This window comes from Phalacrocorax aristotelis, chromosome 2 (genome assembly GCF_949628215.1).
Source record: "Phalacrocorax aristotelis chromosome 2, bGulAri2.1, whole genome shotgun sequence".
NCBI classification, from domain to species: Eukaryota; Metazoa; Chordata; class Aves; order Suliformes; family Phalacrocoracidae; genus Phalacrocorax; species Phalacrocorax aristotelis.
The window spans coordinates 3,386,329-3,611,508 of NC_134277.1; the positions used below are offsets into that span (position 1 = coordinate 3,386,329).

At 44.3% G+C, this 225,180-nt stretch overlaps 3 protein-coding genes across 3 annotated transcripts; 1 reads left to right on the forward strand and 2 right to left on the reverse strand.

Annotated features, from left to right (window-relative positions):
- Positions 1 to 13,489: 13,489 nt before the first annotated feature.
- On the forward strand, positions 13,490 to 211,171 carry OBSCN (obscurin, cytoskeletal calmodulin and titin-interacting RhoGEF). The gene is made up of 122 exons (XM_075082169.1): positions 13,490 to 13,718; positions 22,043 to 23,183; positions 31,040 to 31,309; positions 33,642 to 33,902; positions 37,519 to 37,821; positions 38,643 to 38,909; positions 39,760 to 40,035; positions 45,010 to 45,282; positions 48,568 to 48,843; positions 49,584 to 49,859; positions 50,412 to 50,687; positions 55,204 to 55,479; positions 56,157 to 56,432; positions 57,119 to 57,394; positions 62,271 to 62,540; positions 63,661 to 63,936; positions 65,031 to 65,306; positions 66,419 to 66,694; positions 67,509 to 67,784; positions 68,856 to 69,122; positions 69,618 to 69,887; positions 70,129 to 70,392; positions 75,015 to 75,281; positions 75,619 to 75,731; positions 76,472 to 76,625; positions 77,978 to 78,139; positions 78,642 to 78,746; positions 79,433 to 79,699; positions 80,327 to 80,596; positions 81,405 to 81,671; positions 83,093 to 83,359; positions 85,009 to 85,275; positions 86,208 to 86,477; positions 87,252 to 87,518; positions 88,300 to 88,566; positions 90,146 to 90,418; positions 91,865 to 92,131; positions 94,367 to 94,633; positions 95,524 to 95,790; positions 96,408 to 96,671; positions 97,245 to 97,511; positions 97,895 to 98,158; positions 99,107 to 99,373; positions 100,449 to 100,715; positions 101,886 to 102,149; positions 102,863 to 103,129; positions 103,897 to 104,160; positions 108,170 to 108,433; positions 108,772 to 109,035; positions 109,342 to 109,605; positions 110,139 to 110,402; positions 111,884 to 112,147; positions 113,481 to 113,747; positions 114,122 to 114,385; positions 114,999 to 115,265; positions 116,260 to 116,526; positions 117,229 to 117,495; positions 118,630 to 118,896; positions 120,093 to 120,365; positions 120,999 to 121,265; positions 123,246 to 123,512; positions 124,054 to 124,323; positions 124,860 to 125,126; positions 125,964 to 126,230; positions 126,973 to 127,239; positions 127,941 to 128,213; positions 131,669 to 131,935; positions 133,981 to 134,253; positions 134,928 to 135,200; positions 136,965 to 137,252; positions 138,732 to 139,004; positions 140,160 to 141,515; positions 142,122 to 142,400; positions 142,765 to 142,843; positions 143,212 to 143,330; positions 144,134 to 144,331; positions 144,751 to 144,783; positions 144,892 to 144,990; positions 145,437 to 145,655; positions 146,483 to 146,549; positions 148,104 to 148,132; positions 148,436 to 148,564; positions 149,403 to 149,542; positions 150,236 to 150,436; positions 150,765 to 150,847; positions 151,578 to 151,751; positions 153,214 to 153,373; positions 154,558 to 154,674; positions 155,945 to 156,109; positions 157,424 to 157,582; positions 158,871 to 159,048; positions 161,157 to 161,270; positions 161,979 to 162,146; positions 162,422 to 162,524; positions 162,965 to 163,094; positions 164,213 to 164,318; positions 180,846 to 181,103; positions 183,521 to 183,644; positions 183,983 to 184,116; positions 184,456 to 184,568; positions 186,444 to 186,612; positions 186,847 to 186,928; positions 187,515 to 187,715; positions 188,625 to 188,685; positions 189,774 to 189,851; positions 189,998 to 190,170; positions 190,687 to 190,713; positions 191,241 to 191,393; positions 192,124 to 192,169; positions 192,718 to 192,795; positions 193,670 to 197,327; positions 197,952 to 198,074; positions 199,165 to 199,275; positions 199,394 to 199,561; positions 200,025 to 200,147; positions 204,341 to 204,511; positions 205,816 to 205,936; positions 206,613 to 206,852; positions 207,504 to 207,727; positions 208,167 to 208,242; positions 208,716 to 208,865; positions 209,002 to 211,171. Exons 2-122 carry the CDS (start codon positions 22,052 to 22,054, stop codon positions 209,177 to 209,179), a joined length of 30,843 nt encoding a protein of 10,280 aa, XP_074938270.1. The 5' UTR covers positions 13,490 to 13,718; positions 22,043 to 22,051; the 3' UTR covers positions 209,180 to 211,171.
- Positions 211,172 to 214,836: 3,665 nt separating this feature from the next.
- On the reverse strand, positions 214,837 to 216,481 carry CYP8B1 (cytochrome P450 family 8 subfamily B member 1). Its single transcript, XM_075082170.1, has one exon. The coding sequence runs from the start codon at positions 216,436 to 216,438 to the stop codon at positions 214,906 to 214,908; it is 1,533 nt and encodes a 510-aa protein (XP_074938271.1). The 5' UTR covers positions 216,439 to 216,481; the 3' UTR covers positions 214,837 to 214,905.
- A 2,237-nt stretch (positions 216,482 to 218,718) lies between these two features.
- Positions 218,719 to 223,084, reverse strand: ACKR2 (atypical chemokine receptor 2). Its single transcript, XM_075082171.1, has 3 exons — positions 222,747 to 223,084; positions 222,073 to 222,130; positions 218,719 to 220,503 (listed from the first exon to the last, which is right to left on the reverse strand). Exons 1-3 carry the CDS (start codon positions 222,777 to 222,779, stop codon positions 219,389 to 219,391), a joined length of 1,206 nt encoding a protein of 401 aa, XP_074938272.1. The 5' UTR covers positions 222,780 to 223,084; the 3' UTR covers positions 218,719 to 219,388.
- Between the last annotated feature and the right edge of the window lie 2,096 nt (positions 223,085 to 225,180).

Here is a 225,180-nt window from a genome sequence, read left to right on the forward strand (position 1 = left end):
CGCCAGGCCCCGAGGGAATGGCAGGGAGATGTGCCAGGGGAGGGTGAGGCTGGGCATTAGGGAAAGGTCCTTCCCCCAGAGGGTGGTGGAGCCCTGGAACAGGCTCCCCAGGGAGGCATCACGGCACCAGCCTGGCGATATTCCAGAAGCACTTGGACAAGGCCCTCAGAGACACGGTGTGAATTTGGGGTGTCCTGTGCAGGGACAGGAGCTGGGCTCGGTGATCATGGAATGACAGAACCATAGAATGGTTTGGGTTGGAAGGGACCTTTCGAGGCCATCCCGTCCAGCCCCCTGCCGTGAGCAGGGACATCTGCAACCACATCAGGTTGCTCAGAGCCCCGGCCAGCCTGGCCTTGGGTGTTTCCAGGGATGGAGCATCGACCACCTCTCTGGGCAACCTGGGCCAGGGTTTCACCATCCTGTTGTAAACAATTTTTTCCTTATATCCAGTCTAAAATAATTTAAACCTATAACTTGCAGGCAGGGCATTTCCGCATTTGACCGACCTACGTGTGTCAAATACCTCAACGTGCAGTTACCTGAGTGCTTTTTCCACAGCTCACTTTTGATTTGGGAGGAACTCTTTCAACACCCCGCGCTTTTTGGTTCCCTTTTCCCTTCGCTCCCATCCCAAATCCACAAGTTTTTGTACTTCCCGTATGGTGCAGGTGACCGAGGAGGAACGTAGCGAAGCTTTGGTGCGACGCCTCAGGGCATGCACGTCCTCCTGCAGAAAGCCCAGAGCAGAAGTGTCAGGAGAGGTTCAGGGAAGGGGTTGCAGCGGCTCCCGGAGGCGCCCATCCCACTGCTCCTCTCTGGGTTCGGCGTGTAGGTGCTCTTGGGTTTAGGAATGATCAGGGGCTGTCGCTTTTGGTGAGCCACAGGAATTTTGGTTACCAAATAGCCTCGGTGCCATCCCAGCCCTGATGTTGCAGGATAATGTAAGGACAAATTTGAAGTTTCCATATAACAATTCCTAACTAGGATAGCGGAAGCAGATCAGAGGTATTTGTCGGTTTCTGGACTTCATCTACTCTTAGCAGGTTTCTGTTGTCGTTGCCGTTTTGGACCCATGCCTTATAAGTTAATTTTGGGGGCACTGCAGGAAATCCCCCCCTCTTTTATTTTTTTTTTCTTTTATGTAGAGAAGAGACTTTCCAGAGTGCTGTTATTTTAGCAGATCATTAGAGAAACATCCCTCCAATGCCGGGTGTCTCTGCTTTTATTCAGATACAGCTTGGTTGCTTTGATACTTGTTCCAAAACACCTGTAATGGAATAGTTGCAACTATTTTAGTATAACTATGCTGGCAGCTTCCCTGTGAAGATACTTTGGAAAACAGTCGCAGCAAAATGTTTTCCTCCTAGCCTGTTACCCCCGAATTAGTCTGATAACGTTTGGTATCTTACATTGATTTTTAAATAAAGTGAATTGGAAGTATTTGAAATACATACTCGTTTGATAGGCTGACCTTTGGGAAGCCGTGCAGTTCGGTTGTACCCTTCTGATTTGAATAATAGTCCCATATAAAAATGAAAACACTGTGTTTCCACAGTGCTAACTCATTAAACTTACTGAGGAGACCTTTGCTTTCTGGCTGATGAATCATGCTGTGTACAGTTATATATAGCTCAGGAGTGTTGGGTTGCAAAAGATGCACAGCCTCGCTTGGTGAATTCAGTGAAATACTCTTGGAGGCTTCGCAATCCTAAAGGGAGCGGCATTCTTTCCCTCTCTTTAAAGAACAGATTTTGCTGCGTTGTGTTCGTTTGAAAACCCAGTGTTACTGCAAAGGGATTATAAGCAAATGTAAAACTGAAATGGTTTGTTTGTTTAGGATCAGCGTGTGAAATGCAGCAGACGGACATTGGAAATGGCGAAAACAGGTTTAGCGTGAAGATGTCAGTCTAGCTGTCACAAGGGAAGTCAGAATCAACTAAAAAAGTGACGCGTGTTTATATAAGTCACCTGAGTTTCCTCATCAATGTGGTGTCCCAGAAATGGATCTCCCTTACGCTGGCGATAAAAGGAGTACAACCTTATCAGCTGTTGCAATTTTCTTCCTTGCAGCAGAGCCATTGCCACCTTCTATATTTTACTAAAAAACACTGTTTTATGTAATAAACTTCAGTAATTTCAGACTATAGGACTGCCTGCCAAGTAGCTTCTGCTATTGCTCGTGGCGTATAATTCCCAGAACCTTGTGGTGTGGGTAAGTCATCACTTGGTAGATTTTTGCTTTTAACATAAAATTTTAACTCGCTGCCGTGGATTTATTGCTTTGCTTTGGGTAGTTTAAGAAAACTCATCAAAAAAAAAAAATAGTAGTACAATATTTAACGCCGGTTTATTTCCTTTTCACAGATCTGTGTACAACTCAGGAGCCGGGGTAGTTTCTGCTAACTCTCACAGCAGCAATAGGGAGGTAGGTGCAAGTAGCAGGGTGTGTGGGTTCGAGTCGTAAAACCAGCACCGAGGAAAAATCTGCTTGAATGCTTTGATACTTGTGTTTGGGTTTGTGAGCGCAAGAGTGCACGTGTGTGTGTGTCAGAACAAACGTGAGCAACTGGCTGCAAAGTGACTGACAGTCCACAAGTGCACCCTAAACCCACCTTCCGTGTCCGTTTTGCAGGCTCTAGCTGCAGGTTGCCCAATGCAAAAGTGATTTTTTCTCTTCTTCCATTTCTCTACCCGCGTGATTGCGGTGAAGGTCAGGTTTCCTGCTGCCTGTTCGCGCACAGCTGGCTGGCTGCGAGCGCCCTGCGCAGAGCCCCGCGTGCGACACGTGCAATGTGAAGGAGCTGTGAGGGCACTCTGACGTACAGGAAGAGTTTGTTATGATGTAAGTTCTGACTATGCTGATAAACCGTTTTGAGAAATGTAGAGGAGATTCTGAACTACTAGATGTTGCTTGTTATATTCTCATCAATAATGAGAAGAGAGTAGCTTCTGTAGGCAAGAGTGAGGTCTGAATCTCACACAGACTATGCTGCGTGCGCAGTTGTTTAGCTAATCCTCTTCGATAAATCCGTAGCTTGCGAACTCTCAGGACCCATTTCTGATCTCTGTCCCATCTTGCTGCGCTGAATGAGCGAGAGTTCCTTCTGCTTTTCATGCGGTTGAGGCTGACTTGTCAGTTCTTGAAGTAAATAGGGGAGAACTCAAGATCTGCTTGATTTAAGTCAGTAGAGTTGCGTCAGCGTGACACTAGAAGCTCGTGGTTTATACCCGGTACAGGATGGACTATAATCGCTTGAGGTGAAAAATAAGACTGCTGAAGGTGTGTCAGAACTTTAAATGAAGATGAGTGAGCGATTGGAGTAAATGTTTCAGAGCAGCAATCTAGCTGGGTTGGTGGGGTACTGCTTTGTTTTGTCTGTGATCCACAAGCCCATTTTCAACAAATACATAACCTATTGGCATGGAGATGATAACACCAAAGGTGATTTTACGTCATCCTGTCAGATCGCTGCCGTAGCAAAGCCTATAGGGCAATTCTGTCAAAACTCAGTGTCCAGAAGAACAAATTACTCATTAAGAGGGATTAGCTATATGGAGTCCCAAGTGTTAATGGGGGACATAAAATCTTCTTGCTAGTGTTAGGGCTTTTTATCAGAATCCTCGAGTGAAGGGTGCATTTTGATACGGTTGAAAGAGATGAGGATGGAGGTGTGGCTAGAATTTACTCTGTGCATTTACTCAGGCCCCAAAAAGTCTTTGTAGAGTAAGTTACTGCGCTCTTCTCGCAGATCTTCTACCCACGTTCATCCAACAGGGTGCACGGGCAGTTCTTGGGATTGGTGTTGTTTTACTATTTGTGCTACTGTTGCTGCCCAAACAAGATAGAGTTAGTGCAGGTTAACTGAGCCCGCAGTTAGGCTGAGAGTGTATGGTAACAACAGCTTCCCCTTTCCCTGTGTTCAGCATAGGCATCATTTATCAGTAAGCAAGGTTTTATTCCATTTCAGTCAGAATCCCTTCAAAATTCAGCCCAACTATTCAAGTTAGATTTCACAGAACCACAGACTGGCAGGGGTTGGCACGGCCCGCTGGAGCTCACCCCGTCCCACCCCTGCTGGAGCAGGCACCCCCAGAGCAGGGGCACAGGGCCGCGTCCAGGCGGGGGGTGAATGTCTCCAGGGAAGGGACCCCACAGCCTCTCTGGGCAGCCTGTGCCCCTGCTCTGGCACCCGCACAGGGAAGGGGTTTGTCCTCATGTTCAGGGGGAACTTCCCGTGTTCCAGCTTGTGCCCGTTGCCCCTTGGCCTGGCGTTGGGCACCACTGAAAAGAGCCCGGCCCCATCCCCCTGACACCCACCCTTCAGATATTTATAGGCACTGATGAGATCCCCCCCTCAGCCTTCTCTTCTCCAGGCTGAACAAGCCCAGGTCTCTCAGCCTTTCCTCCCAAGGGAGATGCTCCAGCCCCTGAGCACCTTGGCAGCTCTGCGCTGGCCTTGCTCCAGCAGCTCCCTGTCCTTCTGGAACTGGGGGCCCAGAACTGGCCGCAGCCCCCCAGATGTGGCCTCACTGGGGCAGAGCAGAGGGGGAGGAGAACCTCCCTCGCCCTGCTGCCCACCCTCCTTTCCATGCCCCCCAGGGCACCGCTGGCCCCCTTGGTCCCAAGGGCCCGGTGCTGGCTCAGGGTCACCTCGCTGCCCCCCAGCACCCCCAGGGCCTTCTCAGCAGAGCCGCTCTCCAGCAGGTCCCCCCCAGCCTGTGCTGGTGCGGGGGGCTGTTCCTCCCCAGGGGCAGGACCCTGCACTGGCTCTGGTTGAACTCCATGAGGCTCCCCTGGGCCCAGCTCTCCAGCCTGCCCAGCCCTCGCTGGATGGCAGCACGGCCTGCTGGTGCATCGGCCGCTCCTCCCAGCTGGGTATCTCCAGCGAGCAGTTGCTTTGAAGATAGTTGCCGGCAACAGTTGTGAAGAAAAGCTGGTCTGTGGATTTATAGGTGTGTAAGTGAAGGCTTTCCTGGGTGCTTAACCACCTTGTATGTGGTTGACCTGTGATGTGGAAGGAATTTGCCTTACTATGGTTATAAATCCTTTGTGCAGACACCTTTTTTTAGAAGTGCAGATCTGCATCCTTTTGGGACATTCTATGATTCTATAACCCCGCTAGAGTTCTGTAAGTGTCACTGATGACATCCAAGAGTTGTATAAATACCTGTCATTAGGTAACATGCAAATATTTTTCGCTCGAAATTTAAGGAAACGCTTAAGGTACTAGAGCCAAGCTTACGTTGGCATGCAGGTAGTTTAGAAATGACTGCAGGAGCCTGTAAATCCAATGACACTCATCCATGTCCACCAGTGAGAAGAACTGAATGCCCTATCCCTGAGTTTTACCATTTAATGCAGGAAGATTAAAGATTAAGTTCATTCTTAATTTTTATAAGCCATGCAACGTTAGTGCCATTACTATTTCAATAGAAAGATGTTCTTCTAGTCTACCTATGGTTGAAATACAAAGTATTGCCACTGTGTATTTTGTAGATGAAATTGCTTTTATAATACATCCCTTTCAGAAGAGCAGACTTGAATAAAACCTTGGTGCTTGCTCCTTCCTTCTTTCCTGAGGGACCTTTGCATATCTTCCAGAGGATAATGAAAAAACAACCACAAAAAAAACAAACCGAAAAACCCCAACCTTTCCAAATTATTTATCATTTCAAATAATTTAGAAAATAATTTAAAGTGATTTTAATAAAACTAAAATAATTAAGATAGCTTTTTTTAAAAAAGATTGTCATCCTCTCATCTAAAACTTCCCTTACCTATCAACTGGTATGTTTATAACCACTTCTCTTTGTTCAGAGCTGAGTGCCACATCTCTTTCAGATTCAGCCTTTTTCGCAGGCATTAATCATGACTGGAATGTACTCAGGTTGATAAGAAGGGTGTTGGAAGTAATTAGAGGTTAGACATCAGTATTAGCTTCTGCAGCATGTCCAAAATAAGTAATAAGACGTGCACTCAATGAGGTAACGCCTGCAGAGCAGAACCCGCCTCACCCAATAATAATGTAGTCATGAGAGTTTTATTTTTGAGTAAAGCATTCATCGTCATTGATCACAGGGCAGCATATTAACAGGAAAATGCTGTCTCTGCCACTACAAGCTCACCTCATCAGGAAGTACAGGAGACGGATGAACTGGAGCGGCAGAAGAAAGGCTGAAGTGCCACCTGAGCATATTTCTGGGGGACTTGTCTGTCCGCAGCCAGACAGTGGTGATCTGTAGGCGCTGGGATGGGCTGAGTCACTGGGCAAGGTCTGGCAAAGGCTTGGGGTGAGAAACAGAGACAATTTTATCGATGCTGACACCTCTTCCTCAACTGGAACTGCTACCAAGGAAGAGATTTGGGCGTGTGACTAGCTTAGAGCCTCTGTCTAATCCCGTTGACAGTCAGTGGTACTACTTAAGCACGTAAAAATAGACATTACTTTTAGGTAACTTTCTGATCGGAATTAGACTTCTTGTGTAGATGGCATTTCATCAGGCAAATCAGCTTCTAACTTCTTCTGATGTCCTACTATTGTACGAGTATTTACATATAAAAGCTTCTGACCTGCTTCTCCCTGGGCTCTTCAGTTGACTGTCTGATCCAAGATATTTGCATATTAAGATTTTCACCACTCAGCAAAGAAATTATTCACAAACAAAAGAATAGTTACATCAGGATTAAATCCAAATGTATCCAGCACAGTACCTTTTAAACTTGCCTTGCTACCCAGCCTACCCAGCCAAGTTTAATAGCAATAGCTGGCAAACACGCAGGGCGACAAAGCCAACCGTGGAAATGCTTCTGGACCGAAACCTTCAGGAAAATGGTGGTTGCTCAGGGAGCAATACTGCTTGCTGCAAACCCCCCTGTGCTTCAGGAATGCACGCGTTTTCAGAAAGGATGGAATATTTAAAGCTGTGGAGTTGTGACAGAGGGGAAGGGGTGGAAAAGAAGAAATGCAAAGAACAACCCATGGGAGGAACGGTGGGGTGAGAGCTCAAAAGGAATGGAAGGATTTTTGAAAAACAGTTCTATTTAAAAAGTGACTGCTTTTGACAAAGAGTTTATTTAGCCATGGCAATTGCACTGCCCTCAGTGCAAAAGGAGGAGTAAACCCAGTGTCTGTTTCTAGCAGCATGATTTTTCTTCTTAGTTTAGAGAATAAATCCATGGACAAACTAGTGAAGCTTAATTCTCGGCGGCTTTTTTAGTCTCCCTTTAAATCAAAGATGACCCATGTAATATTCAAAAAATACCAGACAGCTTTCAGGGACAGGTTTAAAGGGGAAATCTCCAAGAAATTCATTCTAAGAGAAGAACTGATCAGCTCATAGGACCATAACCTCAAATAATTAAGATTGTAAGGGACTTCTGAAGTATCTACTCCTACCCCCGCTCAGAGCAGGGCCAGTTTCACAGCTTGGAGCCCTGTCCTCTCAAATTCTGCACGTCTGCCGTGGTGGAGATGCCATTCTCTGGGTACATGGTCCAGTGCTGCACCACCCGCGTCAGGAACCTTTTTCCCCTCCTCACACACAGTTCAGATGCAGGTGAATGAATTTGAGTTGCGCTTTGAGAAACGGCGATGACCTTGTTCAGAGCAGAGCCACAATAATCAAGGAAGGTTCGTGGACTCTTCGGAAAACATCGGTGTGAGTGTGCTGCTGTTCTAGCTGTGGATGCGAGTGCTCCCGAAGATGGTGTGCGCCTGAACAGGGCTGAGCACAGATAGTTGAGAAAAGCTGAGGCGTGAAACAAAATGCAACTAGCAAGTGAATTAAGAATAGCAAAAATAATTTTACAATTATATAAGGGATAAGAAAAGGTTGAGTGGGGATTTGCTGGATATTCAGAATAGCAGGAGAGCTGTTAAAATTTTTTTAGTTTTATTTTATTTTTTCATACTATGAAGCAGGCTGCAACCAGGGGAGTATCCTAGTTAATGACTATAACAAAGGGGTAAATACCTCTGTTTCGAACAGGTAAGAAATTGGATATTAGGAAAAATGTCTTCACTGACAGAGTGGTCAGGCTCTGGCACAGGCTGCCCAGAGAGATGGGGAGCCACCGTCCTGGGGGGTTTCAAAGGACGTGCAGACGTGGCCCTTGGGGACAAGGTTTAGGAGGCCTGGGGGTGTTGGGTTAGGGGTTGGACTTGATCTTAGAGGTCTTTTCCAACCTTAATGATTCTGTGATGCTATGAAATTGGTTAGAAAGTGCATAAAATAAAAACATGTTTTAAAATGGGCTGGACCTCACGAACTTTGTTGTAGAGTACTTGTGGTATTCCAGATGGAGAGGAGATCCAGCATAATGTTAATAATGAAACCCCTGATGGTGGCCAGCATGCCAGGGAACAAGTGAAAGGTAAGTGTACTTCTGTCTTTAAAATAGGAAGATGAAAGGGGGGGAAGAAGGTAATTATAGGCCAGGTATTTGGATTTCAAGTCCCAGAAATATATTGGAACAAAAAGTCAAAAACTGTCTTGTAAGCACTGAAAAGATCCTTAATAGGAGAGTCACAGTTAACCTGTGTGAAGCTTTCTCAGCCCAGCCAGTTCCCCTCTATGACAGTGTTCTAGATAGGGAGGAAACAGTTATGTAAATTGAATTAAAAGAATAAATAAACTTGGCACTCCTGTCTATGATAGTCTTGTAAAGAGTTCTGGAACATGATCTGCAATAAGTACTGTAGAACGGGCACAGAGCTTTATTCCATGTGTAGTTACTGAAGATTTAATGTCAAAAGGGACGGATTTGTCAAGCAGAACCAAACAGGCTGTCCATCGGTGCACTGGTAACGTTTTTACAGAAAATCTTGTTTTGGCAGGGTCTCTTGAGGCTTTGGTAAGTCAGGCTTAGAGTTCCACGATCCCACATTCGTGTATGAAAAAAATATATGAAGTTCTCTGAAAGGGTTAAAAAATAATCTAGTGCTCCATGACAGCATAGGGAAAATGCTGCTCAGCGGCAGTTCTGTGAAGGATTTGGGGATTACTGGGAAGCACAAGTGGGTTTGGGGTCGACAATGCCTGGCTGTTTTGAAATAGGCAAAAATCCATAGCGGGATGTACAAAGGCAGCGGTAGGCAGCAGCATGTCCGAAGCAATCCTCCTGATCTTCCCTGATACGGCGGCAGCCGGAGGGTTGTGCCTGGGCTTGGTCCTCGCTCTTCAAATTTATGTCGACAGCTGGAGTCGGTCCCGCAGAGAGCAATGGAAATGATCAGCAGGTCAGAACCGAGTTAGGGGCGTGCAGGCCAAAGAAGAGGAGATGAGTGGGGATGGTGGTCTTCAAACGTCCCCAGGCTTCCTGCCAAAGGAAGGGTACCTGGGCCTTTCCTGGTCAGGGTAGGTCGGGTTAAATTACAGGAGGGATTCTAGAATTTAGGAATTTAGCTTAGATTAGGTTACATAGGGAAAGGCTTAATGTTAAGGACAAGGACACACTGAAAAAGACTTGGGAACCCTCATAAGCCTTTTTGGAAGCCTTTAATACCAACGCAGGCAAGCATGTGTCGCTTTTGCCTTTTCTTTGTTGCTTGTTCATAAATCAGTTGTCCGAAAATTCTAAAAAGCTGCCTAAAATTCTAAAAAAGGAAAAATTAAGTACCTCTGTTCTTTTTTAACTCAAGATAATACTTAGATTTTATGTTGTAATATAGTAATTTTCTGTGTCCTCCATGACGTTGCCAGGCATGTGTAACCTTTTTTGGGGGAACACACTCCTTTATATTAGGAGTGCTTTAGGGAACCGCTAGTGCTCTAGTGGTGTTTAACGCAGACTTAGGTAGTCTTATCTCTCAGAACTAGATGTGGTAGAAAAAATATCTCATGTTGTCTGTGGGTTATTTGTGTGTGAAATTTATTAGCATTGAAGGGTTTTTTTTTCTCCCTGAATTATTCTTAATGTTAGATAAGGGAGACAAAACATCAGGATTTGGTTTTAATTTTCTGTAAAAACTGAGTAAACATACTGAGAAGAAAAAATGGTGTCGGCTTGTAAATTTTTGTGCAGTATCACATGGGAAAAAAAAATCACATTAAATTCTCCTGTTGGGAGAAGCAGGAATTTTTTTTGTTGACAAAACCCTGCCTTTTTATGCAAAAAATCTAGTACTTAAGAGGAATATTGAAATCAGACCTAATGCCTCAGGCCTTGCTAGTTGAAGTAATTCAAATAATTTAATTGAATTCTTGGAGGAAAACCAAGCACAGCTTGTTTCAGTGTCTGTAAACTATGGTTAAATCCTTTTATTTTCAACTTGAGCGTTTAGATGAGCAATTTTGGAGCTCAGAGAAATAGTTTTCAAGTGCAAGGGAAGATTTTTCTGTATTTTGAAACCTTGTGAGTAGAAGCTGCTGTTGAAAGCACATTTCCATGATGTTTAGAGTAGGAAGAAAAGATGCTTACGGAAAAGCTGTCTGTTGGTTTTTCACAGAAGAAGGGACTAATATAGTGCCTGGTGACATTTTGTTTGTCTTTATTCAAATGCAGGTTCCTTCAACCCTTTCATCATTCTTTCTATAAATCCAAACTTCCATTAGCTCATCATATATAGATTTTCTTTTATAGAATCATGGAATCATTTAGGTTGGAAAAGACCCTTAAGATCGTTGAGTCCAACTGTTAACCCAGCACTTCCAAGGCCACCACTAAATCATGTCCCTAAGCCCCAAGTCTACATGTCTTTTAAATACCTCCAGGGATGGTGACTCAACCACTTCCCTGGGCAGCCTGTCCCAGTGCTTGACAAGCCTTTTGTTGAAGACATTTTCGCTAATACCCAATCTAAACCTCCCCTGATGCAGCTTGAGGCCATTTGCTCTCATTCTATTGCAAATGACTTGGGAGCAGAGACCAACCCCCCCCTCACTCCAGCCCCTCTCAGGCAGCTGCAGAGAGCGAGAAGGGCTCCCCTCAGCCCCCTCTTCTCCAGGCTAAACCCCCCCAGCTCCCTCAGCCACTGCCCATCAGACTTTATTTTAAACCCATGACATGTTGTATTTCCTGAGTAGATAAATGACTCATTGGTTCTGTAGAGACTTCAGTTCATCTCATTTTTATTGACTTTTCAGGGTATCTTGGGCAACCCACTCATGTCAAGTTAATTAGGGCAAGTCACAGCGTCCAAAGAAGGGGTCACTATTGCAAGAACAGAGCTTGCCTATTGCTTGTCTGCGTGGTGCGGGAAGACGCTAGTCCTGGGTATTGGCCTACACCGTAAGCTGAGCTGCAAGGGGCTTACAGGTAAGTGATGAGATAAATGTTCTGTGACAATATGCCAAGCTGGGTGGCAGTCTAGGCAAGGATCCTCTTTCCCATCAGGTAAAGAGGTGACAATATGCTGCGACATTAAACCCAGTTTGGGCACTTTCTCCCAGTGTGGAAAGATTGCACAGACTCACTGTCCAAAGTATGTTTAAAAGCCTTCCTTAAAACAAACACCACCTGAAACTAGGACTTGATAGGAAATAATTTTATTTTTATGTTCAGCTTGTGCAATAGTTCAGAAATGAAATTGCATTGATTCAAAGGTAGGCTGGGTTTTACTAAAACTTGGGCAGCCTTTCTGTGTCTTTGGGAGGTCGTTGTAAGTTTGTTGGTAGGTATCTGCTACTGTGTCTGCAACTGAAACTTTAAACCATCTTCAAAACAGAAGGAAGGACCGAGCAGAATGGTCAACATCTCTAAAAGGGGAGATGAGTTTCACAAAGCTGTCTTAAACATCAGATGAAGTTACTCAGTCAAGGCACAGACAGTTCAGATGTCACCTGAGATATAGGTACCTTTTTTCCCCTCAATCCTATAACTTTATGGTCTGTTTTGCCCCGGTGGGTGAATTCTGACTATTCTGACTTGAAAGGAGCAGGGAGCACGAGGCAGTAGCATGCTGCCTTTCTGCAGTGTCTCAGATTTGGTCACTGGTGGGCAGCAGATTGCTTATGGTTAGGTTTGAGAGGTGGGTCCTTCCATCTCCCTCATCGAAGAGTCAACACTACCCTTTCTATTCCCCCTTTGGAAGATGATGGTGTGTCTTACACTTGCTGTGGCTTTTTTCCTTCCATCACTGGGTCAATTCTCTAGCAGGTGACAGCCCTGCTCTCAGCAGGTCACTGCATGCGATGAAACACGATCTGCTTTGGACCAAACCAATGTCTAGCTCCTCCCTTGTAGAGAAACCAGCCCTAGGACAGCTTCAGTGTCTCCTGCTGGAGACATCCTTGTGCTTGGTCATCCCATTGCATCAAGGTAATGGAGTCCTCCTGATCTCATCGCTTTTCGTCCTTGCCGCTTTCTTCTTGAGCTCTGCTTTCAGGGAGATCCCATTAGCACTTAGGTCACGCTGGATGTCTTCCACATTTTAGTTTTCAGTAGACAAATACCCTACGAACCCCATGCAAAACTTAGAGGCTTCAAGAGTTGAGATTCCTACTGTGTGCAAGGTAGAAACAGTCGTTCCTCTGCCCTGACAACATAGGACACCGCAGCTACCATGCTTCTCTCTGACTCTTTTCAACCCCTGCTTTCAAAATCCCAAATAAAACTCCACTTTGCTCCCCTGTTGATGTTTTTGTGCCCTGAAAAGTGAGTAAACGCAACATACTGTTGTGTCTTTAGCTGATCCACGGCCTCGGACTCTGCAGCATGTTATCTGCTTTGTTTACTGCCAAAAATAAGTGTATCTTGTAGTTAGCTCCTGATAGCTGTGCAGAGGTAAAGTGGTTGTGGGGGAGCCTGCTGGACTCTGTTCTAGCTCTTCTACCTTTAAGAGAAATGACTTTTAAATTCAGAACACTGTGATTGCTAATAAGAGTTGGCGTGAACTCTGTGTTCAGGAAATTGTTTAAAAAAAAATAGCAATTTTGCTGGTAAGGGTGTAGAAAACGTGATCTTGAGCCTCTGAAATTCCATGTATGTGCAACTCGTGCCATTTTTGCAGGCACTTCAGATTCATGCAGCAGAAAGGTAGGGAGAGAGACGCCTAGGTGTATTAACTTGCCGTTTATTCGCCACTGTAACAACTCTTGCCTGCAAGGTTATAAATAAACCTACTATTGATCTGATGCCTTTGGAAGAGAATTCCTGCCTAGTGTGCAACGCCGATAAGTTGGCAGCTGCCTGCTCCTGAGTCCCCACGTCACATTCTTCACTTGGCTTTGGGATGGACTCCTGAGGAGCGGTTCTGACCCACCCTGTCACTGCAGCCTGTCCCCCACACCACCAAACGCACACACCTCTGATGGTTTCCCCCCTCCCTGTTGCTGGACTGTCCCAGTGAGTCCCTAAAATGATGCCCTTTCGCCTCTCTCCTGCAGGAAACTTAATCTCCATGGTAAATGACACCCAGAGCTATTTTGGAGCTGGACTGCGGAGGGAAAGCAAAGCACGTCAGCAATTTGACTGGAGGAGGACAACCCAGAGGAGGGGTGGGGGGTGGGGGGGCGGCAGCACAACCTAACCCCGAGCAGCAAAGCCACTGCCGGGGGACTTGAGGGGACCTTCTGCTGCAAGTCCCTGCCATCGCTGGGGTTTCTGTTTTATTTTGCTGGAGGGGAAAGGGAGGGGGGGAACCAAAACCAACATGGTCTCCCCATGTCCTCTGTTCCCCTCTTCCCCCTTCCCGCTTCTGTCATCTCAGTAGGAATCGGCTTTTTCTTACTCTGCCCCGAGCTTTGTTTCTCCTCAGACTCTGACAAGACTCCAGGTAAGACCTAAACCTTCAGCTAAAGAAAAGCAGACTTGGGGACTCTGGTATCCAGCAGAAAGTAGAGAATGTTGTTTGTAGCTGAGGGAGGGGTGAGGTTATTTCTATGTCCATGTTACTATGCTGGAGCATGTCTTGCTTTATGAAACATATTTGAAGATGGAGCTGAAGGTGCGGGTAGCAAATCCATCCTCCTTCTGGTCTGAACCAAATATGGATTTGTTCTGCTTAATTACTTCTGGCCACGTTATCAAAAGAGCAAAGATCAACCTCCAAAGGAGAGCAGAAAAGAGAGGAAAATCAGGTTTAAAGCTGTTGATTCTACTTGGTATGTTTTGTGCCCAAATTGGAGATAGCGGTGTGCATGGAGAGCCTGGAAAAAATATGGGTCCTGTGGAGAGGTGGCAGCAAGGAGTGTTTTTTGAAAAGTTTTATTTCCAGGGCATAATCTCAGTGCTGCTGTTCTCTTCAGAGAGGGCTTTTTTTCCTCTGAGCTTCTGTCCAGCATCAATCCTGATTCACACTGCAACCCCCCACCCTCCTCGCATTTCTACAAATGGCTCTGACGAGAGATGGAGAGAGATGGAGCTCAACAGCTGAGGCTATTTTCGGCCCTACAGCTCAGTGGGGTGGAGTGGCTGTAATGACAATGACGTCCACTTGTTAAAATACAAGCGCTTAGGTCGGAGCCTTGCTGCTAATTGTCACCAAGGGAATTCTTTTTCCCTATGGGAGTTGTGATCCCGCAGCTCCCTCGCGTAGGCAATCACATGGGCTAAAACTGGAGAGAGTGTTTCTAGATTAATAGAAGTGAGATTATTTTTCTGTTAATGCAAAGGATTTAAGAGTTGGGATTATTTGGTTCAGTGCTGGTTTTATTCGTGCAAGGGAAAGGTACATGTGCTTATGCATGTGTGCACGCAGAGGGGGAACAAGCGTTAGCGCGGCTGTAACATAGTGTGGCCAACTTCAGACGTATAAAAGTCTAGCCTTCTGATCCATGAGGCCGATAAAGTAAAATAAACCAGTGTGAATCCACTGTTTTTCTGAACCTTTAAAGCTCACCTGGCTCAAGCTGTCTGTCATCCGAGCAGATGTCGGGGTGTACCTACAGCCGGGATTCTGCCATAGCCACTCATCTCCAGGGGCTGTGGGTAGAGCAAAATCCAGTTGGGTGAAATTTGTGATGAAATTGCTAGAATTTACATCGCTCCTTTTCTGTCCCCAAGGTGGCAAGCCCAGAATTTTTATCTTTTCCCTCCATTTGTCTCCTGCCTTCTCGTCCCCGTGGAGCAGGAGTGAGCCTTGCTGCATGCCTGAGACCTCCTTTGTGCTGTAGCCTTTATTTGCATATTGTCAGAGCAGCCTGGGTACCTTTAAGCTCAGAAAAATAAAAGGAGAAGATGCTGCCATGGAGTCTTGAGTGGCTGATCTGAGCAGTCTTGGTCCTCTGGAAGTTTCTGTGTTGTTTTGTAGCTCCATCGAGGGGAGAATCCGAAGTGAAGCCCCTGTGCTGCAGCAAAGACCCAGTAGGAAGAAGTCCCTTCCTCTCATGGAGCTTCCTGGAGCTATTGGTGTGCTGATGGGACGTGATTGCTGGCCATAGGGTTGAAAGAGGGATGAGCTTTATAAGCAAGAGGTCTGTCTGTATATCTAAGAGGAAAGATAAGCACGTTCTTTAAGCATATAAATCATGGAGGTCGCTTCAGTCTCCCATGTTTTTCATTAAGTGTGTGCTTGCTTATGTGACTGGAAGGTGATCTGACTGCCTCACCTGGTAGCCTACAAACCACATGATTTGTTCTTGTTTCCTGTTGGAATTTTCTAATGGTTTCTTTGACCCTTTTGTTTGCTACCAGTCATTAGAAATATTCAGGTTATTAAGGATTAATAGTGGGAGTATAAGGAGATGCACATCCCTTCCTAGGCAGTTGGTGCGTATTTAGCCCTACCCTGATGGTCAGAAACGTAAGATTATTTTGCCTTGAGCTCAGCCATCTTTTTGCTGAGGGCTGCTCACCAAGTTTAACACTATGTTAGTCACTGACCAGCTGTGAAATTTCCCTTCACATCTCCCGTGGACTTTGGCTTGCTGTGGAGGCAATAGATGGCAGGGAATGCAGACGAGCCTCACTTTGAATTGAGTCAGAAGCTTATTGCAAAGGTCTTAGTTACAGAGAGTCCTCTGTGGCTGATATCTCCTACAGCACAAGGAGACCGATTCTCCAAGCCACCACAGAAAGCTCTTCTATCTGCTCATCGAATGACCTTTGAACATGCCAAAATCTGTTGTCCCTCAGTGAAGTGGAATTTAGAGCAGCCCAAGCTAAGCTCTGAGTCCAGCTTCTCCGTGACAGATACTGTTCCTGCTGTGATGAAACGGGCATCAGATAAATTCTGCCATCTCGGATTAATGCATCGGCACAAATCTCTACTTACACCTGATTTAGAGATGTAATGGGCATGTAATGGTGTGCATTTCGCCCCTAAAGCACCCTGTCTGGTGTGATGGCTTGTAAGAGTCCATCCGTACCCATCTGATGTCACTAAGCTTGCAGCTGACGCTGGATACTTGTGCTATTTCAAAGCTGTCCATTCCCTGGGAGGTTGTTAGAAGCAATAGGGCAGCTGGGTTACTGCGGTTTTCCCTTAGCAGAACTTTAAACATTAAAGGAAATGCTCCTGGTCTGTGTTCAGATTTCAGTGGTCTCTTAGGTTTAGGTGTCTGTCCTCACCTGGGCTTTACATCCTCAAAGTCTCTGGTTATACAGGTGTGCTACTTGTGGCTGCATTTGTCTTGGGAATATTTTGTGAGATGGATTGCGCGGTGCTTTTTGTTCTTTGCCCACGGCCATGGTAGGACAGGATTCCCTTTCTAGCCATTGAATCAAAAGGCTTGGACAGAGAATAACCTGCCACCCCTGTTCTCTCTCACGCCAAAGAGCATCATCACAGGCTGCTGACTGCTTGAGGGGGGAGATATGCCATGGTGTGGGACCTCTGTCTTCTCAGAGGTTGTTGAAGGCTTTCCAGATGCAGCTCAACGTTGGTGGAACAGTGTGAAACCAACCCCTCAGCCAGCACAGCACAGTGAATCGCAGGGCAAGAGGGTGAAGACACCACCCTCAGGACTCTGCATTAGGACTCTCCATCTCCTGATGACTCTCCTGATGAGCACTACCTCAGACTCAAACCACAACAGGAACTGGGGTAGTCTGTGGTTGTTCCCACTGCAAGGGACTTGCTCGCTTGCCCATGGAGAAGCAGGTGTAGGGCAGAGACGGAAAGCAGCGAAGAGGGTGGGTAGAAGGCCTTGACTGGCTGCATGTTGGTTCCTGGGCAGTGATTTGATTTATTTGCATTATCTGACAGGTCTGTGCACTCATGCCTCTTTCCCCCAAACATAAAACAGTGAAAATTTGAATGAATAAAGACATAAGTAAGATTACGAGTGTCGCTACTTTGCCTTTGGCGTGCTCAGAATAACCCAGATGGGAATGTGATCTCTGCTGCAAGAGATTAATCACAGAGGGATTACAAGGAGAAATATGACACTGGTAAATGTCTGAGATTAATTGGTAAGGACATCTGCACTGACTAGTTTATTCATGCTTTGTTGTCAGTCCTAGCTCTTCCAAGGGAGTTGTCCTGGCACTTGCAGAGTTACTATTTATTTTTTTTTAAGTTCGAATGTACATATAAAAAATCTGAAATAGTGTAATTGTTTACTGAATTGATTAACAGGTTACACTGTAGAAATATTAAATCTTGTCATTTTGGTATGTTCACAAGGCTACCCTCTCCCTCTTACTCCTAAATCTATTTATCAGCCTAAACTAATGTGATGCATTTTATCTGATTTAAACTTAAAAAAGGTAGTTTATCCAGTGCAGCCTATCTCAACTATTTGGTCTGTCTGACTGTTAGACACCTACTGCAGCTTCATCCTTGTTGCAGGTTAGGATTTCAGCCCTGCTACTGGATTTCATGCTCTCAACACCCATAAGGCAAGGTTTTTACCCAATTTTTCAGATGGGGACAGAAGACACGAGAGTTTGAGTGACTTTCTCATGATTATGAAAGTAAGCCAGTGGCAGAGCAAGGAATAAACGCCGCTTTGCTTTTCTACCATGTCAGAAATTAAAATAACACTGATGAGCACACTCTCTTCACTGAGCCCTGGATTTTCTTCTGGCATCCTGGCCAGGTGATGGCATAAGAAGTATTGAGTGTGAGGATACGTGGTGAAAGCTGGTAGAGCGTGAGGTGCAATGTAGACTACAGCATGAGAAGCGGGGTCTTCACCTTGCACTAGGAGGTCTGTGGACACAGTGGCTTGTACCTGATGGAGAGAAGTGAGTTGAAAAACACCTGGGGAGAGAGAGGGAGGGAGGCTGTACCTTGAGGCTATGGCCACTGGAAGAAGCATCTTGGATGGATTTGCTGCACCAGTCTGGTTCAGGAGCAAAAGCGACAGGCGCCTGATGCAGCAGCTTCCCTCTGTTTTAAATGTTCTTGACTATCAGAGATACCAGTGAGCAGCTGGGGCTTGTTTGGGCACTGTTTAGTGCAGGGGAGTAGGATGCACAAGAGCTTTAGGAAGTGAGTGGCATTCCTGCTCTCAGCCCTGTAACAGCCAGGCTTTGGCAGCACCCACCATGCTCCCACAGAGCAGAGCTCTCCTCCAGGTGTGGATGCGTCTCCTGGGGATCTGGCAAGAAAAACGGCTCGCAGGTGGTTTGAGGGAAGCCACAGTTTGCTGAAAGGTTGCTGGCTGGTTCCCAATCAGTGTCCAGGAGGCTCCCAAGCAGGCACCTCTTGTGTCTGTAGCCATCTCCATGCCCCATGCACTTGTCCATGTTATGCATAACCCACTTTGAAGGAGAAGTGAAGCTACTTTATTTTTTGCTCTTTTTGATGCTGTGGATTTGAAGCTGGAGATGAGTCAGAATGACACATCTGTCAGAAACAACTAGGGATCTAGGAAGGCTGAGGCACGGCACTGTCTTCTGAAGATGGATCCAAGTGCTTTGGTGACACAGTGCAGCCTGAAATTCAAGCTAATGACTGGGAAAGATAGGACAAGAGCTCTGAGTCTGTGTTTTGATTCTTAATTCTTAGTTAATGTAGTGGATGTTACTGCTGGATTCTCCAGAGATGAACTTGAATCCCAGCATCCCCCTCTGAACATTGAAATGGTCCTTCCCCGAATTAGCAGAAGACTCTGATTGTCAATCAATTGACTCCAGTGGAAATTTCCACTGACTTCAGTGTGCTTTGGCTCAAGCCCAAGGCTCATATCTGCATCTTCCAACCATTCATGCAGCTTCTCTGCTTGCAGCTTTGCAAGTGTTTATGGAAAGCACATTTTAAAGCTCAAGTGAGGACACAGCTTGAAGGTAGTAAGAGGGACTAAAGAAGTGCAAACTAGTTCCCAGATTTCTAGACCAGTTTGAGACCAAGGGGAAGACAGTTCTGTATATTCATTGTATTGTATTGAAGGTGACCACTCTACAGAAAGTCTTAGCACTAATGACTGCAGGTCAATCGTTCTTTGCGCTCTTACTGTTTACTAAGAATGATTTCCCCCTATTACTTCTTTTTCTTTTTTCTTCCCAGATTTAAGCTTTGAAAGCATTTTCTTTAATTTCTAAAGATTTTTGGTGGAATAATGAAATTTGCTTGGTACCAGGAAACAAAAGCAACCAAAATTGAATTAGTTTAGAAAGGTTCAATTTCATCTAAAGGGAAAAGTCATTGACTGCTTCTTAAGAGTTTCATATGTTCTTTGAAGGGGGAGAGACACAACAGGGTAGGACATAGTATATTTTTCCTATTAAACATAGAAAGAAGGCTATGTTTGGTTTTGCCTTAAATCTGTGGCCCAAATGAAGTTTGAAGGTAAGCTCAGCTATGCCATCTTCAGTGGTAATAATTACTATGATGAATACCATTTTGAATTTTTGTGTTTACCAGTATTTAGTTTTGATAGCAATTTGTGTCTTTCAATCTCCAGCAGGGTAAATGGAATGAAAAATTGTGATTTGTTATTAATTTTCATGCATGATTTGTCATATATTCCAGCAAATACACTGTCATATATACACTGTGCACAGAATGATTTGGAAGACCATCCCTGTCCTGATATGAAAATGAAAATGGGAGGGGAGCCAAGACACGGGGAAAATAAGCGATTTCCCCAAGGTCATGCATCAGGTCAATCCAGCCCCCGCTCCCTGGTGCCATCAACGATTTGCACGTTAACGTTAATGTGCTGCAGCAGCAGCTGGAGGAGGATGGAAAAAATAATGAAACCTCTGCTCAAATGGCGGTTCAAGAAATGAAAGCAGGTCTTTTTGGCCTGTTCCTGTTGATTTCTGCTGGAGGTGGGGGGATACTGTGTGGGCATCTGCCATTGGGTGACAGAGTGGGTGGATTTGTGGCCAGCGGGGAAGCCGAATGGCTGTAGGATTAAGAAGGATATTTCTGTCACGGTGACTGGTTATTATTTCCTTTCTGAGTTACAACACACAGTGCCCTGGTCACTTTGCTTTATGTGGCGCTTTGAAGGTGAAAAAGCAGAGATGTGAGAGCAGCACTGCAATCACCCCTCAGCAGAGCTTGTTCATATTGCTCAAAGAGGAGCTGCGTGAGCTTGCTAAGACAGGGGTGTCTGGCATCATGAGGCCAAAGAGATATAGTAGCTTGGAAAGCAATGGTGCACTCAAGACTTCTTCAAGCAGGACTTCCAGAGAGACTTGGAGTTGGGACGCTTGCTCTCCTTACAGAGCACCATCATCAGGTCTAATCCTGCTCCTGGGTGGGGGGAGTCAGCTTGTGCAGTTACTGGTGCTAATGGGGTCAAGACCAGTCTTCTAGCTGTGCTAAACTTATCAAAGTAAATGCTGGTCAATGCGTGGAAAACGGCTTCTTGGAGGATTAGAAGTAGAATCCTCCAGCAGAAAGGAAAGGACATCCTGAAGGCAATGTAAGGAGCAAGAAAGAAGCAAGAAAGGTTTGTGTGCTATGTGGACTTTGGGGAGACCCTGAAGGCGGTGCTCTCTGTTGTATTGCTCGCCAGCTGCACAGGCGTGGATAGACTCTGTGTGTGAGCGAATATGGCTGTAAAGATTGGTGCCACTGGTTGCTCTTTCTCGGGGCACAATGGCACCAGAATTACCATGAGCTTTAGTTTTGCAAAGTGCTTAAGCCTCATCCCCTTGGCTGGTCCATGTCCTCAGACAGCTGCAGGCTGGTGCATATCTCCTGAGAGCAGCTGAGAATACGCAGGCGATGAGACATCTTTCCTGTAAGCCCTAAGCCACGTGGGTTCTTTTTGAGAAGCCTGGCACCGTTTGGATTGCGGGGTGCATTCCCCGTGGCAGCTTCATTGCGTGGCTTTGCACTCCCGTCTATGTGGTGTGTGTGCACAAACACCCATCCCCACCGCAGGAGTGTCTGGTCCTACACCATCTGGATGAGGCTGTATATAAGCCTTAGATACTCATCGGCCACCATTGCCATCAAAGGAGCTGTATCTCAGTGGCTGTGTTGAATAGAAACTGGGATAAAGAGGAATATAATCAATAATGTACAGGCATATCTGTATGTCCTCCTAAAGGCTGGCCTCTGCAGGAGAGGGGTTTACCGTAGGCCTGTGTGAACATGATTCAGAGAACAAGGTGTAGGGATGGGTAATGACCAGAGAGGGTAAAGGAGAGATGGAGCATCTTGTAGAAACAGAATTTAAAAAAGAAAAAAAAAAAAAAGAAGAAAAAGCCCCGACCCATCCCCCCCCACCAAACCAAAAGCAAGCAAAAAAAAAAAAAAGAGAAAATGTAAAAAAGCAAGGGCAAGAAGATAGAAAAAGAGAGATGAAAATGGAGATGAGCATGGTGGAGGAGGTGTCTTGATGGGTAGACACATCTCTCAGAATTTAACGCCCATTTGTTTCTCTGCGGCTACAGAACTAGCACATATGTTATATGGCATTAGTGCAGGTCACTTTCCTGGTGCCAAAGCCGAAAGGGACCATCATGTTCTTTCTCTATGAACTGCCCAAAGACTTGTGTTTTACCCAGTGACTCCTGTGGGGAAGTGAGCTACCTTCTCCATCAGCTGTTTATTGAGCTCAAATCAAAGAAATCTTCACAACCTAAAATATTTCGAGACCTTCTCACCCATAATGAGAAGGACCATGAAAACGTACCCCAACTAGACTGTTCTAGATGACAAACATCCTATTACCATGAAAGTGCAGCGATTCTTTGCCTGCACCATCTAATCTGCTCTCTTTTGACTTCCCCTCCCCCCTTGCCCTTTAGGAAACCAAGATGGATTACAGGTCGTTCAGCGGAGTCCCCCGGTTCTTGACTCGGCCTAAGGCGTTCATGGTGTCTGTGGGGAAGGATGCCACCTTGAGCTGCCAGATCATTGGAAACCCCATCCCAGTTGTGAGCTGGGAAAAGGATAAACTTCCAGTCCAGTCTGGAGGAAGGTTTAAAACCACAGAAGATGGGGATCTCTATAGGCTAACAATCTATGATCTGAGCCTGGAAGACAGTGGCCAATATATCTGCCGGGCCAAGAATACCATTGGGGAAGCTTTTGCAGCTGTCAGCATCAAAGTTGGAGAGGAGACCACAGTAACAGAGTCAGCCCCATACTTCATCCAGAAACCCTCCTCCATCAAAGTAACATTAGGAGAAGATGCCATGTTCAAATGCAAAATCCAGGGCAGCCCTCCCCTCTCGGTGAACTGGGAGAAGGATGGGAGACACCTGTGGAACCGGGATGACGCTGGCCGCTTCCAGATCGAGTCTGCCGGGGAGTCAAACGCTCTCACCATCCAGCGTGCCCGGTTGGGGGACAGCGGCACCTACACCTGCCGGGCAGAGAATCCCATCGGCTCTGCCAGTGCATCGGCTGCGCTGGTGGTGGAAACGCAGGGCTCTTCCAATCCGGGCAGCAGTAGCCACTTCGATACCAGCTGCGGCAAGACAGCATCCTTGTTGTCTCACCTGCAAAAGAGGCGTGAGGAGATCAGGAAGATGGACATCTCTCATGGGGCTCTTGATTCAACGTCTGCCCAGTCTTACTCCATGGCAGAAGGGTTGTCTGGCATCAGCTATAGCCTCTCCCGGGACTACGAGAGAGCAGCTGGACTTACCACCAAAGGGGCCCGCAACGCGACTTTTGGGGCATTGACACGCACATGCAGCGTGACGGAGGGGAAGCACGCCAAGCTGAGCTGCTACGTGACAGGAGAACCCAAGCCAGAGATTGTGTGGAAGAAAGACAATGAGGTCATTTTGGAAGGGCGGCGGCATGTCATCTATGAGGATGATCAGGAGAACTTTGTGCTGAAGATCCTCTACTGCAAGCAGATAGACAACGGGCTGTACACCTGCACGGCCTCCAACCTGGCCGGCCAGACGTACAGCTCCGTGCTCGTCACCGTCAAAGGTAGGTGCTTATGTCTCTCACTGGGGCAGGCATGCCTGCAAGGAGACAGGCAATGCGCTTCCGAATTGGGGTGGGAGCATGAACAAAACTTCTGCCACCGAACTGCTGCAAAGGACCGTGGGTTAGACATGAATAAAAGCCTCCCAGCTGTAAAGGGGGTTAAACACTGGACTAGATGACCTGGGGAGAGAGTCTTATCACTGGGGGCTTTTAGGAAGGGATCAGTCAGGGGTGAATGATGTAGAACTGTCTGGTTGTGGAGCAGCTGCGATGAACCGGAGCTCTAAAGCTCCCACCCATCCTGGTTTTACAGTTATCTAAGAGATCCATTACCATCCTCTGGATCAGGGGCTGCTGAAGCCCCTTTTTACCTTCCTTTATATTCACCCCAGGGTTCAGTCAAACCGGCACACGCGTGCCATTTAAGCAGAAGTAGAGGAAACCCCGCCCTCCAAGCTGAGTGTGTCAGGCTGCTGTGGTTCCCTTGGGGGACCCACTCCAACTGTAATTACAGTCCATCTCAGTTTTCCTGTACAGAGTGACCCACCAGCAGCCTTGTTTTTGCCAGGCCCCTTCAGCCTTTTCCCAGCTTGTGTTGCTGGATAGCCTGTAGTCCTTGTATGCTCCCAGAACTCTACTAGGTCCAGGATGCCTCTGTTTGCTGTGGTCAGTGGTCAAGATCTTGCCTGCAGAGGGTCCCTCAACACTAGTGGAGGTCAGACCAATTTCTTCAGAATGGCGACAAAAGTGTGACACACATATTTTCACAAAGGAAGCTCTAAATTTTCAAGCTGCTCTCCCATTTGGCAAGGTTACAGAAGGCAGGTTGCAACCCAGGCAGCACCTGTAAATTAACTCTCAGATGTAAAAGGTTTTGCCACTTGACTGGCAGAATAGGTGTTTTGGAATGGCAGCAAAATAAATTAGAAATCCAAATGAGTAGGAATGGTCTGTGTTTCATATCCACCCTTACGGGGCTCAGCTTTTATTTAGTTTTCTGGTTGTTTCCCTTTTCTGGACCTCTCCGTTCGCACTGACCATCTTTCCTGTCAGTGCCTCAGTCCCCCTGTCCATCAGTGACACCCGATCCATGGAACTCGCTGGCGCCTGTCCCGCTCACTGCCGTCCCTTGGAGGTGCTGAGTGGTGTTGGGAAGGGCATTTGTCCTCTTCCATAAAGCTGTGATTACCTCATAAGTCAGGACTCAGAGCTGAAGACCGAGCCTAGCCCTTGGGTGGGTGTTCACTTTGAAGATGGCTTAAGCTCCATTACTTGCCCAACACCTGTCTTGCAAAGACGAACACCCTCCCCTCTGCCCATGCTTATCTGATTGTTCTCAATGGGTGCATCTCGTTCCAAAAAGGTGAGGAAAACCCACGAAGCAGCGGGTCCGCGAGCAAGCACCATGGGAAAATGTTACTGATCGATGTCTTGTCAAAAGATGCCTGTGAGTCAGAGGGCTTAAGTGGAAATGTTTATGGTCTGTTTCTTTGCTACGCTATACTATGTTGGGCTTTCTGACCAGGCCAAGGCTGCCATGGAAAATCTACGTGTGTTGGTTATAATTAGGCACTGAATAATGACTCTCCTTTTTGTCACCAGAAGTCCTTCTCAGCCCTCCAAGGACAGGTTAGAATGATGTAGCAGTGAAGGGAGCTTTTAATTCTGTTGTTTAAGGCATTGGGGATGCCATTAGCTCATCTGCCACTGCGTTTAGGGAGGTTGGTTATCTTGTCACACAACCTTCTCTTTGCTCAGTTGTGCAGAAGAGGCTAAATTCTCCAAGCAGCCACCCTTGGTAAGCATCATGCTGCTGCATTGGTCTTTCTACAGGTAACAACATATTTATAGAGCCTGCGATGCTGCATCCACAGCGTGTGTCCGTAGACACATGTATCTGGAAAGATAAGCTTCATGGGCTTAAATATGCTCTGGCGTTTTGGTTCCCAGAATTTCAGCACAGGAATCTGTGTGAGAATATTTATGGGTCTTTTATTATTACCTTTTAAAAGTAATAAGAAAAAAAGACTACCTTGCCCTGAATCCTGACTGTAAGGTGGCTTTTAATCTCTCACGGCATAAGACTGGGCACAGGTCAAACACCCTCTAGAAAGCCTCCTATATTCTGTCAGTCTAGATCCTAGACCTAGAGACCCAATGCATTTCAAGTACTTTCCTAAGCCCATGCATCATTGAGATGAAAAAAAAGATATTTTTGAGCTGTTCCTAAATGAGGTGTAGTAAATCAGATGTAAATCTCAAAGGAAGTTCTATGGGGCAGAGAATCACTCTCACAATTAAGGAAAACAAACAGCTGATTGATTACTCTTATTCAGAAATGTGTCTAGATCAGGGATAAAATCACAAGTCATACGCTGAAACATAAGCTGTAGAAGTTGTTCAGAAATGCTTCCCAAGAGTAAACCTCTTGGACAGACCAAAGAGCAGAGAGGATGGGAGGAACACAAATAACTTCAATTTCCTGAAGGCTTTGAGGATGTGCCTAGGTCACGTGTAGAGTTAGCAAGAACAGCGTACAGGTGTCCATCCTCGGGCCTGGGCCAAGAAATGAGTCCCTGAATATAGTAATAAGATACTGTATGAAAAGGCTAAAGGTTGCAAGCCAGATAGGATAGACTGGAAAAAACAGACTGGTGCTGAGGCCACTTTATACCCTTCTGACCTGAAGTGATTCTGGATGATGACTATCATGGTAGCCACATCTGAGATCTGAAAGAGAATGACATCTTGAGAAATGTGGAGGTAGAAAAGAAACTTGGAAACCACAGTAACTAGGAAGAAGGCCAAAGGAAAAAGTGGTGGAAGCTTGTCCATGCACCTTTAGATAGCTCTCTCTGGAAGGATTCTCCATATTCTTACTCTCACTGGATCATATTTGTTAGGAAAACTTGCCTCTGGAATAATAAATGGAGAGCCTGTCAGAAGGCCAGAAATAGGCAAGAGGAAATGTAAGCAAGTGAGAAGACCAGGTCAAGCAGACAGATATGCCTCGAGAAGGTTAAGGAAACATTGGCTTCTTTGCAGGCTACACCTATTCTTAGCAAAATATGTGTTAGCAGGACCTGCTTTTAAACAATAACATCATCTCATTGCTAGTTTGGTTGGTATGGACCAAACAAAAAGGCATATGACACTCTGGAGAAATACGTTCTCAAGACAAGCAGCCAAATTTAGAGCTGGTCTCAGCCCTTGCAGTTTCCTGCTAACTCAATGAGCTGCTCTTGTACCATGCTCTCCTGAGGTTTTGCTTTGCTGTTTCTATCTCACATTTGTCCCAGTAGGCAGGCTTTTGTAGCTCTCTTATTTTGTCTCTTGTTTCTTCTTTAGAAACATTATTGCCTTTGTTATATGCCTTAATGAGTATTTCTGCTTTGGATAAAACCAGATTAGTAGAAAAACCTGTAGAGTCAAAAAAGAATAATAGAAAAAAATCATAGTGATACTAGAGATTCATTTAAATGACCTCTCAGCACACTGAAAATGAGCCTTGACCTGGGAGTCCAGATGTTACAAGGACAAAGCAGAATTGCTATTCAAATTCACACCACTGAGCTCTCGTGGAAGTAAATGTTTCTAGGTAATGGTTGATCCAACTTTTGGTTGGATTCTGTATGAAATGGCATCCACCTGAACTGCTCTCCCAGCTTGCAAGATGTACAGTTTGGGTGCCTCTTGCATGTGCTCCCACACTGCGGCTTGTCTGAGCTGAGCCTAAATTGTCTCTTCCGTGGTGCCTGGGTCTCACAGGTACATGGAGCTCTGGTGACTTGAGCAGAGCTGAAAGCGCTTTGTATTTTGGGAGACGCAGCCCAGCCAGGAGAGCATCCTTAGGAAAGGGTGTGGTCAGGAAACCATCAAACCACGGCTTCCAACAGCACTGTAGCAGATCACCTGGTCATAGGAGAATGCCAAACTGAAGTGAAAAAAGGATTTTGTTTTCTTCAACACTCCTGAACTTTCCCACTCCAGTGATTTTGAAACAAACCACCTAGATTTTCTCAAAGGAGTTAGAATAATTGTTTTGAGCAAAATCTGTACTTTGCTGTGGAACTGAGAGAGAGATCAGAAGTTACCTTTCTTGCTTAATGTTAAATAATTTCTAACCAGCTCTGCTGTTTACAGGAACTAGAGACGGGAATTAGTGGCACTTCTTATCTGAAACAGAGGGTCCCTGGGAGAATTGTATCACATGTAACCTCAGCTGAACACACTTTTTGCTTATCTTACAAGGACATTTTTGGATATTATGAACATTTTGGATGCGGAAAATGGTTGGTAGCCAAATGGCTTTATCTTCCGTACTAGATTCACAGTTAACATGAGCTTACATTGAGAACTAGCTTGTGAAAGGGCAATACATGACAAATAGTAATTTAGAAATGAGTAGTCATTACTTACGGAGTTTTTCAGATCAAATATTATGTTGATATCTGCAGCAGCTCCTCCTGACGTGCCTATAGTAGTTACAGGACAGAATATTTCTGAATTGTGCTGGGTGCTGTACAAATAGGTAAGAGAGGATCTCTACATTGGAGAATTTGCAATGTAAATGTCAACGTCTGACAGACTGGGGCCTGTCGGATCAATGTGGGGTGAAAGAGAGTAACAGAGATCTCTGCTCACCTCACTACGCTGGCCAGTGGGAGAATAAGTGTACTTATTTGTTTTCACATTTAGCTAGTTAAAATACCCTGAAAGGCTGGTGTAAAGCCTAATGCTTCCATCCTTAGAACAAGTAGTCTTCTTATATGGTTATGTAGTCCGACTGTGTTGATTAATCTATTAACAAGGAAGATGAGTCACCTGCCTTTCACAAAGCTTTCCCTGAGAGCTGGGTTGCCTGTTGATCAGCTGGAGACACTGTTCCCTCCCTTGGCCACCTCTCTGAGCACCTCTGACCTGGTCAGGGGACTGAGTATGGGCCAGAGAATTATTTGGGATGCCTACTCGCAACAGCGCTGTGGTCCTTCTGTCGTCTCCTGACCAAAATTAACCCCCTCTGTCTGACCAGGTACATGCTAGATGAGGTAAAGAGCATGAAGATGTACTTAGGAAGAGGAGGCTGGTGGTTTTTGGAGCCTCTCTAACATCTCCAGAGCCTGGAGGATTCATCATCTGGGTGAATCCCAGGGTTCAATTCAGTTTATCAGCTGCTGTCTCTCTGAAACCCTGCTCAGAGTGAGATAAGATGTGTGTGTGTGTGTGTCAGGAGGATGAAAGGAGAGCTGTTTTCAGAGGATATCTGTGACCCCAAGATGCTGAAGATAACCTTGCACCTACTTTCCCTCACTAGAAAAGAAAAAGTGCTGCTACTGCAACACATGAAATAATCAACCAACTCTTCTGGAACAGGCTGCTTAGAGAGGTGGTCGATGCCCCAAGGCTGTCCGTGTTTAAGAGGCATTTGGACAATGCCCTTAATAACATGCTTTAACTTGGTCAGCCCTGAATTTCTGAGACAGTTGGACTAGATGATCATTGTATGTCCCTTCCAGCTGTGGTATTCTGTGGTATTCTATGCTAGTGTTTGTACATTTAAGAGCCAGTTGCTCCAAGTATGGGAATACACTTGTGTGCTTCTCAGGTGCATCTCGTATTTCTTTTTAGCTCTTGGGCACGTCCGTGTGTTTTAAGTGTCAGATCCAGACTCCCTCCTGTCTCACACAGCAGCACTGCATCCAGCTCCAGGAGGCTGGCATCCTTCTGATTAATGCTTTCTTGATCTCATCCTCTTGCTTGTTCCCATGGCATAAGAATTACAGCTGCTTCACTCCCCCTGACTACATGGGGTGCCTCCAGAGGTGATATATGAGATTGCAGAGCAGGAATCCGAGTTGCCTGTTGGTTAAAGAAAAAAAAGATAACTAAGATGTGGAGTGTGGGCAGAGCAGGTCTGTGTAGCCACAGCTGAAGGCTTTTCAAGGTAAGATTCTGACTTGCCTTGAATTGAGGTGCATTAAAACAAAACATTTTTTAAGACAATATCGAAGTTTCTGTGGTGAACTAGAGTCACCTTCCTGTTCCTAAAGGTATTCTGTGGGTTCCCAGTCAAGTTTTAATCTCAGCATAACAACCAAGGTAGCAGATAGCATTGCTCCCTCCAGGTGTCCTGTCAAGCCCTTAGATTCTGGTACCTCTATCCAGGCTGTGCTTAGCTAGAAATGATTGGAGATGTTTACGTGACAGCTGCAATCATGGCTGTGACAGAGGTTGAATAAAAGACCTGCAAAACTGAACGCATGAGTTTCAAGGGCCTGAGTTCAGAAAAGAGTAAACCAGATCAAAGAGAGCACTGCTCCTATAGCAGCCCCTGCCCTGACGGTGGGGCGGGAGGGGGCAGGTAACAGACTCAGTTACACGGTGAGCTACCAGATCTGAATTTTACAAAATGGAGGCTCCTGGACATCAAAGTTTGGATGTGGGATGTTTGAGGGCCTCAGTTTGTGTTTCTCCAGCCACCAGACTACAGAGACTCTGAGTGGGATGTGCCACGGTGGGCATGGGCTTATAAATCTAAGACAAGTCTACTCCTGTTTGACTCTTAGACTAGTGCTGGGCTTTACTGACTGCTAGTGACTACATGAAATTACCAGCCTGGGAGCATGTGTGTGGTCAGGGAGAGGGAGAATGGAGTCACAAAAGAAGGCTGTGAGCTGGTGCAGTAGTTATTAGAAGATGAAGGTACCTGTCAAGACATGATTTCTCATGAAGCATGAATGGTGATGTGTCAGCACTGGCTAATCCAGTGCGACATGACTGTGGCACCAGTCCCGTGGCTGTGACCACTGACTGTCCTCTTCAGGCCAGCTCCCCTTTCTCCAGTTTGGTGCTGGGGTTACCAGGATGATTTCACAGCATGGCTGTCACTGGTATTAAATGTTGTTCTGTTCATAAAACGCCTTCCCTCACTGCCATGCAGCTGTTTTGCATGTCTGATCTACACCCTGGTTCCCCCCTAAGCCAGAGCACTGCAGCCCCACTGCTGGAGGAAAGCAGAGGCAGCTGGGAGACTTGGGGCCTTTATTTTTTTATTGTCGTTGACAAAAGCTGATACAGAGCCTTTGGCGCTGGTGGGGCGAACAGAAAACTCCCCCATCAGTTACTTCTGTGCCTTCCCCCACATCTGTCCTTCTGTGCACAGCCGTCTCTCATCTTTCTGTGCCCTTTCAGATCACTCCACGGAGCTCACGTCTGCCACAAGACCCCTGAAACATTGGTACTTCCACCAGCTGCCCAGCTCAGCTGCTCACGCTCAGAATTGCTGCCCTGTGCCCTCTCCCTATGACCAGCTTGTTTGCTGTTTTCCCACCTTTAGCATGATTACTTTTATGGGTTTTTGCTCTGATGTGAGGAGGCTGTTGCTGTGTATAGAGCCAGGCTGGGTGGGCCCTGCCCTTCGTCTCGTTGGCATCGCTGAGTGACTAGGTGCAATGCAGAGATGTTCACGCTAGAGGACAAGCAGGCCACAAGGCCAGAATTTATTAACCTGATGCTTCACCAACTTGTTCACATTGCTTTGCATTAAAGCAAACTCCTTTGTGTGGTGTTGTTGGGGCAGGTACTGCAGTTCAGACTGATATTGCTTCATTTTTAGATAAGTGCTTAAAATACTTCTTCTGGGAGCTAAGTATTGTCTATATATTTTTTTTTAATGTGAGAGCAGAATACCTACTGTAGTAGGGCTTGATTGTGGGTTTGGATGTCAGCTCAGGACAAATCAATGTCATTAATAATAAGTCTTATTCTTTAATTTTTTCCTATTGACTTATTTGCACACCTCTTACCACAGGCTATCATAAACTCTTATTTCTCTTTTCTGTTTTTATCCTCTTAAGAACCCTCAATACCCTTCAAAGAAAAACTGAAGGATCTTGAAGTGAGGGAGAAGGAATCTGCCACCTTCCAATGTGAAGTGCCTGTTCCTAGTACAGAGACAGCTTGGTTCAAGGAGGAAACCAAACTCCGGCAGAGCAAGAAATACAACATCGAAGAAGAGGGCACGTACCGCCGGCTCACTGTCCAGAACGTCACCACAGACGATGATGCTGTCTATATCTGTGAGATGAAAGAAGGGAGCAGGACCATCGCGGAGCTGTCTGTCCAAGGTAAGAAAGGCTTTTGCTATTTCAGATCAGCCAAGTCTCACCTACCAAGTGTGCGATTAGCAGAATCGTTAATCATAGAATCATTAAGGTTGGAAAAGACCTCTAGGATCATCAAGTCCAACTGTCATGCATGAGACTTGACCTTGTGAACGGCATTTACCCCATGCATGTGTGCAGTGAGGGACTGCAGACTCCCTTACGGTGTGAGAGGAGAGCCACGTGTGGCCGGTCAGTGGGTCCCTAGGTCTCCTGCCAGGGTGTATCTGGGACACAGGGTCAGACAGTGGGGACAGATTGTGTTGCTGCACAAGATACGTCACCTGGTGGGGACCTATCCTTAAAGGGGCTTCCTAGAAGGCAAAGTCGTGGAGCTGTAGCCAAGCACTGTAGACTTTCTTCAGTATGATCCCAAGCATCGTGTGTGTCCCCGGCAGTGTCTCACACAGGTCGTGTCTGGTGAACACAATGGTGAATTTTGTCCAAGAGTGGTGCTGACCACACTGGTAAGCCAGCTTAGCAGCTGTGGTTTATGGTCCAATATGTGGTGCAGGCTGTGGTCAGCACAAGTATGGTTTTGGATTGGAAACCGGATCCACACTCCAGATCTCTGACATCTGGACCTGTTCTCTGGAGTTTGGAAAGCTGATGACAAAGTGGCAGAAAGTAGATATAGACCCATGTCCAAGTCTGCTGAGTCTGCTGATTTAGAACTGAAGTGCAAGTAGGTGTAGGGCCTGGTATGGTGTCTCACAGCCCGTAGACAGGCACACAAGACACGGGCATGTCTGCCGAAGGGGCCATTTGGTTCTGAACTCCATGACTTGCTGTATGAATAAGAACCTACCCATGCAACTCCTGTACCTGTAATTTTTATTTTGATGATGCTTATGCCGGTATCATTGACATCTCCTGTAGCATGAATTGAAGACCTGTAATAATAACAGGATTGCACTTGTCCTGTCTCATTTAAAGCCTGACTTTACTCCCAGTGATACCAGAAGTTCTCCGCTACATAAATTGGTGCAAGATAGCTGGGTGCCGTGCATCCTTGTGCAAATTCCTTTTTCTATTGCTAGCAGAGAGCGTATGTGGGTGGAGGCAGAAGGGGAAATTTAGTCCGGAGGCACAGGAGAGTTCAGATAGACATCTTTTTGTTACACTTTCTGTTAGGGCTAGACCAGCCAAACACTGTGTGTTTGGCCCCGCTAGGACAGCTGGTATTTGTTTTACTTGTTTGTGCTATGTTTCTATAGCATGTTCCATTAAAAAAAGAGAGTGACTGAGCCAGGTGGAGCTCTTAAGAGGGAAAGGAGGCAGAGCCTTCCTGGGGGAGCCCCGTGCCTGCCCTGGGGGGAGAAGATTTGAGAAAGCAGGGTGAAGTTGGGCGTATGCGAGAGCTTGGCAGGATGCAGAGGGCTGCAGGGACAGGGGCACTGCTGAGGGCAGCAAGGAGCAGAAATGCTACCAGGCTTTGGAGAGGATGAGCAGAGAATCAGGGTCTTGAATCCTACTGATGAAACAGGTGCCTGATCTGTCACTTCATGGAGGAGTTCAGCGTTGATTCTCATTAAATAGCTCTAGGTGCTTTGCCTGGGTGAGGGCTCTTTTGCCTTGCAGGGACTCTTCCAGGGCTGGAGCCAGTCACCACCTGTCAGTAGCGGCGATTCTCTCATGCTTTGTCCAACCTTTCCTGTGAATAGTCACATCTTGTAACTTTGAGGTTATTCTAATAAGTGATAATCATCACAGTCACCTGGAGAGGACACAAATAAGTGAAGTTCATCCCATGTGAATTTCTGGGTTGACTCTAAGAAGAAATCTGAATTTTTGAGTGTATTTCCTAGTAATTCAGGTGACTGGTGTGTTTGTCGTGTTGGTTATGTAACTTACTGGTAACTTTGATGGAGACAAAATACCAAAGACAGATGAGAGACCTGTCTGGTTTAAGACTTACCTACTTTAGCAAAGTTTTAATTTGAATTTCCAGCATATGCAGGCAATGAAAGCCTTATCGCTGTCAAATCTCTTCTTGGCAAGGCCATGTACCTTGTGTTTACCCGACAGCAGACTTTGCATGTTAGGCTAGAAACATGAGCAAGTGTAGTCAAGCAAGATTGCTTTTCTCTCTTTGAAGGCCAAAAGGAGCCCTTGGGATTATCTGTTCTGTGTAACTCAGAGCCTAGGGATTCATTTAGGGATGTCTGCATAGTGTCTACAATGTTTTGATTAGGTGAGAGCTGTTGGTTAGTCCTGTTGTAGTCTGAATGGTCCAGTGTTGCCAGAGGCTTTAATATCTGCTGTTTTCTGATGGTAACTAATTTCTTATTTAAAGGGAACATCATTAAAAAACTTCCACGAAAGACTGCGGTCTTCATAAATGATACAGCCATCTTCTGCGTGGAGCTGGACAATGAATGCCAGAACATCCAATGGCTGAAAAATAAAGAAGAAGTGAAACCCAGTGATCGAATCTCTATCACATGCTCTGGCAAGCAACATACCATGATCATCCGAGAGTGTAAGATGGAAGATGCTGGTGAGATTGCCTTCCTGGCTGATGAAAGCAGGACTTCTACCCAGTTCACTGTGACCAGTAAGCTTCACTTTTGTTTGGAGTTGGTGTTAGGTCTTCCCTAGCAAGCAGGTATTCCCATGCTAGCACTGTTGTTTTAGGTACTACCATGGTAAGTTTGTCGTCCAAAGACAGCAGAATGTTTGATGTCAGCCACAAAAGGCCGAGAACCTGAACACTAGTGTTATGAAATGTGATGGAGACATCAAAACAGAGAGAGAGAGGAGTCCTAAAGAGCAGAGCACAAACATGTGCCATTCTCATTTCATGCTGGAGTGAATATAAACTGACAACTGAGAAAAACATGGGGTAAGGGACATGCATGTTCTCCCCATCAGGAGGGGCTTAGAAAACGACATGTAACTTGCATATGTTGTAGTCACTTCGTTGTGCACAGAGTGCTATGGGTGCTCAGCCTACGTGCTGACATCCATTTTCCAAAATTATTAGTTTCTTTGAGGGGCATTTATCAGTTCTTGCTATGGGGTTAATACTTTTTCTAGCAAATAGGGGCCACTTATCTCTCCCTCTTCGCTGAGGATTTGGAGGGGAGAGTCAGCGAGCATTCAACTCCTTCCCTAGGTCCTGAGTCTACAGAGACATGAGGGTAGCTTGTGGGTATGCTGGCTATGACAGGGAAGTAGACAGGTGCCCTGAACATTTTTGGCAGAGTATTTCCATTCTAAAAAGCAAAAACACCTGTGAAGGAACACCTACGCACACGTGTGTGAAGCATTTCAGGGGCAGTCAAGCATTCACCAAAGTTGAAACATCTTACTTTGACTTTAGCTTCTTAAAAACAGGGAAATGCTTCCTCCTGAAAATATATTTTCTTTCCTTTTGTGGAGACCAGCAAAGCTGTGTACTCTTTTATCCTTTCTTTGACATGACAAAGCTGGGAAGACCCTGTGAATTGGTGTTAGCTATGCTGAAAGAGGGGACCTTTGTCTCGATTAGCCTTGCGTGGGGGACTGATATTCTCCAGCCTGCATGTTATTCCTTCAGCTGGCACATCTGATCTGAGCCAGGGTTTCTGCTGACAGTGCAGCAGCATCAGGTGCAGTGTAGTTGAGACTGGACCCAAAATGAAATTTTGGTGAAGTTGCCTAATTTTATGGAACTTTATTTTGATGGCATTGCATTTTCTGGGTAAAAGCTGCTTCACTTAAGGCACAGAACTTCATGTGGTTTCTGGCTCTGCTGCAGTTCCAATTTGCATGTGAACAGGTCACCATTTGGGAAGAATAATACTACTTTTCTCCCACCACCACCTCCAAACTGCAATTCTTGAGTGGTAAAAAAAAATATTTAAATAAAGGCTTGTAACTGCTGTGTTACCTAAACTTGGTTGGGGCTTCTAATGCTGTTGAGCTAATAAGAGGGAAAAATGAGATAGGTGTCACACTTAGCATTGTGGCAGTTTCTATAGTATCTGGAAATCTTTAACTTTCAACCAAGCACCTATACAATGGGAATGGCAAAGTTCAGTTCAAATTCGGACTCTGCTGTTTAAATTATGAAGCAAGTCTTGATTCATGGAACAGAAAAAGGTAAGAAACTACACTCCCATGAACAGGTATCTCTGAACAAAATATTACGTTACAGTTTCTGATGGTAAGGTCAAGAGATCAGATTCCAGGGTCTGGTGTTCGGCTTAATGCTACACTAATAGGACCTTTGGCATCCAGCTCTGACCAGCAGTAGCTGACAGGTTGGTAACTGTGCACCCCAAAACATTTATGTGTCTATTTTTGTAATGAAGGAAAAAGGTATCACATTGAGATTTCCTATTTTTACACTTCATGCATATCTGATTGGCTGCTTGCAGAACCTTGTGTACTATGTTCACATATTTTTCAATTAGCTAGACAAGATTGGTGTTGGCTGTTTTAGTAGCATTTATCAGACAAGCAATGTTTATGTATTATTTGCTCAGTATCTTGCATTGTTACTATGCCTGTTTTACAGATGGGTAAACTGAGGCAGAGATACAAACAGTTGTCCCAGAGTTCAATTTTAAGTCTAGGCTTATCATACAGGCTCCCTCTATAGTCATGAATACTTGAGTATCTGCAATGTATGATTCATTTCACCTGTCTCACACACCTTCTTTAAGCTGGGATGAATTGCTTCTGAGTATGCTAGATTACTCTTGGAGTCTGGATGACTGACTTAAACCAGACACCTAACTTTCAAGTAGCCAAAGATAAATGAAATGAATCCTTTACCACGTCAGTACACGTGTAACTAGAGAATATCCGATAATTCCTAGCCTCTTGGCCGTATGAGTGGCACCACGTAGTGAATAACCCTGATGGGACTTAAGCCTTCTCAAAAGGGTTCAAGAGGAATGAGAGGGTGAACGTAAATCTTCATTATGCAAATACCTGCAAGGATACATTTGTGACCTCAAGTGCTGTAAAATAGCCACACCTCCCCTATTGTAGGGTCTGACAGTGGGGATTTTGCTTTGTCATTTCCTTTTGAAGTTAATTACCCAACCCCAAAAGCTGTCTCTGCATAGATTACTAAAAGAGACATCCCCAGTGCTGGTTGTCACTCTTGGGAGACAAAATTACAACGTGCCTTCTGAGTGGAGGAGCATAAAACTCAGAAGCAGGACAGAGGACAGATACCCAGATGGAAGCAGCTGCAGAGAACAGCCAAGCCTGTGTAACAGGCAACTCCAAAACCCATGCACTGTTTATTCATGTCTGTCTTATATCTCTGAAATATCCCTGTTGTTCAATGCGGGTCTTCATTTAAGGCTGTCGAGGATCTGGACCAAAATGCTTTAGTCTTGCTTGGAACAGGTTCTTTAGAAGAAATGGAGGGTATAGATTCCTGGCTCAGGCTGCTTTTTAGGGAGTGGATTTACATGGCTGTGCAGGATGCCTCATCTGTGCATAAAGCATTGCAAAATACCACCATGCTCTTCCTTGATGCAGTGGTACGTTGCCGTGCATTGGTTCTCTCGGGTACATCGACGCCTCTGACTGCAGGGACGTGTACGGTTGAAATTCTGACAGAAGATAAATACCAGCAGACTCACAATATGAGTGCAGCTATACCTGTGCGATGATGTCTAGTAAACAAGGCAAATTGTGCCACCTTGCCAGAGTAATCCTGCTGAAGTATTTTTATTTTTAGTTTTGGGGTTTTTTTTTAGGTTGGATTCACACCAGGGAAGTGGAACAGGAATTTGGGGCACAGAATTTTGAACAACCTCTGATGGCAGTTTTACCCATCCTCTAAGTGAAAATAGCAAGCTGAGCGTTAGTCTGCTTTGCCCAGGATCTGTATAGGAAGTGGTGTGGATTTATATTTAGCACTGAAAATTTAAGCCTGTGAATTGTTCATTGTAGGCTTTTTGCCTGTGGAGGCTATTGTAATATTGTGTTGAAATCACATCTGTTTAGCCATGAAGGTAGAAGTATTGTAAATCTTTGTGTAATGCAGCCCAAAAGCATCTTCTGTACATTCTCTTCCTTTTCCATCTCACGTCAATGTTTCATGGAGGTTCATTAGGCAAGAGTAGCTTTTAGTCCAGTGTAAGCTTTTTTCTGTGAGGCACAATGGCTTTTCCACTCTGATATAAACGTCTTGTTCTGTTTCTTTCCCCTCACCCTTTGTACAGCTCCCAAAAAACCTCCCACCCAACCCCCAGCTGACCCTGTGGTGAAAAATAAAACAGAAACCTCAGTGACGCTAGCATGGTCCCCTCCAAAGATGGACCGCCCCATTCCAATCGACGGCTACATTGTGGAGCGCAAGAAACTAACTGGTTTTACCTGGGTGAGGTGCCATGAGTCTCATGTCCCTGTCCCAGAGTTCACGGTGAACAACCTGTCAGAAGAAGCTGACTATCAGTTCAGGGTGTCTGCAGTCAACGCCTACGGACAGAGCCCCTACCTGGAGTTCCCAGGGAGCGTGCACCTTGGTGAGCACAAAACCATCATAAAATGGGTCAGTCTGGGCTGACCTGCTGCGTAGGTGCTCTAAAGACATTTCCTCATGACTTTGAGGAAGATAGAGCAATAGTACAGCAAAACCTTTCTCATTTCAACCATTGACTGTTGCCAACATGGTGGTGGTCAGGTTTTTGTGACAGAGCTGTGAGTATGCTTATATTCCAATATCTCACATCAGGCTGTGAGAGAGGCAGAGCTCTCTGCAACGGACCTTAGGTCTCTAAGTGCTTCTAGACCTGGTATGAAAGGAAAAAATTGAGGTGGGCTTATATTTTAATTTTCAGTATATAAATGAGATACCAAACTTGCACCTAAAAATATATATATGGGTGATCATACTATCATGAAAACCAGGTTCCAGTCAGTTTCCCTTTAATCTTAGAGTCCCTAGGAGAAATATGGGGGGTTTACTTTATTTCTAGGGTGCTAATGAGCCCATAGAATCATTGCGAGCAATGGGATTTCTTCTTCCTTTGATTCATCTGCGGTTCAGGCTTGTTATGCCTTTAAACGTCTTTGGGAAAAAATAAGTAAAATATGCATGTTGGTCTTTCCCTGCAGAGAGGGGTCTTACCCTAATGCCAGAGGTCACTTACCTGCAGCTGTAGAAATCAAATCCTGTTGACCAGCCATGCACTGTGTTCAGTACACGCAAATTGTATAAGGCTGCAGGATTTTATTATCATGTCTTGTTTTCTCTGAGAGCTTCTTTCTTAGGAAAGCACTGTTCTCCAGCGTGGCGGTCTTGTGTCCTTTGGTCTCAGAAATATATGTTGTTCTTCTTTCCCAGAGCCGGTTCTGGCTGTGAAAACCCCCCTGACAACTGTCGAAGCTGTATCTGGAGGAGATGCCCTGTTTACTGTTGACCTCACGACAACATGTTCCGGCACTTGGTACCTTAATGGTAAAGTCTTACAGGAAAGTGAGACCTATATCATTAAGAGAACCCAAACTATGCACACCCTAATCATAAAGAACGTCACCAAGAACGACGATGGAGCAGAAGTGAAGTTTGTTGCCAATAATGTTGACACCAGCACCAAGATGAGAGTGAAAGGTATTTACTTTGGTCACTGTCCTTTCTTCTTCCAGTCAAGGGGCAGTTGCTGTGACCTGGTGTGAGAACTAGGTCTGGAGTCTTTCACTGATGCCTGGACTGTAGGAAGTACCTGAAATTGCATGATATGAATGTGTGGGTCCTAGCAATGACCTAACCATGATAGCACAAAGTTCAGAGCAAATCTGTGGATCTAGCCAGCTGCTTGGTATCTGAACTAGACTGTTTAAGATCAGCTCATCAATTTCTGTAATTCACAACCATCAGTGAATGGATTCTGTCACCAGATCTGCCACGGAGTCACGTTAAATGCCTAATTTCAGCTCCAGGTTTGGCTAGTCTTTCTGCCTGTAGTGGAGTCTTTCTAAAGTAAAGGAGAATTAATTACAAGCTAAGTTTTTTTTCTTGGAGGTTTTTCAGTCTATCACAGATGTGTGTAATGTACTAGTTAGTATCATATAACTCAATTTAGCATTGAGAGTTGGGTCCTCCAGTTTTCCTCTATGAAATGACAATAAGCTCTATATCTACCCACATTGCATGGCAAAAGGTAATGCGTAGACATTCTTTCTGGAAGGATGTGTTTGACTTTGGGTGAAAATCTCTGCAGAAGCATGTTTACAATACTATTAATCAGTAGAAAATTGGGCGCTTTTTTTTCCCCTCTTTTCCTTAGTGACTCTGGCAATAAAACCAGGTTGGGTCTCCTGAACTGGAAAAAATTGCTTGGTGTTGACATGAATGCGAGGGCAGGAACAGAACCTAATACTTTTTCAAAGATACAGCAGACACATATCAGGGACACATTAATAGATATAAATTGAAATAACAAGGTCTTTGCTCCTGACAGGTGCTGCAGTGAGATTTACCAACAAGAGCAGAGATATAGAAAAGGTCTCTGCTCGGCTGCGGGAGGAAGCCAAACTTCAGGCTGAGCTTTCGGACACAGAGGCTACTGTGATGTGGATGAAGGATAAGAAAGAGCTCAAGGCCAGTGAAAAACATGAACTTCAAACTGTGGGGAAGAAGCATATCCTGAAAATTCGCAGCACTGCAGCAGAGGATGCTGGAGTTTACGAGTGCATTTGTGAAGGAGATAAAATGCTCTATCAGCTTTCAGTGAAAGGTATGTGACCGCCCAGGCTGCTTTGTATTAATGGCCTGCTCCTGCCCTAGGCCAACAGAGTCATCAAGGAACAGAAAAGGAGCGCTGCAGAAGCAGTGCAGGGATTTGTGGTAACTCCCCATCAACATCTAGCATTGACAGTGTCTACAGGGTCAGAGCAGGAGAACTTGGGAGTAAACTTGGGCTCTAACACCATCTCAGTGGCAAGAGATGTGCTTTCACTCAAACTGATGACTTGTTATTTCATGAGATTGAGTAGCGGGTAGTGAAAAGGTGTTCTTGTGATGAAGAAATTCAGCCACGGGGACAGGACATGATGCACATGATCCCATGTCTGCTCTGTACTTGCTATGCGTTATCAGGCAAGTCACTGAGGAACTAGTTCGGCTCTGATTAAAGTTCTGATGGACCAAGATCATCTGAGCATTGCAGGATATTTTTGTTATTTGTTTGGCTTTTACCAAATAGCCTGTCAATACCCTGGCAAATAAGAACAGAACTTTCCAGGGCGCACTGGGTAGGTTGACTCGCTTGTATTTGCAAGATATTTATATGGAGGGCTGTAAAGAACAAACAGCAAAATGTTATTTTCTCTTAATATTTCCCATTTGTTAGATATGAAGCAGTACAGGTTTATAGCTGCCCCATTGCTCGGCTCTTCTTGTTTTCACGGCAGTCCCTTGCCTCCTGATCGCCTGCTACCTAGCTGGTGGGCACATCCACTCCCAGAGCAAGATACAGAGTTTTGAACCTGGCGTTCTTGGAACCCTGAAACCAACAGTATGAAGCCTCCCTTTTACAAGCCTTCCAAACTGTCCAAACTTCTATGAACTAGTTCATAGGAGAGTTTCCTTTGCCCTGAACAGGATCATGTTTTGGCTGAAAAGCTCCAGTGTATCCCCAGGTCATTCTTCATGGGTATCATCTAGGTGTCAGCTGAGGTTCAGAGTACAAAACCTGACTCCAAGACAGTCTAGCCTGTTGTCAGACATTGTCTGGGTGAGCTCCATAGCTATTTTGCTTTGAACTGGCAAGTTCACTTTGTAAAGCCATTTGATTTTTGTGTTTTGTCCCTCAACTCACCCCGCACCTTCTTCCCAGCAGTGATCACGTTGTTTCTACGCTGAGTACATATGAGGTGCTTCATTATCTTATTCTGCTGGCTTCTTGCCCTCCTTGGTCTCTGTAAAAACAACAAGGTCCCAGAGTAATGTAGGTGTTTTGCATTTGACAGCTTACTTGCTTGGTTATTCTCAAAGAGCTCTCAAAGAAAGCTGAAAAAAAAATAATTTAGAAGTGTGATTACATTTATGGAGGGAGGAATTTGCTGTCTACTCTTGGCAGCTGTTTTTAATTTTGGTTTTCTTCTCTCTCTTTCTGTCTCTTTAGCATAATTTTTCACCCTGGCAGTTCTACCCAGAAGTTTAATTGAATTAGCTGATGGGTGTTTCCATGTGCTTTTCACTACAATATGATTATCAAATGAGTAATAAATTTTAAAATCTGCGTTGACAAGATGCACCTTAAACACCTGCTGTTTGTAGCTTGATTCCTGGAGAATCAACTTTGATCTATCTCATCCTTGTAGGATGAGGCTCACAAACACTGTCCCACTATTTTGCCTTTCAGCATCGCCACCTTTTATCTGTTCCTCCTGTAAATCGAACAGAGCTAGCTGATGAATCATTTGACGTGTAGGTCAGCTGTGTCTGGCACATGGGTATCACATGGCTGCCGAGAGGCCACGTTGCTGAGCCATGGCCAGATGTGTTACTCGCTGGGCCTCCTGCCCAAAAAAGCCCTGCTAGAAAATGCACTTGCCATTTATCACTGCAGTTCCTCCACTGCTGTGAGACTTCACGTGCCAGGCATCCTCTAACACATGACCTCCTATATTGAAATGGGACATCTGAGAAGTCTCCTTCAGACTGCCATGGTTGTATTTTTCACTCTGGTTTTCTGAGGAAGTGGAAAGTGCATGAATGAACCAATCTCCCTCTTCTTCCTCCCAAACCTTTTAACCTATGGACTGAGTTCCAGTAATGCTGGTGGAGAAGTTGCACTCTCAGCAGTGTTTGCCACTGCAGGTTTCATGGACGGAGGTGGTTGGGTAGAGGAGAAAGACTTTATGAGCAAAATGTTTCTAGAAAAACTCAAATGGAAGAAGGAGGCTTACAGTATATGGAATAAGGGACTGGCCACTTGGGAGGAATACAGGAATGCTGTCAGGGTATGCAGAGATGCAACGAGGAAGGCCAAGGTCCGCTTGGAACTAAATCTGGAAAAGTATGTCAAGGATAACGAGAAGGGCTTCTTCAAATACAGCAGTACTAAAAGAAAGACTGGGGAAACTGCGGGCCCACTGCTGAACGAGGTGGGTGCCCTGGTGACACAGGATACAGCGAAGGCAGAGTTACTAAATGCCTTCTTTGCTTCAGCCTTTGCTGTTAATGCTGGCCCTCAGGCATCCCAGCCCCCAGAGGTGAGAGAGGGAATCTGGAGAAAGGAAGACTTCCCCTTGGTTGAGGAGGATTGTGTTAGAGATCATTTAGGCAGGCTGGACCCTCACAAATCCATGGGCCCCAATGGGATGCACCCATGAGTGCTGAGGGAGCCGGTGATGCTGTCACTGAGCCACTCTCCATCATCTTTGAAAGGTCATGGAGGACAGGAGAGGTGCTGGAGGATTGGAGAGGTAACCAGTGTCACTCCAATCTTTAAAAAAAGCAAGAAGGGTGACCTGGGAATCACAGACTCACAGACTGGCAGGGGTTGGAAGGGACCTCTGGAGCTCACCCCGTCCCACCCCCTGCTTGAGCAGGCACCCCCAGAGCAGGGGCACAGGGCCGCGTCCAGGTGGGGGGTGAATGTCTCCAGGGAAGGGACCCCACAGCCTCCCTGGGCAGCCTGTGCCCCTGCTCTGGCACCCGCACAGGGAAGGGGTTTGTCCTCATGTTCAGGGGGAACTTCCCGTGTTCCAGCTTGTGCCCGTGGCCCCTTGGCCTGGCGTTGGGCACCACTGAAAAGAGCCCGGCCCCATCCTCCTGACACCCACCCTTCAGATATTTATAGGCATTGATGAGATCCCCCCTCAGCCTTCTCTTCTCCAGGCTGAACAAGCCCAGGTCTCTCAGCCTTTCCTCCCAAGGGAGATGCTCCAGCCCCTGATCCCCTTGGCAGCTCTGCGCTGGGCTTGCTCCAGCAGCTCCCTGTCCTTCTGGAACTGGGGGCCCAGACCTGGCTGCAGCCCCCCAGATGTGGCCTCACTAGGGCAGAGCAGAGGGGGAGGAGAACCTCCCTCTCCCTGCTGGCCACACGCCTTTCCATGCCCCCCAGGGCACCGCTGGCCCCCTTGGCCCCAAGGGCCCGGTGCTGGCTCAGGGTCACCTCGCTGCCCCCCAGCACCCCCAGGGCCTCTCAGCAGAGCCGCTCTCCAGCAGGTCCCCCCCAGCCTGTGCTGGTGCGGGGGGTTGTTCCTCCCCAGGGGCAGGACCCTGCACTGGCTCTGGTTGAACTCCATGAGGCTCCCCCGGGCCCAGCTCTCCAGCCTGCCCAGCACTCGCTGGATGGCAGCATGGCCTGCTGGTGCATCAGCCGCTCCTCCCAGCTTGGTGTCATCAGCGAACTGGCTGAGGGGACGCTCGGTCCCTTTGTCCAGGTCACTGATGAATAGGTGGACCCAGCACAGACCCCTGGGGTACACCACTAGTGACAGGCCTCTATCCAGACTCTGCCCTGTTGACCATGACACCCTGAGCTCTGCCGTTCAGCCAGTTCTCAATGCACCTCACTGTCCTCTCATCTAACCCACACTTCCTAAGCTTCTCTATGAGGATGTTATGGGAGACAGTGTCAAAAGCCTTGCTGAAGTCGAGGTAAACAACATCCACTGCTCTCCTGTCATCTGCCCAGCCAATCAGGCCGTCATAGAAGGCTATCGGGTTGGTCAAGCCTGATCTCTCCTTGTTGACTCCATGCTGACTACTTCTGATAACCTTGTTTTCCTCTGCATGCCTTGAGATGACCACCAGGATGAACTTTTCCATCACCTTTCCAGGGATGGAAGTGAGGCTGACTGGCCTATAGTAAGAGGACCCAGGGAACTCTAGGCTTGTTACAGTATCAGCAGTGAAAGCTGATAACTGCTTTTGCCAGGCATTCTGCAGAGCTGTTAATCTGTATTGTGCAATCATGTTCTTGAAATTAAGAAAAAATGCATACATAATCAAGGCTTTGATTTTAGTAGCTTTGACTGCACGGTCCCAACAAAGTATCTTGATTGTGTGTGTTGTTTTAAAATAATACGTTAATAAGATATTTGAAAATTAATTCCATTATCTAGAGTAAAATGGGACTGCGCTTTTAGGCTCATATTTTTAGCTAAGTTATCGATGGGGTTTTGAATCTTTGCTTTGAGGCAATCGGTGGCTCAATTATTCCACTGTGTTAATATGGTGCCAGATTTATTATTTACCTTCTATGTTCCAGTTAATTTCCAGGAAGAAATTTCATTTCAGTCCTATGTGATATCTGTATAGATTTTTAATTTAACCTAATTTAATTTATCTAGATAACATTTTAACCTCATTTAGAGTTGATTTATTTGGCAGGTGGTTACAATACAATGACCGAAGAACTTTCATTGCTTTCCCTCCCATTTGCTTGTGTCATATATTTCCTCAGCTCTCCCAGATATTTTCTTAAAGCCCTATTGCCTAGGTCTTCCTCTCCTGTTGGCTCAGCCTCCTGTGTTGTATGTGCTCTGGTTTTCAGACAATTAATAATCAGGTATATGTTTTATAAAGGCTGGATTTTGGCTGCCTCTGCATTAAAATCTAGTAATTAGATCCATAAATAAATCTACATATTTGGTCTTATGATAAATTAATACCTAATGTGGATATAAGTGTTGTATATATTTACTGATGTCCAGACAATTCTTTACCAGCACTGTGTGTCTATATTTTGTTTTAGCACTTGCAAACTTCATAAACAAAGAGAAAACTGGAGGAGTAATCAGAGCCATCTCTGGAAAACAGGCTGAATTTGTTTCTGAAACCTCTGAGGCCAACATCATGGTGAAGTGGTACAAAGATGGCAAAGAAATCACAGCCGGCAAGAAATTCATCATGGAAGATAAAGGAAAACTGCATAAGCTTGTGGCTTCAGCTGTGACGAAAGAAGATGAAGGAACATACACATGCAAAATTGGGGATGATACTCTTATTTTTGATTTAAAAGTCTCAGGTGAGTTTGTGATACAAGTATGGGATCAGAGGCTGTGTTAGAAGCTCAGGACTTGGTTCATTATAGCTGTCTTCCTTGTAGATTGCCAGTTTTTGGGGCCAAGATTGCACAGTACTATTTCAGGGACTCTGACCCCTGTTGTGATGCCTATGCCAATCCACAATATGGACAAATAATGTAAAGATGCTCTTATGTATTCAAGTCGGCACAAGCTTTTACTAAGGTTGGGGTCATGACTCAAACACCCCACTGCTTGAACGTGCTGAGAGCCACATCTGGCCTTTACGCTTTTAGCTCAGGGTTTGCCTCAGCATATACATTGTCTTTGAACCTCCTGACCAAGGTGGTCCTAAAGTCTTACTGTGAAAGTCCTGTGTCTTCCTTTGACAAGTCTAACTCCCGATTTTGAGAGTTAAGCATCTCCTGCTGTTCCCAAAGGACACTGTGATCTCTGAGACATCTCCCTGCAGTACTGTAAGAGAAGCCATTAGTTCATGGCATGTGCCCATCAGCATAAAGCACGTGCTAAAGCACGTGGCTGTCAGGTCAAGCCCAGAACAGAAATGCTTGTCACCAATGCATTCCAGTCCAGGATGGAGCCAGAGTATAAAATGACACAAGAATTTATCTGTGAAATTCAATATCTGTGAAATTCAACTGATTCAATTTGCATAGACTGGTGGGAACCTTTCTTCTAAAAGTGGCTTTCTGACTTATGTCTGGAGCCTGATTTTTAACCCAGTCCTAAGTTACAAACTGAAACTCTACTGAAAGCTTCTCGTGGTGTGTCTACGTGCTGCAGTGCAATGCTATTTAAGAGAAGTAGCGACTGAGTTCTTGTCACCTGTAACAGTACATCCATGTTACTATGATGCTGTCCATCAGGTAACTAAAAGCTCATCAGAGTTGATTAATCTAGCACAGCACTGGTCTTGAGGGATTGCTACAGGGTTTAGTGAGCTAGAGGGATTTCTTCCAGTTTACAGCTGGTGTTTGCTTAGGTGTTCACTCTGCATCCTACCTCCAGTTCTCTTTGGTTGAGAATCCAACATTAGGCAATTTCACCTTGAGTGTAATTCATAGTCCCTGGCTTCACCCAGTGAAAAATTGGACTAAAAGAGCCAGCTAGGCTCTATCCGAACGGATTGATACAGAGTGAAAGGCACCCCCAAAAGGCAACTTATACCATCTGATTTATACTGTCTGCTGAGAGCTAAGATGTAATTTAAAAGTATTCTGGAGCTGCCTTTGTCTGAACGTCAAGTACAGAGGAACCCTGCATGATTACCTGACACTGGACACCTAACTTTTTGATGACCCTGTGTAGCTCAGGTGAATCTCACCTGTAACTCCTTTGACAAAACATCACATGGCTCGGACAAAGAAAACTGGTACCTACTAAGTAACCGTGTATTGCCATTAAATTTTTTATGAACTAGGACTGAGCTACATCTTGTTAACAAAACCTCAGGGTAATTTCCACCTTGTGTCACATGTCACCATAAAAAGTTTCCAGAGTGTTAAGAAGCACTGGGGTCAGGGGATGGTCTTAGGGCAGGGAAATAATCTGTCTTTGCGGTGATGAGTTACCCCAATAATCTTGAGCTGCAGGACTCTGGAAAGACTATCCTTCCTTGGTCATCTAATTTTTAAAATCAGTCCTAATGATTACGATTTTTAATGAAATATTTGTTCTCTGATGCCACAGACGTGCCTGGCATGGGTGTAGCACAGCAATTGTCCTTGGGATACTCAGTGACTGAAAGCAACAGTTGTTGCTAAAAGAAATGCAATACTAAGCTAAGGATGGTTATAACTGACAGCCATCAGCTTGCTCTTCAGGCAAGGGCTGGCTTGGCGGAATGAAGGGTATGAAATACCTGACATGCTCATCAAATATTGCTCATTAGCTTTGGGACAGGGTGTGTTGGATGGGTTTTCTCACATTTTACACGCAAGGTGCCTGTCTTCACTTAGTTGCCTTCGCTTTTACCTTTACAAATATGCTTGCAAAAAACCTGAGCTGATAGAAATGCTGTATTGTTGCTGCACATATGACACATGGTGCGTGCTTGTGTCTGCACACACAGCTCATACGTGTGGCCACCAGCCTGTGCAGCCGGCAGAGTCTGAGCTGAGGTATTGGAGCGGGAACCTCTACTGCTTGAGCTGTATGAGTTGTGAGTTCTCTGCTGTGAAGATCAGTTTAATCAGAAAGGTGTGACACTATTGGCTCATACATTAACTTAGTCCTCCTGAAGTTGGAGAATATCTTATCAATGAGATTTTCCCATATGTCCCATCATCTGGTCTGGGGAAGAACTAGTTCAGTGGGATGGATATTCTGAACATGGGGCTGCAGGAATGAGCTCAGAAACAGGCAAAAGAAGGCTCCTCATCACTTCTAACAAGACTTTCTGAGACTTCTTCAATCTTTCAAAGCTGTTTGTGGACTCAGGCATCAATACCTATTCCCTGGACCTTGCTTGAAATCAGAAACAAGGAATGGTGATTAAAGTGTCAGCAACTTAAGGGCACCTCAGCTTGATTTCAAAGATCCAGAAGGATGTAGGAGAGATGAATGTGCTTGCACTGAAACTGAGAGGAACTATCTGAAGATCAGAGAGGGAGTTTGCACCGTCTGTCAGAAAGTCAGGCATCAACATTCATGTGTGTGATGAGACAGGAGCTGTGAGTTAAAGCACACACCAGGCTTTATGGTCTCATGAGGTTGGGCCAGGTTCTGCTCATGGCTCTGTGCACATACAACTCTGGTAACAGATTCCACCATGTCTGTGCTCTGCAAGAGCTTTCACGCCTGACTTCTGAAAGGGGGGCAGAAAACGGATGCATATCAATCTGGTGGATTTTGGTTATGAATCCAGGTAGGCATAGATCCACCTCTGTGTAGACACAGTGTGGATCTAATAGGCTGATATAGTAAAAAAGATTCATCAATACCCAGCTCCCAAACTGGAGACCATTATGTACTAACTCTCTGGATGATTTAAAACTTGAGCAATGGGTTCCTCCCTAGCGATAACATTGCTGTTTCTCAGGAAGACCTTTTCTGACTCATAAGCACAGTTTATTGCCATAACTGTTAACACTCTGTCACAGTTATGTTGCAATAGTACCATGCACACATATGTACATTTACATTGGGTGAAATCTGATCACCCAGGTGTGACTAGCAATGAAATAATGATCAATCATGAATGTATCTTAACATTGTTCTGATAAGCCTGAATCAAGGCATAAAGTGCTTTCCCTTTTTCTTTTCAGATGAACCTGTTAATTTTGTCAACAAGCCCAAAACAACTCCAGAAATATCAGTCAGTCCTTCTGAAAACCTTGAGCTGGTGTGTGAGGTGTCAGCTGCGAGTGGAGCCGTGGTATGGAAGAAGGATCAAACTGAGGTGAAGCAGGACCAGAGGACGACAGTCATCTCCCAGGGGACACACCGCAAGCTCATCATCAAGAAGGTGACACAGCAAGACCAAGGGAGCTACACCTGTGAAACGAAGGACGACAGAACAACATTCCAAGTCAAAGTCAGAGGTGTGAAAATGCTAGAAATGCCAAAGATAAAGGAATATTTCATTTTGAGTAGTATCTTACATTCAGAGGATCATCTCACAACCTCTCTGGGGTGAAAAATTTCAGCCATAGGACTTGATTTTCTGCTGTCATATCAACGTTTTATACACATACTTTTGCATCCATGACTAGCTGTAACCACAAAAATATGATGGGCAATGAGGATAATGTCTGCACCTCTCACAATTAGCTGGTGTGTCTGCAGGAAAACTCCTGTGGAATCACAGTGCGAGGCCATAGCAGAGGTGCAGGAGTAGATAAAAGGGAAGAGGGAGGTGTTTGAAGAGCTCAGATTAGATGGAGAATGACTGAATTTGACTGACCCAAGTAGGCAGAAAAAGGACAATGGTTCCTGGTTATGAGGATGTGAGGGCTGTTCCCTTCAGATTCACTAGAAGCTTGGAGAGACATAGGAAGAGAGAAAGAAAGATGAGGGAGGAGGGTTGAGGCACAGCATATGGTGCTCTATGTCCCAGGTTCAAATCTGTGCTCAAATTGTGAGGTTTTAAAATTTATCCCAGAATTCCCATACCCCTATTCACCGCCTATCAGCAAAATAGAGGTGAAAGTGCTTTCTTGTCTTAATGGGCCGTCACAATACTACCTGTGAGGGGAAAGTATAGTGAAATAAAGGAACTTAATTGAGCACTGGAGAAGACAACTGCAAATACCTATGTGTGACTGCTGTGGCTTTCTTACAGAGACGGAAGACGTGTTTAAAAACAAGGACAAGGTGCAGAAGGAGGTGAGAGCTGCACTATCAGAAAACGCCACGCTGAGCTGCGAGGTGGCCCAGGAGAAGACCGATGTGAAATGGTACAAGGAAGGGAAACTGATCACCTCGAGCAAGAAGTTCAAGGTGGAGTCGGAGGGCAAATCGCGTCGCCTGGTGGTGGGTCAGGTGGAGAAGAAAGATGCTGGGGAGTACACCTGCGAGGCTGCTGGCCAGAAACTCACCTTCAAGCTTGTTGTCACAGGTGGGAGAAGATGCCTTGGCCCAACCTTTCAGTTTCTAGAATATTTAGAAAAAGTAATATTGTTATATATCTTCCATGTAAAACTTTATATAATCTGTAAGACAGGGAGCTGTATCCTTGAAAAGCTTTGGGAGCTACCCATCCGTGTAGGAACAGGGCCGTGAGAAGGAAAGTCCTGCTTGCACCTCTCCATCCCAACACGTTGGTGCCCCCAGACCAGCTGTGCAGCACAGCTGACTGTCAGTGCATTTCAGAGCAGGGTCATGGTGGAGAGGGGCAGGGAGCCTGCCCAACGCCTGCACTCTTTTTCTTTCTCTTGGAAGGGCTCGTTTCAGCCTGAGGGGGGCTCATGGCAGTAAGGCCTGATATATGTTAAGGTGCCTAAGGTGTCAGGCAAATGGCAGCTAGGGAAGGAAGGTGTCATGGAGACTCATTGCAGATGCATCCCCTGCTGTGGCTGTAGAGTGTTAGAATGGATTCGGCTTTCCTACTCACCCCCTACCTCCTGATCCTCTTGCAAGTGGGCTGATTAATGTCTGTCTGTCCCTTCAGAGCCAGAAGCTGTGTTTACAAACAAGGACAAGGTGCAGAAGGAGGTGAGAGCTGCACTATCAGAAAATGCCACGCTGAGCTGCGAGGTGGCCCAGGAGAAGACCGATGTGAAATGGTACAAGGAAGGGAAACTGATCACCTCGAGCAAGAAGTTCAAGGTGGAGTCGGAGGGCAAATCGCGTCGCCTGGTGGTGGGTCAGGTGGAGAAGAAAGACGCTGGGGAGTACACCTGCGAGGCTGCTGGCCAGAAACTCACCTTCAAGCTTGATGTCACAGGTAGGAGACATATTTCATTGCCTTTTCCTTATGTCTGGATGTTTTCTGCTGTTTTTTCTGTCAACATATTAGAAATGCTGTTAAAGTACTTTCTGATGTTGGTCAGAGCTACCATTTCAGTGAGGTTGTGTAGGGCTGGGCAGATGTACAGGTTACGTGTAGGTATCCTGATATCAGCTTGGCAACTCCCTGTACATCTCCTTAGGGTCAGATAGTGAATCAAGAGTTTTCATTGGCACGCAATGTGCTAAAGGACCTCTTCCAATTTGATCATCAGTATTGGTATTCCTCCTCTTGTTAGTGTTCATCATCCAGTAAAGTTACTGTTTTGTTCCCTCTTTGTTTCATCTTTTCTCTGCACATGTCCTCTCACCCAAAGCAGAGCATTGCTTCAGTTATTCCATAGTCTGGCTCTGCAAACACATATGTGAGCACAGCCTCATAACTCAATGCACCATGAAACTTTTGTGGATGATGAACAAAAATGGATACAGATACTTGAATTATGATTTGTATTTAACAACCTTTCACCCAGCTCTTTCCCCTACCACTTCTTTCATCTGTCATTGGATACCCAGATGTGATTTGTAGAGCTATGGGAAGCAGTGCAAATACTTGTCTACCAAGTGATAATGAAACTATAGCGTTTGCAAGATCCTTACATTATTGTGGCTGCATTGAGAACGTTTGGGATTTAATGGTATTGTACTGTCCTAAAAATTTTGTATCAGCTGCACAGCACATATCTATGATCTGCTGAATCCAAAGGTGATGCCTGTTCCTTGTGATTACTGCATCTGTAATGATCAGACATGAGTCCGGGAATGCTTATTTGTATTTGCATTTTTCTCCTTAACAACGTGATTTGGAGTCTGAGTATTTAATATTGAGCCTGTTCTTTCACTCTGACTACACTAGAGATTTCTTTGGTTTCAGTATATTTTCCAAGAGGTCCAGTAAATTTTATCTCGGGCTCCATACAGCCATGGACTTGTCAGCTACATTCTGAGTGATCATTTCTGAATTGGATGATAAGAAAGGGCTTGGTTTTGTTTTGTTCATATTCATAACACTCTTCTGTCCTTGCAGCCAAATGTGTCCCTGTTAAAGTTACAGTTCTTTTTTCAAATTCTGAGCTGATCAGAAAAGGGAATCTATTTTTTCCTCTGCTTTCTTATGGCACCAAACACACTGGGACCATAATGCTGGCAGAGGTCCGGCATTCTATCAGCTATGTAGAAGAGCAACGGTGTTGGGAGTCTATTGACTTTGCTGCTCACAGCCATGCTGGAGACCTGAAGTCCTTGCAGGGCATAGCTCGAGTGCTGTGCCCTTGTAAAGGCTGCAGCCTTCACCGCTCCCCCACTGTCTTGGGGCAGCCTGCTTCCTCCACCTTCTATGTGCAACGTGCAACTGCTGCTATAGCATAAAGCTTTGCTTCTCCCCATAGCATACACTGTAAGCCATCAGCTGCTACGTGTCCCCACTCAGCGTGGGGTACACAGGGTGGGAGTTGGGGCACTTTGGCTTTTTTTAATGAATTGTGTAGCTCATATTTTTGCTCAGTTTCAGTGAAGGATGGATTAAAGTAAGGGTTGATATGAGAGGCATCTTTCAGATAAAATGCAACATAGACATTGATAGAAAGGCCATTGGTATAAAACAAGTTCGTGTTCAGCTGCTGAAACCAGTTCATACATTACTGCAGAGGTGCGGTGAGAAAACACAGAAATTCAGTACTTTTACACTTGAATTTCTCTAGCTGAGGGCTATTCTTAGCTGTCTGCCTCAGAAACCAAAGGTTTTCAGTTCTCTTTCAAACCAGATGACTTCACGGCTGCGCAGGGTAATGTAACACCTTTCCCTCTCTGTCGCAAGTGGAGAGTGCTTGCCTAGCTACCGTTGCTGTATTTCTCATGTGTACAACTGTAACGTGACATGCAAGTCCAGCACTCACTGGAAAATGATCTAGTGTGAAAGTCAGGAGGGATTATGAGTACTCTGAGTGGTTGGCTCTTTTCCTGCAGAAATCTTCATCTTACTAGATTATCCCAAAGCGCAGTGGCTTTCTGGGTCTTAATTTATCCTGTTACTGTTGCACTCAGAAAGCTTTTCAGGGTTTCTGTACCCCAGGGCTCTGCTGGTAGCACAAAACCTTCCCTGTTTAAGGGCAGCTTGAAGGTTATACGCTCAGTGTTGAATATTGGGATGCAGCTACAGCTTTTTGGCTTCATATAAAAAGACGCAGGTGCTGCATTCCTTGGGACCGGGCTAGATGTGTAGCCAAAATGGCTGATTTTGAAATCTTGTTATTTCAAGATTCATGGTATGAGCTGAAATCCTTATTTGAAGCTGGTGAAAGCGCCGTGTCCTGAAAATGTTTTTCCTCAGTTTCAGTGGAACTTCACTAACCAGTTTCAGCTGAGGTTAGAAGCGTCATCTGCACTGAACACTTGTTTAACTTTATAAGTTTCTAAGGCAAACTACTGGCTAGTGTAAATCACTTTGTAAGCTGAGTAAAAGTTTTAGTTGCATTTCCTATCACCATAAAAATGGTTTATATTGAAGGGTGAGAATGCAGAGGATAAGGGAGTGACCCATCTGGAATATTACTGCCCGGCTAACTTGAAGTTTTAAATACAACCCCATTGACACAGACTGGTTTGTAACTCATTTGTTTAGTGCACTCTGCATATTCACAGTCCGAGTTACAGGTAGAATTTGAAATTATTATATTTTTGCAATCACTTTTGAATGCAAACCATAGTGTGTGCTTGAGCTCTTAGATATCAAAATGCTGCTTAATTTGCAAGTGGTCTGGCATGTGCCTTTGAGGAGCTTTGAATCACCCAGCATAGAGCATGCACGCTGCATTGTTATTAACACCTTAATGGCAATGACACCTCCTTACACTCCTTCTACAGCTGATATAAACAGGGGACCTCAAACTTAGAGCACATAAGTGAGGTTCTGCTTTGGCTTGCTCCCTGCAGGACCTCTTTCTTTCCATAGACTGTGCAATATCGATGGCAAGCCTATGGTGCAGCCCCCGGGATTGCATGTAGCGCCATGGTCAGCAGTGTAGGAACTTGACCTGAACTTACCTCTACTCCTTACCCTCCCAGGCAGCTGCTGTCAGAGTACAGACATGACAGAGACGGGATACAGAGGAGAAAGTCATCAAGGAGGAGTACACATGGCACTAGGAGGCTGCAGAGAGTGACTGGGGGGAGGAAGGCAGCAGCACAGGTTATGGAAGGGGTTCAGCATGACTGCCAGGGAGGAGAAACAAGAGCCTCCCAGGTCATCTTAACCAGGAAACCCAGATGCCTGAAGCTGGGTGGATGAATTAACTTCCATGCTTGCTCTGCAACGAAGGGTAATGAGCAACCCCACACACTTGCTAGCCCAGCATTTATCCCTTTGGAGCTTGTGCTCCTGTAGCAGTGAAATCACAGACTTCAGCGCTCAAGTACATACCCGGGACCCAAGCAGGCACAGGCCGCCTATGCGAAATGCTGGATGGTTGTTGCTATGTGGTGTCCATCACGTAGGCATACCAGAAATATTTTAGACTTCTGATGCAGTTATTTCTTAGGGTAAATCAGTGAAAAAAATGTGGCAGCCCATTTATTTAGGATCTATTTGTCCTCTCACATCTCAAATGTATGCTAATATAAAAGCTAAAAGTGACCACACCAGTTGTTGGTAAAAGGAGAATCGGGTAAAACAATCATTAAAGTAATTGGTAAAAGATGCAATTTATCGGTCAGTCCTACTTAGCAAGACTGAATCATTTCAATACATATTTCTGTGATATACCTAACTAGTAATTGCACATGATATCCTTTTGATGCCAACTCCACTTGTTGAGATGGAAATTCTTAGTGGTACTGTGGAATAAAGTGATATTAAACACTTCATCTTGTGGCTTGTGTTAAGTATTAAGAGAAGATTCGTTACAGCCAGTTTTATGAAAAAGATTTCCAAGGAAAGAAAAGTATATGCATAAAATTGGCCTATAAAACTTGAAGTAATGTAGGCCAAGTACTTTTTCATATTAGCAACTGTAACTTTGTAATTTCTTGGGATTTGGGTTACAAGACATTTTCTGAACAGCACCCAGTCTTAATCTAAAACACTGAGATGCTGGTAAATTCCTGTAAATACTGTGATAGTGAAGGTGGCAACTCATAATTGTGCTGTATTTGGCTAGTCCCAAATAAGGGGTGTAGAAATATCATAAAGACACAACGGGAGAAATTTATTTTTGTTTTCATTATAAGAAATTTGCAAATGAGGAGGTAGTGCTCTTTGTGCAGACTAGTCAGAGCAGTATGATAATTATACAGAATGTTTTGAAGGTGCGCTGTTCTATTTGACAAAAAGAACTGCAAAGCAATGTTACTTGCAAGAAATGACCCTGTAGAGCACCTACACAAAATACATGTAATATCTTCTTGTCACAAGCTATTTATATCTTACATATTTTTTCCCTAACCTTTCCCTATTTCAGAGGCAGAGGATGCATTTATGAACAAGGACAAAGTGAAGAAAGAGGTGAGAGCTGCACTATCAGAAAATGCCACGCTGAGCTGCGAGGTGGCCCAGGAGAAGACCGATGTGAAATGGTACAAGGAAGGGAAACTGATCACCTCGAGCAAGAAGTTCAAGGTGGAGTCGGAGGGCAAATCGCGTCGCCTGGTGGTGGGTCAGGTGGAGAAGAAAGATGCTGGGGAGTACACCTGCGAGGCTGCTGGCCAGAAACTCACCTTCAGGCTTGACGTCACAGGTGGGAGACAGTGTTGGTTCTCATCACAGAAAGATCCATGAGTTCCCTTTACAGTAGAGCAAAATGAATCACTGTCTGGGCCCCACAGTTTGTGCGGCCTAGATGTTCGTTGTGTGATGCGGTTGATCAGGCAACGAGCCTGTGTGCATCCACTGTCACACAGGTGCCTATTGCTAGGTGTCCTCATCTGTGAGATGAATCCCTCTCATCTGTCCTTGTCTTCTGATGTCAGAGTAAAGAAAAATCAAAGTTTACATATGCTGTTGTGATTGATAGGGATAAAGGTAGGGTCAGGTCCCACAGGTGTAGGAAAATAGGTCTGCTCAACAAGTACCTGGAATGACCAAGGCTCACACTGGAGTCCCAGAAGCAGATGTGATTGGGTGCTTGTTTGTACATTACATTAAGGAGCAAAACATTAGCTTTCCTGTGGATCCACGGAGATGAGAAGAAGCTGAACTCCTGAGACACTGGATCATTTTGCTCAGAAATGACTGATGTGTTGCTTTGGGCTGTGCAGAGGGTCTTGTCTGAGTGTATCTTAGCTGTGAGTGGGTCCATTCAAAAATGACAGAGCTGTGGAAGTTGTCATGAGTAGGATTTTTCATTTGGGTTTGGACACTTTTAGACATCGTGAACATACATATGATATTTAAATTCCTTCTCCCACTCTACAGAAGCAGAAGATGCATTTATGAACAAAGACAAAGTGAAGAAAGAGGTGAAAGCTGCACTATCAGAAAATGCCACGCTGAGCTGCGAGGTGGCCCAGGAGAAGACCGATGTGAAATGGTACAAGGAAGGGAAACTGATCACCTCGAGCAAGAAGTTCAAGGTGGAGTCGGAGGGCAAATCGCGTCGCCTGGTGGTGGGTCAGGTGGAGAAGAAAGATGCTGGGGAGTACACCTGCGAGGCTGCTGGCCAGAAACTCACCTTCAAGCTTGATGTCACAGGTAGGAGACAACGTTGGTTCTCATCACAGAAAGATCCATGAGTTCCCTTTACAGTAGAGTAAAATGAGTCTCATCACCAGATGTTCATTGTATAGTGAGGTTGATCAGGAAACCAGCTTGTGTCAATGTGCTGTCAGGCAGGTGCCTATTGCTAGATATCTTCATCTGTGTGATGAACCCCACTCAGCAGTCCCTCTTGTGTTCTAATTTCAGAGTAAAGAAAAGTAAAGGATCTATATATGCTTTTGTAATTGATAGGGATAAAGTTAGGGTCAGCTCTCAGGTGTAGGAAAATGGATCTGGAATCATGTTCAGGAAGTACCTAGGGTGGGCAAGGCTTGCACTGGAGTCCCAGCGGCAGGTGAGATTGGGTTCTTATATGTGCGTTACATTATGGAACAAAAGGTCAGATTTCTTGTGGATCAGTGGAGATGTGGAGAACCTTACCTCCTGAGGTATTGGGGGTAATTTTGCTCAGAAATGGCTAACGTGGTGTCCTCAGGCTGATGTGTTGCTTTGGGCTGTGCAGAGGGTCTTGTCTGAGTGTATCTTAGCTGTGAGTGGGTCCATTCAAAAATGACAGAGCTGTGGGAAGGCCTTGTAAGCAGGATTTTGCATTTGGCTGTGAACATTTTGGACAGCATGAACATACATGAGATTTTTAAATTTCTTCTTCTGCCCTACAGAAGCAGAGGATGCATTTATGAACAAGGACAAAGTGAAGAAAGAGGTGAAAGCTGCACTATCAGAAAACGCCACGCTGAGCTGCGAGGTGGCCCAGGAGAAGACCGATGTGAAATGGTACAAGGAAGGGAAACTGATCACCTCGAGCAAGAAGTTCAAGGTGGAGTCGGAGGGCAAATCGCGTCGCCTGGTGGTGGGTCAGGTGGAGAAGAAAGACACTGGGGAGTACACCTGCGAGGCTGCTGGCCAGAAACTCACCTTCAGGCTTGACGTCACAGGTGAGGGATTATTTGATTACATATTTTTTTGCTGTAGTTATAAAGAAAGTTTCCTAGTGACACAGATGAACCTCCAGCCTTAGTCTATATGGCTCTGCAACAGAACTTAGGTGGTTATTCTTAAAGGTCAGTGTTAAGGGCGTGTGTCTGGATGCTTTGGGAAAAAGCCCACTTAGGCTATTATTCTTTCCCTGATTCTGACCAGGAATGGTTATTAAGAAAAATGGTGTAAGAACAAGACAAGCATACAACATTGCTACTCTTCAGGAGTCTGCAGTTCTGCTCTAACAATCTGTAGTTTCTGTCTCTGCTGAGATAGATTTTTCCTGCCACATCTCTACAGGACGTGGCTTTGCTGAGAGAATTTGCTAACATGACTTCATGAGGAATTGCACAATACATAGGATTTTGAGTGTGAGCTCAGACCGGTATCCAGTAGTTTATTTATGATGGTGAATCATCAATGCATCCATTTCTGTCCTTGCTGCTAATTATTTTTGTGGAAAATATTACCCAGTACTTCCTTTCTGATATTCCTTGCTTCTGTCTTGCTTGAAAGGGTTGATAACCCTTTAGTGAAGAATATCTAAATTTCATGCAGATGTTTATTTTCTGATTGTGGACCAGAAGAGAACCTTAAAGATGCACACAATTAAAAGCACATCCCAGGAACTGATGTGGGACAATACAGTTGGATTCAGTGCAAAGATTTGCCCTTTCTTTCTTTCAATGGATTCACCCAACGCTACAGTCTAACGGTGTCTATTTAGAAGTGTGTGCATTTATGCCACCTGGTGCACCAGTCACACCTCTGAGCTTTTTATTTTGGACCCAGCTATGAATGTGGTTATGTATGTTCCACGCTGGAGGTGGTTTGTGGCCGGCCTGACCCCAATGTGGCCTGAGTAAAAGCATGATATTACAGCATTGAGATTCACGTGACTGCCCGTTGTGGGTCTTGCTGAGGTACAAGCTGTCGTGGCTTAACCCCAGCTGGGAACTAAGCACCCCACAGCTGCTCACTCACTCCCTAACCCAGCAGGATGGGGGAAGACATTTGGAAGGGTAAAAGCGAGAAAACTCGTGTGTCGAGATAAGAACAGTTTAATAATTGAAATAATAATAGTAATGATGATGATGATGATGTAATGAAAAGGAAAATAGCAGAGAGAAATAAAACCCAAGAAAGACAAGTCACGCAAATGAGAACAATTTCTCACCACCAACTGACTGATGCCCAGCCAGTGCCCAAGCAGTGGCCCCCCGGCCAACCTTCCCCCTTATTTTATTGCTGAGCACAACATCATATGGTCTGGAATATCCCTTTGGTGAGTTGGGGTCAGCTGTCCCGGCTGTGTCTGCCCTCAACTTCTTGTGCACCCCCAGCCTGCTCACTGGCAGGGCAGCATGAGGAGTGGAAAAGACCTTGTCTCTGTATAAGCGCTGCTCAGCAATAACTAAACCATCCCTGTATTATCAATACTATTTTCAGCAGAAATCCAAAACACAGTCCCATACTAGTTGCTACGAAGAAAATTAACTTTATCCCAGCCAAAACCAGCACAAGCTTATTGGGTTTCATTCTGCTTGCTCTGCTGTGGCTGCATTCTGTGATATACATTGCTGGGGAGTGACCCTGCAAGGAAATTGGAGACAAATCTGCCTCATTCTCCTTTGTGTTTGGCAACTCCCCTTTGTGCCAGAAAAACTATGGCAGTATTTATTCCATGGCTCAGTTACGTGACTTTTTTCTATAGCTCTGTGCAGGCTGTAGGGAATAGTCCAGGGTGAAACTGAGATTTTTATTTTATTTCAAACCATGAATGCCTTTGATAGCAAAAGCTGTTGGAAAAATTGCAGCAGATTATAAATGAAATTGTGAAAGGCAGAAATTAACAAAGGGTCTTATCACACTGTTTGAAAAAAGAGCTCTTCTTAGCTTCCTGTGGAAGGATCTTCTCATCTGGGACCAGGAGATCTTTATCCTCTGCTGGCTGCAACAAGGCACTGAAGTGTTCTCAGCAGTTGTTCGTGCTTGCAAGTTAGCCCAAAGGTCTGTCTCTGAGTGCAGAAAACTGTTGACAGCAATAACCACAGAATCACAGCATGGCGGGGGTTGGAAGGCACCCCTGGAGCTCACCCTGTCCCACCCCCTGCTGGAGCAGGCACCCCCAGAGCAGGGGCACAGGGCCGCGTCCAGGCGGGGGGTGAATGTCTCCAGGGAAGGGACCCCACAGCCTCTCTGGGCAGCCTGTGCCCCTGCTCTGGCACCTTCAGATGGAGGGTTGCATGAGGCTTTTGTATGAAAACCCAAAGTTTTGCCTGCTTTTAGGGCTTTTGAGAAACAGTCATATTCATGAGAGAAAATCCCACGGCTTGGACACTGGGGTTTCACTTTTTTGGGAAACGGCACCAGCCTCTGCAGGCTGATATAGGGGGAACCTCACTATCACCAACTTTCTCTGCGTCTCACACCCTCTCTATAGATAGGGATAGGAAGAGTGTCCTACCTCATGGAAGTGTTTTTCATATCACAGGCTTTGAGGTACTTGGGTGTCACAGAAAGGCAGACAGGCATTTTGTCTTCAGGATGTAGATGAGTGTTGCCCAAGCCCCTTGCTGCCAAAGAGAGACCGTTACTCAGATTTTACAAATGGGTAAATACAAGAAGAGAGAGCAGAGAATAGGCTCCCTCTTACCACTGAAAGATTTACTGGCCACTTTAAAGGCAGAAATAGTGGGACTCTTCTGGGTTCTTGTTCAAGACCGCCGAGGAAGTACGCTGTAGCACCAGACTTGGAAAATTGATCTTATGACCCTCTGTGTTTTAACCCTAGACCACCTTTTTTTTATACCTTGCTGTTGGTTAAAGACAAAACTGAACAGGAGTGCCAGCTAGACTTTGTGTAAGAAGTAACATTCCCCCGAGGGAAATTCAAACCACTGAAATTTCTCACTGGAGAGTTGCCTAGGATGGAACACAACAGGTGAGCTTAGGAGTCCCTCGCTCAGTTAGCCTCCTTGTGTAACCTCCATTGCTTTGTACTGAAGGACAAAACATCTACCTAGAGTGAGGGTGAGAGCCAAAATGAACAAATAAGCCTGTAAGAGAACACCTTCTAGGAGCATTGTCTTGTTTTCTTCAGAAGTGTGATACAAAGAGCTCTGAAACATGAAACCCACCCTCTTTGCATCATGGCCCCACTTCTTCCCTTGTCTATATATATTTCTGTTGCTAGAGGAGCCCTTGCTACGTGTCTTAACCTCTTTCATGAGCTTGGATCCAGCCTGACTTTTGGAAGATCTTGCTTTATTACTACAGTTCCTGACCCCAGAGACACAGCTTTTCAGCTGAGCTTTCTTTTTTTCCATTCCTTATTTGTTTCCATTTCCTTATTTCCTCCTTTAAAGGATTTTTAAAGGGTAGTTATATATATTTTTAGATGGCCTTCCTGATCTTTTCCTTTCTGTACTTCTGATAGGTAAGGTATGGATTCTGAGCCACTGTAGTGTGAAGATACCAGGTCCCACACTGAGTCTTGAACAAATTGTTCATCTACTCTTCATGAAATAGTTCTCATAACTCATACAAGTTTGTAGTTCCAAATAAGTGTTTCAGGCATATTCTTGTTAATTCCTTGATTTACTGTAGACTAGATCATCTTATCATCCCCACATCCGAGGTTATTTCCTATGCCCAGCTTCTAAAATTAAACCCTTGGAATTTACCAAAACCAAGCCTAAAAACAAATTACTGTTCTTAATTCAATGTCTGCTTGATTGGAAAATCTGACAGCTATTCCATCTGGAAATCCAAGATGCTACTGGCACAGCTCCAGTGGAGGCAGTCAAGATGATTAGGGGGCTGGAGCACATGTCATACGAGGAGAGACTGGGACAACTGGATTTGTTCAGCCTAGGAAAGAGAAGGCAAAGGGAGCTTTTATTGCAGCCTGCAACCATTTAATAGAAGGATATAGAGTCCACATTCTTCTCAAAGATGCATGGTGATAGGAGGAGAGGCAAAGTATACAAGTTGGAACATGGGAAGTTCTGAAAAGATATTAGGAAAAACTTGCACCATGAGGGTGGCCAAGCTCTGGAACAGAAGCCTTGAGGTTGTGGGATCTCCATCGGTGGAGATATTCAGAACTCAGTGGGACATGGCCCTGAGTAACTCACTGTAATTTTATCTGCTGTGAAGGGGGAAGTCAGACTGGATGACCTCCAGAGATCACTCCTAACCTAAATTATTTTATGACTGATTTTGTGCTATTAGTAGCACTTGTTCTGTAGAATATATTTGGGAAGTGATGATGTTCCATAAGGACACAATTCCATATAAGTATTTATGAAGGTATTCCAGTTGTTATGCATCTATTTCATAACCCTTATTGTTTTTTTTCTGAAAATTACTTGGACCCAAATATGGGGACAGCACTGGCAAATGAAGGACCCTGCGGGGAGTGCGTCCTGTTTACTGGGAATATGCTGCCCGGTCTTTTCTACGAGTGAACAGAACTTGCCCTGCTACCCCAAGAGAGCCCATCCTGCTTAGCCTGCAGAGAGTAATCCTACAGAGTGTGTGCAGGAAAGCTGATGTGGGCCTAAAGATCAGGCATGGCAGTTCTTCTTGCTGCCCAAATGAGCAGCAGCCAGAAACTGTACGGTGTGGAAGCAAGCTGTTCCTGGCAGTGCTTCCTCAAGCATTTGCCTAATTCTGACTCTGCTAACCTTTTAAAGTTTACAGCTGTTTTATTTACGTTATCTACCAGGTGGTGTCCCACTGAAAACCCAGTACCATATGATCTTGGAGGCAAAGCTTTCATTTTCCTGGGATTTTTTTCTAGATTTGTGCTTCTTTTCAATCTTGCAGATGATGCGTTTGAAAACAAAGACAAAGTGCAAAAGGAGGTGAAGGCAGTGCTGAAGGAGAACACAACGCTGAGCTGCGAGGTGGCCCAGGAGAAGACCGATGTGAAATGGTACAAGGAAGGGAAACTGATCACCTCGAGCAAGAAGTTCAAGGTGGAGTCGGAGGGCAAATCGCGTCGCCTGGTGGTGGGTCAGGTGGAGAAGAAAGATGCTGGGGAGTACACCTGCGAGGCTGCTGGCCAGAAACTCACCTTCAAGATTGTTGTCACAGGTGAGTGAATTTGCTGTATTTCTGTTTTATATTCTGAAAAAAATTGAAGGAGAGAAAAGTTACATGGCTTTATATATTTCATCTCAGCAGGCAGTGATGGAGCCAATATTTAAATTCTGGTGTTTCACTCATGCAGTTGTGTTCAAACTATTAGATCTATCTCCCTTCTTTGGAAACTAAGAATCCAGTGGATTTCCATAGCCCAAGCCCAGGACAGGCTGATGATCATTGGGACTTTCCCTGGTAATCTGGTAGAGATGCACTGATAGCAAAATAAGAATTAAATAATTGCAGGAGAAATTAAAGGGCACAGAAAAGCTGGGCAGAAGCTTTTGCTTGTGAATGCTCTTTCCTTAAATAAAAGTCTCTTTATTATGGAGGAAACCTTTTTATTATTGCCTCTGCCTACTAAAAGAAAATACCAGAACTGGTCTCAGAAGCTGTAGCTGAGGAAACCAGGTCTCTTCACCATGATATTAACACGAACAGGATTTAAACTTGACATCCCTCAGTTGGATCTTGGCGAATTTAAAGCAAAATAAGGAGTTCATATATTAGATTGCTTTTTGTTCTGGCATGGTGCAGTGTAAAGCAAATACCATGAGAGCTGTCTAATTTTCCGTCATTAGAGAAACATAGTTCTGGGATGACACATCTTTAGAACATTTGGGAAATAAAGATATAGATGCAGAAAAGGCTCACAAAATTTGCTTTCCAAGTCTAGCTTGGCTTTTTCTGACAAAGCAAATGGCAGCTCTTTGGTTGTTTGGACAATTGAACGCTTGTCCTCTTGCAGCAAGGAGACTTCTTACAAACCGCATCTGTTGGTGCGCTGCTGGTCATTGGGTTACGTGAACTTCTGCAAGTTTTGGAGAATTATAGTGCTGGAAATGCAGTGGAAATATGGGGGCATCTAAGTTGTCTTGGAATACCAATAAAAGAGTCCTTCAGAGGCATTTATTTAATTCAAATATTAACTTTTCAGTTGGTGGTGTTGGCAGGGAACGTAAATATGAAATCCGTTTCAGCACCACAATCCAAGGCATGATATGTGTATTTGGGAATGGGGATGTATGTGAAAGATTAATTTTCTAAAAATGTCCCTGTAACCTTAATCCAGAGGCAGAAGATGCTTTCATCAACAAGGAGAAGGTAAAGAAAGAGGTGAAAGCTGCACTATCAGAAAACGCCATGCTGAGCTGCGAGGTGGCCCAGGAGAAGACCGATGTGAAATGGTACAAGGAAGGGAAACTGATCACCTCGAGCAAGAAGTTCAAGGTGGAGTCGGAGGGCAAATCGCGTCGCCTGGTGGTGGGTCAGGTGGAGAAGAAAGATGCTGGGGAGTACACCTGCGAGGCTGCTGGCCAGAAACTCACCTTCAAGCTTGTTGTCACAGGTGGGAGAAGATGCCTTGGCCCAACCTTTCAGTTTCTAGAATATTTAGAAAAAGTAATATTGTTATATATCTTCCATGTAAAACTTTATATAATCTGTAAGACAGGGAGCTGTATCCTTGAAAAGCTTTGGGAGCTACCCATCCGTGTAGGAACAGGGCCGTGAGAAGGAAAGTCCTGCTTGCACCTCTCCATCCCAACACGTTGGTGCCCCCAGACCAGCTGTGCAGCACAGCTGACTGTCAGTGCATTTCAGAGCAGGGTCATGGTGGAGAGGGGCAGGGAGCCTGCCCAACGCCTGCACTCTTTTTCTTTCTCTTGGAAGGGCTCGTTTCAGCCTGAGGGGGACTCATGGCAGTAAGGCCTGATATATGTTAAGGTGCCTAAGGTGTCAGGCAAATGGCAGCTAGGGAAGGAAGGTGTCATGGAGACTCATTGCAGATGCATCCCCTGCTGTGGCTGTAGAGTGTTAGAATGGATTCGGCTTTCCTACTCACCCCCTACCTCCTGATCCTCTTGCAAGTGGGCTGATTAATGTGTCTTCTGGTGAACAAGAGAACTGCAACATTTGGATGTAAGGATGTAAGATGAGGTGACCTTTTCTTAAGGTCACATGAGAAGTAATAATACAGTCTTGAACGTGCCAGTTCTGGTCTAGCACCCTTGTCGCTTAACAAAATGACCTAAGCGGCAGCAGAAACAGCTATTAAGAACCAAAGAAATCAATGATATGGGGCTGTGACACAGCACAGGACAGCTCCTGCCTCTAAAAATTTGTTACTTTGCACTTGGTTTCAATCAAAATTTATTGTACATTGTGTGGACTCTGCCATTTAGTGCTCTTATGGACTATCCAGACGATCTTCTAGCTTACTGCCATCAATATACTAGTCTATGTGTGAACTGTGACAAAGCAGCAAAAAGCTTTAAATGATCTCCCGCAAACCCCACCACAAAGCATTTTGCATGCTCTTCCAATAGCATTGGGTGTCTAGTGTCAAGCCCCAGGCTTGGTTTCCCTTGTTACCTGTAAGCCATGATAAGGGAGTTGTGCAACATTATTTCTTGGAGACACTGAATTTCTCTTTCTTTTCAGAGCCAGAGGTTGTATTTACAAACAAGGACAAGGTGCAGAAGGAGGTGAAAGCTGCACTATCAGAAAACGCCACGCTGAGCTGCGAGGTGGCCCAGGAGAAGACCGATGTGAAATGGTACAAGGAGGGGAAACTGATCACCTCGAGCAAGAAGTTCAAGGTGGAGTCGGAGGGCAAATCACGTCGCCTGGTGGTGGGTCAGGTGGAGAAGAAAGATGCTGGGGAGTACACCTGCGAGGCTGCTGGCCAGAAACTCACCTTCAAGCTTGACGTCACAGGTAAGTCATACTTTGTCTGAATTACAGGAGAGGATAATGAAGTAATAAGTGTAACAACTATTACACTATGGCTCAGTTGCGATAGTCTGTGCTTTGCTGCAGCCTCTAGGGTTCACCTGATTTTCTGTACCTGATTGCCTGGATTTGTAGAAATGTGAATATTTGGCTGTAGTGTGGCACAAAGGCCTGTCTTATTCTTTGTCTATATAATAATAGTTGCAGATATAAATATAATAAAAGTAAAGGATCAAAATATCATTCAGATCTCTTCCATTCCTGGGATCCTGAAGGATGATTCTTGTGCATTGAACCTCTTAAAAGGGAAAATCTATTCAAAAATTTTCTACCTGTTAGACTTCCAATCCTTTTTTTGAAAAGTGAGAGGCAGGAATACGTTTTGTCGTTTGCTATTTCAGTAGCGGCACGCCTCAAGATGGGTTGAAAACTCAGCACTTCTTCTGAATTTGGGCTGTTGTGTATTTGAGTTCTCAGCCTTCTGAGGTGCCTTACTACTTCTGCCAGGTTCTAAAAGTCCCTTTTTTCATGAAAGATTCCCAGCAATTGGTCTTTTGGAACAGGATTCACAAGGTGCCCAAACTGCTTTAATCATGGGTTGCTAAAGGGAATATTGATGTTGCAACAATCTTGCTTACCTTGCCAGCCATGATCCTGACCCACCGGAGCACCACAGGGAGATCATATTTTCTTTGTCCCTCTGACAGTCACATTTGTGACAGTGGAAGAGACCATGAAGAGTCTGTACCAGAAGTCCATAGTGCCATATTTGTGTCCTAGGTCTTAAGTAAAAGGAATTTGGGAGCTTTTGGTGATATGCAGGACAGATGTTCTTTGGGAATGTTTGAATTAAATATTTTTTGCATGGTGGCTTGCAATCGTAGGATTGATGTCAAGACCCCTTTCCATTCCTAGGCTCTTACTTCCCTATTTTCCACAAAACAATTTGGTCACATAGAAGGGTAGATATTGCCCAGTGAAGGCAATTGTTTTGGCAAGTGACAACCTAAGTGTTTTCCAAACCTGTGCACAGAAATCTGTAAGATTGATCTCATTTTAATCCCTCAATCAATATTTTCTTCCTTTTCTACACTCAGAGCCAAAACCTGCATTTATAAACCAGGAAAAGGTCCAGAAGGAGCTGAAAGCTGTCCTGACAGAAAGTGCCACCCTCAGCTGTGAGGTAGCACAGGATGCAGCTGAAGTGAAATGGTACAAGGATGGAAGACTGCTCATTTCCTCTAGAAAATTCAAAATAGAAACTGTGGGCAAAACCCGGCGCCTGGTTATAGAGCAGTTGGACAAGAAAGATTCTGGAGAATACATCTGTGAGTCTGCAGGCCAGAAGCTGACCTTCAAGTTGGAACTAACTGGTGAGGACTCACCTAAGCACCTCTCTTGTGTGGCTTAGAGGAACACTGGATAATCCCCACCCGGTGGCCACGGTGCAGCCACCATTTTCCCTGGTTCAACACTGGTGAACCACATCACATAGTAATTTGACCTTTTTAATCTAGCAGTGTGGAGGTGGGAAATCTGGCTGAAGAACTTTTTTTGGCTATGGAAATGTTATGTGGTTTTTTGCTTAGGTTCTCCTTCACTCACCCCATCGCCCAACCTTTTCAAGTGGTGGGGAGCTGAAAATATTAGTGTGAAGTTTTGAAGAGCAGAAATAGAGCGATGGGAAAGGTGACTAAGAAAATCTGGTGTGTTACTGTGTGTGCCCAAAACCTGCCCAGTTCTGTGGCAAAGCATTGTAAAAGACAGAGAAGCAGCCAAGAGAAAGGGAATAGAGCAACCAGAAAAGAAAATAGGCCATAAAATCAGGTTTAGCATATTAATATTTCTCCTTAATTAGATCTAAAATCCTAAAAATGGGAGAGGAAATAATTATACAGGCCATTTTCCTTCTAAGAAACAAACTTTTTGTGGGCAGCAGACAAAATGTGTATTTGCATTTCCTTTCCTTTCCTTCTCTTCTAAGCAGAAGCTCTGGGTTTCCTGACAGATTGTTTTATTTCTTCCCACTCAAGAAAAGATTAAACCAGCTATAAATATTCAGCCATATTCCCTGGGTTGTCACAGATTGTGGATGAGCTGGTATTGTGAGTCATGAAGAGACAGTAATAGAAAATGTGGTGTTCATGATTTAAGTTGTTAGTTTTCCTGTTTTAATGTCTTTCCTAGAACCAGAGGCTAAATTTGAAAATAAAGTTGTCCAGAAAGAGCCTCTCATTGTTCAAGAACATGAAAGCATCACACTGACTACTTCAGTAACACCTGAAACTGCTGCAGTAAAGTGGCTCAAGGATGGAACAGAAATCCAAGCGAGCAAGAAATATGAGATCAAGAGTGAGGGGGCGTCCAGGACCCTGACGGTGAACCTGGCTGAGAGCACAGACACTGCTGTGTACACTTGCCAGACAAAGAGCGACAAGCAGGAATTCAAAGTACAGGTGAAAGGTGAGGAGAGAGCAGCGCACAGGTCATGTCCCAACCCAACAGCTATGTTACCCTCATGGTAGGATGGAGGTGAAGTCCAAATCTCTCTAAAACTGTTCCAGCCTCAAGGCTTGAATTGTTGCGGCTGCTGTGGCTGCCCCACCATGGGCCAGCAATGTTCTCCTGCTTCCAAATACCCAATTTTTGTCCTTTGCTGGCCACTCAGGGGAACAAGGAGGCCTACAATGGGTGCTTTTCTGGATGGGTGTCTGCTCCCCACTCTCATCACATTGTTTCTGCCTCCTCCTAACCCCAGTAGCTGGGGCTCGGAAGAGCTTTAGCTATTCCCCAGTCTGCTCACCAGCATGACAAAGCTGATGAGGATATAGAGGGATGTTGTGTGAGGAGATTTGTGAGATTGTATCCTCCTCTGTTCCTGGAATGGTGCACCTGGGACTCTGTTCCCTAGTCAAGGCTAAGGCTATAGATTGAAAGAAGGATGGTCCACAGATGGACATGAGAAGGGCGATGTCCTAGAGCAAAGGCCTGCTCCTTTCTCTTCAGACATTCACACTGAGATGTCTGCAGCTGAGATGCACCCCCCCAGCTCCCTTTGGAGTCACTGCGGAGGGGTGGTTGCTAATAGGCCGTGATACATCTGACCTATTGAAATGTCTCCTTCAGGATGAAAGAAATCAGACCCTGGATTTCTCTGACTCCATTGGCTGTGTCTCCAGTGACAGCAGAGACAAAGGTGGCCGGAGCTTGTGCATCCATATGGATTTTTACATTTAGTCAGGCAAATCAGGCTCTGGTGTAAAAACACCACATGGTCTCATTGGGTATGAAATTAGAAAGAAAGGCAGGCAAACACAGTCAGTTTAAAGACACTGTTCTTGCTTTACAAAATGGTAATGATATTAAAAGTCCATGTCAAAGGACTCTCCTTAAATTTCCACCTTTCTGGTTTGTTTCTCTCTACCCTGATCCCCAAATCTGTTGGGTTTTTTTTTTTGTTTTTCTTTTAAAGTTTGTTAGAGCAGGTTTCTTATCTTTTAATTTCTCATCATTTTTCCTTCTTCTGCATCTCAGAAATCCCAGTGAAGTTTGCCAAAAAACTTGAAGCGGTTAATGCTGAGATTGGAGGCAGCGTCTCTTTGACCTGCGATGTGAGCCATGCCAAAGGGAAGGTGGTGTGGCGCAGGAATGGTGTTCAGATCAAGCCCAGCAAGCGTTTCCAGATTCATGAGGAGGGGGTCAAGCGAACCCTGACAATTACAGGGATCCGGGCTGAGGATGAGGGAGAGTACTCCTGTGAGTCCAGAGATGACAAGAGCAGCATTACCATCACCCCCAAAGGTATGTCTCTAGAACTGCATGGTGACAATGTGGAGGGATCCTTGGGGTTTGTCCTCAGCCATTATAACTCTGCAAAGCTGAGTTTGTTCATGTGTTTGTGCTGTCTCCTGTGTTGACAGCAAATTACAGCACTCCACTTCCTCTCTCAATGTCAGTGGAACCTCTATTTGTGGAGAATATAATGATTTTGAGACCTGTTGAGCTCAGGTCTCTTAATATCTGGGCAAACTGACCTTCATGTTGCATCTGAGGCTGGAATTAAGTATCTCAAATCTAAGATAGGAATTTTCCCCCCTCTTTGTTTGCCTCTCTCCTACCATCATTGTACACAAAACATTCAGATATGGGAAACATAATAACCCATTATTGTGACCACTTACTGTAAGTAATAAAAATTGATGTTTCCGATAAATTCATCAAAGCTTATAGGTCTTTGAAGGTGTTTATGTCACGTCTCAAAGATATGCTCCTAAATGTTCTATTCTTATTCATCAGCTCCCAGAGTGGTGAAATTTGTTACGAGTCTCAACAACGTGGTCTCTGAGGAAGGAAAAGAGGCTGTTTTCAAGTGCACCGTCTCTCCCAGTGATGCTGTGGTCACTTGGCTCAGGAACGGTGTCAAGATTGAAGCCAGCAAGAAGTATGTGATCTCTCAGAAAGACACCAACCACAGCCTCACCATCACTGACCTGACGCTGGAAGATGCAGCTGAAATCTCTGTCAATGCTGAAGGTGTAGAAAGTACAGCCAATCTCAGAGTCCGAGGTAGGAGACGATAATGTCCCTTTGACAGGCTCTCATTGATGCTATGACCTATGCTGTTTTATGTGGCCTTACCTCTGACTGATTATGTTAGCGGTAGGGAAATTCTGCTTTCTCATCATTAAATACCCAGAAATGCCCAGAATGCATTGGGACTGGAGATACACGAGCCACTATTTTAATTCTCTCCGAAAGCTTGTTTTCTGGATCCTCTACATTCTTACTAATATTTCTCCTTTGGCAGAGGCCTCAATCTCATTCAAGAAGAAACTGGAGCCCAGAACAGTTGAAGAGAGGGACACAGTGACCTTGGAGGTAGAGCTGACCAAGCCTGCAGTGGTGAAGTGGATGAGGAACAGCATCATACTGAAGCCCAGTGAAAAAGTAGAGATCAAAGCTGAGGGAACAAAGCACACCTTGGTGGTTAAGGACATCACCTTTGCAGACAGGGGCTTCTACTGCTGTGAGAGTCCTGATGACAAGACCCAAGCCAAGATCAATGTGGAAAGTAAGTTGAATGATCTCCAGTCCTATAAATATCCTGGGGAGGGTTTGAAGGTGAATTCTGGTCTCTTCCATTATCATAACGGCCACAGCCACCCCCACTTGACATGGGGACATGGGGACACAACTGGGCTTGGCCAGTCAGATGACTGAGAGGAGGTGGAAGCAAGAGCAGTAAACAGAGAGCAAGCTGGCTGATTCTTGTTGCTTCCATCTCATCCCACCAGCTTTCTGTCATGCTGTTGACCATTAAGCTTCTTAGCTGATTCTTCTCCTTCCTCTGAGATTTCTCACTCTGGTACACTCTGTTTTTTCCTTTGTATGGCTTTTAGTAAACCATTCCCTCTTCAGCTGTCCATTGCCCTAATTCTTCTCTGCAAACCACCTCTCTTTCTGTCTCGTTATATTCAGTCAGGGTTCAAAATACTACAAAAGCAACTCTATCTGAAGGTGCTGCCCTTTCAAGTAAGTTAATGGTGTCTCAGCTGTACCCCTGTACTTCTGTCCTTTTTCCTCCATCCTTTTGTCACGATTGTTACAGGATAGATGAAGAGAGGATTTAAGCACTTAAGGACTATCTAATTTTGTCTGTAAAGTCCCTGCCACCAATTGGTGCTGTGGAGACCATAAATAATAGGTAAGGAAAGACTTGATAACAGATTTCAAGTATGTAAAAGGCTGTTACGAAGTGGAAGGAAACAATCTGTTCTCCATGTGGAAATAATAAGAAATAATGGACTTCAATTGCAATAAGAAAGATCCAGGTTATAAAAGAAAAAAGCTTTTTAATGGTTGGATGACTGAATAGGTTGTCTGGAGAGGTTTTAGAGCCTTCATCATGGTTTTAAGAAAAGGTTAGTGAAATATCTGTCTGGGATGACATAAAGAGCTGAGTTTGTCCTAGAGCAGGAGAGAAGGGCTAGATGATTTTTCTAGGTCTTTCCAGCCTTATAATATTGTGGTCTTCTGATGGTATCAAAGAAATAAAAAAATTGATGACAGACTGTCTCATACAGAGCAGGGTTTGACAAATCACTTTCATGCAGTGCTAGGGCAGCTTCACCTTCCTGGCTGACAGTTGTCAAAGCCCCACTGCTGTAGCATCCTGATATGGGGCCGTTATCGCTTCTGTTGTTGGTTGCTTATCTTTTTTTTCCAAACTGAGTAACTCTAGGAAAAAAACCAGACATTACCAGTGAGTAGCAGCTGGTAGATTAGGCTCGGATTCATGCAGCCTAAATCAAACACATCACTTTCAGCCTCTTCTGTAGTCAACAGAGAGAAAAAAAAGGCCTCCAGAGAGTGTTTTAAGTCTTAGAAGTACTGAATTACCTTCTGGAGTGCTTTTTTGAATATTCAAGGAACCGTGGGTGGCTATGATCCTGACTTAGAACTAGATCCACATTTACTGTCTCAGTTAAATGGGGTGAATTGGGTCCATGGAAGATAAAGAAATATAGCACTTCTGTGGTCACAATGTCTTGAAGGATTCACTACAGTACGGGGCAGTTTGCCGCTCCATCCTCTTCCAGTTATTGCATATCAAGGCATTTTTTTTCAGACTCTGGGAGATACTCAGTTTTCTTCCAGCAAGGTGTTTCAGCAGTTGGTTGTAGATTCAGTTATACCTGCTTTTAGGCACTGGCTGTTGCTATAGACAAGTAGTAAAAACAAAAAATGATGGAGTAGTGTTTATATAGGAAGTAAGTGGGTGGTCCTGATAGCTGCCAACAGTGTTTTGTGCAAGGTGAATCATGCAAGCATGAATGTGTATCTGTCTCTGGTGTATAAACTTCCTGTTCTGATGGAGAGAGAGGATTTGGGGTTGTGCTTCCCAGACACCCAGCTGCATTCTCATTGCTTACGCTTAGTGTCACTGTAAAAAGTACCTCCTTTGTTGATGAACTGAGATAGTTTCATGCAGTGATGGAAACTCAACGTAACCTGAGAGTGACCATGGTAAAAAAGAGGAATAGGCTCACTGAAGCAGGGAATTCTTTTCGCATATGATCATCCAAGCCTTAGGTATGAGATGCAGGAGGAAAGGGGCCATATACAAGAATATCACTAGACTATATGTATTCTGTATCCAAGTCTTCCAGCTGAGATGGCACCGAGCTCTCACACTGCTTTACAGCAGAATTAAGACTCTGAAAGTTGAAGTCTAAAATTATGCTCCATTTTTTTGGCATTTAAGCAAACGGCCTCTTTTCAGTAGAATGTGTAAGAGCTTGCACTGAGGTCAGCAGAAGTTCTTTAAATTCTCACAGTCTGGGGAATTGAGCTGCTACTATTTGGTGCTCAGCTTTAGGTTAAGAAGCCTGATTTTAGAGGACATTTATTTAAAAAACACAAAGCTGGACTGATACTGTTTGGTTTGAGATTGCTTTCAGAGCAAGGTAAATAAGGAATAGCTATGTGAAAATCTCTTAATCTACTCCATTATAAAAGTTGCTTCATGAAAAAAGAAGCATCTGTTCTGATCTTAAGAGGCCAGGAGATCCTAAAAACAGCTGAGCTGCCCAAACCAGTAACATATCTGGCTGAATATCTGTGTTCAGTTGTGACCAGGAGGAGATGTTTGTGGAAGACTTAAGTCAGTCAAGGGTAACATGGTTCTTCCTCTGATACACTGCTAAATTTTAGAAGGGAAAAGCATAATTAGGTCAATTAATTATAGCAGAAATTATACTGGGAACATGAGTACGAAATTTCAAATCTCTGGACACAAAATATTGTCTATTAAAACAAATCCTGTAAAAGTTCTATCATTCCCCAACTGCTGCTGCTTTATGACAAGACCTTTGAAAAGTGATATTTTTTTTCCAGTCCTATGTACCCCACCAGGTGCGGATATATCCAGGGGCCACTTACTAATTTAGAAACGGTTATGCTATCTAGTTAATGCTTTTGCAAGTCCCTTTCACTATGCCCATGGAATAACTTCAGCTTGATCCCCAGTCCATTCACTGTTTGAGGGGCTGGAGTATCTATTAACCTAGGGGAAAGGTTAGACAGTAGCAGGTACATTGCGTTCAGCTTAGAGAATAAGGTACCCCAGGGGACAGGGCTGCAAAAATCAGTTCAGAAGCTGGGGAATGATGCAACTTATAGTGAGCAAAGCTAGGAAAGCTGGTGTCTTTGGGAAGCAAAGAATAAGCTACTGGAAATTTCTGTACTTCCCTCATTTGCCTGGTTCAACACATGTCCTTGGGGCAAATTTGTGTTTATGTGGTTGTGACCTTGGAGAAGACCTTGAGAGAGAAATCAGTGTGGTTTCCTTGAGAGAAGAGTTAGACAGGATCGTGTAAAGGAGGGTGTGTATGTTCCTCTGTAAACCTGCTGTGAGGTGTATCAGCAACAGAGGGGACAGGAAAGGCGTAAGGAGCTGGCATTGCATGGAGTCCACCACCACCCTCCTACGGAGAGCAGTACTGTACTTCTACCCTAAGGTCATAGGCTACTCATATCACCTACGTGGGACCTTTTCTGAGAAACAGTTTGTTCCCTGTTGTCCCCCATGTGGCATAGGGGTGGATGCCATCAGGAGATGTTTGAGCCTCAGAGAGGCCATGGTGTCCTCAACCCAGGAGCCAGGTCCAGACTGTGACCACCAAAAAGATCCCTTGGACCACTCCTGGTCAGGTTTGCGTTTGGATCCTGTCTGAATGTGGATTGTCTCTGCTAAACACGCACTAAGAAGGCTGAAATATTCCCAGGAGACCCAGAGGGAGTTGAAGGTTTTTGTGAGCAATTCATGGCTTTGCAGAGGAGTGGGTTTTGGTTTTGGTGTTTGTTTGTTTTTTTTTTTTTTTAATAAGGAACTTAATTTCTTTCAAGGCTGAGACAAGTTTAAACACTAAATCCATTTTACTGGGTGATAGAGTACTGGTGTCACTGATGTCTTGTAGTGGGAATGGGTAATACCTACCCAAACCATGGATGCTTTGTCCCCCAAGCTGTGAGGTGTCGGCGCACTTCACGCTGTGTCATGGACTATTTTTCTCCTTTTACTAAAAGCTTTTTCCTCTCCCTGCTACTTCCCTCCCTCCCTTGTTTTATCCTAGTTGAAGAGCTGCACAATATTGCTTATTCCTTTATGATCTATTAATCTCTAGTGATCATCTTTCTCTTGAATCATGCTTGAACAATAAGCATTTACAGCAACATCTCTCTTGCTGTACGGCACCGGGTGCCTGGTCCCAGTGTAAATAACAACAGTGTTATCTTCTTCTAGAGTGTTTCTTCCTGATGGATGTCAGTGACCACCTCACCCAGCGCAGGAATAGCTCTACTTCTGTATATGTGCATGACATCAAAGCTTATTTCTGGCATAGACAGCAGGTGTGGTGGACCTTGATAGAAAAAGGGCCAGTTTGCCCTTTTCTCCAATGTTTGGCTGACTTGTTTGTTGCAGCTGAAAGCATCTATTTTAAGAACAGCAGCCGTGCTAGCAGTATAGTCATGAACCATTTTCATTTCCTGCAAAGGTGGTTGTTTAATTGGCAGATACCAACTAATTGGCACGTACCTGCATGAAGAATAGGGAAATAATCTATTTTGGAAGTCCTCAGGCTGTTTCACAACTGTCAATGTGAGATATCCAGCTTGTCCTTGTTTTTTCAGTGAGACAGATCAAGTTGGTGAAAGGTCTTCAGTCCCTAGAAGTCTTTGAGAATGGGACTGTCACCTTCGAGGTGGAGGTGTCGCATGAGGACGTGGAAGGGATCTGGCAGAAGGATGGCGTTCGGCTGAAGCCTTCACCCAATATCAGTACTGGTGTCCTGGGGAAGAAACATACACTGACTCTTTCTTCAGTGACTCTTGAAGATGCAGGACTCATCTCCTTCAAAGCAGATGGCATTCATTCATCAGGGAGGCTCACTGTAACAGGTACACTGACCCTAAAGTCTCAGGCCCTGGTTGGTGTGGGAAGTGGTTGTCTTCTGAGCCAGAGAGCGAGCTTTTAAGACAGCAACAAGCTTTCTTTGTAACTGCAAGGGATGTTAAGCACTGGACCATCATCAGTAACATACCCTTCTAATGTCAACAGGATTATTGTAACATCATTGTCCACAGAACAACTCATGATAACGTGCCCAAAACAACAGGATTTTGTTGTCACAAGTTTTGTTAGACATGGAAGCTAGGCTCCGCCTGTCCATTATTCCTTGTGCTGGATGGTCCTGGAGACCTAAATCCCACTAACTGGACTTTCTCTTTTTTGCAGAATTGCCTGTGAGGATCAGCAAACCTTTGGTAGATGTCAGTGTGACTCAGAAGGACAAGGTCACATTCGAGTGTGAGCTGTCCAGGCCCAACGTGGTTGTTAAATGGTTCAAGGTACAGAATTTGATGGATAGTGGTATTTTAATTTCTGGCTTCTCTGGAGGGGAATGAGAGCCTTTAATTTCACTTGCACGAGAAGGGAGTCTGAGCCTTTGCTATACAGCTTTTAGTATTGTGCTCTTGTCCTTATGTTCTTTTACTTACCCAGTTCATTTCTGTCTGTGTCATTTATTTACTGGTGCATTTATCAGGTAAACTTCTCTTGAGTTTATAGTGATCTCCTGCGCTGTAGTTGCACAGAATGTGATCTCTGCCACTGATAGCAGTGCAGTCTTGTGCTTTACTTCCCACCTAGCAATTCTCACCCAGGAGTTATAGTCTTACTGGGAACTGATTTAAGACAAAGCCTCAAGTCCCTTTCACCTGTCAATCATTTTGGAGATCAGTTCAGGCATTTCATGAACCTTCATTGAGGCTCAGCAGATACTTCCCTTAAATGGGGATAACAGTATTTCTTAAAGGTGATGTCTGCAGGGGCCTAATGCCAACCCTGTACAGTGCCTTAAGCCTTCAGATAGGTGCCTTAGGTCAACCAAAAGTTGCTGCATGTTCTTCAGCCATTGCTGCTTCTGGAAAACTTTGCACTGTGCTTAAGTTTCAACATGTGTTCTGGTAACCACAGCTCCATCAATTCCAGTGAGAGAGGTGAATCAGTCACAGATCTGAACGTTTGTTTCTCTTGGTGCAGATGTGGAAGAGTTGATGGTGATCTTGTTTGGCCTTTTCCCTTCTAGGATGGGAAGGAGCTCCAGCAAACTAAAAAAGTGGGGATTATTTCCCAGGGAAATAAGAGAAGCCTCATTATTCACAAGTGTGAATATGAAGACCAGGGAACCTATACGTGTGAAGCAGCTGAAGACAAGACATCGGCTACCCTAAAGGTTCATGGTATGTTTGGCTGAAGTAGGAAATTACATCTACTGCAGTATTTTTGATGACACAGAAAGAAATGTTTCGTGTATTTCACCGTTACTCATTTTGGATAGCTTTCTCCTCCTAGTGAGAAAGTGCTGGCAGAGCTGACCTGTGCTTGCTCTATCCTTAGAGGAGTATTTTTGGAAGAGGTGCTAACCTAGTTTTCCATTTATCATAAGCGATTTCTCTTCTCTGGAATTTGAATGGTGTTTCCAGATTGACAAGTTAGCAAATACCGGGCAGCCTGGCACAAAGCAGGGATTCAATGGCTGGTGTGCACGTGGTTTGGTTTAGTGTCTGCCATTGTCACAGGGGGACTTTGGCTGAATAGGGACTGGACAAGCCCTGGGTATCATCTCAAGATGTGCCCTACTTCTTAAGTTGTAAATGCTAAAGAAAGTGTCAGGATTTCTGACTCCATCTCTCCTTTATGCTCAAGACAGATTTTCCCTCTGTGTGTTGCACTTTGCAACTGGTCAAGCACCAGATGTGTTTTGTCACCAGGCTCTGAAGCAGCAGAGATAAGCTAGTGCTGAAGGCCATTTACTGAACGGCCAGGTCTGCTGTGCCCTGGCAGATATTATTTTCCAGAGGGGCATCTGAACAGACAGAACAGCTCTTTCTTATTGCTTACTAGATGCTGTCCTCATGTGGTCACTTGGGTTCAGCAATATTTTCACCAACATCTGTACTGTTCCATTGCTCTGTTGAACTTCCCCTTTTCTCCCTGACTTTGTGATTGGGATGGGTTGCTATCTGAATGGTGGCTGGTTTGCATCTAAGGTCTGGTCCTGAGGCTGATCCAAGATGTATCAAGGCCTTCCCTTTCAATGGGAAAGGGGTACAGTAGCACAGAAATACTGGCGAGTTCTGACATAAGTTAGTGCAAAGCTGCAGAGTTAAAGGTGATTATGCTGAGTTCAGGGGACTCTGAAGCAAAGGTGAGTAAAGGGAGTATGAGGGGAGCATGCAGAGAAGCATGTGAATGAGACAGGTTTATAGTGACACAAGAGATTGTAGGCTTGTGTTTTGTTTTCCTTGGCAGATTTTCTTTCATTAATATGTTTAACTTCTCTTAAAACCTGTATAAAGTTCCGGCATCCATAAAATCCTCTTGCATGAGCTCCACTGTGGCTGGTGATTCTACCTGTAGGTTCAAGCATAAAATGTATTTATTCTGTTGAAGAGCAAAACCACCGAGGAAGGGAGGCTGGTCTAGAATAAAACACAACCCCATTTTCTCCATGCAAGTATGCAGAAGGTAAACACACTACAGTCAGTTATGGAGAAACCCCAAATAAATATTTGTCTCTATGATTTCACAGCCCGAGATATCAAGATAGTTAAACCCCTGGAAGATGTGGAAGTGAATGAATATGAGAGCGCGTCTTTCGTCTGTGAGATTTCACATGATGAGGTCCAAACCCAATGGTACAAAAATGACAACAAACTGAAGGCTGCCGACAATATTAGAATGCGTCAAGACGGTAGGATGAAGAAGGGGGATCTCATTCTTGAATAGGGTTGGGCTGGAGTAAGTGCTGGTATGGGAGATTAGGCAGAAGGGTCTGACCTTCAGAATCAAGTTAAGGTTTAGCAGGCTGTTCCCCTTTTGTTTTGAGGCTGCAGCTAGGCTGGGACAGTGATGAAGTGGAGAGAACTTTTGATAAGGCAAATTTGGTGTCATCCCACCATCCCATGCTGCCAGCAGTGGGTAGGGATTTGTATCAGTGGGTGGGATCCTTCTGTTTCAAGTACTTTCCAGATGGTGGGGACCACATTCAATCTGTTCTTGGAGGAGCCAAGGTTAGGTTATCCCTTGATACAGGGACATGGACATAGACATAGGGGAATGGCTGGCCTCGCTGCCATGAAAGCAGGTGGTGATGCAATGAAACCAGAAGAGCGATGCTCAACATGGCAGAGTGCCTTGGAGAGGGAAGCTGTTTGCTCAGGGGAAGTTATGTCTGGTTGTGTGTCTGTTCTCAGGAAAGACCTATTCGCTGACTTACACACGTGTCCAAGTTGAAGATGCAGCAGAGATCAAATTTGTAGCAGAAAAGGCAGAATCTCGTGCCCAGCTTACTGTGAAAGGTAATTATACTTTGCATGCCAATACTGATTAAACTCTTATGTTACAAACCAACCAACTTCCCTCACTTTCACTGTGAAGAAGTTTAAACAACACCTAAAGATTTTAGGGAAAGAAAAACTCCTGCCTACCTTACTGCATGTGAAATATCAGCCTAGGAATTTACTTTTGCTAAATAACACAGTTTATCTTCTCATGAGGTTGGGTTTGTACCTTAAGACAGGAAAGGTTGTGTTTGAACTTTGAGGAACAAAAAGCTGTAGCTTGACTTGCTCTGGCGTTTTCTTTTTCTGGTGTATGTTCAAAAAGAATACAGCGCTTTTTTTGTGTGGGTTTAACTTAGTGTGATAGAGACAGAGAGAAGGAAGACATTTGAATTAACACACTGATGAGGTGCTCGAGAAACCTGAGATCAGTCCCGGGCCTTGCCAGAGCACTGCTGTGTAGTGTTGAGTAAATTACCTATTATCTCTGCAGTTCAGCCATCCAAGTGGTAAAATAGGGTTAAAAAGTTTTCCTTTAATTAGCTCTGCACTTGCTGTGTGCTAGTTGAGTGCTTAGTGTAGTGGGGATTCCTGTCATCATCCAAATAACTGAACATAAAAGAAATATTGCTAATGAGTTTTTAATCTGCAATTTTCATGGAAACTGTACTGATTATTCCTTTTTTTTTTTTTACTCCTTTTAGAGCTGCCTGTAAAAATTGTGAAGCCTTTGCGAGATAAGATTGCTCTTGAAAAACATCGGGGATTCCTGGAGTGCCAGGTGTCTCGTGCCAATGCCAAAGTTAAATGGTATAAAAAGGACGTTGAAATTCACCCTAGTGACAAATATGAAATGGTGAGCGATGGTGTCTATCGGAAACTCATCATCAACGATGCAGATTATGAAGATGAGGACACGTACACTTGTGATGCCTTTGATGACAAAAGCAGCGCTAATTTCTTTGTTGAAGGTAGTGAACAATTTTTTCCCCTCTAGGATGCATAGGAAGGGGGACAGGCTGATTCAAAAGCCCTGGTCATTTACTTTGAAAGCAAAATACCACTTAAAAAGCATTTTAATTCAGTTGATTTATTCTGAAGTCCATTTTTATTGAATCCTTTTAGGAGTACAAGTGCAGGAACATTCTGTGAAATGAATATATGGTACATTCTCCTAAGGAAAATTATGAAATTCCTGTTACAGAGAAGTTTATCAGATATGCTGGAGAATGTTTGTTGTTCAGAGAGAACTTGCTGTAGCTAACAGAAGTCTTTCCTATTGTCAACATCTGCATTTCAGTGAACCTTCTTTTCCACTTTATACTGCCAAGTGTTTGATAGGACAGGAAGGTGGCTTTAGAAATAGGACTGGGAATCAGGAGATCTGGATTCTCTTGAGGCTGTGTCTCAGTCTTACTGCCTGACCTGTGCCAGCAAGATATGTTTATTTTTATAGAAAAAGGACATTTTCAGGCCTTTTGAGCCAATAAGTGCAATATTTAGATGCAGAAAAGGTGGCATGAGTATGCAGGATGTTAAATGGAAGGGTTTTTTCATGACTCCTAAATCCCTGCTTTCTTCTTCCATCCTTCATCCAGAGCAATCCATTAATATTTTAAAGCAGTTGTGCGATGAGGATGTGACTGAGCCTGAAGAAGCCAAGTTTGAATGTGAGATATCCATTCCATCCGTGAAACCCCCCAAATGGTCTCTACGCGGAGAAGTCTTACAGGCTGGAAGAAACATTATCATGCAGCAAGAAGGCACCATCCACCGGCTGACAATACTGAAAACCAGTGCTGATATGACAGGAACCATTCAGTTCTCCATTGGCAAATCAAAATCCACAGCAAACCTGCTTGTCCGAGGTAATGTGATTATATCCCGGCTTGAATTAGATCACGAGAGACCCTTCCTCCCACAGTCCCTGGAAAGTATTTTTTTCATATGTTCTGTCTAATGTGCAGGTTCCGCTGTCTGGGGTCTTGGAAATGTATGGAACATCTGCTTAGTTGTTGGGTGCAATGTTGGATGCATGAAATGAGACAGCAATGTCTTAGGAAGGGACCTGATTAAATGAGTTTAATGTGGCTGGTATTCAAACCTATTGAGCTAAGACTGGTTTTTGGCTGGGTTTTGGTTTGTTTTTTTTTTTTTCTTCTTGACTTTACCAAAGAGGACAAAACAGATGAAATTTGCCAGGAGAATTTATTTTGCCCCATTTCTGAACTAGACAAGTTTGATAGCTCATTTACTTAATCCACTTTGTCATTGACTTGATCTGGTACAGAGCTTCAAGGCTTTTTATCTTCCGCTGTCACCATTGTAAATATCTCCAATCATATCCTGAAGTCCTTGTTTTGTCTTTAATTTGCTCTTACTTGAATAAAATCCTTAATTAGAGAGAAATTCAGTAAGCACTGAACCAGAACCGGACCATGCATCTAGTAGTTAATACACAGTATTTTCTTATAGAAACCAGCATTCCCTATAGATCATTACACTGTTTTAGCTTCAAAGCACATCAGCTCTGTAAAAGAAACTAGTAGCACCATCTGAGAAGTTCACAAAACAGTTGTGAATGACATACATGAAATTAATTGGCATGAAATACAGATTAGAAACTTTCCTCTTCTTCAGATTGATCCTTTCTTCTTTCCCAACCCTGCTTTGCAGATTATCACATACAGATCACCAGGAAGATGGAGGACAAGACAGCTCTGGAGCGCCATTCGGTCATCCTGTCTTGCGACTTCAGGCCTTCTCCAAAGATTGTGAAGTGGTTCAAGGGCCACACACCCATCGAGCCCTCCGAGAAGTACAAAATCAAGCGGGAGCAGCATTCGGCAGAACTCAAGATTTTGAAGGTGAAGCCTGAAGATGCTGGCGTGTACAAGTGCAGGGCTGGAAATGCAGAGACCGAAGCCACACTGACGGTTGAAGGTATGAGCAGTTTGCAGCAGGGAGGCTTGCCTGTTTCATAGATATAAGGAAGAAATTTTTTACAGTGAAGGTGGTGAAACCCTGGCCCAGGTTGCCCAGAGAGGTGGTCGATGCCCCATCCCTGGAAACACCCAAGGCCAGGCTGGCCGGGGCTCTGAGCAACCTGATGTGGTTGCAGATGTCCCTGCTCACGGCAGGGGGCTGGACTGGATGGCCTCGAAAGGTCCCTTCCAACCCAAACTGTTCTATGATTCTGTGATATCTTCATGGTTCAGTATTTCACTCTGAACTTCTCTTCGAGTAGAGATAGATTCCCATGGTTCTTTCCCGCTAATTTTATATAAATGCAATATCTTAAGTGAACTGACTGTATTATGCACTGTGCTGGTGTTCCATCGTACTGAAATTCAGAAGTCACTATGAAGTAGGTAATGCATTTGGAAGGGCACCATCCAGGTAAGGCAGAAATTCATGCATCTTTCTCAAGGCACATTATTTTCCATTTCATCTGAGGAACTAGAACTCTTTGTTACTTCTTGCTAAAAATTTCATTTTTGTTAAACTGCTACAGGCCTCTGGTTCTGGTGATCTTAGTTGTGGTTTTCATTTCCTGACCACTGTGTCAGCTTTTATATCTGCCATACATTTATTATTCATAATGATGTTCTACCTCATGCTGGCATAGCACCGGTTTTAGCCAGTTCTTCACCTCTGGTGAAACTGTAAGAAAAGATGAGCGCTGTGTCACTTTCAGCAAGACTTGGAGGTGAGCCATGGTATCATTTCCAGAAGTCCAGAAAGTGGCTCTTGTTAACAGTTTGGCCTTGAAGAGGTTCATCCAAAACCCTCTTCTGAGTTAGTTAGTCCTTGAGAAACAGCATTTCGTGGGTGGAGAAGCTGCAAAGAGAAACCTCTGGCCAAGGACTGGGAGAGAAAATGAAATTCCTGTTCCTCCCTAAACCCTGAGCAAGTTGCTTAATCTCTTTGTACTTGCAGTTTGTGACCAAGACCATTGTCTCCACCCCATCCTCTGTGTTTCCCTGGCAGTGAGTCATGGATAATTTAGTTATAATATGTTTGTGCGCGTGCAGTGATGAGCACACAGGGACTGGATCTCTGTGGGGTATTTAAGTGTCACTGTAATGTCATTACAATTTTAGAATTACTTATTTATAAATTATAAAAAAAAGCAAAACAGTTTTATGTGTTAAAAGAGAATTGAGGGCTCTGGACAATATAATCTTTTTAATAAATGATTTTTTGTTGGACCAAATATAGAACCAAGTAAAATAAATGTAATGACCCATAGTGTACAGGAGACCAGACTAAATAATCTAATAAACTCTAAACCTATGAAATCTCTTTGTGGTGACAATACTGATTTACGGTCAGTAGTGATGGTGCACCTTGGTTTCCTACAGCCCGCAATGTGGAAGTACTCAAACACCTGCAGGACGTGGAAATTGAAGAAGAGTGTTCCGCTGTCTTCTCCTGCGAGCTGTCCCACGATGACGAGGATGTGGAATGGTTCCTCAATGGCACCCTCCTTTACACCAACAATTTCAATGACATCAGGAACGTTGGCAATTGCTACACGCTGACGATGAAGCAGGTCAAGCCTGAGGATGCCGGCACAGTGACAATGAAGTCAGACAAAGTGTCAGAGACCGTGCGTCTGAAGGTGATAGGTGGGTTGTGATCACACTCCTCCTGAATGTAAATAAGAGATGCAAAAGAGCTCTTATTTGCCATACCCTTCTAGCAATCCTGCTCCTAAGTTTCACCTCTCTGGGACTGAGTTTTCTCACTGGGGTTTTCTTCCAGTGTAAGTTTCTACTGTAGCTGATGATTTTTCTAAGGAAGATTGTTTTGCTATCCTGCTAAAACTTTCCATAGCTCTTTGTCGTGCTTTTACTTATTAGGATAGTCTCAAGAACAATATCCATTATCTGTAGGTCTCTTCAGCAGTGTATAGGCTATAAACTGTTGTTTCTAAAGATTTTTGTCTGCACAGAGGTGGGCTTCAGTGTACTTCCAAGGGTAGGGCACACCTTTACCACATCAGTTCTGGAGTTGGACTGAATCAGCAAAGAGAAGGCAGTTTGCTGCTGTCCTTCATATGTCTTAGATGTGTGACCAAACTTCGAGTTGTTGTGGTTTAACATGTTCTGTGCATCAGCTAAGATACAGTAAGTTGCATGAATTTTTTAGATGTGTTAGAAACATGAGGTAAAACTCTCACCAAAATTTCAAAATCACATTTTCTTTAGCAACACACCCATACATGCATGCTCAGGTAAATCATAGTGATTTGTTATTCTAAATTAACTCTTTCTTGTATCTGGAAAAATGAGTGCGAAATGTTCCGAGCCATTCTCTGAAAATCAGAGTCTGATGTCCTCTACACCCTCACAGAGAGTAATGTCTCTGTTTTCCTTTGCATTTTGCTTCCTGATCATGGCTAATTTGTTCTGCACAGGGTATCTGAATAATTTAACTCCTTTACTCTATTCACTCAGAGAGTCTGAAGGACTTCCTCTTCCTTCTTTTACACTGGGTAAAATATTTCCACCATATAAATATCCTCTGTGCCAACTACATTTTAAACTAGATGGAGGGAATCAATATAACAGAGGCAAAAGCAAAAATGTTCAGACAAGTGAGGAGAATATGAAGCATATCCTTTTCTTGCTGCTCCTACTGCACGAATCCTGCTTCATGAAAAGGCAGCTCTCTGGCTTTAGAAGACGTACCTCCCAATTACTTCTCTTCACACATTTTTCCTCTAACCACCTGACCCCTTTCCACTTGTAGACTGCTGCAATGAGAAAGGATGTTCCCAAAGAACACTTTTTGCTCCTCCATGACGCATAGAAGGGCTTCCTTCAACCTAGTCAATCTTGTTGAGTAGCTATTCCATAGAAGTGTGAAGCTGTCCCTCTGGCCTTCGAGGCCCTGTGTGCCTGCTCCAAGCCCCATTCCCTGTGATGGAATGTCCCGTGCCTGACAGATGCCCCAACTCAGAGAAAAAAAGGAGTCCTTGCACTCATAAGAGTCCATGCAGTCGTAAGAGAGACCATGATTACAACACTCAGTACCACTCCCCATCCATGGCAATGCAGGCTGCCTCTCTACTTCCACATGTTCTCCCATTAATAAATTCTGATTTCCATAAAACTCATTCCAGTCATGAGTTGTGAGACTGCTTTAGGTTCTGCATTAGTATCATCAGCGTTGCCAGGGGTTTACTTAAGCCCTCTTTAAATATTTGATAGCAGTTGAAAATGTCTCAGCTTAAATACCCTGGCTGTTCTCTGTTTTGCCCATTAACCTTCAGAGAAGCCTGCTGTCTTCATGAAGTCCTTGGATGATGTTTTTGGTGAGGAGCGAGGTGTGATTAAACTGGAATGTGAAGTCTCCAAAGAGAAGGTCAAACCTGTTTGGAAAAAGGATGGTGTGAAGCTCACTTCTGGTAACAAGTATGAGCAGATACAGTCTGGGAAGACCCTGTGCCTCCTTATCCATGACCTTGAAAAGACAGATGCAGGTTTATACACATGTGATATTGGCACTGATGTTGCCAAGTCAAAGATCAGCGTTCAGGGTAAGTATTGTAGACGATGGCCAGTCAAGGGGTGTTGCAAATACGGGTGGGCTTGGTCACTTTTTCTCACACCTATTCCTCTATGAACTTCACATAACATGGTGGTGCCTAAATAATCACTTTTACCCTTTGACCTAAGCATATCTGGTGTTCCACTGAAAATCCTGTGTCAAAAAGCAGTGACAATGTTTCCTTCCTGAACCTTCCTAAAGTGCAGAAATCCTCCCAGAAGAGCAAATGATTTCTCAGTGCCCCCCCAAATAAAAACCAAAACAAAAAGCCAACCCCCCCCCAAACAAAACAAAACAAAAAAACCCAGGCAGCTTGTGTTTCACAGCCTTGAGCTATTAATTCATATTTTATTGTGGGAACACAAAAGGAGTACAATGTTGTCTATTGAAGAACCCAGCAGTTCAGCCTGTCCGCTAATCCTCGTGGCTGCCTGAAGGAGAGAGAAGTGTTCGTGGCTTTCAGACGCCTGTTGATAAAGAGACCAATTCTGAGTTTGTCTGAGCTGATCACCAGGAGGGGTAGGATGGTAACAAACTCACAAATACAAGCACCCCATTTCTCATATCATCATAGAGAAAAACCTCACACGACATCCCAGACGCTTCCTGTGTGACAGCTTTTCTCCTCTCAAGCCAATTGAATCTTTACTCTTCTCCACCGAATGTGCTATTCTCCATGCAGTCCTTCCAGAGCAAAGCCAGGAAATTCACATGCCCCTTTTTCCTATAGCTTTGTGGTGATTCTGAGTGGATAACGTTTGAGAAATCCTTCCCATGTCAAATACATCTGTAGGGAATGCAGTGCTGTCCTACCAATCCAGTAGGTAAACCAGTCTGATGAGCTAAAAATGTCAGTACTACTACTCACATCAATCATAACAAGCCTTTTCTCCTTGTATTAACCCAGTTTTTGTCTTCCAGAACTGAACATTGGCATCACCAAACGGCTGAAGAACACTGAAATCCAGGAGGGAGAAGATTGCACTTTTGAGTGTATTTTGTCCCATGAAAGCATTGGCGACTTCAGCTGGACGCTGAACGGGAGCAAAGTGGAAAGCGGTGGGCGATTTAAAGCCTCTAACATGGGTCGGAAATATATGCTCAGTATCAAAAGCGTGATTCCTGATGATGCTGGGGAAGTAATTTTCACTGCCCGAGGACTAACCTCCAAGGCTTCTCTGGTTGTGAAAGGTAATGAGATCAGAAAAGTTCTAGGGTTTGATTTCTTGGGTGTCTTTTCATAAGGTGTGTCAGTAAACCATGAAGGCAAACTCTTGTTATGATCAAAGTGAATAGTAGCCTTCTCCATGAGCCTTGAAGCACTGAGGGGTTTCCTTAAAAACAAGTGAAAGGCTAAAACTTTTTAAAGGTATTTGAGAATTGCAGAATACACTGGGTAGTGTCATTGTACAATTACTAACTAGACCGTGTGCATCAGAAATAATCACCCAAGGCTCCCTGGCTGTTCAGTGGAGAGAATAAACAGGTAGCTTTCACACATAGTTCATCATCCGCAGTTAGACTTATTTAGAAGAAAATAAATCGTTCCTTGAAGTCTGTTGCCTGCAATTAGCAGATCAGTGCTGTCTGCAGAGCTTCCCTGGAGTGAGTGCCTCTGCTTCACACCTCTATAGCGTAGATGTCTGTGTTCAGTGAGATAGATCCCACCATAAATGCACGCCTACAGTAACTTCAGGGATCACAAAATGATGTCCCCTGAAATGGATGCCATCAAGACACGTCCTCACTTCCTGTAAACAATAATCTTCTCTGAGAGCCCATAACTGCGATTAATATGTGCTAAAGAACAAGATTGCTTTTTCCCTCGCTTCCCTAACATAATATGAATCGTTCATCGGGGAATGTGAAATTTGGACTGCAAAACCCTCAACCATATAGTGATCATGATAATGATTTTTATTCAGAGTTCCCTTTTATTTTTTTCGTTCCCCCTCATTACCTCAGAAAAACCTACAGAGGTTACAAAACAGCTGGAGGATAAAACATCAGCAGTGGGGCAAGACATCAGCCTGAGCTGTGAATTGTCAAAACCTGATGAGAGCATCAGGTGGTACAAGGATGGCAAAGCAATCCGAAAAAGCCAGAAATATGACTTGCACCAAGAAGGAAAACGGGCCATTCTGATCATCCATGACTCCACAGTCAAGGACAGTGGGGAGTACACCTGTGAGACAGAGGACTTTAAAACAAAAGCCAGGGTCACCGTGCAAGGTCAGTTGAAGCATGCACAGGGTCTGGCATGTACAGAAGTTGGGGTAAATATCTACAGCCTGTGGGAGATGTTCTTCTCTTCTATATTCCTAAACAGGATCAATTTTTAGCGTTCAAAATATGTCATGGGTTAACAGGGTTTTTTTAAAAAAACACCTCTGAAAAAACCACCTTGTGGGTACTGAAGAATCTTATGTGCTATGTAATGAGGCAATGAAAACTGGCAATTTGTATTAGGCTTTTTTGAATATGGGTGATCAAAATCTGTACATGATCTGCAAGACAAGACCTCACCAGTACTCGTGCAACGGCATTAAGCTTTCCTGGAAATATTTTACCTGATAAGTCCCATGAGGGGAGGTGGACCTGGTGGTGTTCTTAGATCCATTCCATCTGATAGGGTGAGAGGAAATGGCCTCAAGCCGCACCAGGGGAGGTTTAGATTGGATATTAGGAAAAAATTCTTCACTGAAAGGGTTATCAAGCTTTGGAACAGGCTGCCCAGGGAAGTGGTTGAGTCACCGTCCCTGAAGGTATTTAAAAGACATGTAGATGTGGTGCTTAGGGACATGGTTTAGTGGGGGACTCAGAGTGCTGGGTTAACAGTTGGACTTGATGATCTTAAGGGTCTTTTCCAACCTAAGTGATTCTATGATTCTACATTCTGTGGTTCTACAAGTGGGGGCAGAGGGGATTCAAGAACACCCTCTATTCTCAGGACTTGTTTGAGTAACAAATCTGTCTCTGTCTTTCTCTCTCTTTTGTTTTTTTTTTCTTCCAGAAAAACCTAATTATTTTGTCAAGGACCTTTCAGATCTGAAAGTCGATGAAAGTGGAACCGCAGTTTTTATGTGCCAGAGTGAGAAAGCTGCATCCTCTGTGGTCTGGAGGAAAGGCATAGCTGAACTCAGGGCTGGCAGGAAATACGAGATCACACAGAAAGGACAAGTCCTGCAGCTGACCATAAATAACTTGGAGAAAAGTGACAGTGACACTTACACCTGTGACATTGGTGATGCCCAGTCCAGAGCCAAGCTAGTCGTGCAAGGTATGTGTGAGAGGAATGTGATTCTGCATCCTGTTTCTCCACCAGGAAATGTTACGTGCACAGGCAGAACGATTTCCCAGCGTAGGGAGATAGCAGATCTGATTTCTGGCTCACTCTGAGTCACGTATATACACTGCACAGGACATGTGGACAAAAATATAGCAACATGGAGCTGGCCGCGCAGAGCAATTTGTCAGTTTGAAGCAATTACATCTGGAGTACTTTGGGTATGACTTAAAACCCAAAGTGCTGATGTGAGGAGAGGCTGGTATTCCTGCGTGAACGCACCATGGATATGATTCAGAGTGCCTGCTATTAGACCAGGGAAAAATTATTCTGGCTGCAGGCTTTTCTCCATATCCCTTGATGCCTCTTTCCAGTAGTGGTTTCTAAGAGGGGATGAGTGAATGAGTGGTCCGGGGATCTTTAAGTGCTTAATGTCCCTCTGCACCTTAGACATGAGTGTACCCTCCAGCTGAAGAGTACAACCCAAGCAGATTTTATCTGATGCTACAGGCAGTGAATGAGCTGTGGTGGCCAACGCTAACAGCAGAGCAGTGTTTAAGGGGAAAGAGTGAGGTCTGCCGGTTACTGCTCCTCACAGTTCCCTCGCTGGAGCCCCAACTGGGAGAAACTCCTCATCTGAAATAGATGAAGCGATGAAGAGAATAGGAGGGACAATTCAAGAATAGTCTCATAGAGATGCAGCAACCGTGTCCACTTATTATTACAGTTAGTTATTAAAGACTAAGGGGGTAAAGCCAGACTCCTCCACCTCTGATTGCCTTGAGAAGCAAAGTGTGCTTAATCCTGATCATGGCCTTAGGACATGAGCTACCTGAATTTGCTGTGAGGTTTCTAACACCAGCTTTTCCGAGTGAAAAACAGTTGCCTGTCACAAAGCTCAAGACAAAAGTAAAAATTCCCTGTACTGGTTTTGTAAGTAGGAGCAACATCAGATATATCTTGGTATACAAGGCTAACCTATTTTATTTATTTATTTAGAGTTAGGTGTATATCTATCTCTATTTATACAGGCAGGTTTTCAGGGCTGTTGTTTCTCTTTACTAAAGCTGCGGTCCAGCCAGACACTCTCTCCACTTCCCACTGTGTTTATGGTTGGACTAAGCTCAAAGAAGATGGGGGCTGGGTGGTCCTATCCCATAGAAAGTGAGTTGCTCTGGAAAAACAGAGGAGTTGTCATGGGAGAGATTATCTGCTTAGTGATGTCTAGATCCCAGTGATGCCACCAGAGACTCATCCTTTCAGCCTTTCCAAGCAGTTTCATTAGGAGAAACTTTATAATACTGGATTTGCACTCTACTGGCTACTTGTTCTGCTATATGTGTTCTGGTGCTTTGAAGTTGTCTTCATCCTATTTTGGTGTGTGTCCTGTATATATTATCTTCCTGTGAATGGTTTTTGTGTTCAATAACAGAGGAATTGTGTTTCAGTCTTCTGTATCATGAACGTATTTCTTTCTTGAAATACTCACGTGGGAAATCTTGGAGTTTTCCATATCGATATTCATGCTAGAAACTGAAGATTCCAGTAATTGATGTATCTATGTTCCTTTCAGGCCAGAAAGTGCTAATAACAGAAGACCTGGAAGATGTCACTGTGTTAGAAGGAGAATCTGCCATGTTCAAATGCAGAATCTCTCCTGTAGACTATAGCAAAGTGCAGTGGTTTTTGGATAAAACCCCACTCCATACCAATGAACTTAATGAGATCCAGTCTCAGCCTGGTGGATATCACTTGCTAACGTTGATAAAACTCTCACTGAAGGACTCGGGGGTCATTACATTTGAAGCTGGTGATAAGAAAACCTCTGCCAATTTGGTTGTTAAAGGTAATTCAATCATAAAACCTGCAGGAGAGGGAAGAATGTGTAGAAATAACAATGGGTTAATGTGGGTAGGTAAAAAAAAAAAGAAAAAAATGCTACAAATTTGGCCCCATCATATGTATATCTGCATATGTTCAACAGTAGCGTTATCTATGTAATGAAGCTAGGGCTTAGTTACACTGCAGTGTTGATACGTTGGATGCCTTGTCCAGTTTTCCTTGAGCCGAGCTGATTAGATGATGATAAGTAAGGAAAAATCAATTAGTTCAAGGAAAAACAGAAGTGTAACCCATAAGTTTTTAATTTAGTGTTCATTGTTTAAAGGCAGCATTACGTGTGTTCTCTGCTATTCGTTGTTGACATGGAATTGTTTTCTCTGGAAAAGTTAAACTGAGTTAAAACTGCAGTGTTAGTCTACTTCTATAGTGAGGGAATAAAATGAATGCCAGACAGCCCAAAAGTGCAGGATTAGAGAGGTGTTTTCTTACTGGAAACATAAATATTTCTCATTGCTTAGAGATGTAAAAGACACAGTCTCCACTGTGTCAGACTGTATTCTCATTCTTTTCAGAATCACCACCTTTCCTGAAAGGACTTCTTTTTCCTTCAAAATTTGCCGAAATTTTGACATGCTGCAGAAATGCAAATAGATTTTTCTGAAGGAAAATAAAAAGTCTTATTTGCAAAAGGCCAATTCCTTTTGATAATGCTAATCTGTGATGCTATAGGGGACACACACACAAAAAAGAAAAGGTTTTGATCTCCTGATTGATTGGATTTTTATGGATTAAAATGCATTAAGCCGGGAGGGATAAGATAGGGCTGATTTAGCTATTGGTATTTAGCTTAGGCTACTTCTGTAAACTGTGTAGAAAGACCAGCACTTCCAGAGAGCAGCTCAGCTTTTCTGTTCTAATGACTTATTTTGGAAGTGAATATCTGGTCTCAGGACATGCCTGTAACCTTCCAGTGGTTATAGAGACATGACCAGTCTGAGCTATCTGCCTGGTTTGTAGATGATGGGATGAGACTTTCTCTAGATGACTGGCTTTGAGAAACCCGTACTGTGCCTCACTTCATTCAGAATTAACTTTCCACAATCAGTCAGAAGGTTCAAACTAATCAGCTCATATGTAAAAGGGCTTAGGAAAATCGTGTCTCCGTCTTGTTCATATTTAGCGAGATGCCAGAGAAATCTTATGATCTCCAACAGGTCTATTTTCTTCCCAGTCTCTCCCAGACGGCGTTAGATATTTACTAAACTACATATTATGGCAGGACTGGTGCCTTCCTGAGAGCTTTATAGTCATGAACACCAAATCATTTGTTACTAACCTTGACCTGTAAGTTTGATACAAGTAATCTTGGATGTAAATCTCACAGACTACTTGTGATCTGAAAATCCACACCTCTTCTGAAACATCTCAGACGGTTTTTATGTGATTCTAGAGAAGCCCTGCATCTTCACAAAGGAGCTGGTTGACACTGAAGTCACTGAGGGAGAGGATGTGATCCTTCACTGTGAAACCTCCAAATCAGACAGCCCTGTAAAGTGGTGCAAAGATGGGAAGAACCTTAAGAATTCTTCCAAGTATAACATCAGCCGGTCGGGATTTGAAGCCAAGCTTGTCATTCACAGGGCAGAAGAAAGAGACAGTGGCAGATATGAGTGTGAGGCTGGAGCAGCTAAAAGTAGTGCGGTTATTACTGTCAAGGGTAAGAACATTTGGAGTGATGGTTTGGGTCCTAACTCGTCATCTAACACCGAGGTCAGAGTAATAAATAGAAATTATAATGAACGTGAAACTATACTGAAAGGGAACCTCATGTCTTTGCACCACAGTGCAGGAGAGGTTCTCATCAAATCATCTGGGTCAGCACCCAGAGATGTGACAGAAAGGAAAATAGGAAAATCCTTTACCTTACCCAGTTTTAGCTCTGTGAAATTTAAGTGCCTAAGCTCTCTGGAGCAGAGAGCAATGGGTCAGGAGAGAACAGTGGGCATCTCTGGTGGGAGACCCACCCAGCCTAGGAGGTAATCCAGACAAAGGATTAATCACCTTCTGAAGCTGTCTGCACTGATGGCTGTCTCCAAGGGGGGAGCTTGTACACCCACATTTGTCTGGGGAATTGCTTTAGGCAGCCAAATTTATTAAGAGTAGTGCACCCAAAGCTTTTATTCCAAGGATCGTGATCAGACAGGAGGTGCTATCTGCAGGGCTGTAGTCTAAGCTGGAGCAAAAGTCCGCTCAGACACAAGACTTTAACGTGCTTCCTTGAGCACACTGGGTAAGCACCATGTACGTGAGGTAAGCATTGGGTCTGGGCAGTGTCAGAACCAAGCTTACCTGCTACGCACGTTATAATTGCTCCAGCCTGTTCTGAGTCACTGCTCCAGCCTGAGGTTGAGGAGGAGCTCGGTTCCTGTGAGCAAAATTGTTCATTTACATGGGCAGGTTCAAGCAGATACAGGGAGGATGTTAATGGTGGGTTTAGCCTGACGAGTGGATATCCTGCGTGCAGCTCTTCTTAGCATGCTCCGGAGGGGCTGACTAGAAGCTGCACACGGATTAGAGAAGCCAGCGTGAACAAAAAGCATTTGGGTTGTTGGAATAGTCAACCTGAACCCCACAGCATGAAGAGGGAAGGCAAGATGCTCACAGTATTGATCTAGAGCACAAAAATCATGCCAACTTAAGGCTGAGAAATGCTGTACAAGGAAAGAGAAGACCTTGACGATGTAATGAAGAAGAGAGCTGATGGTTAATGGTCCAGTTTTGCTATGTCTTTCATTAGTACTAGGATGCTTTCTCAATACCCGTTACACCAAAAAGAAAGATCTATATTGGATTTAGTAGGACCTGGATCTCACCCATAATGAAGAGGAATTTTTTCTGTTAACAAAACAAAACCAAACCCACTTATAATGTGTGTTAAACAGCTCCATTTTTCCTATCACAAAGAAGGGTGTGGGTAGATGCAGGATTTAAACAAATCACCAGTAGATGAGAAGAAGTCAAGTCATAAGGATGCCTACAACAAATTACACTGTTGTAGCTTTCCTTTATCTGTTAGGGTCCTATTGGCACAGCAGAATGGAAAAACAGCAAAAAGAAGAAAAAAAGTCAGTAGCCATGTGGCACTAAGTGTCCCCAACTAGAGTTAAGAGGGGAACAGAAGAATTGGCTGTATTTTTCAACAGCCACAGGGCAACGGCATCATGGAACAGTAGCTGACTGGCATATTCATAAGACAGCAGAAGCCAGGAAGAAATTGTGGGTTTTTTTCATGACCTGAGGGGAAAACAGTTCAGCTGGGGTTTTTTCCCCCCCAGTAAGTGCCTCCTCTACCCTAGCTCGCCTTAAGGCCTTGAATCCCAGGCTGTGATAGAGCCTGCACAGGAATTTCCACAGGGCCCCTTTCATATACAGCTGTGCTTTCCTCTCTGTGTATGCTCTGTGCTGTTTTTGAGTCTGTGTTCATGTCTGATAAAACTATGTTGTGGGTTTTTTTATAACGAGAAATCAATACTGCTGGCAGTGACAGAAAATGCTTCGCCATTTCTTTGCGTCCTCTGTGTTATGTGCGAGTTGACCTCAGTAAAGTTTTACGTTTTTGTGCCAGTGGTCCAGCTCTGACCGCCCATCTGCAACACAGTTTGTGTCATTAATAGGAGGGCAGCATCTGCCACTAATGTTAATAGTGACAACAGTAATGGTCGCAATGTCTTCAACAGTACAGATAGTGGTTAAAAGGGAAAAAACATATTGTCCTAAATATTTTTTTGCTGCTGTAGAGTGCTGGCAGCCAGATGGGAGTTGTAAAAATCTGTTTACTAGTGTTTTTCCATTCCTGTGGTTTTCCATCTGAATAGCAAAGTCTGAAATGTAAAGCAAAAAGTGATTTCCAATCTTGTGTGTTTCCTTAAACATCTGCAATCTTCTTTTTCAGAAATACCAGTTCTTTTCAAGCAAGAGCTCCAAAATGAAGAAGCTAAAGAAGGAAAACAAGTCAAGCTGACCTGTGAGCTCAGCAAACCTGATACCCCAGTGAAATGGATGAAAGGAAACACTGTTCTCTATGCCAGTGAGAAGTATGAATTTAAGCAGCGTGGTACTGTGGCAGAGCTCATTATCCGAGATGTCAAATCAGTAGATGCTGGGGAATATACCTGCAGCACTGGGGAACTGAAAACCACTGCTCGGGTGAAAGTAAACGGTAGGCAGAGTTGTATATGTTGTCACGCTTTCTTAATGCATTGCTTAACAGGTCTTCTATTAAAAAAAAAACAACACAGCACTTTGTGACGGTACCATCTACAAATTCATACATAAAATTTAACGGTAACATTGCGTACTTGTAGGCACCTGTATATATTTCATTCATGTGATCTCATGCAATGTGTCTGGGATTTTAAATCTGTAACTTCCCACTGAACAGAAAATAAGCGCAAAGGGTTCATTTTCTGTACCCTACGTGCCATAGTTCCTGACCTATTGGCTTTTTTACATGGCTGTGATTAAGACTGGAGTTAACAGTTGGATTAAGATTGAGATTAAGATTGAGTTAAGAGTTGGAGACCAGGAGCATGGGAGCACAAGAAAAACATGAAAACATAAGACAAGTCCAGTCCCTGATTAAGGTTTGGACTCCCAAACTCCCCAAAGCATCCTTTCTTAAAGGCTCTCAGATGCTGTCCGCACTCCCCAGTGCCATTAAACAAATACAGTACCTTTAGTAGCACAGCAAAAGTAGTAGGTGCTGGAGCAGGAAGTGGGAGAGATATAGAGCATGAATACTGTCAGAGAGCCCTGCAGAGCAGGGAATTTGTTAGGTGAGGATGCTTAGAGGACGCTGAAGGGGTTATTAAAGATGAAAGAAACTTCCCACACACTCCTAGGAATCCCTAGTGAGATGATAATATCTGGTGGAAAGATTTCTTCCTGCTCCCAAGCAGAATCACTTTGATGTCATGTAGCCGTGGGAGGGTCTAGGGTGGCTCTTCTCATTTGGAAAAGGACTAGTTTTAAGGGGTGACAGCCATTATGGGACACTTGTTGTACAGCAGGTCAAGAGGGCATGTCCTAATCCCTGGCTCTGTCTTCTAGCTGTGCCTGTCCTTTTTAAACAAACCCTGGAGGACACAGAAATGGAAGAGGGAAAATCTGTCTCCTTGCACTGCGAACTCACGAAAGCTGATGCCACTGTGGTGTGGAAGAAGGGAGAAGCCACGCTCCAGGCAAGTGCCAAATATGAAATGAAGCAGAAGGGGACAGTGGCAGAGCTGGTGATTCATAACGCAGAGCCAGAAGATGCGGGAAGATACACCTGTGACACTGGAGACCAGCAGACCACAGCCCAAGTCAAAATCCATGGTAGGAATAAGACACCTGCTTGTGACCATTTGTTGTTGCTCTTGCCGTGGTCTTGCTAGCTCCTGCACATTTACAGTGAACATTAAGATAAAAAAGGGTCAGCACAAACAAAAGGCAGCTCTGGCTGGGTTCCTTTTGTTCTCTATTTTCTAGGGCAATAACTTTGTGCTAAATCATAGCAATCAAATATCCTTGATAATAAGGTATCTTTCCTTGCCTCTGAAATAACCGTTCTGCCTTCTGCTCTGCATAGAGGCGCCCGTCTGAGCTCTAAGCCAGGAGGTAAGAAGGGCCTCAGCCACACATTTTGTTAAAGAATATGCAATTCTTTTCTGCACTTTCTCAGCAAGTTTTTCATGTGTCCGTGACCAACAGCATTTGGGCAGCAGGAGGGTAATTACTTGGATATTCTAATTATTGGGAAATAATTGTATTGTTTTTATTTCCTCCCAAACATCATGGAGGGCTATTGTAAAGTCAAGTAGAGTCCTGGACATGCAGGTAGGTCAGAGTTTATTAGCTGTGCCAAGAGAACTTGTTTTGGCTTTAAGTCCCATATGAGGTCACCAGTTGGTGATGATGCTCCTAAAGTAAAATGAGAACGCTTCATTCCTCAGCCTTCTCTGTGCTCATCAAAGAAGAGCTGAAGAGCGTGGAAGCTGTGGAAGGTGGCACGGCCACCCTGCGATGCCAGCTGAGCAGAGAGGCCCCTGTGGAGTGGAGGAAGGGGCATGCTATTCTCCGGCCAAGTAACAAGTACAGGATGAGACAGGAGGGCACAGTGGCTGAGCTGCTGATCCACGATCTGGACCCAAGAGATGCTGGAGACTATACATGTGTAGTGGGGAACAAAAAAACCACAGCAGCCTTGTCAGTGAATGGTAAAAAGTCAGAAATAATCCGTGAAACTCTGGAACGTTTTTGTCCATCCCTTCCCTCCTCCTCTCTGCACATTCCTTCACAACACCTACCTTCTCGTCCTGCTTCCACTTTTTTTCATCCTTCCACTTTTTCGTGTCGCCATGTCACTCCTTTCCACAATCTCCATCCATGATCAGCTTTCATCATGCCCAGTGTTGGATGTGTGTGTCTGTTTTGTTGTCTTCTTACCTTTCCTCAAGTGAAGGGTGCTGACATGCATGTATGTTTTCCTGAATTAGTATGGAAACATAAGATTCCCTGAGATTTTCTGTTAAGGAGGGTTCATCGCCTTTAATGATGAGTTTGTCATTTGTATGCATGATCCCAATCAAGATCACGCATACTTTAATTCCCACAGAATAATTTACTAGAGAATTATTTTTTGTTATCCACAAAAAAAGGCAGGATGTGCTTAAGAATAAGGGTGTTGGAATAAGGCGTAGGTAGTCTTACGGTAAATCATGATTCAGCCTCTGACCAGAGGTCTGGGCAGGGTCTTGGGTTGCAATTCCTTTTCATTCTGCATCTCTCAGCCCTGCCAGTCCGTTTCAAAAAAGAGCTGAAGAACGAGGAAGCCACCGAGAGCGGAACGGCCACGCTGCAGTGTGAACTGAGCCAGGCGGTGGGCTCGGTCGAGTGGAGGAAGGACGGGAAGGTGCTGATGCCAAATGGCAAATACAAAATGAGACGGGAGGGGCGTTTTGTTGAGCTGGTTATCCAAGACCTAGACCTGACGGATGCTGGGAGCTATACCTGCGTGTGCGGAGACCAGAAGACAACAGCTTCTTTGAGAGTGAATGGTAACCATTCTACCAGTTTTGCACATTAAGCCCCAAACTTAGCATGTTTGACAGCATTTTCTGGCCATCCGAAGTTTGGTCAGTGTGATTTCTTAGAGTTTTCATGTTCTTGGCTCTGTGGTGCCAAAAAATAACCCTATTAGAGAACATTCCCTTGTGCTTTTCATATTTTTTTTCACTTTGAGACAGCACAGCTGTGTTGTGTATTTTTTTCTCTACTTTATTTCTCTCCACTCTAGGAGGTTTTACCCCCCTTTCCATGGTATCCACCTCACAGTAATATATTTTTGGTTAATGCACACTACAGCCCAGTAACTCGCAGCAAAGTCCAGTTCATTTTGTTCTAGTGCTGATTCCTTCTCTGTTGGTGTTGCATCCTTCAGCCTTGCCTATCCTCTTCCAAGAAGAAATGTTGAACAAGGAAGCTACAGAGGGGGAGGCAGTCACTTTGCACTGTAAACTGAGCAAATCGGCCCCAGTCGAGTGGAGAAAGGGGAATATGGTCCTCAAGTCAAGTGAAAAATACAAAATAGAGCAGGAAGGTCCCTTTGCAGAGCTGACGATCCGGGATTTGGATCTGGCAGACGCTGGCGATTACAGCTGCGTGTGTGGAGATCAACAGACTACGGCTGCTTTGACAGTAAATGGTAAAAACAAATTCTCAGCACGTGCCCTGTATCACTCCAAACTCTCTTCTTTTCCTCCTGTTTCATCTGGTCCCTGTATACTTTCTATCCTCCCCCCTGCTGATTAAGTTCACTGCCCTGTCTTCCTTCTCTGTCTCTCTCCTTTCACCTGACGCCCCCTCGATGTGCTATGTGTCTTCCTAGGTCCTATGTTCAAATGACAAGTGGAGCACAGGTCCCCAGCTCAACACCAGCCCCCCAGTCCAGGATAGCTGCTTGTTTAAAAGTTTTCCTATAGGGAATGACCTAAAATTGGGAGTAATATTTACTTTTTGTAGCTTAGACTGTTACACTTGTTGCTCCTAAGAGGAACGAGTTTTCATCAACGTATCATGCCACGTAAGGACTGTCTTAATGAACAATTGCCTTTTTAGTCTCCTGCTCTTCCCAGCCCCTTTTTACTGATTTTAGCTTAACTCTTCCAAAGCATTTACTTTATCGCTGCGGAAAGCTGACAGCATGTTTGTAACTGCTCTGTTTTAAGGGGCTCTATTTATAAAAATATAGACAGTACCATGAATCAGGCACTTCTGTAGAACTGCTGTTTCTCCCAAAGGAAACAAAATGCTTTGGGTCTCATATTGAAATACAGCCTCTAATTTTAACTCTTTGAATTTATGGTGTATAAAGTAAGTATAGATGGTGTATAAAGTAAAGGATAGATGGCTTATCCGCTAAGTTTGCAGATAGACAGACTTGCTTTTAGAGCAAGTTTTCAAGTGTGAGGACAAAAAAACATTAAAAATCAGGCTGAAATCTCTTTGAATTGTTAGACTGGAACAAAATCCTGGAGCGTGAAGAAGGTCTTGTGGCTCCAGTGACCCTGCAGGTTCAGGGAGATACGAGAGTAGATCATGGGTCGGTCTTTCTCAGGTTTGATGCCGTGTCCGTATTGCATTTACTCTGCAGTCCTGCCTGCTCTTTTCGCCAAAGAACTGACCGATGAAGAAGCCACAGAAGGTAAAAGTATATCTCTGCACTGTGAGCTGAACAAGGCTGCTGCTAACGTGGAGTGGAAGAAGGGCTTCAAGACCCTCAAACCAAGTGACAAGTATAAGATGAAACGCGAAGGTGTTGTTGCTGAGCTTATAATCCATAATCTAGACACGACGGATGCTGGAAATTATTCCTGTGTGTGCGGAGACCAACAGACTATGGCAGTTTTAACAGTACATGGTAAAACAAACAAAACAAGACACATACTAAAAGTAACTATCCTGTTTTCTCTCTTGATTTGGACAGATACGTGGTTACCCTGCCATCTCCTTCCTTCCGCCAGACTCTTATCCACAGCTCACTGATGCCAGTGAAGTGCTCCAGTGGCATCAGTGTGGCGGGGGGGGTGTGGCACAAGAGGGGTATCAATGTGCAGGCTCAGAAAAACATATAGGCAACCTGGATTGACACTACTGTTTTAATTAGGGTCCATCATTTTGCTTTTCCCTGTTAAAGTTCCTTTACTAGACTCCCTGTTACGCTCAAGCCCAATAAAACGGGTTGCCTTGAAGGGGCTATAAGTGCGTGACTTTAAGGTTTCATAAAATTTTCAAAGGTTAGGTTATTCCTTGGAATCTTATTTCCATACTCCATTCCTGGGACAACAATGTGCTTTTATGCGTATGGGCTGGTTGTCACTGCATTCAGTCACTCTTCTGTGTAAAGCAAGCCCAAATCTGCTAAGGGACAACCATTCCTGGGGAGAAATTGGATTTTTACTGCAACTGACATGTTTGAAAGGATATGTCAGTTCAGGTGAAAATGCTTGTTTTCCCACCATGTATTGAAATGAACAATTTCATTTCAAACTGACATTTAGAATGAAACTCCAGTGTTTCATTTTTATAATGGGCAATGTCTTTTCATTTGCTTAAGTATGTGAAAACACAGCAAACATCCTCCCTAGTGGTTTAAAAAGTCATATAAGAAAACCAATTTTTTTTTCAGAAATTTCAAATTAGTATTTATTCTTTTTGCTTGAAATTTCACAGGGAAAAAGGGGTTTTCTACTTCTGTCTGTATTGATTTGTGACTGAGTACATGTAAACTATCTCTATGGATTACTGAAAGCATTGAATCCTTTCCTGGTGAGGAGATTTCTTTCCTCATACTCGTTTATGGAGAGTATTGAGGATCTATGTTCTTGTACTTATGAATCAGTTCAAGATAAGAGGGAAAAGGAAAGTTAAAAATCCATGTTTAATTTTAACTCTCTGGAGCATTACGTCTCACTGCTCATATTGCTGTCCTCCAGCTTTACCTGCATTTTTCAAAGAAGGATTGAAGAACAGAGAAGCCACAGATGGTGCAGCAGCCACTCTGCACTGCGAGCTGAGCAAGGTCGGTGTCCCGGTGGAGTGGAAAAAAGGGGACAAGACACTCAAACCAAGTGATAAGTATAGGATGAGACAAGAAGATACCGTTGCAGAGCTGTTGATCCGAGATCTGGAGGTAGAAGATACAGGAGAATACACCTGTGTGTGTGGAGATCAGAAGACCTCGGCTGTCCTGACAGTCCATGGTAAAAAAGCTGTTCTGCATTATGATAGCAGTATCTCAGGGAGCTCCCTGTTCTCTGAGAGGTCTCTCTCCCACTTGCTTTGATGTTTTGATTCTGCAGCATTTTCTCACTTTGCTGGCTGTCTTTCATCCCATCTCCCACCGTCTGTCAGTTTGAAACTGATGGCTTTATAGCAAAGTAGAGTTGTGAGACTTGCTCATTTAGCCTTCACTTTTTAAAAGTGAAAGAGACACCTGTGTATGAGGCCAAAAGTGAGCAGACCTCCAGCAGCAAGCTTGTTCTCAGAGGGCTTCTCCCTGCATCCCAATGATGTCAGTGGATTCTGGTGCTCAGCTTGAAGGAATGAGCTTTAAAAACACTGAGCTCAGTTAGTGAGAGGTTTTCCCATTCAGGAATGAATGACTGTCTCTGCCATGGTGAATAGCGACAAGCTTTGGCTGCCCCTCCAGCAGAGGCAGTTCATATATGGTTCCAATAGACGAAAGAATAGTTTTTATTTGAGATATATCTTAAGGTTATCTTAAGGACAGGGGCAAAACTGTGGAGGCAAAACTCCCTTCTGTCAGATTTTCTGCATGCTTTCTCCCAGCTGGAGGTGCTTCTGTTCCTCCCCTCCTCTGAGCTGGCACTTTCTTCCCTGTGCAAGTCACTTTTTACTTTGGTGGCACGCCACAAGGCAACTTGCTGAATGCTGTTAGGAAAAACTCTGTATTCCTGATATAAGAGCCATTATGTCCTTGGAAGTTATGGCTTAAAGGTGCACCCGAAGTTATATCACTACTTTTTTTTCTGAACAAGAAAGATAAATTATGGTGTCAGGAAAGGTAGAGAACTCCAGCTAGCGGTGCCGTCATCCAGGGCAATGACTTTCAATCAAAAATCAGGTCATTTATGTTCAAGATGGATGAATTCAGACCGAAACAGGTATAAAGGACTACTGCAATCAACTGGGAAATGACAAGCGTGCTGCATAAGTCAGCATTAGGGGCAGGTCATGGTGGCAATTATCCCTGTGAGGTCCTGCAGTAGTTTTCTAATAGATGCAGTTTTCAAGACTGTATGATTTGTTTTCCTGTCATAGTGAAGGACTGGCCTCAGGACCTAGTCCTAATTTCCTCAAGGGCTGGTTAATAGTTCTGATGGACTCTCTGTTTATATTACGTCCCATAGCTTTGCCTGCACTGTTCAAAAAAGAACTGGTCAATATGGAAGCCACAGAAAATGGGACAGCTGTTCTGCAGTGTGAGCTAACTAAATCCACTCCCGTGGAGTGGAGAAAAGGGCAAAAGGCACTCAAGCCTAGTGAGAAGTACAAAATGAGACTGAAGGATACCGTTGCTGAGCTGACAATCCATAGCCTGGAGGAGCAGGATGCAGGAGATTACACATGCGTGTGTGGAGACAAGACGACTACTGCATCCCTGACAGTGCATGGTAAAATACATAAGTTTAATAGGGATTTTCTGCTTTGTCATCTGTGACCTCATGCAGGATCACAAACTGTTCTTGATCCCATGTACTATTTTGAATTGTTACGCCAGCTGTATCAACCCTTGGGAATATCTTTTACTGAAAGTCCTTCACTTGGGATGGATAAATAGCACCATACAGTCTTTTCCGTCCCTTTTCTTTCATGTTAATAGAATCTGGAAGCAGATAATGAAGACCTTAGTGAAGTCATAAATAGCACTTGCAGTATTTCCATTAATTAATCTAGGCATATCCCTGAAATTTCACTTGGTTTATGTGAAGGGGATTGAAAGGTGCCCTGTTATGACAACAACTGAGAAAGGCAGGAGAGAATGGTACGTTGCGGCCTGGAATTTTAAAAAACATAGTGTTCATCTTAATTGTTCCTGTGATCTTAAGACAGAGCTGCACATAGTTCCTTAAAAGCCTGGAATCAGCTTTCTGTTGTTATATCTTAAAATGCCTTTAAAGCATACCTTCCAGTACTGAAATTATAGTTTCACAATGTTGATTTCCAGTTCAGTTGCGACATGTTGAATGTGGTGTGTTGCAAAGCGTAAGGCAGGTACCGTATATTCTAAAACCTTTAGAGATCAAAGGGTTTTAATACAGTGGAGCAGTTGAGGTGCAGTATTTCCGCAGTTTTAAAGTGTTCTCTCTTCACCTGTGATCTTCAGCCCTTCCTCCACATTTTAAAAAAGAGTTGAAGAATGTGGAAGCCACAGAAAATGGCACAGCCACTTTCTGCTGCGAGCTGAACAAGCCCGCAGCTGCGCTGGAATGGAGGAAAGGAGACAGAGCCCTGGAGCCAAATGACAAGTTCACCATGAGATGCGAGGGCACAACTGCTGAGCTGGTGATCCGTGATTTAGATCTGACAGATGCTGGAGATTACACATGCTGTTATGGAGATCAGAAAACCACTGCTGTGCTAAAAGTGAATGGTAAAAAAAAAATAATCAAAAAATCGAATTAAGTGGTTTATTTTCAACCAGTTGTTTAAGAGCATGGTAGAATCAGCTTTGGAATTGAAGCCCCATTTCTGATGAATTTAGCAACATGTGGTTGGACATGGGCATAAATGCTTGAATACACTAATCAGGTGTTCATTGCAAAAATTTCAGATATTCATCTTGGTTCCGACTTACTTCTTTGATGCTTATGTTGTAGTAGTTGCTAAAAAAGGAGAATCATATTATTGTAATGTTGGTTGTAAAGACGTTACAATCCTAAAGTTGAGAATATATTATTTGGTGATGAGATATTTTTGATACAGTTTTCAGTGTGTCAGAATAATTTGACAGTCTGTCAGAGAAGAAATCTCATGGAAAAGTGCATTTGATGCTTCGGAAATAGTTTCATTTATTAACTTTTTTCAGTAAAGATTTGCATTGCAATAGAACTTAGACACTCTAGTTAGGCTCTGTTTTCCATTGCGCCAGGCAATACCCAAAGTAAGGTAGGGCCCAGTGTTGCAGAGCTTGAAGTTGAGGCTGGTGTGGTTCCCCACTTCATGCCATAAAAAAAGCTCTGACTTACGAACAAGGTGTTCTCCAGCTTTGCAAGGTCACCGTCATGTTTTCCAGAGTGGTTATAAATCCTATTTGATTAGGGAAGGCTTTGCTTTTCATGTGTGGTTGACAGACCACAGATAAATAGTTACTTGGATAGTTGCCATGGTCATACATTCTGCTTATTTTGAACTCCCCAGCCTTGCCTGCACACTTCAAGAAAGAGATGAAGAACGAAGAAGCCACAGAAGGCGGAACAGCCATGCTACAATGTGAGCTATCTAGGGCTGCCTCTGTAGAGTGGAAAAAGAAACACAAAGCGCTCAAATCCAGTGAAAAATATACTATGAGACAGGAAGGTACTACAGCACGACTGCTGATCCATGCTTTAGAGATCAAGGATGCTGGGGAGTACACCTGTGTGTGCGGAGATGAGAAGACTACTGCAGCACTGACAGTGCATGGTAAAGAAAACAGAAATGAGAAATGTTTGTGTGATGTTTCTCCTGTTTCCTCTGGAAGCCTCAATACTGACACGCAATGAATTCTTTCTCTAATTTTGCCGTCATTAATTCTGTTGGTAACAGATTTTCTTGGTTTTAATGTGATTTTAATCTAATTCTGACTAGAATTCTAGTTCCATTGATTACACTAACGTTTTCCTGGTGTTCTCCTTGCTCTTGTTGGTGCACGGCTATAGTGCTTTGCACCACACTGAAGGTGTTTTTTGTTCTCTTTTACTTACTTTTGACTTAAGCTTAGCAAGGTGGAGCAGCAGGACCATTCATACTTTTAAAAAGAGTGATCTTAGATTTCAGGTTGTGATAGGATTTGACAGATAATTTTAAATAATGCAAACAAAACTTGATTCAATGCAACTTTTCTATATAACTCTGGCCAAGGATCATGTAGATTTGTATGCTGGTATTGCACAATATTCAGCATTATAGTGTGAGAGTACTTCACAGTCCTCAGTCCAATTCACCTGCAAACTTTCCTTGGAAGGGAGGAAAACTTTATTTCCACTATTAACATAGGACAGTAGGAAGTAATTTCAGCCATCTTTCTCACCTGGAAATTCAGTAGGACAATGAGTGGATTTCTTTTTACTGCCCAGACTTTTTCATCTTGATATTTACCAGTAAAACAAGGATGGCTTCAGTCTTGAACTTCCAATTTAACCATGGAAAATAGAATTGGAAAGAACCTCTACAGGTCATCTAGTCCATCCTTGAGCCTCAAGTCACCATTGTGCCTACCTAGCCTCACTCCAGTGCTGAAGGATTTGCAGTTCCCCTGGACACTCATTCCACTGCCTAGCCATCAATACTGCCAGAAAGTTCTTCCTAATTTCAACACAAGTCTTTCTTGAGCTGGCTTAAGTCATTACATCTTGTCCCATATCCTGTAGAAAGGGTTAAATGTTTGCTATTTTCCTCTCTGTGAAAGATTAGAAAGCTTATGTCTCCTTTCTGTCTCCTCTTTTCTGGACTAAGCATCTTCAATCCTTTCACTCTTTCTTCATAGGTCATGTTTTCTAGACTTCAGCTCATCTTTGTTGCTTTCTGGACCATCGTCAGCCAATCCACATCTTTCTAGAAGTGTGGTGGACAAAAGCAGACTACAGTGCTCCATCTGAGGCTTTACCAGACTGGAGTAGCATGGAAGGACTTATGTGTCTTGCATATGACATGCCATTTCATATATCCCTATTATGATGTTTGCTTTATTCACATCAGGATTGCATTTTTTGACTTGCATTTGCTCCATGATCTCTGGTAAACTCAAATCTCTCTCTGCAGATCTGCTGCCTAGTGTTCCCCATCTTCTACTTATGTTGTTGATTGTTCCTAAATATAGTATTTTGCACCTGCTCTTGCTGAATTGCCGCCTATTTTTTCACCACTGCTTCATCAAGTTCTTCTATATCCTAATCCGATTTAACAAAGTGCTTTCAGCTTCTCTCCCTTCCCAGCTTGAGATCATCTGCAAAGTTAATGACTACTCTGCATTTCATAGATCCAAGCCACTAAAGAAACCTCTGAATAATACTGGACTTAGAGTATTGAGGAACTCTGCTCAACTCATTCTTTCATTGTGGGTGTAAATCACAGCTGAATATTCTTTGACTGTGGTTTTCAAACTGGTAGTGCTTCCTACTGTAGTTATGGTAAGAGCTTTACTAAAATCAAGGTGTACCGCATATACTGTGTGTCTCTCTCACTGAAGTTCATTAACCTATGTCAATAAACACTACACTGGTCCGCTCCTTCATGAAAAGCAAAGCTCTTGGCAAGTCCAAGTGTATTGCTACAACGGTTTTCAAAGAATTAAAGTTAAGCTGAAGTGGCTGTAGTCCTTTGGATCCTTTGTCTGCCTCCCTCTTCTCATCTCTTTTTTCCAAGACACAAGCACTGTGGGTGGGATTCAGCTTGCAGATCAAGACTGGTGAGTGTTCCTAAACTCCTGTTGTTGACTATGTTGGTTAGATCTCCACTGCCAATGGAAGCGAGGGAGGCATCCAGTTCACCGTATAGCAGACATTTGCATTTGGTCAGCAGGGAGCTCCATTTGGTCCCTTGACTTTGGATCTGTCTTGACCTTCCTGGGAGCTTAGACTCTTGGTTTATATGGTACGAACTAAATGTGTGCATTTCAGTTTGGGAGGCCTTTCTCACCTCTGAGTTTTTCTGTACTTGTGGAATGTCACCCATTCTCTTTGATTTCTCCAGTGTAACTGTTGAAGTCTAATATTAGTTAAGCCTGTACCTTAAGTGTTCCAGGACAACTTTCATTACACCAAGGTGCTTTGAGAATATTCCATTTATTTAAATGTTCTCTAATATTTTGGGTTTTTTCCTAGACAGAATTCATATTACTTTCTTAGCTATCAATAAATTTTAATATTAAAGATGAAAAAGGAATTAAACATTTCAGCTTTCCTGTCTTGCCTACCATCATCTTACATTTCTGAAGGTTGGTAGACCAACTTCTCCCTTGTTTTCCTTCCTTCTAATCTGTCCACAGAATGTCATTGTATTATTTCTACTTCTTTCTAGTTCAGGCTGGCCATGTTCCCTGGGATTTGCATGCTAATACTCTGGTACAGCCAAGAGCCACTATTTGAACTGTGAACAGAAATATGGAAAGCTCCTGGAGTAGTGATCTCACCACCCAGTTGCTGGATGCAATGACATACAGCATTCAGCTGTGTCTGGAGACATTTGATATCAGCATCATTTTGCAGATTACCTTTTAGCCCCTCCTTCACGGTGGTCGCTTTGTCCATGAGGTGACAGAGCCCAGGAATGGGGAACTGACCTTGACCTTCTTGAGACATAGAGGGAAACTGTCCTTTCTGGTTTTGCCTCTGCATTCCATAGCATTTCTTTTGCACTCATCTAAACATCCCATATTTTATAGGTCTCCCAAGTTTCAGGATAATGAAGAATTCATTATTTAGGCAGACTATTCCTGATGGTCTTTGGAGTGGGGTAGGCTGTGTAATTATGCCCTTCATATCCTTTCTTCAGGAAGCTTTCCACTCTCTTAAACTACCTTGTCCTTTAAGTTTGCTTCTGCTTGGTTGTAAGTAGCAATTTTTGAATTATTAAAGCTTGCTTTCTTGTTACCCACAGAATTTTCTTTTGCTCTTCTCCATCATTGCTTGTCCTAAAATCCATGAGCCTCTCCTCCTTCATAACTGGTGTCTGCCCAATTATCCTCCACATTCCGTTTCTCAAATACTTATTTCTTGCTAGTCAGAGCAAGAGATCATCCTCCTTTTCTGTTCTTTCATATATATTCTATATCCAAACGTGGTCTGCACCCCATTCCAAAGATTTAGCAGATGTCCCATCCTGCTGCTCCCACAGTAGATAGTACCACATCACCACCCAGTCTTGTACTCTGAATGATTCTATTAGCTGTTCCAAAAGGGATGAGGTGTTAGATACGCCTGAACTTCCTGGTGTGAAGGTCTTATAGGAGATTTCCACAATGGAGACATCGTCCTTCTTTTCCCTTTTTATTGTTACCCAAGCACTTTCGGGAGGTCTGTCTGATTCTGCTCTTCAGCCTCACTCTGTCAGGCTAGGTCTGTAGGCATCCCTAACACATAAGGTAAAACTTTTTCTTTTTTTCCTTTGGCTTTTTTCTCTGATCGTGGTGTAACATGCTATATCCTTTTAGCCCACTTTTCCTGGGCTGAATTACACTGAGAAAGCTATAGTTCTGACCATACGTGAGGTTTTCCCATTCCTGTTGCCTATTCTCCATACCTCTCAAACCAATCAGCAAATTTACAGTGTGAGACCCTTTTGTTGCTATGATACAAATTAGTTTATTCCTTCTGTGAGATGACCCTCATGTCAATAACTAGGCATGGATAGATAACTGGTAAACATCGAGGTTCATTTTATTTGGTGGCCAAGACCTGGACATCATGAAAATGTTTGCTCCTTTGTTTCTCAGCTCTTCCTGCTCTCTTCAAAGAAGAGTTAAGAAATGAGGAAGCCACTGAGGGTGAAGTAGTCACTCTGCGCTGTGAGTTGACCAAGACCACTTCAGTGGAGTGGAAAAAAGGACACACAGTACTCAAACCTAGCGAGAAATACAAAATGAGGCAGAAGGATGTCACTGCAGAACTGGTGATACATAATCTAAATGAGAGCGATGCTGGTGATTATACCTGTGTGTGTGGGGATAAGCAGTCCACAGCTTCCTTAGCAGTCCACGGTAATAACCAATTTAATCTAAATGTCCACATTATCAAGCTTATAGTTTGAATTTATTTTTTTTCCATGTTCATTGTTATCTCTGCATAGTTCCTCTGAGTCTGACTTTTCCTGGCATAGTCATGAGAATTAATTTACATTTTGTGATTTAAGGGAAAAACCTTCATCCCATTTCCTAATACACAGTGTTTTTAGGACCTGATCCCTAAAGCAGATGTGAGATCAGGCCCAAAGACAGCTCCTCACTGTTGCCCTCGCCTTTCCTTCTCCCACCCCTGCCCTTCACCAAGAGGCCGTGTTTCCTGCTCCATTTTAACCCTCTGTCCATTGCGTCCTCAGCACTGCCTGCACGCATCAAGGAAAGCCTGAAGGACGAGGAGGTAACAGAAGGGCAAGCAGCCAGTCTGCGCTGTGAGCTGACCAAGGTTGCTCCAGTAGAGTGGAAAAAGGGAAGCAGCCTGCTCAAAGTCGGCGACAAATACAAAATGAAACAGGAGGGCACAGTCATGAAGCTGCTTATCCATGACGTAGAACTAAAAGATGCTGGAGAATACACTTGTGTGTGTGGAGAACAGGAGACAACAGCTGCCTTGATAGTGCATGGTAAAAACCTTATACATATACCTGTATTATTGTGTTTTTGTCTACCAGCTCATCACTGTTGGCGTGTGTTCACCTGCGTCTGAAATGATTTTCTTTTTTTAAATTTGTAAGTTGTCCAAAAGACGTGGTTGCATCCAGGCTGCTTTTCTGCGTCTGTCTATTGGTTTGTCCAATGTCCCAGAATTACGAGGAAAGGAAACTCTTTCCACCCTCAAATGTTCTCTGTTTCTGTGCCACCTGATCCCTCCCATCACCTGTGTGCCACATGTCATTTTTAATGTTCCCTGTCTGTTTTGTGACCTTCAGCCCTGCCTCCCCTTTTCAAAGAAGAACTGAAGGACCTGCAAGCCATGGAAAGCCAAACAGCCACTCTGCGCTGTGAGCTGACCAAGGCTGCAGCTGTGTCATGGAAGAAAGGAAACAAAATACTCAGGGCAAGTGAAAAATACATCATGCGGCAGGATAATGCCCTTGCTGAGCTGGAAATTTGTGATCTAGATCTGCAGGATGCAGGAGATTACACCTGTATGTGTGGAGACCAACACACCATGGCTTCTCTGACCGTGAATGGTAAATTCACCTTGCAGATGACTGTTCATTTTCTGTTTCTCTGAAACATCTGTTGCTGTGCAAAGTGTTCATCTGTCGGCGTTAGGCTTTTTACTAGAAAATAAGTTGTGTTCAGGAAAGGAGAACTTCTCGTTCTGACATTTAATTTTTGTCTGATATTCCTAAAATGGGAGCTGAGGACGTGACTGTTTCTCCATGCAGACAAACAGCTATCCTGTAAGTCTGAGGGAATAGTGCCTAGAAATTGCTCCTGTAAGACTAGCTGAGATGGCCCCATGGAGGGTGTCCCTGTGATAAGTTCTTTAGGTTGTATCTTGAATCCGTCCAGCCTGTTGTACTTTGACCTGGCAGCTCAGCATTTCTTTTCTTATTGTTGTTGCTGGATTTAGTTTCCCAGATCACCATAGTGATAACCTCAATGGTTAAAGTCCCTGCCTTGGCTAGATTTGAACTTCAGTTGAGAATTCACGATGCTGATCACAAATGCAGAGGTCTTAGTTTAAATACACCATCTATCGATTTTCCATTCCCAGCCCTGCCAGTGCTTTTCAAGAAAGAACTGGAGAATGAAGAAGCCCTAGAAGGAGCATCAGTCTCCCTGCGTTGTGAATTAACCAAAGCAGCTCCAGTGCAGTGGAAAATAGGGTCCAAAGTGCTCAAAGCAAGTGACAAATACCAAATGAGACAGCCTGGCACCACTGCAGAGCTGGTCATTCATGACCTGGAAGTAAAAGATGCTGGAGATTACATGTGTGTTTGTGGTGACCAGAAGACAACAGCAACTTTGGCCGTTCATGGTAAAAAGACCTTACTAAAAATAATAAATAATTCTGTAGATAGACGTCACTCTGAAATTCAGCTGTTTCTGCCCTGGGTCAGTAACTCAACTTTCTCTGACCCCCCCCTTGCTCTTCATTCTATGTATAGCTCATTTCCTACTGAGAAAGAGTAGCTCAGGGCAAATTTTGGGGACATTATTAATCTGACCCCCTTTAAAAGAAGAAAATGAGGTGTTTCTTTCTGTCCAAGTCCCCTCTTCTTGGACATTTACATTTTCCAGGTCTTTTCCCCCTGTCATCCCCATGGTTCATTTCCGCCAACCACAATTTTTCTTCAAAACACACAGGTATGGTCTGTCAGACCCTCTGTTCTCCAAGCACTGCTCAAAGGAGAAGTGAGGGTTGGGGGAGCAGAAGGAGGAGGAGACGCCGCTCTGTTGGGTGACCCGGCCATGGCTATTTCTGGGGGTACCAGATTCTTTAAGCAAGTCAGATATGCAGAATCAGTTAAGAGTTACCATTTCAGAGCTTGTTACCTCTAACCTTGGTTTGAAGGACTCAGGGGTCTCCACCTCTGTGTGTGTGGATCAAGACTACCTTGACAGGTATTAAAAATACCCCCAACAGCACAGGTTATCAGCACTTTTACTCTTCTTTATCGTACTAGCTCCCAATAAACCAATCCAGAAATAAATCCTTGTGTTACATTACCCATCTTATTACCTGGTGTTCTGCTCTCCTCTCACTAATGAGTATCCGTTTTAATGGAGTCCTTGGCTCTGAGTAACTTACTTGGTCAAAGAGACCCAGTTCTGTCCCCTCCAGCTCTTTTCCAAAACCTTCTGACTCCCCTCAAGGTCTCCTGAGACATGGACTTTCTCTGAGGCACTTGGGGAGTACTGTTTGTATCCCGTACCCACTTACAGTAATTGTGCACAAGGCACATTTGTGGGTAAATGTTATTAATTAGTTTCCGTGAAGGTAATTTCCTATAGGTTGTTCTGTGTTTTGGTTTCCAAAATGGGAAATAGTGAGAACCTGAAATTCTTATTGCATGTAATGGCCCTTCAATTTCAAACTAGAAGTAGTTTTATTTTAAATCTGGCTGATTTCATGTAGATGGGGTTATAAGTTTTTAGTAAAAGCAATGAGAAAACAACAATACCCATCTCCAAGAAATCACACCTGTGTAGGTGAAATAGCACTGTATCCAGCAGAGTTACCTGTGAGTGCTGTTGACCCAAGATTGGATCTTTCTGTACTGTTCTTTCACCATTAAAAGTAACAGACACACAGGGAACTGATCCCTTATGGTAAGTGAAACCACGTCACACTTGAAGGAGGATGCTTTCAGCGTTTCTGAACTTGGCTGTAGCTAAGCATGTTTATAACAGGCTGAAAAAGGGACGCATGAGGGAAAATAATCCCAAATATGAAAAAGGCATTAGGATTTAAATTCTGGTTTTCTGATGACCATTTGCCCATGTTGCATCCTTCAGCTGTGCCACCACTCTTTAAGGAAGAGCTAAAGAACAAGGAAGCAGAAGAAGGTGGAGAAGTCGCCCTGCACTGTGAGCTCACCAAGGCTGCTCCGGTGGAGTGGCGGAAGGACCAGAGGATTCTCAGAGAGAGTGAGAAATACAAAATGAGGCAGGAAGGGACCAAGGCAGAGCTGGTGATTCATGAAATAGCTGAGGAGGATGCAGGAGACTACACCTGTGTGTGTGGAGAGCACCAGACCACGGCTGTCTTAACAGTACAGGGTAAAAATTATTTTGACCTCCTATCTCCTAACTGGAAGCGTCTGTCCTCTACTATCAGGTGTTCAGTTTGCCACGTGTGTTTGCTCAACCTTATTAACTGAAGTTCCATTAATTTAAAATAGTATTCCCTGCCTTCAATGACCTGCAGGCTGGGTGTATTGGAAAATACTGGTCTGCATTTTTCTGTGCCATCCTTTTGTCTTTTCCTTTCCTTAAACACAAACCTGCTCTCCTTTCATCTTTCCTTTCTGGCATTCCTTTCCTAGCTTTCCTTTCCTTCATTTATTCTCTAAAACACAAATGTCTTTATTCATTGCCATTCCTTTCTGGCATTCTCAGTAACTACCATTTTAATGTAGGGCATAATAAGCAGAATTCAGAATAAGCCTGTGTTAGTTATATTTTCTCCTGTGCTAGGTTGTGTTTATATTGGGTTTTGTGCCCAGAACCACTGTCCTAATGCACAAAGATAGGTTTGCATCAGGAGTTTTATTTTTCTAGACAGGAAAGAATAAATTCTTTCTGTGATGTCCTTTTGGTCTTATTTTGTTGCAAGAACCAATTGCTGTGGAAACAAAACTCGTGTTTCAACTTAACACTGCTGGAGATGGGAAATATGCCAAATCAAGGAGGCTGAACCTGGTTTCTAGCCTGGATATTTTAACTTGGCTGAACGACTATGGAGCAGGTCATTGAGATCTGAGATATCCAACCTTGTTAAGGAGGTGGAATATCCCGTTATCCTACCTAGATAATAGACAGACATGTATTTCAGTCACCAAATTTATTTCAAGGAAACAAAAGTGGGGAAAACATGAATATGTTCTGAGACATGAAAGCAGGCTGGGATTCAGCATCTGGAGATCTTCTTTGGGGTCAATAAAAATCTGTGAGCCCTGGCTACATCTTTTCAAGGGGATCTCAATGAAGAAGGAATGTTGATGAGTAAGGAGCTGTGCCAACACTCAGAGCTCAGTAGGTCTGCTCTGTAAGTAGGAAAAAAGAGTACAAAGGCATGAAGTTTGTGGAAGACACCAACAGATGTGTGAACTAAGGAGCTCAGAGACTATATTCTTAGTTTTTCTTACATGGCAACTGGTAGAAAGCAGGTGTCCTCTCTTGAGGACAGTGCAGTTTTGCTAGTAGGAAGCCAGCATAAACCCAAAAGGATTAGGGTATATATTCCCACTAGGATGTTTTCATTTCTCTTTCCTCTCTTTGCTGCTGATGCTCGCCCTTCCATAACCTTCACAACTTTCCCCTGTCGCTTCCTACTCTCACCTGTCCCTGGAGATATCCTCAATTTGTAATGGTTTTTACCTACATCCTTCAGCTGTACCTCCATTTTTCCAAGAAGACATGACCAGCAAGGAAGCAATGGAAGGTGGAACGGCCACTTTGCACTGTGAGCTCAGCAAGGCACCTGCCCACGTTCAGTGGAAGAAGGGCCATTACATCCTCAGCCCAGACAACAAGTACCGCATGAGACAGGAAGGCTGTGTTGTGGAGCTGGTAGTTCACAATGTAGACCTGAATGATACTGGAGATTACACCTGTGTGTGTGGAGACGAGACCACCTCAGCCACCTTAACAGTGCATGGTAAAGTAATCCTGGGGACTAAGGTCCTGCAGACCTTAGACCTGCTCAAGTCTCTATTTCTGCGGTCTCTTCCCATTCCCTTTCGTTTGCTTGGGCTTTTGTTTTCCTTTGGACTTTGCTTATGTGCTTCCTCCTTCTGCTAGGACAGGGAAAAGAGTTGTCTGTTGGATTTTGTCCTCCTCAGCTGTGCTGGCCCGTCTCATTTTCCTTGCCCTGATGCAGAGTCCAGGGAAGCTGAGGGAGACTTTTCCACTGTGTTCCACTGGCCTGGATCAGGGCTCAGTAGCATACCATGCATCCTCTCCCCCAGGACCACATCTAGCAGCTTTTTTAGGAATACTCACTCTCTCTATGGTAAATCTTTTACTCTTCAGCACTGCCTCCAGAATTCAAAAAAGACCTGAAGGACCTAGAAGCTGTGGAAAGCGGGACAGCTGCTCTGCACTGTGAGCTGACTAAACCTGCTGTGGTGGAGTGGAAGAAGGGGCAGGAGGTGCTCAAAGCGAGCAGCAAATATAAAATGAGTCAAGATGGTGCTGTCGCAAAGCTGATTATCCACGAGCTGGATGTGGAGGACACTGGAGATTACACCTGTGTGTGCGGGGATCAGCAGACAACTGCCACTTTGACAGTCAATGGTAAAAAAAAAAAAATTAAAAAGAGGAAAAAAGGGGGTGGGGAAGGTTATAATATATTCTGAAAATAAATGCCGTATGTTAGTGTCACTTATGGAGAAGACCTGGCCGTGATTCTTAAGGAAGGTGTGTAGGATAGCATGGTCTATACAGCCTAATAGAGTGACCAGGTAGAAAATGAGAATTGCAATGCAGAACTAAATGCATTTTGTCAGTATGTTACTGTCAGGATAACTGTAATCTCTCCTGCAAGTGGCCTGCTTTAAGGGAGAATCTGAACTTTTACAAATCCCTGCTGATCTTCAGAATATCTACTCCTTGATCAGGGCAACACGTTGGCTACTTTAGTAGTAGGAAAAAATATTCTGCCATTTTTAGATCATAGATTAAGTTCGTATATAATTCATGGCAAATGTAACTCCTTGAAACTGATTTCTTCTTGTTCTGTAGATATTCCTATTACATCTCTGGGGAAATAGCCTTGTACTTTGAATCTAGAGCACTGACGTTTAGAGACATCTGCAGAAAAGCTCTTCTGGTGCTTTCATCTTCTTTCTACTTTCTCTTTCCCAAACCCCAACTGCAGTATGTTGCAAGTTATATTTCTATTTTATAGCCCTTCCAGCACTTTTTAAACAAGAGCTTCAGAATACCGAGGCAGAAGAAGGTGGTACAGCAACACTGAGGTGTGAGCTCACCAAACCCAATGCTGCGGTAGAGTGGAGGAAAGGAAATACTACTCTCTACCCTGGTTTGAAATATGAGATGAAGCAGCAGGACTCTACTGCTGAATTGGTCATTTATGACTTAGAACTGGATGATTCAGGAAAGTACACCTGTGACTCTGGGCACCAGCAGACAACGGCTGTGGTAACTGTACATGGTAGGCAGAGTATTGACCCTTGGATCAATAGAGATGAAGTGAAAGGAGCGTCTCTCAGTGTTTTGCTGTTCGTCCATGCCAGCACATGTATTTTACTTAAGCGTGACACATTCTGCTTGCAGTATCCGGAGTGATTAATTATCATCAAAGCAATTAAATGTTGTCATGATGTCAAAATATGATGAACCCTCCTGCCCTCTGAGTGCAGGGGTTGTGGCTGCACATGGGAATGGATAACAGGAAATAAGCCAGACAGGCTGATGGTTATTTTGGGTTGTTGATTGCTTCAGTAGGCATAAGGGATGCCTAGTGGGGCATAACACCCAACTGGGATGATGAGAGATGCAACAGTTGGGGTGTAAAGGATTTCTATAACATGTGAATGTGCTGTATTTGGGGCTTTGAGCCTCAAGCATAAACTTTGAGTGCAAACAACTGCATCCACATCTGTTCTCCTCCACCCCTTCTACCATCCTGAGCAAGACCTTGCCTGAAATCTGAATTTCCTCTTCCATTTATCACTTTATTGTCATCTTTTACTGTACTGCCTCTTCTTGTGTTTTTAATTCTACCTTGATCTTTTATATGTTGATGAAAGCTGTACTTGGGGGTAAATACTCTTCACTTAATATTGCAAACTTGGAGGCTTTTATTAAGGAGCAAGGGTCCATGTAAGAAAGAGCATGTCCCAGTGGTTTTTGAGTAAAGCACCCCCAGTTCACATGGAGATGCTTCCATGAGCAAGTCTGACTCCTCCAGATCACAAACCAGGCCATTCTGTGGATGACTTTCTGAGATCAGATCTTTCCTAGCTTCACCGTCTGTCCTCAGCTCTTGGGTCATGTAATGGTTCAGTGAAGTTGCTACCAAGACAGAAAGCTGCAGCCCTAAGACGTAGAATCATTAGAATAGGCCCTTTCTCACAAAAGATGGTAGGACTGGGTTCTTTCTGGACTAAAATGCTCTTAAAACTTTTCCCTCTCAAATTTTGCAGCACTGCCTGTCACATTTAAGCAACCCCTTCAGAATAAGGAATCAGAGGAAGGAAGTACAGTTACATTGTGCTGTGAGCTGTCAAAACCCAACGCTGCAGTGGAATGGAGGAAAGGAGGAGTGGGGCTGCAGCCCAGCCAGAAATACGAAATGAGGCAGAGGGAGTGCCGGGTAGAGCTCTTAATACATAATCTCAAATTAGAAGATACAGGAGAATACAGCTGTGATACTGGTGATCAGGAAACCAAGGCATCTTTAAATGTGAAAGGTAGGTGTGTAAGCTGACTCCTAAAGCAATAGATTCCATCCAACGTGCAAAGCAAAAGTTTGAATTGAATATTTTTAAGTACATGATTTCTTTCCCTATAAATATTTTCCTATTCGTCTGATAGACTAGGATTTTTAAATTTTGTTTTTCAATGAGAATGAAAAAAAGATGATGCTTTGTTCTTTCAGTGCTGCATTTGAGTTTTGGGTTCTAAGAAGAAACCCTTTCTAGCTTTATGGCTGGGGAGAAATTAAAGGAAGAGCAATGCTTTAACATATAATCTGGATGTTTCACATGACTTGTGGTTTAGGTATATAAAAAACCATTTTCTTCCAAATCCTGGAAGAAGACTGACAAAGACCTTCTGGATCTGGCAAGGCTGTCCACGGAGTTTTGAACTTCTTTACTCCTGAGATCTTTGTTAGACTGACTGAAAGATAAATTAATTCAAATAATTTAATCCTGGGAAAGATTGGAGTCAAGGAACAAAGGAAATAAATGTTTTAAGTGCTGATGGCTGCTTCCGATGCAGCAAGATCTCCTAGTAGCTCCAGGCACGTTAGAAAACATGGATCCTGCCTTGGAATATAGCACTTGCAAAGCATAGTATCTTGTTCCCTGATGTGTCATTCTAACTGTGTTAACCAGGACTTGACTCAGGCTTAAATAAAAGCCCCTGCTGCTTCTTTCTTTCCCCTTTAGCTCTTCCAGTTCTTTTCAAAAAGGAGCTCAAGGACAAGGAGGTGGAAGAAGGAGCTGCAGTGAAATTCCAGTGTGAGCTGACAAAGGATAATGCAACAGTGGAGTGGAGGAAAGGCACCATGGAGCTCTTCCCGTGCTCCAAATATGAAATTAAATTAAGCGGTCGCACAGCTGAACTTGTGATTCATAATGTAGAACTAGAAGATGCCTCTGACTACACATGTGATACAGGAGACCAGCAGAGCACAGCAGTCCTCAGAGTGAATGGTTAGCATTGCATCAAAATGGAACAGAGATAAAAGGGATTTGTAAAATTACGTGAACGATATTCTTTTATTGATTGGTGAATAAGACACCCCAAAAGTTAAGATAAAGAGGAAAGCAGGTGCCCAGTCATAAACCAGAATACAGAACAGCGGGTCTTATGGGACAGGATGTGTAGAATGCCTGTGTAAGCCTGTAAAGCACAGTGTATTGACCCCTCCTCTGATATGATAAAAGCAAGAAACTCTGCATCATGGGGACTTTGAAATTCTAATAGATCTTTATTTTTGGCACTTTGCATTCATCGCTGAACCAATGAGTAACCATAAGTCATTTACAAAAGCAGTTTAAAAATACTATTTCCAATTTTTGAAATGTCTTTCCGTTAAGATCTTGAGAACACTGTGTTTAAACAAACCAGGAATAATGTCTGTGATTAATCACTGCCTGAAATGTTAATTGTCATCCTGACCTGGTGGGTGCAACCCACCAGTTGATCCTCAGCCACAACCTTTCAAACTGCATCCTCTTGGCTGAACCTGACCCACAGAGCAGCTGCTGGGTCAACTATGAGTGAAGGCGCCCTGTGCTTGCGTTACATGTATCACAATAAGGTTTAGACAGAGGGACCACAAGCACTGAGATTCATGATTTCACAACTGCTCGCATACACACACACACAGTGGATATTCCCCTCTCGTTTTCATCAGTGACAAGCTGTTGTCTGAGTTGTTCCATGCCCTGCTTGAATAAATGTTGTCCATTTGTTTGTGCATCGTCTGGAAGGATCTGCTGTTATTAGTCTAGGATCTTGAAATGATAGCAGAGAAATAAGAGCTGTGTTTAAATATCAGAAAATACCAGGTTTTGCTTAGCCAAAATCTTTACGCATATGGGAGTTTCCGAGGTGTAATGTATATGCCCTTGACTTTATGAGAAGCAAGAATATTTGGGGAACTTTCTGATCCTCTCCTTGTCCAGATACACAGAATATAGGCTTGTTTATAGAGAAAAAAGGGTTTTTTTAATCCTATAACTACTTAATGCACATTTGTTCTGCAGTGTCAGACCCCAGGTGCCTTGTGCTGAGTTGTCCAGACCTAGCTAATTGTGCATTAATTATTTTTCACTTTGCAGCCATCAAACCCCGGCTGAAGCAGCAGCTGAAGAATGAAGAAGTGGAAGTGGGAGGAACGGCCAGGCTGCGCTGTGAGATTTCCATTGGCAAAGCAGAAGTGGAGTGGAGGAAAGATGGAGTCATCCTTCACTCAAGCTCCAAGTATGAAATGTGGCAGGATGGCACCCTCCGCGAGCTGCGTGTTCACCGCCTGGAGCCTAGCGATGCTGGAGAGTATTCCTGCAAGGCTGGAGATGAGACGAGCTCTGCAAAACTGACTGTGAAAGGCAAGACCTGTTTACTGGGGCACGGGGATTTTCACTTTAGGAAGCTAAGATTTTGTAACGTAATTGTTACTATTGTGATAAACAATCATGATGAACACAGAGCATAGGAAGGGTGTCATAAAAAAATCTTGTACTCAATGAATACACTGAAGAAAAATTCACTTGGTGGACAGGAGAGGATAAGGCAGACGTGATTTTTTACTCATGGCTTGAAATATTTGCTTGACATCATATGCATGTGAGTGAACAGATGGTTCATCCCCAGCTTCCAGTCACATGGCAGCTGCATCTGGCCTTAATGTCATTACGGACAGAGCTTGCTTTCAGGTTGGACCACTAGTGTGGAATGATCACCACTAGCATCTCTGCAGGCTACTTGATATTACAGATACTCTGCACATTATGCCCAGCTGCATCATTTTTCATGCAGATGGTGAACTCAGTTGTACGAATGTGAACCGTATTTGCTCAGATGAAGATTGCGCAGCTTCTCCTTTGGCATTCCCCAGTAGATTCAGGGTTCATACAGCTTTTGCCTGTTGCAGGCTGGCTGTATGATCTTTGCACAGATCTGCAGGTGCCCAGCTGTCCTAGAAGCAGGACTCAAGCAAGGCAAAGCACAAATGCCCTGTGCTCATGCTAATGCAATAAGTCCTGGTGAAAGCACAGAGCCAACCAGATCCCAGCCAGTTTGGAGTGCCAGCACAGAGTATATATAATTCTGTCTGCAAAAAGGCAGTAGAGGGGATCAGGTTTTCATGTTATTCAGGGTTTTACAATTTGAAATTGTAAAATTCTGATTTTAACATCTGACGTTCACACCTTATTCACCCAATTAAGGTACCAAGTACATAATTAAAAAAAAAAATTTAAAAGTGCAATGTATCTTTGAGAAAGGGCAAGCAATAAAACCACTGACTGAAAGATATTGGCCATGTTACTAAGTACACTGGAAGTAGTGAACCAGCAGAGTTTGAAACAAGTGATTTGAGAGGCTGTGATATCTCCATCCTTGGACGTACTTAAAGCTCAGCTGGACAAGATGTTGAGCAACCTGCTGTAAGCTGGCCCTGCTTTGGGCAGTGGGTGGAGCAGACGACCTCCAGAAGCCCCCTCCAATCTATATTATCCGATGACTCTATGATTCGACCCGTGTTTTCCCTTTCATGGTTTGACTACTGACGGACTCTTTGCAGAGCCTGACGTGACCATCGTGAGCGGCCTAAAGGACGTGGTGGTGTTTGAAGGGGACGACGTCACGTTTCGGTGCCAGGTTTCTCACGAGAATGCAAGGGATGTTGAATGGAAGCTACAGGATGTTGCTCTGCAAAATAACGAAATGAATGAGATCTCAGTGGAAAAAGGAAAGATTCACACCCTGACATTAAGGAAGGTGACTGAGCAGGACATTGGCACCGTTGCTTTCCGAGTGGGACCCCACACGTCAACGGCAGAGCTCACAGTAAAAGGTAAGGGCTCTCTATGATGTGGGAAGGGAACAGAATTGGTAAGAAGAGGTAACATTTTGCTTATACTAATAGTAAATTCAAGGCCATCTTTCACCCCTTGTTAGCTCATGTTAGTAGGGTACTTGCTCTTCAGAGCGCACATGATGTACTAATGTGGTCCCATACGCTGTCATCACTATGGAGAGGAAGTGGAAACATCACCAGGGTGCTGAAGCTAACTGGTTTGTAGAGAAATTACTGGGGTAGCTCCAGTGGATTGACAGACGTGTAATTTTCATTGCTTCCCCTCTCCTTTTTCTCCTTTGGAGACTTCCTTCCTCTAAACGCTGTTTTGAAGAAATTCTCAGGCATCCTTCTCCTTCCCTCTTTGAGACTGTTGGTCTGGTCAAAGTCGCCATCCCATCTGAACCAGTTAAAACATCTGTAAAGTTTTTGATTAGCACTTCAGTAACCTCAACAAATACTTGTGAGTGGCTTTTATCCAAAATCCATTCACTTGTTTTAACCCCCCCCCATATATAACACAGCAGTTGAAGTATTTTTTAATACATATCTGTTCAGCTGTAGCTTTAACACTGCAGGGAAACAAGATTAAGGTGACTGTAAATGCCTTTGCTGTGTTTGTACTTTCAGTGCCACCTCCAGTCTTTAAGGAGAAATTACAGAGCACAGAACTGCAGGAAGAAGAAACAGCCATCCTCCGCTGCGAGGTCTCCCAGCCTAATGTTGCGGTGGAGTGGAAGAAGGGTGCCCAGGTGATTTCCCCGAGCTCCAAGTACGAAATCAGGCAGGAGGGAACAATCCATACCTTAAAGATTTATCATTTGAAACCAGAAGACTCTGGCAAATACACCTGTGATAATGGAAATGAAAAAACAACAGCCACTTTAACTGTTAAAGGTAGGTTGTTTTGCTTATTTTTAAGATGAGAAACTTGTTCCACTTCTTTAGCTTAGTACTAGCGCAAGGGTGTTATCCTTGGCTTCAGATGTACTTTGCTGGCATAAAGCAGCTTTTACTTTCAGAAGTTGTGTTAAGTCTTGTGGTGTCTTGAACAATGAACATGGAGGGACTCAAGAGTGGTAACTGCTTCCCATATCCTAGACCCAAGGGCCTTTTTCTGGTCATTCAGAAAAACAAGGCTGGAACTAACACTGAAATTAGATAATTTTGATTCTTAACCACCTCAGTCCTTTGAGCTGTAGTCCTGCCTGGGCAAATGGTGCTCAAGAGTCGAAGTGCCCAAACTTACCTGGGCACTCAATTCCAGCTGAAGAGCAAGGCACCTAAATACTTCTAGTGCCTAGGGTCTTAAATATAGGCACAATGTGCCAAAATGTCCATTTTTTAAGAAGTCCACTCTGGGACTGGTATAAATGCAATATTAATGTGACTTTTTCTGAGATATAAGGTCAGCTAAAACAGAGAGGACCCAGGAGGTTCTTGTGAAATTTCATCTGTTGAGGGCTCTCCCATGAAGGGCATGCACCTGCCTGCTGTCACACTAACTTCAGGATCCAATGATACCAGGATATTTGTACTGTAAGCAGATCCTCTGATAGTGGCTGTCCATTTGTGGCTCTATGTATGGGCTCAGCCACTCCAGCACTCCTTGAAAAAAAAACTCCAAAACCAGGAGCCCATGGAAGGCTCTACGGTCACCTTTCATGCTGAGCTCTCCAAACACGATGCACCAGTGAGGTGGAAGAAAGGGTCAGCCTTGCTCCAAGCCAGCAACAAGTATGAGATTAAGCAGATGGTGTCTGCTGTGGAGCTATTAATCCACAATGTACAGCTGAAGGATGATGGAGACTTTATCTGAGATTCTGGTGATGAGCAAACTATGGCATCCTTGGTAGTGAAAGGTGACAAAAAGCTTTCACTTCACCTTTTAGGGAGTTCTGGGTTAGTTTAGGTGTTCTCTATATAAGATCCATATGTTGCAGTGAGTCTGGTGGTTTTTTGTGACGAGGATTTCTGAATCAACAGTAACGCAGTCTGACGGATTAGGTTTTCACAAATACATTATTTGTCTCTCTTACTTATTCCTTTGCTGGCCCCTAAGAGCCCTAGGGCTGCAGGGCTTAGCTGCACAATGGGGTGCCTTCACTGGAAATGCAACTACACAAAAGCCTTGACCCCAGCCATTGCCCAGCTGCCCCACAGAATGCACCATCCATTCCTACAACATCTGCAAGTACCTTCAGATCTCTCTCCTCTTATACACATCTGCTACCCGGTACCTGTGAATTAGTACCGATTTCTAAAGCCCCATCTCCTTTCCTTGTGAATACCAATTCAGCTGTAACTGTGGAGCCACCAAGGTTCTTCTAGGGAACTGGACTTGAGAAACTAAACTTTTACAAGTGGCACGTTGTACATCAACCCGCCAAAACTCCATTTTGACCCGTCAGTGATAAACATCAGGGCAGAGACTTCCAGAATTCATCTTTCTTCTGGGTCCAGTTTTCAAACGAGGGTCATTATATCACAGAATCACAGGCTGGAAGGGACCTCAGGGATCATATTTCATGTTTCTCCATGCACCCTCCCAAGAACTTAGATATCAGGCGTAGGCTTTTGACTTGTGGCTTTGGTACCCATTTGGAGATACGTGCACTTAGAGGCATGTCCATATCTGTGACCGCTCCTGTGTAAAGGAACATATTCCCAGAGGTGCTCAGTGAGTGCGGTGCCCAGTGACTCTTGGGGAGAGCAGAGTGCCTAGTGCTCCTGGAAATCCAGCACTGTAATTCCTTGTTTGGGTTTTAAAGTAATTTTGGAACGGAGTTTGAACCAAGCTTGGAATGGCACCACAGTTTCACTAAACGCAAGACAGTGACACAGCAATGAAACATAAACTTTTTTCCTCTGATTTAGCTTTGCCAGTAATCTTCACACAACCACTCCAGAACCAGCAAGGTGAAGAAGGTAGCGCCATCACTTTGAGCTGTGAAATCTCAAAATCAAATGCCACTGTGCAGTGGAAGAAGGCCGGGAAAGTGCTGCGGCCAAGTGACAAATACAAGATGCGCCAAACTGGGTCCGTGGCTGAGCTGGTGATTCACAACCTGAGTGAAGCTGATGCTGGGGAATATATGTGCGACACAGGGGACCAGCAAACCACTGCAGCTGTGCTCGTGAAAGGTGGGGCTTCGTGTGGGGAAAAGCTGCACAGAGCTTGGTACAGAGACAGGGGCACGTGATTGAGTAATTTGACAGCTAGACATTGTCCTGTGCCGAAGCTAAATCACTGGGATCTGAGACGAGAGCGATTTCAGAGGGATAAGAACCGGGTCAGTTATGTCTAGGGAATCAGAAATTGGTCTTTAGTCAATGATTCTGTGATTTAATGTCAATGTCACCCACCAGAATCTGTTGACAACATTTTCACAATACATAGATTGCATTATAAATATATATTATATATTTATTATACATACAATACAGTATAAAATACATACTTTAAAGACTATCATATATATGTGCACATACATACATTATGCATCTGTAGAGTGTAACATTACCACGTGCCTGTGCAACTACATTTCCATGCATTTAGTGCTTAGTGCTGTGTGGTAATTATTTCAAATAATATAGTACTGTCAACAAAGAGCATAACAAAATGTTTAACCCAGGAAGCATCACCTGAAAGTAGATATCAAACTCTGTTGACCTTTCCATAAAGAACCAGCAGCAGCCATAGTGGAGACGCTGAAGGATGTCACTTCATATGAAGGAGAAGACGCAGTGTTTGAATGCAGGCTGTCTCGGGAAACAACTCAGGATGCCCAGTGGTTCCTGGGCGATGTTCCTCTGCAATCCAATGAGATGAATGAGATCAGAGTCCAAGGGGCATGTCACACGTTGATCCTGAGGAAGGTGACACTAGAAGACTGTGGGCCCATCAGTTTCAAAGTCGGGCAGCATACCTCAGCCGCACAGCTAACGGTCCAAGGTGAGCAACCTCCTAGGAAGAGGGATTCAGAAGGTACTGGTAAGCACTGTCAGTATTTCTTTATATTCTGGAGAGGTTTATTTGAAAGGAGGGGACTCTGGAAATCTTGGGAAATTTGGCTACCCTAATTTAGGCATTTAAGAAGTAGATATGTACTTCTGGGCTAGTTGTTTCAGTCCTTTTATTATAGTCCATGGAGTGAAGCAGACATCCTTGGAAGACTAGCCAACTTATCCTGAAACAAGCAGCTAAGATATGCCAGCATCAATGCTGAACAATGTCGAGAATATGCTCTGAATTAAGCTCCTACTTATGTTTTTGGTTCATATTTACTCAAAACGAAAAAAGTCCAAAAAATCTAAAAAACCTTCCATTAAGTTCTATAGAATGATTTTGAAAGATGGGTCATGTCAGTACCTTATCCTGTTTGTTCCTCTTTGATCTGGTTCACAATGTAACTATAGGCACCCAGTCCCAGCCTGGGGGCATTGCTGGATCAGGCAGTTGCTGCAGTGTTGGTGCCCTCTTCCCCACAGTTGCTCCAGTCACCTTTGTAAAGGCTCTCCACAGCCTGGAGCTGCAGGAGGGTGGCACGGCTCACTTGTCCTGTGAAGTCTCCAAGCCTGACGTCCCAGTGGAATGGAAGAAAGACATGTCCGTGATCCGCTCCAGCCAGAAGTGCAGCATCAAGCAGGAGGGGAACGTGCACACGCTGGTTATTCACGATTTGAACCGCGCAGACTCAGGGGAGTACAGCTGCCACGCAGCTGATGGGAAGACAACTGCCAGACTAGAGGTAAAAGGTATGGTTTCCTCTTTGCTCAGCAGTGGTGAGAGGTGTCTCTAGTACGAGACAGACATTGAGGTGGTGGAGCAAGTGCAGCAGAGCGCGGCAGGGGCTGGAGCACGTGAAGCATAATGAGAGGCGTGAGCAGCTGAGTTTTTTCAACCTGGGGAAGAGAAGGTTGAGGGAGAACCTCATTGCTGTCTGCAGCTTGCTAATGGGGGTCCACAGAGAGAGAGGCAAACTTTCCTTGGGGTGCTCGGTAAGCAGATGTGAGGCAACAAGTGCAAGTTGCAGCAAGAGAAGTTTAGATTAGGAAAAAACCCAACCCTTTGCAATGATGGGGTGGTCAGACACTGGAACTGGGACCCAGAGGGGTGGAGGAATCTCAGTCTATGGAGGACCTCCAGTGGTCCCTTCAGCCTTAATTATTTTATAACTGGTCCCTGGCTGCATCATCTGAAGCCTCAGGTTTGCAGATGTATATTCTTTGAATGCTTTTATCCTGTTCCATGGTTTTATTTTGGGGATTAAAAAAAAAAACATCTGGGCTTCAGAAGTTATTACTGTAGTTAGCTGGGAATTCTGTGTGAAAAGAAGTCTAGGGTATGGGGAGGGACATGCAGCTCCTGTAGAACTGAAATTTTTCCTGCTGGTTAACTCCCTCCCTCCTCCTCCTCTGACTGGCTTAGACCTAGGCATCCCTGCCCCTGGCAGCTCTCCTTAGATAAATGTAGCCAGACTTGTGCATCAACTTCATGAATAGCATTATCAGTACCTTAAACATAAAACATTCCTCCATTTTCTATTTTTGCTTCACCCATTTTTTGCTATTTGCACCATCCCCCCTTTCAAGCCCTGCCCGTGCTTTTCAAACACTGGCTGAAAAACGAGGAGGTGGAGGAAGGGTGCACAGCCATGCTGCGCTGCGAGCTGACGAAAGCCGGCGCACCCGTGGAGTGGAGGAAAGGAGATACGGTGCTGCAGCCAAGTGACAAGTATGAGATCCGGCAAGAAGGGACACGTGTTGAGCTCTTCATCTATGATGCTGAGGCTGAGGATGCTGGAGATTATACGTGTGACTCGGGGGATCAGCAGACCACTGCATCGTTGCAAGTCAAAGGTAGGAGAAGCCTTGCTTGAAGGCAGATGGCTGTCCTCCATAGGGGTGATACGGAAGTTTTATGACTGAATTATCGTTAACACTCTATCTGTGAATTACAGCTGCAGGAAAGGGTTTGATCCGCAATCCATTCTTCAAAGAAGAATTTAGTGCCTTTTAAACCCAATTCTATTTCTGCAGTTGCAATTTTGATCTCACTGTGAGAGCTGGGAGCAAAACTGCAGCTCCTGCTAATGAAGGGTATGAACAAAAGCAGTTAGAAAATTTGTCTGCTACGGAAGTACTTCACCATACCTAGAACAGGCCCATTTTAAATTGAGCCATTATACCTATTTGTGCCTGAGCAGCCCAAGCAACAAGATTGTGCTTTTAGATCCTGGCTTTAGCCACCATAACCAGCTCCTGCGTGGCTTCAGTGATTAAATATCCAACTGCTTTGATTGGTACTGTTGTGCCTCTAACTGCTTATACTGAACATTGTGAGTATGCCAACATGAAGCCCCTTAGAGGTCCTGTGACCTACGGCAACCCTTTATGGAGCAGCAGCGGGCACCCTCACGGTATCAGCGGCTGGCCCCCACGGGCGTCTGGCTATGGCACAACACAAAGTCCTGCTCTGAGCTCGGCATCGCCAGCAGGCAAGTTGCGGTTCACAAAGATGGGAACTGCCAAGCCAGAGAAGTCGCAAGTAAGTTTCTCACCTCCGAGCACTGTCACTGATGCGGTTGCTTCTCCACTGCAGTGCTACCTGTGCTCTTTAAAGCAGAGCTGAAAAACGTAGAGTCTGAAGAAGGGGGAACGGCTGTTTTGCACTGTGAGATCTCCAAGCCGGATGCCCCCGTTGAGTGGAGAAAAGGAGGGGTGGTCATTCAGCCCAGTGACAAGTACGAGATGAAGCTGAAAGGCAGCGTTGCTGAGCTGATCATCCATGGTGTGGAGCCTGATGACTGTGGGGATTATACCTGTAGCACTGGATACGAGATCACCACAGGTTCTGTGTATGTGCAAGGTAAGGTGAAATGTGGTGGAAAAGCTCTGGTTTTGCTGCCTGGATTTCTTATTCCAGAATCTCTGACAGTAACTGGCCAAACTTGTCTCAGACGCAAACGGTTGAAAGTCCATTCATTTCTTTCCTGGTTTCAGTGAAGATATAAACACTTACATCCAGGATGGGGTTGGACTGATGTTTATAAGTTAAGGTAGTTCAAAGTACCGACTGTACCATGTACCATAGCAGATGGTGGTACTGCTGGAAAACCATTGGCTTGGAGCAGTGGTGGTAAAAAGTACTGAAATTCTTATTACTGATTACAGCTTCTATCATTGCTGATATTCTTATTACTGTTTTAAAGCACTGTAAGTAAACATTTAAATCCTAAGCTACCTCTCTGCCTCCCACCTCATACAATGTCGGTGCAGACGGTTGCAACACACAGAAGAGCCAGTCATGACCTGGTCATGGAGTAGAGTTTACTCCCAATGAAACAGTGTTTGCAGACACACACACTGCGCTTGCAAGCGGGTGAAGGATGGAAGGTGGTTTCTAAATCCCTTAAAAAAATGTCAGCTCTTGTTTCCCCTGGAACAGCATTACAGGTTTAACTCTCCTAGACAACTTGCGCTGTTGCTTGGGCTAGTTCTGCAGGAAGCGACATGTATATGTTTATGCTTTTGTTTTCCTTTGGCACCTTCTCTTGCTCTGTTATACAGAAGAAGCAGCGGTCATAGTTTCTGGTTTAAAGAACACTGACGTCTTTGTGGGTGAGTCAGCCACGTTCACCTGCGAGCTCTCGCACCCGGGCGTGAAGAACGTGCAGTGGTGGCTCGATGGATCTCCCCTTCACAACAACTTTGTGACCGAAATCTCTGATCAGGACGGGATAATCCACACTTTAACCCTAAATGATGTGGCGTGCCATGACTCAGGCACTGTCACCTTCAGAGCTGGGTCCCTTATATCGTCAGCTAAATTATTAGTCAAAGGTATTTCATTGTTAGAAAGAAACACATGGCCACCCCTGGACTTGCTCAGTGCGCTAGTGCTTCTGCCTTCCAGGCTACCCTTACTAAATCCCTGCACAGTTCTTCTGTGTCCTGCAACCCTCCACTTCTGCAAGTCACCCGTACTCATGCCAGAAGACTTATAGGAACAACTACATTGATTATTTCAGAGGTTCAGGTGAGGAAGGGTTGCAGGGTCAGGGCTGCTGCTTTCACCTGACATCTAAGTAGAGCTGAACATAAACCACTCTGGTAGCACCTGATTTTTTATCCCCCCTTCAACTGGTTTTGTAATACCACAGAATATTATGTAGCTGGAAACTCACAAAATTGCCACTGTTCTGCTCCATAGCTAGGCTATTGGTGCTGAGCTCAGTATGTTCCCCAGACAAGACTTTGGGCTGTTTTAGTGATGACTCCTGAGCTCTTCCTGGAAACAAAAGGGTATATGACATTGCAGTAACCCAGTGACAAAATCAGCCTTGTTTGTTGACTGCCAGAATAGTGATGGTCATCACTTCACCAGCAAAGCTTTTTGGTCTGTTGAATAAATATTTATCTCATTTGGTAAGGGTAGCCACAAGCTGCAAATAACACTGAGCGCCAGACTTGATAAAGCAAGCTCCTTCATGTCCACTCCTTTTATAGCCATCGGGAAAAGTTGTTATTTTTTCAACAAAAGTAACACTTATTCCTTGCTTGGAAAAGAGATTTGTATCTATGGAGAAAAGGATTAAGAGTTCTTTATTAAAATCTGCCCCATGCTATAACTGTCTACCATAACAGGTATGATCCACAATATAGAATTGTAGTCAGTGGTTGATGTCTCCTTCTCCGTATAATGTGCCCCTTCTACATTCAGAAAATTTAAGTCTCTGCAAAGATAAAATGCCAAATCACTTCTTCCTAATATCAGAAATGCAGCAATAACGTAGTGTGCAAACCCCACAAATCCCATGTCCATTTGTATCAATTTTGAGTTTCACATTTTCAGAGGCAGAACCTGGTTCTGAACTCTCTAGGCAAAGAACTCCAGCGGGCCTAAAATGTAAATTAAAAATAAATGCATCATTAGGTGTTCTACTCATCAAATAAAGGGCTCCTGAGATGTTTTCATTTCACAGAATCACAGCATCATTGTTGTTGGAAGGGACCTCTGGAGATCATTTAGTCCAACCCCACAGCTTATGCTAGTACACGTATAGATGTGGATGATTTGTGCTTCTATTAAGGCAAGACATCTTTAACGTGAACTGAATCACAGTAGTGTATGACTATAATTGGATTAGGACGAGAAAGGTATTTTAAAAACACCCCAGTTACACTGAGCTCAAGAACATTTGATTTAATAGGAAAGTAAAACACTAGTAAAATTCGACCTGTGCTTGTATTAACAGCCTATTTCATGCACTTTACTTTTTCCAGAAAATTAAAAATAGCTCTGTCTTTGAACTAGATGTGTTTCAGTCTATCTAGCTATCCATGGCTTGTTCTTCATCAAGGAACAAGTTGTCTTTCTCTCTGTTCCATGTGCCCCATTCTCCTGGTGTAAGGCATGCTTGTAACTGGTTATGTTCTATAAGTGAGATCTCATGACAGCTTTTCTTGTTGGGCCTTCACAATATCATTGCTCTACCTCTGCATTCAGTCAGTGGCCCAGCATGATGATATCTTCATGTATGGGCGGGGGGAAAATGGAAAAGTTTGAAGGAGCTGCCGCCTTCTTTTGACCCCTTTGGGCAGGGTGAGAATTACAGGCCCCAAAGTACACATTGGCTCCTAAGTCCCACGGAGCTTTCTGCCATTCTGCATGGGTGAACAGGGCACCGAGGTCTTAGCCTATCAGCGGGAAAGAGCAATGGGGCAGCGGAACCAGGACACCTTCCTTCTCCAAGACCACAGGTGATGTTTGCTATGAAGAGCACGTCTGCATCTTATGAAAGGAGACGTTATTGTACTCCCAAGCTGCACAGATACCTTCTTGCTTCTTCGGTCCTGCCATTGATGACTCCTCTCCATAAACACACATGCAGACACACGGAGTGGTAGACGGAGCCTTAAAAAGCAGGATTGACCCTTGCAACAAGTTTCCAAAAGACATTTACAAAACTACCTTTGTTTCCCAAGGTCCGCTAGTAGCATCCCAAATCCTCAACCTGATGCACCGGTTTCAAGAGGAGCATTCCAGACAGAGGTCCAATGCAGTGTAGTTTATTCTAGCCAGCTTGTGATCAGAACAACTATTTGAAAGATAAGGACATATATCTTTATAACTCTCTCTGACTGTCATCTTTTTATGTCCCAATGTAGCCTTATCAGTTTTGGGGGTAAGCTGATGTAGTTCTGCTGAGAGGAGGTTGCAGAGAGACTTCCATTTTCAGACTTCGTTGAGATTATTCTTTTTTAGCATATATGTTGCAGTTGTATGCTTGTGGTCCAATTTGACATCTCAGGAGGGACTCCTTGGCTGCTTTGGAAGCTCACGATATTTTGAGGTTAGCTATATCTACTGTGCCCTACAGCTGCCTCCCAATAAGCAGAACTTGTATGTTAAAAGAAAGCCTGGATGCTTAAAAGCATCCTTATGGATCTCACCTTCTTGAGAGGAGCTGCATATCCAGCTGCTCTCAGCATTTTATCAGCTCTCAATCCAAGATTGCAATGGTTCATGCTGCACCTCTAGAACAGCTACTGTAAAGGAAATCAGATTATTTTTCCCCAAACTATGTCTCTGCTGCAGAGGAACACACGGTTAATCAAAACAGCAAGTACCTGCCTCCTATGAATTGCCCTTTTTTGTTACAGTTGTCCTGGACCTTTGCTCCTCATGCTGCCAATTACTCCTGACGTAGCCATCACCACCACAGGGCAGGAATGAGTATTTGCATTTGAGTACTACATTTCTTTCCAATGAATGGTTGCAGTTTGCTCATACAAGGACCCTCCAGTAGAGTTTGTGGCATTTTCCTGTTGCTACATGAGGTTGAGAGTTACAGGGAACCACTCACAGCAGCCCATCCATTGCAGTCCTCTGTCTCACGCTTGCGCTCCTGCCACGTTCTGGGAAGCAGAATTGTTTTGCATCCAGTCTAGAGGATTTCAGCAATGCTGGGAGAAAAACTAAGCCTGGAGGGGATCCCAGCAGATGTTCTGCACAGAAGTTCGTGTTCAGGACTGTTAAAGCACGAGCCTTAATTGCGGATGGCCCATTTTCCAGTGTGATAGTTATATTCTAATGTACCAGTTTTGCTTCAATCCTGCTTGACGCTGACACAAGCACAGACTAAACTGCTAATCCCCAGTGTGCCCAGTCAGCTTCGTGCTTGCACTGTCACTCTGCTTGCTCCCCACAGGCTCTGTGCTTGTCAGAAATCTCTAAGTTGCAATATCCATGAGGATCCACTAATGCATGTCCTTCCTGACGTGTCGGTTAACAGATCCAACCATTGAAGTGGTCAGTCCCATGCAGGATATAACTGTTGATGAAGATGGCACAGCAGAGTTCATATGCCAATATTCTAGGCCAGTACACGCCATATGGAAGAAAAATGATCAGGAAATACATGCAGATGGGCAGCGAGTGATTATCGATCAGGACTGGAATGTAAGCATGCTAAAAATTAAACCTACGGTACCAGAAGACACTGGCATCTATTCTTGTGAAGCTGAAGGCACTAAAGTGATGGCTGCACTTGATGTTCAAGGTGAGGTCTTCCAGCCAAAGAGGAAGACTATCATGGGTTCCAAATAAAAGAGGTGGAAAATTCATGGCAGCATGTCACAATAAGTGACATATCAGATACCCGCTCTTAGGTGTTCACTCCAGTACTGATAACGATGATAAAAGTAGTTGGGAGCTAATGGGAACAGAATATGAAACCTGCAGCGTTTCACTGGAGCTTAGTTCTAATTAACGCTCACTTATTACACCGCTTACACATCATACCTCTTCAACAATGAACTGGAACATCAGCACAATGGGCTGTGTCCTGCTGAATCGTTGTAAAATCACAGACGTAACGTTAATCCAAAGGCATAATAAGAGTAATTTTTGCTGTTACAGAGTGCTTTTTCCACACAGTGTGCCTTAAAACCAGTGGCTAATGGATAGTGTGGAATTTAATTTTATTTTCAGCTAAGCAAAGGTAGCTTGGTATTTTACTTATTTCAAATCCAGATCACTCAGGAATTACCTTCTCACTTGGCATCAGTATTTGTGAGGGCCCTGAGAAACAGTAAATAAAAATATTAATAATAGATTTAGGATTTTATCTTGATGTTTCTTACTTTTTTATTCTGTGTATGGAATTATTGGTTTTGGTCACCAGGTGAATTAGTGTGATCAGCAAGAGTAACAGCTCTGGTTTGATTTCTGAATATTTGTGTTTTGTTAGGCAATTATGCCTTCTTGCTTCACCAGAGTTGCGAGTACAGAAGAGCAGGGTATTATTTATTACAGTATTTTATACATTGATAAGCGCTTTTCATTTTAGGCATTTAAAAAGATGCTAATGAACATAATCTGAAAGCATCCCAGAGGAGGTAGGATTTGCAATTAGCTGCTTTTCATTCATAGTTAGGGAAATCAGTGCTCCAAAAGTGCACAAATAAACAGCTTGGATTTGTTCTAATAAAATTATGCATTCTGAAAGGATTTACAAATCCCTCATTGTTCTCCATAAATATGAACATTATAAAATACAGATTTTTTTTCATAACTCATGCATTTATTTTTTTGCTATTAAAGAAATTTTTCAACGTGTTTTTTTTCTTAGAACAGTTCCAGATAATGGTTATAGAGATCTAAACAGGATTGTCTTAAAGCATTGGTTTATATTATAGACCATTTTATGGCATTTATGTAAACTGTCTTTCCTCAACCGTGTGTCCCCACTCCCACTGCTGTGCATGTAATTTGTCCATGTAGCTGGTCTAACACGAATTATATTCACATGTACCAGCCCATGTTTAATTTTGCATCAGGCTGATTGTTTACGTACAAACGCCAACTGATGCATGACTCTGCGGGCAAACGGAGTGTGTAGATACGTGCATGTTTCTGACCACACAATTCACACACGCATGAGAAGATAAACCTAATACATTATCACAGAGCTTTTGTAATAACTCAGAAATTTACTATACAAAATACTGTTAATACGGATTTTAACTTTTTGGGTGTTTCCTAGAGGCGGACTTTTTAACTCAGGTCACAGTCACTATGGCTTTGCCAGCTATAATATTCTCTCAAATTTGCTTTGCGTAGTAAGATTTTATCATGAGCTCTCAGTGGATTCGCATCTCCCCAGTTATGACGATAACTGCGCTGCCTGGGAGATCCGTGGGAAATGCCTCCTGCTGTGGGACAGGAGGAATTTGGTTATGCTTCATCTTCCTGAGCTATCCCTTCCTATTGACTATTGGCCTGATTCACATAAACACCAACATTTTTTTCGTTACTTGTGAAAACAGAACTTGGGTTTCTGGAGGAAGTCTAGATGAAACGCTAGACGGCCTAGAGGTTTATCATTATTTTTTAATTATCTCATTACTTTAAAATGTTTTTAAATACAGTGTTGCGTTAGAGCACGGTTGACATCAACAATTAAACCTACCAGCACAGTTTATCGCCTCCACATCCTTTCCATCAGCTTTCCAGCAGTGGGACGCATCCAGTGCTCCGAGGCTTGTTAATATTCAGATATGCATGGCCAAACAATTAATACCGTTCATTGTCCTTCTTTGCTAGCCAAGAACAGCATTGTCCAAGGCTTGGAGAATGTGGAAGCCGTGGAGGGAGGGGAAGCCCTGTTTGAATGCTATCTTTCCAAGCCCGAGTGCTACAATTACAACTGGCTGATTGATGATGAACCTGCCAAAACTACAGAAAACACAGAGATGGTTTACTTTGAAAATGGACGCAGGCATCTTCTGCTGCTGAAGAACCTAACTCCCCGGGACAGCTGCAGGGTGACTTTCATGTGCAGCGATGCAGTGACCTCAGCCTTCCTGACGGTGAAAGGTAACTGAAGGACTTGTGCATGGGTAGTCTTAAATTTCTGGTTGGAAAGGGCAGATGAACCAGGAAAATATGGTGAGTAGCAGAGAGGAAAAGTTGCATTTGTTGCTTGCTTCTTACCTAAATCATCTTCTCACACAATGAATGGATGATGGTTTACAATTTCATTTTTTTTCTTGTTCCGTATGCCATGACACGGATATAAGCAGCATCAGTTGGCAACGAGTTAGCAGCAAATGACTGTCTTACAGTTGTCATTGTCCTGATGAGTTGGGTTGTTTTTATAGGTACTTCAGGGCTTTAGAGGTGAGTGTTATACCAGCAACAGTATTATCTCTGAATCCTTGTATTTTATGCTGTTACTGGAGACCCGTGTGGGGATCAGAACCCTTTTCGAGTACAAGAACAGGCATCCTCAGTCATAGCATGGTATTTCCATCTCCATCTGCTACTTGGGAAAGAAAGGCATTGTTAAGTTGGCTTTTGCTCCCGAAAGTTTTGGAAAGTTTCAGTCCCCAATGATACCATCTGTTCTAGCGATATATGTAACCTCCCTTTCAATGATCTCATTGCTCTCCAAGGCCTGACTGTCCAAGCTTCAGCATAAATATTCACAAAATCTCTTGATTGTATTTGTTTCTGTGACCGAGGGCTTGATTAACTATTTTTATCTACAGGATGGCGCCTCGATATCTTGCAGCCTCTCACAGATGTGGAAGTCTCTCCAGGGGAGAAAGCTACATTTAGCTGCGTTCTAAGTGAAGCTGTGCCAATTACTGAAGTTGCCTGGTATAGTAACGACATAGAGATCCAGGCGGATGAGGACTGGGAGGTACAAGCATGTGGAAACAAATACAAACTTATTCTGAAAAAAGCCCAACCGCATCATTCTGGAGAGGTGACCTTTGCTTCCAGGGAAGCAATTTCATCAGCCAAGTTATCTGTGATAGGTAAGTGTCTGTCCTTTTAGCCCTGTGGTACTTGAAACCTCAGACTTTGGTATTGAGCTACAACTTTGAATTTTCTAATCTTTGTACTGATTCTTTTCTCTTTGCCTTGCATGTCCCAGGCTAGTGTTCTTAGTCTGAGAAGGTGCTACTGGGCAACTTGTTTTTTGACCAGAAGTAGTCCACCTCATCAGAAGAAAATTATATCAGTGATTATATAGTGATGATAGAGATGGTCAAAGGCTTTCTTTAGCTGTAGTCTTCTGTAAAATATAACATAGAGTCTAATGGAAATCAACTTACTCAAAGCTCAGCATCACCCTCAGCAAATGTGGACGTGGGAGGGAGCTGAAATAGATTGTACCTGGAAAAATTATCCAGGGCAACAGAAAACCCTTTGAAACCTGGTAATCTACTCAAGTGCAGTGCAACCAGTTTTCCAAATTAATGAGTTACATATTAAAATCTTCATGTGGGTGAGATCCGTGAAACACACACCTGTACTTCAGAGATACAAGAGTTAATAGCCCTTGGAGTACTTCACAAGTAGAAAAGACAATAGTTTGCTAATTCTCTCATGGGGCAGGTTAGACCAATGATTCATCAATGTCCATTCCAGAGCCCAAGGTCTGGCTCCTTCCCACAGTGAGGCAGGTGGGTCACGCCAGCACAACCCCAGTGAAGGTTACGAGATAATTGCAAAGTGTTTTAGCTATACGCTGTAGCTGAGATGTTCAAGAGACATTGATTGACCATCCATTCTTTAAATTATGTGTAGTCTGTCTCTCTAATGATTTCTGAGGCTTGAGAGTTCTCCGATATATTCCAGTCATTTCCACAAAAAAAAAAAAAAAAAGGTTGTTGATGGATTTAAACAGCATTTTCTTATTTTGGGCACCTACATTTCAGGAAATGCAAAATACTGTCCTCATGAACTCCTCCTGTTTGCAGGTTTTCTGTATGAAGTTTGGCTGAAAATAGAGAAAATTAATTTTTATGTTATGTTTGTTGTGTCCAGAATTAAAGAACTGTCTGTTGACCTTATTTGCCTTTAAGCTGCTGGATTGGTACGTTGTGGCAGGTCATTTACCTGGCAAATGCCTTGAACTTGAAGGCTAAAAGAATTATATCTGTCTTCTAAGCCAAAGTGTAAATTAAGTGAGGAAAATTTTCCAATGTACTGAGCATGATCGTCAGTAGCTAAACTAATAGGACACCAGACCGCTCCCATTATATATTTATTTGCTATTGCCTGGCGCTGTGACATATATAGCAACCACACAGAAATTGAGTGACTTGCTAGTAAATTACTAAAGTTACTCTGTAGTCCAACAATATTTTGATTTCTGTTCAGGCCAGACCTGAAATAAATATGTTCAAGGCCCAAACGTACTTGAAGTTTTCAGCTGAGTTCCTTGATAACATGGAAGTGTAGGTTCATCTTTATTTTGAGCTGGGTGGGGCAAAACAGCAGGAAAAAATCATGACAATATACGAGTATCACAACAATATTAAGTATGTGAGATGACAGTTGGAAAATGAATGTTTGTCATTAACAGCGTAGACCAGGGCAGGCGAAGGAAAACTCAGTGGTGCACAGGTATGTCTCACGGTCGTGGGATGGGCACGTACCCACTCAACTTTACAATAGACAAATAATGAGTCTGTTGTGCTTCCTTCTCTTTGCTTGTAGAAAGCTCTTGGTTGTTTTAGTATAAAGCATTATTGCTCATGTCGTACATCACGGGACCTCTGTTGTGCCTTCAGCCTACCCTGATCCACCTGAAGAACCGGAAGTTTTAAGTAAGAGCAGCCAATCTGTAACTCTGTCTTGGTACAAGCCGTTGAGCGACGGCGGTTGTGACATCTTAGGCTACAACGTGGAGAGGAAAATCCCAGCTGTTGGCTGGCAGTCATGCAGCGAGGGCCTTATTCAAAACACAGAGTTTATGGTGGACGATCTCACCCCGGGTGAACCCTACAGATTCCGTGTCTCGGCTATAAACAAAGTTGGGGCCAGCGAGCCGGTGCACTTCCCTCAGGTGGTGCGACTAGGTGAGAACAGAGATGTCCCCATGGAGGACTGCAAGCTGCTGTAGACCTTGTGTTTCGCATGGCATGCCTGCTTCACCCGTTCCAGGCATCTCCTGGAAGAGTTCACTCTGCAACATCTTTCAGTGCTTTGCTGCCAACAAAATAGAGGAGAAATAGCTTGGAAAAGTTGTTCTGGGCTGCTGCGAACAAAACCTGCTGTGTTGTTAGTACTCAACACTTATTTTCTCCAAAATGCATCAAGCTGTCTCGCAGCCTGCACTGCATCCATGTGTTGTTCAGTCACCGTGAGTTTCTTTTCTGGTGGAATTAGGTTGGAATGAGTCAAAAGGGGCATGTTGGAATGCATTCAGGGTAACCAAGACCCTGGTACCAATGCAGTGGGTGGGCAGCGTTGTCTTCTTCACCCATCTTTCTTTTTCATTATTTTATTTGTGTATCTTTTTCAATAACCCCCACAAAGAAATGCTGGAGGACACAGTTCCTTTGCTGTCTGTTGGTGAAACTTTGGAAGCTACGGTGAGATGGAGAGACACTCCCTCAATCTTTCTTTTCTTGCAACTCTTTCTGCGGTAGCTGAGTGCCCAACAAATTCCTTGAAGTGAGAATAATAATAAAAAATCCTCTTTCGCTTAAGGCTCAGATACAAAATGATGTTTTTGCAACGTAACAACTGCCAGTGCTGGACCCTGATAACTCTGCATATGCTGACTTTGCCTATGACAAACCCAAGGCATTTTGGGCAGTGGCCCCCTCACCCTGGCGAATTGTGCAGAGGGGCAGATCGCGCTCAGGAGCGTGCTGCTTTTGGGAGCTCAGCTGCGTGCTTTACATCCCGGCCAACATCTCCACACTTAATGCATTTGTCTTGACTTCATTTTGAGTACCGCTGTCGTACAAGCAGCATGTCATTGCAAGGCCTCCTTCCAAAGTAAAGAAGATACGGAGAATTTTTATTTTTAAATTCTGTATGCTTTTTGAGAAATTTTACTCTTCCTAAGCTATTGTAAATATATATACATATTTTACTTTCAAGGCTGGGATGAATGCCACTTTTAATAATCTCTTTTTTTGTTCTGTTTATTGTTTCTTTCCTGTCTCACTTCAGAAATGCTTCACTTCTAAACATTAAGATCTTCTAGAATCTGTAGGACTGCTTGAATACAGACGATGGGTAAATGAAGATCAGCAATGTGAAAAATGCAACCACTTTTGCATGTATATATTTAAATGGATCTGGTTTAACCTCTGGGAGAGCCTATAAAGTTATTTTGATATTACCTTTGGAAGTGCGAACTTTGGATGCTGCTAGTCTTTTGGTTGTTTTTTTGATTATTGTTTTTATTTCTGGTTGTCTACAACAGCTAAAGAATCTATAAATGAAGGACAGGATGCTTGGATATTTTATAGAGTGATCTCGAGTGCCTTAAAGCCAGATTATGATATGTTCTTTGTGTTAATTCACTTTTTTTGTAATTACAGAGCCTCCAGTTACAGTCACCCATCCTTTGGTGGGAGGGTCAGTCTCAGAGGGGGAGGTGGCTCGCTTGGAGTGCAAATTATCAAGCGAAACTGAAGAGAGAGTGACATGGTTCAAAGGAAAAGAACAAATACAAGCTGGAGGGAGATACGAGATCGTCTCTGATGGAAAAAAGCAGATACTCATTATTCATGCATTTAAACCTGAAGATCAGGACACGTATACCTGCATGGTTTCTCCAGAAGTCAAATCTGTTGCCAGCTTGTGTCTTGAAGGTACAGAGGGTGCATTCCTGTGATGTTAAATCAGTTCTGTTTATGGACATCCAGGGACATCTCCACAGCTTGGACCGGAATTCTTTTTCTTTTACAAGCTGTGATAACAATCCACAAAGAATTGTTATCCTGCTGTTTGGTATTGCCCAGTACGTTTCTGAATCCCTAAGAGCATTGAGCGGCTCAGATAAGATTCTCCCAAGTCAGATATTTACGGTGTGATACTATTGTCTTTACATGGGTTCCTGGTGCCTTTTGAGATGCTTTAGGGTATTCTGCCCGGCCTTCAGCTGCCACTTCAGAAAGTGAGGGCTATGTTGTGAGTTCTGCATGGCACCTGCCAGCCCCTGTCCCAGGCATCCCAAATGGCTTTGGGTTTAGGAAGCTGAATTGTGCCCCTACGGTGGGATTCAGTGGCACACACACAGGCGTCTAGTGCCATTGAGGCACTTCAAGATATCACCCCTGGCCTCCATCTCCTTCTCCAGAGGGACCCAGAGCACTCATAGGTTGTATCTGAGAGCCACGTGCGGATATCCCAGCCTGGAGCATCTCAAATGGCACTGGGCACTAGGCAGAGGCAAGTCAGAGTGTCCCAGAGGGTCACAACCTTCAGACTTAGACACATCTAAACGAAAGCTTCTACAGGCAGATACCTCCATATGAGGTGGGAGTCTCAACTCCCATTACAACCAGCGGAGATCTCTTCAAGGCAGTCAGTGAAGCCCTGTCTAGCTATAAAATAAGATGGGCCTGGAATACCCCTCCAGGCTCCACTGACAGTCAACCAGATATTCATTGACTGCAACATTCAAAAAGGGCAGAAATTTATTTATTGGTTTCAAATGTGCGAGGAAGTTAAAAAAATGGGTTTTGGTCACATTTTATGAGCATGTGTAGAATCACAGGATAGTTGAGGTTGGAAAGGACTTCTGGATATAGTGTAATCCACCCCCCCTGCTCAAAGCAGTGTCACCTAGCACAAGTTGCCCGGGACCATGTCCAGTCACATTAAGTTCACATTTTGTTCTCAACAGAATGCTTAGTTAAATGTCACTGATATTCTTCTGCCCAGGCTTTAGAATAACGTTTGCCTGTGCATTCTCAGAGCTTACTCACAGACTTTTAACATCTTACCAATTTAATTCTCCTCAGTTCCCACAGTGACAATGCTAAAAGAGATTGCCAGGGAAGCACCCCCCGCAAGCCAACCAGAAGAGCTGGTGGATGGGCATGTCCAGCCCAGCTTGCCCCCTGAAGCTGCTCAGGAGGGGGACCTCCACCTCCTGTGGGAAGCCCTGGCCAAGAAACGCCGGATGAGCCGGGAGCCCACCTTGGATTCCATCAGCGAGGTGCCTGAAGAGGATGAGAAGCTTCAGAAGTTGAAGAAGGAGGAAGCGGAGATGTCTCACTATTACTCAGAGGAGTACTCCACATGTGATGAGCTGGCTAGGACAGGAGAAGCAGATTTCTCTTTCACAAGCTCAGATGATGAGTCTAGAGCCGGGACTCCTTCACTGGTGAGCTATCTCAAGAAAGCTGGGAAGACAAGCGTCAGTGTTACTAGCACGGTTCAGTCCATCTCCACAGGCAAATTGCGGAAACAGTGGGTGAAATCCAGTGTGGAGACTGCTGTGGCTGCCCCAGCTGCTAAGCCAGCTGAACCAGAAATACCAGATTTAGATGATCCTTCCATGAACAAGGCAGCTGTGAAGATCCAGGCTGCTTTCAAAGGCTATAAAGTCAGGAAGGAGATCAAGCAACAAGAGTGCCCAGTGTTTACCGAGACTTTCAAAGATTTCTCTGGTGAGCCTGGAAGCACTCTCCACCTTGAGTGTGTGGCCCACAGCAAAACTGACATGAAAGTCCGTTGGCTGAAAGACGGGGAAGAGCTTTCAGATGGTCGCTACTATCACATAGACAACTACAGTGATGGCACCTGCTCTTTGATTATCACTGGCCTGGACCGGAAAGATGCGGGTGAATACACCTGTGAGGCATCCAATAAATTTGGCAAAGTTTCACACTGTGCTAAGGTGGTTATTGGTGCTCAGGAACCTCAAGTTCTTCGTAAGGAGAAGCAGGTTAAACAAAGCACTGACAGTGAGACAGAGAGCTCATCTGGCAGTGAGCTGGATGATGCTTTCCGTAAAGCAGGAAGGAGACTTCATAGGCTCTTCAGGGCCAAGATCTCAACAGAGATATCTGATGTGGAGGAAGAGCTCTTTGTCAGTGCAGATGAAGGGGACTTAGAGGTGGTCGACCATCAGACGTATCGTGAGGACGACCAGTACATCTACATCAAGTTTGAAATCTTGTCTGAGGCAAAAACTGCTGCCACTCGATTCAGAGAGATGTTTGGTGCTCTGGGAATTCCTGTGGAGATTGACATTTTGGAACAAGGCCCTAAAAAAATTGAGCTGCGTATCGGGAAAGCAACACCACCCACCCATGGGAAGTTTGCAGCACCAGTAGTGAGACCTCCACCACCTTTGCTGACTTCTGATACAGGTAGGTGAAGCAAACCTGTTTATTCTTTGGAAAAGACAGCTGGACCAGGTCAGAATGTTATCTTTTCACATGTAAATAATTTCAAAAAGACTTCATTTTTTATGTGGTGCAGGTATTTTTCTGGAAACTTTGCACTTTTGGGAAAACTGATTAATTTTTTATTCTTTTCCATTTTCAGGGAGGGGAGGCAGGTTAATGATGAAGGAGGGGGCTGCAAAGTATTGACTTATCTACAAAGCTGCTTTTCCCAATAGAAATATCCCCTACTACCATAATATGGCCATAAATGCTATGATTATAATACTTAAATAAATTCAATGGTTTTCAGAACAGTCCTGAGGGAGACGAGACATTTCGGCAAGGAGAAGAACAGAGGCAATGTATAGTTTGCAGCTGTGGTATTGCAATGCTTACAGTGTTATGGAATATCTTCACAGTGTTTGTCAGCGAGTTTCTTGAGTGTTTTCCCAGAGAAAAGATATCACTCTGCAACTAAAAACACCTAGAAACCAGAAGTCTTCGGGCACTGGGCAGCAGTGCTTTTAAAATAAATCTTTCAACACAACCAGGTTTTCCTTTCTTCTCTCCTAACTACCCTGGCTTTAGCTCCCATGTTCATGACTGAGCTCCAAAACCAAGAGGTACAAGATGGATATCCGGTCAGCTTTGACTGCATTGTCGTTGGCAAACCGCTCCCCACAGTTCGCTGGTTCAAGGATGGGAAAGCTATTGAAGAAAATGACCATTACATGATCAATGAGGACCAGGAAGGGTGCCATCAGCTGATCATCACCGCTGTGGTCCCCACTGACATGGGTGTTTACCGTTGCCTCGCTGAAAACAACATGGGAGTTGCTTCAACCAAGGCTGAACTTCGAGTGGACTGTAAGTCTCAAAATCACTGTAGAAAAACCAAGGGAAGGGGTTGAGCTGATAGGTGGATTTTTTTTTTTTTCCAAGAAAAACACCATTTACATTTAATAAAATGTATGTGGTGCCCACAAAATGTTGCACTTGCAAACCTCTGGGGTTTGTTTGGGTTTTGCCAACTCCAAGACAAGGCTCAGAGCAAAGCTTTTCAGATAAACAGAGGTGTTTGCCATAATCCAGGGACATGTAGGATCCTGCTGCGGTAGCAGTGTGAAATCACCCTGCCACTCACTCAATTTAGCAGGGAAACTATAATTATAGTTAGAAAAACTGTTTCAAAGCTCAGATTATAGAAAACACTTCCTTCTCCATTTAACAGTGACCAGCACTGACTATGAGACAGCAGCAGATGCAACAGAGACATCTTCTTACTACAGTGCCAAAGAATATATTTCAAGGTAAAATATTGAACTCTAGCTCTTTCTAACCCCTGACTTGATAAGATCAATATGTATATTTATGTTAAGCCTGGTTTTGGTATATCCAGCAAGGACAGTTTAATGCCATAAAGGAATGGCCAGACCAGCTGAGATGCAATAAATGCAACAGCGGGACGTTTATCATGTTGAATCTTGCTCTGGCTGCCTTCAGGCTAGCCTGGGTATGTCTTCATGGTATCGCTCCATTACTTTTAATGTCATACGGTCCAAATCTGTTGTCATGATGACAAAACCCACACACTGAATTAACCTGAAATAGGTGATTCTGATTCCTAAACTTTTTCTGGCTTGCTGGCTTTCTTCTTTCTAATTCTGATTGCTCTTAGCCGAGAACAGGAGGAATCTACCACTGAGGAGGAGCAATTGCCCCAGATCTTCGATGAGCTTCATGATATTCATGTGGCACCTGGAGCATCACTGGCTAAATTTCACCTGAAGGTGAAAGGTGAGCGGAGCCCATCAGTTGTTCCAGGTTTGCTGTTAGGTTGAAGTGCTGGACATGGTTTCCGATGTGCGGTTCTGCAGCTGTGACCCCAGTCCCTGCATCTTGCACCACGTTTGCGTAAACGAGCTAGAAGAATGTGTTCATGCTGATGAACACTGACTTTTGCAGCAGACTCAGGTAGATTAAGTGTCTCAGTCTGTGTCCATTTCTCCAGGCATAATTACAGGCATGCATTTCTGAAAACTGAGTCCTGTAATGCTCTGAGCACATTAGTTATAGAGGAGCAATAAGGAATTAAAAAAAAAAGATAGTGAGGGTGTCTTTTATTCTCTTTAATAAATTAAACAGCCCTGGATTTGCCTTACTCTATGATGGGGTTGTTGCTACAATCTAAAAACTGCAAAAAACATCCTCCTGGTGTTGACTCTCTGTGGTAGGGAGAGGTAGGGGTTCTCCTGGTTTCTCCAATTGCTGCTATAAAAATGATAAGAACTGTTTTGGCTTCCGCTTTTCTCTTTGTGTACATTGTAAATCAGACTTAAGTCACCTTTCCCACCCAGAAGGCATTTGCACATGTAGCTAATAGGGGGAGTGCCAGAAACTGAAAAGAACAAACTTTAACAAATAAATAGGATTTCATGAGTTTTCAGCCATTTTAATTAGGTAAATCCTTGAAACAGCAGCCCTGGGCAGAGCTGAGGATTCCTTGGCTCCTGCTCAGGAGGATCTGCCTGTTTGGAGGTGCTCCCAAATTGATGTTGCCAATGCATTCTGTTCTCAACGCCTGTAACTGCTCCTCTCAGGGTACCCACAGCCTCGTCTCTATTGGTTCAAAAACGGGCAGCCGTTAAAGGCCTCGGATCACATCCTGAAGACTGATAAACAGGAATTCCACTCGCTAGAAATTCGTGATGTCACTAAGGAAGATGCTGGCCAGTACTCAATATTTGTTATCAACTCAGCTGGTTCTGCTTATTCTTCGGCCAGGCTGGTAGTCAAAGGTAGGTATTGGGCTGGTTTTGGCACCTGCTTTTCTCTACTCCAGTGGCTTTTTCCATTTCATATAGTTGGTTGGGTTTTTTTTGAGAAAGCCTACCAAAGTAAAGTGAGGTGGGGCAGTCTGCAGATAGAAGATGACATGCTTTAATCTCGGTTTACCTATAAATTTACTGTGTGTCCCGAAGATGAGACATGTCACTTCTCTAGGGTCTGACTGTTGTCTCATAAATATACGTTTTATTCCTGCCTGATCTCATTGAGTTTAACAGTTCATTAAGAGGGCCTCTTATAAATCACACAAACATTTCTGCGTAATATCTTCTGCAAGGAATCATGCCCTGGAGTCACTTCTTTTTTCTTCAAGTCATGGAAAAATAGGTATTTGTATTTGTCATTTTGATGTTTTCTCCTTGTGTTACAGATCCTGATGAGAAAGAAGAGCCATCAGAAACAGGTGAGAGATGCCATTGCAGGTGATAAAGAACTCCTAGGAATTTTTCAGTAGTCTAAACTCACACAGAAGGTGTCACCATGTTTCATCAGTAATGAATGTCTTTTTCAGATTCCCACGAGCAGCTGATACCACCAAGGTTCCTAGAAAGATTCACTAACAAAAAGGTGAAAAAAGGTGCAAGCATCACATTATCTGTAAAAGTTGAAGGTAAGTGGATAGATACCTTGCCTCTCTGCATAACACTTCAATCGCGCAACCTCACGACACGTTCTAGACTCTCCCTGGGTCAAGCCATTGTAGCCTCATCTCCTGTATCTGAAGTCTGGGACTCTACTCCCAGCTTTGTAAGAGACTTTACGTGCTTTACAGAAAAGCATCTTACTCATCTTCACCTCCATTTTTCTGCATGTAAAAACAGGGATAATAACACTTATTGGTCTTATGATTAACAGTTTTGGTTTTACAAAAAGCTTTAATGTATTTATGAGTGTGCTGTAGAAAGGTTTGTGTTCCTTTATGATATATTATGCTTGTTATTATTGGAGAAGTATCAGGAAAAGATCAAAATAGCATTTATTCACAGCATGGCTTATAATTGTAAGGAAGAAATACCATTAGGAACATTAAAGCTCATTTCATTGTTTTTTCTTTAGGACATCCACCACCAACTATTACTTGGCTGAAAGAAGAGTCTCGGGAAGACATCCTGTGGATCAAACCAGACACTCCTGGGTATAAACTTGCCAGTTCAAATATGCATCACAGTCTAATCCTGTTGGATGTTAAAAAGAAGTACAGTGGAGCTTATACATGCATTGCTACCAACAAGGCTGGCCAGTCCATCTGCACTGCCACCCTGGAAGTTGCAGATGGTAAATCTTTCTTTCAATACAAACATATTCTCTATATTACCTTTTATACAGTGCCTAAAAGAAAAACAAGTATGACCGATAAGGAAATTAATCAAATCACAACTGACAAAAATGTATTTTCCCAAGATAAGCCATGGCTTTGCTTGCCTTGCAAATGATTATACTCTTTACTTCTATAATGTTTAAGATTTCTGACCCTATCTTGGATTATCAGCAACATCTCTCTGTATAAACAGAAGACAAGTCTAAGAAACAGCCAAATTAAGCACAAAGGAAAAAGAAAAGAAGAAAGGCAATGTAAAGTAACTAGAAAAAGTCACCATTTTAAAATTATTTTGAGGGCTTCACTCTGATAAGGTATTTTGCAGTGTAGAATGGCTTTAAGGCAGGTAGAGTTGTTTGATTCCCCTTTTGCAGAGCTTTCCAGGGCCTCTCCTGGGACAATTCCTTCAGGAAGATGGAGAACAAAAAAATATAGGCTGGGAGTAGGGGCAGCCCTGTGAAAGACTCTGTTTTTCTGTTAACTTTCCTGGCATCCCACATTTTTACTCTACCAAGAACTACAGGAGCATGGCCTGATCAATGTAGAGAAATGGGGCAATCATACACCTACATGAACAGGGCAAAGAGCAAACTATTTGTATCATATGAGTGGGAGTATATATCCCAGGTCAGGAGCTGATAACAGGGCAGATTCAGTATTCCAGTGTTCCCAGTAATCCATGTCTAGAAAATGTGACTACATTAAATACATAAAAAGAACATACCCAACCTTTGTCTTTTTCTACTCTACTTTTGTCTTCTAATGACAAACCCTAATCTTGCAGTGAAAGAGGCTGAAGTTCTGACCCAGGAGCGCGTGATGGTGTCAGAAGCCATCATGACCACGCTGGGGTAAGTGTGGCCACCCATTGCTGAAGTGGAACAGTGCAGGTAACACCCTGCAGGAGTGTCCATGAGTCACTTTTAGGCAGTGCCCACTTTGGACATCTTATATTCAAGTCTCAGCACTAGGGTTTGAGGTCCTAGAATGGAAAGTGTTATAAATAGTATCGATGTCAGCCATTTATGCTTGATTATCAGGGAGGATAAGAACAAGGACAAAAAAAATGGGTAGGTCATATAAAATTATTGCTGCTTTTCCATCTCCTAAGCAGAATGCCCAAAAATTTCACAGGGTCAAGGTCTGTTACTTGTCAACACTGAAATACACTGACCCTTCACAGAAAAAGGAGTAGATGGAAAAGGTCTGCTCACAAACTTCTTTACAAATGCACCTGAAGAACAACCTCCTCAATTAGCCATTCGTGGCTTGGATACGAGGCAGGTACAGTCTCAAAAAGCAGTATCCACCTGAACACACCTTAACTTCTAGAATATGCTTAGCCTGAAAGGCTTGATCAGTCTTCCTCTGAAAAAGAGTGAAGAAAGCTGCAGGGTGAATTCAGTTATTCCCCTCCAACCTCTCCCAGGGATGTGCCCAGGCTCTGTTAGACATACTTAGTGATGTATAGTTTGTCAGATATCAAGCGGAGCGAACTTCCTCCTGCTTCCTCTGTACTAACGGAGAATTAGGGCAGAACAGCTTGTGCAATGAAAATTTATATCCTGCCTCCAAAATGCACAGGAATAGCAGAGATGTTGACTTCAGGATATTAGTGTTTTGGCAGAGCTGTAGTCTGGGGAAACACCTCAAACACTCTTCATCAGATGCAGATGCTGGTAGTTCTTCACATCCGTGAAGCCATTTCCACTCAGCGATGACAATATAGTCCCCTGCCCCATTCCTGCTTGCATGAATGAATTTAGTGCTGGTAAAGCTGTCAGCGTAGCGAGGGTCTCTTTGGACCTCAAAACCACTGCAGTGCCAGCAGTCAGCTTGCTTCCCCGACACACGGGCATCGTGATGTGGTCTCATGGCAGGACCACAGCATCTGCATATTCTCCAGTCCTTGGTTTCTTGATGAAACCACATGAAATTGTTGAGAATTAGTTAACTGAAAACTGACTGGGACTACAGATCCCACTTGATGTAATGTCTCCAACTGTAATAATTTTATTTCAGTGTCAGCTGGGAATAAAGTCCCAGCAGCACCGGGGAGATGGAGGCTACTCTGTTCTGCACCCCACTCCCTGAGCAGCCAGGTCTTCTCAAGCAACAGTTTGAGATAAAAGTCAGGAATAAGGAGAATTCTCAGATGGGATTTGGCTCAAAGTCTAAGACACCCAAGTGTGTTTGTGCCGGTACGAGCCAGGTCCCCCAGTTCTCATTTTTATAGTGGCCCTGGAGAGTATTGGCTACCAGCACCTGCAATCCAGAGTCCTAAATTAGATATTCCCAACCTTCACATACAAGTTGTGAGAAGGAAGAGGTGTTTCTTATTTAGCTCTCCACACTACACATTTTATTTTAACTTTTAACTCTGCTTTCCTCTTTTTTTTTTTCAGAGCTGTTCATCCCTCTGAAACAAGAGAAGGTAAAAGCAGCTATTTTCTCTTTCTTACTCCTGCCCTGCACGTCTACAGCTGATATTGTCTATGTATTTCATTATTACCACCTACTTTTGTCCTGTTTTCTTGAAACTGTCTGAAATGTTGGAACTTTTCAGGACTGACCTCTGTTCAGGGGGGAATTATTCAGATGAAATTTGAACAAGCACAGTTTTAAAAACAGGGGGAGTGAAGAAAGTTAGACCTTCCTTCCACGGAAGCTTTTGTTACCCAAAAAGATGACTTTCCAATGCCACAGCCTGCTTAATAGAAAACGTTCTCTTTTCCAGGAGACCTTGAAGGTGGTAGGGGAGGTGTACCCAAAAGCCCTATTTCTTTAGCTGATGTTGGCTCAGATGAGTTCTTCCAGAAACTCACCTCGCGTATCTCAGAAATGGTATCTGCAAAAATAAATCAGGGTAAGGAACCTGGCCAACACAATTGAATTAGTATTGAAAAACATGCAATCTTTCTTTTTTTTTTTTTAGGTATCATTTGGACTTTAAATATCAGTGAGATTTATGAGGCAGGTTTGAGACAGCCATTCTACATAAGCATAAGTAAATGCTTAGAACTGAGAATTTTTAGTAAGAGTCTATCCAAACTGCATGTCTTATTCTACAGTTTTGAACTAGGCAAAAAAGCTACTACAGTGAACTAAGAAGGATTGTCTCCATTTTATATATACAGTGTTTATTTAAATGATCAGGAATAACTGTAAGCTTTAGAGTGGAGGGCAAATTGTAAAAATTGATGCATATTTTGAACATCTTAGGTATTTCGAGTTCCTCAGATATTCACCACTCCTGAATCCAAAAGCAATCCTGTTTTGAAGACTTCTGACATCCAAGTTTTGCCTCATAATGAGATCTTAAAATCAAGTTGAGGCTGAAAACTGTGCACACAGCTGTGCAGTAATCCAATGGTTTGTTGAATTAAACGAAAAATCTGGGTTTGTGTATCACATACTGATTATCTTGCAGTAAAATTTTAGCTTGAAGCAAAAATAGAGGCATTACCTCTCCTACAAATATTCTCACAGTGCAGAGGCAATGCATGCATTGGGTATGCAACCTCGTGTATTAAAATGTCCCAATTATTTGTTTAATCCTAAATACCAATAGGAGATCACACTAAATACTACAAATTCTGCTATTCCTAGGGAACAATTATTTTATGAGATTGAAAATTATAGATTTGGCTCATGTTCAAATTGGAGATCTTTATTTCACACTTTGCTGTTGCTCTGCTTTTTAGCTACACTTCGAGTGCCAGGCGCAGAAAGTGATGATGAATCAAAAACTCCCTCAGCATCCCCTCGCCATGGACGATCCAGACCTTCATCCATCGCTCAGGAGTCCTCCTCTGAATCTGAAGATGGGGATTCCAGAGGAGAGGTATGATATCTTTATGGACAAGTTTGAAACAAGGAGAAAACTGAGAAAGACCAACATCCTATGGTTTAAGGATCGCCATCCCCTTTAGGGATGTAGTTCAGTAGGTGTATTTAGTGGTTAAATATTGGGTCTGTGACGTACCGCAGAGAGAATCAAATTCCAATGCTCACTGTGTGATCTTGAGCAAGTTGTTCAAGTCAACATGGTCAAAACGTACCCATTATCTGGCATCTTTTGCTTTCATGGCTGAGCTTCAGAAAGACAGAGCTTGATTTTCTGTGGCGTGGGATAGAGGTGGTCAGAAGAATTTTGTTGAGAAGTTCTTCATGAGAAAAATGAGAATTTCATGAAAATTAGAACTTTTTTGGGTGTTCATTTCAAACACTTCCTTAAAAAAAAAAAAGAAATTAAACTTTGGAAATGTTAACATATTTTGACATTTTCAGGATGGGAGAAAAATCCACTGTTTCATGGTGTAAATCCAAAACACCTCGGGTAGTTTAGAAAATATGGCCTGAGCCTCCTAGAGATTTAGTCTTACACTTGCAAAAAAGCAAAAAGTGATTCTCTTTGCCATACAAGGGCTGGAGAATAAAACATTAAACAAAGATCAAAGGTAAGCGCTTGTGTTCTGCTGGTGTTACTGCACTCTTTTTTTCAGAGCACAAAATAACTGTTGTTTCATGCCTGCAGATCTTTGATGTCTACATGGTCACAGCTGACTACGTGCCTGCTGCGCCTGACAGGGAGACCATCACTTTGAAGGAAGGCCAATATGTGGAAGTCCTTGATTCAGCTCATCCTCTGAAATGGCTGGTCAGGACTAAACCCACAAAATCTAGTCCCTCTCGACAGGGTTGGGTATCTCCAGCTTATCTGGACAAGAAATTAAAGGTGACTGATCATGTTGTGTTTATTTTTCCTGTAAAATTACTTGCTCCTGTTGAAGTTTAGAGCCATCCATTTTGCAAGGGGTGATGGATGAGGAGGTTGTTGAAGGGGCCTGTAACATGATTAGACTTTTTCATATTTTGATTAGACAATATTTCTGTCTATGTGCTGGGTTTGAAAGACCTAATCATCCCCCAGCAAAAAGGAACTTTCACATTGTTTTAGGAACTGTTGAAAGGGACTGTGAACATGCGAGGGATATTCCTCAGTGTGCATGGATAAAAGCACTGTTAACTTAAAAGAATAATGTTTCTTTTTTCTTGTGTTTTAGTTGTCACCGGAGTGGGGAACAACAGAAGCTCCCGAGTTCCCTGGAGAGTTTGTTTCTGAAGACGAATATAAAAGGAAGCTAAGGTGAGCTTGTGTCATTTGGTATTTGCACCCTTGGTTTTCCTGCCTTTTGAGCTAACTTGAATGTTGGCATCTAGGTCCCTCCTGTCAGAGTCACTGTTTTTCCTCTGCTGAGTCCTGCCACCTCCTATTTCCCGGAATCAAGCAAACCCTTGATTCTCTCAGACTGGTAATTTGTGAGCTTTGATTAGGTTTCGCCACTGATTTCAGCCTAGGAAAGTTCCAGGCAATCTAAGTCATATTGGATGACTTGAAAGGAAAGTTTTACGTGATGTCATTCCAGAAGCTGTCTGATTTCACAAAATCCTAACCTACAGTACTTCAGGGTTCCCTATATCTGAGGATGATGTCCAAAGAGGGAGTGAAAGCACTCAACCTTGTGTTGCTCCCTTGCAGCGCAGCACACTGCTGAGAGTGCCCTCATGGAGACAGTTGCTTTCTTGACTGCGTAAAGTGGCATTGAAATTGCTACTGCCTACTTTACATGGATTGTTTTGTTGCTCATGCTGTTTAATCTGCCCTAACAGTAGATGTCTGTTCAGTAGAGGTGTCACTCCATGAGCAGGGTGTCTACGTTCCTCTTATGGTCAGAGGGGATCTAGTCAGCACACTCCAGGGAGTCTGTTCCTCTGATCATATATCTCTACTTTACAGCCTAAAAGTCTCTCAGGATGTCAAGGATAATTGTGATGACTTTTCTGTGATTTCTTTTGCCTATTTGTCTTCCCTTCAGTGTTCTTATTCAAGAGCTGTTGATCTCAGAAGAGGATTACATTCAAGATCTACAGTTCCTCCAGACTCATCACCTTAAGTACACTGAGACCTGTCCCAATGTCCCAGGAGCTGTCGCAAGTCAGAAATCCACCATCTTCAGAAATATTGATGACATTGCTCACTTCCATTTCAGGTAAGTATTCCCACATGCCTCCATTTGAGACCAAAGAGTGGCTCACATAGCTGGTGTCAGAGCCCCAGTAACTATTATTACTGAGAAGGATGTGGGGCACAGGCCGTGCTGAGGTGCAAGGGAACTGAGGGTCCTTTTGGGATGATAGATGATGGCATAGCTTAAGTCTGCGCCCAGGATTGGGACTTCTATAATACCCTTCAGAGCTTCAAGGCTTCATATGTCCAGCTTATTTCTTACCCTTTTAAGTGAATTTAATTAAGAAACAGTGAATAATTATGAAAAGGCAACACAGTCTTACAGGCATTTCAGTGGTGTCTTCATACAGATACACATTCATCTAAAACTGATGCCAGCGTCCATGCATTCAAAACACATCCAGCTGTAGCCAGCTGCCCAGGTACAACGCCATGCCACAACGCCTCTGCCTACTGCAAGAAAGGATTTACTGTGTATCTATTCACAAAGTGAATTCCCAAGGTCCAGGCTGAAATACTTTTACTTGCCTGGGTGAGGACGTGTTGTACAATGTCTTACATGCCTCAGGCTTTCCATTGCTAAGGGGCTTCATTTTGCACCTTGATGACCTTTCTCTCATGGGAAGTGATCGTTCTTATGGGAAGTACCTGCCAACAGTATGAGAATCACCCTGTCTTCCCCGTTTTCCTGCTCTGTGGTCCTAAATTTTGGTTTGCCTCAGTGGAGGGGTCAATAATATGCACGCACAAAGCTCAGCCAGCGAGTATGCAGCACCTTCTCCGATCAACGTGTGCTCCAATCAGTGCTCGCAGCATTGTAAGCAGGAACAACCTATATGGAGTTAGAGCAGGTTGTGATGAGAAGTATATAGTTACTCTGGGATAAGCATTATGGGGGGCACTGATTCTGCAATGGGGAGGACATTTATGTGGGAGATCTAGCACTTTTCCTGGCTGGGCCATGAGAATAAATTTCCTTCTCTTTTCTCCCTCACTCTGTCTTCTCCCTCCCTCTCCTTTTATTTTTCCCCCAAATTAACTGCAACTGCGAGAGGTGATGCATGTTATCAGCTAACGACACTGCTAAAAATCTTTGTGCATGTGAACCTTCCTCAATATCCTGCGTGAAACAGAGTAAGGATCTCTATCTTCGCTCATCTGGATGGCTCACGGATCCTTAAACTGAGGCGTAAGGATCTGGGGAGCGGTTAACGTCCCAACTTGAGCTAAGCCCCTGAAAGTTATCCCTACCATCCTTGCAGCACATTTCATACATTCAGGCTAAGAGGGACAGCATCATGCTGGGTGAAGAGGCATTAAGAAGGTCAACGCTAATGTGGCAACATCCCTCGTTTCCCCCAGCCGGTTCCTTTAATCTGTGCTAACCTGAAATTGCCTGATTTAAAACTCTGGCTGCTGGGGCTGTATTCTAGCTTCATTCCATCACCTTCTCCTTAGATGACCTTTTTTCTTTGTCTCCACAGTGTCTTCCTCCGAAGCTTGCAGAAATGTGACACTGATGACGATGTGGCCATGTGCTTTATCAAGCACGAAGCAGAGTTTAATAAATACATCCAGTACCTGGTGGGGAGGGTACAGGCTGAGTCGATCGTTGTCAGCAAAGCTGTCCAGGATTTCTACAAGGTAAAACAGTAGCCAAAGTACCTGCTGAACATGCATCCTGTAACCCACTCCATTGAGAAATGTAGTTATTAATCACAAATGTGATCCTGAAAAGGATTATTAAATATTTTTTGTGGGAAATCATTGCTAAATATGATAATTTTGTATTCACTGTCTAGTCCTTCCTGGTCAGTACAATAAATATGGGAACATATATACATATGATTATGCATTTATGAATATTATAGAGATTATACAGATATGAATGTGTCTGTGATTATGTAACTGTAATTAAGAGATGTTTTAAGGGGCATCACATTATAAGACCAAGCAATCTCACATAAAATATTAGTATAGAAAGGAAAACCCTGTTTCTTCTCACCAGCTGCTCAGGATTGAAGTTCACTAGTGAAAACACACACACAACACCCCAGATCCATGAGCACATGGATGTTCATGGATCCCTTGAGTAGCAGCACGGCTCCTCTGTCCATCTGATACCCCTGCCCAGATCCTGAGCACTTTTACCATCTCCATGAGCCTCCTACTTGCCAGCTAGTCCAGCTTGATGCTCGCTGGAAGCTTTCCGCCTCCCTAATAGCCATACCTGGATCCTGGGTCTCCTACTTGCAGCTAGTCCAGCTTTGCTGGTGAATTGCACACAGTTGCACCCACGTGCACCAGGTCAGTGGAAAGGATAAACATCCAGCTCAGCAGCTGATGTCCCAGCACAGGGGCCTTACGACCTCTGCTTCCCACTCAAGGTGCCGGTGCCGAGCCCTTCACTCGCTCCGGTCGCTGGCGCTGCAAACACGTGGACCACTCTCGTCCGAGGTCTGGTACCAGCAACGCTGGCACCGCATTCCCTCACTCCTGCCCTCCCACCCCCCAACGGCGCTGATCTTTCCTGTCACACCATCTGGTTCCGCGGGCTTTGGGTCACGTTTCCCCAGCGTCAGTCCTGCACTGGAAAAGCAGACAAATTCAGCATTTCAGAGATTTTTGCCGTCTAAAGTGATAACTAGCTGGTAAAGGATGGGGAAGGGCTACAGATGTCCAAAATACAGGGTGGTAACATCTGGTAGAGCTATCCAGTTCTGGCTAGTTAGGACTATGAACCAGCATCATATGAGCATTTTCCAGGGATTAATATTTTCAATTGTTCTTTATAACAACCTTCCTCATTCTTCTATGTATTTTCTCAGAGATACACAGATGAAATTTTAACTAATGAAGATCCTTCACAGCCACTTATCCCACCACTGCAGCACTACCTCGAAAAACCCATAAACAGGATCCAGCAGTACCAGACTATAATCAAGGTGAAAAGCTTTTGTTATATGGTTATATCTGATAGGTTTATGTTCTGCTTTGTGCAGCTCGTGTAGAAAAATATTTTATTTTTATTTCATATTTCTTGGCTTTCTTCTGATGCAACTACAATTGAAAGCTGCTTAAGTAAGAGCGAGAGTAATTGTCACCAGTGACGGTGCTCTCTAAGTAGTTTTTAAAATGTAAATCCGGGTAGAGATTCAGAGTCTCCAACCCCATAAAGTTCAGCAAGATTTAGCTGAATGATCTTTAAATATATGCATATGCATGTATAAAAATATACGCTTATATGCACATATATGAATACATGGATGTATCTATCCATGACAAGTATGAATTTGCTTCACACTCAGCAACAGGTATGTTACAAAAAATAAGCAATTTCCAATGTGCAAGAAATTAACTTACCAGTTTCTCTCCTTGTCTTTTATACTGACATTATAGTAAGATGAAATTTTTGTTTTCTGAAGAGCTTCGCTTCATTCTACCATCCTGAAATGTTTCACCTTTGAAGTTTTCATCTGCCCCACTATCTCCAGCTCTAGCCCAGACCACCAACAAAAGTTTCAAAGTAGCATTTTTTAATGGTATTTTTAATGGGGAATAGCACTAGGACAGTCAGAAAGACGACTGCCAAAATACTTCTGTATTTGAGCACTGCAGGAGAGAGCAATTGGAAGAGTTTGAAGAAGGCTGAAATTAACTTTCTAATTTTGAACACCAGCCTCCACACAAACACCAACATTTTAAAGGGTCCCTTGGAAGATGGAGTGAGCCTGCCTTTATTACTAAAAAAGAGGAACAGGAAGGAATGTGGAAGAAAAGGATAACCTCCATTTCATATTTTTTCCATCCATTCTTGCTTTTAATCTAATAGCAACTCTTAGTTTAGCACTGCAACGTCAATTGCTTGCCTCGTGGTATCGTCAGAGTAAGCACACGAGACATGCAATGGATGCATTTAGGATTCCTTTGGGGGTTTTTGGTTTTCAACCACTGAAGCATATTGGGTATTTGCTTCAACTTTCTCTTTTTTTAATATCAGTTGATGTAAGGGAAAGCCAGACTGGCTAGTCAGTGAGGCTATGGAATGGGTAGGAAAGAGGAGACTTTGGTAGCTAAAAAGCACACAGTGAGAGAATGGGAAAAATGTTGCTCAGATGGAAGAGCTGGAACAGATATTGAGAAACAATTCAGCTATCAAGGAAATGCATTTTTTTTTCCTGACTGCCCGGTAATATTTTCCCCATTCATCTACAGGAATTAATCCGAAACAAAGCAAGAAATAGCCAAAACTGCACTTTGCTGGAGCAGGCTTATGCCATTGTGTCTGCACTCACCCGAAGGGCAGAAAACAACCTCCATGTCTCACTCATTGAGAATTATCCGGGGACCTTGGAAAGCCTCGGTGAACCCATCCGACAGGTAACTGGAATTTCTCAGTCAGTGTTAGTGCTATGCATGTCTTCGCTAGTTTCTAAGTAGCCTTAGATCCTACAAGAAGCTCCTTTAGAAATCATATCTGAAAAAGAGTATTTGCCTATTGCCTTTCTTACTGTTCAGAGAGATGGGTCTCCCGGCTTGATTAAGGTTTGAAGCACCAGAGCATTGATGCTTATGGAGCGATTCACACGTGATGTAGTTATTTGCCCCTCTAACCCACTCATCAAGCAGGAACAGATTCGTTCTGGGACCTCTCATGCTTTTAAAGCATTTTTTTTTTTTGTCCTTTCTTATTATTTTCAAGCTATATGGGCCAAGTCCTGAAATTATTGGCATCAGTGGGTTTTCCTGTTGATTCCTCAACTGTTAGAAGCTCACTGGGCCTTTTCAATCTACATGCTTTCATTTGACACGGTTCTTCTGAAGAGCCTAGTTTGCTGGGATGCCGGTACAAGGTTCCATAGTATATGTCGCATATGCTCCATGTGAAAACATCAGATCAGTTTATGGATGTTCTCCCATGGCTGTTCATATATCTTCAAAAGACCTGTGTGCTTCTCCAGGTCTCTTTCACGAAACAGATGTGTGTTTTGGGAGCACAGAGGAAAGGTGACCAAGCTATTAGGACAACGGTGTAGGACTTTCAACACCCTTACTCAAATTCCTGTTTCTTTGTAGACTTACTGTGTCACGCTGGGCAAGTCATTTACTCTGCCTGTTCATATCGTCTGTCTTCCATGGGAATCACAGTGTATTGCTGGCTGGAGTTGTAAGGCTAAATTACAGTGATACACTGGTGGGCATTCATCTATCCACATTTAGACATCTGAAAAAGAGATCCATTCATACCCCAAGAGTGCTTACTTCTCCCTAATGATGCCAAGGGGGAACCCATGTCACTAACTGAGCTGTATATGTGTGAAGGTACATGAGAAGAATGTCCTGCTCTGGTGAAGGAGACCAAATGAGCATATAAAGTGTCTGCATAATCCGCAAAATACAATTTTCCATTAGCATTTCCATTTCCAAGAGTGTGCCTACCTGACGAGCTGTCAGTTTTTCCGGCAACAAATAATACCATTTAAAGGACAATGTAATGACAACTGTGTGCAGCCCTGTCAGTCTGATGCATCACCTTTAGCATTAGAAACCATCTGCTGTGCTGTAATAAAACAGAGACACATAAGGTGTAGTAGCAAACTTTTTTATCTGTTCACTGAAAAATGACAGTGAGACATCATGGTAGTAATTATTCCAGATTTATCACTATGTGCTCTTGCTTCTTTTTCCTATCAGGGCCACTTCATTGTGTGGGAAGGAGCTCCAGGAGCTAGAATGGCATGGAAAGGACACAAAAGACATGTCTTCCTCTTCAAAAATTATATTGTGATCTGTAAACCAAAGCGAGACACAAAGACAGACACCTACAGTTACATCTTCAAGAACATCATGAAGGTCTGATCATTATATCCGCACCTAGAGCATTTCTGTGTCAGTTAGAACTTCACATTTATATCCAGCTCTGACATTTCACTAATCCTTTTGAGCTATTCCTTTGTTTCCAAAACTCTTTGAAGCACAAGTAAAAATCTATGTCTATCCCTAAATCTTTCTGTTAAACCTGTCAGAAACATGTCAGAAACCACCAAAAGCGTGGGTGAGTTTTTGCTGTGCAGCAATATTACTCGTACAAGTTTTTATTCATCTCTGTTACCTCACTGAGTTAACTCAATTGAGTTAAGTATGTGTATTGGTGTGAATTTTCCTGTCTATAGTATTTGCTAGCAACTGTAGGTCTTTGGTTTTGGCAGTCTGTAATGTTGGTAATGAATTGGAGGAAATGCTATGTTAGTCATATGCTACATTCCCAGTGGTTCTCTCTGCTGGTTATATCTTTTCCTGACACCAATTCCTGTTTAGAAATGAAAAATGCAGAGGATTTGACCAGGTCATCTTCAGACATTCAGGGCTCAGGTTAAAACTGTAAGAAACTGTAGAAAAAAAATTTTCCCAAGGCAGTAGACGCCCAACTCCAGTAAAAACCAACCAACAAACAAAAAAACCCAGGGAGTTCCTGACCTAGCCCAGTCAGGGCCTTCTGAAAGTCCTAATCTCTGTCCTCATTGATATTCACAGGCAGATTTTATTTAAAAAAAAAAAAAAACAAAACAAACCAGGATGCTTCATCCAGAGAATGCCTGGTCTGTAATTTCTTTTCACGTTGTCCCTGATTGGGCTCTTCCTGGGCACTGTAGGGTTGGTGTGTCCCACCCTTGGGATACCCTTTAATGCTGGATGTTATTTTCCTGAAATGTAATAAATACTCCCAGGAAAATGTCTGTTTGGTAACCAGAATGTCAAATATACTGGGGAAAGGGTTGCAAAGTGACCCTGACTGCTGTTCAGCCAAAGCCACGTTGCATTGCTCATACAATCTGAAAAATCTTTAAAAATGGTGTAAATTATCCCTTTGCTGTTGGAGCACCTCATATAGCTTTAATGGGAATGGCACAACTCATGTCCACTGGAGAGGGTACACACTGGCAGCAGGAGACTTGCTGGTATTTAATAGTTGTTCCAGTTTCAAACCTTGATTGAAGATGGTTCTGGTTCACAAAGGCTAGGTCCAGATCTGAACTGTCCTAAACTCTGGGATTTGAGTTGTGGGAAAGGCTCTGGCTGTAATTCAGCCCTAAGAACACAGGATGTGTGTGGACTTTTTTGTCCTCCTCCTGTCACGCAGCTGAACAACATAGATGTGAACGACCTTGTGGAAGGGGACGACCGAGCATTTGAGATCTGGCACGAACGGGAAGACTTGGTCCGCAAGTACCTCCTGCAGGCACGTACAGTGAATATCAAGAACTCCTGGGTGAAGGAGATCTGTGGCATACAGCAGCGGATCAGCGAGCCTGTCTGGAGTGAGTATGGCTCAAGATAGCCAAAACCTCCTAGGGTTTTTTTGCGTGCTCTTCCTGATTCAGGAAGGAGATTAGCAAAAGAGGGAGGGTCATCTGCCACCTCTTAAATTGAACTACGGTTGGAGGTTTTCCTTTAATCACATCAAATCACAAACTGATGTAAATAACAACTCACATGACTTCACAGCATGCCGAAACCTTTAACTGGAATGATTATAGCAGTGTTAGGTCCTCCATGTGAACTGGGGAAGGTACTGGGATCAGGATGGGATAGTGGTGTTTGACTCACTCCACTTACCATCAAGAGTGCCAAGCCTGTATATCACTGAAGTGATTGAATGTACACAACAGAGGCCCACAGGACCTGTGTAGATTTTGAGGGAACACCAGAGCAGATTAGTAACTTTCTAATTACTCTTCCGTGTCCATAACCCAAGTGTGGAAAACACAGGCTGATGAGCTGAGAAGAACTGGCTACCCCTGGCTGTTTCAGGTGATGTGGCTTGCCTTTGGTGGAGGAACAGAGGCTGAGGCTGAGGTGGTTGCTCAGTTCCCTGTCTTCATATACATATAGTGTTTTCAATAAGAAGAGGGGGGTGTTCTCCAGCAAAACAGCCCAGAAAATGTGCCTCACTGGAGAACAGAATTGAAACTTCTAAAACACAAATTGCAAAGTTAACACTAGAGATGCATTTGATCTGGCAGAGGTAGCAGAAGGGTAGACAACCACACAGTTCGGTGACAAAGGCCCTGGCCTGTTACACTAAGAGCATCAGACTCCAGTGGGAAAAGTAGTCTCAGGACCTGACCCAGAATCCTACTCATACCAGGACAAAGGCCCCTGTCACTTTCACAGAATCACAGATCCCAGACCGATAGGGGTTGGAAGGGCCCTCTGGAGCTCACCCCGTCCCACCCCTGCTGGAGCAGGCACCCCCAGAGCAGGGGCACAGGGCCGCGTCCAGGCGGGGGGTGAATGTCTCCAGGGAAGGGACCCCACAGCCTCCCTGGGCAGCCTGTGCCCCTGCTCGGGCACCCGCACAGGGAAGGGGTTTGTCCTCATGTTCAGGTGGAACTTCCCGTGTTCCAGCTTGTGCCCGTGGCCCCTTGGCCTGGCGTTGGGCACCGCTGAAAAGAGCCCGGCCCCATCCCCCTGACACCCACCCTTCAGGTATTTATAGGCACTGATGAGATCCCCCCCTCAGCCTTCTCTTCCCCAGGCTGAACAAGCCCAGGTCTCTCAGCCTTTCCTCCCAAGGGAGATGCTCCAGCCCCTGATCACCTTGGCAGCTCTGCGCTGGCCTTGCTCCAGCAGTTGGACTTTGTTGGATACCAAATCCTCCACTCAACTTCTGGCTTACATTGCTGTATCTGGGCACATGGGTTTGCTTTGGATTTTTATCTTGTCATTCAGGCTGCTTTATCTGTCATTTAAGATTCCACCAATTTTCTATCCACAAAATTTATCAGCAGGGCTATTAGACCTTTATTGTCCACGTATAAGCTAGAAATGGTGTCTTTTACAGCATAAGGAAATTTGGCATTTTAAAATGCCAGAACAGAGTTGGTTTTAGTGTATGTATGCTGAAAACATTTTATTTTTATGCTTTTAGTGAGGTGTTCTAATGGGGAAGACTATCAGAATAGTTTTGCATAGTTTCATATGGTAATAATAAGTTAAAATAAAAGTCCCTTAACAAAGCATAGATTTTATTGTATGGAAACTGACAGAGTACTAGTTTGGATATCAAGGGAACATTTTAACTGGGGAATACTCTTAACTGTGACAGATGTGTAGTGTCTTAATAACAGAGGTACTTATTAAAATCATGGCCCAAAATACTTCCAGATCAGCAACAAATCCCATTTTTTTATCGCCCATCTTTACAGCCAACAACAGACAGTTGACAGATGGAATTTAGTCTCAGATAAGCAAGGACAGCCTGTCACCTGGAAAGTCATTAGCTGCTGAAATTTCCTGTTCAGCTTTCTATTCTGAACCTCACAGATTTGCAAAAATTATACCTATTCTTATCTTACTTTGCAGCAGCCATCCTATGGACAAAGCCCTCCTCCTCTGGACTAATATGCTTATTCTGATGTTTCAGTACCTCCAGACTTTGAGGAAGAACTGGCGGATTGTACAGCTGAGCTGGGAGAGACAGTCAAGCTGGCTTGCAAAGTTACGGGAGCTCCCAAGCCATCTGTCAGCTGGTACAAAGGTATGAGGCAGCAGGCCATGAAATGCATCCTCCAGATTTGTTCCCCATCTATATTGCTTCGTGCTAATTGGTTAGTGGGTAATCTGAAAGCTGACCATCTAGAGGTACCCAAGTCTAGTCTGAAAGTTAGCTACTAAACAACGCAAGTAACATACATCTTCCAGTGAGTTAATATACCCTGCTTTTTCAGGTTTGCCTATTAGCCCGTATGAATTCACATCTTGTGGCAGTTGGACAATTTCTAGTAAATGAACTACCTGTTTGAACTAGCTCAGATGTTTCCATGTCATAGCACAGGCAGCTGGGTGGACATACTCTTTTCCCCAGCATTACTGTACTGCAGAGGAAACAGCTTTGCTATAAGCTCAGGCCTTGTAAAGCTCTGTTCTACATGTTTACAGTCACTTTGGAGGTGTTCCTTTGGCTAGCGAATCAGAGCTATAACTGCACAGGACATACTCTGGGATAATTTCACTTTTAAATGAGGTTGATTATGTATGAGGACCTTCAACAGTACTTTGCCCAGAGGATGTTTTTAGAGAGCTGAAGGAAGATGAACAACTCATTCCTCAACCACCAACATCAGCTGCAACAGAGCAAATACAGCTGTCAGTCCTCTCAAGATAAAAAGCTGGGTGAAATTCCCAAGGAGACAACAAAATTGTTACTAAACCCTTTATGAAGACTTTTTCCCCCTTTATCTTTAAGATGGAAAGCCTGTGGAGGTAGATCCCCATCACATTATAATAGAAGATCCCGATGGTTCCTGCACGTTGATCTTGGACAACCTCACAGGAGTTGACTCAGGACAGTACATGTGCTTTGCTTCCAGTCCTGCTGGAAATGCCAGTACCTTAGGAAAGATACTTGTTCAAGGTAAAGTCCTGTACAGATGCATTGTTTTAAAGTATTCTGCTATGTAATACCTTAAACATGCATATTAAAACATTCCAGAAGTTCTATATAACATCTACTGGATAATATTTAACAAAATTATTTGATGTACAGGTGTAGTCACTTGTTCTTAGGTCAAAAAAATTTGATCTTTAGTGTCTCATTTGCAAACATCATAAGAATTATCTGGTCAGGGACACATCCTCCATACCTGGTCATATTTCCAGCTACTAGCTACATTTATCCTTGTTCTGCAGTGCCACCACGATTTGTGAACAAGGTTAGAAATGCTTATTTTGTGGAGGGTGAAGATGCTCAGTTTACCTGCACTATCGAAGGAGCACCTAGGCCTCAAATCAGGTCAGTTCTTCAAGTCACACTGGAACAAATCCTGTTTTCCCATTTTGCATGGTCAGAACAGTCTCCTGCCATTTCTTTCAAGGTTATAACCCTTTCTTCTCTGTGTCTTCCACCTTAACCCCCTCCCAATGCTGGCTTTTCCCAAGCCCAACATTCCCGAGATTCTCAGCAATTTATTCCAGCTAGCATCTGAAAAGAAATACCTTCAGATAATACCTGCCATAGGACTCTATCAGATCTAATGCCCTGACAATATTTTATCATTCCTTTATCCTCCCTGACTTACACTTGAATTTTGAATATTCCAGGATCCAAACTTTTGTCTAACGGTTAACTTTTGAGTCGTTTGCCCACTGGTCTGGTAGATGGATTGGTGAGCTGGGGACTTCTTGACGCTGCATATTTTCTCCTGGCTTATAGTCTGCGTTTTCCACATCCAGATGGTACAAAGATGGTCTCCTATTGAAAGACACAAGTAAATACCAGACTTTCAGTGAACCACGGAGTGGCATAATAGTCCTGGTGGTCAAGAACCCTTCCAATGAAGATATGGGACACTATGAATGTGAGGTAAGTTTGGGGAGAATTAAAGATCTGCTGTCTGATATGACATAGGTAGGAGAATTCATTTTACTGGGAGAGATCCATTGCACGAGAGCAGTGCCTGAGTGATTGCTGCTGCCTGCCATTTGAAAAAAGTTTATACAAAGTCAGGTTCTCCCGAACTAGATCTGGATTGTCAACATTCAAATGCTTCAGAATATTCTGATATGAGAGTCCGGTGGTTCAAATAATAATTGAGTGAGCTTGATCTGTAGCTTAAATTCAGATCCAGATCTTTAGAGGTACCTCCTACAAAGTTTAGGACCATTCTGACATGACCTTTTTTTCTGGAGGTCTTTAAATTAGAAGAGATTCATGCCACTACAAAGAAGCCATCCAAAGCCAGAAGAAAGAAATTAAATCTCAGTGGAAGTGTAAACCTCTGAAATTCCTGTTTCTTGAGCAAGCATACATGGAAGTATCTAATAAATTAAAATAAATGAACTGTAAAATATTTTCTAAAAATTAGTCATAGTCTATGCATTCATTGTAATAAACTAGCAATAAGTTCTCAGGGCTCAGCAATAAAAACAGTTGACCTTGATTTAGGGAATCAGCATGGATCAGCTTGACCCATGGTAAACTGTTCAGCTCACAGCAACTTCACAGTTATTCCACAGAAATATTTAGGAAGTCTGATATAATTTAAAGATCCCTACTAGAATTTTGTCAAAATAACATTACCTTGCATTTGCCATTAGCCAGGATCCCAACGTCCAGTATTCCCTTGGCTGAAAAACGAAAAACCTCTCTAACTGCCACTTAAATGCCACACAGCAGGAATCTGTGCCTGCTGGTAGAGACAGAGCTACCTCAGGAGCAAGTCACAGGCTGCAGAGCAAACTGCAAATATCTAAGTTAGCTGATGTGCTGTAACTTGTCTGTGTGAGTCACTTGCGGTAAAGCATTACCGTGAACTCCACTGAGCAGCAATAGGTTCATACAAAATCTAGCTTAGGTTTGGGGTCACATCCTCCCCCATTTCTGTACTCATGTACTTGCAATGGATTTGTAATGTAGTATAGGAACGTTTTATTATACAAAAACCTCCTGCATTTCATTTGGTACCGCATGATTCTCTTCAGCTGGTGAACAGATTAGGGTCTGCAAAAAGTGGAGCAGAACTTTACCATCACAGTGCTGCAGCCCTGACCCAGGAGAGGAGAGGAGACCAAGCCATTACTATAGAAGGTATGATCCTTGACCAGCTCCGTAAGTATGTCAGTGAATTACTCTAAAACCGTCTCATTGCGGATCAAACATATTTGCCATCTTATCCATGTTGATTGTTGGTGTACACGTATCTGTATGTCTATCAAGATGTGCATGGGTATACTGCAGCTCAGCTCTATACCCATCACCATCTGTTGATTTCCAAACCTGGCAAATCAACTTTATCATATAATGTTTGTAAACGCATTATATGAAAAAAGAGGAGCAAATGAAGGGCATGTCACACCACCACTAGTGCAAGAAAAATGTTTCTATTCCTATTGGAATACTTGAAAATGTGTGTCAGCCTGGCAGAACGTGAGTTACGTACTGCTGAGAAAAAACAGGGGCCAGTAAGTAAAGCTGAAGGCATATTGTGATCGTTTCTGAAATACCACCGAAGACCATCTGGAATTGCTGGGAAAGCAAAACTGACAGCCATATATCCTGATCAATATTGGTTCATCCATTACCTAGGACTGTTTAGGTGTTACGCACGACACAGCCAGAGTCTATTCCTTTTTTTTCCGGATGTTTCACCTGAATTGGTAGGGTGATACGGACTGAGTTTACACCCATCCAAAACCACGTCTCTTTCTTAACACCTTTAGGATGTGACTGCCTAAAGTTACCTTCTTATCAAAGGGATTTCCAGAAGCAGTGTGTTAGACGTGCTTGCTATAAACCCATCACAACAGAGTTTAAATCAGCAGCTATATCTGCTTAAGAAACATTTCCTGGTGTGGGAAATTGGTTCTTCGTACATCTTAGAAGTGGTTTTGGCTGGCTGAGCATGAGCCAGCCAGCGCCGCATCTCCCAACTAGTTCCCAGCAGCAGTTCAGGAGATAATACAGCCAAGGGACCATTTATAAAAATAATAGATACCTTACTGTTTTGGAAGTTAAGAGAGAAGACTGAGATAGGCATAGGCCATTCCACAGCACCAACCTGGGTGTCAGAGAGCTGTCCCAGATGTGGTTAGTGGAGACATGGCAAACAAAAGCCAGAGGTTTCCTGACAGCTGTAGGACCTTCTTTCCTCATCTTCAGCTTTTGCACACCGTCTTGTGAAAATAACAGGGGTTCAAGTGTGGGATAATTGTTATTATCAACATTCAAGTGAGAGCCATCAAATACAAAGGCATTCTGGCTCAAAAAGCTGCTGAGCAGCAAATGATTGGAGTCTAGAGAAATATTCAGGAAAACGGTACTCCACTCACATTTTTTTCATCACTTTCCATAGTCTTCTGCTGTTGGCCCTGTCTGAGACAGGTCCTGGTCTGGACAGGCCTTTTGGCCGCTCCTCTGTAGACACTAATGTTGCATTATTACAGTAAGAGGATTTAGACACAACAGGCTGCTAAGATTAGTATCCTGATCTATGGACTTGCTTGTCTTGGTTTTATACTTGCTTTCCTTGTAGCCCTTTCCCAGAGTACCATCAAATCATTCAAAAGCGTTACAGGGAGAATGGTGTTAGTAGCCCAGCAGCACTATAATTGTTTCAGCAGGATAAACCTTGAAGTACGTGAATGCTTTGTCCTTGCTATGTCCTAAAGAGAGAAAAATAGGTTGTATGCAGGATGCAGAGGAACACAAACAAGTCACTGTTAGGGTGGCATGTCTCGATGAAATTCCCTTGTACCAAGGCAGAAGATGTTATTCAAACAAACAAGGGCTGTAAAACAGTGGTAGGAGCACTGTTCAGCCCTTGGGGTTGCAAATGTACATGTTCAGCCCCAAATTACTCATGTGCTGTTATTCCCGCAGTCATAAATAAAAGATGTCATGAGCTTGGTTGAAGAAATATAATTGGAGTTTGCCTGGAAGCTTCAGAAATGTTGTAAAATAGTTTTTGCCCCGTGATGTGCAATCACTTGAACTTGGTAATAGGGAAGGAAACAGATCCCTGAGTCACCTCCAGGGAGAAACAGAGAGAGCTGTTTCAGGCCAATGGAGCAAAGAGCAGGCTCATCCATGGAGCAAGAGGATTGTTCTGAGCTGAATCGCATCAGGGATGCATTTGGCATAATACGCTTGACCGAGGAGGGAATTCGTTGCTTTCTTGAGAATCAATATCAGCCTTGATCTACCTATGGAAAAATCAGGTTCATCTGGCAAAGAACTGCAGGATGGATGGATCTCATGAAGGCTTTCTCTTTCCATCCTTACAATCCTTTCTATTTGTGAAAATGGGATTATTTGTAACTTCACCAAGAGGACAACTTTGCTGCTGTGTGGTACTATTACAACAGAAAATAGATACTGTGTCTGTTTCCTAGATCACCTGCACATTGGGCCTGAGTTTTACCTGATTTATCGTTGGTTCTGTGAAATGACTACTGTCAGAGACTCCTGAGGCACCCAAGGGGTTTTAGCTGCAACTCCTTTAGATTTTATCCTCCTGCCTTTCTGTACTGTTTGTTATACTGAACCAAACCTACAGTCACACTTTGGGATACCATTAGTACAGTGGTTTATGAGCCCTGACCTGCAGTCAGTGACAGTCCGCAGTCCAACACCATGGGTCTCAAAAGCAAACTTCTTGTCATTAGGTTTAAATTCACACTGTCGGGATTTGCTGACCCATTGGAAGGACCAAATCTAAAAAGGCTGGAAACCACTGGACTATGGGGTACCCTTGCGAGCACCCACAGCTTGGGCTGTAAGCCTGAAATGCTGAGTTCTGCCTTCTGCTACACCTGGTCGCTGCACTGAAGTCAAGGGAGAGTTGCTTTAAAAACCCTTTTTCTGTGGATATTGGAAGAATTTTAGACACTTAAAAAACAAGTGTAACTGAAAGAAGACCCTTCTCTTTGACTTCAAGTTGACTGTTTGCTTTGCACCTTGCTGCTTAACCTCCACGCGGCAGATCTGGGCTGATGTGCTCTGGCATCCATTTTTAACGTGTTACCCTTGCGATTCATTCATCCCAGGCTCACTAACTTGTTCTTTTTTTTTTTTTTTTTTTAAGAAAAGCAAATCCCAGTGTTTTGAAAGGTGTTGCATTCTCACCTGGGCGGACAGGTCCGGGACATATAGTGAGGTCGTTGGTTGTAGGGGAAGGAATCAGCTACATAAGTGGAGACAAACAAAACCACAAAGGAAAACACCCAGTGCAGTTACAGCCAGGCGACAGGAATCGCTTCATAGCCTTGCCTTAGATCTCATGCAGAGCTTTGGGCAAGTTATTTAGTTGCCTTGTTTGGTAATAGCCACCTTGCAGGGAAAAGTTAAAAAATTGAGGCTCTCGGATCGAAGAGTGCTTTAAACCACAGAGGAGCATTAGAACTTTTAGTGCTACCCTTTTACTGAAGAAATAGGACACAGGAGTTTGTCCCCCTGACCTTCTTAAAGTCGCCTGCTTGGGGTGGTGGTTAGGATATTTATCCTGTTATTTTTATTCTGTTGTCATCATTGTTTAGTCTCATTTTTGGGCTGGCCACGTGGTTTTCAGTGCAAATTCAAGAAAGCACAATCTTTACAACCAACTCAGTCGCTGCAGGAGTGGAGCCTTTTCTTGGAGAGAGTGCAAAACACTTGCATCACTTGCATTTCATTCACGCAATTTAGGAGACTGTGTTATGTCCATGAATTGCTCATTTTAAGACTAGCTTTAGCAGCTCATGTCAGATTTGTGCATCCCCTGTTGCAGATTAATCTCCTAAGCGTAGCAGAAGAGGGGTGAAAGCAGAGCAGTGCTCCTGTGGTTTATGCCAGCAGCGTGCGCTGTGCAGGAAAAATAGGTTTCTGTTTCTGTGAGTGGAGAAAGCAGGCTTAAAGTCTGTAGTAAAGGCCATAAACCACCCTTCATCCACTCACAGCAACGAGAACTGACTTATCCTAAATGTTTCATTACTTGTAAGTCAATGATTTAATGTATTAACCAAAGAGGAGTCTAGTCCTATAAAGCATTGGCTGATTCTAATGCTTAGAGCTTTTAACCTGCTTCTCAGGGGCTCCTGCTTTGCAAAGCTGTTTTCCTAAAACGCTACTGAACAAGTTGAAATGATAAATCCGGTGCTAAAACGGATGCATAATATTTTCCTCTCGGGGAAAACAAAAACAAACCCAAATTCTCTCATCCTACTTTCATGTGGTTCTATCCTTTGTATAGGATTGCTTAAAGCCTCCCTCACACCTCGGATAGCACATATAGAATTGATCTGTCATGCACTAAACTGCAAGTCATCAGGACCCACGTACTACATGCCATTTACAGCTTTCTCCTCCCAGGCCGGCTGAACTTCCGAATACTGAATCCCTTTGACGTCTGCTACATAGAGAAATATTGCAGTGATGTCATTTGGGAAGGCTGCAGGAACAGACGTTGATAGAGTAAACATTAAAGACACTTCTTCTTACAGACAGTGGGATTTCATTAAATACATATTTACTGATCATATAAATACAGTTGTTAAAATAACTGTATTAAACACCCATGTTTCGATGTATATTCAAGTTAATTCATTCTTATTTACATCAGAACTGATGCTCTTGCTGCTTATGGATTAATCTCATTATATTATTTGATGAGATTTTCAGAGCGCTATGTAAAAATTGCACAATACTGATTTAAAGGCTTAAAAATTCAGTGAAAATGTCTAACCTGGGTGCAGTAAATTGTTTGAGCACTCGGTTCACCTTCCATCCTTGTATAATTATCATTCCACCATTTTAAAAAGGTTTTGAATTATTTAAAAAGTATTAACTAAGGATAAGGAAGCAGTTATATTGTAACTGTGTTGAGAGAAAAACGTCTGAAAGGAATTTTGCCCTTTACTTACCCAGTAAGCTACAAAATCTAATTTTCAAACAGTTTTTGTTTAAACCCACCTAATTCTGCAGTAACTTCTTTGACTCTACGGGAAATTTTTTCCAGATTTTTACATGCATAGATGAGATGAGGCTCTGCAAAGAAAACATAGAGCTCTAGGTCAGGCGTTAACATCAACATTTGCTCAAAATCCTTTTTCGTTATGGTGGGATTTGTTGTTTTACGCAGTGGCAGAAGAGAGCCCTTGGAAGTTAAGCGGAGGGAAAATATTAGGTTAAACTATTCTGTCTAATATTGTAAATGTATTTTTAATTTTCGGTCAGTGCAGCTTTGGGGCACTATTGAAAACATCAGCACTAATCAGAAATTATTAAACAAATAACACAGATACTACAAGATCCCTGGGCAAGAACTCTTTGTGATTTTATAGGCATATTTTTAAGTTGCAGTTCACTTTCAATTGTACCAACTGAAAATTACCAGAGCTTATTTGTTAAAGGCTGCCTGGAAGATTGCAAATGAATTGCTGGAAAAATTACTCTGAGATTAAATTTTTTCTTTAGAAACTTTATTAGTTTATTAAAGAAAAAGTGGGGCTTGCTGTTGTATTTTTCTACATCTCAAATAGGTTTCAGCAGTTCAGAGTGTGTTCAAAAGAGTCTGGTTCAAACAGTGTCTTAATTTTATTCCAGCAGACAGGATGGGAACCTGCCAAAAATGTCTATTAGCTCTTCAAATGGTATCTTTTGTATTTTTAAAAATGTCAATATTAAGAAATATTTGCAAAATCATTAAATCATTTCTTTTGATCTTGATATGCATCAACAACTTCTAGTTTGTTATGGGACGAGGGTCAGAATAAAAGGGCTCTCCTGGGTTTCCTAGGGTGGGGTTTTTTTGATGCTGATTTTCTGTACTGATGATAATGATTTTAGTTTTCATTGTTATCAGCTTGGATTTTGCATCTAGTCCACAAAATCGTGGAAACTGTTCAGTGTTTGGGGAAACGCTTTTTCTAGTAAGTGAAATCACAGTTTTAAAAATTTCAGCTATCCATGATTTTCCAGATCAAGGCATTTTCAGGTTTCTTACACCATCACTGCCTTATTAGAGGGAAAAAAAAGGAAAAAGGACATTGCTTTCTAGCTTTGACTTGCCAAACAAAAATGTCAGAATCTCACAGTAGAATAAACAGATTCTCGCAGAAAAACAGACAGCAGTCTCGCTCTCCACAAAACATGTAATTTCAAGGCTAAATCATTCACTGTTCAGAGAGCACTCTGAATTTTCATTCTTGGCCAGAAACACTAAAGATGATGCTGGAAACAACCACAGAAAGCATGGATGGGATGGTACAGCTGTTTTTTTCACTCCAGTTTATTTTTATTAACTGAGCAAAGTTAATTTAATCATTTCAGCTTTTGCCTTTCTTTAACCCCATGCTGTTCATACTGTTTTCTTTGTAGTCACTGAACAAGAGACTAAAGTGCCCAAGAAAACCATCATCATGTAAGTGTTGATTTTTTTTTTTTTGGGGTAACATTTGTGTTCTGCCTTGCTGCCTATGCATGACCCAATAACAAGCTTGTGTTTATTGGCCATGCAAGCGTGTTCATTCCCATCCTGCCAGGCCTCACGGTATTCTGTGCTGTGCAAAGTGACCACCTGAAAAAATACCTTACTATGCTTTTAAAAACAGCGTCACTGGTGTTAGACACAGCCTGGGTCAGGTTTTTAATGATATTACGTGTGAAAAAATTCCGCTGAATACTGCTGGAGTTGCACAAGAGCTCAAGAAGGTAGAGTCTGACTCTCAACGTTGAAAAGCAAGCAGCTCTGAGAACTGGCTGCTTGGGAAAATGTACAAATGTAACAAATACTTCACAGTTTACAGCCATTTCTTCTGGCTTTCTGTCTTAAGTTCTTCAGGAAAGCCTTTTATGATGAAGCAGAGGGAAGATGCACATTTTTATCCCTTTCTGTCTCTATATTTCTAACATGAGTTTTTTTCCTAATAATGACTTGGGCTTTTTGGATACTTTGAGCCTGGTTTATATTGGGTGTCTATAACGTATAAAGATTAATTACAGCAAAAAAGCAGTACTTTCTCAGTCATATGTAGAATCAGAAGCTCATCAGCCGTTAAGATCTTAAAGTATCTTCTTGGTTTTAAGTATCATAAACAAACACATAATAAAATTGCTTCATGTGCTGGAAAGGGGACATTGTCCTTCTATGGTAGGCGTTCAGATCACCTCCAAGCTATTCAAATCATGTCCTAATGACAGTAGGTGACAATGCAATGGATATTTTGGGGAAATGCATTCCCTTGAGAGTTGTAGTATTGCTAAAATCAGTCCTTGACTTGGACACAATGATAAAGTTGATTTTTTTTTTTTAACTTTCATTACATGGTGAGGCGAATGGGTGAAATGACAGCTAAAATATGGCTAAGAATTGCTTACCTTTTATCTCTTTTATTATTTTCTATGATGACTATTAGTTATGATCCATGCACTCAGCCCATTTGGAGCCAGTGGCATATAAGAAGACGTGTCCCCCCTCCTAGCAGCTGCCACCTTGAATAGGCAAAGAGCAGACACGAGAGGCAGGAGGGGGTTCTGCCTTCGCCCCTCACTCTTCAGCACATCAGCTTAGTTACCATCTCCAGTCATTAGGCTTTTTTACTCTGCAAAGACCAGAAAACAAAGGTGTTTCTGCCTATACCATCTCAGATACCCATGGGGTATCTAAACAGAGAAATAATTTTTATATCATATTCAGAAACGTCCTGAGAAAGTCATGAGCAGGAAGGAATGACTCAGAGCCAGACCATGTCTAAAGCTTAGTAAATCTCATCATCCTGCATCTCTGTGCCTGTAAATCACCTGGAGAGATGCTTTCATTTTACATCCCTCCTCAGTCAGCTAATAGTCCTCCTTTACCCTTTATGATCTCAAATCACAAGCGGAAGCATTAATATTGGTTGATTAAATAATATGAAACTAATACAAAATGCCATCAGTTAAGCTAATTTCTAAATTCCTGACATGCAAATTCCATAGACTGTTGCTTTGGACAGCTCAAGAAGTGGTTCCTAAATTAAGGGCTGCAGCCCCAAAGGAGGTTGGTACGTTTATGAGCCGGATCTCAGAACAACAGAAATTCCCCTCCTTTTGCCAGTGGATGCGGTCATGAACTCATCAGAGTGGACCTCAGCTCTAATCGGGATAGTGATGGGGTAAAGTCTGGGAACAGCTCTCTAAGGGCACACTCCAGCTCTCCTTAATGTGTAGCGAGCTGAGGAACAGAAGCAGCTTTGAAACTACTAGCAGAAAATAATGGATAATTTAGAGATGGGATTGAATAATGATTATATATGCAAATCCCAGACACAAAAAAGCATTTTAACCTTGCAGTGTGATCAAAGTCTAGTGCAAGCACACATGGATTCATCCTTGTCTTTAGATAAAATGATTTAGTTTTGTGCAATACAGAAAGGCTCCATGGCCATTATAAAAGCTCTGCATAGACCTTAAAGCTCTATAGCAAAACTATAGAAAACCTGGGGGAAAGAGTAAAGCCGGGGAAATGAGCAGCAGAACAGAGGGTGCTCTGGAAGAAAAGAAATCTCACTGTAGCTGATCCAGTCCTGCACTTCACTGCCTTCTCAAAGGGAGAGATTGATGGTGGAAAGAAACCTGCTTTCCGTAGGAGAAGGGAATACCAGGCTCCAAAAAATGAGACCAGCAGAGGAGAAAGGCTACAATATGTCTAAGAGGGTTAGTCTTCCATGATGGGTAGACAAATGCAATAGGGGAAATGGGCTCTCCTTTCACAAGGACTCCTTCTACCCTTTTCTGTATCTCAGTGCAAAAGCCACAGCAGAGCTGGTGACTTCCAGAACTATGTGGCTGAGACTAGAGGCTGGCGAGGAGAATGAGAGAAATGAAGAAACTATTGTCTTGATTCATAATCCCAGCCCAGGCCATTGTCTTTACCCTCCAGTTAATTCTTTTTTTTATCCCATTGCTTGGAGGTAGGGACAGAATCTTTGCCCATCAGTTCCACTGAACCAGCCACCTCCGCTGTAGAGCATTAGCTTCCTTGTGCTTGCAAAGCAAATACTGTCTTCACCTTCAAGTTTTTCCATGTAAGAAATGCCACTGCAAAATCTGCAGGAAAAAACCTGCATGGTAAATATATTAATTCAGAGCATTAAAGTCTGGGTTTAGGTGTTCCTGTCCCCAGATATTAAAGCTATATGATCCAATTTCATCTGTAGCTCATTTAAAGTCAAAGTTTGTCCTGGCATGGGAGCAGACAATTGCTTTGACACAAGCTGTGTATTTATGCAGGGATGCTGAGAAGTTCCAACTGCTTTGGATACGTCAAAAAACCGAAAGGCCAGCAGAAAAAATGCTGAGAAATTTTAGTTCTGCATCCCAGATTGGTTTGGTACTCCTATGTCAATTGGTGGTAGCAGGATCAGGCTGTGTCTACAATAATGATATTATGAAGAGTAAAAATAAGTACATTTTGGCATAGATGACTTGTGCAAGAAATGTTCTAACTTTTTCTTGGTCTCCAAATGCTTAATGGCCTTTTAATGTAACTGTTCTGCATGTGGAAATGCAGATCTCTGGTCTCATAAGAGTCTTTAATAAACAAAATAGAGATATGTTACATTTATTAAAAAAAGAGGAAGCTGCTGACCCTACTGTAATAAAGGGCATTTTGCCATTGAGTTTGGTGAAGCCAGGATTTTAGCCAAGGATACTCAGAAAAAGGTTTAACTCCTTGAGTGTTTAAAATCTTTGGGTGAAACTGCTCTATGGGTCCAAAGTAGCTTAGTAGGTGGTCAACACAAGCACATGAACTATAGCAGCATCCAGAAGAACATTTCTGAGCTGGGCATACTCGTGTGTTTATGCACTCAAGGAGGTTAATGGAGCTAGGATCCACCTGGCAGAAAGGGCACTGAGTTTTTCCCTGGATGAGAAAGTAAGTGGAGATGGGCATGTGGGTGTGTGCGTTGCGTGTGTACCCCTTCCAAAATGACACGCTTCACCAAAAGCTGGAGTGCTCACAAAACTAACCCCATTGTAGCACCTTGATGGTCAATGGCATGTGTTGGTGGAGTGTGGCTCCCTGAAAAGTCTCGTCTTCCTGCCAACTCCATTTCAACCCTTTCTGTCATCAGAGAGGAAACGATAACCACTGTGGTGAAGAGCCCAAGACAAAGGGGAAGAGTTTCTCCTGCACGTTCTTCTTCAGGTCATTCGCCTTCCCGCTCTCCAAGAGCGGAGCCCACTCCAGAGCCAGTTTATGTTTCAAAAATCAGGCAGCCTGTCTACAGACATGATCAGGAGGCAACACCAAAGTCTGCTGTTCCCATGCTTTTTGTCACGGAACCAGAGGACAGGCAAGGAGCAGCAGCTAGAGATGTTGTCATAGAGACCAAAGTGGAAGAGAAAAAGCCCAAATGGGTTGAAGTGGAAGAAATAATTGAATTCAAAGTGAAAAAGTCACCAAAACCTACAAGGAAAAGAGGCTCTTCCCCAGCAAAACAAGAAAAAGATGACTCAGGGGTGTTAACATTCACTTTTCCCAGCTCAAGGCCTAGACGTTCCCCAGAAGATGATCCAAACACAAACAACTCCAACAATAAACTGGTGGAACAGTCAAAATCTTTGCCAGATGATGGCCTCTCTGAAGCTGATATCCAGCCCCTGGCATATGCAACCGAGCAGGAAGGACCTCAAGCCAGCAATGAAGACAGAAGCTCCCCGTGTGCACCCGAACAACTAGGAAATAATTCATTTATGGATTATGGAACCGAAGGAAAGAGCTTCCCACAGGAAACAAGTGCTCCCTATGGGTCAGATGTTGCTTCCCCGCTGCTTGCCTGCGGGGGTGAGCCTTTGATCTTCAGTTTTGAGGCAGCTGCTGCAGACCAGCACGAACTTCTGTTCTCACCAGCAAGTCCAGAGGTTACAGAGGAGGCAGATGAATTAGATGCGTCTTGGCCTGTTGAAGAGGGGGTACCTGAAGTAATACAAGATGTGTTTCCTGAAGAGGATAATGTTGTTATAGTTGATGAACCAGAGGAACTACGGACAGACGACATTAGCACCCGGGACCGCAAAATCTTAACCCACAATGGCAAAATATTAACTTTGGAGGATCTTGAAGATTATGTTCCTGAAGAAGGCGAGACCTATGGGTGTGATGATCAGAACCATAAGGCAGACAAACCCTGCGAGATCTCCGTGCTCCAGACAGAGATTAACGAGCCAATGATTGGGAAGCCGGTGCTGCTGAATCTGGGGACACCTGTGGTTTCCAAGCCCAGGCAAAGTTTTTTCAGCCAGTTTGAGGAGCCCATTCCGGGCAGCATGTTCCTGTCAGCATCTAGAGTAACTGGTGTGCAGTCTGTAGGCCCCTCAAACATCTCTTTCCATGTGAGTGATACCCACGTGGCAGTGGCGCCTGGACTGCATGCAGCAGCAGCTTCTCCTGGTCCCTCCTTCACAGTGAAACCATCTTTCTGCACTGAGGTCCAGCTCTCAGCAGACAACGGACAGTCAAGCTTTAAAACTGAAGTTTCCACAAGAACCCTCAGCTATGGGACTGTTGGCGAGCCTGTTACCTTGCACATCAGCACAGAAGACCTCTCCCAAAGCTGAGGAGATGCAAGCATAATTTTCAACACAAAAGAAAGCAGCGTTTTAGAAAAAACTAGTCAAAATTGTTGTAGGTGAGGGGAATTGGTGGCAGAGATTACAAGGTGACATGTATGAGGGAATACCTTTGAGGAAAATATATTTAAATACAATATGTCAAGCTTTTCCAGTCTTAAAGGGAACATGTTTGTCAGAACAGTTTGTAATTTTAAAAGCTTTGATCGAGGTGAACATATATCATTCCATAGTGGAGTAGTGATGGTAGGTTTAGGAAAAGCCTGATTCTCCTGCCTATGACAGAAATATAAATGAATAAGTGCATTTTTGCCCGTGAACTTAAAAATTATTGCAAGTGCCAATTAATAAACTATGGTGTGTCAAGAAGATGAAGGTATCTAAGCTTTTCAGCATCCTTCAGCAGCCCAGGATAGGAGGACCGGTTCCAGCTAAAGCAGTCCCCTGTCACTGCGTGTGCCCGAAGGTCATGAAGCTTCACACTGCTTTGACTCTGCTGTACACTTTTGTCACAATTAACTCTATCAAAATTTCTTCATAAACCTTTCAACATGTGCATTCTGGTTACATTATTTTAAACTTCTGCCACAGAATGAAGCATATTAAAAGATATTGCATTTGCTAGGGATGCAAAAAGCTACTCAGACCTCTTGGTTGAAATCCTAATTTGGCTGAAGTCAATGGTGAAAGTCCCGCTGACTTGAGGAAGCAAGGATTTCGTTGTTCTCTTCTGCTTTAAGTAAAAAAGACCATCTTTTTTAAAATATGCTATTTTCAGTCCACTTCCTACTTGTCTAAAGATGTAGGTTTCATTAGTCTGCATTCTAGTGTAGTAGATTTCTAAACCACATCTTTTAGACTTTAGATTTACCAAACGTGCACCAGAAGATTAAAGTGCTGCACAAAATGACTTTTGCATCTTAATCAAACGCTAACACATGCAAAGAACCACAAACCTGGTCTTTGTCAATAAATATCACTAGAATAATATTTGGTCTCCTGTGCATGCCAGTGGTGAAGCACTGCTGTTAACAGATTGACGGATAATGTCTTCTATACGTGCTTAGAGGATTTCACCACTGAGCTACAGCAAAGGAGCAGGAGCACCAAGAGAGTATTTTTTTAAAAAATATAAACAAAGAAAGAAAAGAGATCTTTACCATAAATGCCTGGTTGAAAAATACATCTGTTCAAAATACATTGGGCTGCTTGGAAGCACTGCCAGTTGCAATTGCATCATATTACTGTAACCACGTACGTTGAGCTGTCTTGTAGAGGCACTGCCTTCTGTTGGGTTTCTCTGGAGCTTTGCAGTGGAAGTGCTGATTGCGAGGGGAAGGCTAAGATGCACTGAGTATGGTCCATTCCTGTTGTCTTCACCAAAAATGGATGTTGCACAGACCTTCGATAAGTTACTCAGACCTGGAAAGAGATGAGCTCATAGGCCCAAATATTGGTCCCAGTTGAAGTGAGCTGGAGTTTGTCATTGATCTCAGTAGGACCAAGCACTGGCCCTCTCTGTCTGACAGAGATGTGGCATGAAAAGTCCCAACACCTTGTCCCAGCTGAGTTGTGTAGCACCATTGCAATAGAAAATGTTTTCATTTAGATGATGCAGGGAAACCAGAAATGCTCAGACTCAGCTGAATTTCGAACTAGCATCAAGGGAGAGGATCGAGTGAGTTTTTGCTTTGGAAGGGTTGATGTGTGATGTTGCCTCAGTGTTTCCCAGCTAGGTAAAATTGTGAAGCTTGTTCTGGAGTCCTCTGGGTAAATATTCCCGCTAACAGGGTCTGAATTTACAAAAGGTGCTTGTAGAAAAGAATACATTATTTTTTTCCTTCTGTGGCTGCACCTTGATCATGTGCTGACTAAAATGAACATATTGATTTCACAGCCTTTTACTTTCGATATCCAAACAAGACGTTATGTGTAATATCATGTGCGCTACCCTCATGATATGTATACCCCTTTTCCAGTGATTACACGTGGTGAAAGAAATGAAGTCTCTTTTACATCGCTCTCCCATTTTTTTATAACATCACCTTGGTTTATACTGTTTCTTTTATAATTAAGCAATAGGATGGATATATATTAGTGCTTTTTTTTCATATATTGCACTGTACATTGGAAAATAACAGCCATACAACAGGGGAATACTTTTGAAACTAAAAATACTTCTATTGTATTGGGCCTGATTCTGCTCTCAGTTCTTTCAGTATCAACCTAGAATAATTCCACAGAAGGAAAGTGGGTTTGATTCAGATTTACACAGATACTGCTGAGAAAAGAATTTGTCCTATGGTAGTCTTCAAAAATATAATATTCAACCAAAAGATAATAATGACGTGTAAAGGAATGTGGAGACTTCCTCCTGTTGTGGTTGATGCTCAGGTTTTTCTAGAGAAGCTAAAAGGTTGCAGTTCTGATGGTATTAGAAGAAATAACTACTTTGATTCATTAGCTGAAAGCAATTAATATCTGTTTACATTTTCTTTTGAAATTTGAGCAAAAGAGAATCAATAGGAAGGAGTTTTTAAAATCCTGTGGAGGACTCTGTTCAAAAAGTGAAAGGTTTATGAAAAGCTCATTACATATACTTTCAAAATATTTTCCTAGAGGTTAAAAATTATGCTTGTAAGTGATTAAACTATGTAGATAACTAATGAGACGTGTGGGGGTTTATTTCTTGTAGATGAAAACATACAGCTGTATTAAAAATTTTAATACAAAGATGTTTTACTAAAATTCCTGCAGGTAAATGGGTATTAATGAAGTGGAAACTTCAGTTTGCTCGAGGTACAAAGAGAAAAAAACACACAAAAGAAATTATCAAATGCAAGATATGCTGTTAGATTCTGAGTTTATATCAATAAATGTCTTGCATCAGCTGTCACTGAACTCACTGGGTTTCTGTGTTCTTCTCTGTTCATGGCACTCAATAGTCCGTCAGCTCACCCGCTTCTCCCATTGACTCCAGCAGGAGCTGGGTGGCAGCCCAAGAACATTAAAGCAGTTGGGCTCTGGCTCCTTTTTTTTTATGGACAGTTTCAGAAGCGTTGAAGTGAAAGAACTTGCCTTTAGGGATGCTTCCAACTCAGATCTACGAGTCAATAATCCTGACCAATGCTCATCCTCTTGGGTCCTTCTCTGAGGCTGAACTGGAACTTCAAATTACGTGTCAATCTGGTGTTCCTGGTTATTGGCTGAGGGAGATGTGGGGTGGAAAGGTTCACATTTGAGATTTAAGAATTGGGAAACAGGCCATCCGTCACAGGTGTGTCATCACTGTGGCGTTAATCTGACGTAGCTCAGCTAGTATTGAAGTTCCTCAGGTCAGCAGCTTGAATCATAGCGTGTAACATCCCTAAACAGGGAGGAAAGTGGTGGTATTAGCAGCATGGGGGAGACCTGTAGTTATATGTAACCTGTATATATACACCTGTGAATATATTTTCTCATGGAGAGATAGTGAGTGCTTCATGCCTTTCCAAACAGTTCACTTGTTGGCAGCTGCCCAGCTCATAGGACAGCACCAGTTGGCAGCAATTACAAGAGGAACACCAGAGAATCAAAATATTTATCTAGGAAAATATTTAAAGATCTTCCAACCTGCCCAGTGCTGATGAACACTGATGAGCAGTCTGGGACATCGTGTGAGCAGAATTTGCTTTTTCTGTCAACAAACCCAGAACTGAAATATTTCATAACCGCTATGCTTGGGGGGGGTGTCACACAGTGAAAACAAAAATCAAGTGAGATGTCTTCAAAGGGGGCTGATCCAAGTGTAGCCTTCAAATTTACCTGCTAAGGTCTGCCATAAGAATTTACTTTCTTAAGGCCAGGAAAGGAGCAGAATCAAAACAGGTACAGGACAAGCTCCTGTGTCAAGTAGTAAACAAGTCAGAGACGTTTGTGTGCAAGTGCCCTTATTTTTTCTTGGACCGCAGGATGATTCGTGTTTGTACTCTTGCTTGGCAAGCAATCACATCATGACCGTGGTGAATTGCCTTAATTTGACATGCATTTTGTCTGTCTTTATGGCTACTTGAGGGTTTCCCTAGATATCGTCTGTCCCTTTGTTATGCCTTTTCAAGATTTGCAGAAGGTGTATTGGGCAGGAGATTGGATGAGATGAGCTCCTGACGTTCTACGATCCCATCCTAGCCTAGCTTCTTCCACTAGCACTGACTGGGGACGAGACCATGGTATTTGTCTCCTGGGTGGCCATTCTGCAAAGACAAATGCTTGAAAATACCTTTTTCTGTGTGGAAAGCTTTTGTCTTCTCTCTGCCTTCAAGACCGTGAGTTTCTTGAGAGAGGAGTTATACCTTCCTCTGTATAATGCTTCCCTATACACAACTGCTGTGCTTTACTGTACAGACCAGGTGACTTTGATTTTAGAGCACCTTGCAAAGGCAGTACAAGTTTAAAAGTCGCGGGTACCTTCTAGTGCAAAGCGCAGCAAAAATATTCAGATATTGTAAAGTAGGACAAATACATTTCTCTAGAATGAGGAGTCACTTTTCTGCCATCCTCTCAGACTTACAGAACAGCCCTCCCTTCTTTCCCCTGCCCTTCTCCAGAGTCACCGATGAGCCTGGTACCTTCTCACTCTTCTTCCCTGTGAGAATAACATCCTCCTTGCACGTGGAGTTGGTATCAGTGTAATGGGTCACAACTGGGTTCATTTCATTGGTCTTAATAAAGGTATTTTTGACAGACCAGCCAATGTAGGGTCAAGCTGAGAGACGGATCCTTTGTTCCGCTGTCTGCAGAGAGGCTGGGTGTGCGTGCAGTGTGGCACAGTGTCCTCAGCCTGGAAAGATACGTCTTTCTGAAGCACGTTGTACCAACCTTCTTATTTTAAGTCTTAGCTACATTCCCTCATGCTGGAATAAGCACTTTTTCATCACCCTTATGCCCTAGGAGGTGAAAATGATACGACTGCAAATATTTTTGTGGGTTGGATGATGATGCTGTTTTCTTTTTACCCCAAAGAGAGAAAAGATGTTTTCTTGTCTGTAGGAATGACTTCCCCGCAGTCAGTGATGGAGACTTCTGTCCAGGCCTCGCTTCAGCGTGCTGATAAGGAGATCAAGACAGCTCTAAAGAAACTCGTGGACTCGGCAGCACTGCTGGTGACTCTTCCCCCGGGCATGCGAGGAGAAGCCGGTGGCCTTGGCCTTCCTGGGTCTGTTCCTTCAGACCATTCAGAAACAGCAGCTGGGCCCTCTGTACTAGTTCATGAAGCCAGTACCCAGACCCAGGCAGCTGGCGGTCATGGTAGGTTTGGTGTGGATCTGGAAAACACTCCATAGGAGTCAAGAGAGACAAAAATATTGTACATGCCAATAATGATATTTTTTGCCTCATTTTTTCCGTTTCATTGTGTTTTGAGCAGATTAAGAGAGGAAATTCAGACCCAACAAATATGGGACTGTGGGTTGGGGTTAGGCTGGACACAAATTTGGAGCAGATCTTTCTGGTAACAGAAGGCATTTGAAAACTGCGTCTGAAGTAGAATTTGGTTCATCACCTGCCCAAAATGGAGGGACTGGGGATTTTTCTACCTTTGGTCTTTTGACCCTGGACTTGCTTCAGGTTTTTTGTGGGAGTAGAAGGCTTTTTATTATTATTATTATTTGGTGGGTTGGGTAAGTGAGGTTGCTTTTCTGTTATTGTTTGCCATAAACAAGCTGGAAATGTGTTTAGCACCCCTGTTTCAACTGCCAGAGCCTTTCTAGGACATTGGGTGCATCAGATTCACCTGCATTTCACTGGCCCCGGAGCCTTAACAGTTTCTGTGTGGTTAAAACCAATGATGCACTTGACTGCCTCTTGCCAGGAGAACAAGTCTTTCATCTTTGCATTGTTGTTTTTTTAAAAAAAAAAAAACATTAATAAGCTACAACCCTTCCTCTCTTCCTTCTGCTTCTGCCATAACAACTTGTCTAAGCTGTCTCTGTGTCAAGAGTAATGGTCCTCCACCAGTGTCAACTTAAAAGGACAATGTCAAGTAGCCTTCAGCCCTCAAAATCCAGATGCTGTTTAAAAAAAAAGATATCCTTGTCTAAAATTTAACAAGGATAGAAGCATTTTATGGAATCAGACCCAACATAACTGCATTTAAAAAATGACAGGGTTTTAAAACCTTTTTTCCTTTCTAGTAGGAAATCATCTGTGAAAATAATCCTCTGGCAAAGTGAGATGACTCAAAAATCATAAGTAAAATGTCAACTAGCAGATTATTTCTTTAATCATAATTCCAGAGATGATAGAATAGTGAATGGGATGGTTTTGTGGTCCTTTCATCTGAGAAAACTAAACGTGATATTAATAGGGGGAATTATTTTAATAAGACTGGAGACTTGACAATTGTCCTTATGATCACATGCTTTGAATAAAAAGAAGGTATTTCAATAGTGCTGGCAATAAAAAAGCACAATCCCGCCAACCTGGGATCTCTGACCCTGCCAGTAATGCCTTGAATAATCATATTTTCCATGCCAATAGAGCTGTTTTATGTAATATCTAGAAACTGCTGGTTTTTCCCAAAACCAGCCAACACCAAACATCCCTAGTGTTCTCCTCAAAAAGGTCCTTCCTGCTGGGGAGAAGATGCTTCTTGATTTAACCTTTTCTCCTCTGATGAAAAAGGACTTTACCTGAAATGATGAAAAAACTTTGTCTTATGGGGTAACTCCAATAGTCAATATCAAAAGACAATCAGGTACTTTTGGAATGGAAGATCAAACTAATTTTTGAAGATATATCTGATAAAATAATTAATAATAGAAGAACAGTACCTGAACTGTGATCAAGCTCCACCATCTTTTTGTTTCCTTCTTCCTATAAGCCCCACATGCCAAACCGTGTTCTGATGTAAATTAGAGTTGTACGAGGATATTTTCAAAGACCCCAGTGGAGGTGCACCGATGCTGACATAATAACGTCACCAGGTCCTCCACATTAGCATACCTTCACATTATCTCTGTATTAGTTGTACCCCCAGCCAGGGCCTGCCTTGACCACTAGTGTTACATTGATGTAAGCGTACGCATTTCAGTGATGCTGCCGGTGATTGCACCAGTGAGACAAGAACTGTTCTTACAACACAAAGTTCAATTGAAGCATTCACGTGTACGAAGCTAATGCTGGGCATCCCTGGAGGTATTTAAAAGACGTGTAGACGTGGTGCTTAGTGTCATAGTTTAGTGGTGGACTTCATAGTGTTAGGTTAATGGTTGGACTCGATGATCTTAAGGGTCTTTTCCAACCCAAATAATTCTATGATTCTATGATTCTACCATAGCCATGAGCTGGAACTCAAACACAGTTAAATTATCTCCTATAAAGGATGTATTAAACTCTCACTGGCCTTCCAGGCATCCTATTTCTTCTTGTCCCTACTGACTGCCTTTCCTATTTTTGTGTGCATGTGTGTTTCCTTACAGAGTAGTTTTGCCCAGTCAGCAATGTGCCACCGTTCAGTCTCTCTGTTGTTATTCAAGCCCGTTGCTTCACGTGGTCTTCTCAAAAGGGCCAAATTCTCCACTTAGCTTCAGTGATTGCATTCAGCTGAGGTCAGGTGGACTTGGTTCTGACACAAGGCAGACTAGAGATGGCTCCAAAGGTTTGCTCTGGGTTTCAGATGTGCTGTCACAGGTGATGTGTCTAATTTGCCCTATTTCTGCTGCCAGACAAAGCACAAAGGTCGATTGCAGTTGAAGAACCAAGTGTGCCAAAGCCCAGCCCCGTTCCTTCCCCTGAAGAGAGAGCTGCTGGAGGTGAAAGCCCTCAGGAGCGCACTGTTCCTATTACCAGGTAAATACCCATCTCAACATACAGATTTCCAAATGTGACAGACTTTGTTACATGAAAAGCAAGTCCTCTGTGGTGGAGGAAGCAGGTGGTGACTTGAGTCAATTCTTGTAGGTTGCTTATGATTTTCAGAATTGTGTTCACACACGCATCATGCAAGAAGGGTAGAAAAGGTTGTAGAGAAATTGATTCCCCCAAAACAAAATGATTCTTGTATCAATTTTAAGGAAATAATTATTTCCCTGGTGGTTGAACACACAGATCAATGGCAGGGTGTAATCCCGTGTCTCTGTGGTTGTGTGTGACTATGTAATGGTCTTTCCTCCTGGGCTTCATGACAGAACATCACCAGCCGCAGGGGCAGGAGACTGGTACAGAAGAGAAGGAGATGTGGTTTGGGATGTACACAGTGAAGTTTATATTGAGACCACGGAAAGAACTTGTGTGTATAAGACCGAGGAGAAGACCCCAACAAGTAAGAACCTTGTTTCCCTTTCCCACATCCCATGATTGTCATTGTTTTCTTTTTTTGGTAATAACTCCTGAGGACTGTATTTTAAATACTTCCGTTTCTTGAGCAGTAAGTGTTTATCAAGAAAGTAACAGGTAAGCATGAAGATAAGAAGCCTAAAAGTAATGTCAGTGTAAAGAAACCCAAATATATTGCTGTGATGTCTCTTGATTTGACATTAAGCTAATGTTATATCCTAAAGGGCCAGTCCTATAAACTCCATTTGAGTAACTCAATCTACATCAGTACGCTATGAACAAAGTTATGGTGTTGTGCATGCAGCAAACCCTTGTGTCGCACCAGGTCCGCCCTATATGCAAGTGACAATAGAGGACGTGCAGGTGAATTCGGGGGAGCGTGCCAGATTTCAGGCAGTCATTGAAGGAACCCCTCAGCCAACCGTTTTGTGGTTTAAGGTAAGTGCAGTCTTTTCTCTGGCTGAGAGTGAGGAGCACAGAAAGGACTGTAGTGCAGTACCTCTGTGGGGAATTTCTTTTGCTCTTTCATCCCACACTTCTTACACTGATTCTGGGTCATATCTATAGACTTTGTTGAACCAGTTCTCGCTGGAACCACCAACCACACATCTCACCCTGTGTTGTCTCCAGGGTCACTGTGGCTCCTTTCACAGAGAGGGCAACCAAGATGGTTTTGGGGACCAAGATGGGCAGGAAGGGAGATTGGTTCCTGCCTGAGAGCCACCAAGATGTGTGCTGTAGTTTTGGAGTCAGAGAGGGGATTAAGAGTGATTTATTCCAATTGTCAATGTGACTTCCAGGCTCTGTATCTTTTTCTGCAGATAATTGGTAAAACAAGTGTGACTAAGGACAATGAACGACCCATAGAAGGAAGGAGAAATAATTTATTATTCCTCAGAACACTGTGCCCCTGAAATAAGCCAGTGTTGTTCTATAATGATTGTCTGTAACTCTTCCGTCCAACTGTTTTGTACACACAAGTTTTACTCCATTTTTTTTTCTGTGTGGGAAATGCAGGGATGAGCTACTCAGACAAATAACATAACCTTAAAAAACAAGCAAAAATGCAAAGAACCCCCTCCTACTCACACACACATGCATATACACATACTTGAACACCTTGAAAAGAATAAGAACAAGGCAAGAATACACAATACACCCTGTTAATACTCTTGCAATCTCTGGCATTTTCAGCTCAGGGTTACTGCAAGCCAGCAGAACTTCTATCTATTTCCTAACCCACAGTAAAGCTCTCCACGTGCTTACTTAGTCTCTTGCACTCATGCAAACATCTTGCATGTACAGCATCCTTTGTCTAGGGGTTCAACCCAGTGACAGTACGCTGCCTGAAGTGCCACCTCTTTTTGCCTGTTTTGTACATATTTACCACAAGCTTCGTGTGTTGGCTCTTGTATCTTGTACCAGGAAATGTAAACCCCTGCCGACTCACTAGGTTACTCATAATTTTATAAAGCTCTATCATGTTGTATTGCTAGAGCCTCCCTTCCAGGCTGAAGAGCCCCAACTTGCTTTGTCAATCCTCGTCTGGAAGCTGTTACAGAAAGAGCATTGCTGCAACAGTACCACACCCTAGGCAAACCAAGGATTTATAAGATGATGCTTTCTGTCTTATTCTTCATTTCTTCCCTAATAATTTCTACCATCTGGTACTTTTTGACTGCTGCCAAGCAGTGAGCTGGTGCTGCTGTGCAGTGATCTACTGTAACTCAAAATTTTGCTCCAGTGTAATAAGGAACAGCTCAGAGACCCACATTTCATGTGGGGGAACAGAGTTGCATCGCTTTACATTTATGGTATTGTATAGATTTATCTGGCATTTTCCTGCTCAGACAGGCAGTCTTATACAGTCCTTTTGCAAATCTTCATAATCTGCTCTCTGTGTCGCACGCTCTCCCTCCTGTCCCTTTTGTCATAGCATTTATGAATACATTAAGGAGCACAAGTGCAGCACAAGTTGGAGACCAGGCAGGAGCAAAGTAGCTGATCCTCATGCTCCCTGGGCTGACTGCTCAGCCACGGTGTGCTGGGAGAGCTGAATAAACCACACAGCCCTGGTGATCCCTCCCACGCCCGTATTCCTATGAACGGGTTATGAAAAAAAAATAATGTTATCGGGTAATGTGGCAGCAGAGAAACATGGGGGACTTCTTCAGCCAGCATTCTGTTAGCGAGATATGCTAGCCTAAACAGCCTGCGTTGTAGCTCCGCTCCTGTATCTCGTTTCTTGAGGAAAAGCAGCTTCTGTTCCCACCTTGGTTTTTCCAGTGCCAAAATGCCTTTTCATTCTTTCAGGGCACTTCGTTGCTGACAGACAGCAACAGGGTCCATCAAGGGAAGGAAGGAACAACATATTTCTTAGTCGTGGACAACGCTGTCTCAGAAGATGGTGGTGTTTATACCTGTGTTGCCAAAAATGCAGGAGGGGAGGTTTTGTGCAAAGCAGAGCTTATCGTACATGAAGGTAATGTCATTCTTTCAGCTGCAGGAGCTGTTCTGATTTGTGTCAGGTGAAGATGCGGCCCCAAAGTTCATATTGACAGGTTCTGCAATCGAATAGCTCCACTTAATCCTGTGCAGAAGTTTAGAGGACCAATGTAATTTTTCCTCCGTTAAATTGCCCTGCAATAACTTTGCATGCTATGAGCAAGGCATTGTTGTATGAATATTAACACTTATATTTCCTTCATTTCCAAAGCTAAGAAAGACCAAGCAGCAAAGAAAGTCGCCACTAGGAGAAAGCTCCATTCCCTTTATGAGGTTAAGCAGGAGATTGGAAGGTAAATGAATTTTCAACTTTATAGCATCACTGCTGGAGAAGATCTAATTGCCTGAGCTGCCGAGCGAGTATAACCAGAGACAGAGGCAGGCCTGGCTGTGGAAAAGTCTGAAAATGAGAAAGTACAGGCATAAGTGGGAGGGAGCACTCTTGCAGGTGTGCTGGAAACACTTTCCTGAGGTTTCTGACAGAGGATGGGAGAGTCCCGTAGGCCCAGGTAGCTCCAACAGGAACTACACCAGCCAGAGGCTGTCAGGATGGGTACCAAGGTACGGCTTCTTGGCAATGTTGGCAAGCCAAGCCCGTAGCGACGCGTGCACAAGCTCTGTGCCCATCCAGGGGATGCAAGAGCTCCAGCCTTTGCCAGCACAAGGCTGCAGCACCTGAAACAGCTTTTCCCTTGATGTGAACTTGTTGCTTAGTTTTGGAGACAGCCGGGAGAGGGCAACAGCACCTCACGTACAGGAAAATGAGCTGCTTATGTTGGAGCCATAGGACGCTGCCGAAGGCTGGGATGTGGAAAGGTCTACACCTGCTGTGCTTTGAACCAAGTCTGATCAAGGCTTGTCCTTTGATTTTTTACACAGGGGCTGCTTCAGCTTTGTGAAACGAGTTGTACACAAAGGGAACAGAGTGTCTTGTGCTGCGAAATTCATACCCCTACGAAGCAAAACGAAGGCTCGAGCACACCAGGAAAGAGATATTCTTGCCTCTCTGTCCCATGACAGAATTACCAGGCTCCTGGATCAGTTTGAAACACGGAAAACACTCATTTTAATTCTGGAATTGTATCCTTCTCTGTGCTGCTTGTCTGAGGAGGCTGGGAAGTACTGGGTGGAGCTCATTTATTAAATAACTAAGCAGTTAACCATTTTTAGGTTTTGCCTGAGATAAAAGAACATGCACAGTCTTTCTCTCACTGGAGGATAGTACAGCGCTGTGAGATCTTCACTGAAGCACTATGTTTCTGCTGTTTTAGGAAATATCATTATACTTGTCTATACAAGCGTGAATGAGCTGTTAAGCACCAAAATGCTTTTCTGAAATGTCTGGAAGTGAAGACTCTGTTTCCATGAGATCCAGTCTGGGTGAGCACCGGGAAAATGCAGTGCAGAGCAGAAAAGCCATAGCCAACAGGTAGATTTTAGCACAAGCAATACCATGTTCCTGTTTGTGGGGAGCACAGGTTTAGAGCAGCCCTGTTCTGCAGGAAGGACACTGCTGCAACACAGAATCACAGAATCCCAGACTGGTGGGGGTTGGAAGGGCCCTCTGGAGCTCATCCCATCCCACCCCTGCTGGAGCAGGCACCCCCAGAGCAGGGGCACAGGGCCGCGTCCAGGCGGGGGGTGAATGTCTCCAGGGAAGGGACCCCACAGCCCCTCTGGGCAGCCTGTGCCCCTGCTCTGGCACCCGCACAGGGAAGGGGTTTGTCCTCATGTTCAGGTGGAACTTCCCGTGTTCCAGCTTGTGCCCGTTGGCCCTTGGCCTGGCGTTGGGCACCGCTGAAAAGGGTCCAGCCCCATCCCCCTGACACCCACCCTTCAGGTGTTTAGAATACAGACTTTAATGAATTACATGCACATCACATTGCTTGAGATCACCTCCTGAATTCTGCTGTCAGCTGGATAGAGCTGGTTACAAAGTAAAAATAAACATTTAGCTGTAGTTCTGTTTTCCCTCAATGCCATTGTCAGATGCTCCAGCGAAGAGCTCCTTGACCGTTTGTTCAAGAAGAGTGTTGTCACTGAAGCAGAGGTAATCTTTCTTTCTCATTCGGAAGTGCCAAGCTGGTGGGTACCATATGACTACCTTCCAGCTGGATTCTACTTTTTGAATATGAGGAATGTCTCTGAACCAGTGATAATCTGTTAAAACCAGAATCAGCCTTTAAAATGGGTTCCCATCAGCCTTCATTACTAAGTTGATTTTCTTTGGGAAATAACTAGAAACAGCCAGTGGTTTTGACCACCAGTGCTGCACTCAGTCTAATGCAAATGAGATTCACTCTATTGTCATCATTTCTTTGCTCTGTGTCACCTGGAGCTCTTCTATTGTCACTTGTTTAATAACACTTTATCCCCTTGCAGCTGTACTTCTACCCACTCCCTTGCAGTCTCCAAACCAAGGGCTGAAATTCTGGTTTCTAAGGGGTTTTTTGAGACCCTTGGGGCTCAAAGTTCAAAATGTTTCACATCTCCTATCTAGTAGCCAGGTGCCCAATATTTATTGGTAAAACTTATTTTTCTTAGAAATACTCTGGGGGAAATATCATATAATCATAGAATGGTTTGGGTTGGAAAGGATCTTTAAAGACGAAATGTCAGCTAACACTGTAAAATATCAGAGGTAGAGGACTTCCAAAGCTAAAGCTAGCTGTAAATCTCCACTCTTTGTTCACTCACAGTCAGACTGGGCCTACGTATGGTCGAGAAAATTGGTTTACAACATAGCTGTAAAATGTATTTGTGTTTTAAATTTGTTTGATTTACACCAAACCAGAGCTGAGTTTCAGATAAATTAGACAGTTGGTAAGTTTCATCAAACCTGAGGATTTCTGTATCTCTTTTTTGCATGTTTGTAGGGTTGGTTCTTTTAAAGTAAGGGCTTTTTCACGTATAGAAGGCTCCAGCAGGGCAATGTGGTCACACATGAGGCACAGCTTCATTCCACAGGATAATGTTTGGTTCACATCTTATTTCAACTGCATGACTAAAGAAGCAAGTAATTCTGGTTTTAAAAGTATTTCTCATTCAATCTCTCCCTCTCTGATATATGAAAAATATTTGTGGAATCAGGGACCCTGTTATTTACTATTAATGTTTAAAAATTTATTTAATTTTTAGGTCAAATTGTACATCAAACAAATTTTGGAAGGAATCAAATATCTTCATGACAACAACATCCTTCATTTGGACATTAAGGTAATGTGCAATGGCAAGTCTAGTTTACCATAGCCTCTTGTTGGTCAGGGAATGGGCGTTCTCTATTCAATTATTCTTACTTACAACTGAAAATATTTCCTGCTTTCAAGAAAAGTTTCTCCCTTTTATTTTATTTCATTTACTAGCCACTGAATATCCTCATGGTTTATCCTGAAAGGGAAGACCTTAAGCTCTGTGACTTTGGATTTGCTCAGAAGATCACACCCTTTGAGCCTCAGTTCAGCAAATACGGGTCTCCGGAGTTTGTTGCCCCAGAAATTGTTTCTCAGTCACCGGTGTCAAAAGCAACTGATATCTGGTAACCCGTCATCTTTCTAAAAAGCTTTTGCCCTAGACAGCCTTAATTTCCTTTTCTTGTTAACAAGTAAATGGGGTGAACACTGAGAATGCAAAACACATCAGGAGTCTCTAAAGCTCCTTATGTCCATTTTATTCAACGATAATTGAACTCTGACAGCTAATTAATGCAAAGGAGCATCTTAGAGAAGATGAACTTTATTAGAGGCAGCAGCTAGGGAGGATGATCCTAAGGGGCTTTCTAGAAAAGGCAAACTCAAAAAAAAAATATTTGTAGTCTTCTCTTTCTGTACTTTAAAAACGAAGGATTACTTGGGAACAATTTTTTAAATGTTGAAGGGAAAAAAAATCAGAGAGTGAAAGCAGTAGCTTTTGGGATTTATTTGCCTTGGAAAGGTGAGGAGAAAGGGTGATCTTAATGTGCCAGGGCATCTAGTGCAGGAGGAGGGGCTGTGTGCTGGGAAAGGATGGAGAAATAGTGATGAATGCTTGACATTTGTGTTCCTTCTCTCCTCAGGGCTGTTGGAGTTATCACGTATTTAAGGTAAATTAATCTTCTTGGGAAGACTCATCCAATATCCCTTTCTTAGTCAGAGTCCTCCAGTACCTTGAAGTGAGGGATCTGAGTGAAGCATTGAGTCCTTCTATAAGGGCAATTTCTTTTGTCGTTTCCTCCTTTACTCACTCTTTCCTGGTTGCCCAGGGCTTTGGTCATTGTCCCTGCCTGAAGAGCTGACAGCTGCTCTCCTTGCAGTTAGAGATGAGACCGGTGGATGAGGTTCAGTCTTCCCCTTGCCTCTTTTAACCAACACCCTACTGTAGCTGTGCAAAATCAAACCCTTAAATCCTTATCTGTGACACAGGCGTAAATAATTCAGTTAAGTGCCATATAATGTTGGGGTGAAAGATGCTCGGGTAGTGGACGGACTGCTCTCAAGCGTTGCAAGTCCCATGCATGGAGTCCCTCAAGCATTTTAAAGCCCCATGTAAACATTTGTGCTTCTGTCATTTGAGCAGCAAATAAAAGTCTAAAGTCCATCTCCTTTTATTTTATGGTGTTCACTAAATAAGCCTAACGTGCAAGTCTCCATTTGCTGGGGAGAATGACAGAGGAACCCTTCTAAATATCCAGAACGGGGAAATTTCATGGACCATTCCTGATTTTGTTCACTTGAGTGAAGATGCAAAGGACTTTATGAAGGGGATTCTACAGCAGCACCCCAAGTGAGTGCATTTTTGTGCTTCCTACAGCCAGTGTGCAAAGATGTTGGTGTCTGAGCAGGCAGATCTCAGCTCATCAGAGCTGCAGTTGTTTTGAAAAGTAGAAAGCTGAGCGAGATGTGATGCATTATGCCCTAATTCTTTGTTATTCCCCATGACCCAAAACAGAACTTGGCAATTTTCCAAATCCGCCTGTTTCTGGTATGGGTGATGTCCTTCCTCACTGATTCCTCCAGGCAGATTAGTTTCTGAAATGACATAGAGAAGTGGGAAGAGCAAGGACTGGTATAGAGGGAGTTATGCAAGAATTAAATAATAACCACATTCATTAAGCAATTTCAAGTACAAAAGGTGGCTTGAAGGCGTGTTTGCAGGCACTTGCTTTTAAATTTCATTTCTATTCTTTCTGCCTGCTGCCAAAGCTATTTTTGCTCTGGCCACCTAAAGAGTCAAAGTAACTCTTGGGGCTGCTCTTGACACCCTTGAACAGGCTCCCTGCAGAGCACCATGGGGTCTTCCTGAAGATCTGAAAAAGGAGGATCATTTCACCGCAAGGGAAGGACACCTTGGGTTGAAAGCCTCTGTCTCTCTGTTTGGCTTCTCAGCTCTAAAGCAGCAGCCTAAGGACATACACAAAGGTGTATGCATGTGTCCACGTGAAGCAGGCGCCTTCAGGGGGATCTTGTGGTTGCTGCTGGATTGCTACTAAAATGGTGATCTTTTCTCTTACCAGAGCCAGGCCTAGTGCTTTGGACTGTCTTTCCCACAAGTGGTTCATGGTAAGTTTGTCCTGGTTCTTTATTACAGTCATGAAATTATTGAGGTTGGAAGAGACCTTTGGAGGGGCAGCTCTTAAAGCTGCTTGATATTATTTGCCTGTTTATTTTTTCTCTCTGTCCTACAGAGGAGCTCAGGCATGACTCTCCAGAAAGAGGAGACACACTGATGTTTACATGCCAAGATATCTTTCCTTTCAAAAGATAAAGATTACTACAGCCACGAGCAGATATAACATGTCTGTATAGAAAGGAAACTGTGGCTTTGCAGAGCAAAATTATGGTTTATATTCCAAAACTTTAAATTGTAAGGAAAAGAGCTGAAATTAACAAAAATAAGGAATTTAATGACATGCATTGATCAGGGCTTGCTTTTATCATTGAAAAGGTGATATTGTCTACGATTTAGCCATGAAGGGATTGTAGCATTTGGTCTATTGTAATGTTCCTAAATTAAACAGTTCTGGAAGGAGGGAATCCTGAAAAATACTTCTCAGGAAATGAAGTCAGGATTTTTTAACCAATTATTTCCCTCTCATTCAATCTGGCAGCATAATCTCCCCCTTGAAGCAGCTCATTTCATTAATACCAAGCAGCTCAAATTCATTGTGGCTCGGAGCAAGTGGCAGGTGAGTTGGCTTTAATCAATGTTGGTTCTTTTCAGTTATATTTTTTTAAATTACATTTGTATCTTTTAAAGACCATTGGGCTAGGACAGCGAGCACAGCAGAAATCTCAGCTTGGCTATGAAAGGGGAATAAGCCCAGGAGGGAGTGGTCAATGGATGTTGCAGAAATAAATTATCTGGGCTTTTACTGCCTGGAAATCATCTGGTCTAATGCAGGTGCCTGTAAGACACGTGGCTGTGTCTAAGTTAGGCACCCTCAGCTGCCTTTGCAATTGGTACTGAATTACAGACAGGTCCCAAGAAGATTCCTCTTTTCCTGAAGTTCTCTAAAATAATCAGATTGATTGCCTTCTGAAGATGCCTGTTTCTCTCTGTTGGCTGTAAGGGGAGGCCAGCTGCTCAACTTCAGTGGAGATGTCTCACATGGCAGAAGTTAGAGTAGAGGGATCCTACCTCCTACAGCATGGTAGGTCTTCTGTTGGCCTAAGTCACTGTAGGTTGTACTGCAGTTGATGGATTTAAGGGCATTTACTCTAGCTAGGCTCTCACCTGAAGCGTTCCATATAAAACTCCTTTTCCATCTGCTTTGAGTGGCCAGACTGTCTGAAAACCTCAAGCAAGGTCCTGCTTCAGGTCCTACAACACCAAGTATGTCCCCTGAAGTCAATAAGGTTTCATCCCTGTGAGTTAGAGAGAGGAAGATTTGGAGAGAAAATGAGGTCTGGATTGATGATACGTACAAGAGGGTGACCATGTATTATTAAACTTGTATGTGTGGTATTTAAGAGTGCAGAAGTTCGTTTTGGTATGCTTGCTTTACCATATTCCCACCATGTTTCCAATCTGATTGTGCTGTATTTCGGTTTGCTTTCCAGCGGTCCCTGATGTGCTATAAATCCATACTGGTAATGCGGTCTATCCCAGAAATCCTAGAAAGGACTCATGACAACACCTCCCTGGCCATCTCCCGACATCTTGTTGAAGAAAGCACTTCATCCAGTACCAGCGGCTCCTCTTCAGACAATGAGAACTCACATTTCCCCAAGAAGAGGCACTTTGGCTCTACACCCGAACTGCACTTGTCCATCTTTGATGCACCAAGCTACGAGGAGCCTTCAAAACATGCAAGTGAAGAGAAGCACTCCAAAATCTCAGTCCCTCCAGTAAAACCCATGAGAAGGAAGTATGCTTCAACAAAAGCTGAGGTGGGGGACAAATCACCTACAGAAAGCAAAGAGCTCATGGCAAGTATCTTAAAGGAGAAAGAGGACAAGGTCTATCCCAGACTTCAAGATGAAAGAACAGAAAAGTCCCAAAGAAGCGGTGCTGCTGAGCCTTCATCAGTGAGGACTTCCACAGAAAGCACATCGCATCTATGTCAGAAAGAAAAAACAGATGTATTTTTATCTGATAAGGACAGAGTTGAAAAGGCTGCAGATGGCACAGAAAAGCCACCTGTCTGTGTTCCCAGACAGAGTGTCATTAAAAGCACTTTCTACAGCCAAGCAGCTGAGCTACCTGCAAGGGGGCCTTCCTCACCAGGCAGGGAGTTCAGAAGGCACCTGGACAGAGCCAGAAGGACTTTCCGGAAAGCTGGATATTCAAAGGTACCCATCAGTGGTCTCCGTGAACCCCTTCTAGAGCAGTTCGAACTGGAAGAAGAAGAAGAAGGAAAGTCTGACGATGGAGACGACCACAGGGAAAGTCTGCTTGGTTCCTTGACCAAATCAGCTTCATTTGACACTGCAAGGAAGCCACCACATCCTGCCATTGCTGGTGCTAGCCGAAGCCGTTCCCTGGATGACTACAGGTTGAGAACCTCAAGATCAGTGAGGGAACAAGATATTTTGGAAGAAGACTGTGATTTATTGTCACAGGAAAGTTGCCCTGAAGGCAGTGACCACTGCGATATTTCTGCAGGGCCTGGCAAGGGATGTTCTGTAGGTGCTTCAAAGCAAGAGGACTTTAGAAGACATAGCAAGGATTGTTCAGAAGAACCACCTCCTCCTTCCACACAATGTGAGGGTAATGGGTGCCAGGCTGGTTTTGTGCAACAGCTAGAGAGACTTCCAGTGTCACCTCACAGGAGTGAGAATAGGAAAAATTTACTGAAGAAGTCAAAAGCTACTTACATTGAGGACGAAGCTGAAGATTTGGAAGGCAAAAGTCCCATTTTAACTGCCCAGTGCTCAGATGTAACTGCATCCTCAGATCAAAAGCAGGAAATCATGGAGGCTAAATCTTCCCCTGGCAGTGCCTCTGGCACTGCTCTTCAGGAGTGCAAACAGTCCCTTTCAACTCTCACACAGTCAGAGACCACCTCCACGTCAGCCCCTACAAGTAAGAGAGGTGGGTATCTGCCCCAGGAGTCTGCTCACAGTACCGACGTCCATCCGGATCTAAAAGGTGGAAGCTTACTTATCAAAAGGACAGCCCCAGTTCCACCTTGGAAAGACAAAAGACAGAAGCATTCATATGAGAATTCTGCTCACAGTGTTGCCAAATCTGATCTCATGGAGCATGAGAGCTCTGATCTTTTAACAGGCCCACAAACAGAAACCGATTCGCTTCCAGTATGTAAAGACAAAGGTCAGGAACTTCTTGGTCAAAGTGTTCCAGCAGCTACGGTCTTGGTGGGCAAACAGCGAGGTACCATAGCTGATGAAGGTGCTTGTCAGAAGCTGAAGACCTATAAAGAGGTGGGATCTGCTGTCCTGGAGGATGAAGGACTGGGTATCACAGGAATATCTCCACCATCAACCCATGATGGTAAAAGCCAAGCGCACGAGAGGGCTCCTGTTCTCGTAGACCCAGCATCAGCCACCCTGAAGGAAGAGCACCTTGTTGTTCCAAAAGCCCCACCACCAAAATCAATGCTGACTTCGGTCTCTGATGGAGCACGGCAGGCTGAAAGGGAACAGCCAGCTCATAGCAAGGAGAGGCTTGCTGCTCTGAGGAACGAAAGCTCAGCTGTCGCAGAGGTTGTTCCCACTTTGGCCCATAAGGCTGAAATTGAGGGAGTTGAACCCCAGAAGGTTTCTGAAGGCAGTGGCATGGTGCCTGCTGTTCTGGAGCACAGACACCCAGCTACAACCGTGTCCTCCCAAGATACTGGCCTCCCTTCGGTCTGTGAGAGAGAAAAGCAAGAACAACCAAAGGCATCACTTTGCAGTGAGGTGAGATCTGTTGTGGCAGCAAGTGGAAGCCGAGCAGCTGGACAGACTGTGCCTGCCCCTTTCCCCAAGGCTGGACATCAGGTGTCTGAGCAGCCCAGGGCTCCCTATCCCAATGGCAGAGTTTCTGCTGATCTGGAGGGTGGGCCTTCAGATGTCTTAACTGCTTCACAACCAGAAGTTGCTCCAGCTTCAGTCCATGAGCTAGAGTATGAGGAACATCCCAGAGTTTATGGTGAGGGTAGAGGCATTGCCTTAGAAAGTGGAAGCTGTGATGCTGGAAAAGCTGTCCCACCATCGCTCTGCAGGGATCAAAGTCAGGAGCTCTCACATCACAGGTTGTCTTTTTACAGTGATGAGGAGTCTGCTGTGCTGGAGGGCTTAGTGGATGAGATGGTTTCCCTCTCTGAAGAGATGAATGTTTGGGCAGAGTCAGTTTCTGGTGAGGAGGAATGCAGAAAGCACATCTCTCCTCCCACAGAGATGTTCTACAAAGGCCCAGGTAGCCAAGCACCCACGGACACCTCCTTCCCTTCTGTACAAGGGGGTGAAAGAGGAGAAGTCTCTGAGCTGGATGACTTTGCAGAACCCCATCTTGTCGTGAGTGAGGAGTCAGTGGTGCTGGAAGGGCAGGGAGCACAAACGATTCCTCATGAATGTGAGCACCTGGAGGACTTAGCATTTGAGAGCCCCACTTCTAGCCAAGTGAGTGTTTCCTCAGGAGATAGCTTGGACACTGGGAAAAGACCCAGTCAAGTGTCAGAGAGCAAGGACACTGGTAAACACCCAGAAGTTTCTTTAGTGAAAATAAAAGACCTGTCGGATGAAACACCCAGTCTTGGCAGTGGAACTCCAAAACTTGACATATCAGAGGTAGAGCCTGCCTATCTGAATTTCTCTGACTTGTATGACATTGTTTATTTTCCATTTGAATTTATGAACTATAGGAAGCCTCAACCCAAACCAACTGGTAGGCGGTTTATACCTTTTGGTGAAAGGGCAAGGTCACCTCCTGCAGGACATTTGCATAAGGGTAAAAGACTGTGCATCAGAGAAGAGGCAGAGGACAAGAACAGGAAGAACCATTCAGAAATATCTGAGGATTCAAAGGCAACTGACTTATTAGCCATGGGAAAAGGGTCAGAGAGTCATAAAGAAATGTATGGCACTCAAAAGGCCTCAAGTGGTAAGCAGAAAAGCTCATTCTACAACAAGCCCGGACTATTTAAGCCATATGCAAGGTCTCATTCAGTGGACCAGTCAGTGGAGCAGAGTCTGAAGGAGAAGGTAAAAGCTTCTGTTGCCCATATTTCAAGAATCCTAAAAGGAAAGATATCTCCCGAGCCAGAGACAGAGGAAGGTAAATATTTTACTCTGTGCCTTCGTAGATTTGCTGCTATAACTGAGCTCTGCTAAATCTGCCTGTTCGGTTTTCCCAGCATATCTGAGGCTGTGGTTAGACTGTCATTGCAAAACTGGCAGTGGCAGGTTATGAAATCAGCGGTCTTCAGCCCCACCGCTAGCTCTCTGTTACTGCCTCACTACAGTGCAGACTCAGCTGGGTTAATCTGCTGATGGAAGGGGCTTAAATTCCCCTTTCTGAGTTTGCACAAAAGTGGATCAGGGCGGGATGATGCCTGCCTTGCTGCAGTTTCTTCTGCAGTTGTTATCTGACCGTGGCAAATCTTTAAAGCTAAAGGGACTGGGAGAAGTTGGTCAAGTGACCACGGCTACCTAAGTTGATGACACTGGACAACAGAATCTGTCCTTTCTTCTCTGCCATCCCTAGATATGCCCTGTTCTTCCAGGACATCATTCTGTTCGTAATAGCTGTCACAGCCCTCCCTGTTGACTGAAGGCTTGTTAATAAGGAAACCTGTGACAGCTGAGTTATTTATGTGCAAACAGCAAAACTGCCTGCTGTGAACGGATGCCACAGGGAGAATGGTGGCCTTGAATGACTTCTCATCCTTTCTCAAAACAGATTTTGGTGAGCTGGGAAGTGAGGCAGTAGAAAAAGAGCTGTTAACAGGGGCTGAAGGATCTCTGAAGAGGAAATCGGCACTCTCTTCATTCAAGTTACCAAGCCTCATGCCAAAGGAGAAAGGTATTGCTATTGCATAAGTCATCAATTAGTTTTATCATGAAGCATCACAAATTAATATGACAGTGCTGTGTGAGGCCAGCTTCTAAGGATGGATCCGCAATGATTGTCCTGAGATGACCTGAACCAACTCATGTGATATGAGCCAGCCTCCTGTGTTTACATCATAACTATGTCCTTGCTAAAATTGGCTTTTCTTGGCATTGCTTGCAAATTGCAGCCATTCTAGGAAGCCACTGCAAAGGAATAAAAGCTATGTGTAGGCTAGAAAGAGAATAAATGGAGTATCCAAGGGTGGGATGGCAGAAGCATAGAGTTGTCAATTCCTGCGCTCCAGTCCTGCATGACGTGTAAGGACCAGACACACAGCTATAGAGCTATGAAATGAGAAGTGGTGAGGCAGCTCCAAATGGCTTTTGCCCAGGAAAGTTTCCCCTTGGCTCTAGCACGAGCATTTTCCAAGGTCAGGTTAATGCCCCAGTGTTCAGCAGGGCCCAGCCAAGCACTGGGAAGGGCAGGTGTGTGAGGCCAGCAGCTCCTGAGCACTGTGGAGAAAAAAACCCAGAGAGAGACAGAAGAAAACCTGAGCTCCCCCTTTCCCATGGATACAGCAGCAGATTTGAGCCTATATTTTCTTTCCTCCTTCCATATCCATCTTTTATCTTCTCTCATGTGTTGTCTTGATCTGATGCCCCCATCCCTGAAATACCATCATTTAGTTTTGCCCCCACGTTAAAGCTAAGCCAGAGAAAACTTGCTGTGACATGCTCTCTCTCTCTCCTCCGAGCTGTTCTGCTGCCTTAGCTGTACCAGCAGGGCTGGGCAATGCAGATGTTCCCCATGGACCTTCCAAGATCCGTCTGGATTATCATGTGCGAGCAGTCACACTGGATCCATGGAGCTAAACGGGGCTCCTGGACTCGTGCCCAATGCCTGGGGGATTCTCCCACCGGTGGTCAAAGGAATGCCAGAGCATGAACCAGAAATATTCTTGATCCAAATAATAAAAATGCTTTCTGATGTCCTGTGTGCACTTATTTTCCACGTAGCCCTCCTGGCCACTCTGAATCACTGCTTTTCCTCTTCTTTGCAGCACCTTCGTTCGTGGAGGAGCTCATCGATCAGGCTGCTGCCGTCGGGCAGTGCGTGACGCTGTCGTGCCGGACAGCGGCTCACTCCTCCCTGCACACCGAATGGTTCAGAGGTGACATTGGCATCCCTCTGGGGAGTCCCTAACCTCTGGGACAGGGGTGCAGGGAGGGTTTTAGACACCTTGGTATAAATTTGCAGGCTACTGATCCCACCTATCTTCTGCTTTTCAGATGGGAGACCTGTCCACAGCAGCAGCCGGATCCTCATCTCAGCCACGCTCAAAAACTTCCAGCTGTTAACTATTCTCTCTGTTAGTGCTGATGATTTTGGTATTTACACCTGTGTGGCCACAAATTCCCTGGGTTCAGCATCCACCTCTTGTATTATAAGAAAAGCAGGTAAGAGAAGAAGCAGCTACAGAAGTAGGCAGAAGTACTTCTGCCCCAAAATGTGATTTGTAAGTACCTGTGAGGTGAGATTTCTGCAGGTAGGTTCAGAGGACAATCTCTCCCACACCTGCTCTAGTCCACAGCCACAGCCCTTGCTGTCTGGTAGCGTGGCATATTTTGCAGGGTTCATTCCCTCTTCTTCACTCTGTAGTCTCTCTCCTGGATTCAGAGCTACTCCGGTAACCATGTGGTTCTAGAACCAGACTTCAAAATCTTAATACTGAGTTTAAATTAGGCATGGTTAAATTGCTGTTCCACTGGGGTGTGTGGGTGTGTGTGTATATATATATAAAGCATATACATTTTTATATATATAAGGAATATCTGTAACTAAGAAATGCTGGGTGTAGAGGTATGTATCACGGCAGCGCTATTGCTAACAGTCACTGGTTTTTGTGCCTGCTCTCGACAGAGGTTCCTCCCAGCCCTCCACCCCCTGACATCGTGGAGGTCTATGAGGATGGAGTGCAGGTGGCCTGGAAACCTGTGGAAACCAACATCCCTGTCCGTTACACTGTCCAGTGTAAGAGTGAAGGTAAAGTGGCGTGCTACCCTTATGCCTTGCAGGGAGCAGCTCGATTTGTATGGCCTCTTCACCAGCTGGATATTTTATTTGTATTCAGAAACAACCTGATTTTACCCCCCTAGTTTAGAGTCAGGAATGAAATTCATACAGCCATCGTTTAGCCATGTAAATAGTAATAATAATAATAACAATAATAATATAATAAAAAGGAAAAGCAAAAGCTGTGCGCACAAGCAAAGCAAAACAAGGAATTCATTCACCCCTTCCCACGGGCAGGCAGGTGCTCAGCCAGCTCCAAGAAAGCAGGGCTCCATCACACATAACGTTGACTTGGGAAGACAAACGCCATCGCTCCGAGTGTGTCCCCCCTTCCTACTTCTTCCCCCAGTTTATATACTGGGCATGACATCATATGGGGTGGGATATCCCTTTGGCCTGTTGGGATCAGCAGCCTTGGCTGTGCCCCCTCCCCTCCCCTCCCAGCTTCTTGTGCCCCCCGCAGAGCATGGGAGGCTGGAACAGTCCTTGACTAGCAGAGGCACTACTTAGGGGCACTCAGCCGCTACTTAACAACAATTAAAACATCAGTGTGCCATCAGCACTATTCTCACACCAAATCCAAAACACACTATACCAGCTACAGTGAAGAAAGTTAACTCTATCCCAGCCAAAACCAGCACATTCTACACCCCTTATTCCATACCATTTATTTCATGCTTAGGTCCCACGCTATCCAATACAACCTCATTAACCACCACCACCCCCTTCCCATCCTTTGACATAATACACAGGTATTGTTCCCTTAGTCTATGGACCAGCCCGGTAAAATGTCTGTAAAATGTTCACAAAACGTCCACTGAGTTCATTCAGTCCATGGCTTTGGGCTCCATCTCTTGTTGTGGTCACTCAGGACAGGAGAGGTGGTGCGTTGTGTGGAGTTACTGGGCACCAAAGCCAGCTCAGGTCGGGTCACTGCTGCACTTGCGCTGCTTCTTGTAAGGCTTGTCCTCCATTGGTTCAGGTGGTTCCTGCTATAGTAATTTCTATAATTGCAACCCAAATCAAGGGTTACAACACCTGAAAGGTAGAACCATTACAATCTCCGCCTCCGGCCCCTTTGGGCCAGGTTATAGGTTTTAACATGGCGATGAACTCCTCCCCTTGCCCCTGCTCTGGCTTGGACTTATCCACAGACTGCAGGCCCTCAGGGGAGTATCTGCTCCAACTGGAGCCTTGTCTATGAGCCACAGACTCTGCAGGGGTACACCTGCTGTGGCATAGACCTGTCCACAGCCACAGTCGCTTCGAGGTGCGCCTGTTCCAGCGTGGCCTTCTCCATGGGCCACAATGCCTCCAGCGTGGCCTTACCCACAGCCACAGTCCCTTCAGAAGTAAACATGTTCCAACATGGCCTTGCCCATGGCTGCAGTCCCTCCAGGGGATTCTCTGCTCTGTTGAGGCCTTATCCATGGCCACACACTTTGAGGTGCCCCAGCGTGACCTCACACACAGCCACTGATGCTTCGGGGTTTGCCTTCTTCAGCGTGGACTTATCACCGGGCCACAACCCTTCCAGAGGTATTCCTGCTGCAGCACAGACAAAACCACGGCCACAGACACTTTGGGATGTACCTGCTCTGGCACGGGCTTATCCATGGCCACAGATGCTTTGGGGTGTCCTGCTCCCACATGGAGTCATCCTCAGGTCACAGTCCCTTCGACTCGGGGTCACACTGGAGTCCCAGCTTGCCCGGTACATCAGCACAGAACCAGCAGCGATGCCCTGGCCGTCTGCCAGCCCAGGCGCATCGCCATGGCTGTTATCGGAATGTTCCCAGGCACGGCAGGGGAAGGCAATAAGCAGGACAGCAGGACAGCATGCAGCAAAAGCAAAAAGCAGCCACTAACGAGCACTAGACTAATATACAGTGAGGCAAGCAAGCCCCCTGGCAAGCACAGAAGCCAGCTGATTAATAACCAAACAGCAATAACAGCTATAAATTTGATCTAGCGCATTCCAATCAAATCTATCGTTATCTCAAACCTGCTGAGCCCCACGTTTGGCGCCAAAAAGGACTGTCCTGGTTTAGCCCCAGCCAGCAACTAAGCACCACACAGCCGCTCGCTCACTGCCCCACGGAGGGATGGGGAAGAGAATCAGAAGGGTAAAAGTGAGAAAACTCGTGGGTTGAGATAAAGACAGTTTAGTAGGGAAAGCAAAACAGTGATAGTAACAGTAACAGTAATAACAATAGTAATATAATTAAAAGGAAAAGCAAAAGCTGTGCGCACAAGCAAAGCAAAACAAGGAATCCCTTCACTCCTTCCCACGGGCAGGCAGGTGCTCAGCCACCTCCAAGAAAGCAGGGCTCCATCACACATAACGTTGACTTGGGAAGACAAACGCCATCGCTCCGAGTGTGTCCCCCCCCTTCTTCTTCCCCCAGCCCTATATACTGAGCATGACATCATATGGTATGGAATATCCCTTTGGCCTGTTGGGATCAGCAGCCTTGGCTGTGCCCCCTCCCCTCCCGGCTTCTTGTGCCCCCCGCAGAGCATGGGAGGCTGGAACAGTCCTTGACTAGCAGAGGCACTACTTAGGGGCACTCAGCCTCTACTTAACAACAATTAAAACATCAGTGTGCCATCAGCACTATTCTCACACCAAATCCAAAACACACTATACCAGCTACAGTGAAGAAAGTTAACTCTATCCCAGCCAAAACCAGGACGCTGCATCATCCCTTTGATGTTCTCTTCCAAGGCTTGGCCTGATGAAATCAGTGGATGTTTTCTTGCTTAGTTCCATGAACTGTGCATCACATCCCCGGGCCTGTTCGATCTCTCTTGGGATGGTTTTTGCTGCTCTTATTATGAATGTTATGTCTGATAGTAATTTCTACTGCAGTCACTTATACACAGCTCTCTGGATTCAACCGCTCCATAGTCCTTCTTTTAAGCCTCCGAACATACACGCACTCCTGTTTGGATTAGCATGAGCAGTTTTCTACCTTTTCACTCTGGAGCTGGTGTCAATCACTTTTCCTCCGACGCCGCTTTCTTTATTATTATTCCTTTTGACACAACTGTAGGCGAGACCCTGGGGAGGATAGAAATACAAGTTGTTCCAGTTAGGAAGAAAAACAGGAAAAAGCATCTACAATTTTCCATCATATTCTGTGTATTTGGCAGGAACACGCAAAGTCCTGCTTCCTGAACACAAGAGGTTTAAGATAATCAGAAAAAAATTCCTTGTCTTATCTGCTGTTCGACAGTCGGCTTTTCCACACTGCTTCTGCAGGCACTTCTCTCTGTTTCTAAGCTGTATCTGCTCCTTCTTACACATACACACACCCTAATTCAACCAATACCCTGCAAAGTCATTGATACTTTTGTTTTGGGTGGCAAATTATTGCTTGTCCTATGGTTTGAGCCTCTCTGCCAGTGTTTATTTGAATGAAAGGATGGGTTTAATCTCAGGCGGTCTCAGGAAGTTGAGTTCAGCCTTGAGCGCAGCAGCACTAGCAAAGTATGGGACAGAGCATCATGTGAAATGAATGATCATTAAATGTTTGATATCCCATGAATATCCCATGAATAATGAGTCCAGAACATACCTACAATTTCAGTTCCCTGAAAAATCATCTGCGTTCCATAAAAGCTGAATAAACCTGCCCAAGTTTCAAACACTGGCTTTGCTGGGAGGGTGTTAGTGGATAGTTCTGTCCTGACATCCTGCACCTCATGGTTTCAACTGGATTCAAGACAGGGTCAAAGGGAAAAAACCCAGTGATTTTGCTAGGCGTTTGTTTGGAGTTCTTGATGTATATTTGCATTAGAGATCGGTGTCATGAATTAGATAAACAGAAACTATACAGGAAGATTTCACCTTCCTCTGAAACAACATTGCTACATCTTGGACTGATTAGATATAAACCAACTGACTTCAGAAAAGGTGAGTTATTTGGCACATGTACAGCAAGCGGCACCACGCACAAAAGTTGGCCACAGCAAGTCAGTTTTCCCTTCACTCTATGAGATTCCACTGTTTCTCCATATTCACAGCACATCGGTAAAGTTGATTAAAAAAACCCAAACCAATAAAACCCCAAAACTCAAAAACAAATACCAACCCAAACCCCAGTGTGACCATCTTAAATAATGAGTCCTAATCTCTGTTCTGTCTTTCCTTGGTTAAGATGGCGAGTGGACAACTCTTGCTTCTGACATTGCTGACTGCTGCTACTATGCCAAGAATCTCTCCAAGGGGTTTATCTACTGCTTCAGGATAGCCTGCACCAGTAAAGCAGGAACGGGCCCTTACAGCGACCCATCTGCCAAAGTGAAAATCACTGCGAAGGATCAAATGGGTAAGATCAAATGCCAAGAAAGCATTGTGGCCTCCCTGCTTTGTGCAACCAAACCAGTTGCACCCTTTTGGATCTGGGTCTGGGAGTCAAGAGCAAGCGAATCGAGTCCAATTCCTCTTGGCTCAGGGTGGTTTAGGGATTCCTTCTCTTCGGCTTTCTTATTTCAAAGTAAATTATTTTGTTTCTGGACACGGGGGAATATGTGTAAATATATAACAAATAATAAAATAACAACAATACAGACATATAAATAATATCTAAATATATCTAAAAATATAATAATAAAATAAAAATCTGGAAACTGGAGGTTGCCCACTGAAGACACACTCAGTTTTTGATGTGAGATCATGAGGAAACGGGTCTGGGACAATGGCTGTGTTACTGGAGGCATCGATCTATTGGTATAGATCTGCCACTGGAGAAAGCCCTGGACCTGCTCTTTGTCATGGACTCAGTCCTAAGCTCAGTAGTCAACTTATGCATTGTGGTGTTTGCTGCTGGGAATTATCGCCCTACTGTGGTGCATTTTTCAGCTGTATTTTGCCTCTGAAGTAAAGAAAGCTTGATTTACTATTTTTTTCACCTCTTTGAATACTATGTACTCTTCACATGTTTTTAAAATTAAGAATTCCATAATCCCACAGCAAATATGTCCTTGTAGCAAAGGAAGCATCCTTTCTGCCAAGAAGTGGAAGGATGGTCCAGCTGGAATTTCCTCCCAGTGGAGAGGATTATTCTGTAAAAATCAATTCACAGAGATATTAACTCACCCTAAATCCTCTGCTTTCCCTCGGCCCAGGTTCCATTAATGTATCTCAAGATGTCCAGCATTTCCAAGCAGATGCTTTAATGTGTCAAGGGATGCTTTAGTATTTCAGGGAGCACTTGGACACAACCGCATGCCAGAGCCAGACCAACACATTTCAGCTGCTGCCCTGAAATACCCAACTAAAAGAAGCTTCTAATTCTTTGTCAGTGTCCTACCACACCCTGATGACTTGCTATGGGAGAAGATGAGAACCAGCGCCTAAGACGGCTGATATCATAGCACACGACATACAGTCCACCTCCTAATCTGGAGTGGCCGCACCAGGGAATTACTGGGCAGACGGTCCAGAATCTGTTGCGTTCACATAGCATTGGGTGCCACAGCTGGGAGACGACCTGCAGACTTGTCCGGAGAAAGCTCTGCTGTCGCCTTTGTCGCTGCTCATAGCGACATAGGTCATAGGGTGGCTCAAAGAGGCCCCAGTTTCCAGCCAGAGGTGTTTTCCCATGTAATCCTTGTCGCTTTTTCTCTGCAGAGCTTCATGCTGCAACGCAGAACTTCCCATCCACTGTTACTGAAGAAGAGAGCGAAATAATCACGCCATCCGAGCCTTTCCCAACCTACCAGATGTACGCCTTCCAAACAGAGATCAAAAGGTAATGAATCCACCTGAGGGCTCAACCAGGCAGAAGGAAATGCCACATGTGGCTGGAGTTCAGCAAAGTCACTTTTATAAGCGCACTGCTTGCCTAGGGTCACAGCGTTTTGCTGAAAACACCTCCACAGCAATACATATAAACCTGAGATCATTGGCTGAGAGATTTTCATCTTGGTTTGGTAGGATCCAGATGTGGTTTTTCTGGGAGAGAAAAAGGGTCTGTGCTGGGCACCGGGACAGCCCCTTAGTATATATACAGTGACGTGAGCCCGGGGCTAACAAAAGCTCCTCTCTTTGCTGCATCAACCTTTGCAGCTACCAGTTTCAGGCATGGGGTTGGGATTCAACTGTCTTTGCCTAGAAGATAGGCACCAACCTCTGTTGCTAACAGAAGGAGGCAGCTGCCTACAGGGGGGAGTTCTCTTGCTCGAGACACAGTGAGCAGTTTTCTCTCTCTCCAAAGGAGTTAAGCTCTCACTCCTGCAATTTAAAGTGTCCGTACAATTTAGAGACACGGGAGGATGTGCAAACTGTGACAATAGATGTAACAACTCAACATTGGGCATGGATGAAAAACACAGCATGGGCTCCTGATTATTTTAAAGAACAGAAGCTCCCAGCTCTTCCAGGAGTAGCAGAGAAGCTTAACTTGCCTTTGTGTTCCTTTGTATCAGGGGGCGTTTCAGCATCGTCCGACAGTGCAGGGAAAAACTAAGCGGCAAGACTTTAGCTGCTAAAATTATCCCTTACTGGCAAGAGGACAAGCAGACTGTGCTCCTCGAGTACCAAGTCCTGAGGAAGCTTCATCACACAAACATAGCTCAGCTGAAGGGAGCCTACGTCAGCCCGCGGCACTTAGTGTTGATCCAGGAGATGTGTGTGGGACCAGAGCTACTCCACTCTCTGGCATTACGGTAACAACAAGTGGAGGGAAGGGTTTTCCAGTCGGGGCTGCTGTAGGGAGCAGAACAGATATTGGTTTCCCCTGACAAAGCGGATCATTGCTCTCCATCTGTTCCAGTGTGCTGTCACTGCACATGGGATTTGTGATGCATTTGTTCTGCAACTTCTCATGACATTAAAAAAAATACTTAAGTTCTTTACAAGGTCGGGGCAGGGACAATTCAGGGCCACCCAGCTGAGAAGTTGAAAGCAGTTTACAGTAGTTCATATGAAACCTCCTCTCCCACAAAAAAGGAGATTATTGTGGCTCAGGAAGAATCATTTCTCCTCCACGTTGTTTCTCACAACAGCAGAAAATGGATCTGCTGAAATCCACTGATTAAAGGAGAGGGAATGGTGGGCATCAAGTCTTCATTCTGATTTCTGCACAACCACTGTTTTCTCTGGCATACAGCTCTACACCCTCCGGAACCTCCTGAGTCTGTAAACCTGACTCACAATCTGGACCAGCCTCCCCATAGACAATAGATTTGCTAAATGAATAGAGTTGTTTATTCTTGACTCCCACGGGATTAGACCCCCGGGGGAGGATGATAGTGGGTGTAGAATGGTGCCCTTGGGCATGCAAATAGGACACCTCTGGTTTCTATCCCTTCTACCAGGACATCATACTCAGAAGTGGAGGTCCGAGATTACCTGTGGCAGATCCTCAGTGCCATTGAGTACCTCCACGCACACAACATTCTGCACTTGGATCTCAGATCTGAAAACATGATCATCACCGAGCCCAAACTTCTGAAACTCCTGGATTTTGGCAATGCACAGTTCTACACACAAGACAAAGTTATTACTATGGACAAGTGCACGGACTATGTTGAAACCATGGGTGAGTAGAGTTCAGTCACAGCAACCTTGGCCTCATATGCAATGTGCAGTAAACAGAAAGACAGACAGAGCCATTGGTCAAGGCAGCAGTTGGCCCCAGCAAGCAAAGCCTCCCAGGTGCTGCCCTCCAGTAACAGTGTGAGTTTGCGGGAGCAGCTAGGAGTGACAGCTGTACTACCTGCACATCACAGAGGACAAAGCCAGAGGTCACGGCCAACACTGCTGTGGCTGGCATCCATGTGTCCAGAGCTCACGGGTATAGTATTTCTGTCATTTGGCCTGATGTTCTCCGGTCATCACCCACGAGGGTGTCTACCTCAGTCAGCTCCCTGTACTGGAAGCCTTTTTCTTCTTCACTCTTGGAAAGGTAGCAAAGCATAGAAGTACTCACTGTTTTTGTGCTGGTCTTGGCATTGGCTCACGCTGGTTTGCTTTTCCAGCTCCAGAACTGCTGACAGAGCAAGGAGCCCTCCCGCAGACTGACATCTGGTCCATCGGAATCACAGCCTTCATCATGTAAGTCAGTCTGTCTCTCCCTGCCCTATACGCAGCTCTAAAAGTGCAATTTCATAGTCATCAACCAGGGGAGTTGCACTGACTCTGAGATTTAACCTCTCCTTGGTAATGCTGCAGAAGCCTGTGTGATGGAGACTATGGAGCTGGCTGCACCATGCAAGGATGCCCAGTCCTGGCGATGTCTCCAAGCAGAGTAAGGCTGGTTTACAACACAGCAGCTGCTGGTCTTTCTCACTCAGCCTCATGTGAAAAGCCCCACTTTTAACAGGAAAAATCAAATTATGCCAAGTGGAAAAGCAGCCAAAGTCATGAAACCCACAGAAATACAGTGGCCTTTGGGATTTTTTTTTTTCCCATATGACATTTCTGTGCATCACCATGACCCTCCTCTCGCTGCTGGGGGGGGAATTCCTGAGAGAAGGAGCATCTTGAGCGATGCCCTTCATGCTGATCAATTTTCTTCTTTGGGGCAGGTTGAGTGCCAGCTACCCCGTCAGCTCTGACGTAGCCTGTGAGTTTCTGAGAATGACCAGGAAGGGTAAAGTGAAGCTCACGCGGTGCTACGCAGGTCTCTCCGGGGGAGCGGTGTCATTTCTCCAGAGCACGCTGTGTGCAAACCCCTGGTAAGACGGCGTCTGCTCTCCCAGCCGGACAGTGGGTGCTGATCCTGGCTATGGTCCTGCCTTTCTCTCCATCTGCAAGGAGCCTCCTCGCCCAGCATGGATCCCCAACTGACCTTCTCACCTTTGTATGTTCTAGGGGAAGGCCATCAGCCTTGGAGTGCCTTCAGAGCCCGTGGCTCCAGGAGACAGGTTTGGACAACACGCAGCAAGCACTGGTTACCTTCCCCACAACCAAACTGAGGAATTTCCTCACTGAACGGGAGAAGAAAAGGGGCCTGCTGTGCTCCAAGTACGGCCTCATGATCGCACAGTGACGTGGGTGCAGCCACAGATGCCAATTGCCTCCCTCTCCCCTTCTGCACTTAGTGTTTGGTACAAAAGAGTCCTGCCAAGCTGCTGTGCATCAGCTGAGCTGGGGTAACCATGAATGTGATTTAGCATAACTTAGCAAATTAATCCATATGACGTGCATTGACACAAAGTAAGAATAGAAATACAGACCTAATGGCTCAGCTGACTAACAGTAACTTGACAGGACGCATGTCACCTCTCCAGGAGAGATTTGCGTAGCCACTTCTGAATGGGACTAGCTACCAGCCCCAAGCAGCTTTGCAAATCCTTCCCCAGAGGTCAGAAAGACTCCAAGCGTGCAAATGCTGGGCGCTGACTTCTGCCCCTGGCCCCAGGATGCGATAACCAGATGTGTTTTAGATGTTACTGCACTGTTTATCCCAGAGTGACTGCTGCAGCAAGGTCTGAGTGACTGGTGGGTTTCTCACCTGCCTCCAGTCCAAAAGGATTCAATGACCATTTATGATGGGAAAATAGGGAAGACTGAAGCATTTGGGCTGATGTTAGACAACAACATATCTTCTGGCTTTGGATGTAGAGATCCAGCTGGATAAAGCACTGAGCAACCTGGCCTGAGCTGATAGCTGACCCTGCTTTGAGCAGAAGGTTGCTCTAGGGACCTCAGGCACTCCCTCCCAGCCTGACTTGTCCTGCCATCCCATGTCTTTTCCAAGTGCCAAACACAAGGCTGGAGTGGTGGGACTCTGCTAGCATCCATTGGCAGCCAGGCTCAGCATGCTTCTTACCTGGCCAAGTTACCCACCTTCTCCGTGGGTCCTGACCTGGGATTAAACAAGGGGCTAGAGGAGAGCGATTCTAGCTGTGCAGCAACAAGTGGCTGCAAAGGGAGAAGGTTACATGTGTGGCAGTGGTACCACCAAGGTTTGAACCGGAGCTTTTCATACTTTGTGAAGAAACTCTTTCCTGCCCAAGTCATGTGAAACAAGAAGAGCCAGTCTCTGTGAAAGCAGCCTTGTAGCTCGACCCTGTAGCACCAGGTGTGTACAGGGAGGGCAACAGCAATGGGGCTTTCCGGTAACTGATCAATTACACATTTTCCTCACCCTACTCCTGCAAGAGGCCATAGCTTCCTTGGCTTTGAGAAGAGCCACCGTTCTCCATGGGGCCCAAGTGGACCAAGTATGCCACTTCACTTGGGTGGCCCAGCTCGTGCCCTCTCAGAGCCCAGCCTGCTGCTCAGTGAGCTGCGTGGCTCCGCGGGTGGTCACCGGCTCTCCGTGGGCACCTGCGCTGTTGTGTCTGCAGAGCTGACCAAGCTCCTCAAAGGTTTCAAGGTTTGAAAACACCACAAAAGTTGTTTTTTGGGGGCATGTATTTGAAGTTTTCCATTAGACCTAGATGACAGATTTACCCATCACACAGGATCTTACAGTAACCCCTCACCCGCCTGACTGCATCTGCATCAATTGTCTTAAAAACATGTTAAAGAACAAACATATAGAAACAACTCTCAAAGAAACCAAGCTGTGACTTGGTGTATGGGCATCTCTGGGAACAAAATCCCCCATGGCCAGGATGCCGGCACATGGGTCATTTAGTTGTACAGCTTTCCTCGCAAGCGGGGCTAAAATGGGCTTGTGCAGAGAGCCTTTTCTGAGCACATCAGAGGCTGCCAGTCAGTGGTGCGAGCGGTTCATTGCAACCTTGCTTTGCTCCCCATCAAAACCGCTCCCCTATCCTGCCTGGCATTGCACTTGGGTTGCCGCATCCTGCCTGCCACAGGGTATTTCAGCATATGCTGTGACATGCTGGAAATAACTTGGTCACCGGACAGTAAAGGCAGCAAACGCGATAGTGACCATGACCTCGTTACATGCAGATGTTGCACCACTGAGAGACTTCGCCACTTTGAAGCCTGGCTGCTCTCTGGGGAGTGCATCTACCAAGAGACATGGCAGCAGCGTCACCAGCAAATGCTCCGTGTTTTAATTCTTAAAAAAAAAAAAAAAAAATCCTGAACTTTCATATTCCTCTTTCTCCTTCAAAATCTGCTTTCCTTTGCAATGGATGGTGTTAGCTGTGTCCTTGCTTTGCACTTATAACCTCAGTGTTCCTTTGAGCTTCTCTGAAGTGAATGGTGTATCTATTGGTGCCGTTGAGTTTCTTCAATTTTCCTTCCAAGCAGCAGCAGGCGGAGGCTTTCTCAGGGCTGTATCTGGCTCTGTTTAGAGGAGCGAGGGTGGGGAAAAACAGTCCCTAATGCATTACAATTTAATACTAGAAGTGATGCTGTTACAGGGTGGTCTTTTCGAACACGTTTAACTTGTATTGTTCCAAACCTGAAGTGTGCAGCACCACGACTCCACCCGTCGCACGGTGTGCAGAGTAGGAACTGTAACGGAGCAGAGCAGCTTTCACTGTGCTGTGGAGAGCGGGCACTGACTCAATAAACAGTAAAGCTTTGAATGTCAAGGTAATATTGTCTTCACTAGGCACTATAGAAGGGAAAACCAAGATTTTAGGGCCAGAATCCACGCTCAGTTCTCCTGGGGAATAGAGGAGTTACATGAGACAGACGCTGCCATGAGGACTGCCTGCCCACCAATAAACTTTTCAAGACGCTAGATTCCTTCTAATGTAACTTCTTTTACAAATCCAATAAGGTTTCCGTTGGCACGGGCTATTTCTTTACTCTTGCTGCTATGCTTTGGGATGGAAAGCTCAGTGCCAGGCGACAACCCATCTAAGCAAAAAACTTAATTGCAAATTAACTCATTTGGAGCTTTCACACTCTTCCAAATATGGCTTAAATTAAGTGATATTTTTTTTTTTTTCTTCTTCTTCTTCTCACAACTGCGTGCATTTGAGCATGTCTGAAGTCGTTTCTAGATCAATACTGTTTGGTTAAATAAACCGTTCTGACAAGGAAGTAAAGCCAGATTTTTCTGCTCGGTCATTGTCATTGTCCTTATTTTTATCTCTCTTTCCCAAGCCCAGTCCCAGCACCCATCCCTCACCCCTCAACTCTGACCTGGGGTCCCTACAAGCGCTAACACCAAATATACACTGTGCATTAGCAGTGAACAACCTTCATGTAAACCACCCGCACAAAAAAAGCCTCTTGCTAGAGCCTTGGAGTGAGGACACCACTTGCCCAGGACGTCGCTATGGCTCTGACCTGACCAGCTATCCCAAGGCATTCCGGTGCATGCTTTGGAACTTGCAAAGATCGAAGCATTGGCCCGTACATGGGAAGAGCTCCAGTTTAATTCTTGGTAGCAGAGCAAAGAAACAAACCCATGGGTGACAAAGAAAGAGGTGGAAGCTGTAGAGGGAGCATGGAAATTGTGAAAAGGTACTGGAATTGTTAACAGGAACACTAACTGTCTCAGTCAAGCCTTGTACAGTTACAGTAAGTTTTGTTTACATTGGCTCTGCCACAGCTGCTTGACAGTTTCTGCCTAAATTTCCACCACGGCAAGGTCGAGGCTAATGCCCAGTCTCACAATACGGGATAGTTTGCTCTACAAACTCTGCTTTGTTTTTTTCTGCTTCAATAATTAGGGCTCTGACAACATCAGTCCTTACAGAAGTTAAATCACAGCCTTACCTTTGCAGAGGACAGTGGATTGATTATAATGCTAACCTTGGACTTTGGAGATTATGTTTGACCGAGGAATGAAACTCAAATATTTTCACATATGTCCCAACATCGAAGCCAGATTCTGCTTTGTCCTGCAAAGGACAGGGTTATGTTGTAACTGCATGTTGAGAGCAAAGTTCTATCCTGCATCAGATCCTGTGAATGAGAGAGAGATGTTTGGCGGCTCGTAGGGTCGCAGTGGCTGTAGCCCGTGAGAGATCGAGGTTGTTTTCTCATGCCCCACTTTGGTTTTCTAGCCCCGTCCCATCACCCCTTCCCGTTCCCTACAGCTTCTTTGGGCCTTTGCAGGGGACAGGGTCTAAATTTTGGGGGGTGGGGGGTGGGTGTGGGGGGGTGGTGGTGATGACACTTTCCAATAGGCATCTTCTGGGATCACCCTCAGCCCACGGGGCTCAAGGAGAGGGTAGAAGACCATCAAGATGCCAGGAGCTCACCCCTGCCCAAGGCTCAGGCACTGCACCCCAGACAGCCACCCCCTCGCAGGAGGGCGGACCTGTTCCCAGCCAGCAGGCAGAGTCTAAAATTTCTGGGCTTGTGCAATGATTTGGGTTAAAGCAGGGGTATGTGCTAAAAGTAAGTCAGCAGTAAAGCTGGTTTGGTGCTGCCGGGGGGTCCCGGTGCAGCTGCACATACACACGCTTCAGCTGCGTGAGTCAGTGGGATGAATCCAGGGACACACGCACAGAAACAGGGTTTTTTATCCCCAGAAACTGTACACAAGACACAGGGCTTGAATGCGTAACCTCCTGCAGCCCTGGAACGGCGGGTGACCATATGCATTCCTAACTCACACAGACACATGAAAATGTACCGGAGGTTATTAGTGATGTTTGCAAGTCCCTTCTCCTCCCACTGATGTGGTAAATGAGATTGGCAAGATCTGTCCTTCCCTTAAACGTGAAATGGGAAGGAGCTGTTGGTATGTCCTTGCTTAGTACATCCCACCTCTGCTCCCCTTGGGGATCTCATCAGGTATGAGAAGGGGACTATAGACAAGACAATTAAACGTGAGGAAATTCTTACATCCCTGGAGAGGATATTTGTCGTTCTCTGGACTTTCGGGGCTTACTACAAGCTGATGCCGTCCTGCCAATGATCCTTCATGCAGAAAATGAATGTGTCGGTACGGAGCTGGTAACAAAATAATGCAGTCCCAATGCTAGCGTGCAGCTGGGATCACCCGCAGACTTCCAGGCCACCTCACTTATTTGCCAGGTCATCTGGCCTGATCTTCACTTGCACACCCGCTCGCACACTAGTGCTGGCTGCCGGCACCACGGACACACAGGACCTCCAAGTCATGGTCCTGAATTTAAGGAATTTAGTAAGACAATAGGACAGACTGTGCTGATCAGGTGCAGGATGTGACCAGACAAGTGTATGGACCAGCCACCTATTTACACAAAACCAGCCCTTTTTATCCCCTTACCCCTCTATTTTCCTCCCCAGATCACCTATAGCCCTCATTTTTTCCCACCTTTGGTCCCTCCCCTAAACATCCCACCATAAGTTCTGTGCAACCCCAGAATGCTCGTCCCTTGCACTCCGTAAGTCGTGCCCCCTCCCTTGTCAGCAATCCCCCTGGTGATCCAGAGAGCTGCTCCCAGTAACGCATCTGGATGGGTCTCATGCCAGGACCGTGGGGCTGATGGCTCCACTGGGTTCGTCCTAGGAGGGACCTGGACAAAATACTCATTCCTTGGAAGTCCTTAATTTGGGTTCCCACCTGCCAACATGTCCCTGTTCTCCTCTGGGCTTGTGCAGATGGGCTTTTGATGGACTGATGGCCCCTGTGACGGGGTTCGGGGTAGCCTGGCAGGGTACTGTTTGTCTCTCTGTGGTCCTTTGTGGGTGTGCTGGTGAGCTTTTATCACATAACCCAACACCACAATAACCAGAGGCACAGAGCAGCAATACAGGTGAAAGATGTAAAGAGAAAAGCAATGAAAACAGTTAAGCAAACAAGATTGTATCAGTGTTGGTGCTGCACGGAGCTGATAACCATGGAATCACTCAATTTATTTCACAGTACCAGGACAAACAACACAACAAGGACTTCCCAAGTTAAAAGCGTAGCCGGTATCTGAACCGAACATCCTGAACAGGATGCATCGTCCCGAATCCCCAGCGGCTGACGTCTATCTCTGGGATCTCCTCTTCTTTGTTGACCAGCTCCAGGTCATAGTGACTCAGCATCAAGAACACAAACAGTTTAATTTCAGCGGTAGCGAAGAACCGCCCGGGACAGATGGATACTCCTGCCCCCCAAGGCATGTTGAAGTATTTCAGCTTCTTCCCATTTTTGTAGAAATCTTTCTTGGTGCCATCTGGATTTACAAAGCGGTCGTACTTAAATTTGTGAGGCTCGGGGTGAATTTCTGGGTTCATCTGCACGGAGATGTACGGGAACAGAGCCAGCCTGTCTCCTTTGCGGAGAGTGTACTCCATCCCGCTGCTTGTCTTAAGGCTGGTGTCCTGGAGGACAGCCCTGATCAGTATTGGGGCTGCAACCAGCCTCAGGGTCTCCTCCAGTGCACTGTCCAGAAGAGGAGTCTGGTTTAACATGTCCCTAGTGATGTTAACTTGTGGGGTCCCTCGCTTCTCTTCCTGACCATTCTCCCTTGAGACTTTATCCACCTCATCCCTCACAGCCTTCATAGCTTCTGGATGTTTCATTAGGTAGAAGAGGAGCCAGAAGGCAGTTGGGCCTGTATTGCCTTGGGACGCCCAGAGGAGCATAAACATGAAACGATCCCGCATGTACTGGGGGACACCATTGGCTGCCAGAAGTTGGTTTTGCTCATTTATCCACCCACTGATATTGTCCTTCTGCCAGCTCTTCTCCACAGACAGCATGCTCCAGAAGAGCCTCTTCAGCCGTTCAGCTTCTACTTTGTCCTTGGGAGGCAACACAGCATAGGCCAGGCGAGGGAAGAGGCGGTCGTACTTCCGAAATTCGTGGAACAGCTGGTTGGAGTAGATGCGATCTTGCTCATCAGCTTTCTCCTTGTTATCTGGCCCTTGGTGGGGCTCAGTGCCATACAGAGCCAGGTAGCCAGCTCTGAAGACGATGTTGTAGCAGTAGTGGAAGAGGCTATCCTCTTGCCACACTCGCTTCTCCTCTCCTGAGCTCAGATTGAAAAGCATCAGCTTCTGAAAGTTATCCATGGTTGCTTGTGTCATGACAGTCAGTCCATCTCCCATCAGATGCTTCGTGCTCGATGAATGAATTATGCTATGGTTGGCTTTGATGGCCTTGTAGCCAAAAACCTGCAGGACCAGTTTAGTTGCAAAAGGCCTAAAGTCTAGTTTAGATCGTGCTTCCTTCACGATGGCTCCAAAGCAGAAGGGATCCAACACGAAGGTGAAGTAATAGCCTCCGATCAGCACCGTGAAGATATCCCCGTGTTTTCTCTGCATCCTTTTTAGAAACTCTGAACTGTCCTTTCTGAAATCCAGCATGTAACCCACCCAGGGGATGGTACCTTTGTCCAGAGGTGGCTCATTAGGTCTCCGGCTCCGAAACATGCCCAGGAGGTAGAGCCCACCGAGCAGCGATGCTATCAGGGTACAGAGGAGAATCACCCAGGGCAGCATGAGAGCTCTGTGCCCGTCCAGGCGTTTGGACTAGAGCAAGGCTGGGGCAGGAGAGTGCTTTTTATTCCCACCCAGCAGCTGACATGCAGATGCACAGCTGACAACCTCTGTCCCCATTGGCGGCAAGTGTTTGCCTTTCCCTGCGGAGCGCTCCAGCGTGTACTTCTCCCCTGATGAACAGAGAGAGATTTTGAAGGTGGAAGGTAGGTTATAATCAAGTTGGAATTACCGGGCTGCTGCGGAAGGTGGATGGGTTTTGGAGTGTGCCCTGTAGCAGCTTAAGAAAATTCCCTTTTCTAGATTGCATGGAGCCCAGATTTTGAAAAAAAAAGAGGGTTGGGAGCATTTCAGTCAGTGATTTCTGCCTTTAACACCAGGCTATGGACACGTGCTGCAGGCTGAAAAAAAGGGAGGAAGAATGGATGTTGGAAATGCTCCTGGATATGAGCTCAGGAAGGAGGGAGGGGGTTACAGCTGAGCTAATTTGGTGTCAAAATCCAAGAGAAGGCAAAGCGTCCAACATTTCAGTGTTCTCCAACACACAGTGCACCATAAGTGCTTTGCCAGAGACCAGTGCAAGTGCTTCTCACCTGTACAAGGGCAAAGCAAAGCAGGTCCGCTGTCTCACGGGTGATGAGGGCTTGAATCAGCTGCATTTGCTTTGCATCAGATGAGTCCAACGACTGCGTGTGGCCACCTCCTGGCAGGAGAGCAGCAGTGCCCAGATGGATGACAGCACTTTCTTCTGCACACATGCACCTCCAATGCTCGGTTGTGTCCCCTCCAGCCAGCAGAGAATCCCCAGCCCTCTGCCGATCTGCTCCAACCCCTGGGGCTGGCATTTTTCCCCACTTTTCCCTTCTGCTTCTTGATCTCTCCTGCTCCCCACTCTCGAGATGGGGCTTGGGGATGGTGCCAGGGACCCCGTGCTCCATCCACCACTATGCCTCTGGGTGCTGCCACCCTGATCTGGGCACTGGGGCCTTGCAGCACCCTCACATGGACAGAGAGTTAACAAAATTGGTCAGGCATTGGAAGAGCCTGCCCAGAGAGGTGGGGGAGTCACCATCCCTGGGGGTGTTCAAGACACGTGCAGACACGGCACTTGGGGCCATGGTTTAGGAGACCTGGGGGTGTTGGGTTGGGGGTTGGACTTGATGATCCTAGAGGTCTTTTCCAACCTTTATGATTCTATGATGCTGTAAAAAGGATTTAGCAAGGAGGCAGGACAGACTGCCCTCACCAGGCACAGGGCACACTGCTTACACACAACCAGCCCCTTTCATACCCTCCTTCCTATTTTCCCACCCTTGTTCCTCCCCAATTCACCCTGATATCCCCCTGCTATTTCCACCACATTCATCCTTCCCCTAAGCATCCCATCATGTTTTGCACAATCCCACGAGCCCTCCTCTGTATGAGATCACAATCTGCATCTTAGTTTTTGATTCCCAGCTGCTCTCCCCTTCCACTTTCCCTCCCAGTGACCTGACCCTTGGAGGAAAGCCACATCATAGCATCAGCTAAATATTTATTCCATTGGTTTGCTTTTTTAAGGAAAGCTCACAGCCTTACAGTTTTGGAAACATGCTGAAGCTATGTTGGCATGAAAAATAACATAAAAATGATCTCTAACCAAGGATCTATCTTCTATCATACTGTGATCCTATGACCTGTCCTTCAGAAAGACACAGTTTCCTGCTCGGCAGACACCGAGTGTGGCGCAGCTCATCATAACGGAGAAACCCATCACTGGTCAAACAACCCAGTTTAAAGGTGCCTAATTCCTCCCGTTGTCTCTCCTGGTAGACAAAGGGATCAGCCCAGTTGAACACATCTACCTGGCAGATGGCAAAAGCCAGGAGAAGCAAAGCCACCCCCCACGGCTGGGCTTCTGGCCACCTGTGTCTGGCCCGATGGATGAGCGTGGCAAATCCATTCCCCAGCCCACACCACAAGCTGGAGGGATAATGGGATTGCTCTCCTCCATCAGACCCTTTGGGGTCTATGGGGGAGAAGTTCTGCACAAGTTTCAGTTTGCATTTTTAAGGGCACAACGTCTAGATAGCTGCTCCTTCATCCACTGATGTCTCACATGCTCCAGGCAGGAGCTGGGCTTCATTCATGAACATAAAAACCAGGGTAATCCTTTTATAATAATTAATGTCGTGGTTTAGCCCCAGTCGGCAACTGAACACCTCGCAGCTGCTCGCTCACTCCCCCCCGCCCCTGTGGGATGGGGGAGAGAATCAGAAGGGCCAAAGTAAGAAAACCTGTGGGTTGAGATAAGAACAATTTAATAATTAAAATAAAATAGTAGTAGTAATAATGGTAATGATAACAATACTACTACTAATAATGATAATGTAGTTAAAAGGAAAATAACAAGAGAGAGAAATGAAGCCTGGAAAAAAGAGGGGGAAAAAAACCCACAAGTGATGCAACTGCTCACAACCCACCAACCGCTGCGGCCGGTCCCCGAGCTGCGATCGCTGCTTCCCCCGCCAACTCCCCCCAGGTAACACACTGGGCGTGACACCATATGGTATGGAATATCCCTTTGGCCAGTTTGGGTCAGCTCTCTTGGCTGTGCCCCCTCCCCTCCCGGCTTCTTGTGCCCCCGGCAGAGCATGGGGAGCTGGAAAAGCCCTTGACTAGTACAAGCCCTAGCCAGCAACAGCCAAAACATCGGTGTGTTATCAACACTATTCTCATACTAAATCCAAAAGGGAGCACTGTAGCAGCTATAGTGAAGAAAATTAACTCTATCCCAGCTAAAACCATGGCACAGTTACATCCCAGTGTGGAAAATCCTCATTTCGAAGTTGGGGCTAGGGTGAAATATCTGGTTACACAGTTCTGTGGGCTCACACCAACTCCTTTGTATGGTCAGGTCTAGTAGAACACAGCACAGAGAACATACACGTGACATAAATAATGTAAATATTTATCATTCATTTGTGATAGTCAACATTTCTATCTCAGCTGCGTATCTGCTGCGAGACTGGCTTGTCTCTGAGGGCTGGATGTCAAAGAAAGCACTTCTCCTGAAAACGGCCTGAGGGATCTTCCATAAGTATAACCTGAATCGTTTTTTCACAAAAGCATAGAGCAAGGGGTTGAGACAGCAGTGGACAAAGGACAAACTCTCTGTGATCTGCATGGCATAGTCCAACTGCCTACTGCTTTCACAGCTCCTGATCACGCCAACATCTTGCAGGGAGTGAAGGATGAGGACAACGTTATAAGGTGCCCACAGGATAAAGAAGAAACCCACCAGAGTAAAGACTAAGCAGAGCGCTCTCCTTGAGCCAGGCATACGAGATGTGGTGAGGACACACGCTATGTGGGAATAGCAGAACACCATGAAGAGGAAGGGAAAAAGGAAACCCAGGATGTTTTGAATGACCCGAAAGACAACTTTCCAAAATAAGTGTTTCTGACCATAATCATGGGTGCACATGATGGTTTTGTTGTGGCTTTGCCTTGTGCTGCTGAAGAGGCCATCAGGAATGGAGAGAAGTATGGAAAGGACCCATACCACCACCAGGATGAGGATGGACTTGCGCCATGTCGTGGAGCTGTGAGGAGAGCAAGCATGAACTATCTGCAGATACATGTCCAGACTCATGCAGCTCACAAAAAAGACACCACTGTAGAAATTCACGGTGTACATGGCATTTAAGACTGGACACAATATGTCCCAGGTCACCAACTGAGAAATGTACAGAGCCCAAAAAGGAAGGGTTAGTAGCAACAAGAAGTCTGAAACCACCAGATTCAGCAGATACACTTCAGTCATCTTCTTTTTCTTCTTGATGTACATAAGGAGGACAATAAACAGGAGGACATTCCCTGCCAACCCGACCAGGAAGACCACAGTGTAAAAAGATGGCAAGAATACTCTGCTAAAGGAGAGTACCTCTTCTTTTGTGCAGAGGCTATACAGCATGTAATCGTCCTCGTCCAAGTACTCATACGAGTAGTCGCTCGAATTGGCAGCATCCAGCAAAGTGGCAGCTGTTGTTGTTGCCACTTTTGAAGCTGTGTTTGACAAGTGGCTGCCTAGGAGCAAACAACAAGCGAAGGGGATCAATATGTTCTTCCAATCCACCCAAGAAAGCCAAACATTGCATCAGGGAGGGGTTTCCTCTAGTTCATAGGTTTAAATTTCTGCCACTTTCCGATAAGTATTTTGTATCCTGCACTCCTTGGCCTTTGCCTGCAGCATGGGGACAGATGCCTACACATAGGTATAAAAACAAAAATCATTCTGGTTTCCTTACTCCGACACATTAAAACTTGAAAGCAAATGAGCACAGTCTCCTCTGACATAACTCATTACTTCCTCCTGACACCACTGCAAGCTTTGAGGAAGTTTCTGCTCTAAATTATGGGAAACCACCACCAGACCTCACTGTGAGGTGCTTTAGATTCACCCAGGTCACTACTGAGAAAGTGACATCTCAATCTCGGTGAAGGAGAACCTGCCACCAGCCCTTTCAGGTTGGCGGGGCTGCTCCCAGAGGTGAAATGCTGAACATCCCACTGATCCTGGTAGGCCACTGACCCCTCTCTGTGCCAACTCTAGGACACAAAGCCATGGATTCTTGTAAAATATATTAGTAAGTGGAAAATATAGAATTATAAAATCATAGAATGGTTTGGTTTGGAAGGGACCTTAAAGATCACCCAGTTCCAAGCCCCTGCCATGGGCAGGGACACCTTCCTCTAGATCAAAGCCTTATCCAGTGTAGGCACGCGAATCAACTCCTGAATCAAGGTCAGAGGCAGAGGTTAGATTTAGCTGAAAGGATGTTGTTGGAGTCGATCCTGCACGAGATGAGGCGTGGGTTGAAAACCTGCTGACAGAAGAGGGTGAGGGCCATGCAGTCAGCCACTCCCCAGGACTGCAGTTGGCATCAATGCTTAGACAGCTGCAGGGAAATCAGCTGCATTTTATTTCAGGAAACAGCAACTGATTTGGAAAGCTTCCTTTTTTTGGAGTCTGATTTTCAGAAGAAAACTCCCCCACAAGAACACTACATGGGTTTCATCTTCCAAAAGCCACTCAAACTGGGCAATGGCCATCGCTGAAGAGCCCATCGCCCAAGGTGGGAGATGGGATCTGCTGTGCCACCTCTCATCAGTACCACAAAGGTGAATGTGGGTTTTAAAATTCAAGACTAATTTCTCTGACAGCAAACCAGGGCTGTCACAGGGAAAAACAGCGCAAATACTCCTCCACCCCTAAAACACACTGGTTTTCAACCACGGCCAAAGCTGCCCACCATTTCCCCCTGGGACTCATTTTTCCAGCAATCCCAAAACAGGCGTCGTTGTGGGGTTCCCTGCTTCAGCCACTCCTGCCATGGTCTCCTCAAGGACCTGTTTCTCCCATCGTCCAAGAGACCTGCAATGAAGCTGTTGGTCCCCAGTTGCGCTGTACATCCCGAGGAGGATATACCCCACAGTGGCTCTGCAGCTTCTAGGGACAGCTCCCTCCCCACGAACACCCCGGGGAAGGGGAGCCCCTCCACCCCAAGCGGGTTAATCAAAGCACCCAAGGCTTGGAGTGGGGTGCTGAGGGTGCCTCTGGGTGCGCAGCTGTAAGGGCTGAAGCTGTGGACATACCTGTTGTTGTCCTGTGTCTAAAATTGCTTAAATACATATTCCAGGCAATTCCAGGTGGCTGAAAGGAAAATAAAATTTGGTTTGGGGTGGATTTAAACGTTTTCTTGCTGTCTCTCAGTTCTTTGACAAGTGCCACAGGCACTGCAGACAGAGCAGCCATGGAAAGCAGTGGTCTGCCATGGAAGAGTACCAGAGAAAAAGACGTTTCTGAGATTGAGCTTTTTGTTCCTGCTTCTTATTTTGGAGGAAATTCATCCTTAGCCATACACAGTTCTGACTGTACGCCTTCAAGAGGAAAACAAAACTGCTCACCCTTCTGATGGCAGCAACACCCAGTGAGACTCCTAAAGAGCTCCCCCCCGACACACACCCTCTGCACCCACATCAGGACAAGCCATGCCCAAAATTGTCATTTCTGTGTCTCTTCCAGCCCACCAAGATGCCTTTTGTCCCTCTCCCATGTCTGCCCCATTCTGTATCATGCTGACACTGATATCTACATCCCTATCCTGTAGCTCATAGCAGAAAACTGATTAATGCAATGTGGGCTGACTCAGAAATTAATCCCAAATGCGCAGGAGCACCAGCGCTGTTAACTTTCAAGAAGAAAAGAGAACCTCTCCAGGTTTCTCATGCAGCTTTGTCTACAAGCAAGAAGCAGAAAATGCACTTACAACAGCTTCTTCTCCACCGTGGGCAGTTTCCATCCTGCCGGAGGCTTGAATCAGGCTTTTAGGAACCTCCTTTACTTCTGTAAGAGGATGGGCAGGAAATGAGAACACAGTTTGACGTCCCTGCTTTTGTTTGCCTGGCTGGTTTACTAACTAGTAGCAGCACTGGAAGAATTATCTCTGAACCGTGTCCAAGCACATGTCCCTCTACATCTACAACTGGCACCAGCACCCAGAGTTGGGCTTTGCCACCTAAGACACCCATCAGGAGCACAGTGCCTCCTGCTACAGGTGCCATGGGGACCCAGCACCCCTCCTTGAGAAATAGAACCTGCTCTTGTATAGCTCAAGTCAGGCAACACGTCAGAGCCGCTGGGACCGAGGATCCACGTCAGCACGACGTGAAGATTGCTGGCAAATGCCAGGCATCCCAGCAGGCACAGGCTGGGCAGTGAGACCACCCCCAAAACAGTCTGAAGCAGGTTTTTCTGGAATGTGCTAGACCAGGGTCATCCAAACAAGCACACAGACCAGCCACTTGCTTAAACATAACCAGTTCCTTTTGCCCTTCTTCTCTCCATTTTCCCATGCATGCTTTTCCCCCGTCCACCCTCACCCTTCCCTTTTCTCCGCCCCGTCTCCTCCCAAATGAGCAATCTGTCCCTAATTCCTTTTTCCCTGTTGGTCCTGGGTTTGCTGCATCCCAACCCCAGATGTGGCAACAAGCTCCCTCTTGTTCATTTTTTTTCTAAAAGCTTTAATTAATGGAAACAGATGGATATTGAGATGATGTCCTCTTTGCCTACCGCCCAGCTCTCCTCAGCAGGACTGGACCTGCTTGGTCTCTGCACTGAGAGGCTCCTGGGCCTGCAACCCTCATGTAGAAATCTGTTTCTAGTAGCTCTGAACAAGCCATGTGCTACATGGATTCTGCAAGATCCTCATCCCCTGCAAGAGCAGAAACAGCTACCGGTGGGGACACAGCTGGGGCCAGTGGGCGTTGGAGGCTCCGTGGGGACAATCACATGTCTTTGCAGGCAGCGGCAACGCCTTGCAAGCAGTACTGGAATAGAGTTTATTGCTGTGGTTGAACATGCAAACAAGAGATCGACCACAGCAGAGATGTGCCAGGCTCCTGGCACTGCCACAGGGGTGTTTTGGGGACAACTTAACGGCGTGATCCTTTGCTCGCCTGTCAAAGGCGTCTCTGATAAAGTGGTTTATTGGAGAGGTTTTACAGCACCACCATCGGTGAGAGGTCACCCTCGGGCTCGTTTCCCTCACGTCACTGCCAAACAGGGCCATAGGGAACACCCTGACTGTGCCAAGGCCATCCCCCGCACCAGCCCTGGCTGCACTTTACACACCCCAAACTGCCCCAGTAAAAATGGGAGACTGGAGCAGCAGCGATGGCCGCAGCTCCGCACCCACCCTGCCCTGCAGCAGGTGGATCCACAGAAAGAAATATGTTATTTTTTACCCATTTCCATGTTCACCACCATCAGCTGGTGTACACTTGTGCTTGCATTTAAATGATAGCCTATAATAAATATATGGGTAACATAGAATCATAGAATCATTAAGGTTGGAAAAGACCTCTAGGAACATCAAGTCCAACCACCAACCCAACACCCCCAGGTCTCCTAAACCATGCCCTCAAGTGCCACATCTGCACATCCTTTAAATACCTCCGGAGATGGTGACTCCCCACCTCTCTGGGCAGCCTGTGCCAGGGCCTGACCACTCTTCCAGTAAAGAAATGTTTCCTAATATCCAATCTAAACCTCCCCTGACGCAGCTTGAGGCTGTTTCCTCTCGTCCTGTCCCTGGTGACTTGGGAGCAGAGACCAACACCCCCTCACTCCAGCCCCTCTCAGGCAGTTGCAGAGAGCGAGAAGGGCTCCCCTCAGTCCCCTCTTCTCCAGGCTAAACCCCCCCAGCTCCCTCAGCCGCCCCCCAGCACACTTGTGCTCCAGACCCTGCCCCAGCCCCGCTGCCCTTCTCTGGACTCGCTCCAGCCCCTCAAGGCCCTTCTTGTCCCGAGGGGCCCAAACCTGAGCCCAGCATTCGAGGTGGGGCCTCCCCAGGGCCGAGCACAGGGGCCCCATCCCTGCCCGGCTCCTGCTGGCCACACCAGCGCTGACACAAGCCCGGGGGCTGGTGGCCTCCTTGGCCACCTGGGCACTGCTGGCTCATGCCCAGCCGGCTGTCAGCCAGCACCCCCAGGGCCTTCTCCGCCGGGCACTTCCCAGTCCCTCTGCCCCAGCCTGGAGCGTTGCCTGGGGTTGGTGTGACCCAAGGGGAGGATGCGGCACTTGGCCTTGTTAAACTTCATACAGTTGGCCTTGGCCCATTGATCCAGCCTGTCCAGGTCCCTCTGCAGAGCCTTCCTGCCCTCGAGCAGATCAACACTCCTGCCCAACTTGGTGTCGTCTGC

What these genes read in the sequence shown, in the direction of transcription:
- CYP8B1 (XM_075082170.1), bottom strand. Translation starts at nt 216,438, where the DNA reads ATGCTGCCCTGGGTGATTCTCCTCTGTACCCTGATAGCATCGCTGCTC.
- OBSCN (XM_075082169.1), top strand. Translation starts at nt 22,052, where the DNA reads ATGGATTACAGGTCGTTCAGCGGAGTCCCCCGGTTCTTGACTCGGCCT. An exon ending in GGCAGTTTTAACAGTACATG is followed by an intron (nt 99,374 to 100,448) that starts GTAAAACAAACA and finishes GCTGTCCTCCAG; the next exon opens with CTTTACCTGCATTTTTCAAA. An exon ending in TGCAGCTGTGCTCGTGAAAG is followed by an intron (nt 123,513 to 124,053) that starts GTGGGGCTTCGT and finishes CTTTCCATAAAG; the next exon opens with AACCAGCAGCAGCCATAGTG.
- ACKR2 (XM_075082171.1), bottom strand. Translation starts at nt 222,779, where the DNA reads ATGGAAACTGCCCACGGTGGAGAAGAAGCTGTT. An exon ending in ACGGTGGAGAAGAAGCTGTT is followed by an intron (nt 222,131 to 222,746) that starts GTAAGTGCATTT and finishes TTTTCCTTTCAG; the next exon opens with CCACCTGGAATTGCCTGGAA. An exon ending in TAGACACAGGACAACAACAG is followed by an intron (nt 220,504 to 222,072) that starts GTATGTCCACAG and finishes GTTTGCTCCTAG; the next exon opens with GCAGCCACTTGTCAAACACA.